Source organism: Dreissena polymorpha, chromosome 4, assembly GCF_020536995.1.
Source record: "Dreissena polymorpha isolate Duluth1 chromosome 4, UMN_Dpol_1.0, whole genome shotgun sequence".
In the NCBI taxonomy this organism is placed as follows: domain Eukaryota; kingdom Metazoa; phylum Mollusca; class Bivalvia; order Myida; family Dreissenidae; genus Dreissena; species Dreissena polymorpha.
In genome coordinates this window covers 68,481,775-68,770,132 of record NC_068358.1, presented here as the reverse complement: position 1 = coordinate 68,770,132, position 288,358 = coordinate 68,481,775, and the positions used below count along the sequence as shown (strand labels likewise).

The following is a 288,358-nucleotide window of genomic DNA, read 5'->3' as shown; positions in this document are numbered from 1 at the left end:
TTTGCTACATCACTGCGTATGTGCTCAATTCAAAGGATGTAGCACGGTTCAGTGTAAGGAATTCCGGACTACTCTCTGTATGCTCAAACGACACAAATTGTGGCCCTATTACAATTACGCGTTAAAATCCATCACGCAGAAATTCACTTTCGCCTCCAAGATGAGAAAACAGTCATAAGCGAAATAGTATAGTGTCACGATAAGAGAAAATCGTTTAAATATCATACCACGTTTGCCGTACTTGGTCAGCACGTCTGGAAATCATTCCTTAATGTGTGGATAGGCTGCCATTATTAACAAGTTTGCTATTTTAAATTCAATTTTGTATCAAAACGCATTGTTCTTAAATGTGGCAATTTCAATTTGCAATGAGATTTGTAATGACCCTCTTCATGCGAAAATGGGTCTTATTTCATATGCACCCATCATATAAATAGCCGACTCAGCTATCTCTGCCTCTGGTAAGGAGAAACATAACATATTGAGTGATTTTATAGCGAACAGCATCGCCTATGGCCTGACTGCGCAAAAGCACATGTTGGGTTTAACAAACGCTTGCCGAAACGCATAGAACCCATGATTTTCGCATGACGGCGCTATTGACGTGTGATTTAGATGTGTCGAAAGAAAACTGCGTTTAAATCAAACATCAACATACGATATATTTCGATAGTGAAGAAAGATACTCATAACAAGGCATTTGAGGACGCAAATGAAGTGCTCTCCCGTAGTATATTTTTTATCTACTCACACTAATGTGTGGTTTGACAATGCTAACACACATTTCATGCAGTGAATATGCAACTAACAAGTGAAAAACACAGCGCAATAGTTTAACTTTTGTTTAAAGGGGCCTTTTCACATATTTTGGCATGTTTTGAAGTTTGTCATTAAATGCATTATATTGATAAATGTAAACATTAAATTTTAAAAGCTCCAGTAAACAATCAAAAATAAAATTTATAAAAGGAAAAGTAGCCCGCAAGAGGGCTCAAACCAGTGTCCCCCGGAATCCTGAAGTAAAAACGCATAAGCCAACTGAGCTATCCTGCCAAGCATACTTAAATGCATATTTTATACGTTATATAAGCAATCTTCGTAGTTTCTCAAATTGAAACGACAACAACAGAACTCTCCAAATTATTCAATTGTTTCGCGATGCAACGCTTTATAATTTTTATGTTTTTTAATCGTCAAAAGATGCATTAGTGGCAATATTAGACCATGGCCAATGTTCAGCCAATGTTTCCTCACAAATATCATAAATAAACCAAAAATTTGCGAATCTGAAACTACTTTTTTCAATATTACCAAACCGTGAAAAGATCCCTTTAATTGTATTTATTTATTTAGAAAAGTTAATTGCAAACTTTATTTCAAAATCAGCGTATACGCCGACTACATTTTAAAAAGATATTTATTGTCATAAATTTATTTAATATAATATATTTAGTTGTTTTCGGTTTTAGCGATTATAAAGCATTTACGAGGTTGCCTATAGTATGCCTGTAGTAATTGATGAACTCATGCAAATGTAAACAAGCTAAACCTTCTACTAACCTTCTACTATTGCGTTGTTAGCACCTGTAAATACAAAAGATTGCTCCTATCTGTTGAGAACCAAAGAACGTTTTCCAGCATGAACGAGGTTACAAAACAGGTCATTCGTATTATTATTATTATAAATTGTTTGTTATATTCGGGTTTAGCAATTATGAAACATTTTTTTTGTTTTTGTCTATCGTTTCGCTGAAGTTATTGTTGAACTTATGTTCAACGTTTTATAAATTGAGAATATAAATAAGCGTTAACTTTTTCCCGAATCTATTAATAGCCTGAATTTACGACCTGTACTACGTCATTGAGGTGTATGTGAGAGCGTAACCTATTGCGTTGTTATCAGCGGTGGACTTTCCTTTGTTTATCGACAGGCGCATCTATTAATAGCATCATATTATGAATGGCAAAAATACTACGTCATCAAGACGCTGCAGAAAGTGGACTATTTTATTCATTCATAAACAATCTCCTCCGCGACACGTACAATACGATCATTGTTTATTGATTCTTTTCTATAAAAGCACCGTTCAAAACTATTGCATTTGACAGGATATTAATATCATGTTTCCATTTGTGAATGAATATAATTGGAGAACTCAAACCTCTTGCATAAATAATACAACTCTTTCTGGCGCGGATACGCATAGTAAGCGGGTATTGGGCTCCTAGTAGGTAAGCCGTATCGACCTGAATTTTAGACTAACCACCTTAGACGGTCGCTAGGCGACCATCTAAAAATCATGAAAATACCCGAAATCAGTGATTTTTTCCCTTCTTTATAAAGTAACCATAAAAGGTACTTTCCCAATTGAAGAAAAACTACAAAATTCCCAGTTGCTGTCAGAAAATTTCCCAAAAGGAAGGCTAATTCCATCAATTTTGTTCCAAAAGTGAATTATCTGCAAGTTAACAAATAAAATGAGCACTTACACTGAAAATTTCAAGCCAAAATGAATGTTAATCAATATTTGAGTTGATTTTTGCTTTTGATACCAAGTAATTAAAAAAAACACTATAATTGCCACTTGGTCACATTTTAAAAAAAGGGCTATTATTTTAGAACTGCTTAAAATTGTTTATTCTGGCTTTAATCTGGAACAGTTATATTTCAGTTAATGTCTCTCAATTAATGGTGTTTAAATTGTGACCAATTCTTTTCTAAAAATATGCAATAATGAAAGAGTTATTGTGAAAAATGTGGCTAAAAATGTCAGGAGTGGAAAAAGTGTGACATTTTAAAATTTAATTGAACTTCACAGCAGCAGTACAAACATATTTGAAAACATACCATATTAAAATGTCCTGCCATATTAAAATTATGTTATTTGACTAATATTTAATTGTCTTCTTCTACATTTTACAGCGTTCTAGATAAGCTGCGTATCAGCGTAATATACTCATTAGAAATATCAAGATACGCTCAATTTATCATTTCCGTGCGTACATTAAAGCAAGCCTGAATCTGGACTTACACAAATGATGTAAATTCTCTACAACATAAACAAAAAATATAAACATCTGATTGTCTTTCGCCAAAATATGAGACTGGTTATCGTAAAAATTAGAGCTAATTTGTGCAATGAATTTTAGAAATAGTTAGCCAGTCGGTATGTATACTCTGTATCATCTAGACGCATGGTAAATTTAGTATTGATTTTTCAACAGACAGTCAAGCGCTCATGTGTTTATTTACATGAAGAGGTCAGCATGGCTTCTTCGAAGCTAAAACAAATTACTTCTCAAAGTAAAATTGATTCTTTTTATATGGCAATAGTTGTATCGGTTAAAAGCATTGTACTGCCAATAATGAATGATTTAATTTCCTCTGTTTTCAAATCAAAAAGGACACACTTAAACGCTAATAAAACAAGGGCTGTTTGTAAAACATGCATGCCCCCCATATGGGCTGTCCGTTGTAGTGGCAGCCATTGTGTGAATACAATTTTTGTCACTGTGACCTTGACCTTTGACCTAGTGACCTGAAAATCAATAGGGGTCATCTGCGAGTCACAATCAATGTACCTATGAAGTGTCATGATCCTAGGCCAAAGCCTTCTTGAGTTATCATCCGAAAATCATTTTACTATTTCGGGTCACCGTGACCTTGACCTTTGACCTTGTGACCTCAAAATCAATAGGGGTCATCTGCAAGTCATGATCAATCTACCTATGAAGTTTCATGATCCTAGGCGTATGCGTTCTTGAGTTATCATCCGAAAACCATTTTACTATTTCGGGTCACCGTGACCTTGACCTTTGACCTAGTGACCTCAAAATCAATAGGGGTAATCTGTGAGTCATGATCAATCTACCCATGAAGTTTCATGATCCTAGGCGTATGCGTTCTTGAGTTATCATCCGGAAACCATTTTACTATTTCGGGTCACCGTGACCTTGACCTTTGACCTAGTGACCTCAAAATTAATAGGGGTCATCTGCAAGTCATGATCAATCTACCCATGAAGTTTCATGATCCTAGGCGTATGCTTTCTTGAGTTATCATCCGGAAACCATTTTACTATTTCGGGTCACCGTGACCTTGACCTTTGACCTAGTGACCTCAAAATCTATAGGGGTCATCTGCGAGTCATGATCAATCTACCCATGAAGTTTCATGATCCTAGGCGTATGCATTCTTGAGTTATCATCCGGAAACCATTTTACTATTTCGGGTCACCGTGACCTTGACCTTTGACCTAGTGACCTCAAAATCAATAGGGGTCATCTGCGAGTCATGATCAATGTACCTATGAAGTTTCATGATCCTAGCCCCAAGCGTTCTTGAGTTTTCATCCGGAAACCACCTGGTGGACGGACCGACATACCGACCGACCGACCGACCGACATGAGCAAAGCAATATACCCCCTCTTCTTCGAAGGGGGGCATAACAATTGTTAAAAGTTAGCAAAAAAGTTTTCCGTGGCTCACTGTGGTGGACGATGAGGACGAAGTTCATAAACCAAGGACTGTTAAGAAACAAAAAACACTTTAAGAAACCTACTACTATGAAGGAATACACATTGTTAATGGTTTATTGTGTTTAACATGATTAACGTAGTGTGTCTGTACCCGGCTATATTCTTGTTTACTGTTAGCAAATTACCCTTCAAGCAAGGCAAAATTTACCCCCATGCTTTGAAAAGTGTGGGTATTTACTCCCATGGGTAAAAAATTATCTTTAACGCTGATTTTATTATGACTTTTACATATCTTGTTGTCACTTGAGGACACTGTACACCCCCCTAGAGAAAAAAGTTACAAAATTCACTAAAATTCATCTTTACATTGATGTAAAATTTCATATACTGCATGTTAAATTATTTTCATGTGTGAGTTATGCAGTAGCAAGTGTATTGAATTAAACCAGTGCAAGCTTCATCATTCAAACTTTTTATAAGAAAGATGACCGCATTTACTAGTATACCCTAAAAATGTCAGGAGTGTAAGATTTGCAGGGCTCGCACTGTCGTTCGCCATTTGAGCAATTTGTGAAAATATTGAGAATTTATTGGCTCAAGAAAATTCTGATTTGCGAAAATGCTAAAATCTTGTAAAATTTCAATGAAAATATCCGCCATTTAAATCCAGACTGGTTTTCAAGATCTTTCTCTTTGTTTTAATAAAAGTGTTAGCAATTTGAACAATAAGCGAAAACCAGTCTGCACCAGAACATGAGACATCGCTTGACCTTATAGTTATTATTGAAGCGCACGTGGTAGTTGGCCAATCAACATTGAGTTCACTCACACATACTATTGGGTCAATAATGCGCAGACACTGTATACTGGGAATACACAGTTGGTATTGTCGTCTGCCAACAATATAGCGGCCGATGGCAAACATCCTATTTAAAGAAAATCAAATGAAAAGAAGTGCAATAATAAATAATTTTTAAGGCAAAAAGCGGATCACTTTACACCTTTCTACCGACTATCAATCTGAATTAAAGAATGATAATTAAACAAGGGCTGTTTGTAAAACATGCATACTCCCCATATGGGCTCTCAGTTGTAGTGGCAGCCATTGTGTGATTACGTTTTTTGTCACTGTGACCTTGACCTTTGACCTAGTGACCTGAAAATAAATAGGGGTCATCTGCCAGTCATGATCAATGTACCTATGAAGTTTCATGATCCTAGGCGTAAGTATTCTTGAGTTATCATCCGGAAACTATTCTACTCTTTCGAGTCACTGTGACCTTGACCTTTGACCGAGTGACCTCAAAATCAATAGGGGTCATCTGCGAGTCATGATCAATCTACCTATCAAGTTTCATGATCTTAGGCATAAGCATTCTTGAGTTATCATCCAGAAACCATTTAATGAACCTATGAAGTTTCATGATCCTAGGCCTAAGCGTTCTTGAGTTATCATCCGGAAACCCCCTGGTGGACGGACCGACAGACCATTCGACTGACCAACATGTGCAGAGCAAATACCCCCTCTTCTTCGAAGGGGGGCATAATCAACACTTTAAACTACTTTGTGGCGCATCAGTGACGATTTCGGCAGCCTTCCAATACAAGGGTTGGTCAAACGTAACAACAATGGTGTGAAGCTTGTGGCAAGGTTGCAAACTAAGGCTTATGTTGACAGAATGCACGCTTTGTCCCCATTGTACATATTAATCATAGGCAAGATTTTGAAAGACAATTGCAGCCCTGAGTACTGTATTTTCTGATTCAAGATACGCATCATTCCCTGCAAATTCAGTGTTGCCTGAAGCTGAAAAATATTGATCCTCTTGTCAAAATCCAAAAATCACGGCAGGTCCAAACTATGGCGTTTCACATAACAAGCATCACGTCAAAAGTATTGGACTTGTGGTCCTTCGTATTGTGTCGTTTGACGCCATGTGAGATTTCAGTGTAACATAATACACTTAAACTCATAATGTCTGACAATCGTAATGTGATCTTTGCCCCTCGAAACTTTGGTATAGACACCAAAATCATCAATTGTGAAAGTTACAAAGGTATGATCATTAATAGATTCAGGTGGCCATATTGGAGTTCCTTGACTCTTGAAACCTATGTATAGCCACCAAAATAATCAAATTTGAGTGGATATTCACATAGTTATGATCATTAATAGGGTTTGGTGGCCATCTTGGCGGCCATTTTAGACGTCATGTTGGATTCGTGTGTACTATTGTAAACTTAAACAATGTCTGATGATCTTTATGTGTTGTTTGCCCCTTGAAACTTGGGTATAGACAACACATTCATCCAATTTGATTGTTTAGTTACATAGTTATCATCATTCATAGGTAATTGGTGGCCGCCATCTTGAATAAATTAACTTTCCGGGGGTCCGATTGTGGTAAACTTGTGATATGTAATAAAAGACCTTCTACCCTACCAGGATCAGTTAAAATACCCTTTGTAGCAATTTTTTGGTGGATGAAGGTATTATTTCATATATTGACCGTACTAGTACTTCTTGTTAAAAACAGAGTATTGGCGGCCTTCTTGAAAAAATACCGCCATTTTGATTGTTCAAGTGGCTAACGTGCTTTTTGAAGAAAAGGGGTACCTAAAGGTAATGTATGCCAAGTTTCATGCTTGCATCACTAAATGAACGATTTTTTCAATAATCAGCGCAGCTATCACGCTTTTTTCCCAATCAAAAAGGCAGGCTGTAAAATATATCGATAAAAACTCACTGGGAGGGATAGTGAAGAATAAAGATGTGCTATGAGTCAATTTAGTTACTTTGTCTTTTTAGTATGTTTGTCTTTGGTTTTATCTCGGACACAGACCAAACCCCCCCCCCCCCCCAGTTCTTATGCTAGAATTATTTTCCTAGACCACCAATCACCTCAGTTTTACAGGTCCTTTTGTTTTCAATTTTAATCCAAAATTGTTTGTTGCATTGTGAATGACAATTGAAAAAGTTTCATTTTGACTTCAAACTAGAGTAATGTCACACGAATTAGCCTATAAGCCTACAGCCCCAGTTGATTCTTGGGCCAGTCGGTCGATCATAAGTGCATATTAAATAGCCCGACCGGTCGATTGAATATTTGAGTGTAAAATTGTAAACAATAGTGAAAAAAATTAAAATGAACACCGTTCAGCTACTTCGGGTTAATGACGTAATCAATGCAAGTAGTCAGCACAAGTCGTTAGCCAATCAACACGTCCGTGTTCCACAAAAATATAAGCTTCTTTTTCTATACGGTTTTAACCGACCTATACGGCTATTCTCATTGTATGATGACTCATTAAAAAATTTCATTGCGTTAAAATCGCGCTCAAAATGGTGTTTAGCCATCTTAAATACCACAGCGGTGCGCTACCAGGTAAAAAACGTAAGCAATCGACCGACACTGAATCTGCTAAGAAAGCTTACAAAGTCAAGCGAGTTCCGACATTTAAAAAATCATGGCAATCAGGTAGAGAATGGCTGCATATACCATCCTGAAACGCAAGTGATACGGTGTCAATTATGCATTTAATTCTATGGACCCAGTAACGATGACAATTCATTTATAAAAGGCTCATCGTACCTCCGCATTGATGGCATAAAGCTACACGAAAATTCTTCTAATCATTGGAAAGCAATTCAAGCCAAACAGGCACAATCAACACCCAAGTCTTTTCGGGCTATTGAAAATCTCTTCGGGCTATTAAAAATTCGCTCTGATTAGCCCAAAGGGCTATTGGTCTAAAATATTTAGTCTGAAGTCTGATGTCATACATTAACAAGAGCAACGCCTTGCGGGTGCAGACCGCTCATCTATTTTTCTTTTTTAAGGTGTAGGGACCTATCTCAATTTCAATCACAAAGGAGGGAGGGGTGGAGTGGAGAGGGGTGTATAGTGTGGGGGTGTGGTCATTTATTACATTATCTTCCAAAAATGCAAAAAAAATGCAAACAAAAATATATTTTTTTGTGGGGGGGGGGGAATAACTTTACGAAAGATAAAGCAAAATTAACCGTTGAGTTAGGAAAAAAACAGAAATTAAATCCTTCTATGAAAGAAGTAAAACTTGGGGAAAATAACTTAATATAAAACTAAAATTTGCAAGAATGTTTTTGATTTTGCGAGTTGCTATTAAAGCTGCTCGCAATGTTTTGCAAGTAGTAAAAAAAGTTAAATTCAAGCCCTGAAAAATGTATCGGATAGTTCATATGCTATCCTATGAAAAAAAGAAGGCAGTCCTTCCAGCAGTTATCAATCGTTGGGGTATTACTGCAATTATTTGTAGACATGTCCGATTTCTACTTTCATTTTCAAGGTATTCAACTCAAAATGACCCGAAAACAGGGTGCATTGCTTTGAACAGCCATAACTTCATCAATTGTGCAGCAATTTGCATGAACTTGGTCTTATTTAACGAAAAAATTAATGAACTTTGATCAGAAATTCAGTAATTGTTTGTTGTTATGTAAAGGTACCTTTTTTAATTCCATTTGTATAAATAATATAGTAACCTAAGTAGATTTTTATTGTATTATATATGTCATTCCCTAAACTACCCAAAAGAGTTTAAAAAAACAGGGGTGAAAAACCCAATAAAGCTCAAAAGTAAGGGTGAACATTTTTGCTAAAACTATTGAATTTACAAAAACCCAATTGTTGTCAAAAACGGGGAGTGAATTACCGGTACCCAATAGCCCCACAAGTTATCTATAGCCCTGCAGGCCCATTCCAAAAATGGTGAAAAAATGACTGCCAGGGGTTTTTTTTAGAAAAAGGGGAAGACGCTGGACGCTGGGTAAAAGGGGAAAATGGAGCGCGAAAGAGACATATTTGGGGAAAAAAAATTGTTCATTTCAATGTCTATAACTCACCTACAGACCTCAGGTTTTTTTTAAGAAAAAGAGGCATGTCTCTGACCTTTTTGTTCTTAAACACTGAACAAGTATGATATTAAAGTCAAAGTCCTAAATAAAGTTGCAGGTGTAGATCTAATAAAGGGAAATGTTTTCAACTGGGGCCGGGGAACGATGTCAATTTCATGATGAATGGGTTGACGATCTAGATCTGCTACAGTATTGGAAGGGAAAGGTGCGGCAGCTGCCGATTGTCTACTTTCACTTTCACAATAATCCGACAGTATTAATCGATGTTGATTACATGTACCTCCGAATCCTGCTGGGTTTCAACGGTTTTTGATGATTCATTCTTAAAAAATGCGTCAACGCAATGAATATTTGCCGAGTTCGAACGTTTTATTTTGTTCGTGTATGAACGCCAATTGTGAGACTTTATTCTGTTTTAACGTTTCTATCTTGGCTTTCACATAGCCCGGATGAAAATTCGACTGGTTTTCGGTAATTAATTGACGAAACACCCTTCTCGTGCAAGACCGGAATCCAGTAAAATAGTTATATGATTAATACGATAAGTTGCCCGGTTTCAATGACGTAATTTAAGAGCTATATATAGAATCACTGGGATTCCCAGATTTGAGAGTTCGTCGGGAGAGAGAGAGAGAGATCGTTTTACATGGTACAAATTGGATAAGTGTCGACTTCCCAAAAGAAAAAAAACATTTCTTTGAGGGTAAAATATTATATTTTGGTGAAAAATTATATTTTTGGAGGGGAAATGGTATTTTTAGGGGAAAAATTCTGGTAGGGGAAGACGCCGAATATCGGCGTCACTTTCTTAGTAAAAAAAACCCCTGACTGCTTACAACTTACAGTAACTGTTGCACATGGTCCTCATGAAGCTGTATCTCGTTAAGGCCAAAAAAAGTTTTATATTGAGAAGTTGGGAAAAGGGTCTGTTATGTTTACAAATGAAGAGTTTGCAGGATTGTGCTAATTTCCATCACCCAATAGGGTCTTCTAACTACCTAAAGTTATACTTGTCAACAGGGACCTTTCACTCACATAGGGCGTCTGTAAGATTTTATGTGAATTAGTTTTCACTACAAGCTTTTTTTAACAAATAGTTTTTTCTGGCATAACTATTTGTCCAATACTTTTTGACAATTTGATCAAAACTTACCTATATTTCTGGACGAGATGAGACCACATAAGGAGTGTAGCATTCGCTTCTCTGGCAGCGGGAACCAGGCTCTACGAGGCGGGAACCAGACTGGATGAGTTTCTTGTGGGCAATGAATTGTACTTGCAGCCCCGGTGTGTCTCGCAGGAATTAAAGAGAGTTGAGCGTTAGTGAGATAAGCAGGACGCCATATTTTCCTGAGTTTTTCCAGCCCTTTCCAGCCCTAATAACAGTTTGTAAGTCCCCTAAACAGTGGTAAAAGGTGGCCAAATTAAGTAACCATTCGACCATAATGTGGACCACAATAATCAATTCTTATTCCAATTAAGAAAGTCATTATATATTCACATAGGCAATTGTTGTTTGTATCATTGTCCATTGACAAATGGTTTTAATATTGTGCTGGACTATTGTGTCCGTCTTGCCATCGCTGCGGTCACCATGGCAATTCTTATTCGGACCTCAGCAGTACTACTGGTACCATCCATGGACACGATTGTGCCCAAGTACTTCAAGCTAGTCACTTCTTCTAGCTTCTCACTCTTCATGGCGATGTCTGCACTGGTGTTGGTCGTGCTGTTCACCATTCTTTGACTTTTCGGTGCTGGCCTCCTATCCTGTAAGCTCTTGCTCTTTCATAGTCTGTTGGTGAGATCTTGAAGTTCACTGCTGGCGCCACCCATGAGGTCAATGCTATCAGCGAATCTCAAGTCGAAAAGTCCTCCACCGAGGAGATTGAGGTGTGGTGGTCATGTAGTTGCAATAATTCAACTATCAGCTTTATAACCCAATGGTTAGCCGATAGTTGCAATGCGCCGGCTCTTGCCCATGGGTGCAAAATTTAATCAACAATGCAATGGTTAAGGAACACTGAAACTGCAAGATCTTATCAACGTTTACCTGTCTAAACCACAAACTCATACGAATGGCACCATTAAAACAATAAATAATTGCTTTTTATTGACTTAGTTTAGCTTTAGTACGCTGTATCCCCCATATTGGAAAATTGACCCAATATTGGTTAGGTCGCAGTACACCAATATTTTGCATGTCGGTTTTTGTGTTGGAGCCTACAAAGTCGATAACGATGTGTTATTCGATACAGAATAGACTGTTGCAAATTTTAACATAAAACATGTCAGCAAGGAAAGTTTGTTGAAACATCGTGTTTTTAAAGGGTGCATGCAAAGGATAACATCCGTCGGTTGCCATTCAGGTAAATTTAACATGTTTATGAAGTTTATTCATTATTTTCCTCAATTTGTCTCGAAAGACATCTGTTTAGTGAAGCGCACAGATTCTCTGCGCTGAACTGCACCCATGTTTATGAAGGGGTGCATATGGACTGCCAGAGCCGCCATAGCAAAAATTATCAAAGGCTCTGGCAGTCCGTTTATATGGACTAGTGGTCATGTAATGATGTAGAGTCTCCTGCAGTCTCTTTTTAGTTTAAGGTAAAGGTTGAGCAGGAAGGTAGAGTAGAGAGCAGACATCCATGACTGACGACCACTGATGTTCTGAAGAAGTCCCCCTGCTCTCCGGGTCGTGTAACGAATCGTATAATATTGGGCGCGCATGCCGTAATTGGACTTTTCCTAGCCCGTCCGTGTTTAGTTTTGCAGACGACATTTTCCAAGTCTTTTTACGTCGGAAGTAAATTTATAAGCGCCGGTGTCTATAAAAACTTTGTACAAATATCACGGCCGCACTACAGGTTACAATATACTAATTCAAATCAAACTCGGTACAGAGGGAAACGGTATAACTAAAACGACCGATAATCGATTGCAATTCGTTTTTCCATGTTTATTATCGTTTTCTAAACGATCTTTTTTTTCAATTCGTTTTCTGTCGAAAATAAATCGTAAAACCGATAAAAGCGATCCTTATCCATTACATTTTCATCAATATGAACTTATTATTTTTATTATCCAACATGTAGAATTGGGGATTACGGATATTAGTTGGAAACAAGTCAAACTGTTTACTTATACCGGGGTTGTTGTTCTTTATTTCTTCAAAACATTTTTTGATATTTTCGTTCGCTGTTGGTTGTTGTTCACTTTTTTTTGTAGACATGTTCATCGTTTAATTGACGAGTAACTTATTCAATATATTTATTTGTATTAATTACTACAATAGTATTTGACTTGTCGGCTTTTTTAATAACAATATTAGGATCATGTGCTAAATTTGTGCCGGTACATAATCATCAGTTAGGTTTATCCTAGTATGGTGGAGTACTGTTATCACGAAGAAGAAGAAGAATTTTTCAAGGCTTTGGAGATATTTGGTCGGAACCGTTTCTTCTTATCATTATGTATAATTTCCCTTGTAATGGCTTCTATGTAAAACTCAAGATATATGTCTCTTTCAGAAATGAAAGAAACACATTCAGCAGGGTAAGGAAACAGTTTTAAATTTATCAGACCGTATATTATCAGACACTGAATACATTATATTAGGAAAAGGTTCAGGCTTCTGCCCTCGTATAAAATCGCATGATTAAGTTAAATTAGCGGAAGAAGTTTTTTTCTTTTTACCAGAAGATTACGTTTAAATATTTATTTTTTACAGAACTAAATAAAACAGATATACACAATACTACTGAAAATGATGAATATAATACACCTGCCGTTTTTTAACAAGATACCATCTACATTTACACTTCCTAGTGGAAGAGCCATGTATCTTGATTTATATATATATATATATATATATATATATCTTGATATATATATATATATATATATATATATATATATATATAATATATATATATATATATATATATATATATATATATATATATCTATATATATATATATATATATAGATATATATATATATATATATATATATATATATATATATATATATATATATATATATATATATATATATATATATATATCGAGTTATAATTTCCAGAAACACCAAAAAATTCGAACAATACTTTGAATTTTGTCATTATGCCAATGAACGCATTTGTTAACAAAATAAGTAACTTACCGGTACATGTATTATAGTCTGAAATATTCTAAAAAATTCAGAACGGTAATATGTGGTCTGGTTCAGATGGGTGAAATTTCAGGTATGAGATTGGCATCTTATCTATTATGTCGTTTCTTCCTGTAGTGTATTCACAGTTTTATATGAATATATTGCAGCATAGTTCAAATCAAGTTCATAAATATTTTCAAAGAACAACACATGTTTGAAGACAAACATACCAAATGGCAAAGAAAACCGCATTGAACTTGTTAATGTTTTGACGATTTGATCACTTTTAATTGCAGGTTTTCAATTATATTATACGCAAAAGTGTGTTTAAAATGATAACATGGTCACAAATGCACGCTCATTGAAACACGAAGGGAACTAACCGTGGATTAGTACCACAATATACCAACTATTGTTACCCTCTCGAGACGTTGGAGTACATGCCGCGCAACTGATTTAATATGTCTTTAAAAAAAATAACATGGCTGTTTGGTTTTATTATTCTATTCGTTGAACATGTATTGATGGTATATACTTTATTTCAAGCAACATTTAGCACTCTTTCGGAGTACAGAGAATTCGCTGATTAGGCCGTAACTATTTTGCCAATATAATGTATCATGTCGTTTTAATTAGCTGATATTTATTTATTTTTAACCTATTTTATAGTTAAGATGATTCATATTAACCAATTCATTTAATTATAAACTGTTTAAACTATTACATCTTTAAATAAGCACATTTTTTCTGTTTTTACTATATGGAGGACAAAATATAACAGCTTTGTGCTTTTATTTTCGCTCGCTTCGTTTTGAAAGACATACACACGATAACTTGTGTAACCGTAAAGCATACTGTTGAGATCATTTATGCATCTAGAACGGTCAAACTTTGTAATGAAGCTTACTTTGGCATTACAATTATTAATTCATTATGACTGCCCGACATAGAACAGGGACCCCTATAAAGTTATAAGAGCCCATATAAACGGTCAAAACAGTGTACATGTATGTAGTTCCAATATACTAGTTTCTAGTTTCAGAGGCAATTATAAAGATAGATACTTACTATAACTTAATAATTTCAATTGGACGTATCTACCTGATCCGAACAATGAACGTCATATGACGGTGTATTGAACAGACACAACAGACAATGGTTAATGCCAAACATGAATATAACGTTATAGAAGAACCGAAATTGCTTTCTAGCGAATTAAAGAGCGAGTATTTATTATCAGTAAAACTTTGCTTTTGTATACGAAATTAAAACACTTTTTAATGATTAATAATGGTTTAAGTGTACAGCACTTATTTTTGAAAATGCAAATAAATACAAAGCATGAAAAGTATATATATCGTGTTGCCTTAAACACTTAAGTTAAAGAAAATCATTGATTTAAACTAAACATTTGTCTGCACAAAGACGTTTTGCAAGTAAATTACTCTTTGTTGGCAGCATGTGTTTAAGGAAAACGTTTTAGAACACTTATCTATCTTTTTTTAAATCGCATGACATGAACAAACTTTATTGACCGAGCATTGCAGTCGATTAAAACATTATGATGTTATGGTTACTTTATTGTTGTAATACATTAACACTATTCAATCTGTCTTTCTCAAACGTTAAGCGTTACTTTTTTCATTTTCGAAACAAAAGAGTATAAAAATAAAAATTCAAAAGAACAAAATGGGTGTAATTGCATGTATTAACGATGTCTTTTTTGTTTTTTGTTATTGTTATTTTGTGTGTTTGATATCCTATGAATGTCAATCATATCAGTTCGGTCAAATTAACATCCACATTTCTTGTGCATTCTTAGGCGAATTGAGTTGAGAAAATATTAAGTAACATACATGTACCTTCAAAAACCGGTGACGAATTTCACGACCAACCTTCAAACCAGCTATGTCTATGGTCGTGTTTGATTCGAACTCACGATTCCCTTTGGTGACGAAAGCAGATTCTCTATATTTGGAAACCAAACAGATAGTTGTCTTTACCAAATGCATTTGTTCAAGTCTTGTTTTTCTTTCCCACAGAATGTATTCCATGATTATTAAAATGTACTGCTAACGACCGGATTTGGGGAATAAACATCAGATGCTAGATTTTTTATGTTACTTTTTGCTGTGGTTACCTCTCCATGCATTCTATACATAGATTGTGACGTCACTACGTTATTCTCAAGGATAATGATAACGCTACGTTATCTGAAAGATCGTTTGTTGACACATTGCCTCTCCGTGAGGTTGAGAGTTCGAAACTAACGCGGTGGTTCATGTTTGGACCAAATCAAAATTTTAAAACAATTGTTTATTGATTTATGAAGATTATTATAATGATACGAATTGATTGAAGCAAATAAATTCAAAACTTATTTGATTCGATTAATTGCATCGGGATTTAGGATATAAATTTTAAATAAGACATGTGTAGTAAAATTGTGTTTGCAAAAAGTTACAAAGACTTGTAGAAATCCAGTTTATTAATGACCTTACGAAGACCAGGACGCTGAAAAAGGGAGCTAAACAAAAGGGCGAAAAAGACGTACTTGTAGCGTTGAAAAACATATAATGGCAAAATATTGATTACCATTCGCAACAAAGTACTGGCGTCCTTTGTATGTTGTTTTCTTAAAGAAGGGATATATACATTTTATAAAGCATGTGTCGAAGTGTGTTTTTACCACTTTAAAGTTTAGTAAATATCATCGCGAAGTCGATATGTTTTTAATTACATAGTTACGTGAAGAAAACTGATACGTATAACCGCGGTGGGCTTTTGCCCGTAATAAAATATTGACATTATTGTGAATTGTTGTTTTGGAAACATGCCTATTATTGAAAGCCAAATAACGTTTCTCCGTAAATCACCGTTAATTAGTTAATTAGAAATGTAAGATGCATCAAGTCATAATGATTAACTTCCGCACTTGTGGCGAAAGCGTAAATGAAATATTTATGAGAGAACTTTATTCCATTTCAATGCTTTTTAAATGCGTTGAGCTTAAAACGGAGCATTACAATGCTAATAAAGCACAACTTCCGACTAAATGTTAAACATATTTAGCATCAATCATTGTACTTTGGATATTTAAGGATATACAAACAACTTTGTTGTGAAGGTAGAAATCGAAACAGATTTTGAAAAAAATAATTATTATCAAAGTGTTTCAAATAATCATCATGCCGTTAAAAAACAGCATTGAGGAAGGGCATTTTCTATAAGCAAGATTGTCCATAAACATGTGCACACTAGTTCCGTTTGTACCGCTTGTTTTAGAGCACAGCATGCATATAACGTAAATAAGAACCAATCTATCATACGTTATTACCGTTCAAATGAACTTGTGCAAAATTATAAAGTATGGGATAACCTTAATTCCATAGACAAACATTGTTAATATCCGTATGCAAGTAGGTTATCTATTTGCATTTCAACGGAGAAATTCGATTACAACAGTATGTATTGAATTATAAAATATACATAATGTGACATTTCGAATGTCACTAAGAGAACAAATGAACGTGGTATAAACGAATATTGAACAGTGTCATCCATCGAAAATAATGCCCTTGCCCAACCCATGTTTCCAACACCTTTGTCCAAAAAGCATTATCCGAATATCCACAACTTTGGAAAATGTGCAAGTACAATTAGCGATTTCGCATTTAATCCACAAATTGTAATTTCAATAAAAGAAGCGATTGCTACGAACGTGTGTGATTTTTAAAGGATCAAGAATCATCTTTGCTTATACCCCCATATTAGTATTTTTGTTTAAAGACTACTCTATTCGAGATTATGTATGTAGGCGTATATAATTCGTTCAATAACTTCGTACTAATTAGTTCCTACCAGCATGATTCGCTTACCATTTGTTTACAAGCATAATAATTTTCATTAACAGCTACCATCTATACATGTTTACGAATACCTGAAAGTAACATTACTACTCAAAATCAACAAAAAATTCATTTAATTTTTCGTAAAATAAACTTAACTTATTGAAAATCAGTGTTCCTTATGACAATTGCCGAATTTTCAACGCCAGATGTGGTCTGGTAAAATAGATGTTTGTAGATACAAAATGCTCGTTTTTATTATTGTTTGGTATATTTTATTCCATTTTAATTTCCAGCAACGATATCTATTCATACGACACATAAATACTAACATGGTGTTCGTGTGTCGTGTGAATAGATATATTCGCGAGAAATTAAAATGGAATTAATTGTGTCACAAATAAATAAAACGATCATTTTGTATCTATAAAAATCTATGTAATCATACAGCATCTAGCGTTGAAATTTTGGCTATTGCTATATAGAATACACTAAATTTAACTTTATTTTACGAAATACTTTACGAAATGTTCGTGTATTTTGAGCGTTATAGAGACTATAATTTCTTGCTGCATCCGTTTTAGTGCTTCCTTTTTACTCATGATATTGAATGAATGCGATGTTCATTTATAGCGTTGAAGTGATTATGCAATAACTACCATCTTTAACAAATGAACGAGAAATTGTTTAAATAAAGCCCATAAAAGTCATCATTCGTTTTCACCGTGGCATAAACACATTTTTAACAAAGGCGCATTATTACGATTAAAAATGGATTATTAAAGGAGTTTTGTTCATACTTGCATATGAGTCAATACTGTTATGACAATAAACATGCACTCGGTAACAAAATGCATCGAATCAAATTAGAATATACTTACTCAATGTAAAACAAGAAATTTCTCGAAAACAAGACTATCGGCGTTTAAATTTTTTATCGAGTTATCATTCTCTGTATAAACAAGGACTAACATGATACTATACGTGCTTTCGCAGATTCCATAATAAACCAAATTACTATATATGTATTGATACAAGTGTATCTATGCTACACAAATGAAGAAATAAACATGAAAACCATTGAGAAGGATTACGAGACTACATATTCTACTACCATAAACAATTATACAACAGTTTTTAAATTGACATTAAGATGTTGAATAGTTTGCTGATATTCTCGGCTCTAGTATGTGTTTGCTAATTGATGACAAAATTACCTCGCGACATCTTTATAATGAATTAATAAGTAAGCAATTCGCGGAGACACAAGCCGGTTAGAATAAGCAATACAACATTTATACATTGAGATTTGACAATAGTATATTTTCTTACTCAATTTCGATTATTTATTCAAAGAAGCTCATACGTGTCTCTCTTTGTAATCTATTATTGTCCAAACAAATGTTAGTTTTTCTGGCAGCGTGAGGCGTGAGCTCATTGTCTTAATCACATTAAGAAATACTTAAGTCCGTCTCTCAACATTTAATTGCTATGTTTTGCGCGTGCATGATCCAAATAAAAGTATTATTTAATTTAATATTCTATTTTAAACAATAAGATGGATTGATCACAGTTTGTAAAAATTGCGGTTTTTAACAAAATTATAATATATTCACAAAATATTTATTCCATATATTCAGAAAAGTAAAATAACCGATTATGAAACATTTAAAAATATATGGTAGTGTATAAATAATCATCAATCGAAAATCACAAGAAAGCTTTTTCTATGCTTTTCATCAATAATTTAGCAAAAAGTGTAATGACGGCGAAAGGTTTTAACTTCTTTTTGGAAAAAAAACTTGTGTAGTGAAGTTTTTGCTTCTAGATGTGCTTGGTTCGAGTCCCATTGTACTACCTTTAAACTATTCAAACAGGTAGGTTTTATTAGTAAATTATTTTTTTCATGCATTTTTTTTTTCAAAAACGTGAAAGGTTTATATAAATTTAATCAATTTTAACTGCGCAATTACATTTAAGACGCTGTCTTAACATTTTTAGAGTTATTATACGATTGAACGATAACACAAAATAATCCCGCCCACTTTCAGTGGTATTTTCTATAAAGTCACTGACCGATCACCCAATTTTATTCCCGTACACATTTGATATTATCCACGGATCTCCAATATTAGTTGTATCTATATATATCTATACGATAATCATGCTCCTTAGCAAGTTTGCTGAGTCACCTTAACTTTTAGACACAATGTTTTTGTAGGATGGTATTTAAAAAAGTAAACAAATCATACAGGCAATAAGTTGAAATAGCGTTGTGCATTATTCTCCAAATATTTTATAAAGAACACATAGAAGTTTATTGTGCTGAATCTCACGAAAAGAAGCACTGCCTTTATTGGGTTATTGTTTATTTGCTTAATGTGTCTTGTTCGTTTGTTTATGTTGTTATCTAGAACTAGTTCGTGTGTGTAATGATCAATCTGGCGTCATAAGGATGTTTAATTGGTCATTTGTGTCATATATCTAGTTAAGGCCATCCTAAGTGCATATATAATACTATCTTATGATTACTGTTGTTTGCATATACAATGTCAACCTACCGATCAATCATTTACAAGAATCTGTCGTAGGAAGCGAGACATGAAATATATTTAAAAATTAATGTCGACAGACTCCACCTAAACACAAACACACATTAAGCCCATCCCAAACACACAGTCAAACAGTCCACCTCAACACACATACACTCCACCAAAAACACATACAATCCACTCAAACACAAATAAAGCCCATCCAAACATACTAACAGTCCACCTCAACACACAGAAAGTCCACCGAAACACACAAACAGACAACCAAAACACACATACAGTCCACACAAAAAATACAACACACACAAGCACACACACACACACACACACACGCACGCACGAACGCACGCACGCACGCACGCACGCACGCACGCACGCACGCACGCACGCACGCACGCACGCACGCACGCACGCACACGCACGCGCGCGCGCGCGCGCGCGCACGCGCGCGCACGCGCACACACGCAAGCAAGCTCATAATCGCACACTTACATGTACATCTATTTGCAAGCTCAAATGCTGCTTTCGTGGGTAAATATTATAATAGTATTATAATATTATTCAAAGCCAAAATCATTAAACTGTGTCATATTTCATTTAAATATAATTGTATGTTCATATCTCAGTTCAGATTGTACACTACATGCATATTATAAGTACTACGACATATACATCACCTTTTGGATCGCCCGGATCGTTCGTTTGTACCTTGTACCCTGCTCGATCAGTCATCAGTAAACCGGTCAGGTTTACGCCCATTGTTTTCAAACGAATAAACCCCATTACACACAAATCGGATAGAACATGTAAGTAGATGTTAATTAGTATTACTTAAATTTTATAAAAAATGTTTATTTAGCGATGCGAAAACTTTTGCGGAAATAGGAATTTTAATTTTAGTACTTATATTTGCCGGCATTAGACTAAGCAGGTAATAGACTAAGACCGTATTAAAGTTATAGTTCAATAATATGCATTCGAACATCTTGACGGTGAGATGGACACTTAGACTTTTTTTAAATCGATATTTTATTCATATATTAATATATAATTTTATTGTAGATAATATAAGTACTAGTGGATTAAATTTTGAACCTTGGAATATATCCATGGGCATAATGTAATTATTTGCGACCATTAACTTGGTCGTTCAAAATCCCTGTAACGTTTACCAATTATGTATTTTTTATCATTTTATCAACTGCTTCGTCATCGAATCAGTCTTTGTAAAATATCTTTGTTTATATTGAATTGTTTAAAAGTCATAAGATATTTTTAACATGTGTTCATTTGCGTCAAAGCTTTTTATAATCGATCGCCTTTTGTCGGTCATGCCTTGTAATCACTCTAGAAGCTACATTTATTTCCAAATCTATATTAAATCGTCTCAGAACTTTTGTGCCACTGATATCTCGGTTGAATTCGAAACAGGGTCAATTGGGTTCGAAATCTTTAATACAATGTCAAATTAAATGAAACACTGTGAACACTCCAGAGGCCAAATTTATTGCCAAATCTTCATGTTAGAACGGTTGTCCTAATACAAATTTCGAACGATGTCGAAACTGCGTCCCATTGTGTCAAAACCTAGTTTTTTTACAGATTTAAGAGAAAGCTTGTGAACACTTAAGATGCCACATTTATTGATAAATCGTCAGGAAATTTCTCAATCTTTTTTAAAATATGCTCAAATAATGTTGTCTAATTATATATCAGCCGAGTTTAAAACTGGGTAACGTTGGTAAATATCCAGGTCACCGGGTCAAATTAAAGAAACACACTCTCGAAAATGCTCCCCAATTATATCTAGACGAATTTGTTACTATCTCACATAATGTAAATAACAAGGTCACTAGCTCGAAAAAAAGTTAAAACTTTTGAACACTTTTGATGCCAAATGTATTACCCAATGTTCATTTACCTACGTCTGAACTTCTTTTCTCACGATTTCTGCGCGGAGTGCGATATGATTCCAGTCGATTATAAAACAACATGGATACGATTAGTTTCCCTTACCTGGCTATTGTACAACCGTTTAATAAATCTAGGAATTACGTTCGAAACCGACTAATCTTAAAGCTTGCTAAGAATATTTCATTTTTTGTAATGATATCTAGCTTGAGTTAAAAATGATTCTGGTTTGTTATAAAAACATGGCTGTAATGTGATGGGGCTATTTTATTGTGAAACCTAGTGAGAAGTTTCTTGTGGTCTCAGGTGAGCGCGTAAGAGCCCTTGGACATCTCGATAATATTTAGGTTCTACTATATATCTACGTTTTTTTAATATGATTCAATTTTGCCATATAATAGTACATTCTCTGTATGTATCAATGAGTTTAAAGTCAATTTGAAACGTTACTTTTTCTGACGCGTCTGAAACGTATATAATAAGCGCAGTATGTTATATAATAACATTTCATAAGATTGTGTTAGAATAAAAGTGATTGCATGTCAAGCGTTTATTATTTCTGCCATAGCCAATAATTTGTCGTCCCGATTATAGCCCAAACCGTTAATGTTTTCCACAATAAACCACGCATATCGGTCAGTTATTTCTAAATAACTGATTTGAAACATAAGATTTACTTTAGAAGCAAAGTTATTGATCACACGCGGATCACTCAAATACTTAATCATTTTGCAGCTGTCTATTTCTTACATATGCTATTTATACATGTCTATGTTCGTTGTGCACCGTCAGAGAATATTAATTCATAGCCCAAAAGCTGGAGAGTGTGGATTAAAGCGATTATATAATTTACGAGCGTGCATATATATATATATGATTCTGGTAACCTTATTTATGCTGATACGGACTACATTTACTAAAGGCTTGAATTCAATATGTCCACTCCATGGATCCCAAATTTGCCATCCTGTATGTAATCCTATTACTGATATATGCATCGTTATGTTTATTGTTTTACATCTTCAAAACACATTTGACCAACAAACATGTTATTTACTTTTTAAAATATCTGTCAAACGCGTTCGCCATTTTGAAATCAACAGCTATTTACATGTGATTCGAAATAGTATTAAAATATCATGAATGGAATATTAAAATAATGATGCAACTATATGGGTAAAATAAAATAAAATTGAACAATGACAAATTGATATCAATGACAACGTATACTCAATCAGTGCAGTATATGCCGAGAATGCTCTAACAGCACAATTTTTGAATAAAATAAATGTTGACATGTATTGCATGAGCTAATACTTTAATGTTGACACTGAAAACAAATAAGAGTCTAATTAACGTAATTGCATTTATTCAAATGGGAATAATCGAAAAATCAATACCTTATTTTACACTTTGCCCAGATTTATTAACACAACATGTAATTGTAAAAGATATTTATAATCACTGATAGCGTATTGCAAATTATCCGTATATGTACACTTAACAATTCGAAGAGAAAGTTAATATTAACTTCTATGTATATATTAACTTCGACCCAATGAACGATACCTGATCCAACCGACAAAGATAATTGATCCGCGGTGCAGCCAAAAAACATATTACGCATCATTGATGCGAACTTCATGAAGAAGCCGTTAAGAAGCTTTTAAAAAACATAACAGTTAACGTCAAAGACTCAGTTTTTATTCATCTAACAACGAGCGTTGTTTAAAATCGGTTTTGATTCAATTCATTTCTCCGAGACAAAAATAATTGCCCAATCAACGTCCATTCGATATGTTTGGGAAGCATTTAGTGTTGATTATATGATATATTGTTGAACGGAGACACATCTTGACCATGTAGTCCTTCACAGTCAAGTATCAGTTTTTATGGATGACTTTTGAAGAGATCTAATATCATTCCTAATACCCGCTTGTTAACAATAAAGGCAAAAATAGAAATACACCCTGTGATGCGTTAAGAACAAAGAATAAATAAGAGAAAACTACATTGTCGGTGAAACCGTATGTGATGCCAAATATCCAAGTCATTCCTGTAATTGTTGATAGTTTGACAAAAATTTAAAGCTCATTTCTGTCGTTTTGCACATTCCTGTCAATTGTAGAATTTTTTATATGGATAATCACAATGGCGAACATGGCGAAATTCGAAACGATAACAAGGCAAACAGGAATAAGAAATGTATAAATTACATTTTCTTGTAAGTTTATGTAACAAACTTTGAGCCCATAGCCAATATTGTTGTGAGAATGCATTGAAGTATGTACTGATATTAATTCCTACGCATATCGCTGAAACCGTAAAGGCATATATATGATACAAACAATTTTCCCTCAAATGTGCTCCGGGTGAAATGATTTGTGTTTTACGGAACACACGGTACATATGTATTGTGCAGATATTCATCCACATGATGACCATCAACCAAGAAAAGTGAGACAATATACCGACTGCTTTGCAAGGCGTTGAATCACCTTCCAATTTACCGAAACTACCAACGATGTAAACCAACTGTGCAGTTAGAAGCGCTATAAAAAGTGCCATGGCATTTTTTCCAGGTGTGTTTAATCTGAGACTAGGAAGAAGAGCGTACGTAATCAGTAATAAAATAACGCATACAAGCGAAAATATATTGCAGACAAGCGATACATATTGCTCAGTAGACCATGATAGTGATATTTAGAGAGAAATTTATTCTAGGGCAAGGTAAAAAATCCATTTAGTCAAAAATGTAGACACGCCGATCACACGGGACAAACATGATATCTGGCCAACTCGAACAACGTAGTTTAGCATTGTATGAAATCTCACTGTTGTCATATTTACCAAACGTATCAACAACTTTCACTTTATATACACGATTATCCCCATCAAGAATGTTCAAATTTTGTAACGCCTAAACAGTGTCAACACTAAAGATTTCCAGGTCTAATATCCCTTTCACTGTATACCTTACATCAACGTATATCAACGAAAACCAACGCGATCCCGATTCCTGACTGAATGCTGATGTAAATGTAGCCTCAACAGCAAACAGACAGAGTTTATCGTCAGAAATATTTCTCATCTTCGAGTTTAGAATGTCAACCAGGTGAATAGCAGTGGTTTCATTCGGTGTGGCGACTTTCTGTAAAGGGATCAGCTTTACCTTAACTGAGACAGAGTATTTGTCGTACCATTTAATATTCGCGACACGCTCGCCATTTAGGTAGATTCGTCCACCAGTACACTAAATTTCATTTTCTTCCTGCAAATAATCAACATCGTTATAAGAAGCAGACGAATGATTTATTTATATCAGCCAGTTTATGATAAACTTAAACTAATGACATCTTTTGTCAGATATTTATTAAATTATATTAATTAAATTGTGTATGAAATACAGTTATTTATCATTATTATTATGAGGGACTGATTTGCGCACACCTGTCACAAATATATTAAATATGATGTTTGCACTTAAGGTAATTAAGCCTTGGTCATCTAACGACTAAAATGTATCTGTTAAATTCGATATTGGCGCATATTGCATTATGCAGATAGCAATTAACTTAACGTTGATATTATCTGTAGGTGCCCGTATGTATGCCGGCCTGAATGTATTAACATATTTGCTTAAGCATTTCCCACTGCAAAGTGAAAATGGCTATATGCAAACAGCATATAACCAGAAAAACCTGCGAGTAACTCGCAGTTTATTCAGGTTTTATGCTGTTTGCTACTCATCAGTATCTTAGGGTTCGAATTACGCGATTGTCAAGGTGACTGGTGGTGGGCTGAAAATCGAATTTAGTACTGGTATGTATGAACTTTTCAAAAGCTGTGCTGATGAGTTTTACCAGTCTGAAACTTTGAAATTTAAATGTCAAAAAACACCAGTGTATGATAATATTGGTAGTTTAGTGGAAACTAAATACAGGCTATCATCCGGAAGAAATGGTGTGTATACAATTAACTTGTATCACACAAAATGTTCGTGTCTGGTTAATGGGAAAATGGTGAATCAGTTTGCGGAAAGTGACTTATTAGAAATCATACAACTCACTTCAAATAAATTAATATCAGAAAACTTGACCGTCGATGAAGTGAACGCAAAATTTCAAGAAATTCTTCAGGAATGCATGCTAGTGTTGACAAATAAACAAACTGAAGAAAAAGATGTATGTTGTTTGAGACCGGAAATAAATGATTTCAATTTCATGGTAAATACCAAGCAGCCTGAACATTTTGAATCGGTGTTAAAAGTTCAACACGTGAAAATTGACGCAAGTACTCAAACGGAGAGAACTGGGATTGAATTTGATTTTGAAACACTTTTTTGTTTGATTCAAACCATTCAAAAGTCTGTAAGTGATATGCGCAAAGATGTATGTGAGCACAGCTTAAACACCAATCGCGGATTCAATGAGTTGAAAGACATTATCCATAGTGCAAAAGTAATTAGTACAACGAATTCCCGAGGTACGGACGACAAATGCGATTGTTTACAGGAAAACGTTCAATACCTAAAGCAAACACTAGACCAATTAAATATATCTGTACAGAAAAAATTTCAATCGCTCGGAGATATACTTAAGGCAAACTCCCTACCAAGTGTTCTTTCCAAAGGTTATAGGAATGGCTCTGTAGAAGCAACAAGTAAACGGATGTCCGATGATTCCGTTGAAAATGACACATTACTAGAAACCGAACAAATGACACTTGAGCCTAGCCCACAAGCGATCTCCGATATACAAGAAAGTACTGTACATTTTGAAGAAGAAACCAATAAAGGCGAGCATAGATCGAACATTACGCCACAAACATCGAAGACGTTACTGATTGGAGATTCAATTTTGAGAGGCATAAATAAGCGAGGATTATGCGAATCTGTGGACATATGCACTTTGCCAGGGAAAACAATGCTGGATATCTGTGAAAAGCTGCGAAAAATGAATATCTCTGACTTATCAAAAATAATAATATTTGCTGGTGGGAATGATGTCTCGAATGGCCAGCCAATTTCAATAATCAAAGATGTAATCTTGCAGACTTCGCAATGCATTCAAGATCAAACAAATTGTGAAATATTTATTTGTAAAATAAGTCCTCGACGTGATGTTGATGTACGCGATTTCAACTCAATGCTAGAAGATGTATCAAGCGAACTGCCGGTAAAGCTGATCGATTGTTATAATTGTTTTGTGTACGGAAACGGACAATTGGCGAATCGACTATTCAGACCTGATGGAATTCACCCAAGTAATTATGGATCAAGTTCACTTGTGGCAGCAATCAATGAAGTAGTGCATATAACTAAGAAAAGAATGCAGCAGCAACAACAACAACATCGTCAACTTGATCAAAATCAGCGGAGGCGAACTTCTAACGGTGACTTCAAAAACGGGCATCGTGAATACCGGAGCGCTAAACCGAACTTCCAATACGGGCTTCATGGCTTTAGGAACGGGCATCGTGACTTCCGGAACGGTTATCATGACTTCCGGAAAGGGCATCATGACTTCCGTAATGGGCACCATAACTTCTTCAGGCAGCATGATCTAAGGAACGCACACCTGGACACCCGGAGTGAATATCAGGATTGTCATAATGAAAATCGTGACTTCCGGTACGTTCGTCGACACGTCAATCATGAAAACAGTCGACACTGCACGAACTGTGGACGTCAAAATCATGTTACACGTGACTGCAGACTACCCAAAAGACAATAGGTTACTGATGACAGACGTACTACATCTTTATATAGCACAAATAAATTTGACATTCTTTCGTCGGTATGTAACCAATGTGACTCGCACAAATGTAAGTGTAGTTTAATTATTGCTAATGATGATACAAATCAACATAAACCACATTGCTTAAGATTGAATAATGTTAAATGTAGCACAATAAATAACTTAGACACTGATATATCATCCCTGGATAGTAACGTTCTTATGGAATCTCACATACAATCTACTTTAAAATGTAACATAAATAATGATTATTATATTCCATTTACATATAAAGGTTTGCATATTATGCATTTGAATATCCAACATTTATTGCCTAAATTGGATGAAATTCGTGTTTACTTACACAAAAATAGTTCTTTAGATATAGTAGGCTTTTGTGAAACATTTTTAAATGATAAAACGGAGATTAATACAATATCCATTTCCGGTTACAGCATTGTAAGACGTGATAGGGCTATTTCTGCTGGAGGCGGTATAATAGTTTATATAAAAGATAGCATCTCTTTTGTACGTAGACATGATTTAGAAAGTGACGATATTGAATCTATTTGGCTACAAATCAACATTGTAAAGTACAAACCATATCTAATTAACTTTGTTTATCGCCCACCAAATAGCCCTCAATCTTGGATTGACTCATTTGAATTACAGATAAATAAGGCAGACATGGAAGATTGTAATATGTATTCAACCGGGGATTTTAATTTTCACTGTTTGAGCCAAAACATATTTAACAATAAGAAATGGGAAAAACTTATCACTGATTTTAATTTAAAACAACACGTGTCTTTTCCAACAAGGGTTACGGAACGTTCATCATCAATATTAGACCATTTGTATTCAAAATATGACAACATTTCTGAGGTAATCATACCAAAAATAGGCATAAGTGACCATTACCCAGTAGTTTTTACATTAAGCGTCAAAGGTAAAATTGTTAAAACAGATGATCATAAAATTATTAAGTACAGATGTTTTAACAAATTTAATGAAATCAATTTTCAAAATGACTTAGCAAATGCTAATTTTGATATGGTTGAAACAATAGCGGATGCTAATGAGGCATTTGAAGTATTTTATAACATATTAAACTCAGTCCTTAATAAGAATGCCCCTATCAAATATAAAAAAGTGAAGAGATTACAACAACCTGGTTGGTACAACGAAAACGTAAAACAAGCAAGGTCTTTAAGGGATAAATATAAACGTGAATCTAATTGGCCACAATATAAGTTGTGGCGTAATAAATGTAACAGTGCAATCAAAATGGCTAAAAAAGAATATATTTCGAATGCGGTACAAAACAAAACAAGTGCGAAATCGCTCTGGAAAACTATTAAATTAGCATCAAATGAACACACAGAATCCTCTATTTTGCCAAATGTAATAAGGAAGGATGATCGGATAATATCTGGTAAAACAAATGTAGCTAATGCACTTAATGATCACTTTGTTGACATCTCGAAACTTATTAAAAAGACTAAATTTGCTGAACACGATTTCCACTCACTAAAAACATATCTAGATGCTAAGCTAGAGTCTAAGCATTTCTCTGTTCAGTTTATTACCACATCAGAAGTTAGTACTTTAATTAATCAACTTCATTCAAACAAATCTGCTGGGGCTGATGGTATAGGACCCAGCATTATTAAACTTTGCAAAGATTTCATTATACAACCAATCACTGCTCTTATAAATAACTGTATATCACATGGAACTTTTCCCGACATGCTTAAAATTGCAAACGTAATACCTTTATATAAGGGTGGATCGGTAGAAGATCCCAATAATTATAGACCAATATCACTTTTACCTACTATATCTAAAATATTTGAAAAGCATATAGCTAAACAATTGCATATATATCTAGAATCTACAAGTCTATTAAACAAAACCCAGTCGGGTTTTCGCAAATATCATTCTTGTCAAACAGCATTGATTAATATAGTTGATTCATGGCTTAAACACATTGATAATGGAAATCTGGTAGGTACAATTTTCTTGGATTTTAAAAAAGCATTTGATCTTGTGGACCATAGGGTTCTTTTACACAAATTAAAACTTTATCATTTTAATGATAGGTCATGCGACCTATTTTCTTCATATCTCCGCAATCGATTTCAGTTTATCAAAGCAGAAAACACTACCTCTACTTGTAAAAGCATCATTGCTGGTGTTCCCCAAGGATCTATTTTAGGACCTCTTCTATTTCTTATTTACGTTAATGATCTTTCGCTAGATCTTACATGTGATTCTGCAATGTATGCTGATGATACAACATTGCACACTGTGGGAACAAATATTCAAACACTTCAAAATAAGCTACAAACAAATCTTTCAATTGTAAATGATTGGTGCCAAACTAATAACATGATTATTAATCCACTAAAAACTACTTGTATGGTATTAGGGTCAAAACGGAAAGCTCAAAACATGACAGATCTAAAACTTAAAATTTCAGATACGGTGATCAAAACAGTAAATTGTCAAAAACTTCTTGGCCTTTATATTGACAATACTCTATCTTGGAAACTACACATTAACAGCGTTTGTTCAAAAATGTCATCACGAATGTTTCTTTTGCAAAAAATAAAACCATATTTAACCCTTGAAATGCGTAAGCTCTTCTATAATGGTTATATCTCACCTATATCCGACTACGCATGCGTTACCTGGGGTTCAGCGGCCAAAACGGAAATTAATAGAATAGTCAAAATACAAAAGCGTTGTGGTGCACATATTTTAAATAAAAAGTACAACACTAATTCAAAAACACTATTTAAAGATCTAAAATGGTTGACTTTCGAACAGCGTAATCACTATTTCATGTCAGTTATTGTATTTAAAGCATTTCACAATCAAACCCCAACATACATACGTGACCTTTTGACACCTTCACAAAATATTCACTATAACTTGCGATCTTGCGAAAAGGGGGATTTAAAGCTAGTGCGAATACCCAAAACAAACTATTTCAAACAATCGTTTGAATTTTCTAGCAAAACAATTTGGAATTCGTTACCCCAATCTATACGTCAAACAAACAATTTAATTACATTTAAGAAAAAATTAAAAGCTTATCTTTCTTCCACACTTTATGAAATAAACTGAACATGCTTCATGTTGTTTTAGTAAATAACATTAGTTTAATGTTTAAATACTGTTCTTGCATAAATGGTTATTGTAGTTTTATGTCTGTCATTTGTTTTTAATTATAATATATATCATTATATGTGTATGCATATATGATTCTTTATGTTTTGTTCTTATTGCTCAAGATGAAATATGATGTATTTGTTGTAAATTGTATCTTGTTAGAAGACCTTGTTGAAAATAAGAAATGTATTATATAAATTGCATATTATGGAATTTCATCTGATGTATTTTTTAACAAGTCTATCTTCTTTAAATAAAGATTTTATTATTATTATTATTATTATTATCATTATTATTAAAGCTTTTCAAACATGAATATATGAAAAAAGGACTTCAATTTAATTTGATTTTCTAAAGGACTTCAAATGCGTCAACGTGCGTTTCTAAGTGGTAAATGGTAACACTATTATTCTGCTGTGTTCGTAAACATTATTTAAAGTGATTAATACTACAATGACGACTATTTTCTCACGCACCTCACGTTGTGAAATCGAGTTTCCATTAGAAACGGTCGATGCCGGAGTATATATCTTCAAGAGACCAGAAAACGAGTAGGGTGCTGCGCCTCCAGTTCCATAAATTTTTTGGAAACTTGATACTTCTAACCCATTGCATAAAAAGCAAAATACATTTTGAAACCGCAAATTTTCTATCGGAAACCAAATGATGGAATGATAATTATGGCAAGCATCCGCCAATTCAGAATCGTATTTTGCCCATCGCCCTGTTAAGTTACATCTGTCTATGGATGTCCAACAAGATGTTTTGTTTAAATCGTACGGAATATCTCGATCTTTTTCGAACACAATACTGCAGTTTCTAGTTTCAAAGACAGCTCGTTTTACATCGATTTCCTCTGAAAACGGTGGATGCTCGCAAATCATAGACGCAGTTAAATATTCCAGATGATTATCCATTTCTCCGTGACAAAGAGCACAGTGTTTGTTTCTGTAATAAGTATTCGTTTTATTACTTACACATGGGATCATATCTGAAAGTGTAGCTTCGTTTGATTTGTATTCTATTTCACACAGTTTCTTAAGATGTAAAGGTCCATTCGGACAGTTTAAATATCCGAAAAGTCCTGGTTTAAAGTAAGTATTTGTATAGTCCAACTCCAGAGGAATGCAATGTTGTTCAGGAACCCTGATGTGTGCACTATCGTCGATTTTGATTAAGTCTGGACAGCACCATTTATCACAGGATGGCTCACAACTACATGGATCACATCATTTTGTCGGGTCGTACGTTTCTAAACACATACCTGAGAGACGACATAGTTCGCTTGACCGAAAATCGGATATGGCATTGTCATCTCCGAAGAGGGAGGAATTTGCACAATATATTTTAGAAAATAAACAAAGCACAGCACTTGCAAGTACCAAAGTATTCCTTCGATTCATGTTGTTTCCAGTCATCGATAGTTTCGTTCGTATTACTTATTGTTATAGCGCGGAAGATTTTATACTGGTGTTATTAATTATATGTTGTGAATAAATTGCATTTCACGACTTTGCGCGGTTAACTCCTCCCATTCTCTGTATAGTAACAATTTCCATTCGTGAATTCACAACCATTACAGCGTGCAGTTTGAAACTCACTAACTTATACCGCGTGCTTATTACTATTAAATATTAGACAAAGTGAGCGAGTGAGATCCATGTTTGATGAATGGAGCATATTGTATATTAATTCTTTATCACTGCTGGAAATCTCTAATATTAAAATGCCATACACATTTTATTCCAAAAATACAATTGAAGACATCCATAATTGATCATTATCATCATCATTATCATCATCATCATCATCATCATCATCATCATCATCATCATCATCATCATCATCATCATCATCATCAACATCATCATCATCATCATTATCATCATCATCATCAGCAGCAGCAACAGCAACAGCAGCAGCAGCAGCAGCATGGTTAAGGTAATCATCATCTTGAAAAGCTTCTACTATCGTTGTTTGCAAGACGACTCGAATCGAGACCTCGACGGGCCGAAGTTCGAGTACCATGTGTCCACTTTAGACTTAAGACAAAATATATAATTCAATGGATTTTTCCGCAGAAAATATAAATCAATTCAGATATCTATTTTGTTTAACGTCGGAAGTGAATCGAATATATTCTCATATATGTATGGCCCGCAAATTTGAGGGGACGGGTGGGGTCATTTGAGGGCATGTGGGTGCGTGGGTGCTGATGCGCAGCTGTGGATGTTTCAAAGATATTAAATGAAGACGAATTTTACATGCCGAGCTCTTTTTGTGAAACTTTCGGGCGTATTTAGTAAATACAACAAAACTAGCTCGGACAATACATAAGGTCTAAAAGTTCATACAACGTAAACTAGCTGGTCGTATATTTAATACAGCTAAAATGTTAAGTTTATATTATAAAAATACATATGATTCTTCAATGTTTACTTATTCTAAACCAATAAACTATTAAAAGCTTTCACTAAAATAGATCGTAATTTCGATCCAAGCAGCCTACACTGTTATCGTGCTGCAGGTGCTTGGTTTATCATTTACCCTCCATTGCTCACCGAGGACGCTTCACAGTCGCGAGTGAGTTAAGCAGTTTAATTTGTGTTCTTTTCATCAGGAATATTCGTAAATTCAACAAATTCAACGGTACACAATGGTAAGTATCGACGATTGTATATAAATGAGATGATGAATGTATTTTGGCAGTTTGATCATTTGATTACGTGTATTACAATTTATTATTTCTTTTGAAAAGGCTCATCGTTAACAAAATGCTCTAAATATATATATATATATATATATATATATATATATATATATATATATATATATATATATATATATATATATATATATATATATATATATATATATATATATATATATATATATATATCATACTTGGTACATTTTGTATGATAGAATAAAACTTGTCCCAATTCTAATTGAATTATAATTTTTTACCAGAAACAATGATTACATGCGATAATGATTATTGTGTTTTATTTTTTAGAGAGAGTGTATTTCAATCCACGTTGGTCAGGCTGGTGTGCAGATCGGCAATGCTTGCTGGGAGTTGTACTGCCTGGAACACGGCATCCAGCCTGATGGTCACATGCCTAGTGACAAGTCCGTCGGCGTCGGTGACGACTCGTTCAATACGTTTTTCAGTGAGACTGGAGCCGGTAAACACGTGCCGCGTGCTGTATTCGTGGATCTTGAGCCCACCGTAGTAGGTAAATACCGCTGGAGGCACGTTCAGAAGCGGATCGTGAACATAAGCATGTGGCTTTAAAGGGACTTGTGCGTGCTTTTTGATATACATTGTATTAACACATTTTTAAGATTAGTATTTAAAAGCAAAATTACAGAAACAGAGCAACAGGTTTTTAAACAAAATACAAACCGTTACAATTGGAAACCGTATCATGGACCTCTCGACTAAAAGGCTAACGTATAATCAGATTCCAATCCAGACTTGTATTAAAAAACATGCATGTATAATTTCGTGTAATTATGTTCGGAATACAACACCAGCAAATCATTTTCAGTGGTTCTTACGCATTGTTATATTTCAGCTCATTAATAAAATTGTATTTTTATTGTACACGTATTATTGTGTGTTTAAAATTTCATTTCGCACCGATGTGTATGCAACCATTTAGTGGCGTGTTCTTCTGTAAACAAGTTCCTTTAAAACTGCGCGCGTATATTAACGCTCAGAACTGCCTTACGTATCCATGGCAATACCCTCTCTCAACAGGCTTGTAATTCATAACAGCATAGCCGTGCAATGAGTAAGAAGCATATTTACCTGAAAACCGCTGGTAAAGAGCAGCTGCTGCGTGAATACAGTCGAACAATATACACAGAATGTACAGAATGTGTATGTACTGTGTATCGACAGCTAGCGCTTGGTCTGGAGAATATTAAAGAGACTTAGCCGAAGGAAAAACGAATAAAGCATCTGTTTCGGCTAATGTTTATGATCCAGATAGTGAGGTATTATAATAAGCGAATGTTATGATGAAGAAATTCGCACCAGAAGACCTCACTAATGGCTCTGTATTACTATAAATAGGTGAGCACGGAATTATTATGCATTTGAAGTCCAATATTCGGTGTGCTGTTGTTGTAATGCTTGTTGCTCATAAACAACTAATGGGATTCCCCGAACACCAGCGAAATGAAAAAAAAACTTACTATCTGACGATTCCCATGCAGTTAATCGTCACATTCCCTTTTTTGTGATTTTCGTCTATTCTCAGCAACAAATGATGACCCTAAGAAACGTCGTTCTGGCTGTCAAAACGCTCGATTCAAAAGACAATGTGCATTACAACGGTTAATTTTCTTCTAAATTAGTATTATTTACAGATAATTTACTATCGCATATGTATTTGAAATATAATCAATAAAACAATTTTGAAAACATTGACAAAAATAATGATTTTTTAAAATATAAATTGCCTAAAATATTTCTGTATACATTTTCCCTGGAAGTTGACTTCTGTTAGCGGTCGCAATTGTATTATAATATGTTATAAAATAATTTAGTTCAATGAAAATGGCAGAGAATCATTTCAGGGTTGCTTGATTTGATTTGCAAATACATTTATAATTTGTGTAACACCTAACACCACATAATTTAGTATTAATCAACTCTTAAATATTACATACCGTCATGATATCGTATAAATGTGCGAACAAACTATACGGGCAAACATTTTGTTCCTTTGGCATATATTTTATATTGACATATATACGAAATTGGTCAACATTTTTAAATGCACGTGTATGATTTAACTCTCAGGCTTGATTAATGCACACCTAACTTAATATTACACACTTTATTAAATTTCCTTTTTATTATTCCAAAAGATTAACGATATTCGCAAAAATTAAGTGATTTGTACAACGTTTATTCATTAAGCGGTCTAAAAAAATTATCAAAATTAGAAACTGTTATCTGTTATGCATCAAGTTTAATAACTCTTTATGTTAAATGTATAACTTGAGCATGTAAATTCCTAAAACAATACATATATATACAATAGTAAAACAATTAAGATTTGAAATAGTTGTTTTTACGGATACACAAAATGTGTTAATCGAACTTAACTGGGGAAAACATCACGGGAGTGTTTTTACTCGCAGATTGTTTAAGTGCTTTTCTTTTCATTACATCTTGAAATAAATATGTAAAAAATATTGCAGATTTTTTATCATTTAGACGATACAATATATTTCAAAAGTTCGACATTGGGTCTTATCAGCTCATAATCTAGTCCACTAGGTCAAATATTACTACAAGTGAACCTTGAACTCAGATGAGCTCTTTAGGGCCAGCATGAACATCCTATGTACGGTGGATTAAATCATTAATGTTGTTCTATCATGTATTTACAGATGAGGTGCGTACAGGCATGTACAGGCAGCTGTTCCACCCCGAGCAGCTGATCACTGGCAAGGAGGACGCGGCCAATAACTACGCCCGTGGTCACTACACGATTGGACGGGAAATAGTCGATTTAGTGCTTGACCGCATTCGCAAGCTAGCGGATCAATGTACCGGACTACAGGGCTTTCTAATATTTCACTCCTTCGGTGGTGGCACTGGCTCGGGGTTCGCATCGCTATTAATGGAGAGACTTAGCGTTGACTATGGAAAGAAGTCCAAACTAGAGTTTGCTGTGTATCCAGCACCGCAGGTAAGGCCTGACTGTGTTACTAATGCTTCGAATTCATATCGAAAAGTATTTAAATGTTAACCTTAATACATAACTGTATGCGCAACACACATCAATCTCCTCTCGTAAATAAAAGGTTATATAATCATAAGGTTATATTTAACACTTTACATCTTTCACTGTGCATCTGTTGTGCAGGTGGCAACGGCAGTGGTTGAACCGTACAACTCAATCTTGACCACCCACACCACACTGGAACACTCTGACTGCGCCTTCATGGTCGACAACGAGGCCATCTATGACATCTGCCGCCGAAACCTCGACATAGAGCGCCCATCCTACACAAATCTGAACCGTCTGATCGGCCAAATCGTTTCCTCCATCACTGCTTCTCTCCGCTTTGACGGCGCCCTGAACGTGGACTTGACAGAATTCCAGACCAACTTGGTGCCCTACCCACGTATCCACTTCCCCCTGGCTACCTACGCTCCCGTCATCTCCGCCGAGAAGGCCTACCACGAGCAGCTCTCCGTAGCCGAGATCACTAACGCTTGCTTTGAGCCGGCAAACCAGATGGTGAAGTGCGATCCGAGGCATGGCAAATACATGGCTTGTTGTAGGTTATTTCAGTCCTCTAAATAGTTTGTTCACCATCTGTACTTAACTGATTTATTATTATTAAATTCCTTAAAATATTTTATCCGTGCTCTGTACATAACTGTGAAGCAATCTGTTTACGTACAATTTAACCTTATGCAAATGCATGCACTGTGTGTAACCCATAAGAGTATTTAAGCAAACATACCAGTTATTAATTTACAAGTGTATGTGATTTCGCAGGTATGCTTTACCGAGGAGACGTGGTTCCAAAAGACGTGAATGCCGCGATTGCTACTATCAAGACAAAGCGATCAATCCAGTTTGTCGATTGGTGTCCGACTGGATTCAAGGTGGGCATCAACTATCAGCCTCCCACAGCCGTCCCAGGTGGCGACCTGGCCAAGGTGCAGCGCGCCGTCTGCATGCTTAGTAACACGACCGCCATCGCCGAGGCCTGGGCGCGCCTTGACCACAAGTTTGATCTGATGTACGCCAAGAGAGCCTTCGTTCACTGGTACGGCTAGTTCGATTTTTCGTTTTAATTCTAATCAAATCACACACACACAAATATGCATTAAATTACCGTTATAAGTTAATTCATAGAAATATAAATATTAAATAAGTGATTGAGATTGGGTTTTTTTTCTCGCGGGATCAAAAATTCGTAAGAAAGGTAGAAATGCAGGGGATAGCTGAAATGGCCCGATTCCATTTAAATGACCTTGAGTTTGATTCCTTTTTGCAAAGTTCGGGTCGTTACGGGAATTCGAACAATATGGTTAATATTAAACTTTTGTATTTATCAACGCTCTTTTTAGTCGCATTATACTTGCGTTATTGAGCAAGTTTAAATTCTATCCCGTGTATCGATATTATATTTTTTACATAATTGCGAACGGTTTTAATATTTGGAAATGAAGAAATAGTTTTAGGTAAGCATTGAAGCATGAACACTAAAACATTAAGCAGGGTAACCAATCCCTAACATAGCGGATGTGTTCTTCGCGTTCATGCTGTATTCTAGTCAGTGGAAATGCACCTTCTTTCTAAACGTTTACATGTGTGCTCTACCTGCAGGTACGTGGGCGAGGGTATGGAGGAAGGCGAGTTCGCGGAGGCGAGGGAGGACCTGGCGGCGCTGGAGAAGGACTATGAGGAGGTGGGCGTGGACTCCGCGGAGGGGGACGCCGAGCAGGACGACAATGAGTACTAGACGACTGGGCGCCGCCTCACTTGAAGGCGCACACAGTGGATAAATAAAAACATGAATATTGGCCTACGTTGTTAATGTAACATCAATAAAGCAATAAACGGTTAATACAACTGTGTCGTGTACATACCAGTGATGCATTTGATAGGGACATGCCAATTAAATTGCCAGAGCAAATATATTTTCGGTCAAGTTTGAGCATTAGTAAATCATATAAGCCTTACATTTTTGAAATATTAAAAAACGTTGTTCATTAAAATGACGTAAGAGCTATCTAGTGATAAATATAAAATATGTTTTAATGCACAATCAACCATTTTTCAGACATTTATAAAATGCAAATATGCTTTTAACAATGGAGTGGACGATGAACCTAGATTGCAATACACATTATTTTTATTTTTCACGTTTGACACTGCAAAGGAAAATAACGATGTAATTTAACTGTTTCAATTAAAATAAATTTTTAATGGAATATTTATTAAAAAATATGTTCTTAATGATATTATTACGTGTCGTAGCCTGTATATATTCAAACGTTTGATGATTTTCTTGTCTAAGTCTGTTCTTTATTCTTACGTCTTAGATTTGGTTGGTAAATATGGGCTCAGAACGATTAATTTCAATTTCATAGAGAATCTCAGAAAGAAATTTCCCTGCGTAGTTATAACACAATTTGCACAGCGGCAAAGAATCATCATCACCACGCGAAAATAACTATAAACTAATAATTTTCACAAGTTTTCACACTCTTGTATATATTTTAAGAATCAGAGATAAATTACTGCTGCGTCATAACCTCATGCATAGATCTGTTGAAATGACTAGACTAAGTTTTGTATCCGTTGTTAACTATTACATATGCACTGCCTAAGCATTCGGGCTTCACAAAGTCAAGCCTATATGGACTTCAAACGTCCGATTGGACTTAACACGCCCAATTGGAATTCACACGCCCGATTGGACTTCACATTCCGAATTGGACTTTACACGCCCGATTGGACATCACCTTCCCAATTGGACATTTTGCGAGGGACAATGGTTAACGTCAAAGTGACTAGCTGAGATAGAACAGTCTTACTTATGTATTACATCTAGGGCAAACGGCATGTACATATTAAATCCATATGGGTTTATCTAGAGCTTACGCAAATTTTAAGCGACAGATAATTGTATTTACCAATCCTCGGACCAAGACAAATTCCAAAACTAATTCAGTACCTGTCCGTCGAAAAAGGGAATTAAATGCAAGATTGTACTTGATTGACACCATCGGCATAGAATGTTTTCGCCCCCCCCCCCCCCTAAATGGTATTTTTGTAGTGGAGAGCTACAATTAGCACTTATACTGCCTTGCTGTATAGCCTAGCTGTCATAGCGACGCTGTAGTGTCTGTCTTGGAACCGAGAGAACACAGGTTCAATCCACATTGTTGTCGGTTGAGGGAATTCAGGCTTAGTTACATGTGCGCCGAACGTAAATCACCGACATATTGTTACTCGACGTTCAACAGATGTCACGGAAGAAATTCAAAAATGGAAGGAATGTAATATACTATATAGTAGGGGGAACTTTTATAGCGACGCTGTAGTGTCTGCATTTGAACTGGCAGAGACAGCGTTAAGTCCAATATTTTGTGGTCGCAGATTTTTCGTTAAAGCTTTACAACCCATGCTTTCACCTTTCTCGACATTTGTTATTGTACAATGAAAATCTTGAGAAAATAACGCGCCAAGTATGCCCGAATGAATAAAAGGAAAATACGTATCTGAACAATACTAAAACTGCGCGAAATACAAATAGTATTTTTTCGGCGTAGCTGTATACGCCAGCTTTTTACCTTACCTGACCTTTGTAACTGTCCAATAAAATTCGAATAAAATTTCCCGCGGCTAGGTCAGAATGAATACACTTCATTTATCCCATATGCTGATTTGAGCATACCACCAGAACATTGGAAACATGTCCGCGTCTTTGTAATACTGTTTTACTTCGTGTTCAGCATGAAACAATTTTATCTCTAATGAAAAGGCTTAATAGATAGAACAGTTTTACACTCAATCTCAACATCAGTACAGTTTGTGCGTGCACCTTTTATTTTCAGTGGATTGCTAGCGCAATAGCGTTTGAACTTAAAGGCTATGTTTCCCGTCAACATGTTAACATGTAAAAGTATAAAGAGCAGTGGAAGCGTGGCCTCACTTTAATGCATTGCATTTCAACCCGCGAGGTATCAGGGTCAGTTCGCGGCCAGTGTGTGTGAATGTCAGAGTTTATTTACAGGTCATCGCTGCGTCTTCCCGACTACCTTATGTGCCGACCTGAGTTCGCGGTCAGTAAAATAATCAATAATCGTTATATAATATAGACGCTATCTCGTGAACTAGGTGAACTGGAATTTTATTCATAAATATGTTAAATGAAGATATTCAGCGATATAATTATGGTATGTCAATAATAGATTCTTAATGTGTTTTCAACAATACCATGATAAATATTTTTTAATTAATTTAGGGGGCAGACTACAGTTCTTCTTGAAAATCCCAAGGACGACAACCACTGGTCTGCAAAACACCCTCAAAACAAGGCCTTCAGTCACAACCTGAACCTAGATTCAGACAATATTCAGTGCAGCTCATTAACAGCTTGAAAATAATGCAAAAAACAATGCAGACAATGCACTTTAAATTGATATCTGGGGTAAAATATACCTTTTCGGGGGTCTCGGAACTTGCCCGTAAAAAATCATTTTCAGATAAACCCGGCAAGGACATTTATCTTTCCGGGCAAAAATACGGACACAGTCGACAACATGCTTTGCAATATCGAAGCAAATGCTTTCAAACTGAGCCAAACAAAATGGGTCATTACCATTGAACTTTTTTGCACTGCTAACTTATTTAAACCCACCGTTGAAATCTGTCAAATGCCGGCTGCTTCAAGCAGGAAGTACATTTGTTTACATCTCACTCAGCATGTTGTTGTTGTTGACTAAAATTCAGGTAACTTAGTTTCAATTTACTGAAAACAAGTGAAATTACTAGAATATTGACAATTTATACTTACATTTAAGCTCCTGGAGTCAAAAAACAATTTTGTGTAGGCCATACACCTTAAGGTCAGGAAATTGACCGGGGCCAATACGCAAATATGGCTAAACTGTAGACTGCCTCCTTTAACAAGAATTATACCACCATATTGACTAATGTATTAAGCATGAGCGCGATGATTCTCGATACTGTTAATAAGCGAATCAAATAGCAATAAATAAATAAATAAATAAAATATGTACGGATACTTCGCGTGTGGCTGGTTGACTCATATGTTTTAATTTCACTTCCATTCTTCTTTTGGTTTTCTGTTTTGTATCTATAGGTATATGACCAGCAATATGTAATAATGTAAAATAAGCCGCTAAAACTCAAGTTTCACACGCAGCTCTCGAACTCAAGATAGTTTGTGTGCGCTCCATTACATTTGGCACATTATTAGCACCGGCGCGTTTTTACTTCAACGTGTTGTTCTCATATTTAGTTATTACTTCCACATTGTATTCTTATATATTTTACCCATACTATTCTTTATTGTTTTCAAAATTGCGCTATTAAAATTTCAAGTATTATGTTGCAAACGAGCCGAGCAGTGGAATCATTACTCCATTAAAAATACATGGCATGCAATCACGAAATATGTCGTGGTCAGTTAAAGGTAAGTCTGTCCGGGAATTTTTCTTCAACGCTACCTCGTTAAATAAGGCGAGCTGGAATAATATTTTGACTACAAATATCTTTTATGAAGATATTCGGCTTGCTTCATTATCATGCACACATGGCATTTCAATAATAGATTCTTAATGAGTTTTAAATAATTAAATAAAAAATATTATTTTTGATTGATCTAAAAGAATCATTCCAACCAAGTAATATATTTAACAAGACCGCGATGATTCCCGATACTTTTTATAATCGAATCAAACACCGCTACTAACGATATTAATCATCGAATCAAAAAGCAGTCTCCAGCAAACCATTTAAACATGTCTGTTCGAAGAAAGAGTATAAATATTTGAAATATGTTTGGATTACTCGCGTTTGACCGGTTTGTTTTCATTTCCACTCTATTTTGTATATCTGAGTTTTATATATGGGTATGTGAGCAAAAGTATCTTCCGGTAATAATGCGAAATTAGCCACCAATTCTGGCGCAAGACCCCGTTATTGATGCGGGTGGAATCCAGCTTAGAACGGCGCAAAAAGATCTGTAATCGTATCGATATGGCTGATTTTTTTACCAATAAAAACCAAAATCAAAGCCTTATATCTGTTTGTGCGTAGCTGTTTAACCCAGATTTTCATCGTAGATGATCTTAACATAACGCTCAGAACCGAATTAATGCATCCCATTCATTCCATTGGCTGATTTGAGCATAATCCCCCGGAAAATTAGCAACATCACCGCGTCTTTGTAGTAAATAATGAAACACTGTTCTGTGTAGGGAAATGCGGACTTCATTCTTTTGTTCATACGAAACATAGATACACATTTTGGCCCAGTTACAATTACGCATTACATGTAAGTTCCATTCCCAATTCACCGAGACTTTCAGCGTCAGTGCTGGGGCAGTAAATCGTCCGCGGAAGATGGAAAGCACTATCAATAAACGCCTTTTGTTGATAACACAGTATTGCTTTCAGCATATCAAATAACACGAATTTAAAGGGGCCGTCCAACAGAGTTTGGCATGTATTGAAGCTTTTTATTAAATGTTTTAAATGCTTTATATTGATACATTTAAACATTTGAACTTAAAATCTCCAGTAAAAAAAAAACAAGAATACAATTAAAAACAAAAAAAGAAAAAAAGTAACCCTCAACATGGCTCGAACCACTGACCCCTGGATTCCTGGATTAAAAAGCCTTCCGACGAGACCACTCGACCATCCACGCTCATGGTTAGAGCTGATGTATTTGTTAACTATACAAGCAATCCTCGTAGTTTCCCAAAATATCGTTTCGCGTCGTTACGACGCTTTATCTGTTGGACGGCCCCTTTAAAGGGAAATTTATGAATGAAAACCTATCGGTAAATGACATTTGTGTTGTATTTTGAGACAATACCACCGAAATAGAATAGTATCCATAATAAAAAGAAAATCGTTTAATTATCTAGCCACACATGTGTGGTGTACCCGGTCAGTCTGACTGAAAATCTGTCCTGCAAGCCATAATAGGCTACCGACATTTGCAAATTTGCTATATATAACACAGTGTGACAATTTGCCATCGGAAATTATCGTGGTTTGATGTTATATTTAAAAGACGCAATAGGATTTTAAAAGACTCACGTCATGTGAAAATGGGTCTGTTTTGTAGAGGAAAGCGTAGCCCATGACCAGCAGAATCCGTATTCACCAAGCGATTCTTAGACTTAAGAATGAAGAATACACTTATAACCAAGGAAAGCATGCTCAGTATTAAACTATATATATATGCTTCCTTTGATGATAATAGCATGGACAAAACATTCTACATGAAAAGTGATGTAGAAAGATCTGGTTAACGCTAAGTTTGATGCAGAATTTAAGCAATTCTTGAATATTCCAATTTCATGACTACTCTTTATTCTTAGACTTAAGTCTAAGAATTGTTTAGTGTATACGAGCCCCGACTGCGCAAGTACGCAGATGTCATAAGACCAATAGTCTACCTTTATTTCAAAGTCAGGATATACGCTGAATATCTTTGTTCAAGATATTTCTTGTTTACTATTCTTCTTTTTATGACTGGGTTACATTATTTCAATGTATATTGTTTTGAACTATGGTCGTTTAATTCCAATAATTCTTCACATTTATTTTAAGGTATGGTTGTTACTGGTTGAGTCGTGGGTTCTGTTTGATTCGTGGGTATAGAAATCGCGTGAAATCTCGCGATAGAACGTTCGCACATGATGCAGTTCGTTACGGAAAAATGTTTTGACACGGTCACCATTTTTTTCGATCAAAAATCCGTCTAAAACAAGTAAATAGTGTAATTTATCATAACTTGATAGGTCCATTTGAAGTATTTCCTCATTTATTTATTGTTCATATAGTGTTTCAAAGTAACACAAAATTGTTTATTTATGAGTATTTATGCTTCATCGTCTGTTGACATTTTTTCACAAGAAATTGACCTGTCCTGCAAGGTCAGTTTAAAGGCTATTTATAGTATGCAAATCTTGAAATTCTGGCAGCCAATCAGAACCCATGAATCAACCGGAAGCTTATTTTCATGATGGTAGTTTGACACTATCAACACAGTCGATTATTTTGATGTTTCAAGACGATAAACATTTGGAAAAAAGCAACACATCTTAAAGAAGAAAGGTTAATAATTATTTTCATTATGATTCATGGTCATATATTTAAAAAATATTTGTGATGTAACAACTTTATGAAAATTACCCACGACTCAACCAGACTATAGCATATGTGGTGTCTATGGACTGGGGCGTTAAGGTTAAAATATGGAGCAAATATCGTGCATCTCCCTTTATAAGTTATATCATGATCATTCCATATGATTGTTAATACGAAAATGTTGAATACGCTTAAGTAATTAACAACTTATTTTAATAGCTTTAATATACTGATTATGTAATTATTTAGTGCATGTAGTTAAGCACTGTTAGGCATGTAGCTTTATACGTAGCAAGCTAAGTACATGTATGTTGTAACAATAGTATATTTGCATATTCTGGCTTTATATATAAAGCGTGTATAATGGGAAAAATAATTGCTTACGGCTTAGAGACAGATAACAAATACATGCTGTTCAGTGTAGGGAAAAGCGGACTTCACTCTTGTGTTCATACGAAACATAGATACAAACTTTGGCTCTGTTACAATTACGAATTACCGGTTAGTTTCATCCCCAATTCACCAAACCTTTCAGCGTCAGTGCTGGGACAATAAATCGTCAGCGATAGACGAAATTTACTATCAATAAACGCCTCATGTTAACGCTTCATCAACAAATTCACCATTACTATAATTTCTCATTGTGGCTTTCTGAGCTTTATTTGACTTGCGAAATGCACATTTATCACATTTAGTGATATACTGATAGACATCCTCTTTCATACCTGACCAATAGAACGATTGTTTAAGCCTATGTAAGGACTTTTCTAAACCCATATGTCCAGCAGACAGAGTGTCTTGTGAATATTATATAATTTCATCTCGTTTCGTGAACGGTACAAGCAGTAAACTTTTTTTCGTGGCCAGTATCAGTTTCTATGAAAATACAAAACAATAGTTGATCAATTACTTTAAGTCTGTCCCACATGCGCCAACGTGTATAAAGAAAAGAAGTACCGTCTGATTTGTGATCCCATGCAGGCCTTTCCAATTGATTTGTCTTAGCATTAAGAATTGGACTAATACTTGGGTCATTTTGTTGGGCTACTAAAAGGTCATTTGGTGTCCAGCCATTCATAACTATTTGTGTGTCTTGTTTTATTTCTCGTAATGTTACGAAGTTATTCCGGTTTATGATTAAATTATTATCACAATCACTGTAAGTATTTGCATTTTATTTAAATTATTTTGTCTTTCACAAACTTAACATGGTCGTTTACTTAGAGCATCAGCATTTGTATGTTTGAGAACCGGCCGATGAACAATATCAAGGTCATATGTTTCTAATTCTTGTAGCCATTTTGCCTTTTGACAAGACGGTGTTTTCAGCTTTTTGATCCAACTTACAGCTGAATTATCAGTTCTTAGTAATGTTTTCTGGCTATATATGTAGGTTTGAAAATGTATTCATGCTATTACGGCGACAAATAGTTATTTTCTAGTTGAACAATAAATGTGCTCACTTTTACTAAGATCTTTGCTCGTGTAAGCAATTACGCGTTCATGACCGTTTTGCACCTATAATAAAACACCACCAACTGCTAGGTCACTAGCATCACAATTTATTTTGTATGGTCATTCCGTTATTGGATAAGCTAAAATGGGTGCTGACATTAGCGCCTATTATAATGTTACGAAAGCACTAATTGTTTATTCATTCTAACAAAATTTAACATTTTTTTCACAAAACGTCTGAAGAGGTCGAGCTATTTCAGCAACACCAAGAAAACTACGCACTTCTTTGACTGACTTTGGTACTGGCCTACTATGGACAGCTTTTATCTTCTCCTTCGTTAGACACTATGTGGCCAACAAAAGGTATTTTCTTTTTAAATAAAGCACATTTGGATGGCTTTAATTTTAGATTTGCATCACCGATTCTTTCGAAAATACGGGACAAATGTTCCAGGCCTTCAGAGACGGTGTTTGCTGGCGATGTTATATCATCTATGTACAGGACTAGATCCTGCCACTGCAAACCGCGTAAAACATCCTTCATGCAACGTTGAAAGGTTAGCGGGGAATTTGCAAGGACAAATGGCATACACGCCTACTGGTACAATCCCAGTGATATGGCAAAGTCCGTCTTATATCGGGCTTCTGGCGCCATTTCAATCTTCCAGAAACCGGAACACAAGTCCCTTTGGCTGAACCATTTCGCACCAGCTAATGAATCTATACAGGAATCTGTTCAAGGAAGAGGGTACGCGTCCTTAATGGTAACATCATTAAGATGCCGGTAGTCGCAGCAAAACCTAACGGGCGAGTCCTATTTTTTGTTACAATCACAACAGGGGAGGCCCAAGGACTTTTGGATTGTTCAATGACATTCTGTTCGAGCAGTTTCTTTACTTCATTTTGCTCAGGTTCCTGTTTTGCCAATGGTAATCGACGCAATGGTTGTTTAATTGGTAGGGCCTGGCCAGTATTAATACGATGTTGTACACGGTCACATTTTCCGAAGTCACTTGAATGTTTTGCAAAATCAGACCTGTTTTTTAAAAATAATAATGCTAACTGATGGCACTCTTCTTTGTTTAAAAATTTAGAGCTTCTATCATTAAGATCGTTTAAATGCTCAGGCAAATCAGTTCTAGTTGTTTGCTCTTCAACTTTATTTTCACTTATTGGTGTCACTGATCGAACTTGGACTTTATTAAACAATTCTTAATTAATTTACGGTTCACAAGTGCCAACTGTTTGGTTTTGGTGTAAAGTTACAGAACTATCGGAACACTTAACATAATAAATTTTAATGTCACTATTGTTTGTAGTTAACACACCAGGCAGCATAAGACAGTGAGGATTTGCAGAGCCGATATGTTTCGCCAGCGAGTATTTTGTCAGTTTACAGATTTTTCTGAGCCCACAAAACACGGGATCTCACTACAAGGGGTAACAAGTTTACCGCTTTTGTAATCAATAATTTAAACATAGTTCATGAGAAAATCCTTGCCTATTATGCCATCTTGTGAAATGTTACAAACTAAGACCTCGATGTTGAAATTAAAACCATTTAGTGTAACTTATTAAACATTTTTGTCATGACAGTTAATTTGATTTGAACCGACATCGAATACAGGGGCTGCAAATGAGGTTAATAAGTGTTTTGAAACTTAAGGTATATTTTGATAAACAGTACTTGATATGATGGAGCATGTTGCACCGGATTCAATTAAAAGTTCTTCTTCTTGAACATCAAGTTTGCCTGACACGTAAAGACAATTATCCCAAACTTTATCAGAAAAACAACCGGTGCGAATTACATTTTTAGCTGGCCGATTTTGATTAGATTCAGTCGACACAAAGCCTGGGTCGACCGCACGCCGTTTCGCTGAGTCAAATATGCAGGAACGGTTTGAGATGTTGCACCAAACGATTGACTTCTACGTTGAGGACAGTCCCGGATGAGATGCGTCTCCGAGCGGCACTTGAAGCACTTACGCGTCTCGCTCTTTGTTTTATGTGACTGTTGCGTTGATTTTGCCAAAAGACAAGCTTTTAAGACGCTCCAGCCGGGAGTTGATACCCTTAATGAGATACGACAACTTCCGGTCTATGTCATTGGTGTTTACGGCTCAAACACGGCTGGATCTTAGTTGACCCTCCCCGGGGATCGACTCATATTTGTCGATAACAGCAGCGGCCTCGTGAATAGTTATTGTCGATACAGCGACATCTCATATCAGGTGGAATTATTTTATACGATTGATTTAAAACAATAATATCTTGTGATTGCGTGTTTAGCTGACTGTACGCTTTCTTTGTGAGTTGTCTGATGTCGTAAAAAAGAGAGATGATACTTTCTTCGGGCCGGCGCTGTCTATTCTCCAACATGCTAAGGAACTTAGATTCATGTTCACTGCTGCCAAATCTTTGTTGCATACGTTTAACCAACGTGCGATAATCGCGGCGCTCGTACTCGTCATGGATCATGTAAAACTGCCGCGCCTTTTCTCGTAGACTGGATGCCTGGAATGATATACGGCTCCTCTGACTCAAAACACCAAGTTCGGCGCAATCCTCAAAATGGGATATATAACTCTCCCAAGGCTTCTCTTTGTTGTATGGCTCTTGCTTGAGATGGGGGACATGCTAGGGTGTCCTCCATTTGTTGCAGCGGTCAACATCTACGTTGTTGAAATTAAGATTTCGTTCTCGGCGGAGTCAGGGCACGGGACTGTAACCTGCGTTGGAATCACTTTCCGACGTACAAATAAAAAGATTTTACTCGCTGATGTCGACAACGGCGACCAGTAGACATGGAAGAAGTAACTGAAGCTTCGCTTCTAGTTTCGAATTTATTATTGTCTAACTTTCTCAAACTCTCCGAATTTTCATTAGCCATATTTTAATGTTCACTTACTTCATAAGGATAGTGAAAAATATTAGATCTCTATTTCACACGATATTCATAAACTGTTCCTTATACACATGCTTTTTAAATACACAACTATGTAAATAAGTGCACAAAGTATACAAATTGTCTTCTTTTTTATTTAACTACTTTTAATTGAGCAAAACGGCACAGCTCTTAATATAAGCACATTGTGTTTTGTGAGCAGGAATAAATTAAATGACAGCGATAAATTTTACCACTTATCCGTTTACTATCAATAACGTGGGCAATTATCTGTGTCGTTAATGTAAACGCTTTTTTTAATTCGCGAATCCCTGTTGCAATATTTTTTAAACTTCGATGGATATGCTCCAAAAAAAGAAGTCGGGAAAACACAAGTTCCATTGTCCCGTCTTAAAAAAATGAACTCGGGGAAACACAAAATAAGTCTGACTTTACGAGTTAATTATTTTTAGACTCGGGGAAAACAGCAGCTCTGTTTTCATGTGTTAATTTTTTGTTGGACTAGGGAAAACAGAAATTCTGTTTTCCCGAGGTTTTTTTTTGGAGACGGGGAAACACGATTTTTTGGTGCTGTGAAACCACAATAGATATTGTATTTTTGCAAAGCTCAAGATGAACTTATTGGATCGTTGAATGTCCGTCGTCTAACGTCGTTTGTCGTCCGTCGATGTTCAACAATTTGCTTGTGAACACTCTAAAGTCTACATCTTTTGTCCAAACTTCTTCTCACTTGGTCAGAATGTTAGTCTTTATAGAATCTTAGACAAGTTCGAAATCGGGTCAGTAAGGTCAAGACGTAGGTCACTAGGTCAAATCTTGAAAAAATCTCTTGATTAAATTTTAGACGAGTGTAAAATAAGTTTAGTGAAAGTCAAAACAGTAGGTCACTAGGTCAAATCTTAGAAATAGTTTTTGAGCACTCTAAACGCTGATTGTTTTTAGTCTAATCCTTCTCAAATTTAGTCTGAATGTTGATCTTGATTAAATCATGTTAGTGTGTGAATATTGGTCAGTTGGGGTAAAAATGTAGGTCACAAGGTCAGATCCGAGCAAAAGCTAGAGTTAGGTTAGGGTTAGGGGTCATACAAGTTATTTTGAACATGCTAGGTTAAGGTTTATTTGAGTCAGCTGGTGACAAAACATAGGATACTTGACTTTGAAAAAAATGTGAGTGCTTTAGAAGCCATATGTAGCCCAATCTTCCCCACATTTGCTCAGAATGTGAGTCATGGTAATATCACAGATGAGTGCGAAATGGGATTAGTTGAGTAAAATCTCAGATGAGTGTGAAATGGAAGAAATGGTTATCAAAAGGTAGGTCACTAGGCAAACTCTAAGAAGAATGCGTGTGATGCAGGGACTCAGGTGAACGATAAAGGGCCATCTTGACCCTCTTGTTTATTTTCCGATTGGCCGATTATCTTGTGCGCACAATATAGCGAGTGTGTTTCCCCGACTTAAAAAAAAATAATTTCTGTTTTCCCGAGTCCAAAAAAATTAACTCGTGAAAACAGACTTATTTTGTGTTTCCCCGAGTGAATTTTTTTCAGAAGGGAAAACAAAACTTGTGTTTTCCCGACTTCATTTTTTATTTTAGCGGTGATGTCACCTTAGTGCCACCGTATCCTTCGGCACCAGGCGATCGCACTTTTGTGGCGTCCGTCAGGATGGGGAACTCGGACTGTGTTGGAATTGTCGACCGTTTATTAATCATGTAGAACAAGACGTGCGGCATGATATTTATGATATGTAACATTATATGTTTATTGAAAGAGAAAATCCGCATGTTGTTGGAAAGTACAGTACGTATATTAAAACTAAGAAAAATTTGGTGGGCACTTTCGTAGAGTCAATATTTTTGTGTTTAATTCTATTTACCAAAGATGGTTTTACTTACTTTCTCTGCGACGTCGAGCAACTGAGATGGAAGTTGTGCTGAAAATTTGGAATTCGACCGCCCTTATATACCTTCTCGAAAGTGCCCACGTGACCTTAAATGACCAATGACCATATGACAGCTTGCCAGCAGCATCACTATCAGCCAATAGGATTCTGACAGCTCGTAAGTCAACCAATCAACATCTGTCAGTCTGATCTGTCAGAATCCGCCATGATGCTGGCAAATTCGGCGTCTAAGCGGCCATGACAGGTCAGATTTATGCATAACATTTACATACTAAAGTATAAAAATATGGCCTGTCTATATACAACATGATCGAATGGAAACAGTTAATGTCATACATGGTGTTCTATTCGATCTCTTTATAATTCGTGGTATAATGGGTAAGTAATTGAAAAGAAATGGATTATAGTGTTAAAATGATGTAAACAATTGACATAGCCAGCCTTACGTGAATAACAAGGTAAGTGCAATTATTATTATTATCATCATCATCATCTTCACCATCATTTCTATTAGTATAAGTACCAGTTTTAAAGCTCTGGTAACTTCATTTCAAGTAAGTATAAACAGTAAACAAACAGGCATATAAAGGCCGGACGGGGTCATTACACTCGCCCTACCTTTCAAAAATTAAAATTCTCCTATATATAATAATGACTGGACTGCGTCATTACACAATATATTGTATTTTACATATATTAGGTCTTAATTTGAACACTTGTTACAATAAATATACTTTCCTCATAACAAAAGTATCCATTTGGCACATGCCTATGATACTTTTATACATAGCAGTGTGTACATATTTGAGACTTTTAAAACACTTCTTGTTACTTATAGTAATATAATATATGTTGTATATAAAGCTTTTTTCAGTTTGCTGTACTGAAACTACATAACGATTAGAGCTTAAGCATATAACAATTTCATAAGCATGAGTCCTTGCTCGCTACCTATAAGACATGAAAACATAGGCAGCCAAAATGCTCTTGTCGCAGTACAATATTTAATAACAATTACATTCTGACACGGTGTCTGTAGATCGACAACACGCAATCATTAATGCAATGCGTAGTACTATGACGACAGTACGACGACGCGATAGTACGATGGCGACAATGCGATGGTACGATGGCGACAATGCGATGGTACGATGGTGACTGTACGATATGACTTTCGCATTGTCGCCATCGTACTCTCGCGTTGTCGCATTGTCGCCATTGTACTTTCGCATTGTCACCATCGTACTTTCGCGTTATCGCATTGTCGCCATCGTACTATCGCGTTGTCGTCATCTTCCTATCGCATTGTTGCCATCGTATTATCGAACTATCACATTGTCGCCCTCTTTTATTTATTTTTTTATTTTTAACCACGATGGCCCTAACAGTATTCCGTACTTAAACCCTACTAATGCATCGTTTATGTTTACCAAGTTGACCACGTCCATAAAGATTTCAAATGCCTGAATTATACATCCAATAATAATCATGAAATTGAGTTATATATAATGGGGTTTATAACAATTTAAAGTATGCTAAAAGCATATTTCATGAGTATAAACAGTACTATAAATGATTTCTTAAAATGACGTGTGTACATATTTTATTCCATTTTACGATTATCCTGACCTTATATCCGTCCCAAGTAGCAATAACATCAAATGTAATGTTTTATGAACAAGGGGGTGTCCAGTTATCGTGCAGAAACGAAGTCCACGGTACAGACCTACCTGTGGACGTACCGGCCGAACGACAGGTAGAAGCAAGCGAATGGTGGCATAATATGATTTTGTTAAGTATCAGCTTTTTGCTGATACAAAAGACTTCAACACAAACCAGCATATTATATGGATCATGGGTGTGTATTTATCAAATAACCCAAATATATGTCGTAAAAAAGTCTATAGTACGCAGCATATTATGTACATAGTACAAGAACAAATATTATTCATGTAAAAAACTATATAATTTAAAGGGATCTTTTCACGCTTTGGTAAATTGACAAAATTGAAAAAAGTTGTTTCAGATTCGTAAGTTTTCGTTTTAGTTATGATAGTTGTGAGGAAACAGTAATACTAAACATTAACCATGCTCTAATATAGCCATTATATGCATCTTTTGACGATTTTAAAACCTAAAAATTATAAAGCGTTGCAACGCGAAACGATTGAATAATTTGGAGAGTTCTGTTTTTGTCGTTAAATTTTGTGAAACTACGAAGATTGCTTATAAAAGGTATAAAATACGTCAAGAATGTGTACTCGGCGGAATAGCTCAGTAGGCTAAAGCGTTTTTACTTCAGGACTCTGGCAGGACTCCAGGGGTCACTGGTTCGAAACCTGCTCCGGGCAATGTTCTTTTCCTTTTTTTAATTTTTTCTTGATTTTTTACTGGAGCTTTTATGATCCAATGTTTACATTTATCAATATAAAGCATTTAATGAATAAGTTAAAAAAAATGCCAAAATCTGTGAAAAGGCCCCTTTAAATATACCAATCGTCTGCGTATTTCCAGTTATTAGAGTCTTGTATAAGTCTTCACAATATATTTTACGCTGCTGAGTAATATTTACGTTGCCATGATTGTCACTTCGACAAATGTTTAATCCAGTGGTGCTACAGTGTCACGGACCTGAGTTTCCAAAAAAGGGTCCTGAGTGTTGCTGTATTACATAAATGGTGTAATGTATCCGAATTCATTAACACGATCTAAATGTTAGTCAAAAGATTTAAAAAAAATAGCTTCTTCCTATTTATTTCTCTCGCGCTGTTATATTTTAAGGGCTATTTTCATTTAAGTTAACCAGGATCTTTCGTCCCAATCGACGCATGATCCAATTGACCAATCACTGATGGCGCGGAATTTCTAAGAATTCCCAAGACTGTATATATATTCATTAAAATAAATAATCCCGAACATATTTCCGATAATTATATTAAAATGTAAGGAACATATAACAATTCCACGAACACTCCTAATGACAAATATTAGTCATGATTTGTTAAAAGACTAATGTCTTCAAGCTTTTGGTTCTAGTATAAATACATCTATTAGGACATGAGAATGATTATTGATCACACTATATACTTAAGTATTTACTACTTGTAACTTAATAAAAACAACAAATCTGTGGATATGTATCATTTAAAATATTATTCAATCACGTTATATGTTTGTGGCAAATTATACGATCGTTTATGTACGCACAACGAAAAATAGGAAAATATGTGTTACTGTTTGTCTTATGCACAAATGTTATTTGTTTATAGCTTTACGTAATAAATGTTTTTTTACAGCTCAGTGTCTGTGGAGAGAGAAAACAGAGAGGCCAGGATTGCAAACGAAACAGAGGTTTGTTGACAAACGGTCTGACGGTACTTATAGTCATCTCTAAAGGAATAAAACATGGTTTCCTGTTTTATCCGATTTCAACGCGAGGCTCAGTTTCAACCAAAGCTCGCCAAAGCAAGGCGTATCCGCGAAGGAGGGGATGGTCAAGTACTGACAGTGTCTAAATTACACCAGGGACATTGTGTCTACAATAAAGAGGTACATTGTTCACATACCGTCTACCAAATGGGTTTATCTTTTTTAATAATGTGTTGTATGATTCAGAAATATGCACTTCATTTATGTTTGCAAGATTTGTTGAATCGTTTTGGAGGTCCGTCGTTCTGTACTTCATCTGTTGCAAATAATGTGTTACTCCATAGGTTGTATTTATCAGATCTTTACCAAACTTTATAACAATATTTATAGGCCCAATATCTCGGCAATTCGACAGTACCTTAGGATTAGTGGAGTTATTACCATAGTTTATTCTTAATTTTCTAAACCTGATTGTTCAGTTTCGATGTAAACTGCAATGACACGTTTTCAAAACAAAAATCATGTTTGATGCTAAAATATTTAAGGCAATTTAATTACCTACCGCATTTACCCCAATGACTGCCAAGTTGATGTGTTCACAATTAGTATTTACAACAGCCATGTCCGACAATCTTCTTTAATTTGACACCTACATTCATCAAAAGATTTGTTTCATTACTTTTTTACACGCAGAGATATTGTTATATGCAATATTTCTTATAATTTATATCGTATTATTACACCTGTATATAATTAAATTGTATTATAAAGGACACTACCAATTTACTAATTTTCGTTGTGTTTGATTGAAGGTCCTGAAACGAATCATCTTCAGAAGAGGGCACAAATAACGTTAATTGATTGGAGTTCCTGTCCTCTAAGCAGACCTTTGTTAAACAGAAGCCAGAATAATCAATCAGTCTGCACAAAGTAAACACTTCGACTGATTCTAAAGTGCTGTTGACGGCAGACTATACAAAACTGTTGGCCACTATAGAGGCGATTTTTGTAATTCCTGTAAAATTGCACAATTGTTAAAAGGATACAATTTGTTTACAAGGGAAGACAGAGTAAAAGGTTGGAAGAAAATAGCCTTCTCCCGTTTGGACAGGTTGCATAATTATTTGACTAGAAGCTGTTGCAGCAACTGAAGAAAGAGGGGGCACATACTTTGCCCAGGAACCATTCATATAAATTACATAGAGAAAGCAGCTTTGACAGCTGTTGCTAATAGTTCATATGTATTAATTGTTGTCGCCTGTGGGCACTTGATCATATATGCAATAATTATGTCCATTCGATGGAGTCAAAGCATAGAGAAACGAACTAAATTTGAATTGCATTCACAACTGTAACTTGTTGTTGGAAAACATATAAAGTAAATGTTACAAACTAATGGTTTTGTTATTCGGAAATGTTCTCTATGACAATTTTGATTATTTTCCTTCATTGTTATACTTAATTTCTCCTTGCAAAGAACTGGATTGTATGCATACCTGTATTTTTTAACCATTTGAGTGTAGATATTGATAAGAGTTGATTTGTTTCATATGCCGTCACAATTCGTTTAAAAATTACGGAATTGTGTCGCGGTGTTACTTTCAAATCAGCGCACAGTTGATTTTGGATCCACGGTTTTTAACTTATTGACCAAATTCAAATAAAAATTGGTAAGACATGTATGTAGTGTTAAGAGGATGATGAACGTCTAATGCGATGAAAATACCATTTTTATAAAGGTTTCTGTCGTGACGTGTACCTCCAATTACATATGCGTAACAGCAATTAAACACACCTCATTTGTTCTTAATCATCTTTGGCTGTGCCATATGCAGACATTCACAATAAGCAATTACTTCAATATGCAGTAAGGGATTCTACATTAACGTTCTACAATTTACAATCTACAAGGTTTCGGTGATAAAGTGAAAGGTCACAAACTAAGCTCAAAAGTTACTTATTTAGATTAAATATGCCCCATTTAGTTAGGATTCATTTTTAAATACCCTTATGTAACTGTTCATCGTTAGCAGGCAGTGGGACACATGTATGACCATATGGCCATATGACTAATGTGAAGGTCACAAAGGATTCGTTGCACAATGCTTTTTAAAGGCCGAGATTTCACCATTTCTTCTTTATAAATAACTTTTCATAAGCCTTTTCTTCAGTAGTTTAGATTAAAACTTTGTGGCGAGTATATGCAAGAAAAACTAAATAAGACACAACATTTGCGGAGTATATATATTCAACGTTTTCGCTTGTTTAAAGAAATGCAAAGAAAAAGAGTTGAATTTAAATTTCGACTTCCCAGGGATTTCCCTAATCCATGGACTTAAAGGATCTTTAAGGAGCAAACTATTTCGCGATACAACTGCATCACGCAGTTTTTCAATTTAATTTTATGAAAAGCGTTAAACATTTCTTTTTATCAATCCCCTGACATTTTGACATAAGGAGACTTTGTGTTACCCTCAGTCAATTATGTAAGTTGGTCAGTCCGTCCTTCCGCAAACGTTGTTCTTGCAATTTCTTAAAAACCGTCTTAAGTTACTGTGAAAAAACAGGTAACACACATATAGGAGAAAACACTAGTTTTTCATAAGAAGTAAAAAATCAGGTCGCTGTCACTAACAATGAAAAAAAACTTTCCATAAAAATAACTCAAAAATTTAATCAGATACTTTCATGATACTAAAATGTCATTGTCCTTCTTTCATGGTCTATCTGTCCATAACCAAGAACTGAAATAACTGGAAAAGTACATGTACGTGATACTTGATCTGCAGTTTCTCAAAATGTGATGATTGTTCGGCAGACAAAATTTGGTATATATATATATATATATATATATATATATATATATATATATATATATATATATATATATATATATATATATATATATATATATATATATATAATTAGTTTTTTTTGGCGAAATAATCAACAACACATATAAAGTGAAGAAATAACTGGTCGATTTACATCCTTAATATAAGCAACTTGCAAATATAATCATACATAAACCAATTACGTGTTTGATCTGATTCATAAAGAAAAATATCAAGAAAACATACTATACATACCAACTATCAAATGCACACATGCTATCATCTTCAAAAGCATTGTCTTCGTCGTCGGTGATTATTACCAACGACACTTTTCCAGGAATATGATCAAGTGTATTCTGCAGCAAAGTTACTTGTTTACCGATCTTAAGCATCGACAGACTCTTACAAGAAGACAAGTCAACCCCTTCACATTTGCATTTAAGTGTAAGATATTTCAGGTTGGGAAGATCACGTAGAGAATTGGGTAACAATGTAATATTTTCACCAAGATGTAAGTTAATTATGTTTCGACACGTTCCTAAGTCCAACCCATCACATTTGCATCTGAATGAAAGATTCTGCAATTGTTGCAAATCACGTAATGCGTTTGGTTGCATTGTTACTTGCTTACCGAGCTTAATATGTGTTAGACTGTGACATGATGACAAATCCAACCGCTCATAACTGCAATCAAGTGAAAGATATTTTAGCTTCGGTAGATCGCACAGTGAATTCGGTAAAACTTTCACCAGGTTACAAATAATAATTGAAGTGAGATTTTGGCTAGACGATAAATCCAGGCCATCACATGTGCAATTTAACGTTATACGTTTCAAGTAATGTTCATCACGTAGTACACACTTTAACATAGTAACTTTTTTACAGAGATTCAGTGTCTTTAGGTTTCGATATTGTGACAAGTCAAACCCATCATATTGACATTCTAAATGTATATGTTTCATTTTGTGTAGCTCACGCAGCGTATTTGGAATTAATGTCACATATTCACCGACATGTAGATTTTCGAGACTTCGACACGATGATAAATCCAATCCGTCACCTGTACACTTCAACATTAAGTACCTCACACTGTGAAGATCACGTAGAGCGAATGGTAATAGGGTAATGTTTTCATCGAGATGGATGGACGTTAAATTTGTACACAATGACAAATCCAACCCATCTTAAATGCATCTTAATTCAAGAGATTTCAAATTTCGAACCTCGGGAAGTGCATTTGGAAATAATTTAGCATGTTTTTCAAGAATAAGCCTCTCTAATTTCTGATAAGATGTCAAATCTAACCCGTCATATTTACATCCTAATGTAAGAGACTCAAGGTTATAGAGCTCAGATAGAGCATTCGGTACCAAGGTCACATGTCCAAAAAGTTCAAGTTTACGCAGATTTTGAAAAAAAAGACAGGTCCAAGCCCTTGCATTTGCAGTTCAGACTAAGCAACGTCATTTCCGTAAATCCACACAGTGGTACCAGTTCCATACAATCCCTTACACTAAGCTCCTGTAAATGTATCAACCTAGACAGGCCCAGTTCAAAATAGTACATATAATCTGTTGTTTCGTAGAAATCATCATTTTCTATGGTCAAACATTTTATACAATGTGCCGACGAAGACAGAATTTCATAGAAATCGATATCAGAATCCGAGCATATACTGAACTCAAGTGATTGCACATTGCACACATTGTCTGAAAGTATGGATTTCAAAGCACATTCGTTCAACTTAAACATATTCAAGTTGATATGATGCAGTTGCAGATGTATGTCCTCATCTTGAAAGTTATTGGATTTGGCTTCCAAATAGCCGGAGATAAAAATCTGTTGCAAAAAATGTACGCTATATTTGTCTAAATACTTGCAATAGTGTGAGTTCATCATGCAAGATAATCGATTTGCAGCAGTTATATTAAGTCCACATAGAAAAATAAACACTTGAGAAATTTCTAAACAAGCATCAAAACATCTACAAAAATATGCAGATAAGACATAGTCAATGTCGTTTACATTAAGTGCGATATACATTGCAGCTAAAAATTCCTGAATGCTTTTGTGGATAAACGACATTGTGGACGGTTTAAAGCACAATGTTGATGATTTTCTCATTGATAGAATTCCTGTTTCAAGTGCAAACCCTTTTTGTTCTTCAGAAATGTGTTGTAATAATACTTTATCGGTAAACACTAAAGAAGAATGTCTTTCAAAAGAAAACAGTAGATTAAATGCTGCCCTTGAAATAGATTGTATATGCTCATAATTTGTTTGCATGAAAATCGTTTTTTCAAAACATTTGAATGGAGGAAACTGAAAATAGCATCTTTTGATGCTGATCTTTTTTATAAGACTATCCAGAAGAAGACTGTAGATTTCACAATTTGATCCTGTTAAAATTGTCCCATCCACCCAAAAACACACAATATGTGATAGCATCATTGGAGTCAATACCAATTCATCAAGCCTATGTTCATATACATAATTCTGAAACAGTTTGTGCTTGCTGTCTAGGTCTTCACTAAGAAGGCATCCTAAAATGTTTTTACTAAGCATTGATGTTTCCATTACGCCTTATAATTCTAAAAGGCAATTGATCTGAGAATTCTTCAACCGTTCGTCAGACATTTTCCATGGCCGTGCAGTAGTAAACACAATACACTGGCACGTCTGAAATAAAAGTGGCAAGACAAGGTTCTGTTCTGGATCACACCATTCGTCCAAACCGTCTTGAACAACAAGGCATATTTCCTTTTCAAGAATATGTTGAAGTAGTATGTATGCTGCATCGACATCTTTTTCTGCATGTATCATTTCGATTATTTGTTTTTTAATCATCTTTGTAACTGTCCGCTGATACCTAGACTCTCGTAATGCAATGTGAAATACAAACTTAAACGCCTGCAGCGTTTCTACATCATCAAAGTGAGGGTTGTTTACATTAGAATTCGATAAAGTTTCGCATTCATTGCACCAGTCTAAAACTAATTTAGCTGCAAATGTGGTTTTCCCCTTGCCTGGTTCTCCTTGCAAAAATACGTGCTTCTTAGTTGCGTGATCTATCTGGAATATGTCACAGTATTTGAAAATTTTACCAGCTTTCCGTTTCTTGCCGTCCTTTTCCGTAACGATTCGGTGTATTTCTGTTGTAACATATATTTCCATTAAAGACTTATCATGGTTTGGAACCAATTTTGACACAGGTACGTGCCGTATGTTGTCTAGGTAATACTGCTTCAAACGTCGTTGAAATTCTGAAAGTGAAATGCATTATAAAACGTAACACTAATTGCTTGTTGTTTATCAAATATGTTACTATGATAAAAGTTAACTTTTTACATCTCAATACGATTCTTTTCGCAGTCATGTCATGCCCAAGTTATCCATTTGACTGCGGCCTTTTCCTTAGAGCACGGGACAGGGTGAACATTTGTTTTAATATATTTTTAAGATAGAGTATCAATAAAATCGATTACATTAAACTATTTAACTACATCACTGTCATTGAGAAGCATCCTACTTATGAAGATGTGCCATATTTAACTTTGATATGTCTAGTAACTGCAGAGACAATATTTATAAAAATTCATTTAACCTTCTGATAATTTTGAGTTTCTCTATCTTTACTTTGTCCCGAGTAGCCGTATTTGCAATTTAATTATGTAAACAAATTGTAGAAACCTTAAGGATGTTCGATCGTATCGTGATTTTTTTTAAATATCCAGAATGCTATAATGTTTTGTAGGGTGATAAATGGATATGTATCTGAAATAAATATCAAATAAAAAAGGGGGGTCACCGTGAATAATTTTGAGATATTGCCGTTTTTTAAATGCCATGTGCGTTTGAGAAAAGGTCATTTTTGCGGGGCATAAAATTGGGGGTACGGTAAAACGTTTGTGTGTTAAACATTTAAAATGGACTAGTATTATTGTGATTGTATTAGATCAGCAACTGTAACCTTTGTATTGTCATACTGAACACATTTAAAACCAAAAATATTGGAAATCGTAAAAAGTAATGAGACATAAGTATGACTAGTTTTTTTGTTTGTTTTGAACTTTTTATTGCACAGTTCAAAAATCGATGACATACAATACAGATAAAAATTTCTGTTGATGTTATTTTCATATTCATTTGAAGTTCTCAATAATTAAATTAAACTAGCTTAGCTTTAAAATGAAGTAAAGAAATTGATAGGTCACCGTGGATTTATTTTGGCTACAGACCTTTTAATATGGACTTAATTTCAAAAATATAATTACTCACATTGTAATAGTAATTAAAACAAATCTATATAATAACTGCTCCATAACAAATAAAATTATCAACTGAAATTTGATACACGTAGAAATATTTATTATATACATACTTATGGAAATATTTCAGATGTAACACATGAAAAAAACATGTTGATGTTCAAATAAACATCTTTAATTAACCCACCCACCTGTTACCCATGTTTAGTACAGTCCCTGGGCACCTCCCGTGTGCAAAAAAGAGTGAAAGCTATATCAATTTTTAGGTAAATGTCTGAAGTGTCAGAAAATTTTGGGTGGACGTGCCGCGTGATGGTACGTTTTTTGTATTATGTAATTGTGTTTGGTTGCCATGGTAACAGTTTCGAAATACTTCTATTTCCAGTTTAAGTGCTAAAAAGGTCCCATAATCGTTTTTGTATTATAGTTTTATGATATTAAATTACTTTATCACAAAAATATTTTAAATAAGATCACACACACGCGATTAATGATGGTAAACTGTACTAGTATTCGGATAAATTGAATGTGGGATAGCATTCAAATTACTGTTGACTATTGCATACGTTTTTGATATAGGAGACACACTTTTATCATAAGTAAGGTTTCAAATATAAGATTGACATAGAATCAATGGGGTTTATTAATTAGTTTTTGCATAATTTATAACAAATGTGTGTTAACCTGTTACATATAAAAGTAAATGGTTGTATAATGATCACCTTGTAATTACAATATAAAACTATGGAAGAATACAATACTCCATTTATCAACGGTGTGATTAACGCAAACCATAGCTTGTGTACATAACTGAGCTGTTATCAAATTCGACTAAGAGCCATGTACACACATTACATTTTACACCATAAGCTAAATACAATACAAATACATTGCTTTCAAGCTATAATCAATGTAAAATTTACATATCAACATTGTGCATGTACTACACATTTGCACTGAATATGTGACAAACATGAGTAAATTTGTAAAAGAGTCAGTCAAATATATGATACATAGCATTATATTTTTTGCATTCTAAATAATCAAAATACAAAAAAAGAAATATAACTTGAGTCACCAACAGTCGGTCGTCATTATTTAAGACTATATATATAACTTAATATTTATAAATAATGTTATGTTTACATAATTAACTATGTATATTAAAATTGCAACAGTGGACAGATATATGTATATCACTGTATAATTATCACAATGTAATAATAATAAGTAATAAGACAAAATATTAATCACATTAAGTAATAAGACAGAAACTTATCATTTTTTAACAAGACTGCAAAACTGTCACAAGATACGCCCGTTCGAAGGTTTTGAACACCATGCTCAATGCTTGAAATGCACTAAGTGACCTCGAGACCTAGTTATCGACCCGGCATGACCCATATTTGAGCTTGACCTAGATATCATTTAGATGTAACATCGGACTAAATTCGGTGAAGACCAGATGAAAACTACTTCAATTGGAGAGCGGACGCCATGCTAAATGCTTGAAATGCACTAAATGACATCCTGACCTCGTTTTTGACCCGGCATGAACCATATTTTAACTTGACCTACATATCATCTAGACAAAACTTCTGACCAAATTAGGTGAAGATCGGATGAAAACAACTTCAATAAGAGAGCGGGCACCATGCTAAATGCTTGAAATGCAATAAGTGACCTCGTTTTTGACCCGGCATGATCCATATTTGAACTTGACCTACATATCATCTAGACACAACTTCTGACAAAATTAGGTGAAGAACGGGTGAAAACTACTTCAATTAGAGAGCGTACACCATGCTAAATGCTTGAAATGCACTAAGTAACCTCGTGACCTCGTTTTTAACCCTGCATGACCCATATTCGAACTTGACCTACATATAATCTAGACACAACTTCTTACCAAATTAGGTGAAGATCGGATGAAAACAACTTCAATTAGAGAGCGAACACCATGCTAAATGCTTGAAATGCACTAAGTGACCTCATGACCTGGTTTATGACCCTGCATGACCCATAGTTGAACTTGACCTACATATCATCTAGACACAACTTCTGACCAAATTAGGTGAAGATCGGATGAAAACTACCTCAATTAGAGAGCGGACACCATGCTAAATGCTTGAAATGCACTAAGTGACCTTGTTTTTGACCCGGCATGACCCATATTTGAACTTGATCTACATATCATCTAGACACAACTTCTGACCAAATTTGGTGAAGATCGGGTGAAAACTACTTCAACTAGAGAGCGGACACCATGCTTAATTTTAAATGCACTATGTGACCCCGTGACCTAGTTTTTGACCCAGCATAACCCATATTCGAACTTGACCTAGATATTGTCTAGACACAAATTCTGACCAAGATTGGTGAAGATTGGATGAAAACTATTTGAATCAGAGAGCGGACACTGCTGTGGACCCCGCCCGCCGCCCGCCGTCCGCCCGCCGCCCGCCCGCCCGCCCGCCGCCCGCCCGCCAAGGATGAAACTATAATACGTCCCGTTTTTAAAAACGGGCGTAAAAAAATTGTATAGCTAGCGAAACAGATCTTTCTTGTAATGACTATACCATTATCAGTTTACCTATTGCAATATTAATATGCACATAAATATTATTCCCAAATTGCAACAGGTGATAATTTTGTAAAATTTGTAACAATTATTTGATTGTTTAATCACAATAAATAATAAAAAGAAAAAAAAAGAAATTTTAATTCATAATCACAATGTATAAATTACGAAAAATAAAGGAGTCAGTTAACGTGATAATTCTTGTAAAAATTACATGTCTAAACAAGCTAAACTATACACATTTTTGTGCGTATGGAAAGGCCTTGTCCATATACACATGCATACCAAATATGAAGGTTACATCTGGAGCGACGTAGAAGTTATTTGCTTTTTTCGAAACCTCAAGGCACATTTCGAAACCTAAAAGCGGACCCTAAGTTCAAGGTCAATGTCAAAGGGGTCCACATTTGTGTGTGTATGGAAAGGCCTTGTCCATATACACATACATGCATACCAAATATGAAGGTTACATCTGAAGTGACATAGAAGTTATGAGCCTTTTTTCGAAACCTAACGCAAAGTACGACGGAAAGACAGACGGGCGGACGGTCCGATCAATATATGACCCCTTCGGAGGCATAAAAATGTGTTGTTGTCCATATATATAAAATACCCATGTACACCACAACTACTAATGTATGCAACAACTATCAAAATTCACATTACAGAAATGCTTATAACATTCTTACAGAAATGTTCACCAGTTATACTAAACACTAAATACTACAAATCAAATTACTTAATCTACAAAAAAACATATAATACAATTAGTGGCGCAATAATGTTTCAACTGTTTAACCATCTGTGGTTTAATGCATAGCCAAAAATATCTTACAACTTAGGTGAAACATGAGAAATACAACTGACATAAGAATCATAAGTATGTTTGTCATTGAGAAGCAAAACAAATTATGTAACAGCTATTCGATTTCATAGCTAATCTATGTACAAGATGAAAATTACAATTGATTAGATATCCGGCAACAAATAACTCGCTTTTGCACATATTATTTTCTCTGATTTTGTTACTCTTATTTGTCCGTTTGTAACCTCTGACAGGAGGCTCCTTAAACCACTCAGTCCGTTTCTTTTTGATACAGTTCTCATATGTTTAAGTTGCAATCCACTTCCTGCAACTTTTCTTACAACACCTTGACCCATAACTTTTTTATCAATCATTGTTTGCAAGGATTTGATGTTGGAAGCAACATTTAGTGAAACATTGTATGATAATACTGCACGTTCATAGCTGAATGAATATTTGTTTACAATATTTTGGTCAAGAGGAACAGAGTTTACTAACTTTTGTAAAGTTTAAACATCCTGTAGAGCACCATGTGCCATGTATGATTCACCAATGACGTCTTTAACTAAATTTTCCTGCTTATATGATTTCATTTTTGGTAATATTTCGTTTAACAATTTATAAGTATCTAAAAAGCCACAAATATTTTGCTGAAACTCAAACATTTTACCACAAGAATGGATAGCATGGAGAAACACTTTACAATCAAAAGACTCTATATTATGCCCAACTAAAATAACTGGTTTTCTGTAAGAATGTTATAAAACTTGTCAATGCAGATTTGATTGGGACAGCTGTTACTGTTTGTCCCTTGACAAGCATAGACTCGCCAACAACAGTCACTCCAGTTATTTCTGATGCTTTCAAGGACATCTTCTTCTCTGGCATCACATATGTTGAAAACTGACCAGTTGTATGCACTGCAGCTATCTGAATTATGTGATAAGTACTCTCTGAAAAAACAAACACAAATTTTACATAGAAATTGCACAAAATCCATTTTAGCTCTGATAATCACAGAGCTCTGGTTCGCTCACCCAAGAACAATGCAGTGTTTACTATAAACATATAAGGGAAAAACATTGCCCCCCCCCCAGGACAGGACTTATTTTGAAGCTTAATTTGAACAATCGTACAAGAGGTTCTTTTACATCCATTCTCTGTGCTTTGTGGTTTAATTTAATCAACGGGGCTTTAATCAACCGAATTTGCTGTAAAGTGGGATAAAATGTCCAAGTCAACCGTAAGACCTTTACATGTTGATGTTGGTCCTTAATGCATCTTAAGATTATCCGTATTTTCATATAAACATCATAAACATGTATCATGATCCAAACGTGAAACGTACTCACATTCAACTCGGTATACTAGAATATAAAACTTTATCGACGCCGTTATGTTCGTTATATCGCACAAATGCACACAATTTAAAACTTAAGTTGCACCAGCTGCAGAGAACACACGTCAAAGCGTGTGGCCCTTCATTTATTTCAAGGAACCAATTGCAAACAGTGAGGCAACAAACAAGTATTATTAAGGATGTTCGATAGTTTCCACTTTACGTGAATTGATTCACTATATCGTAAAAATTAAAAACCTTTATATATTTTCACGGTTTCAAAAGATAAGGTTTGAATAAACGAGTGAAAATTATCTACATCTACATCTACATCGTACGTCGCTGCCGTCAAACTTGACAATTATGCGACGGGTGGTGAGGAGATAAAGTAAGAATGGGAAAATAGTAAAGTGAGAAGAGTTTGATAGTTAAAAGTCAGAAGGACAGTACAGATGCGTCCCCAGCTACGTTTCATCCCTCTTCCTTTGGTGGGAATACAAGCGTCTATTCATAACCAAACGATAATTTGTCAACAATGAGATACTTGGTTTTCATATTTAATTTTGCTTAATTATTTTCATTTAAAATGGCTAATTTGGATTTAAATCGGAATAAAAAATGAAACCTAAAAGGACAATTTTCAAAAAACGTTCCAAAGAACAATTTTAATGTGGATTTAAATGAAAATAAAATTACGAACGACAATCGGGATTTACAAAATGACCACTGTTATTTTGATGATTTTGCTATCAGATCGTCAGTAAACGTGCCCACAATTGACAACAGCGTCAGCGATGCCAGTTGGAAAGTTGGTAGACGTGTCGTTGAACTGGACACATTGGCCGAATCACTTTCAGCATGCAGTTCTTGTCAAGTGCCTATAAATTTACTGAACACCGTAGGAAGCAGGGATTTTGGACTGGCATGTGTTTTGGACATACTGTGCTGCAATTGTGGGGCGATAAATAATGTAGCGACTGGACGGAAACATGGCAGAGTTTATGACATGAACACAAAGCTTGCATTGGGTAAGACTTTTTTTGTCTTTTTGATACATTGATGCATTATATCATGATTGATTGTCTAAAGACTAAATTACTGATAATGTTGAATAATTTATTCATAAGTTGTCTACGTGCATACATTTTATTTATATTTTACTTGCAATTTATTTCCTTCATATTGTGTCTGATTTAATACCAGTACACACACTTACAGTAGAATGTGAATGGTTGTCTTTAGTTTTATTTGAAAGTGACATACGTTTATTTTCTTCTTGCAGCCCTGTTTATTAATAATACATATGAAATTTTACAAACTGTAAATATTCTCAATTTATCTTATATGTATTGTTTTTGAAAATAAAGGGCTTAAACTATTTGTGTGTGTGTAGATCCCAAGGCCTTATACAATTCTGTTTATTTTTGTATATGGAATAGTATAATGAATTAATTGTTTTTTATAAATAATTGTTATTGAAAAAAACATTGTATGTGTTCTCATTGTGTCCCTTATATTCCACTTCACTTCAGTTAAATATTCATCATACAACATAATTACCGCAAGTAAACCTCCATAAATTTCATTGTTTTTATGTTCATTTATATGAAAATCTTTTTAGCCATGGTTCATGCTGGTGTCGGGGTCAGACAAATAAACAGTATTTTGTCTACTTTAAACATACCCGCTGTCAACCACACCATGCTCATCAGAAGGTGTGTCTATTTGATGAATATCTAAATATTATGATCAATGCTTATTATTTCACAAATAATACTGCTTGTTTTCTAAATTAAAATATTTACACATTTTTTTGTTTAAATTCGCATTGTGTGTCAGCTAATGCAAGTTGTGCATGCATTTCTCTTTATTGTTACCAAGCTGTCGAAGAGGTGGCAAAGTCAAGTGCCGATACATTCTTGCAAGAAGAAGTGCATTTAAATGAAATGTATGTATCATGTTCACTTTAAAATTTCATTTAACTTTTACTTGTATCTATTATTTAATGTGTTAGTTAAGTTATGTACTTAAGAAGTGAAACACTCTTTTCTTCGCTTCATTGATCATGTATGAAAGGAAGGTTTTTGCATTTTACTTGCATAAAGCGGAAGGCTTGATGAATAAATTAGATGCCAAAAACTTATGGGATTAATTCGCGTATGAATTTAGTAAGCGCCTCCTTTTTCAATACGCAATATCCATCATGTACATGTCTTACATGGCATAATATATCCAAGTAGTCCCACGCTCGGTTTCCTCGTGCGCCTCGTGGAGGCAACTCGCTTCATCGAAAAACAAACCCCAGTCACGTGATATACTCTAGCCAATCAGAATAATGTAATCTAGTGAAACGGCATTTGTAATTATATTATGCAAATTACTTTTACTACTTTTAATTTAGATGAATGAAGATGAACAGCTGTCAGTAATGTTTGTATGACTCACTGTTTAACACTTTACTGTGTAAATGTTTGGTTTGGAAATTTGTTTTATGATCTTAATATATCTTCACAGGCCTAACAATGAGATTGATGTCAGTGTGGATGCAGGATGGCAGAAAAGAGGCAGTGGAAGGGCGTATGATAGTTTATCAGGTGAAAAATATGTAAACAAACTGCTAGCATGTACATGTACTAACCATTCTTCTTGTTTGTTTAATTATAATGTAAGGCTATATAAAACAATTACATACATGTACAGTTGAACTGCATGAAATCAATTTTATTAATTTATGGTGACATTATTAACTACTGTTGTGTAATTACCAAAATGTTAATATTATCTGCATTAAATAAATATTAAATAATTGAAGACTGACATACTTTCATGATTAGTAAATGTTTGTACCTCTATGAATAGAATGCTTCGAGATGCCCATATTGTTAGCTTATATCATTCAAGGACACTGCTCAATGGTCGGCACGAAGACTGGCAAGGTCTTGGCATATGCAGTCCGTAGCAAAACCTGCAGAGTATGCAGTCAGCATAAGAAAAAAGGTAATGACCCATGCAAGCTACACGATTGTAGAAAAAATTGGAGTATTTCAGCAAAGGCCATGGAACCAGACATGGTCACTGAAATGATCATTGAAACTGCCAAAAAAAGGTGTTAAGGTTACAGGGATAGTGGGTGATGATGACACCACAACAGCAGCAAGACTGAAAACCAATGTTCCCCATATGGTAGAGAAAAGATCTGACAAAAATCATGTGAAAAAAAATCTGGCCAATTGTCTGTATGGCATGCAAAAAAACCTTTCCAACTTTAAGCACAAAAATTATCAACTATTTACTTAAATTATTCAACTACAATATATCACAGAATAAACAAAACCCTGTCGGCATTTCACGTGGTATGGATGCTGTTGTTGGACACGTATTTGGTGATCATTCTTTCTGTGATGACACATGGTGCAGGTTTATTCATAACAGCTCTGCTAAATATTCCTCCTGGCCCTATGGAAGACCACTGACCAACCCTTCACTGAAGGCGGCATTGCTTGATGTTTTGGTGCTTATAAAGAATAGCCCCCAAATTAAGCATGTTGGGCAGTACTCAAGCCAACGAGAGTCTCAACAAGTCCATAGCCAGCAAAGCTCCTAAACAGCTTCATCTTTCTGGGTCAGCTAATTTGAATTTTAGGGTTGCTGCTGGTGTAGAACAGAAAAACCTTGGAAGCTGTTATCTCACAAATCTAATATAATATATATATATATTGGATGTTATATTTTACTTTTCAAGTTCTGCATGCTGTCATGAAATGACATTTGATTTGTTTTTAGCTTGACTACTATATATAAAATATATATAGTGGAGCTAGCCTACTCACCCCGGCGTCGGCAGGAGCGTTGGAATGTTAAAGTTTGCGTACCACCTAAAATATTTTCTTCGTCCCTTGACATATTGCTTTCATATTTTGCAAACTTCTTTACCAACATGACCCCAATCTATAAACAAGAGCAGACAACTGTTCCGAGCAACCCTTTTTATGTTCACAACCACTATAGTGGGGGGACACATTGTGTTTGCCCTGTCTGTTGGTTTATTTGTTTGTGTGTTTGTGTAAAACTTTAACATTTGCCATAACTTTTGCAATATTGAAGATAGCAACTTCATATTTGACATGCATGTGTATCACATGGAGCTGCACATAAGGGAAAAACATTGCCCCCCCCCCCGGACAGGACTTATTTAGAAGCTTAATTTGAACAATCGTACAAGAGGTTCTTTCACATCCATTCTATATGCATTGTGGTTTCAAAGAATTTTTTCAGTTGAAGGGTTATTGATCGGAAACAATTTTCACACTTAGTGTGACCTTGATATTTGACCTAGTGACCCTAATTTCAATAGGGGTTATATATTGTCTAATGCCTATGCACATGGAAAGTAAAAAGCCAATCTGTGAATAAGTTGACAAATTATTGATCGGAAACTGAATGATCTACCTACAGACTTACATCCAGCAAAACAATAGTACCCCTCTTCTTCCAAGGGGGGGCATAATAACTGATATTATGAAAATTGAAACGTTCTTTTCTTCACTTAATGGATATATGAAAGTAAGTTTTTGGCATCTAATTTATTCATAAAGCTGAAGAAGCGAAGAGAAGAGTGTTTCAATTCTTAAATGATGCACGCCAATATACTATAGCCAGTTGCGGGTAATGCAACATCATCTTAGTGGTATTTACTATCATTTTATCAATAAAGATTAAGAATGATTTATTATATGAAAGCAAAATGAGAAACTAGTCTGAACATAACTCTTGTTGCAATTCAATTGGTCCTCTATGTTTGAACTGTACGTTGGTCCCTCTCGTACTTCTTGCTCTATGTCCTTTGAATGCTTGAACAGGAAAAACATAATTCCCATTGGAAAATGTGCTTGCACCTTCATGGGTAATCTCTGATTTTTATTTAAAGAAATAATTACACAGCATATTAATGCTTTTACAATAATCAATTTACAAACATTAGCATATGCTTTTATATGTTACTACTACTTTGCATATATAATTGATGGATCTATTGAAACAATTTAAAACAAGAAATGTGTCCACATGACATGGATGCCCCAAACTCCAACTTTGTCACTAAATAAAAGCACAACCGTGTAAAAAAATCCATACAATTGTAAGAAACACAGGAGCCCGCATGGCCCATGTTCGAACTTCTGACCTATTTCGGTTAAGATAAGATAAAAACTACTTGAATTAGAGAGCAGACACGAAAAGTGTGACAGACTGACCGACCGACCCACGGACAGTGCGAAAACTATATGTCGCCCTTTTGGGGCATAAAAATGAAGAATACTGTGTTTAAAAAATAAAATGCCCTTAATTAAAAATACCGTTCCAGTTTGAGTTTTATGCGTCGCTGTTTTTCTGCACGAGTAACAGCTATAGCCTTTCTTTTTTGTGCTGAAGGTCACGGAGAAGAGCCAGTTTCGATGTGAAAGTACCGGGTGAAACGCCCAGTTTCTGATTAACCTGAAATAGATCGAAGTAAATGACAGAACAGTTGACAATGCACAATGCTAGAATATGCTTATGTGGAATAAAATAATATGAAATAATGTAAATAATATAAAAGTTATACCGGTAAATGGAATAAATAGTTTGTGTACTGTGAAACAATTGACAAAATAAAAGCTGATTTTTTAAATGTTGTATTCTATAACCGGCATTTAAAAGCACAAGTTGCACCTCAATCACGATGTGAATGGGTGTTTTTTCAAAGAACAATGTGATGTTAACATTCATTAATGACATAAGCATCTCATTGATAATAAATAACTCAAAAAGTAACTAATGTTACTACATTAACTTCTTAAACAGCATACAGTAAACCAAACTTTACATTCTTCTGGATCAAATTTCCACGGATAAAAAATATTCATGCATGACTAACAGACAATTACTGCAATGTGTCAATGTATACAAAACAATTTAAAACCCTACATGAAGCAATGATGTCTCTAGTGGTTCACCGCAGTACAAATTAATTAAATATTTAACAAATGTATATAATCTGTTTGTTTTTATTTGGATTTTGGTTGAAGATTAATTACGGGTAATTACTGTTTATTTACCGGTACTGATGTGCCATTACCCAAAACCTCACAAATAATGAGATATTTAAAGTCATAAACAAACTCATCAAGTTTGATTTAAATCCAATTACCAAATATGTTTATTTATCTCATCCATGGAAATAAGTTAGGAAATACATTAGTATTACAATAACGTAATACAAAAAATGCTCATGCTTAGATAAACTAACAAGAGCTGTCAGAAGACAGCGCGCTCGACTATGTAAAATGTTTGACAGTACAACGTAAGCCATCATGGGGAAATTGTTCATATTCAATAAGGTCAAGGTAATATAGCCATATTCTAACTGCAAGAGGACCATAAACAAAACATATTGATCGCTTATGTTTTAAAGAAATTGTATATTTATAGAGGTATATTTTTTCACAATCTATTGAACATTTGTAAAGACATAAAACAAACTTATAAGATAGTTAGTGATGATTTGGGTAAAGTCCTTCAAATCTGATCATAAATAAAGAAGTTATGTCAATTTTAGCAAAATTTAATAATTTTACCTTGAGAGTCAAGGTATTTCAAAGGTCAATGTCAAATTCAACTTGCCAGGTACAGTACCCTCATGACAATAAGAAAGTATTTGAAGTTTGAAAGCAATAGCCTTGATACTTTAGAAGTATAGTCGATCTAAACACACAATTTAACAAAATATTAAAGTTACTAAGTCAAAAAAGGACCATAATCCCATAAATTTGCCAACCAGAATACACAACTGTACAACTGTTCCTGCACTGTCCCCTTATGATAGTTAGGGAGTGTTCCAACTCTTAGAGCAATAGCTATGATACTTTAGGTGTTAAGTGGACCAAAACACCAAATTTTCAATTTTCTAAATATAATAGGGCCATAACTCTGTCAAAATGCCAGTCAGAGTTACATAACTTTGCCTGCACAGTCCCCTTATTATGGTAAGTGTTGCAAGTATGAAAGCAATAGTTTTGATACTTAAGGAATAAAGTGGACCTAAATACAAAACTTAACTTAATTTTTAATTTTCTAAGTATAAAAAGGGAACATAATTCTTATAAAATGCTTGATTCAGTTGTCTGCTCTTGTTTATAGATTGGGGTCATGTTGCTAAAGAAGTATAAAAAAATATGCAAGCAATACGTCAAGGGACATAGAAAATACTTGAGGTGGTACACACATATAAACATAGATTTATCGATAATATGCATATACTAAGTAGAACAAGCGATGTGTATGTGAAACACTATGTCCCATATATTTGACATTTGACCTTGAAGGATGACCTTGACCTTAACCTTTCACCACTCAAAATGTGCAGCTCCATGAGATACACATGCATGCCAAATATCAAGTTGCTATCTTCAATGTTGCAAAAGTGTACATTTAATAAGCGATCTTAACCCATATATTTGACCTTAGACTTTGAAGGATGACCTTGACCTTCCACCACTCAAAATGTGCAGCTCCATGTGATACACATGCATGTCAAATATGAAGTTGCTATCTTCAATATTGCAAAAGTTATGGCAAATGTTAAAGTTTTACACAAACACACAAACAAATAAACCAACAGACAGGGCAAACACAATTTGTCCCCCAACTATAGTGGTTGTGAACATAAAAAGGGTCATAATTCTTACAAAATGCTTGGTACAGTTGTCTGCTCTTGTTTATAGATTGGGGTCATGTTGGTAAAGAAGTTTGCAAAATATGAAAGCAATATGTCAAGGGACAAAGAAAATATTTGAGGTGGTACGCAAACTTTAACATTCCAACGCTCCTGCCGACGCCGGGGTGAGTAGGCTAGCTCCACTATATATATTTCATATATAGTAGTCAAGCTAAAAACAAATTAAATGTCATTTCATGACAGCATGCAGAACTTGTAAAGTATAATATAACATCCAATATATATATATATTATATTACATTTGTGAGATAAAAGCTTCCAAGGTTTTTCTGTGCTACACCAGCAGCAACCCTAAAATTCAAATTAGCTGACCCAGAAAGATGAAGCTGTTTGGGAGCTTTGCTGGCTATGGACTTGTTGAGACTCTCGTTGGCTTGAGTACTGCCCAACATGCTTAATTTGGGGGCTATTTTTTATAAGCACCAAAAACATCAAGCAATGCCGCCTTCAGTGAAGGGTTGGTCAGTGGTCTTCCATAGGGTCAGGAGGAATATTTAGCAGAGCTGTTATGAATAAACCTGCACCATGTGTCATCACAGAAAGAATGATCACCAAACACGTGTCCAACAACAGCATCCATACCACGTGAAATGCCGACAGGGTTTTGTTTATTCTGTGATATATTGTAGTTGAATAATTTAAGTAAATAGTTGATAATTTTTGTGCTTAAAGTTGGAAAGGTTTTTTTGCATGCCATACAGACAATTGGCCAGATTTTTTTTCACATGATTTTTGTCGGATCTTTTCTCTACCATATGGGGAACATTGGTTTTCAGTCTTGCTGCTGTTGTGGTGTTATCATCACCCACTATCCCTGTAACCTTAACACCTTTTTTGGCAGTTTCAATGATCATTTCAGTGACCATGTCTGGTTCCATGGCCTTTGCTGAAATACTCCAATTTTTTCTACAATCGTGTAGCTTGCATGGGTCATTACCTTTTTTCTTATGCTGACTGCATACTCTGCAGGTTTTGCTACGGACTGCATATGCCAAGACCTTGCCAGTCTTCGTGCCGACCATTGAGCAGTGTCCTTGAATGATATAAGCTAACAATATGGGCATCTCGAAGCATTCTATTCATAGTGGTACAAACATTTACTAATCATGAAAGTATGTCAGTCTTCAATTATTTAATATTTATTTAATGCAGATAATATTAACATTTTGGTAATTACACAACAGTAGTTAATAATGTCACCATAAATTAATAAAATTGATTTCATGCAGATCAATTGTACATGTATGTAATTGTTTTATATAGCCTTACATTATAATTAAACAAACAAGAAGAATGGTTAGTACATGTACATGCTAGCAGTTTGTTTACATATTTTTCACCTGATAAACTATCATACGCCCTTCCACTGCCTCTTTTCTGCCATCCTGCATCCACACTGACATCAATCTCATTGTTAGGCCTGTGAAGATATATTAAGATCATAAAACAAATTTCCAAACCAAACATTTACACAGTAAAGTGTTAAACAGTGAGTCATACAAACATTACTGACAGCTGTTCATCTTCATTCATCTAAATTAAAAATAGTAAAAGTAATTTGCATAATATAATTACAATTGCCGTTTCACTAGATTTATTATTATGATTGGCTAGAGTATATCACGTGACTGGGGTTTGTTTTTCGATGAAGCGAGTTGCCTCCACGAGGCGCACGAGGAAACCGAGCGTGGGACTACTTGGATATATTATGCCATGTAAGACATGTACATGATGGATATTGCGTATTGAAAAAGGAGGCGCTTACTAAATTCATACGCGAATTAATCCCATAAGTTTTTGGCATCTAATTTATTCATAAAGCCTTCCGCTTTATGCAAGTAAAATGCAAAAACCTTCCCTTCATACATGATCAATGAAGCGAAGAAAAGAGTGTTTCACTTCTTAAGTACATACCTTAACTAACACATTAAATAATATATACATGTAAAAGTTAAATGAAATTTTAAAGTGAACATGATACATACATTTCATTTAAACGCACTTCTTTTTGCAAGAATGTATCGGCACTTGACTTTGCCACCTCTTCGACAGCTTGGTAACAATAAAGAGAAATGCATGCACAACTTGCATTAGCTGACACACAATGCGAATTTAAACAAAAAAAAATGTGTAAATATTTTAATTTAGAAAACAAGCAGTATTATTTGTGAAATAATAAGCATCATAATATTTAGATATTCATCAAATAGACACACCTTCTGATGAGCATGGTGCGGTTGACAGCGGGTATGTTTAAAGTAGACAAAATACTGTTTATTTGTCTGACCCCGACACCAGCATGAACCATGGCTAAAAAGATTTTCATATAAATGAACATAAAAACAATGAAATTTCTGGAGGTTTACTTGCGGTAATTATGTTGTATGATGAATATTTAACTGAAGTGAAGTGGAATATAATGAGCACAATGAGAACACATAAAATGTTTTTTTCAATAACAATTATTTATTGTTAACATTACCGTGGATTGCAACTTAAACATTTGAGAACTGTATCAAAAAGAAACGGACTGAGTGGTTTAAGGAGCCTCTTGTCAGAGGTTACAAACGGACAAATAAGAGTAACAAAATCAGAGAAAATAATATGTGCAATAGCGAGTTATTTGTTGCCGGATATCTAATCAATTGTAATTTTCATCTTGTACATAGATTAGCTATGAAATCGAATAGCTGTTACATAATTTGTTTTGCATCTCAATGACAAACATTGTTATGATTCTTATGTCAGTTGTATTTCTCATGTTTCACCTAAGTTGTAAGATATTTTTGGCAATGCATTAAACCACAGATGGTTAAACAGTTGAAACATTATTGCGCCACTAATTGTATTATATGTTTTTTTTGTAGATTTACTAATTTGATTTGTAGTATTTAGTGTTTAGTATAACTGGTGAACATTTCTGTAAGAATGTTATAAGCATTTCTGTAATGTGAATTTTGATAGTTGTTGCATACATTAGTAGTTGTTGTGTACATGTGTATTTTATATATATGGACAACAACACATTTTTATGCCTCCGAAGGGGTCATATATTGCTCGGACCGTCCGTCCGTCTGTCTTTCCGTCGCACTTTGCGTTTAGGTTTCGAAAAAAGGCTCATAACTTATATGTTACTTCAGATGTATCCTTCATAATCGGTATGCATGTATGTGTATATGGACAAGGCCTTTCCATACACACACAAATGTGGACCCCTTTGACATTGACCTTGTACTTAGGGTCCGCGTTTAGGTTTCGAAATGTGCCTTTAGGTTTCGAAAAATGCAAATAACTTCTACGTCGCTCCAGATGTAACCTTCATATTTGGTATGCATGTGTATATGGACAAGGCCTTTCCATACGCACAAAAATGTGTATAGTTTAGCTTGTTTAAACATGTTATTTCTACAAGAATTATCACGTTAACTGACTCCTTTATTTTGCGTAAGTTATACATTGTGATTATGAATTAAAATTTCTTTTTTTCTTTTTATTATTTATTGTGATTATGCAATCAAATAATTGTTACAAATTTTACAAAATTATCACCTATTGCAATTTGGGAATAATATTTATGTGCATATTAATATTGCAATAGGTAAACTAATAATGGTATAGTCATTACAAGAAAAATCTGTTTCGCTAGCTATACAATTTTTATACGCCCGTTTTTAAAAACGGGACGTATTATAGCTTCACCCTTGGCGGGCGGGCGGCGGGCGGGCGGCGGGCGGGCGGCGTCCACTGCAGTGTCCGCTCTCTAATTCAAATAGTTTTCATCCAATCTTCACCAAACTTGGTCAGAAGTTGTGTCTAGACAATATGTAGGTCAAGTTCGAATATGGGTCATGCTGGGTCAAAAACTAGGCCACGGGGTCACTTAGTGCATTTCAAGCATTTAGCATGGTGTCCGCTATCTAATTGAAGTAGTTTTCACCCGATCTTCACCAAATTTGGCAGAAGTTGTGTCTAGATGATATGTAGATCAAGTTCAAATATGGGTCATGCCGGGTCAAAAACTAGGTCACTTAGTGCATTTCAAACATTTAGCATAGTGTCCGCTCTCTAATTGAAGTAGTTTTCGTCCGATCTTCACCTAATTTGGTCAAAAGTTGTGTCTAGATAGTATGTAGGTCAAGTTCAAATATGGGTCATGCAGGGTCAAAAACCAGGTCATGAGGTCACTTAGTGCATTTCAAGCATTTAGCATGGTGTTCGCTCTCTAATTGAAGTTGTTTTCATCCGATCTTTACCTCATTTGGTAAAAAAGTTGTGTCTAGATGATATGTAGGTCAAGTTCAAATATGGGTCATGCAGGGTCAAAAACGAGGTCACGAGGTTACTTAGTGCATTTCAAGCATTTAGCATGGTGTAAGCTCTCTAATTGTGACAGTTTGGCAGTCTTGTTAAAAAATGAGAAATTTCTGTCTTATTACTTAATGTGATTAATATTTTGTCTTATTACTTATTATTATTACATTGTGATAATTATACAGTCATATACATATATCTGTCCACTGTTGCAATTTTAATATACATAGTTAATTATGTAAACATAACATTATTTATAAATATTAAGTTATATATATATAGTCTGAAATAATGACGACCGACTTTTGGTGACTCAAGTTATATTTCTTTTTTTGTATTTTGATTATTTAGAATGCAAAAAATATAATGCTATATATCATATATTTGACTGACTTTATTACAAATTTACTCATGTTTGTCACATATTCAGTGCAAATGTGTAGTACATGCACAATGTTGATATGTAAATTTTACATTGATTATAGCTTGAAAGCAATGTATTTGTATTGTATTTAGCGTATGGTGTAAAATGTAATGTGTGTACATGGCTCTTAGTCGAATTTGATAACAGCTCAGTTATGTACACAAGCTATGGTTTGCGTTAATCATACCGTTGATAAATGAAGTATTGTATTCTTCCATAGTTTTATATTGTAATTACAAGGTGATCATTATACAACCATTTACTTTTATCTGTTACAGGTTTACACACATTTGTTATAAATTATGCAATAACTAATTAATAAACCCCATTGGTTCTATGTCAATCTAATATTTGAAACCTTACTTATGATAAAAGTGTGTCTCCTACATCAAAAACGTATGCAATAGTCAACAGTAATTTGAATGCTATCCCAATTTCAATTTATCCGAATACTAGTACAGTTTACCATCATTAATCGCTTGTGTGTGATCTCATTTAAAATATTTTTGTGATAAAGTAATTTAATATCATAAAACTATAATAAAAAAACGATTATGGGACCTTTTTAGCACTTAAACTGGAAATAGAAGTATTTCAAAACTGTTACCATGGCAACCAAACACAATTACATAATACAAAAAACGTACCATCACGCGGCACGTCCACCCAAAATTTTCTGACACTTCAGACATTTACCTAAAAATTGATATATAAATTAGCTTTAACTCTTTTTTTGCACACGGGAGGTGCCCAGGGACTGTACTAAACATGGGTAACAGGTGGGTGGGGTAATTAAAGATGTTTATTTGAACATCAACATGTTTTTTTCATGTGTTACATCTGAAATATTTCCATAAGTATGTATATAATAAATATTTCTACGTGTATCAAGTTTCAGTTGATAATTTTATTTGTTATGGAGCAGTTATTATATAGATTTGTTTTAATTACTATTACAATGTGAGTAATTATATTTTTGAAATTAAGTCCATATTAAAAGGTCTGTAGCCAACAAAAATCCACTGTGACCTATCAATTTCTTTACTTTATTTTAAAGCTAAGCTAGTTTACTTTAATTATTGAGAACTTCAAATGAATATGAAAATTACATCAACAGAAATTTGTATCTGTATTGTATGTCATCGATTTTTGAACTGTGCAATAAAAAGTTCAAAACAAACAAAAAACTAGTCATACTTATGTCTCATTACTTTTTACGATTTCAAATATTTTTGGTTTTAAATGTGTTCAGTATGATAATACAAAGGTTACAGATGCTGATCTAATACAATCTCAATATAACTAGTCCATTTTAAATGTTTTACACACAAACGTTTTACCGTACCCCCAATTTTATTCACGAAACGATCGAACATCCTTAAATACAAGGTTTACTGAATAAAAAGTGGGATAAATAGAATACGAGATTAGTGCTGATTACAGATCAGGTTTATCATGCTCTGCACGAACACGAAAAAGCACTCGCCAAGGCTCGTGCATTTTGTTTTCTAAGACTCGCATGATAAACATGATCTATAATCAACACTAACCTAATATTCTCTATGTCATTGGCTACAAAACTGAATAATTGTAAACATGTACATGACCTATAGTTAACAAAAGTTAGTTTAGTAGGCGTACACACAATTTACTTAGTAAACAAAATGTGATACGGAATAAGATGGTGGAAGCGATTTGTCTTCCGACGAAACGATTGAAGTATTAATTTTAGATGATGCAGGTGAAAGGGATGGCCGGAGGGAGGGCCTAGTTTGAGTTAGATGTGAATTTATATATAGATCGTTGCAGAGTATAAGCAATATTGCATTAACTCTAAAAGGTAAAGGATATTGCATCTATGTTACATACGTATTATTGATGAGGTTAACGCATTGCAAATTAAAAACAACCTTCATGGATTACAAATTACTAAAAAATCATTTATAAAACGATTTGACAACGTTTTTATAACAATTCTTTACCTAATGTGGCTCGATCGCCCCTTATAATCAGCTAGGTTAAAGATAGTTACTCCATCTGCAAAAACATTGATAACAAATAAGAATATATATATTCTGATATTCAACACGTTCTGTACGCGCTTATATGATAAACATAGCTATCAATACATGTTGATTGATGGATTTTTGTATAATACTACTATCTTTAAACAACCGGTGGGCTGCGACTAAACATTGTTCAAAGATCTTTATAAAAACAGGCTGTTTAATCACATATCTTAAATAAACATGGTTATTAATAGGTCATTGAATCTCTCGAAGAAAATATCCATCAATAGACATTGATTTATTATAGATCATGTTGGTTGATATATTTATTAAGTTTCATCCCTCTAGAGGCAATACCTTTTGAGTTACTCGCGACTAAAAAAATGAAGAATGTAAGGACGGAAGGAAGAACAAATGGACGGACAAGGGATACTCAATATGCCATACCCCCTCTCTTAAAGTGGGAGCTCAAACGTATATCAGTAATAAATATGTGTTTGGATAAACCACAAGGTATATACAGTTCACAAAATTTTGTATACCGTGTGTACTCTGTACACATACTTTAGAAAATGTTTGACCCATACCAGTACTTTATAGTCCAAGGTATCTTGTCATGCAGCATGTAACAGCTCTGTCTTCAAATCTTATATATGTGGTGACAGGGGTTACCATATTTATCTGTGATTTCAATCACTTCATGTTATCGGTAAAACTTGCGTCTTAGAATTGGCACAACGAGTGACCGTTGCTCAATTTCTAAATACTATCTTCTTGTATGTTTCTTTTTAATACGTCGACCTAAATTTCCGTATGTGACATAGTTCGTTGAGACACAATACAAGATAAACGTGAACAGAGTCCAATTCTGTTTTCTTTACGTTGTATTTCTTCTTTTTAACTCAACACAACATTTTCATAATGTTTGTCAAGTACAAGATACATGCGAAGCCCGCAACGGGCCCAGCCCGCGAAAGCAAGCAACAATGCCCTGCTAACAAATCGAACCGCGGAATAGTCCTTTCTACATAAAACATCTCGTTTTGTACTGAAATACACACCAACATAAAATAGCACTATTCATTATAACATATTTGATTGGTCAAAGCGTTCTACTGACTACTCGTTGATTTCTAATTGGTTTGGTCAAAGAGTTCCCTTACTACTTGTTATTTTCTGATTAGCTTACCGCTAAAGTACTGTTCCAACATGTCACTCCCCGGTGTGAAGTAACCAAATTATTCATGTGTTTACCCATTTATCGAATAATCCTTTCAGACAACTGATTAGACTATTTGTGGTGATAAAAAGGTATTATTGTCTTCATCGTATAGTTGAATGGATGTGAGAGATAATTTAATAAGATTATGATTCCCGCTGCAGTACTTTGTATGCCTGGTGATAATAAGGTATTATTGTAATCGTCTTCATCGGCATAGTTCAATGGATGTACGAAATAATTTAATAAGATTAGAATTCCCGTGCCAATACTTTTGACCATTTTATCAACTGGGATACCTTGTTAAATACACGTCGCTGAGAAACAGATTCATACATCTAGAGTATCTTATCTTTAACCTTTGAAATTATTGATTTAGCCTACTTTAACAATGAATGTAAAGGTATGTCTGGTTTTTACTTGCAAGAGTATTTATAATTTAACAAATAATAAAAAATTTAAAATCCTATAATCATGGCCAATATGTAACAAAGATTTATTATTAAATTTTCAAAGTTCATTTATGTAATTATTGTTTTAACAGTCAAGTATGTTCTTTATAGAACCCTTAATATTTTATTTAACATTATATGCTGTTACGTTACACCTATAACAATCATAACCGGGACATGGACCATACGTTATCGTACCAAATGTTCACAGTCTTGAATGGTGCTATAAACTAAGATCGCTAAATATAAGTCAATATGATAATTATTAATACATCAATCATGTAAACTAGCTTGTATGCATCTTACATTTTGTTAAAATTGATATACAAATAGTGTCATTACGAATATTAAATTATTCGATATAAGCATATCCTGTTTTAAACAACATTCCAACTGATTTAATCATAATGATAAGATCAGGCTTCAAATGTTCATGACAACATGTGTTGGGTTCTTTCACTGAAGTGTGATATACAAGCGTAGCGGATGACATTGGCCCGATGAATCGAGGCTTAACAATGAAAATTGCTGCTTTAGTAAAATAAGATATTCCCGTTGGTCAGAACCAGTCATTAAAATTATCAATGCCATCTTTGACTTCAACAACAAATACTTTGCGATTATTATGACTAGCAAAAACAGGTTCACATATTGCGTTGATTGTAACAATACATTCTCGGTAGTTATAAGTATATATGAAAATTAAACTCGCCGGGTGGTGAAAAGCGTGCAACCAGTTCTGGACTCGAACTTTTCCTAGTTCTGCAGGATTATCAGTATGGATTGCTCATTCTTACCATATTACTTGACAACTGCCCTTTTAAGTTGTTCGCTACTAAGGTTAGTACTACGCGTTGCAAGTCGGTCTGCTGTTAATTACGCTAAGCTGGATAACCGCCGCATCTGCCGAATCTGCCACATCGGCGCGAGAAAGAGTTATGCAATTTATGCAAGAGGTTAAATGGAATATTTTTTAACGGAGCGTACATGCATATAGAAACAAGACATATCTTCAAAGAAAAGATATACGACATTGATTGTGGTTGGAGTTGGTGAAAGGTAAAGATTTTAATGATTGAGATCAAAGATAGCGAATGTCTTTTTCCATGCAGTTCTTAGCTGCATCACACGGAGAACGGGATATAACGCGGAGTTTTTATGGCTTATTTTACAATATTACATATTGCTTATCACATATCAATATAAATACAAAACAGAAAAACAAAAGAAAAATGGAATTAAAATTAAAACATATAAGTCAACCGGCCACATGCGAAGTACCCGTAAATATTATAAATATTTATACGCGCGTTCTTCGAACAAACCTGTTTTACAAATGGTGGAATAATGCTTGTTTAATTAATCAAAAATAATATTTATCAGGGTATTGTTGAAAACATAATAAGAATCTATGATTTATCTACCATAGATATATTGCCGAATATCTTCATTTAACAAATTTCTGGTCTAAATACAATTCAAGATCACCTAGTTAACGCGATAGCGCCTATATTACATAACGATCCGTTTACAGGCCGCGAACTGACCCTTATACCTTACGGGTTGGAATGCAATTCATTAAAGTGAGGCCACGATTGCACTGCTGGAACGACGGCTTGTTTAAAACTTTATAATTTTACATGTATAATGTTTAATTTCGAAAATAATTAAAATGCTTAGGCCAAAACGAATATCAGGATAGGGAAAAACGATACTTTTATGAACTATACGATACTAGTACACAGGCAGCAATATGGTAGTAATAACTCAATATGAGAACATAGCCTTTAAGTACAAACGCTCTGGCGCTGACAATCCTCTGAATATAAAGGGGCACACAAAACTGTATTGATGTCAAGAGTTGAGTGAAAACTGTTTTATCCATCAAGCCTTTTCGTTAGAGATACAATTTTTTCATGCTGAACACGCAGTAAAACATTGTTACACGCTATAATACAAAGACGCGGTCATGTTTCCAGTGGTCTGGGGGGTTATGCTCAAATCAGACAACGGAGAAAATGAAGTGTATTCATTCGTATCTAGCCGCGGGAAATTTTATTTGAATTTTATTGGACACTTACACAGGTCAGTGAATGAAAATCTGGCTTAGACAGCTGCGCCGAAAAAAATCAATAAACAATGTTTGTATTATGCGTGTCACGGTAAGGTTGTTTATGAATAATTAAAATAGTCCACTATCTGGTGCGTCTTAATGACGTAGTATTTTTGTTCAGCAAAGGTCATTCATAATGTGAGGCTCTTAATAGATGCTGATAAACAAGTGTAGTGCGATGTTGTGTAACCTCGTTTATAGTGCATGCTACTACTGCTGTTTCTGGGAAACATTATTTTGTTCTCAACAGATTACGGCAATCTTTTGTATTCACGGGTGCTAACAACGCAATAGTAGAATGTTGAGTTGGCTTACATTCACAGTTCTCAGTTAATAAAACGTTGAGCATGAGTTCACCAATTACTACAGGTATATTTTATACAGCAACAAAAAAGCTTTATTATCGCTAAAACCGAATATAAAAACAACTAAATATAACAAGAAATATCTTTCTTTGTTTAAGTTAGTCGGCGAAAATGCTGACTTTGAAATAAAGTTTGCAATTTACGTTTATGAAAAATTAAATTGAAAAGAAAAGTTTAACTATTGTGTTTGTTAACTTGTAAGTTGCATATTCACTGCATGAAATGTGTGTTATCATTGTCAAATCACACATTCGTGTAAGTAGATAAAAAATATACTACGGGAGTACCACGTATTAGTGTAAGTAGATAGAAATTATACTACGGGCGTGCACATCATATGTGTCATCACATGCCTTATTATTAGTGTATTTCTTCACCATCGAAATATATCGTATGTTAATATTTGTTTTACAAGCAGTTTTCTTTCGACAAATTTAAATCATAGCTGCGTCATGCGAAAATGGGTCTTACACGTTTCGGCCAGCGTATCTTAAGCCCAACCTGTGCATTTGCGCAGTCTGGTCAGAGGCGATGCTGTTCGCCTTAAAATCACCCAATGTGGTATGGTCTTATTATGTATCTCCTTACCAGACTGAAAGATGCGCAGGCTGAGTGGACTTTACACATGATGGGCGCATATGGAATAAGAACCACATTCACATGACGAGGGTCATTAAAAATCTCATCGCGAATTGTAAATTGCACATTTTAGCACAATGTTTTTCGATACAAAACTGTATTCCAATAGCAAACTTGTAAATAAGGGCAGCCTACCCAGGCGTTTTGGAACGATTTCTAGACGTGCTGACCGAGTACGGGAAACATTTGTGGTTGGATAATTAAACGATTTGCCTCTTATCGTGACACTAAACTTTTTGTTTGCTTTCTCATCTTGAAAGCAAAACTATGTATATCTATAGTTAATTATATATTCTCCGGACGATTTAGTGAAAGAGCACTGACCCTGAAATTCTGCGAGATGGATTTTAACGCTTAATTGTAACTGGGCCACAATTTGTGTCATGTAAAAATGCAGAGATTAGTCCGGAATTCCTTACACTGAACAGTGATACATCCTTTGCGCTGAGCGTAGACACAGTGACGTAGCCAATGTTTAGAGGTTTTATCTCGAATCAGCCCATGAAATATTCGAATATATTCATGTGTGTCTGATGACGTTATGTGAAAGTTATTTATGGTGAAAAGCTGGGTAAAACAGCTACGCCGAAAAAGCACATTAGTGCTCTATACATATGTTTAGGTCAGAGTTGTTGACACCGTGTGAACTGCTAGGGTAACAAGTAGTGCATGAACAACAAAGTACGGGTTAATAGGGCTGTCTTTATGACTATCTAATTCGTGAGTAAAAAGTATTGCTCGCAGATTTATTTTTTATTTATTTTCATCAATATCTTATTTTATATTTTGAATTTGTATATGGTGTCAAAAATAAAACTTTTGTACAGGGAATTTTCATCATAAAATTATATTCTTATATAGTGAGATAGGTATTCGATATTACAACAATATTAATTTAATATGATGGTGATTTCAAATTGTCTTTATATTCAGTTCTCATTTCCATTTTCATCATACGTTCTATGCTTTCAGAACGTTCAAAAAGGGCCATGTTGTTGTTATTTTGTCTAAGTTATCTCTATAAAATAAATAGTATGATTAAAAGTGCACACAAATCTCGACCCGTTCGTTATGACACACTCTTTATAAATTTGAATGGCGTGTGTTCATTTGCGATTAATTTTGAAAAATGAGTTGCGTCTTATGTTATGCAATAGCGAACAACGTCAGTGTCTTCAGCGCTTTGATTTATCCTACAACTCGGCCATCGGAGTTATAGTCCAGCGATCTTACAAATGAGTTAGCCGACCCGTATCTTGATAGCGTCCACAGTGCCGACCAATATCATGATAGCGTTCACTGTGATTTTCTGTGTAATGAATATCTGCTACACGAAGCACTCGACTAAAAGCACTCACCTGACTCAAAGATTTTAGTTTCACTTTAAATTAATGGAGTTTTAAAGAATAAAATGTGCTTTATTTTCAATGAAAATTTAAAATCGATGTGACATTCGCATAAATGTCATATCGAAAGACCCGACTCACATATAAGTTAAAAGGACTCATAATGTTTAATGACTTCCGTAACAAAGTATTCAATTACAGTACCAACAAACAACAACAACAAATAACAAACAACAACGCGGGTTTCAAGTATTGCGGTAGATTTAGAGTACACTATATAATTAAGATAGATGTGATGACACAGAAGTCCCATTAATCGAAGCGTATTTCACTAGTTGGCAAGTTTATGTATTTGATTATTAAAACAGCTATAATTATACATCACATAGAAAGATATCATATTCGTAACAGGTAGTAATTCTTTTTCGCACTTTACCGCTCGGTAGTTTGTTATGTTAGGGATTTTTATGCCACCATACATTTGGTATGTATATTGGTCAAAGTTCAGGAATTAGTACGTAGCATAACCTTTATAGTTTTTTTTAAATAAATGTATATTTCAAAACAAAATTAAAATGCACTACTAAGAATCGCGTGAAAAATAGAAGTATGGGTTCATATGTAATTAATCATTGAGTTGCTAATGTTTTATAAAAATCGCTTGATTGACCGCGGATGTCCTACGGAGGATTCCGGAGATAGTCGATGTATTACGATTGTGACCGCGCATGGTTGCGGAAAGACTCATGAGATTACTCACTTCGCGATATGATTCTATCGATAATGTAAGTACATTGCATTAAAAATGATATTACCCACTTCCACAATCATGTCGCGATTGACTCCAAATTTATCGTTTACTTTATAGAAAAGGTACAAACATAATTGTCACTCATACTTCCTCATTGACAATTTTTTTTGAAATCGAAAGTGCATAAGGAAATTAACAAGAAAAAAAATCAAAATTAATTATAATATATTTTATATACTGAAAATACTGTGCACATAATATGAACTAATTGAAGACATGTCAACTGAAGTGATGCTAGAAATGTGTAACAAGAGCTAACAACAACATGTACTTGGTTTAAAACAGTCACGTGACGTAAATGACATTAGTATGCCGGATGTAAATATCTGCCGCAACTTAATTATCGGGGTTGATTCAGGATGTCGGTCTTTAATCGTAAAGACTCGATAGTACACTTATTGAAATATGTGATATACATTCGCCCATCATCGTCATCAGCGTCATCATTACCCCCACCACCACCACAATCATCACCTATCAGCATCATCATCTTCATATATCACCATCATACCATCATCCTCATCATCATCAGCATCATCATCGTAATCATCATCAACATTGTCAGCATCATCACCACCATCGTCATCATCATCGTCATCATCATCGTAATTATCATCATCGTCATCATCATCATCATTGTCATCATCATAATCATCATCATCGTCATCATCATCATCACCATCATCATCATCATCTTCTTCTTCTTCTTCATGATTATCATCATCATCATCATCGTCATCATCATCATTATCATCATCATCATCATCATTATAATCATCAACAACAACAACAACAGCAAACTGTGCAACTGCAGCTAAAAATAATGATAATAAAATACCCATTGTTTTCTGTATACATTCCGATTTCAACATAACATGCATTGTTTATAGGACCTTCTGAGAACTCGTAGGGTTAGTCTATATTATGCCAGGAATTTAATAAAGCGCATGCTCGCTTGCCTGTGCCGTAGAAACGTCTAATTTGCGAGACCACTAAAATACGCATGCGCAATATGATCACAACATCCGGCTTTAAAAGTGTGAGTTGCCGATGTAAATATTTTAATAAATGTACAAATTGCAATAATATTGAATTTTCGTATCATTATATGATGTCGGTCTCTTACGCTACTCTATTAATGAACATGTCGTAGATGACACAATTATTAAACGTTTGATTGACATTCTTACGATGATCTTAGGACACCTGACACTATTCGTAAAAATAACACCATGCTAATACCTAGATAATATGAACATAGTTATTTCGTACTTAATGAAAAAAACGCATTAAATTTTTGCCCGTAATTTAGTGTGAATTCAGTGTAAATTGAGTATTGATTAATGCAATTTTCATATAAAGGTATCTCTCCATTTTTATTTATCAACACTTATCATACATATAAAGACTTTGTCGAAAAACTATGAAAAATGTACACATACATTCTTTGGATAAAAGAGCTATCGCCTTACTGTTACATTTCCCAAATACTTATGTCCCAAAGACATTATCATAACTCTGTTCTGGGACAGTTTTTGCTTATTTACCATCTTTCTTTTTCAGTGTTTTAGCTAAACAAAATACTAATAATGAGAATGTACAATTATCCTACAGAGCATTTTTTGCAATTAATGTATTGCCGTTTATTGTTGTAACCTCGGTTCAAAACGGAACGCTTATCATTGTGGATAATCTATTAGGAATATTCTTTCTTTTAATATATTGGTATGATTTAAATGTTTCATATATGTTCATAGCATAATTCAAACCGGTAATTTGTCATACAGAGAAGCATGATGTTCCCATAGTAAATTGGTGTACATTTATCGCGATGGTAAACACATTATCTCGCACTCGATCTTTAAAGATATTGCAATTGTTTTGTGTGACAATGATAAGCTCAGGAGTGGTTGTCAATATCCAATTGCGCAAACAATTTGAAATATGGATTTGTAACAACCATATATGATGACATTTTATGGAGCTCAGGTGTTCAATTTCACAGTATACGCCATGTATATAGTTCAAGTTAAATGACGACCTTTAAATTAACATTTTAAATATCCAAATACTAAACCACGACTTTCAGCTTTAATTAAAGTCGCATGTCGCAAATCAGGGTATTAATCACCTAAAGGGATAGCTCTAGTTTGTTGGTAAAAAAATGACGGTGGGAAAAGATCGATACAATATTTTCTTAATCACCTTGTTTAATGGAAAAGAACCATATCCCCAAATCTTGGAGGTGAATCCGGAGATGTCGATACTTATTACAAATTTAAATACAGTTGGCTAGCAAAGGCAAAGAATGAAACATGCATCTAGAAGTTTAACAGTGTGGGAAGAAAATTATTATTAATAGAGACTGCATTCCTAATCGTTTAAATATATTAGAAAATAACTTGGTCATGGAGGAATTTCAACATCATTTAGTAAACATGTTGGCAACATAAGTATTATCGAAACCACTAACCAATCAAAAACCAGGGTAAAGAGTTACAGTTACACTCGGTGAATTATCATCCTAATTGACATTTCGCTTGTCTTTGTGTTTTCCGGTAACGGTATGCCAACTTCATTTGCACTCTACTTTAGGGAACATTTAAGTACTTATGCATTTCAACATACATACTAATAATTTATTGCAATTTTCATGCCAATAAAAATAAGGACATGACATAATTTTAATGAATGACATCCCAAAACTATTTGTGTGTGTTGATCTATAGAATTGCATTTATACGTCCCTAGTATGTGCATAGAGCTATGCATTACGTATGCCGTATAAAGGTCTCATGGAGGTTAAGTTTCAACAATAAAATTCATTACGTTACTTTTTGGTTATAGAAGCAATAAATTTTATAAATTAATTATTCCGTGATTATTTTATAAACTCGAACAACTGATACATTACAAGTGTTTAACTTCCCTTTTTTATAAGTGACTTTACTGACAAAAAATAAACGATTAAAGACGAGTTGAATGCATAGATAAATACACAGTGTTTGGTGAACGACTTTGAATACGTGAACATCCTACGTTATAGATTTATAGAAATACAACTCATCGATTTGTATAATGTTTTCCGCAAATGATATACGAATATCTTTACAGTGCAGGTGTCTACTTAAAGTGTGAGCAGTCATGTGAAGTACGTACATATCCTATTACATCATTTAGAGGCTACACGGCTAAATAACTTAATGTTGTCATTGTCTGTTAGATGTAAACATTCATAGCTCTATAGTGATGCATTAGTAACGAACCACACTATTTGTAGATTGAAAAAAAAATTGTTTTCATAAAAAACATATTTTAAGTTTGTATATCAATTTTTTATTTTTGGTTTCCAATGCTATTTTATTGTCATTTTATATGTATACATGGATTATAACTTGTACTGACGGTTTAACATAAAAGATATTAAAATTAAGATTGAGGCTATTTGTTGGTTTAAGCATTATTGTTCAGTTTAAGCTCCCATAACACATAATTGCTCATGAGGAGCTTTTAGTATCCGTTTTGTATGCTTACATACAGGGAAAAATATATTATAGTTATGTCAATTTGTTTTGTCTACAAGCGATAGACTACTACTACTACTAATTCTACGACTACAACAACTTCTACTACTTACGACTACTACTACTACTACGAACGACTACGACTACACTACACTAACTACACTACTACTACGAACGACTACGACTACGACTTCTACTACTACTACTACGACTACTACGACGACTACGACGACGACACGACTACGAGACGAGGCATACTACGACGAGAAGACTACACCACTACCACGACCACTACTACTACGACGACTACGACACTAGACGACTGACGACGACTCGACGGCGACGACACACGCACGCGACGACGAACGACGACACGACGACGACGACGACGACGACTAGACTACACTACGACGACGACGACGACGACGACGACACGACGGAGAGACGACGACGACCACTACCACGGGCACGACGACTACGACGACGACTACGACAACGACGACGACGACGACGACTACGGCTACTACGACTACTACTACGACTACTACTACTACGACGACGACTACTACTACTACTACGACTACTACTTTACTACTACCACCACTACCACTACAACCACTACCACTACTACTACTACTACTACTACTACTACTACTAGTAAGACTATTACGACTACTACGACTACTACTACTACTACTACTACTACTACTAACTACTACTACTACTACTACTACTACTTCTACTACTACTACTACTACTACGACTACTACTACTACTACTACTACTACTACTACTACTACTACTACTACTACTGCTGCTGCTACTACTTTTACTATTACTACTACTACGACTACAACAACAACTACGACGACGACGACGACGACTACGACCAGGACCACGACCACGAAAACTACGACGACGACGACGACTACGACGGCGACGACGGCGACGACGAGATTACGACGACGACACGACGAGACGACACAGACGACGCCCGCCGACGACGACTGACGACAGACGACGAGACGACGACGGACGAAGAATACGACGACGACACGATCCTACGACATACGAACGTGCGGGACAGCACGACGACCACCAAAACCGAACCACACACCACCAAACCACCACAACAACCACCACCACCACCACCAGCACCACCATCACCACATCATCACACCACGACTACCTCGACTATGACGATACTACATACTAACTACTACTACTAATACGACGACTACTACTACTACTACTACGATAGATCACCACAACCACCACCACCACACCACCACCATCACCACTATTTCTACTACTACTACTTCTTCTTCTTCTACTTCTACTACTACTACTACTACTCCTACTAATACTATCTCTACTACTACTACTACTACTTCTACTACTACTACTACTACTTATTCTTCTGCTTATGCTACTAAAACTACTACTACTACTGCGTTGGTTCATTTTCTTGTTTCACTTTTAAGATGTCATCTACACAGTTAGCTTCGCTGTTTCACTGCCTTTACTATCTATAAGCAGGGGGGGATAACTGTCTACAAGTAGACCTCGCAAACTTTGGGTAATAATCTACTTAACTTTCATTCATTATAAATATTGGTGTTTAATTTATTTAGGTTTATGTATATACATTACAATGCTGATCAGAAAAATCCGATTACTTAAAAATCATCTCACACGCCTTATCACACGTTCGAGTATACCGGTTATGTTACGTTTTGTACTATTTTCAAAAGGACTATAAAAATGAACATTATCAGTTCATTAAATCGATATATTGACATGAATACAACCGTATTGAAATACATTTAGGCAATAATAAAATACGAGGCCACCAAATAACGCCACTTAGAGCCGAGTAAATACAGTCTGCAATGTTATTTTAAATGACTTTAACAATTGGCTGTGTGCCCTGGATAATGTGAAGGTAAGTTTATAGTGTTTATATTTATTATAATATGATTATATTAATTTTCGATGCGTATATTGAAAATAAAAATGTTGTCATGATGTTAATATAAATGCCTGTATACGTTTATGGTTGTTGTTATGTGTAATTGCTGATATGTATCAGCATGTTTTAAAAACGGTGAAATCAATAACAGCGATAGAATAACCCAAAATGAACGTTCCCATTTATTTTGTTCTATTTCTTTAACGTTCGCTAATGCAGTTCATTTTCTTGTCCACTTCAAATCATATCTGAGAAATACCGATCACTTTCTTATCGGTATATAACATAATTGCCACCTATATCTGAGCTTGATAACATCGAGTGTAGAATACATTCTACGTCATAAAGGAACTCGGCCCATATAATTATCGTTCAATATGAATAGTGAAAACTATCGTTTTTATTGGATTATGTCGACGATATTTTCCACCATTTTCCACTTTTTTTTAATAAATCGTTTCTGGAAATTGTCTAAAAGAATTCTTTCAGCGAGTGTTGTGTTTTCTTTATCTCTGTAAGCTAGCAAAATAAAATATAAGGCTTACACTTATAGGTGATTAATCTCCATGCATGGCTGTTTGGTGTAAATATATAGCTAAAACAATATTATCCGTCGTTTCAAAGACTCCAATGCTAGAGTTAGTTAGAACAATAACTATTTTGATAAAGTGTCATTTCGTTTACATTTGGTCTATAGTATGACATTTCCCTTGTCATACGGTTGCTGCTAGCGACATATATTCCCAAACTGGTGTACATCCGTGCCAAGTTATTTCGAAATCCACTCAGTATATTTACGTAGAAAGATTAAGCGAAAAATGAACCGACCGATAAACCAACGGACAAATAAAAAGTAAATTAAAACAACATTAGGCATGGTATATAACACGTGTTGATTTTATTTATGAGCATACACAAAGTAAATATCATCTGTCAAGCAAAGTTTGTACTTGTAATATGGCGAGAACACGTTTGGAAACAGTCCTAAATGACTCAATGTTACAAATATGTTTGTAATATGGTGTCCAGCTGCTGGTAAACTTGAAAGGTGTACGTGACTTATATTCAGCTAAAATAAACTTTTACTTTAGAACAGGGCCATACAATTACGACCCTCATAGTACGGCATACATAACACCAATAGACCAAATAAGCTGCCAATTAAGCTGCCATCAGTCCATTATAAACAACATTCTAGACAAGGATGCTCTTAAGCATGCGAAAACGACAAGTTCATCTCAATGACATGTTTTAGAGATTTGCATACTCTTATCCTTGTATGCTAAGATTTTGTGTAAAGGCTGTCTAATAATTTGCTTGTTAGCAATCAGCTGGGGGAACAAATAATGGTCGCACATGATTCGGCTAATTTATCATTATGAAAGTGATCGGATTTCAAATGACTCAGACAAATGGTCATGTTGAATATTAAATTTAGAACAAACTTACATACATGACGAAAACAACGAGTATGTGAATAGCGTTTTGTGTTTAATAATGCATGCAAGATTTTTGCCTACATTATTTTACATTTTTACAGTTTGTGTGCTTAAACGTTCATATAAAGTACGCAGCAACACAATTCCTACAAAAGCATGTTTATAAAAATATAACTGTCTTACATTGTGCTGTTTTTTGCTGTTTTGCACTGTTGGGCAATCGGTCACTTGCCTTAAAAAGGCTTAAATAAAGGACCAACTAATTGTATATAATAAGAATTCAATACTGCTCCAGCAGCTGGAGTTTCACTTCTTGATATTGTATAGATATATTAGTTTTTAAAGAACGTCTGTTAAAAGTCATGACACAAAGGTGTTCTATTTGGAATGTTGCATAATGAAGACGACTTCAATAAAGTGTGTCCACATCATTTCCCGGTATTCATAATTGCACTGTTCGTGTTGGGACGGGTTGGAAATGCTCTATATTGTAGTGAGCTGGGTTTTAAGTACAAAAATTGTTTACCTTTTAAATACTTGTGTGTACAGTGACATTCGGTTGGTCTGGTGTTTTTACAAACATAATAAGTAGAATATGCATATGAATCTGATAATACACAGACCCACTAACATATAAATCAAACCATGTTTGTAATTTACCATTTTTGACCAAGAATCCTGCCACTGTTCTTTCTTGTAAAGTTGACTTGAAAACGGTCCGCTCGTAAACACACTTTTACTTAAATTATCTATGTTTAACACTGAATGTTTATAGCTTAAAATAACTCTCCGTGAAAGTTGAGTACACATATTTTGCTAATCCATGCATGTTATACGAATATCTTCATTATTTGTATTGTTATTTGTAATGTTCAGTAGAAGTCGGCATGTGATTTTTCCACTGTCCGCCATCTTGGAATGTCGACTTGTGGGTAATTTTTGCATAGCAACACACAGCGGTGTAAACATAAATCTCACCGGCGCTATTAGGTAAGAAAGCTGCACTATTTTTAGCAGACGTAAGGTCATTGTTTAGTTCATATAGTCTGTTTTAGATTGTTTTGTCATTTAAAGTCTATTTTATTATTTATAAGTGTTAAGCGTGCGAGCGTTCTATAATTGGTCACGGCAGATATTGTGACCCGTTTTTGGTCACACTGTGACCAATATTTGGTCACAGTGACCAATTTCTTGTAACAGTGACCAATGTCTGGTCACAAGTGGAACGCCGCGGCCATATAAAGTGATCATATTTTGGTCACAAGATTCATTCTAGTCAAAACCTTAAGGCAGGCAACATCCACGCCAATTTTTTTCTTAAAAAGTACTTTTTCTTTTCGTGAGTACTTTAAGTAACTTTTAGTAACAGTAATACCTTTGTAAGCAGATAATAAAGCGAACATTTAACATATTTCATTAAATTTGAGCATTATTTAAAGTATTCAATCTATTTTGGTTATGATCGTTGGCAAGTGTCATTGTTCCTTAAATTCGACGAAGTCCCGTTTACGAGTGTAATTTTCATTGTCAAAAATATCACAGTGTGACGCGCAGTTTACCGTCGAAAGATTGAAAGTACTGTAAAACCTTAATTAAGGTTGCATGTCATTTTGTTGTTGGAAATATAACATTTTGTTGAGTTATTCGTGGAAACTGAATAAAAGTTGTTTGAAGTTGAATCGGACTTTGAGTTAAACATTAACCACCATTGATAAGGAGCGCACTAACGGAGCGTAACAATATTGACGGACATAGAAATAAAATATAACAAACTCTCCGCGGTCAACGTTTTGGACTGTCAGTTTTGTTTTGTCTGTATGTCTGTGAGGAACTTTTTCCGTTTTCAACAAAAGTTAACTCAAAATTTAAGGCGGATAAGTATTTCGAAAATATAATGATGCTGGTACAGTTCATTTAAAGTGTTACGCTTCAATCGATTGTTCTCGAGTTCAGTATGAAAAATGAATCATTCTTTTAACTACATCATATTGTATTCATGTACATAACAAGTCAGATTTAGGCTAAGATGGTCGAGCTATATATGCTTTTTATAGAGCATGTTGTGCAGGAATTCTTAACACAATATTGATTTCATTATGTGAATGGATAAAACACAATATCTTAATGTATAATAAATATGTTTTTACAATAACATTCAATAATAGCGTCGATATACATTTTTTACGTTAATCATGTAAATGTGTGTCTCCGAACGTATGCTACAATTATTCATATGCATAAATAGTCCTCTTGGTTTTAACTCTTCAAATCCAGAAATATTGAGTACTTTTTTAGCAATTCAATTTTTCCTTAAAACTCTCCAAAGTTAGATATATTCAGCGATTGTATTGCCCTTTAATTTTCTGACTACAGTATAACATCAATAAATGTATGTAAAATACGCCGCAAAAGAAGAAGAAACAGACAACAACTCTATGTCGTAGAGCACGACTGTCCGAAAACACATTATGATTCGAGTTTAATGCAGTATCATTTACTCATGTGTTATCATTATTTTAGAGTAACTTTTATTCCGTCTGATGTCCAACGAAGAATGAAAATGCCTTCTGAACATTGAATGCCAAGTTTGATATATCACAATGGCGAGCTTCAGGGATGTTTTCACAGACGCGGAAATGACCAATTGGTTGAAAGCATGGCTCGGACTCAATATCACCAAGGCTGGCTTACTGAATTTTGTTGAAACAGAAATGAAACAACTCAAAACAGATCTATAAAAAGTGTACTTTTAAATACAAACCTTTCGTTGACTACAGCTTGTACTTCTTGTTCCACTGCAAATCTGTTGAAGTGTCCAATTAAAGGCCTGTGTAAAAGAACAGGCAATACATGTAGCATACATACCGATGCTACAAAACAATTCAGACAATGTCCAAACAGAATATGCGACGGAATTCGTGATGCAATTATAAAGGCCCATCGATTTAAATGTCCATCTTGGAAGAACACTTTAGCAGAACAATGGACGTGTAACCACTGGGAAATGGCAAAATGTTTTATGCCTCCAGATGGATATACTGGAGTGAATTCGATTCAAAATACCGATTTCAACGGAATAATTAATGTTTTGCTGAACTGTCAAAACTTCGACACAAAGGTTTCGTTCAAAATAGGGTCTGGGCGACCGCCTCAACCTTGTTTTTTAACTCAGGTAAACATCCAAAATTGTTGACATTTAAAATATTGACAGACACGTATAAGTGCATACCAAGTTTATTCAGTTACCATTTTAACATTTATGTGTAGAGTCTTTGTTGCATTAAATGTGCGTTAAAAGTATAGTTCACATGATATTAATTTATTCATAGTAAAATTCGTACACGAGTTGAGTTTGACAAATATGGTTTTTGTATAATAATACATCAAAAATGCAAATGTTTAATACCATAATACGTTTTGTTAGTCTTGCTTTGTGTATATAATAAAACACAACAACAAAATCAGCAACAACAATACAAAACGAACTTGTTGGCATAAATCCGTGTTCAAAACGAAAATATCGTAAAAACGAGTACTTCTTACATTTAAGAATATGTTATAAATTAAACACTTATTTGAACAGGCTCGTGACATGGGTAAAGCTATCCGGCATTCTTCTACGTGCAAAGTGACAAGTGCTGACCTCCAGAAACTCTTCATTATATTCATTGGTATATTAACTGATTCGCAGCTTCTCGCTCAAGATCCCGATGCACAAGAAGCAGTTACTAAATTAAAACAGGTGAATTTCTTTACATTTATGTGCATTTATTGTTATGTATCATTATACATGTCTCAATAGAACTAATGTCAATATACAATTAATGTATTTGCAAATGTGTTTTATAACAACAGCTACAGACTGACAGTCTGAACATTGCATCAGTGGAAATGGTACAGTTGCTAAGGGAAGCACAAGAGGTATTAATAGAGGCTAAACAGGTGGCACAGGATTCAAAGCTTGAGATACGGACTTATATAGAGAAAGTAGAAGGACATATACAGTTGTTAAATAGTCGTGTAAACAAATGTGATAGTCGTCTAGACAAATTAGAACAGAAAGTTCAACATTTGCAAACAAGTAAGGATTCGGGGGAAAAGACGAATTCGAAAGACTACAATCAAGATGTTCTTGGTATGGTTAACGTTTATTTTTTGTTTGTTTTCTGTTAACTCGATAATACGACGTTCAATTACATTCAGCATATTATATCACATGATTTATATAGACTTGAAGTTGCATAGTTAATAACTTTAAAACTAAAGTCTCTGAAACCGCACATGTTACGGGTATAATATTTAGTGTGTCACATTATCGATATTGCAAGTTTTGAAAATGTTTGTTTTAATTTGCTAAACTTCAGTCGGTTGAACGATCTGGTTCATAAGTGGTTCACCAAAGCTTTTGTTGTCTGTTTCTTTGAACGAGAATGATAATATCCTCTGAACAAGCATCTAAAAGTAGTCCGCCCTTGAGTGGCCGCTGTACTCAGATAAGGCTGTATACTGTATACAATCCCAATACAAGTATTTGAAGTATTTTGTGAACAAACACAAACATCTTCTTAAAACACAGAATTTAGTATACAGGTTGCAGGATCACGTGACTTTGTGGGGCTCATTATTGAATTAAATGGATTCTAACAAACCAGCATGTGGTGCTTTTCTTTAAATAACTTGTTAAAACATTTTTTCTCAAGAATTTCAACTATTGCATTAAATACAGTTTTTAAACTGCTTATGGCAATGTGAAATACGTCAGAATTACTTTATTTAATAAGCCTGTGTTATTGACCAAAAACTCTACATGTAACGCATTCATGTACACGGTTATGCTGCACGAAACGTGAAATGTTGGCAATGATTTCAGATCAATAAAATGATTCTTATTAAATCTTAAATTAATTTAATTTAATCCAATGTTATCTTCATTCTTAAATCTTAAGATATCGTCACAAACTGCAAGAAAAACTGTCCATTATTCAGTACATTTTTGCAAGTGTATTTCAATAACTGGATATATTTGCAAAAATAAAGTTCTTAACAGTGTGTTTACATTCTGTCAAGCCCGTGTGTAAACCCATGTGAACCACCCTGTTGATCCTCCACCCTGTATAACTTTTGAAGGCGCTGGATTTCTTTATTTTAGAAGGGGTCTTTATGGGTAAATATGATTTCGCAAATCTATTTAAACCCTTACTGCGTTGTACTAAACGTTCCGTAGAATCTAGTTTTAGTAATTGAGTTGTATGTAATGTTTGTGGTGAATGTATATTAAATCTGAAATATGTTCCCCTTTTTGGTACCGACAACGCTACCAGTAAAAATAATACGAACGGTATATATTTATTTATTTATTTTAAATTTATACAATTTATTTATTTAATTATTCATATGCTTATTTAAAAATGTGAATACACATTTCACGTTACAAATGTTTTTCTAATTAACGTACATTATCATTCCTCGTTTTATGTCCCATAATTACGACCTTAGCATATATATTCTCTAGATTACGATACTTGTCAACGAGTACTGAGTAGAGCTCATAACGAGCTGGTATGTGATCTGGATGTTGAAAGAGCTCTGGAGGCTGTTCGATCTGAACTGCTTGAACAGGACATCAAAGACATAACAGTAAATTAGTACAATACAGCACAATTTATATTTATAAACACGTTAAAACACTTGGATATTTTTACTTATGTTGTTTTTGATCATTTACTTAATGGTTGGTTCCGATAAGCTACATAGTAATTTGCGTTCAGTACGTTCCCACGATATAGTTTGTGATAGTAAAATACTTCGTATTAGCATATCTATCGGTTGCTTTTGAAAGGCTTCTCAATAAATCCATGTGATTGTGCAATACTGTTCTAATTTTTACCACTGCAATATTTAGTCTTAATTGGTCATCTCAATTTATGATTACCAAGTATAACATTTTTAAAGTACGAATTAACTTCTAGATTTGCATATTGGTTCAAGCAAAATGTTCATTTATTTGTTAATCAGGTCAAAATGTCACGCTCCAACGAACAACTATGCTGTTGTCATATATTTACCGTCACTGTGTTATACCCTGTTCCTTGATAGTGATATTTTACAAAAGCGCAACAATAAAGAAATGCAGAGTTTTTTTCGATGTGTATATTACACGATCTAATACGTAGCTGGCCTCTCCTCATGCAGTGTCCGTTTTGCAATGTGACGATTTTGTTGTTAGTGTTGTACCATGTTTTTTTTCGATAAGTGTGGCTTCTTTGTGTAAACACGAAGTAGTTTTTTTTAATGGACTAAAAAATCAGATGTGATATGTTAAACTTTATTCATGGGAACGTACGAACAGTTGGAAAACATTACAGTCACGTATTATCATGTGCAATGTAACTAAACGAGAAGCTTGACATTATGACTCAATATAACTCACTGTCTCGTTATGTATTACGATTGGCAATTTATTGACAGAATATGTTCACACCAGAAGCGAAGGTCCGTGTCCTGATACGGCGAATAAGTAAGGGAGGTTTAAAAGCTTATTCTAAATTTAAAGAATTCCTGAAAAATAACCACGAACGGTTATTTCAAACTATTGAAATGCACGAAAAGCAATTGTGGATGGAAAAGAAAGGTAAAAATTAATAATATTCAGAAGAACGCAAACATATTTAATTACATAGTTATTGTGTCTGCTTGATCTATAACGTATTTTAAAACCAATTGCAGATGTTGTTCGATGCAATTACACGTTGTGTCTTACCATTACAATTTCAATTTATGAAATTATTTTAATTTAATTTTAAACACACAAATATAAAATGAAAGGACAAAACCTATTAACAAAATCATATTTAAGATGTAGGTTGTGACTATCAGTTTCTATCAAAAATAAGATTTCGGCATGTTCTACCACACGACTGCCAAGAAAAACAGATATGAATTGTTAAACCATTTTCTTTAAGGCACTCAATAGATATTTTGTGTGACTTTCCAGATCATAAATAGTTTACTTGTTGGTAAGCTACGCCTTTGGCGATTTGATTGCCACGTGATTCGTTCGGAACTAAATTTTTTCATGAAAACATGTCCATCAACAAATACCGAGTTTTGAAACACTTGCTTTGCATTAATCATTAGTCTGATTTTAACTGTTAAGCTATTAAACATAAAATAACACTTTCTGATTATTTTCTGCCTTGTCGTCTATGTAAATCCAAAAATATATTTCAGATCATTTGTATATAGCCGGAGACGAAGATAGCAAATGGACAAATACGCTTCTCAACAACGTTTCACTGGGTATGGATAAATACATTTTTCTTAAGTCAGCCTTATTTACAGGTTTTTAGCACAATATAGTATATATCTACATGTATATCTTAAAAATAAAATGTACATGTTTAAATAACGTAAACAAAACTATTTTCTTAAAAACCCTGCTTCAAGAAGTATGTAAACCATAACGTAGAATTAAGTGTAATAGATTGAACTTCACAATCACGCCTAGCAATGTTTATAGACGCAAACAATCCTTTTAATTTCACATGTACATCAATTGTATGATGGCCGTGAGCTTTCGCAGAAAGATACTAGAAATACTAAAATACTAAGAAGCAAACAGAAAACTTCTTTTTATCTTGATTTTTTATGCTTTTAGATTCAACTAAAACTAATATTCTGTCAGGAAATAAACGTGGAAGTGACACAACCGATGATCAAGAAGGCGATGAACCCGAACATATTGCAGACTATGTTCATGATGGAAGACTTTTGGAGTTGAGTGGAAAGCAAATAACGCACTTGAAGAAATATAAATTCGAACAAAAGCCAATAAGTCAAGGCGCATTTGGAATAATATTTATTTGTAAGTTGTTCTTTTTTAACACTTTACAAATGAAATAACAAACGCTTAATTTAGAGGAAAAAATACACTGCACAGCCTCGCTAACGATTCGACCTTCCTGCAATGGGAAGTAAAGTAAAAGCGATACTTACATTAATTCACACATAAAATAATCATTTGTGGAGGAAACATTCCATTGTAACTACTTGCACAGTTTAATATTAAATGTATTGTAATTAAAATTTAGTTCTTAATAATAATCCGCTCAAGTTTAATGTAAACAACGCAGGTATCACGAGTGTGCACCATACACTATTGTTTTGTGTAACATATCTAGTTTTCTGCTTGAATATTTCTTTCTACAAGAAATCATTTGTGGCAAACATATACTTGCGCCATAGCGGAAAAATGCATTATTTACACCCAACGGCGTGTGCGTTTCCGCAAGAGCTTACGGGTGGCGTACCATAAATTGATACTACGTGTTTGTCCATTTAGATGACTTGAAGTATTCACTATAGTGTGTTTTCTTTTCACAACAAACAAATGCTTTTGAGAATTAATTTTGTGGCGTTTTCGTTTACTTTATCTGAAGTATTTTAAGTATTCAAATAAATCTGTTTGTGCATGTTTCATTGGTAAAATTGGTGTCCGAATAGTACCCCATTACCAAATAAATGACACCTTCATTTAGATTAACGCTTATGTATGTGTCGGATTATAAGTGGTGTTCAAAATAAAATAAACATGTGCAGCTTTTAGCGGTAAAATAACAGCATGTTGCTCGCTTCACGACATATCGAGATACAAACTTACCCGTACAAACGTAGTTTAAGACATGATAATTGATGTTTGTGATAAATTCTGATCAGCTTTCTGTGCGAGGCTTTTTGGTTCATGTTTTCCTGAATGTATATGTTTCGACATTAACACGGTATTATGTTTATCTCAACATTTTTGTATTTTGTCAATATTTTGAAAAACACAATAAAAAGAAAAATTATCACATGCCGTAAAACAAAAATCACAAAATGGCACATATAATTTTCTGTTTTATAAAAAATGAAGCAGTAGTTTATACTACAGAGCTTTATCGCGTTATTGCAAACGAGTTGGTGGAATGAAACAAACTCCTTCGTATTGATGATAGTACAATTGACATGTTGTATTCGTAGTTAACAGTTATTGTGTCACTGGCTATATTATTTAAGAATTTTAAACTTTAAATCGTGTTTGAAATTGACGCGGTTGTTTACATATAATTATTCACACGAGCCATAGAGCTTATAGATGGTATGTACTAACTATGTACCATAACTAATATCGAAAAAAATGTAAAACAGATATTCTCTTTTGGTGTATTTTAAACATAAAATTATATATGAAAATTATATCATGTTTACGATGGAAATAAAAAATTGAAAAACCAAACTATATGCTTTAAGCCCGTGCTGACGTTATTCCATTTCAACAACGTGTTGTTCTTAAGGAGATCAACGTAGGCGATGCCGGAGAAGAAAGAACCCAATTTCGAAAATCTGTCACAAACGTAATTACCTTTTTATAATGCACTTACTCTGATATTAGTTATTTTAAAAATATTTTCGCATAAATACATGTTGACATCTTTTCATTTTTATGAGGCAGCACATAGTATTTGTTTGATTCGATGTGAATGTTTGATAAGATTTGTTTCTCTGATATTTAATTAAAATTCACATGTTTCATAAATTTCAGGAAAAGCTAGCTTCTCGTGTCATGCATTTTGGCATTTTACCACTTTTGGCTTATCACGACGACCATAAAAACGGGTCAGTTTTGTATTCGAGTTCCATAAAATTCAATTCGATGACTATATATTCTGTAACACGTTTAGTGATATCATATTCTGATAGCATTTGTTCATTTTAAGAGGGCGTGTCGACTTGTGATGCATCAGTATTTATATATTGAATTACGAATTAAATTGGCCCAGTATCTGACATTTTTAAGCACTTTCTGCAGTGAAATACGTTACTTGACTCACTTTACTATTTATATTGTGCTATTAACCCACAAATGCCAACACATTTTTGTTTTGTAATTGCTTCGACGTGTAAGTTATATGGAATATCATGCAAAATAATGTCTTCACTTTTTGTCTATGGTACGTAAGGGTTTTGAAAACAAAATAAGTGTTCCATCGCCGTGTTTAGTGTCAAAACGAATATGTCATCTATTTTAAGCTCAATGTTGTTTGCGCTAGTTTGCATTATGACTAGAGCTTTCACGTATGTTTGCCGGCCCATGACGATATGATAAATGGCAATCCCAATACGCTACCGGATTGCACTGTTCACTCAGAAAATGATACAGTTTCAAAATAGTACGTGTTTGGGTTGCTTTTCTCAAATGTAAATTGATAACATCTCTTGAATATGCTCATTCAAGTGTGAACTATCAAATATGAATGATGAAGTTTGCCATTGATCATATATTTCATAGGTATAGAATAATGTGTCAATCACATGTATTTAATCCAAATTATCAATGTTATTTAACAAGAATATCAATCTGCAAAATACAAATTAACGAAATGAGAAAAATGAACATCGTTAGAATAAAATCATTCCGATTAGAAATTTAAAATTATGTGCGCAATTGTTTGTTTCTTGTTGTTTGTGTTGTTGTTGTTGTTGTTGTTTCTCTGTGTGTAATATATTCACACTTTTGCAGGAAGTACTATTTTATTTCGCCGTACCTCGAAAAAGGCGACCTTTACGATACAATCAAGTCTGACAGAGAAAAAATAAAAAAGAACCAAACGCATCTTCTCGAATGGAAGATCCGTATGAAGGTTATGTACCAAGTTGCCTCCGCAATTGACTACATGCATACTGGAAATCCGTACAGGTAAGCCAGCGTTTGAAATGTTTTGTTTTCGAACGGAGCATTTATCAAACGATTTATCCATGTTTTGATTGTGGTAGTTGTAAATTCAACCAGCCGAAAACCAGCGTGTTTATTAATGCATATCGTTTGTCTGTCGTGCGCAATGCTCAAAGTGAGATATTGTCCTCAGTAATGGCAGGCGTTCTTCGTGTTGTGTGTGTTTTCCGATTTTGGCTTTGATAATACTCTAGAATCCACAGTTTTACTTAATCATATATTGTTGACACTTGCTGAGAATGTTTTTCTAAACTTGATCAAGGTCTAAGTCAAATTTGGTTAAAGTAATGTAAACACAAGGTCACTATATTGGATCTTAGATAACCTATATCAAAAGCGTATTGCCATATTTGGGCACTTATATTTGCCATGTTTGAAATTTGTCATGTGGAGTTAAACACTGACTATTGTTACGACGAAATATCTATATGCATATTTCTATTGCGTTTAAATGTGTTTGAAATGCACTGGTTAAGTAAACAAGAGGGCCAAGATGGCCCTAGTTCGCTCACCTGAGAGGAGTCGGTTCATTCAATATTTACCAAATGTCAAACTTGACCTAGATATTGTCCAGACAAACATCCTGGTCAAGTTTTAACATTATTGAACCAAAACTCTGGCGCATGGAGTCTTTTTGTTTTTGTAAGATTTGACCTGGTTGCCTATATTTAAAGTTGACCCCCCTTACCAAACATCAAACTGAGCTTACAAAAATGAATATGACCAAGATTCATAAAATCTGAAACAAAATTGTGACCTCTAGAGTGTTTACAAGGATTTTGTATAATATAATAAAAATTTGGACAATCTTAGGGCAATAATTATGGCTTTAATTATGTGATTTTGCACATTATCAAACTTGACTGAGATCTTTCAGCAACGTTGATAAAGAATGCTTGAGAAATGTGAATGCTGGAGTGTTTTCAAACCAAATGTGGACGGACGGACGGCGGACAAAGACAAATCCTAAAACCTCACCACAGCAATCAAGTGAGCTAAAAAATGCGTTCCACCGATCTGAGCAATTTTCCAACTTGTCCGAGAAATCAATAAAACCAATGCATTGACCAACTTTCATGATGATTGGGCAAAAATTGTGACTTGTGTTAACAAGGTTTCTCTAAAGCCAAATAAGGAAAACTGCCCCGCCCACTGGCGGCCATGTTTTTCAACGGATCGGAACCACTTTTGAACTCAACCAACATATCATTTAGGCAATCATTTTGACAAAGTTACATGAAGATTGGGCATGAAATGTGACTTCTACATTGTTTACAAGGTTTTACCATTTTTTTGACCTAGTGACCTAGATTTTGACCCAGCACGACCCAGTTTTGAACTCAATCGAGATATCATTTGGACAAATCTGCTGACCAAGTTTCATGAAGATCGGACAATAAATGTGGCCTCTAGAGTGTTAACGAACAAATGTGGACGGACGGACAAAGACCGGTCACAAAAGCTCACCTGAGCAATCAGGTGAGCTAAAAATCAAATGTTGTTTTAGCCAAAGTAACTTGACCTATGGCACATGTTTACAGCAATGTAAGTTCGAAGAAAACGAACACAGAATTTTCGTTTACTTACAGAGGAACAATCTTGCATATGGACATAAAATCAAAAAATATTCTACTCGACTCGCAATTTAACGCGAGGCTGATTGATTTTGGACTAGCCCGAGAGTTGAAGGAAGGATGTAGTTCAGCCACGATGACCGCTGTTTTTTGTGGAACCGATGGATATTTTCCAACAGTTAAACACGATCAACTGACACGAGAACATGACTATCACAATTTTGGAGTCGGTATGTCTAAATACTACTAAGAGTTAATTCTTAGACAATATCGTATTTCCAATAAAATGCTTCAAAAATGAGACCATATTTAATTTCGAAAGTAATTTAACACGATAATACGAACAAACTATATAAATTGCCAAATAATCAAGCATTCTTATTCAGACTATATTGCAGGTATGTACAATGACAAACAAGTATAGCTTGTAGGCAGCCAAGTTTTACATTCCAAAGTTCAGCGATTATTATGACGCAATAACTTATTGATGAGTCCGAAACTAGGGTTATTCATTTATTTATTTATATCGGTAATTTTACGTTTTACGCTTTATAACCTGTTACTATCTTTACCTCACGATACACAAACTAAAGGTATTTGTATAACATCATTAGAAGTGTATATATGTTATGTTATTTCGCTAATCAGTAAAACCATAACAATTAAATGTATTAAACACGGAAACTCCAGAAACTCCATCATGAGAAAAAGTATATGTGCTGTCTATAAGTTTCATAAGAGAACACCAACCAAAAATAAATAATGATTACAACTGTGATTACAGCCTACGAACGGTCAATGCTGAGAATTTGGGGGTCTAAACCGGTTAGAGGACGAGCCGAACCACACACTTACCCAAACATTACTCGCAGATCTTAATAAAATGTACATATGCAGACAGAATATGAAAAAAATGCCAAAATATGACGCGTGAATGGAACACTTCATACTTAATTTTAATGTTCTAGTGTCGTTAGTATAAATATCGGATGCTATCGGAGGATATCAGGAATTAAAATAATGCTCTTATCCTCCACTTTTTTATAAATGGACACACACTGTAGACATAAAATTATAAGAACTGGGATCACCGCCTTAAAATGAAAAGCATTTGCGGTTTTAATCTGCTTAAGTGCTAGCCATGCCTTACATTCACGTCAGAATTAATCACCTACAAAACGCGCGTCTACAACGATATTACATAAGTGGACCTATGTAGACAGAAAATTAAAACATGAATGAACAAAAAGTGACGCCGGATTTGAACAGACAAATTTACTTCGTTTTGATTTTTTTTAGCATATTTGAATATTGTCAAGACCAAATTAAAATCTTCTAAATATCATTAAGTTATGTAATTAAAGCACAACAAAATACTCATTAGCACATCTGCATTGATTACTAATCATCGCTTTTGTTTTCATCTTACAATATAAAATTACAACAAAAAGCACATTGTGTATCAAATTATATTTTTGAAAACGAATTTAATACTGGTTGGTGAATATCGTTTTACTTTTATTCCAAGTTTTCAGGCATTGGCTAGCCTATGAAAATCTGTATGTAATATACTTAGTGATACGAAAAGATAATACGCAGGTTTTTATATTAACTGATAAAACACTTTAACAATAGTGTTCTTTTTTTTAACATACAGTTTATCAATTACATAAAGCGTATGCTTATTGCAAAACCTTATCCAACCCATGGATACCCGAGGTCCAGTCTAGGACGTATCGCATTAAAAACTGCATATTTAATAATGAACAGCCCTTATGTTCATTAATATTGTACACGTCAATCAAATATGCCACGATACACTTACTACTGCATTAACAAAATAATTATTTAAATGAAATTGTTTAACAAACACATTACCTCCAGCACAGTTATGAGTGACTATTTTGCGAACGTTGTATTAATATTGAATTATGAACTGAGAATTGGGAACATATACAATTACACACACATTACTTCGAACATTACATTCGCTGAAACATATAGTGCCTAATAAACTGGCAATTACATCTTTACAATTTTACAATCAAGGAACAAACTCCTAAAGTATTCGATATCGGGAATGTGAAAATAGCTTATTTCATGTATGGTTTACTTAAACTGTTGCAACGATATGTGAAATGTATTTGTATCATTTTTCTTAGTTATGCGAGAATTATTAACTGGTCTCGATCCGCTTACACTCGATGCACATCAGGATGTTATGCGCCATTGGACAAACAGGGCGGTTAAAAAAATTACGGAGATATAGTATAGAGTTTGATAATAGCAGTTACTGAAAATTATTCTGATTATGGTTAGCCCACCGAAACTTTAACATTGGCTAAAGCTTAACCCTGAAGCTTTGTACTGTATTTGCCGTTTCTTTGTTTTCCCCTATTAACGATAAGAAATAATGAAAACATATCTTTGAACATTTGTTCAAATAGTTTTGGTTAAAAAATTGTGTTTATAGAATTAGATATTAGATACATTGGCTAAGGGTTAATGATTTGTTAATCAACATGTCTCGTGAATATGTCTATATGTCTGTCTGTAAGTCTGTTTGTCACAAACTATTATTTCCACGTGTACTCAAGAATTTACACTGATATCATCTTAGATCGGACGGTGTGTCATGTACAACAAGAGATGTGTTTGTCAGAAACACAATGCCCCCTAATGCGCCGCTTTTTTACCTTTGACCTTGAAGGATGACCTAGACCTTGACCTTCCACCACTCAAAATGGGCAACTTTACGAGATACACATGCATGCCAAATATGAAGATGATGTGTTCAATATTAAAAAAGTTATGAACATTTATGTTTTTTATATTTTGACCTTTGACCTTGAAGGTTGACATTGATCTTGACCTTTCACCACTCAAAATATGCAGCTCCACGAGAAGTAAGTAAGATATTGATTGGAGAAATAAACTTCTTTTTTTTTAATTTTGACCTTTGACCTTGAAGGATGACCTTGATCTTGATATTTTGCCACTCAAATGTGCAGCTCTACGAGATACACATGCATGCCAAATGTGACGTTGCTGTGTTCAATATTAAAAAGTTATGATAAAACTTTAACGAAGGTTAATGTTTTAGGAAAGAAAAACACAATGGCATTTGACCTTGAAGAATGACATTGACCTTGACTTTTCACCACTCAAAGTGAGCAGCTCCATGAGATAAACATGCTTGGTATGTTCAATATTGCAAAAGTTATCAAACTTTAACCAAGGTTAAAGTTTTGGACAGAATGACAGACAGACAGACAGACAGGACAAAAACAATATACCCCCGATCTATCGATCCTGGGGCATACAAATTTCCACGGTCACAAACACTCTTCTACATTCCTCATGCCTTAAATAATTTCGAGCTAATCTTGCACACACTTTACCATACATGTGGTTTATGGCGCGCAATATACGCATGAGTGAAACGCTCTTAATTTGCTTTCAATATCACATTACAGCAATTCATTGCAATAATAAATTGTGATGTCATATCAACAGGTATTCACTTACACAAAGGATGCGTAACACATATAAACATAGTTCAGATTGTGTGTCGCGGGGCAGATATACACGTGCTGGGCCGGGTAGCACAGTTGGCTGGAAGGAAAATACTTAAATCGCTGATTTGTTTCCAAGTCCGTTCACAAAGCTTGTTTTTGCCATTGTCCAATCATCCTTGATTCAATTCACTGAGTACTGATAAAACGGCTTCATCTGCAAACGTGTTTGCAAATTACTGACCGCCGTTATTATGACTTTAATTAATATCAAATTGTATTTAGACTGACACAAGACATATTTATATGACTATGTATACAATGTTTATTGTCTGATAGCATATATAATATAATACAACAATGACCATGTTACTTCATGCACATTAATTGCAATATCGACATCTGCATTTATTTTCGCCATACCCAAACTCACGCGTTGTGAAATTAACAGCTGTTAACTGTCGTCTCCCTTGAATACAATCCAGTCTCTCTTGAAAACAATCCAGTCTATCTTGAAAACAATCCAGTCTCTCTTGAATACAATCCAGTCTCTCTTGAATACAATCCAGTCTCTCTTGAAAACAATCCAGTCTCTCTTGAATACAATCCAGTCTCTCTTGAATACAATCCAGTCTCTCTTGAATACAATCCAGTCTCTTTTGAATACAATCCAGTCTCTCTTGAAAACAATCCAGTCTCTCTTGAATACAATCCAGTCTCTCTTGAATACAATCCAGTCTCTCTTGAATACAATCCGAAACGCACCCTATCTGTTACGGTATTTATCTATGTCTGTTATAAAATCAACAAGAATACCACCGGTAAATCAATTTTACGTAATAATAGATATTTCAATCGCTAGAATTTTAATACTCTTGATTTCAAGGAAGATACTGGCAATTGAACTGATAATGTTTCATGTGTTCACCTTCTTGTTGTTGTTTGCCTTATTTTAATTTTTTTGTTTCATAAAAATATTTACAATGCGGCACAATTTCTGTACAGTTGATCAGATAAAGGGTGAAACAAAAAGCACGTTGGTAGTACATATAACATCCTCATTTCGACTGCAACATTATCGCCGTTTTGATACTTGTATACTAGTAGTATGATTATCATCATTATCATCATTAGTATCATTTTCACAATCATCACAATCGTCAGTCGATATTGTCACCATCTCGTCATCAGTTTTTTTCCGTTTTACAATCAACCTTTAACACGCATTCGATGTGATTTATGGAAGAATAACACACACTACTGATTTGTTACCGTTATATTTCTTTGACACATGGGCTTTAACTCTCTTTTAACTCTCATAAGATGCATACTAGATGTAACATATTATGATAATGTTTATTACGTGATACTACTAATGATAACTGCTGTGGTGATAAAGACGACATTAAATCTTAAACTAATATCAAGTTTATTCCATTTCGCAATGATAGCACTTCGCTGATTTGGAGTTTACGATGTTTCTAACTTGTCATTTTTGTTTCGTTGTGTTTGTTGTTACGATCCATTCAAAGAAGCATAAGCATAGTCACTGACCTATACGCTTTGAATGTGCATTTCAACGCATTTAAAATGTGAACGCCTATACACGAAATCTTGCGTGCATTATTTAATACAAGAGAGATAACAAATACTAATCAAACAATCAAACTGGGTAAACATCATCCCACTTTAAATGTATTTTAGCAAAGATAGATTCCATTTTCAGAAAAAAATCTGGAAAGAAAAGTATATTGCTGGTAAGGTTGCCGTAATTGCTGATCAATGCATTGACAGCATTAAGTTCCAGAGCAAAGGCGCTACTTCAAAGACACTGTCCAACAGATCGGAGGTATGAATTACAAACTTCAATTCGGGAATCAAACATGTTAACTGTTCATCCAGTTTATGCTGTTTGCCGACCGAATTTTCTATTTTTAGAGGAAAAATGTACCATTCATTCGTGATTTTTTTTCTTCCCATTAGAAAAGGATACGCCATTTATAAATTCGACCATGTGCCTTGTCTAAAAAAATAATTTTTAGGATATGACTTTAAAAACAACCGAGGAACTTACCTCTCACATGTGGATTTTGTTGTTCTCTGTTATCGAAGTGCCATCTGTAATCAAAGTATCCGCATTACCAGCGTGTTGCATACGACTTAAATATTACCTCGAACTATTATTTCAAATGACCCGACAATGAGTCGCGTATACACCTATTACCCTCGGTGAAAAAAACTGGTCAGACGTTAATGTCAAAAGTCATTAATTGTAATTTCCGCTCTGTAACATTTACATGCCTGGCATGATAATTACATTACTCCGGATTAAGTATCCATATGAGCAGACGCCTGTCGCATATAACTTTATTCTCTTCGATATAATTTAAAGCTCACAATCCTAATCACAGATATTTAATTTTCATTAGGGTCCCAATGTAACGTTCAAGGTTATGAATTTTCGTTTCCGCTCTGAAACTGGTTGATGTCTGGGATTATTGAATAATAACATATAATTTATGTTCTTGTGCGTTGACCATACGAGCCGACTTGCTTATCAGTATGGCAAACTGGTCTCCAAGAAACTGGCTTTTCACATCAGGCCAACAGGCCTACAACAGACCACACAAGCCTCCTTTCTTTCCAAATAAGGTCAACTTGCTTTCAATAATAATAGTAGTAGTAGTAGTAGTAGTAGTAGTAGTAGTAGTAGTAGTAGTAGTAGTAGTGTAAGTAGAGTAGTAGAAGTAGTAGTAGTAGTAGTAGTAGTAGTAGTAGTAGTAGTAGTAGTAGTAGTAGTAGTAGTAGTAGATAGTAGTAGTAGTAGTAGTAGTAGTTCAGTAGTAGTAGTAGTAGTAGTAGTAGTTAGTAGTAAGTAGTAGTAGTAGTAGTAGTAGTAGTAGTAGTAGGTGTAGTAGTAGTAGTAGGTAGTAGTAGTAGTAGTAGTTGTAGTAGTAGTAGTAGTAGTAGTAGTCGTAGTAGTAGTCGTAGTAGTCGTCGTAGTAGTAGTCGTAGTAGTAGTCGTAGCGGTAGTAGTCGTAGTAGTCGTCGTCGTAGTAGTAGTCGTAGTAGTAGTAGTAGTAGTAGTCGTAGTAGTAGTGTAGTAGTAGTAGTAGTAGTAGTAGTAGTCGTAGCCGTAGTAGTAGTAGTAGTAGTAGTCGTAGTAGTCGTAGTAGTAGTAGTCGTAGTAGTAGTAGTAGTAGTAGTAGTAGTAGTAGTAGTAGTAGTAGTCGTAGTAGTCGTAGTCGTAGTCGTAGTGTAGTAGTAGTAGTCGTCGTAGTAGTAGTAGTAGTAGTAGTAGTAGTAGTAGTAGTAGTAGTAGTAGTATAGTAGTAGTCGTAGTAGTAGTAGTAGTAGTAGTAGTAGTCGTAGTAGTAGTAGTAGTAGTAGTAGTAGTAGTAGTAGTAGTAGTAGTAGTAGTAGTATAGTAGTAGTAGTAGTAGTAGTAGAAGTAGAAGTAGTAGTAGTAGTAGTAGTAGTAGTAGAAGTAGTAGTAGTAGTAGTAGTAGTAGTAGTAGTAGTAGTAGTAGTAGTAGTAGTAGTAGTAGTAGTAGTAGTAGTAGTAGTAGTAGTAGTAGTAGTAGTAGTAGTAGTAGTAGTGTAGTAGTAGTAGTAGTAGTAGTAGTAGTAGTAGTAGTAGTAGTAGTAGTAGTAGTAGTAGTAGTAGTAGTAGTAGTAGTAGTAGTAGTAGTAGTAGTAGTAGTAGTAGTAGTAGTAGTAGTAGTAGTAGTAGTAATTGTTGTAGTAGTAGTAGTAATAGTAGTGTAGTAGTAGTAGTAGTAGTAGTATTAGTAGTAGTAGTTGTGTTAGTAGTAGAAGTAGTCGTAGTAGTAGTAGTAGTAGTAGTAGTAGTAGTAGTAGTAGTAGTAGTAGTAGTAGTAGTAGTAGTAGTAGTAGTAGTAGTAGTAGTAGTTGTAGTAGTAGTAGTAGTAGTAGTAGTAGTAGTAGTAGAAGTAGTAGTAGTAGTAGTAGTATTAGTAGCAGTAGTAGTAGTAGTAGTAGTAGTAGTAGTAGCTACTAACTTCTGAGAACACGTCATGTTCGTGAACCGAGACTGTGTTACACAGTCACTTACCTGTATCCATCTGTCCGATTTGAAAATACCTGCAGTTATTAATTACAAAATATGTTATAACAAAAACAAACAAAAAACATTAATACAGAACATAAATATTAATGTAGCATATTAATCGTCACCATAAAACATAATAACCATACCTTTACAGTATTTTTGCCCTGCACATAAATATATTTGGGGTTTTCAAAAATTAAAATATTTTGAATAGCTCACATTAATTTATTGTCTTTCCCAAAAATCATAAGAAACAATATGGGCTAGAGGGCGTGTATGGCGCAATCAATATACCACGTCCTCTGCATACACAATATTGTGGTCTAAGATAAATCGGGAAAACTTAGCAATGATAATGGTCGTTAAACCATTTTACCAAAAATGTATCCTTTGTCGGAATCCATAAAAATAATTCCCAGGTAATACGTGATTATAAGAATAAGCGAAGCTACGTCAAACGGCCTGTACCATGAATCAATTTAAAAGACAAACTATTTAACAAGAGATGTGTTTGCGAAACAAAATGCCCCTACTGAACTTTGAAACAACATTAAAACCACATAAAGAAAAACTATATCTAAAGTCATATCATGAAGCATTTGCTGTGTACTACCCTTTTAAAAACGTTAACAAAAATCTTGCTATCTATGTTCTGTCAAACACACATGCCCTCTGTTTTGGCGGTAAAAACTAGGCAAACTCAAATGTATAGCTTAAAACTGTCTCTGTAAGTACTGAAAAAAAAATATCTTTTCCCTTGCTAATCTTGCTACCACATTCTGTTTGAAACAGAACCATCATGTTGAAAACCGAACACATCCGGAATATAATATGTGAATACTGGTTGTTCAAAGGATCAGACAACACATCGTGCCAAAATTCTAAATCACCTTGACACTCGGATTCACCTATACATGAATCACTACCGAGTTTGATTTCTATAAATATGTAAACTACTGACGTTTTGTATGTTGGCTTATTCATTTTACCAATACTGTTCATTTTGTAATGTTAACGCCGTTAATGGTCAAATGCATACAAGTTGTTATAAAATACATATGTGTCTTGTAAACTTGTCATCATAGACGAGGAAAATAAAAATTATTTCATTGACAAACAAATTAGCGACACATATTGTTTTTCTTTTACAAATATAAAACACTGCTTAACATTATTAATACTTTGTTATACATCATTTGTAAACGAAAGCAAGAGGGCCCGAAATAGGTCATGTTGCTCACTTAGGCTATTGTATATTTGATTGCAATATTTCGTTTTTTAACGTAGTATAATAAATTTACTTAATACATAAAAAGAAATTAAAGTGTGAAATAAGTATAATTGGAGGAGACAGAAAAACGTAGATTATAAAAGTGTTGCTGCCAAGAGGTTTGAATTTGTAACTTCTCGTACGAAAATCTTAACCTTTATACGATGAAGTCTTTTGCATTACTATGTCGCGTTTGGGCCCGGTTCTGTTTTTGTTTTATTTTGGCATAGTTTTCGTACTTTTATGCACATACAAGATAATCATCCGGAGATAGGACAAAAAGGAAATGAGGCGATTTTACACGAAGTTCTTTACAGTCCCGATACTTCAATAAGGGAATGATGTCTTCAACTGTGTTGACTATTTATTCGATTGTTGGCAGATCCGCGAAGAATCACTCTCAACTTATCTCGCAAATGTATCCATGATTGTACTTATTTATAGCAAATAACTTTTGTATTTACGCGATTCAGTCCCGATCGAAGATCTTATTGGCGATCACACGCTGGCATCCGTCCAATTTTTCGAAACACACGCTTTTTGACAAGTTTGATATCGTTGGATTAAAAAATCGAACTGAGAAACGGTTTGCCGCTTTACGAACAAAACAATACATAAAGTGAAAATGCAGTTAGGCACTGAAATATCAATTATTAGAATGGATTACATCAAGATACATAGCACTATTTAATATAACGTAACACTATTGAAAATCTTGAATTTTTTCTCCATTTGCCTTAACAAGAATTATGTTGCGGAATTCGAGAAAACTATTTTCGGTTTTATCTCTTTTTAAATTTTTTTTTTTAAATTCACAATTGAAAAGTGTGTCCCTCATTAAAGTCACGTCATTGAGAATATAACAGCATCATTTTTTCGACGAGTTAATCTGTTTTCATGATTATAGTTCAAAGACCCAAAAAGAAAACTCAACAAAGTTATTTGCATCAATCTTTAATGGTTGTTTTACGATTTTGTACATCGTTCCTCGTCTTACATAAATGATAACGGACTATAGGAAGGGTTTTCCTAAGTTTGTAGAGCAGAAGTCTCAGTTTGTTAAGATTTGAATTGACTGTAATTTCTTTACACGAAAAAGTTATAATTTTGGTATTCTGTAAATTATCATCAGCGAAATGCAGTCCGCAGTAACATTGTATGCTCTTGTATAAAATATAGCGTGAACATGTGTTTATTTTTAAACCGGGTTTAATCTCTTGTCAATTTAATACATTTACCAAATATATTCCAATTCAGGGAAACATCTTAAAAGAAAAAGATATTGCAGAGGATATTACCAGAAATGCTGATCAAGGCAATGAAAGTACAAAGGCACGGATTAAAGCATTTACATCCAAGGAATTGTACGACAGTTTGGAGGTATGTTTTTATTTTACATGCATTGATACTGTAGTGGAGGACTTATCTCGCCAAACATAAATCCAAAGTTCCGAAATGCATGCAACTTTCTTGTTGATATCATCGAAATTGTAAAAAACGATTAAATTGAAGTGTTGTGGTTGATTTCTTGTAGCCTGTATCTTTCAGAATGTGTTTAGCATATTTTATCTAAAGCAGCAGTAAGCCCTGAAATGAAATTCAATGTAAATACTTATTCATATAATAATTACACTAGAAACAAAAGAAGCGCTGACATATTAAGATCTAGATACAAATAATCTTTTCATATGCTTTATCTTGCATATGTCATAATCAATCTGAACATCTTACAACAAATATTTGTTACAGATGTTAATGATAAACATATAAAGCACAAATGTAGTTTATATTAAGGTTAGTTCAACATTTCTTTATTACTGCGTTTAAGATTGAATCTAATTTTGCTGAACAGTCATACTATTGGAAATGTTAGGAAGATGTACAATATTCGGGGTTATGTTATCTTCAAATGTCTATCATCTATGCGACGACAATTGTTACATTGATATGTTAAATATTTGCAGCATAAGTCTAGCTTTGTTTAAACGATTTAAAACTGCATTCAGGTAAACAATAGACCGTATCAGTATTTTATAAAAGTATTTTATTTTTATAATAGTAAGTCTTTAGAGGCAATATTTATAGTATAAAGTCGAATATTTTGGAATAGCCAATCATCATAGAAGAAACCACTTTTACATAGTGAAACGCGATTTAGGACACATTTTGATATCTTCGCAATGATCAAACAATGGGAGGCACATGTTCGTAAAGAACTGTCATTTTCTTACAAATTATCTCAACATTAAATGCCATTTTACATTATTGCTTAACCGTTGATGTCCTCAAGCTGGAATATACATATGTTATATCAACTGATTTTATGCGGTTAGGTAATCCTTGTGCATTTTAAGCGTTCCTAATCGTCGCCCATGAGAAAACCCAAACGCATGCTTCATTGACAAAACAGCGGAAATGTTTGGAAAGTCTCGTCCGTCTATTATTGACTATTGCTTTTTCACTGAAATCATGTTTATCTAGTATGATGTTCTTTTCATCCGCTATGATGTTAAATGGCGTTATTTTCATTTGGAACACTCGCCTCTTGGCAAGATCTACTGGTGATGTCATACAGAGAACACACACTTCACGTGATCTTTGACAAGAACCGAGTGTTCCGAATGAGAATAATGCAACCTAACATCATCGAATGAAAAAGGACATCGTGTAGATATTCCCACAGGATAGTACAGCAAATACACAGCATAGCATGACAAACGCACAGCGTACTGTGCAATTACACAGCAGACTATGACAAGCACACACCACATCATCACAAATACACATCGTATCATCACAAACACACAGCATGTCATCACACACAGCATACCAAAACAAACACACAGCATACTATGGCAAGCACACAGCATATTGTCATAAGCACATATCATATTATTTAAACCCACGTCATTTCAATGAAACAGTTGTATCAATACACAAAAAACAGACGAGGCATTCCATAAGTAACCATGAAATCAAATATTTCAAAATAGTCATCAATTGTGTCTTCAGAAATTGCTGAGAATTGAAGCGCGTGCCCCGAAGTGGACACCTATTGACAATAAAAAATGCGATCTTTGTATCACTAACACATCTGTGGAAGGCGTAAAAACTGGTATGATTTGCTGACTAATCTGCGTATTTACTCTGTTTATTATGTAAAAAATAGAAGAGATACTTTTAACTCAGATGCGCGTTCTTTTAAGGATATTTTCTGTTACTAATCTCTTTATATAAAAAGCTTAAAATGTCATGTACTCGTAAAACACTACGACGATCTGAATTAAGAAATATATTTAAATGAAATATAGCGGATTGTTCACATGGAATGAAGACGTGTTGTGCCTGTATGCGGAATTCCCACATCAATCCTATCAAATGTTACGAGTGTGGCCAAGTGATAAAACCCTTGATAGGTTTGTACTTTCTTATTACAATTGCTTAAACACAGTATTTCATAAGCCCACGTCAACAACAAAATTACTTGTATTAATATTTTGCATGTTTGTAATATGGCCTGTTAAACCATCCAAATGGTTTCTACCTGAGATGCAAAACGTCTGGAATTTGTGCTGAGTTATGCAATCTTCATAACGAGAAGAGATTTATCGGGTTATGGTGTTAATTTAATATCTGCGTGTATAAGAAAGTATCAATTATGTTGCTCTGATGCTCTAGTGAATATTTAATTACGATCCTATTTTAAAAATTAAATAGAAACAAATAAAAGGTTGATGAATAATATAACAAAGAGCAGTTTATAAAAGTTTTCCTTGAAAATATATCAGGAGATCTTCAATGTCTCTTGGCACCCATGTCTTGACCAAGTCTAATCAATATTGACGAATTTTATAGGAAGTCGCCAAAAATCATTCACATTAAAAGTATTTTTAATTCAACAATCAGCTTCTTACATATAAGATTTCTATGTTTTTTCTTTTTAAGCGTTTGGACGCCAGTGTAATCATTCTAAGACATTTCGGTTAAAACCTCCGATCTCTAAAGTTGACACTTTTCAGGCGACGACCCAAATTTTAGTATCGATAAAATACTGCTTGAGATTATCAACTTTAAGACTTTCTCTCCTGATAATGTTTCTAATGTTTCAGTTTTCTGTCATTTATAAATGGCCAATCGAAACCGCTGGTGCTAAGTTCAAATCCACAAGATGTTCTTAGAGCAGTTGTCATTTGCAAATGCTTACAATGATTGACAGTTTTCTGAAAATGGTTGATCGCTCAACCCTGAGTGATTTTTTATGCAATTTTTTTATTCCACCTTTTTAAGTGATGGATGGGGGGCAATTTTAGTTGCCGGATATGACGTAACAGGGCGCGAAATGTTCAGCAAAGACGTGCAGCAGTTTGGAGACGTTATCACAAGCACCGTTTTACCAACTATGTGCATAAGGTATGTCAAACTTCAGACGTCATTATGGCTGACGTCCAGATAAAGGGAGGATCTGTAATCTTAAAAAAAATTTATATAAATGATCTGGTATTATTTATCATAAACACATACTTTAATTACATTAATCAACAATCTATATATTGTTTATCCACCTCATTTAATATCAACAAATAAATCTCTATGTTGGTTTAATATGTTCAATATTCTTCTAATTAATGTCAAAATGTTAGTGCATTATATCGCGATTAAATACACATCAATTGTTGTGTGTTTTTTTTTTTTTCGTATCTCCGAAAAACAATTATGCGTGTTTTACGCGTTTTAATATAGATAATCGCGACCGTTTGAACCTTCCGCGATTTAGGAAGTTACTTTTTTGATGACATAAGATTGGCGTAAAATACGCTACTCAAAATTTGCTAAGGATCACTTTTTACTTTCACATTATCTTCAATTTTGTATTATATTAATTTATATTTTTATTTTGCAGGTTTTGATATATGAATGTGTGTTTTTTATATTATTTTTATGTATTGATTTATCATTGATGCGTGACTCTGGCTGAATCTAGCTAGAGGTGAACTTCAAATTACACATACTATAAAAAGTGATCCTTAGAAAATTTTGAATAGTATAATTAGCACAAAAATAATATTTCCCATTTGTTGATGTTTTATACAAACAGTTTATTTTCCAAAATCCTAGGCGGATTAAAAATAAGTACCAGATTCGCATTTAATTTTGTTTCATGTTTTCTTTCTTAGCAAAATAAAGAATATATCAAAATACATAATTCCTTCTAAATGTAACTTTTTTTATAGAACATGTTATATAACTTTTAACTAATTTTCTTTCAGCAAAAGTCTGTGTGAATACATTGATTTTAATTCGCCCACAACCATACCTGTTGCATTTAGGATTGAAAGTGCGTTTGAAAAGTTAAATGCGAAGGGCATCCACACTTTGGTGTTTATTTACTCAGGACACCACGACACTGAAACGGGATTTTTAATTGGCAAGAATGAATATTTTCCAACAAACAAAATTAATGAATGTATACAAAACATGCGAGGAGTAAAAACTGTTATAGCGTTTTTGGATTGCTGTCAGGCCAAGACTATTGACGTGAAAGATATCTGTCTTATTCAATTTAATGCAACAGGACCAAACGCCGTTGCTATAGGCCTCCGAGATGAAGGTAGCTACTTTACCAAATACTTGCTGCAAGCATTTACATTGAAGGCGTCAGGTGCCCAGTGTAGTCAGTGCGGTTCTAAATGTAAATTGGATGGGGACTTCATAACATTGGGAAATTTGTGGACTTACATAGGAAATCATAGGAGTGGTCTCAAGTCAATGGAGCCACATCTAAATACAAAAAATATTGAATGGCGTACAACATACCTTGCTTATAATTATGCCTCTAAAGTGGAATTTCCATTCGAGGTCAGCATTGATGAATCATTTTCGAAATCGATAAATATATTGGCATCTGGCTTGAAGGACTTCGAAGCATTAAAATCTCAACAGCTTTTTCCCGTACTTGTTGGTATGTATATTTGAATTATATTTTTAGATCAACTGAGCTTTTGTGATCACCCCATGTCCGGCATCCGTCGATGTGCGTTCTGCGTCGTCTACATTTGGCTCCTATGCACTCTTGAGGCCACAATATTTGCTAAATCTCAATGAAATTGTGTCAGAACGTTCATGTTGGCAACATTTCAGCCGAGTTTGAATCTGAGTCACGAGTTTTAAAAGGTTATCTTGGTAATCACATCAAATCTTATTAACCACTCTTGAGACCACATTTATGACTTTAAATTGAATAGACTTTCTCAGAATATTTATATTCCCAATATCTACGTCAAGTTTGATTCTGGGTTATGTGTGAGCAAAAGATGGCCACGTGTCCATAGCTTAGTAAACCCAAAGTACCGCTCTAGAAGGGACGTTTAATCTTTATAAAATTATCGTTTTAATAAAATGAAGGAACATTTTGAATCTGGGACAAACGCTATGTAACTGGGTCAAGTCTGCAACAATTGGTGTACATTGTATTGATGTGAGCGCTTCATGACCACCATGACCCTCTTGTTATATCGAATGAAATCTGTATTGCCTGTATGTTCTTTAGTTGCCTACCACAATTTGCACGGACAAAGCATAAAATAATGCCGCTTACACGGTACGTCTCAAACTATCATGTTTATCAATCTTTATTTAATTTGATTATTTTCAGACCTGCTAACGGAGAAATTTCAATGCAAACCAAAAGAGCCCATAACGCTTTTATCAAAATACGCGAACATTTTATCCATCGAGGTAGATTTTGCCTCGCGCAACACGGACGACATTGACACCATGGAAAAACTTGTTATGGCGTGGAACTCAAAACGTTTGCTACGATGTAAACCTAGGCTGTGCACGCGAATTGACAACGGCAAGCCTGTAGGACTTTTTCTGAAGCAAGGCAAACTTGTTGCTAAAATGGTGTCTGAAATCGGTTACACAACGGTAATGTATTAGGCGTTATTTAAATGTTACTTATATATTAAATGTGTATAAATAGATACAAATTGTTATCCGTCTTCAGTGTAAGCTTGTTGTGAAACAAAGGAGATGAGCTATGAAATGCTACCGTTGTGAGTAATAATATTTATTTTAAAAAACAATTTCAGAACGCATATACATTTCCCGAACTTGTACGATTAGTACAATTTCTGGAGGAAGAGGAAGACGCATTACAAAATCAAGAATTGCTAGACTCATCGTTGGGCGAATTCATCGATGCAATATCCAACATTACCAAAAAAGCAAGTGAAAAGGTAACACAAGTTATGCATTAACAAGCACTATCTTAACAGTGTGAGCTACAAAATCGAGCATTAAAGATAGCGGCATACCTTTTAGGGGACCGGGATTATTCTATTATCAAACTTAACGGAAGCTATTTTTGCCGACTAGGGCTTCAACAGGCTTCTTAAAAGGCCTTTTCACGTTTTGGTAAATTGACAAAATTAAAAAAAAGTTGTTTCAGAGTCGCAAATTTTCGTTTTAGTTATTTTTAGTTATAATATTTGTGAGGAAACACTAAAACTGAACATGATATAAACCTCAATACATGACAAAATATGTGAAAAGGCCCCTTTAAAGACAAACTAGTTTATAGGACAATACATGTTTGAAAGTCGTTGAACTTCATCAGAAACCATTTGCTGTTTATTATTTTATAGTGTTTTGCTTTAATGACATTAGATCTGAATTTAAATGAAAGCCTGCTGACACATTATTAATAAAATAAGCAAGTATGTATTGTGGTTGTGTTTCCTTCAAAAACAAGTGTAGGGATTGAAGTAATCAAATGATAACAAGTGTCGGCTTTATGTTATTGATTTCTTAGTGTCGGACTATAAATAATAAAAAAAATCCCTGTTTTACATTTTTATTAATTAAATATAATGTGTTCTTTTCAGCTAACGGAAAAAAGAATACATATAAACTTTATTGATTTTTTTGTCGACAAATCCGTTTGCTTAGTTCACCTGGAGCTACAAGACTAAACATCCAAAGGCAAAAACAGACGATGATTATTGAGTGTATCTACCTATTCATTGTCAAGAGCTTAGGCTAAACTGTAAAAGGGTTGCGGTGTCATAAAGGTTTGCTTATTCGGATAACTAACGTGCAAATTTGCATCATACTCGTTACAAATGCTACTTAGTTGTGCATCCATCTGTTACCGAAATACGCTTATGGTTGTAATGCCTCTCTGTGCGTGTGTGTGTGCGTGCGCGTGTGCGAACGTGCGTGTGTGTGCAACTTATGAACGATAGAAAATGAAATAATAGAAGGTACTAAACTAATTTTTATCCACGTCTACTTGATCCACGTCTTTAATAATGTAATTGTATTACAAATTTATTATTGATTGTTCGTATTTTTAATTTAACAAAAACAGCGTTCTCGTTCAAACTGGTTGAATACGTGTAATTTCCCTGATAATATTTTTCCTGTTGCGAAGTTTTTTTCATGTCGTTATATTTTATATAATCAATTTACAAAGACATGTACATGCATATACTTATTTTTTTTAACATATGTATTATGTTTTAACTATGTAATGACTATCAAAATTATTTCACAAACTTAATTTCTATATAATTCCTTATTGCTTTTTAGCACATTTAACTTTACTTAAATAATATTTTATATTTATTTATGTATAACACAAGTGATTCTTAACAAAAAAGGTTTCCAGATTAAGAACTTCACTTTAACCAGTATTACAATGTTCAAAGTACATAAAACCATACTATGTTAGATTTTCTATTTGCATTTGTAATGGACATTATAAACAAAAATCAGAAATGTGACTTTAAACAAAGAGTTCATTATTACAACACAATCAATTATAGTTTTAATTTCCAATGTGCAAATAACGAAAATAAACTTAAACAAGTAAACACCACAATGTGCAAGTTGCATAAGTTGGCTATGAGGTTAAAATCATTTTTTTAATGCAATTATCAATTACATTTAAATCAGAGTTGCAAGGTTGACAACATTTATTTTTGAATGAATGAAATTATGAATTTGAATTAAATATTCTTATAACTGTCCAAAACTACTCCTTTATTTGATTCACTCGTTGTGTTTGCATAAACATTTAAAGCAAGTCTTAGATCAGCTTTAAATTATTGAAAATTTTGCATTCAAAAATGTACTTTTTCACTTCCATTCAAAGAATAAAGTATTTGTCATTTTATGGTTCATTAGTATTGCCAAGAAGTAAGATTTTGTAGTTTATTACTATTTGTACATTTGCATTTTTTAACATATCAGATAAATCTTTAATGAGGTTTTGTACTTCATAACACTCCCAGAATAAATGGGTAATTGATTATTCTGACTTTTTGCAAATAGTACATGTATTACTATCCGAAAAGCCCATTTTAAAAAGAAGGGAGTTTGTGCCCAATATTCTGTGGATAATCCTAGTTTGTAGCCATTGCATATATGTATTATTCGTGGTTTTGAATACTTGTCCATTAACTTTTTTCCATTGTATGGAATAATTTTCAAAATATTCATTCCATTTGGTTTGGCATGTTGGTGTTTCAGAGTTTCATTTTAACATATTGTAAAATAACTTTTTGCATGAGTTTAGAATTATTGGTTTTATATAGGTCGACAAAATGGGATATGAATGTACTTTATACTGTTCTAAATTGACGTTTTTTTACTGAGGCAAAGTATGCACATAGAACCCTTTTTATGCTTTCATAATGCATAAAATTTACTGGTTTATTCATTTTGATTTGAAGCTTTTGTAGTGACAATAACTGTCCCTAGTCTTTAATAATATCTTTAACATACTGAATGCCATTATCATACCAATATTTCCAAAAATGTATTTATTGTTGATTAATAAACAGTTGTTGAAAAACCGAGGTATATCTAAAAGTTGACCAATATAATCTATGCAAATACTTTTAACATAGTCAGAATATATTGTTAGATACATCGATCCAAAATGTATTGGTTATTTTTTTTATTGCCGAGATTGCATATAAACTGCTGTTTTACATAGTGTGTTAAAATCTATAAATCTATCTAGCTAAGAATGAAAATGTGTTCTGGCCCTGAATGACTTTTCTCATCCATGATAATAATAAAGTTTTCATAAATGCATTGATGTCCACCATTTCAAGTCCCCCTTCATCATTTGATTTTTTTGAAGGTCACCGCCACACAAATTTGACTAATTTATCGTTTAGATCCTTACAAATAGCATCTCCGGGTTGTGGCAAAGGGGCGAAAAGGTGAATAAATAATGAAAGTATCAAGGTCTTAACAACAGTTATTCTACCTAAGGGAGATAGATCTCTTATGTTCCAATGTGAAATGATATTTTCTAATTTAACTAGTTTGTCATTATAATTTAGCTCAATCATTTTAGGTAGATCAACATCAAAAGATAAACCTAGTAATTTAAATTTGGTACATCCACACACTAGTTTCCACCTTGTTTTATGGATCTTGTGCTATATTTTAAGGACCCTATCCACACAACATGTAGTTGTTATTTTTCCAAATTTACCTTTAGGCCTGAAAATTCGGAAAATGAATATAACAATTGTAGTGCCATATTTAAGGATTCTTCTGACCCATACATTACCAGATAAGTATCATCTGCAAATTGTGATATCTTGTATTCTTCATTGTCAATTGTTATCCCTTTTATTATAATGCATTTGCTTATTTTAAGTGCTCGTATTTCTGCACAAAGTAAAAATATATGCTGAAATAGGGTCTCCCTGATGACAACCACGTGTTAGTATGAAGAAGTATGGCAAAAAAAACATTCAACTGCATTGCAGTTTCCATATTATTAAATAAAGTGTTATCCAGTTTTTAAACATAGGTCCAAAGTTAAAAAAATCAAACACCTGCTTTATAAAACTGAATGATAAGTATCTAATGCTTTTTCAAAATCAATTAGCATCAGTAGTCCAGGGATTTGATTGCATTCAGTATAGTTCATACTATCATATAATAACCGCGTATTATCTCTCAATTACCTGCCTTTAATGAAACCAGTTTGGTCACTATTTACTAATTGTTTCAAGACTTACTTAAGTCTATTAGCTATCGTGCCTGATGCGAGTTTAAACAATGCATATTGGTCTCCTTTTTTATTTAAATTGTTTATGCTTTCCTTCTTTTGGAATACATGTTATAAGTCCCTGTTTCTGTGTTATTCAAATTGACCCTATATTGGATAATTAATGCTTCTAACCACAAAGGCACCAATATTTTCCAAAAAACGTTAACGAAATTTGCAGTGATTCCATCAGATCCTGGACTTTTGTCATTTTTCATATGTTTAAGGGTATCTGAAATCTCTTGTAAAGAAAGAAAACCCTCCAACAATTTTGCTTCTAAATTGCTTACTTAATTTAGGTTTTTCATATTTTTTTATTTCGTGTTTGAGATCATAATCGGTAGTGGGTTGTTCTGAATATAACATTTTGTAAAAGCAGTTTGCTTCTTTCATAATATTTTTAGGTTCATATATTAATGTTCAATCTTCTTTCTGAATGCAAGATATATATATTTTTAAAGAAAATTATTTTTTTCCAAATTACAAAACATTTTAGTAGCGTTTTTACCTCTATTAACTATTCAGTCTGAACGGTAAAGGTATTAAGCAATCCTTCATAGTTTCCTGTCTAATATTTTCTATATCATTTTTCATTGTTGTTAATAGTTCCTTATTTTCTTCAATCAGTGTTTGTTCTAATATTTAAATTTTTGATATTAATATATACTTGCGTTCGTTCTTCTTAATTTTGCTTTGTGGCTTGAATAAGAAATAGTTTTGTAATTTTGCCTTTTATCTCCATTAAAAGCGTTTCTAAGAAAAGTTTATCATTAATAACCTACTGTATTTGGCTGTCATCAAATTACATTTAACGTTTCTTAATTATATATATGAATACAATATTGCCGTTTAAAATCGTCTATCAAGGTATTAATTATTTGCAAAAAATTCAATATCGGATAGTAACGAGTTATTGAATTTTCATAAACCCTTACCGTGTAATATATGATCGAAATTAATAACTATGTCAATTATAGAATGATCTGATCGGTAGCTTTTTTGTTTTTGAGCATTTAATAAATATTCAATCATATAGTTTGTAATAAGGAAAAGGTTCAGACGGCCTTGTTGCAATGGGTTAGTACGTCTCCATGTGAATCCTTTTTTCTCACCGTTTACATATCTATATCTAAAAGTGTCATTTTATTCTCTTTTAACTATTTCCCCCAATAAAAAATCTCTTGCTTTCCAATTACAATGTAAATGTTTATAGTTAATATCATATATCATTGGGTCTAGGCCTTAATAAAAGTCCCACATATAATATACATAGTACTACCAAATTTATCATTTGAATCAAACACTTGTTTATAAAAGGACAGGCCATATAAGTTTTGTAATGTGAATTGTTAGAACAGAAAGTAAGATTAAAGCCTATCATATTTCCATTATCATCTTTTTCAACTGAATTTACTGTAATGTGTAATCTAATTTTGAATAATATGGCAACACCCCTCGAATTAGTTGACCCAAAACAAAAGAAGCATTTCCCTGATAATGTGTATAGTATTGTAAATTCGAATAATAATTAATTAAAGTAACTGATTGATGTGTGCTTATGAAGATAACTATAATTTTGCTTACTTTTCCTATTCTTTTTCATTGACCTGTATACACAATGAACACATTGCAATAAGAGCAAGATCTTTACATAGTTACAAAAGCCGTTCTGATTAAGAAAAAAATGTGTTAATGATATTTTAAAATGTGTTTTATTTAATTATATGCATAGGACACTGCAATCTTCCTCATTAGTGACTACATTTGCTATGTTATCTTATTTTTTAATTTTATTGTTTTTAATAAACTCTTCAAAGACAATAAAGGAATAAATCCGAATAACTGTTTTATTAACACAAGCATACCTTTCTGCTTTATGTTCTTTTTCTCGCATCTTAGATCACTATGTTTTTTTGTTATACCAATGACAAACACGGAACACTATTTTGATAGCGGCTAAACCCTGTTACAAGTAACGTTCTTTGAACGCATGTGGTTTTACCCTGATTTATCACTAACATGTGTCAAAAACTAAAATAAGTTCAATCATGTTCACCTTATAAAATTATTAAGTTTGCGATGTTCAAAAAGATAACAATATGAAAATGTGTAGATGTATTACAAAATAGATTGATCAACGTCAAACATAAAACACAAATCGTCATACTAGCAGGGACCGAACATTCTGCCCTTACGTATTACATTTAGTATAAAAAAATGTCAATAGTTATTCCATTTTTAATTCCATCTATTGTCTAATTAACAACTCCTCGGATCGTGAATAAATTACCAAAATAGCACAGTTCTTGTCGTTCGAACAAAATACAATCAAAATGGCATCAGCTTTCATGAAAACACTTAATGGCTTTAAATGTTGATGTAGGTGATTTTCCTGTGTCAAGAGATACCTACCTTATACATATATATTTATGTATTGTTCATGATATGCAAGTCATATAGATCCGATTGAAACTAGTATGGCATGAAGTAAACAACCAACACCGTATTGAGATTGAAAAAGGGCATTTATTGCAAATGCCATAAAAGTGAGGGCATTCAAAAACTTGATGCCCTAAAAACAATGAATGTAATACATATAAAGAACAGTGTATAAAATATGTACATTCATACAAAACAAAACATAATAGTACATATAAACATACAAGTTATGTACAGAATGCCATAATGGGCGATAGAAAAACGCCGGGCGATAGAAAAACGCTTGTAAGCATACATGGCACTAATGAAATGAGAACACTGGGTGATAAAAACCTAAAATTAAATATGGCGGAGGTAGGGGAGGTGGTGGTTTTGAAGCGTAAGCTTTTGCGATGCAACTCGCACCAAAGCATTAACAGATCACATGACTTTTATCTATACAATGATTGGCTAATGCCTAAGCGTGCCTTTAAGGTTACAATGCACTAATGTAGTATGTAAACAAAGGTATTGAGGATAACTTCTACAAAAACAGGAAAAATTATCACAATGACATAAAAAACTTTATGTGTGCATAAACTTGGTTTTATGTATTGTTCATGATATGCAAGTCATATAGATCCGATTGAAACTAGTATGGCATGAAGTAAACAACCAACACCGTATTGAGATTGAAAAAGGGCATTTATTGCAAATGCCATAAAAGTGAGGGCATTCAAAAACTTGATGCCCTAAAAACAATGAATGTAATACATATAAAGAACAGTGTATAAAATATGTACATTCATACAAAACAAAACATAATAGTACATATAAACATACAAGTTATGTACAGAATGCCATAATGGGCGATAGAAAAACGCCACCAGGGTAAACAATGGTTACCCACTGAAATGGTAACAATGGTTACCCACCGCCCATTATATATATATATATATATATATATATATATATATATATATATATATATATATATATATATATATATATATATATATATATAATATATATCAGGAAAAAAATGCTTTGTCAAAATGATGAAAAATGTTTTTATGAGATATTGATAGTGTTAAAATGACTTGGCCACGCGCCCAACCCTGTGCACCAGAATAATCATTGTTTACATTTACAATGGTTCCCGGCCCTTAAGCGAGGCATTGGTTCCTGGCTAAGACGAAGAATAATTTTGACGCTTCCACCGCGTATACGAATGGAAAGACCGCGAATATTATTCACCGCGTATAGATTGTTGTTAAACCAACTTTACAAATGTGCAGATGTAAACTTGTAGCATGGCAATGTGTAAAGATACGCGTTGACCAATCTAGACATGTTTACATGCTAACAGTGGATATTGGCAGTTCGTTAAAGTTACGGTTGCACATTTGTAAGTTTTATGGTTGTGTATGCGATTTAAAAATAACAGTAAAATGTATATTTTACATTTTGAACATTTAAGTTTTATTGATTGAATAGTTTTAATTGGACAATGAACAAGATGAACATTTGAGATGTCTCCGCCTTAAAAATTAACATGGAATTTCAATAATAGATTCTTAATGTGTTTTCAACAATTACATAATAAATACTATTTTTGATTGAATTCATACGGGTAATTCAAACCAACCAATATAATGAGCAAGATCGCGATGATTCCCGATGCTTTGTATAATCGAATAGAATACAGATACAACCGGTATTTATCATCGTATCAAAAAGCATTGTCCGGAAAACCATTAAAACATGTCTGTTCGAAGAACGCGAATATAAATATTTGAAAAATGTATTGATGACTCGCATTTGACCGGTTAACTTACTATATCCATTTCCACTCTATTTTGTATTTCTGCGTTTTATATATGGGTATGTGATCAAAAGTATCTTCCGGTAATAAAGCGAAATTAGCCACTAAGTCTGACGCAACACCCCGTTATTTATGTGTATGGAATCCAGCTTAGAACGGCGCAAGAAAAGGATACTCGCTAACTGTATTCTTATTGATATAGATGATTTTTTTTCACCAATACAAACCATAATCAACGCCTAATATTTTTGCGAAGCTGTTAAACCAAGCTTTTCACCTTAGATGACCTTAACTTCAGCAGACCAGAGAAATGCACTCCATTCCTTCTATTGGCTGATTTGACCATAATCCCCCGGAACATTAGTTGCATCACCGCGTCTTTGCAGAAAAGGATGTAACGCTGTTCAGTGTAGGGAAATACGAAATTCACTCTTTTGTTGATACGAAACATAGATACACATTTTGGCCAAGTTTCAATTACAATTTACCGGTAAGTTCCATCCCCTATTAACCAAGACTTTCAGCGTCAGTGCTGGAACAATAAATCGTCAACGAAAGACGAAATGCACTATCAATAAACGCCTTATGTTGATAACACAGTATTGCTTTCAACATATCAAATAACACGAATTAAACGGGAAAGAAATGTATAAAAACATATCGGTAAATGTCACTTGTCTTGTTTTTTGAGACAATACCACCGAAATAGTATAGTACCCATGATAAAAGGGAAATCGTTTGATTATCTAGCCACACATGTGTGGTGTACGCGGTCAGTCTGACTGAAAATCTGTCCTGCAAGTCATAATAGGCTACCGACATTTGCCGGTTTACTATAAATAACACAGTGTTTTCAATTTTCGATAGGAAAGTATCGGGGTTTGATGTTCCATTTAAAATACGCAATAGGATTTTTAAAGACCCACGCCATGCGATCATGGGTTGTTTTGTAAAGGAAAGCGTAGCCCATGACCAGGGCTCGTATCAACCAACCGATTCTTAGACTTAAGAATAAAAAATACAATACAATTTTAACCAAGAAAAATATGCTCAGTATTTAAATATATACATGCTACCTTTGATGATAATACCATGAACAAAACATTCTACATGTAGAGTGATGTAAGAGGAAGTGGTTAATGCCAAGTTTGATGCAGAATTTATGTAATTCTTGAATATTCCAATTTCAAGACTACTCTTCATTCTTAGACTTAAAGCCACACACCTTGAAATGAAATACATGTTAATCAATACATATAGATGCAATTTGAAAGTGTACCAAATTGTCATTATTTCCATAGCCTAGTTAGCAAGTAATTTATTATTTTTCAAACGGTACCGCTTTTATAACCGAAAGTAGGATTTCTATACGTATACGTCCATTTCGACAAACGCGATTATTTTTAAGTTTTAACGGCAAAAAAGACGGATTTCTACCTTGTAACCACCAGATATATTATAATCGGCATAGATAAAATAGTTTTCTTATTTATACTTAAATTAGCTATGCCAAATAAGTTGTGTGGCTGCCTAATAATTGTTTGGCGAATACGAGCCCCGACTGCGCAAGTACGCATATGTCATAAGATCAATATTCTACCTTTATTTCAAAGTCAGGATATACGTCGAATATCTTTGTTAAAGATATTTCTTGTTTACGACACTTCTTTGTCTGGCTGGGTTACATTATTTCAATGTATATTGTTTTGAACTTTGATCGTTTAATTCTAATAATTCTTCACATTTTATTATTTGAAGGTATTTGGTGTCTATGGACTGGGGCTTTAAGGTTCAAATATGGAGCAAATATCGTGCACCTCCCTTTCATTTCTATCATTATCATTCCATATGATTGTTAATACGGAAATGCTAAATACGCTAAAGTAAACAACAACTTATTTTGATTGCTTATATATACTTATGATGTTCAAATTATTTAGTGCATGTAGTTAAGCACTTTCAGGCGTGTAGCTTTATACGTAGCAAGCTAAGTGTGTTATAACAATAGTATATTAGCATATTCTGGCTTCATATATAAAGCGTGTATAATGTGAAAAATAATTGCTTACGGCTTAGAGACAGATAACAAAGACATGCTGTAAAATAGTTTTATTGCAACTAGCAAAAAGACTCGTTTGTGGCGTATCAGTGAACTAAAAACTCATTGACATTTTAACATGAATAGCATAGTTATGTAATATTATTAATGTTTAAACAAGTTATATCTTTATAAAGAGAAGCAATTCAATATATCATTCATAGCTTCTATGATCATCCAACTGATAAGAAGTTAAGCAATTCTTTCAACCTCTTCATTTTTTCAACTTCCCTTCCACGTTCACTTTATTATCTGCTTTCCTCTTCGATTTCTTCTTCGCTTTCGTCTTCGCTTTCATCTTCGCTTTCATCATCGCTTTCTTCTTTAATCGCTTCCTCGATTTCATCTTCGCTTTCTTCTACGCTCTCTTCCTCGCTTCCATCTTCATTTTCTTCCTCGCTTTCTTCTTCGCTTTCATCTTTGCTTTCTTCTTCGCTTTCTTCTTCGCTCTCTTCCTCGCTTTCATCTTCACTTTCTTCCTCGCTTTTTTCTTCACTTTCTTCTTCGCTTTCTTCCTCGTCTTCTTCTTCACTTTCTTCCTCGCTTTCTTTTTCACTTTCTTCTTCACTTTCTTCTTCACTTTCTTCTTTGCTTTCTTCCTCGTTGTCTTCTTCACTTTCGGCATCGCTATCTTCTTCACTTTCTGCTTCGCTTTCTTCTTCGCTTTCGTCTTCGCTTTCATGTCTTGCATGTAGGCGGAGATCTAAATGCAATTAATACATGTGTGATATCATTAGAAACTGTTTATGAGGTCGTATAATTAAATAATTATAATTAATTAATATGATACATGTCTGGGGTTTATAGAAAAAAATAAGTGATTAAAAATCGATAATTCATAGGTGTTACTACCAATTCAAAAATAACAGTGAAAACTAACGAAATTTGTCTCTCTTTTACTTTGAAATGACGTCGTTTTTTAACATCATATTGTTATTATTTCAGAGAAATTCGCCTGCTACACTCTTAAACAACGTAATAAGAAGCATTTTATTAAAAGATAGTTTGCTGATTCGTCTATATATAAATATCGAAAACCACGTTACTATAATAATAAACTGTTTTGTATTTTTTTATCATTTTTATCATTTATTTCTCACATTTCTTTACAATATAGTATACATCGATAATAACCATAAAACGGAATACATACGACAGTGTTTGAAAAAATATACCTTTTTGTACTTTAACATGTCAAATATTTAGCGATTCGTGAATACATTTTAAACAATGTTAACAAAGAACTTTGTGATTTATCGCAAAACATAAAATTAATAATTTATTTTTACGAAACAAAGAAGGTTTTTATCTAGAAAAATAAAAGGAAATGAAAATATTTTACTGGTAAATCATTTTTATAAAGGTTTTTATAGTATCTTACTTCGGCTTCCAAGATTTCATCTTTCGTTTTAAGTGTTTTACCATTTTCGAAAAGTGTATTAATTGCCTTTCTTTCGGCGTTTTTCTTCTCTCGGTTTGCAAAATAATCTGTGTTATGTTCATTGTTTTCTATTTTGATAGCTTTAGCTCTTAGAATTGAACCATTTATTTTGTTTCATAAATTTGTTATAGTTTCTGTTGTTTTTTTTTATATTAATTTTGAAAGCTCATCGTTATTGTTATTATTATAATAATTATTATTATCATTATTTTTTTTATTATTATTATTATTATTATTATTATTATTATTATTATTATTATTATTATTATTATTATTGGTGTATTGGTTTTGTTTATTTTTGTAAGATGTGTATTTAATGGTTTCATTTCGAACGGTACCTTTAATAATTTCCCAAACTGTATTTGACTTTGAGTCTGGGTTAGCATTTACCACATCGTTTATGTTTTTCTTAATCTTTTCTTGATATTCAATAGATCTATCTAATAAAATAGAGTTGTTTAATTTAAAATAACCTGGGCCTTTTTCTAAAAGAGATTCGTTAATTGATAAATATACTAGAGAACTGTTTTGTATATTTATATTGATAATAAGTGCCTGAAACACGGTATTATGTTAATTTTGATGAGACATCAAACTTGGAACGGACATCGTTTTTACGGTTTTCTTAAACAAAACTTTTCTTTTCATGTTCTGAATGTTTGTTGTTGTTGTTTTTTTGTAATAATATGTCTGTATTTGAAGTATAATAGGCATTTTTCCATGATGTGTTTGTTTTTTATCATCTCGACAGTATTTTATATTACTTCACCATTCACGCATGCACACGGTTTCTTTGTTTTTTTGACAATTAAAGCTAATCCAAACATGCATCCACTTATGTATTGATGTCATTCATATGACGACATTATTTATGCACGCGTATATTTTACTAATAATTGTCAAAATAAATAAATTTAACGTTCATGCTAAAAAATGCCCGCAGATAAATCAAATAAATATGTTTACTACGCGCAACTAAGTTCCGATTCTACAAGACGTTTATTAAGACATTCTTGATCGCTTGATTTCTTGTTTCATATACTAAGTAGTAATGAAATCATAATTATAATCAATCTCAACTCCAAGTTTAAGCCACGCGTGGTCTCTTATATGTGATGATGTATGTGTAAATGGACTGCCTTATTTTAATGTTTTAGTAAATAAACAAATCATCCGACTGTTCAATCCCTGCATACAAAAAGCAGGTAAAAATATTGTTTAATCGGTTAACTATTGCTGCTCAAAATATTCATATATCGCATATAGTTGTTACAAAACGGGTGTGTTTAAATTAAAAATATATTAATTTAAAAGTTAATTTATCATTACAAATAAATCATAAATAAATCATCAGTAAATCTGTTATATTTTAAATGAAAAACACAAACTGCAGCAACGTACCAGCAACTTTCTCCAGAATTCGTTTCTTCAGAAGATTACCAGCGGGCTCCTCTACGGGCTTGCATTCCGCCAGAAAGGGGAACAGAACGAGTCCCAAAAATACCAGGATAGCCTTCATAGTTGTGTTTTTAAGTCTCGACTAATAGTGATGACAAAGGTTTGGATACGCCCGTTATATAGCCCACCCGCCAGAGCGGGGGTGTACTAATGACCCGTATTACTTGCGATTTACTTTTTCGTCATTTGTTTCGTTTTCTTTCAATCATGTCTTAATTGGGCTGTCAAATAGTAGGACATGACAGAGGCCCGACTTCAGTTTTAAATGAATCTTACGAAATGTTTGCAAGAATGCCGTTTATGTATTTCATCTGTTTTATGGCATTTTTAAACAAATGCCCTTTTTCAATCAATCATTGTCTCAGTTATTTCCTTCGTGTCATACGGGTCCGTTTGGTCCATGACCTTTTCTTTACCACTAAGGACAATACATAAATAATATTTTATGCACACATAAAAAAGTATGTGATTGTTCGCCTTTAAGTCTAATTATAGATATTAAATCACGTGACCTATCCAACCAATAATAATCTATCCCAGCCTAGCTATGTTATTAACCAATCGGCTCAATTCATAAGATCACGTGAGCCCTTTGGCCAATCAATATTGATCTCGGCCATTATGCGCTCGAATTTCTACTTGCAGCTGCTAGTACATTTAATAGTGTTTATTTTCAATACCAATCTCCACCCCTTCTCCGCCTAGAACGGAATTGTTGGTTTTTATGTGTATTTTTTATGTATTATTTTCATTTGGTCTCATGATACCTTACATGTGTTTTTATGATACTTACATGTGTTTTTATGAGATGTTCTTTTGCTACATGTCTTCTTATTACTGTTCGTGTATACCTTTTTGGGTGTGTTTTACCGCCCATTATGCCATTCAGTAAAATATGTTTTCTGTTTTTCATCTTTGTTATGGCATTTAAAAATAAATGCCCTTCTTCAATCAGTTATTTCCTTCATGTCATACGAGTCCGTCCGGTCCATGACCTTTTCTTTACCACTAAGGACAAAACATAAAAATGCATATCGGATATAGCACAGTTTGCGTCTCCTGTTAATTGCTTGAAGGATAAAGCATGCTCTGCTTTGCCTTCTCTCGTCATCTGCGTATGCAAGCATAAACCACGCGACTACCCGGTAAATAAAGTATCCTATTATAGGCGCAAAATTGTAAATCCCTAGCAAAAGTTTGTACACTGATAAACCAAATTAACCTGGAAATGTTAAAAGAAAGCCGTTAGAGGCTGAAAACTGATGACAAAAGTGAAATATCACTTATTTCTTATTTATTTAGAAAAGTTGCAAGTTACATACATACGTGTGCACACTTAGAACTGGTTAACCATCTTCCCATAAAATATGTGAGTAGGTTATCTAAATGACGTTTTATGACTGAAATATTGTTCAATCAGCCAGCCACGTACGTCCTGATTACTCGATCAAATGCACAACAACCTGGCACACTATGCACTACGATAAATATACATGTATTATGTGAACTACATATCTAGCAAAACAAGCAATATTTACAAACACAATGTGCTCTATGGAATAACTATGAACACCATGAAGTGTTTACCCGCCGCGAAATCGCCCCTGTCCATTTTAATAAAGGAAAATACGCTAGGAAATATTTTTTAAATTCTTAGTCTTATCCGGACGAAAAAAAATATTCATAAAGCTTAATGTACTTAATCAACTTATACAACACTCACTATGAATTCACTTATTTTGCACTATGTACATACATATGACTCACCAGGAAAACTACCGGTATAACATATTGCAATACGTTATAACGCAGTACATGTATGTTTATAAATGTGTGCTTTTTGTCCTAGTATGTACGATAAATGAATAAGAGCCCAATGTGCTGTTGAAAATACCATAATCTACCAACCTCCACGCAGAGTTGTCGTTCCTTGCTCTCACATACAATCTCTGTCAACACAAGAAAATCCTACCAGATTTGGTAGGATTTTACTTATTTGTTGTTTAAGTATTATATTATGAAAAGTAATATCATTTTCTTTTATATTTTGAAAATATTGTATAAGTTTAGGTTCATAATATAAAAAAATTACCTAAATTATTAAAAGTAAATATAACAACAGTTAAATTATTGTACCATGTTGCTAGGTTATCATCACGTGGTTGGTTATAAAGTAAAGATTTGATCTGGTTACATTCAAATTTATGCGCGGAGGTTAATAATCTACATGCATGCTTTGCAACGTAATATTTAAATTCTTATATAACAATTTTTTGTGAATCGTAGGTCAGTGTCGTATTGCGACAAGTGTGTAGCGATATTTTACATATAATTTTCATTATTTGACGTTATTACGGTGTCGGTACATACTGGGTATGATATGAAGACGAAACGCACTGATGTATTTTGTTGGTCATGCAAATGTGGATTTTTTACAATAATTCTTTAATGGGCCTCATTTGTCAAAAAGTAAATTTAAATTCGTTCATTCTCCACTTTTCCCAATCTGAATAGATTAACCCACATTAAGCCATCTCGTATTTAACCCATCAACAAGTTAACCCATCCAGTATTTACCTGCTTAAGCCTGATGTATCGATACCCTCAGTAGGCTGAACATACGATTTGGAAAAATCGTATAATATATATAATCTATTATAGCCTATGCCTGTCCAGCAAACAGTTCCTTCGTTTCCTGGAGATTTAATTCATGAATCCTGTCTGATCGCTGTCAAGTAGGTCACACGAATTGTTTATCGGGTTATTTCTTAAAATTTGACCAAGCATGTGTAGAAATATAACAAGATATATACATTATATAGATAAATACAGAAAGGAAATTCATTTCTGCGTTAAATAAGACCGGGTTCATGAAAATCGCTGCAAAATTGATGAAGTAATGGCTGTTCCCCCCTGTTTTCGGGTGATTTCGAGTTGAATACCTTGTTATATATATATATATATATATATATATATATATATATATATATATATATAAATATATATATATATATATATATATATATATATATATATATATATATATATATATATATATATATATTCACACATATCGCCAGTTAAGGGGTCTCTGATTTAGAAATCTGTCATGGGGTTCCCACTTTAAATACATGTATATCCATACCCTTTTTATCCGATATTAACACAAATTAAGGTATATAGGGGTACCTAATATAGTATTATATATAAATACGTCATTTATTTAACGTCTCATACATGGAAATATATAGCAACATTAATTACGAGGTATACAAAATTTCAATTTAAGACGTGTTTGTGGTTTTCGATATAAGACCTTATTGTGACATTTTATTGCATTACCTCCCCTACACCCCCCCTCATTGTAATTAAAGGTGCCTAGAACGCGGGGTTGCATACAGACCTCCGTTTTTAATATTGACCCCTTAAGTATAGTCTGAAAACTACCGAGACCTATATATAGTGAAAAATTTGTTTTTGCAGAATATTGGTTGTTCGTTATAATACGATTATTTATCATTCAAAATGATGTTTTCACTAATTAATATCATAGCCACACGCTAACCACCTGTGATTGAAACTGGGACATTATTACATTATTAGAAACCAAAGAAGGTGAAATTTATTTTATCTTATCGACTTATAAGACGAATATCATTTTATACTTGAATGTCCGTTTCATTTCGAAGAAATACATACCAACATATTTCTCAAAAAGACAATGTATGCATGTATGTATGTATTAATCTTTTAGTAACAATAAAGAAACGTTTAGGAAGTTAGACATTCACCGTAAAATATGTTATTATAAGAAGCTTGTTATATTAAATTTCATGAAACTCAACGTTTGTAAATGCAGTTTATGTAAAGTTTATTATGAAATGAATGTATGTGTTACAACTGATTTCACTTAAAGTGTTTTATATGCCAATTCAGTATACTAGTATTATATATTTTTATACCACACTAATTCATATACTATCCTCTACTAGAATATACACGCAAGCGTGCGCATGTACGCACGCACGCACACACACAAGCATGCACACTTTCCCACTCAAGCAGATTATCACATTCATTGTTAATCGTTTTTATATATATATATAATTTGCTTTTATTTATCGGCACTGTGAATACAAGCTTCAAACCAGCGACGACTAGCAAGAACGGCTTTTGTTCGAGCCCAATTAGCAAGATTTGTAGACATCAAGTGCATATGGCGCTAACCACACAAAGCAACAATGTATACCATTATGTGCACAAGACCTTAAACATCATGAGGACAATTCATTTTGAGAGATAGTGATCGACCAAGCTTGACCGTAAACAATTATCTACCGAAAATCTTTAAGGGGCCTTTCCACGTTTTGGTAAATTGACAAAAAAAAATTAAAAAGTTGTTTCAGATTCGCAAATTTTCGTTTAAGTTATGATATTTGTGAGAAAAAAGAAATACTGAACATTTACCATGCTCTAAAATAGCCTTTACATGCATCTTTTGACTATTTAAAAACCTGAAAATTATAAGGCGTTGCAACGCGAAACAATTGAATAATTTGGAGAGTTCTGTCGTTGTCGTTATATTTTGTGAAACTACGAGGATCGCTTATATAAAGTATAAAATACATCCATAATTGTATGAGCACGGATGGCCGAGTGGTCTAAGTGGTAGACTTTTACTCCAGGATTCCATGGGTAAGTGGTTCGAGCTCTGTTGAGAGTTACTTTTTTTACTGGAGGCCTTTAGATCCAATGTTTACATTTATCAATATAAAGCATTTAATGACAAACTTCAATAGATGCCGCAATATGTGAAATGGCCCCTTTAAAGCTGCTTAAAATTTGTTCGTGCAAGGTATAAGTATACAAATAAAAGGCTTATCTGCAAAAAAACTCAAACCATTAAAGCGACAATTTAACGGTTAATAAAAGTGCATGGTTTTATTCTAGTGCAAACCATAAAAAGAAATTTAATGCAATTTGAAATTGCGGAATTTCGAATAAAGCTTTTCAGCATTTATTGATTTCAAATGTATAAACCCTAAATTTAATTATTTACAAAAGATGCTATAAGAACAAAAAAATAATATAATTAGTTTGTATGTAAAAGTATTTCATCGAAAGTCTGAATATTGAATCAAGTTTAATTTATAAAAAAAAATAAAAAATTATGTGTTGCGATGTCAAGCTCCACATCCATCGAAAAACGTGGGAATCAGCTATCGCAATATGTAGAAAACTTCAAACGTAATTTATCCTAAGGATTTGGCCCTCGTTTTGGACGTAGACTTATGTTTGAAGAGATAACAAAATCGCAATTAATAAAGAAGTCCACTGCAACACGTTGTTATATACTGTATTACTGTATAAAACTAAATCATGTTCTGCTATCAATAACTCTATTTGTATAGTTAAAAAGATTTTGTGGTATCAATTATTCTAGACGTAAAACTTGTTGAGTTCCGTATTACAAAAATTTCTGGCGGTTTGACATGTATATGCCCTTCCCCCTCCTATGACATTGAAGGAATATTAAATTGGTCAGTACTTATATTATTTCTTAATATAAAGAATTCGAATAAATGTATACATAAAATCGCATTTGTGATATTAAGAAAATACATTAATCTACAACAAAGTACTCATTGATATCAATAAATGCATTTGTTTTTTCCCCAATAAATTCGATAAAAAGTGGTCTGACGAAACACGAAAACTTCGAGAAACATAATGGATAAAGCGTCTGAACACCCTTCAGCCACTCGGAATAATAAAAAACGACGCATATACAAAAAGCAAAACTGAATGTACAAAAAACTTGCAGGTTTTATCATTTCTTCGTTATACGCACATAATATGCATCCCGGGCACCAATCTATAATGCACAGTTTCAATCAACAAAACGCCGCTTCCCGGCCGCAATCTATAACAATACAATTTTCCAACTATGCATTCGCACTGACGGATTGTGAACATATCTATAGTTGGCGGCCCGTGAAGAAGAAGTAGAGTCGAACGCGCTAGTAAAGAAGAAATTTACTTGTAACATTGTTTAAAAAAGTTCATTCATATGCATACTTATTCCTCATTGTTCTTGCCTCGTCGTAAGATCCAGTGTTTTAGACAGTATATTCGTTGGCGTTGCATTATATTTTTCAATCACATATACAGATGTATACAAATTAAGACAATACAAAAACTGTAAATACGATAATTGCAAGCTTTATTCTACGGAATACCGTTAGGGCCATCATGGTTACACATTTAAATCCAGATGGCGACAATGCGATAGTACGATGGCGACAATGCGATAGTACGATGGCGACAATGCGATAGTACGATGGCGACAATGCGACAACGCGATAGTACGATGGCGACAATGCGATAGTACGATGGCGACAATGCGACAACGCGATAGTACGATGGCGACAATTCGATAGTCATATCGTACTGTCGCCGTCATATCATCGCATTGTCGCCATCGAACTATCGCGTTATCGTACTGTCGTCATCGTTTTATCGCATTGTCCCCATCGTACTATTGCACTGTCGCCATCGTATTGTCGCACTGTCGCATTGTCGTCCTCGTACTGTCGCATTGTCGTCTATCGCCTTCCGGTACACATTCGGACATCGTATTTTTTCCTAGATGGAACCACTTTTAAAAAATACTTTACAGTTCGGCATATAGTTTGTCACAGATCGGGTTTTAGTCTTATTTCATTATAACTGTAACCTCTTTCAAAGTACATCTTTATAAAGGCATCCATTTTGTTTCTGCAATATCGAATTGTCGCCCTCTGGATTTTAGTTTGTAACCCACGATGGCCCTAACGGTTTTCCGTATTATACGGCAATATTTGATACACGTTTTATCCGTTTTATGTGTTAAGCGTTTCAGAGTACTCGAAAGACGCTTCCGCCATCGCTATTTCCCGCATCCGTGAACTCCGTATGCGTTGTCTGGTGTGCTTAGTGGCCACTTATAATACCCCATAGTTTGTAAGCAACCTTAAATTGTTACCGAGGAATAATCATAATTTATTTATGCATTTGTTAATTATCAATTTATTCAGCAGCAAAAACTCATATTTTAAGAAATGGTCTATTTCAAATAAAGACTTCAAGTGACCGATTATTATTGAAACGTGTTATTGTAAAGCATTCGGTCCAAGAATGTTTTCAATTTATCGAAGCTGTATCGTGCTGTCCTGATCATAGACACACTCACACCCACAAGGACATTATACATAAAAATGGTGTTTATATTCACACCCATACAACCTTTTTCTTAAATTTGAGAAAACGCCAATTGATAAAGACTAAAATATACACAAACATCAAGTAAAGCATTTTATACATGATGATTATCTTTTAAATGCAGATTGATATATTGAGAGATTATAATTCTGACCTCAAACATGATCGTGTTCAATTTAAATCACTATCAGGGGCGTAGCTAGCATTTTTTGAGCTGTAAGCCCGGATATGATAAATAAAAAGGTTGGGTCCGGGAATCCTCCCCCGGAAATTTTTTAAATCCTATAACGCCTGTGGTGAGATTTAAAGCATATCTAGACAAATAATAAGATAAGAAAATATAAGACTTTGGCCTGTTTTTCTTTGATATTTTACTGTTTTATCTCAATGTCAGGGAACTAAATTTTGTTTATGTTCGGCATCAAGTGACCGAACCGACCCGGATACAGTCAATGGATCGGGATACGGGGGCAAGTGCTCCATTTTAAATTAAACATCATTCGGAATGTTTCTTAAAAATCCAACGATAATCGATTACAACTTACTGTAATGTTGAAAGGGAGACAAGAAGATCTACATGTAGATCTATGTAAACTTGAAACAGCAAGTCACGTGAAAAGTAGCGAGCTAGAATCTATGCACATAGAAAGAAGTAGAGTTGATAATTGGAAGAAATGTCATTTGAACACAGAATCCATTGTATGAAGATTATGTCTATATAAAATGCAGATTTCTAACACCTCATCCCCTCAGGGTCAACATTTTAATGCGTTTTTTCGAAGTTGAAGCATGTTTTATTTTTTTCATTAAACAAAAAGTGTAGGCCCGTGCCAGCTGTGCCTAATAGCAGCTACGCCCCTGACCATAACTTCTTATACGTATGTATTTGTAAAGCAAATGCAACATTTTGCTTGGTCTTAATAAGCTTGACAGACACGCGCTGGATTTGGAGACGACGTAATACATATTGCGTCATGAGAATAGGTAGATTTTAAAATCACAGATTCTGAATTCGTTGAGCGGAGTTGATATTATGATTATGCTATTTTGACAAACAAATCGCCGTCTTATAATCTTCATTAAATTAAGTCAAAATGTATGTTGCCAATATTTCGAATAGTTTAAAGAACACATTCGAAAACGTGCGTATTTTGTCTCCTAAGCGAGAATTGTTGCATGTTACAACTTGCAAACTGTATGAATATTATTTCACAACCCTGCTGTAAATATTCACATACGCTACCTCAACGGTGAAGTCATCTATGCATACAACGCATATCTACTATCATGCAGAATATCTAATACGAGAGTTGTGGCAAAATATACAGCGAAAGCCAGGGACTGTGTCGCTTTCCTCAAAACACACCATATGACACTATACCATTTATATAAATCAGCTGACGCCTGTCAAGGGGTCAGTTTTGACCCCAGAGGCACGATTGAAACAAAGTTTATAGATGAGTTTTATACGATGTTAAATATAAACGAACAGTCTATAAAACCTCTAACAAATGTGATTTCAGAGATTTTTGAAATTGTCATTTATAAAACCCATCTGTGTCTCTGAGGCCAACGTAATCAACGAACCAACACAAGTTGAGCAAACAGAGGACAACATAAATACACGCACGTTTATTTTATTTTTTAAACATGCCATCGGTACCACTTAACCACCAGCGTTGGCCACACTACCCAAACCATGGGTCTATGCCACCTGAGCCTTAGCAAAATCTAGGGGCATGATGGAATGATTGTCAACGACCCTTCAGGGAGTGCTACACTGATGTTGATAAATAAGTGGGTAGTTTTTTTTTATTAAGGTAGTAACCATTTTAGATCTTACAGATAGTAATGTGTGGTATTTAAAAAATGGAACTGCAGATAATGTAGACCCCATATTAATAAAAGAGAACATGGAAACAAATCTAACCCTTATTTTTATTCCGCATAATGAGCACTAAATAACTGCTCCCGTAACTACATGTACAGCAAATAATGTAACTAACATGTCGCTTTTTAAGGACAATACATAAAATGAAAATGGACCATAATTTTGATATAGAAATGGGCACACATACTAAGACATTCATTCAATATTGTTTATGTCCTTATCATGAGTAGAAACTGGTTAAAATGTCAACATTACATGAATTCATGTGAACATTTCTTTACACACAGAAAATATAACTACAATAAGAATGGGACAAACAAGAAGCCCAACATGGCACTAGTTAACACACACAAGGTTATTTTTTTTTATAGATTTTAAAGCCATTTTGCTATAATTTAAAGCTCTTTGCCCCCTTGGTGTGACCAATTTTAGCCAAGGGGCATGATTTGAAAAAAAGTCAAATAATACATAAGAGAATATTAAGAAAAGTACACCTTTTTTTAAATCTGGTTACATACATATGAAAAAGACCAAAACAGTTTGTGAGAAATTTGATAAAACTCTGACTAGTGTCTAAGATGTTCTTTGAACCAAATTGTTAACCACACACACAGCATGAGGGACACAGTTTGACTCGCAATAAAAGATTCCAAACGGCTTTACACAAAATATTAGCTCAGGTGATCAATGAACGAAGAAATCTTAAACCAATATTTTAAAAACTTGACATTTATATACATGAATTTCAAAAACAAACATACTTATCAAGATTTCAGGGAATTACTCAAAAACTGTATGTATTTTATTCAAACAAGAAGGAACAATACTACTTACTAATTAAATGTAAAATATATGTGCTAATTGATAAATAATCATCAGTTGAAATCCATAAAATGATAAAGCATTTGTAAGGCTTTTCATCCATAATTGAGCAAAATCATGTATTCCAAACATAACATTTCAACTACATGTATCTTTCAAAATCAAAAGCCTATAGTCGTAGTGGTATTGTGTTCAATTTTGTGTCTAGAGATCCCGCATTCAAACCCCAGAGCAAGCACTTTTTTATTTACATTTTTTAATCTGTGAACAATTCTTTTTAAAGACCTCATTCACACACAGCAAGTTTATTTTTGATATTTTTTGTATGTGTCAATCACATCTTGCACATCATCGCGAGATCCCAGGTAACAAGGACAGCGTTGGTGGATGTCGGTAGGCACGATGTCGAGGCAGCGCTGGGTGCCAGTGGTTGCCATGCCCCCCGCCTGCTCCACCAGGAACGCCATCGGGGCCACCTCGTACAGCAGACGCAACTGCAACCACATAACAACCAAATGGGCCTCTTTCTGGGAAAACAGGTCATATTGCAGGTGTGTTAAGTGTCATCCCAGATTATCCACTTTTATGGTATTTTAGTTTACAGGAAGTCTGTTTTAAGCAAAAAAAATGTACACTGAAAGTGCTGTCCCTGATAAGGCTGTGCCCATTGCACTACCTAGTTTAATCTGGGACAACACTTTACACACATGCATAAAGCCCAGTTTTCCCAAACCAGATCCAAATAAAAATATTGGTAGACTGACAGGTCAGTTTCAACAGCTTTGTATTACAGGCTTAAACCAATGCAAATATTTTCTTAGCAAGCTGAAAATCAAATTGAAATCAATCATTAATAGAGGAATGCAATATAAGGGGATAAACGCTTAACTTTCACCTATTTGATGAAATTCTGCTTCTTAATGAAGACTGATTATGATGACAACAGACAACAACTGGGCCAGTTTTCACCAAACAAGTCTTATACTTAAGTATACAAAAATAAATTCTATAAACAGTTATGTTCTTATACTGGTTAGCGACCCATTTTCGCCCGGAAATGGAGCTTTTTACAGCCTTACAAGTGTTTTATGAGATTGATTTTACTGAAACTTGGCAGAAATAATGTTTAACAACTAACATCAATTCTAGTATTACTTTTTTATGAAAATTTTACAAATGTAACAGAGAACTGTCACTTTAAAAACACCCCTATATTTACCTAGAACATGCTTGGAACTGTACCAATTATTCGCCCACCTAATAAAAACAAGGTTTTCTTAAAATCCAGTTGCTCTTTTATTGCATAATGACATTTGATGCATACACAGTCTGTGTTTGTGAAATTTCCATTGAACCTAGTGCAAACAAACTGAAAAGAAGTTTCGATAAGTACTTGGTACTGGTCAGCAAGTATTTCTTAGTTGAAATTTAGGTGTTTTTTTTCAACAACTTTCTAAATAATACAAAGTATTATTTTTTATTTACTGATACATCCTGGGTTTGTCATCTTCAAGCAAAATATTTTTGATAGGCGCATGCGTATGTACGAGGGCCGTATATGGGGTCATTAAAGGGAGGTAATTTTCCACTGTACAGAAGTATTTACCCGACATTTATATAAATTAGGTATTTGGAAATAAATAAGTTTTAATAAAACTTTTCTTAACATTATTTAACGTTAAAATGACGTAAATACATTAATTTGATGGTGCAATATGTCATCTTCTGCTTATTTTAAATAGACTTATAACTTGTTTTCAAATATCAGTGCAAGAAATAACCATGTTTATTTATAGATCTTTGATCAAACAAAACTTTTCTTTTTCAAGGGAGAAAATCCAATTTATGGATTTATAGTGTTGAATGGGATTTCTGTTTTCTATTTCTTTAAAATGTTTACAAGGTACATTTTGCAAGCAATTCAGATATATAAAAACATCAAATTGTGTAGTTTTAATGTTAAAAACTATAATTTAAATCATGTGTGCATATTAAACACATTAGATTCTGGTAAAATAAGTGATTGTTAGAAATAATTTAGACCTGCAGTAGACGAACGAAAATACCAAGCACACAGGTCGGGTTTCAGTAAGGGATTTCTTCTGAGCATGAGTGTGCTATTAATATCCCCTGCGAAGTCACATTACATTGCGACGAAATTTGTAAACATCGCAATTGTCTCTTTATAACACCAGAATTTTAAAGAATTGCTGATGTCAACTTCAATGAAACAAGCGTCTGTAAATCTGTGACAAAGATAATCGTGATAAAGCGTTACAATGACTGGTTTTAAAGGGGTGGGCGAATAATAGGTATCGGCGAATAATAGGTCGCTAACCAGTAGTATAATACAGTTCAATATGACATGGATTTTAAAACTACACAATTTTTATTTTGGAACAAATTATTTGAACATAATATATTTAAATTCTTTATTCTTAAGTCTAAGAAAATGTTAGTGAATACATGCCATGGTCCTGCTAAGGTGAGTTAAAAACTAAGGAATAGTTTTTTTAATGGTTTGAGACATTTCCCAGCAATTGTGGACATGTCTATTAGCATATTTATCAATACCAGCATGTTTCTTTTAGCATACCTTGCCCTTGGGGCTGTCAGAAGTGGCTGGGTACATGAATATGCCTCCATACATGATAGTACGATGTACATCAGCAACCATAGAACCAATGTAGCGTGCACCATATGCCTTGCCGTTCTGTAATATAGTATTAAAACAGTAAACTAACATGTAATGAGTACTACATTTGCATTGTGATAAAGTCAGTTTTCATAAACGATTGTGCAAACAAAGTTTCATGTAAAAAATAACATTTAAGATAATAAAAATAATAATAAACAGGTTCGTTTTTTATTTCAATATTTGTACTGGTATTTCCCAACTTGTATTTTGATGCTTACTGTGTTTATCTTGCTTCATAGTCATACAAAACCTTGACAAAATGTTTATGTTTTAGCACGATGCGGACGGCGGACACGATGACGGACACGACAAGCTGGCTATGACAATACCTCGAGTTTTCTCCGAAAACAGCCGAGCTAATAACATTCTATCAAGAATGAGTAATAAATGTTGCCTGTTCAATGATAACAAGGTATTACTAAGCATTGAACTATTGACAAAACTTGTTGACACATTCAGATTAATATGGCCTCTAGAATGGTAACAAGCTTAAAGTTGCGAAAGTTAGACGCACAACACACACCAACTGACAAATGCTAAACTAACAAGGGCTGTTTGTAAAACATGCATGCCCCCCATATGGGCTGTCAGTTGTAGTGGCAGCCATTGTGTGAATACGTTTTTTGTCACTGTGACCTTGACCTTTGACCTAGTGACCTGAAAATCAATAGGGGTCATCTGCCAGTCATGATCAATGTACCTATAAAGTTTCATGATCCTAGGCGTAAGCATTCTTGAGTAATCATCCGGAAACCATTTTACAATTTCAAGTCACTGTGACCTTGACCGTTGACCTAGTGACCTGAAAATCAATAGGGTTCATCTGCCAGTCTTTATCAATGTACCTATGAAGTTTCATGATCCTAGGCGTAAGCATTCTTGAGTTATCATCCTGTAACCATTACTGATTCGAGTCACTGTGACCTTGACCTTTGACCTAGTGATCTGAAAATCAATAGGGATCATCTGCCAGTCATGATCAATTTACCTATGAAGTTTCATGATCCTAGGCCTAAGCGTTCTTGAGTTGTCATCCGGAAACCATCTGGTGGACGGACCGACAGACGGACTGACCGACATGTGCAAAACAATACACCCCCTCTTGTTCGAAGGGGGGCATAAAAATAAAAATATACAAAAAACATATAAGCACACATACCTGGTATGCTCTATTTGCTTGTTTTGCTGTCCATAACTCATATTTAGTGTAGAATTGTAAACTTTTTAAGAATTAACTATTGCAACCGTACCAAACCGGACCCAACCCAACTATTACAGTACCTGACTCTAAAAAACATTTTTACATGTTGCATACCCTTTTTTCTAGAAACTTAAAAGTATTTTCTTAAAAAAAAATTGATTATTAAATTTGCTTTAGTGCTTAGTTTATAAAGGGTAGGTAACAAACTGTTGGGTATTTCTTGCTCTTGATGTACTCCTTAGTTGGTTTGTCCCAGAGAGCTTCATATCCCTCATTCAGCGAGTAGATCTTGCCTCGATGAGGGATTCTCAAGTTCCTCGCAGTCAGCAAGAACTCGCCAATGGCCTAAGTAACATCAGACATTCTTCATTGGTAAAACATACATGGACGCGTTACATATTATTACCAATACAAATGTTTCTTTACAGAAAATAAGGAAATTATATTTTTTTAAACTAACTACTACCGGTAATTTTCAAACAAGGGCTGTTTGTAAAACATGCATGCCCCCCATATGGGCTGTCCGTTGTAGTGGCAGCCATTGTGTGAATACGATTTTTGTCACTGTGACCTTGACCTTTGACCTAGTGACCTGAAAATCAATAGGGGTCATCTGCTTGCACGATCAATGTACCTATGAAGTGTCATGATCCTAGGCAAAAGCGTTCTTGAGTCATCATCCGAAAATCATTTTACTATTTTGGTCACCGTGACCTTGACCTTGTGACCTCAAAACCAATAGGGGTAATCTGCAAGTCATGATCAATCTACCTATGAAGTTTCATGATCCTAGGCGTATGCGTTCTTGAGTTAACATCCGAAAACCATTTTACTATTTCGGGTCACCGTGACCTTGACCTTTGACCTAGTGACCTCAAAATCAATAGGGGTCATCTGCGAGTCATGATCAATCTACCCATGAAGTTTCATGATCCTAGGCGTATGCGTTCTTGAGTTATCATCCGAAAACCATTTTACTATTTCGGGTCACCGTGACCTTGACCTTTGACCTAGTGACCTCAAAATCAATAGGGGTCATCTGCAAGTCATGATCAATCTACCCATGAAGTTTCATGATCCTAGGCGTATGCGTTCTTGAGTTATCATTCAAAACCATTTTACTATTTCTGGTCACCGTGACCTTGACCTTTGACCTAGTGACCTCAAAATCAATAGGGGTCATCTGCGAGTCATGATAAATGTACCTATGAAGTTTCATGATCCTAGGCCCAAGCGTTCTTGAGTTATCGTCTGACAACCACCTGGTGGACGGACCGACCGACAGACCGACCAACATGAGCAAAGCAATATACCCCCTCTTCTTCGAAGGGGGGCATAAAAATAGAACACAGATTCCTATCATACTAAACACATAAATCAGTGATGACAGAAACTGAATGAAAAAACAGAAAGAAATTGCAATCATAGCTACATAAGTTTTTGAGAAAACGGACAACCAAATAAAACTTACAAAGAGAAATTACTTTGCACGCAATGAAGCAAGGATTGTAAATCATGTGCCCTCTTTCTGAGTATAACATTATTATTATTATGTATTTTTGAAGTATTTATCTTTAAGGGTTCTCAACCGTATGCTTTGGGTAAAAACAAAACACACACAGATAGGCAGCCCAAAATAATATATGATTCCAGAACACTCCCAACTAAAGTTGCATAGTGATACATTGTACTAAATAACTGCATACTCAAGGAATCACATACTGGGTCTAGCATAAAGCCATTGACTCCATGTCCAGTTGAGAGAACAATCATACAGGCGCTGCCATAGAGGGCGTAACCAGCGGCAACCAACTTGTTGCCTGGCAGCAGCACATCTTTCTCTGACACCTCTACACCGTCTTCCTATAACACACCATACGATATAGGTCTCGGTGTTAAAATCAGAGCTATCTTTTTTAAACGTATATGACTATTTTCAAATTTGGCAGAGAAATCATTATAAAAAATGCTCTGACCAAATTTTATGAAGACTAACGGATGAAGGATTAAAAACTTGACTCCTAGCATGTTAACAAAATTACTCTTTAATTTGACTTTGTGACTACATGTAAGTTTTTACCTAACGACTACGTCACCCAGATACCCACTTGGATATCAATGGGATTTATTATGAAGATTATACATTAAATGTAGAGTATAGAGTATAAACAAAATAGATGACGGATGATGGACAAAAGGTGATAACAAAAGAACATTTCCTCAACATTTAGTAATAAAAGTGGCTCTATAGTAAAAACAAGCTTTTTTCTATGCTTTGACCATGTGACCTAGCTTTTAGGAGTACATGACCCAGATTCAAACTCAGCCTATATTTTGACAAGATAAAAAAATTGTAAAAAAAGTTTTTATCAAGTCATAATTGTGGCCTTATTAGTATCAACAATATCTTTTATAAAATTTGACCAGGTGATCTGGTTCTTGGACCAAAGTGACCCACATTGGAATTAGTTCAAGATATTGTCAAGTAAAAATTCTGACCAAGTTTCATCAAGATTGAGTCGTTAATAAAGCTTTTAGAGTAGATCTAGTAACAGTAAGAGTTGGACATAATTTTATGTGACACAAATTTAACTTAGCCTAGGTATAGTTGAGATAAACATAATTACCAAGTTTCTGCAAGATTGGATAAAAATATGGCTTTAAGAGCTGATTACAAGGTTTTCTTAGATCTGATAGTTTTAAGACGTTTGGTTGGTAAATACTTCTGGGGAAAGTGCATTGTTTGTCTAGCCCACAAAAAGATATAAACCCCAATTGTTTGCATTTACCATTCAATGGCATTAATCCAAGTTGTGATCATTTAATTTTTTGTGTTGGTGTTCTGTAATAAAAGTAGTAGATAAGAACAAAAATTTCTCTTCTAATAAGAGTGTTTGGTCTTTCAACATCAGCTATATTAACCTGCTAAACCATTTTTGTACATAAATGATTGCTATTTAACTTGGCCTTAATATAATATCATCAAGTTCTATCAAGATTGAAAAAATAATGTGTCCTCTATAGTGGCAACAAGCTAAAAGTGTATGAGACACGCGCCAAAAAGCCAAACGCCGGTCATAGACTGACCACCTGGTGCTCAAGTGAGCTGAAAAGGTAGAAATGAATAATGACCGACGTGTTTTTATATTGATAAGACTGTCAACACTTAATTGTCCATAAATAAAACAGTACTGATATGTGTTAGATAACAACACCTGTAAAATACTGTTAGAATAGGATTGAAATAACCTGCTTTGACACTCCATAACAGTAACAATTCAGTCATTTTGTATACAACCAACAGGAGAAGAGCACATACATGTCGATATACGCCAAAGATTGTTCCAATGGACACTAGACAGTCAATGTTTGAAGAGCCATCCAGAGGGTCAAACACCACCATGTACTTGCCCTGTAAGCAACATTCAACACTGCAATCACAATGTTTTTGCTAAATAAACAACAATAAACAAAACATTGTTCATAAGTTTTTTTATGAAATGATATAGGTTATCATGTAAAAAGTTATGAAAGTAGAGTTGTGTACCATCAGCATTAAATTTACCAATTGCAACAACAAAAAATCAAAGAAAACTCCTCAAATCAGTGTGAATTTTAAATGAATAGTATGTCACTATGTGGTATCTTTAAATATTGCTTAATATTTTACAAGTGGCACATGACAGAAATAAAATAATTTTTTAAGGATTTTGTACTAAGATATTTCTTGAAGTCTACATGTGTACTAACCATGTGAGCGGCCAGTTTTTATCAAGGGTAAGTATTTGAACAAACATAGCTGACCACTGTATAAGGTTACAAAAATATATAACTTTCTCCTGAGCATTTATTTTTCAGAGAAGACAATGTTGAATTTTGTTTACCTAAATAAGTTCATATAAATAATGCAGGGTCAATGTTTTGAGCAATTCAAAATATTTAAACAATTGTTAATTGATTAATGAGGATAATAATAATGGCAAGATATTGAACTTATCAAAGCAAATATATTTAAAACTAATCTTGTTCCATAATTGCATCGGAATGTATTCAATTGATATAAGACAGGTTATGTTAATAAGAATTACACAGCTTGTAGTGAACAAGGTTATTAAATGAGGTCATGCGGCATTGCCTTGTGCTCGACTTAAGACCAGGAAACAGAAACAAGAAGCATAACAAAATGGCTGCAAAAACATATGTTAGCAGAGAAAGACGTACAATAAAAAAAATATTGAGAACAGTATGGCACAAAATAATAACGTCTGTTGTACACCTTTTCTTGAGGTACATGTATATATATACATTAATGTGATATACCAAAGCATTTGGTCAAAGTATTTATGTTGCTTTAAATTCAAGTAAATCACAGCAAAAAATATGACAAGTGGAAAAGAATTTGAGTTGCATAAGTATAAAAGACTTAAAGTATGTCAAAATAATACTAATAAGTATAAGCGGTCGGTACTTCAATGATTTTACATTAGACATTAATTCATGGCAGCATTATTGTGAAGTACCTGTTGATCTGGTTCAACTATGATTGCCTTCTCATTTTCTTCTGAGACCATGATACAGGTGAGGAAGGAAGACTTAAACATGTTGATAAACAGATCATTGGCCAGCACATCCAGTTTCTTCTGCTCATCTCCTGTCGTGTTGGTTGTGCCAGAAATGCCATACCTGAGCAGTGAACACAACTCATGACATACGCAGCAAAGTATTTGACTAAACTATGAGGCCTTTTTCCCTTTTTTTCATCCAAACAAATGATAACCAGGTTACTTCATGTCTCAGTTTCAGAAGGGCACTTTTTTCTAGATGTACACTAGAGTACATTTCATGAATAAGCGACCCTTTGAGCTGTCTTCTAAAACGAATTTGTGTCCAACACTGTTATTCCAATGATCAATATGATTCTGATTATTCAATTGCGCTTTTGGTTATTTAAATGAAAGCATAAATGTTGTGATAACAGTTATAAGATAGCTTACAGTTTATGGATTCCTGCTTTCCTTACTGCTGAAGAAACTGCTTTAACCGCCGTCTGCAGAGCATTGATCAGCGCCGTGAAATCTCCAGTTGCATTTGGTAATTTTCTCTGTTCTTCCAGAAGAAATCGTGTCAGTGTAATTGGACAGGTATCAATAGGCGAGTTTTGAGCGTCTGAAGCCATGTTTTAACGTGGGCCTAATTGTATACCGCAAAAACCTTGAATCAAAGCTTGATTCCTGAAAGTCAACTTGTTTACTTCTGTCGTCCCGAATTAAGGACGCGTGGTCTATAAAAGACGTTTACGTCTATATGTTGCAAATGTGACTTGTTTTGATTGACACACACCTCAAACGACCTTCACCCTTTTGCGATTTTTGTGAATGCGTTTTTCTAATCACAGTCATTCTACCGGGTTCTACCAGGGGGCGCACTTTAGTGTCTTCCTGTTGTTGTTGTTGTTTCGGGAAGTTCTTTTTCCAATTGATCGGATGGCCATAGACGAGGCCTTAGACCACGATAGTTAAAAAGGCCTAATATGAAATAAGGCAAAGCCTTAAAGCGAGCTCGAATAATGTTTAATAGAAGAAACTTTAATAATGAAGATAATATTTGAATTAAGTTATTAAAGGCACTTCCTAGCAGAAGAACGTGGAGTTCGTAAAGACTGGTATAAAACAAAATAAGGAAAAGTAATGAACTTTTAATTATTTTGTTTATCAGCAATTAAGAAACAAACGGGCCTTATAAAAGGGTTTCATGTGACCTGATGAACTGAACTGTTAGCCCAAAACCCCGCCCAAAACAGATTGTCACCCTATCAGTTGCCAGCCTTGCAACCACATGTTTACCTACGAAGGTCAGATCGGTATTCAAACCCGAAACCACCCATGAGCCATCTAATGATACCGGCCTGGGTTGCTCTACCAAATAAGCTATCTGACCTTTTTGAAAAATATATAGGTAAACTGCAATGCTGTATAATAGCATGATTACCTTGCTTAGGAAAATTAAAAGTTTCGCGGGGTGGAATGAGTGGGGAGATCAAATCAAATTGAAAGCAGATTCTTTCTGTGCTTTAGTAAATGGTAACCATAATGCTCGCATAATTTATTTTTTTCGTGGCCACTCGATAAGCTCCCTTAAATAGTAGAACTTCATTTCCCGTGACTATGATATTAAAAAGGTGAAAAGAGCAAACAACTGCAGTTTGTCGGACATCCCCACCTATAGCTGAAATAAAATAGAATAACATAAAGCCCTCTTCTGTATTTACAAACTTCTTTGTATTTAATTTTAATCGGAACATAATTATACGATTGCATAAGATAGCGTTCAATTCATTTTGAAGAGCCTTCAGCGCTTTGATGTTATATTATGAAATGTATTACGTAGTAAATCGTGTGACGTCATTTCTGTGACGAAAAACAAAAGTTTTATTTAAACTATCTGGAATTTAAGGACATGTTGGGCGAGGTGTTTCTTAACATTAAAGTATTTGTTTAAAGCATCGAACGAATGCAAAAAACGTATTTCGGATTGCGTGTTTATCATGCATAAATGTAAACTTCGATGAGAATACCATACAATAGTGTGCCTGTGATTTAAACTAAGTTTCGATAAAGACATGGAAGGATAGAAGTGGAAGTGCATATCGTTGATTTAAGTTGTCAACTTTATTGTTATAAACAATGGATTAACGATGTTATTAAGGTAAGCGTGACGTTTATCCTAAATTAAGCGTTTTTTTTATAAACTCTTGTAAGTCACTTATTGATTGTTGCTAATGGCAATCCTCGCCGCTAATCGTTTCTTTAACGCGTCGGACAAATTTCCGTGCACAATGATAATTATACATAGTATTATGTCATATCTCTTTGAAAAACCACACGCTGCACAAAATGCAGTGATTTGTATTGATTGTATTTAAACAGAATAATTTCGTCTTGGTAGTTTATTGTCACAACCTGACATGCATACAGTAACATAGCCGCTAAAGACTCCGCCCACCAGTTCATTTACTTTTTTCTTGAGATAATTAAATAAATTGGCATACTTTTTATTTTTTATCGAAAAGAAAAACAACGTGAAATGATGATTTCAAAAACGAATTTTTTATATATTTTTTTTTTAAACAAGGGAATTCAAATGCTAAATTTGGCGATGACGTCATCGAACGGGGAACTCCCGGAATGAAGACAACTAACGTTTTACACGAAGAATTCTGATGCGTTATTTGAAATATAGTCACAATAAATACAGAAAAGAATTTTAGAATATTTAAAAGCCGTAAATTTGATCATTTTTATATATTTTATCATTATGATCAATCAGGAGACGCCGGTTATTTACTTCGAAGATTTCCAGTTCCGGTTTCCAGTTCGGATATCCGGTTTGGATATTGCGCGCGCAGATACCAAACTTTTCAAAACAACAACATGTATAGATATACAGTCAAATACCTGTACAGTCAAATACTCATGTTACCGCAAAGCTCTCTCTTCGAGCTCGCTTTAATTTAAGTGAAATTTTATACTGAAGAATTGCTTAGAACTAAATATTATATTTACGATAATTAACGCATTAGAAATATGTATACATTAGAATAATAAAAATAACCACTATTTCAAATGTTCGGTCGCACGTGACCACATTCCATGTGTTTTGCACGTGGCACAGAAAATTGCAGAAGTGATTGGAAAAATTAATCTTACAATGTATCTCAATTAAGGCCGGTCGCTCACGACAACTTAAATTTAAACTTTTAACATATTTTGTGTCTGCTTGAAATACGAAGATTATTGCGTCCTTCTGCTACTTCTGCTGCATCATGTAATAAAAAACATTGCTTGTAGCGGCCAGTAACACGTGATCTTAGTTGTTCTGCATTTTGAACATGGATGGGTACCTTACCATGATATTATATTTGAATATTTAATTCCTTAGTCGAACAAAAATCAAATATTAAATTTATAATATAATGTTATTAATTAGTTGAATTCATAGCAGTCTTCACGATAGTTCATTTGATCCACTTAGCCATTCGGGCTACTGGAATGGTGAAGACAAGTATCCCAGCAGCAAAATTACTAGCCCAAAGAAAAGTTGTTAAAATATACACCCTGCTAAAGGGTTTCATCTTTCAATAGCGGATATTAATCTATTAAAAAGTGAAATTGTATCCAGGGTATGTTAACTGTAAAGCCTATTGCAAAAACAATTGCAACGCAATATAACAAGTCAAGATAATTAGATGTCCTTTATTAATCATAACTCTTTAACATGTGATAAACAACTTCTTCGTTCATCTCATCATCACTTCAGTGGGTTTTTTTCGGCGTAAGCTGTAATAAGCCAGATTTTCACCCTGACTTGACCTTTGTAAGTGTCCAATAATACTCAAATAAAAGTTCCCGCGGCTAGGTACGAATGAATACACTTCATTTATTCCATTGGCTGATTTGAGTATAACACCAGATCATTGGAAACATATCCGCGTCTTTGTAACACTGTTTTACTGCATGAAACAATTTTATCTCTAATGAAAAGGCTCAATAAATAGAACAGTTTTACAATCAATTTTCGACATAAATACAGTTTGTGCGTTCACCTTTTATTTTCAGAGAATTACCAGCGCAAAAGCGTTTATACTAAAGGCTATGTTGTCATATTTAGTACTTACTTGCATTGCATTTCAACCCGCGAGGTTTCGGGTCAATTCGCGGCCATTTGTGAAAGTCAGAGTTTATATACAGTTCATCACCGGAGTTCGCAGAAGGGGTTGCGATCATTGTGTTACACTGGTCTTACTGACAATAACGTATTGACTGTAATGCATTGCATTCCAATCCGCAAGGTATCAAGGTCAGTTTGCGGTCAGTTGCAGAAATCTTTATATAAACGCCGTCTCGTAAACTTTGTGCACTTGAAGTCTGTTTTGATAAGAAAGATACTAAATAAAGATATTCGGCGATATTATTGTGGTATGTCAATCATCGATTTTTAATATGGTTTCAACATTTGCATGATAAGGACCAATTTTGATAAAATTAATTAGAAATATTTATCCACTTAGACCAGTTTATTAAGCATGAGCACAATAATTCACTATACTATAATTATGCAATTAAATAAGATTCGAGTATTGCCGGCTGACCTATATGCACTTGTTTATTTTCATGTTTCTTGTGTTTTTCTATTCTGTAAATATAGATATCTGAGTAATAATATCACATAAAGCAAAATAAGCCACGAAATCTGGCGCAACACCCCGTAATTGATTTGCTTGTGATGTAGCTAAGAACTGCGCAGAAAAAAGGCATCCGCTACTTTTTATCTCATAGAGATAACTTTTGATCGTTCATAAACATCGACCACAATCAACGCCGTATATCTTTTTTAAAGATATTTCTTGTTTCAGTTTTGGGGGAAAGGGGTCGGGTCTTCTGAGGGGAGGGGGGAATTCGCACGTGAAAGGGGAAACGGGGAAAATTTCAATGCTTAGCAAGTAACAGTACAAAATCAAGTTTTAACACTATAATTCACCCAGGGGTGTCAATTTTCCGGATTATTCCGGAAATCCGGATTTGAGCCGTCCAGGGTTGATTTTGAGGTGAATATAAATCCTATGAGTTTATTTAAGGCGGGTGGGGGTAGAGACAAAAGTCTTTTAGTGCGGGATCATTTCAGAACGAATATTGTTATAGCATCGTCGGCATTCCGGGCATTTGCGCTTGGCACCGATTTTATTTATTGATTTCTGATTGGTAAGCGGCTTGCACTGACATGAGCAGTAACTGGCAAAGTAAAGCACTGCAATATCATATTTTAAAACAATATGTTAATCAAATTATATATCGACTGCGTATTTGCTTGGTTACTGGTTACTGGTTTTCATTTTCTGCAGTCAAACGATATGCATATTTTATTTCATTTGGAAATGATGTATCGCGACATGTTTTCGGACAGTCGTTTTCGGATACGCTGGTTTGACGATTTTAATTTAATTTCGAAGTTCTTAATATCATTTGTTTAGAATGACAAATACACCTGCGGTGTTACGGATGGTTTGGTTTATAATATTTCGCATTGTACTCACCAGAAATTGCACCTAGAAAGACTATAAAAAAAGAACAATAAGCTAGGGCTCGGGGGGTTGGGCCCTCTCTTCCCTTTATCCTTCGGCTCAATTTTACGGATTTCAAATTTGGGACAAGTGACACCCCTGTCACCATACATAGAGAGAAAAACATTATTCCAAAATATATACGGCAAAACAACATGTTTTTAGTATCCAATATACATATTGTAACGTTGCAATCTCATATGCTATTGTGTGTAAATGCTCTTGCAACAATTGGCCATTGCTAATACTATAGCATATAATACACCGATCAAGTTTGTATGCCTTTTCAACAATGTTGAATTTCGTACAGGCAATATAATTCTACCAAAATCATCCTTATTCTGTCCCTTGTGTTTAAACCATTTCTGAGAACATCTTAAATGCGTGATTTAAAAGAGTTCTGTGTTTCACCTGCCATTAAAGTTAAAACAGATTTTTTGTCAATTTTTTTCGATAGCTTTTGCTGTTGTGCGACTTGGTGGAATACGTACGGTTTGCGGTAGATGTCGTAAAGCAAAAGTTGTGATAGTGAACTACGTTCTGTTTGTGGTAAAGGAGTAAAGGCTAAAAGAAAGTAAACACGCGGATGCGGCAGTTAAGGAAAATTATAGTAAATAAATTCGTAACGAAAGACGTATTTAAATGAGGTATTATTATTAATTATCGATTAAAATTGAATAACACTTCCGAGAGGGGAATTTTTCAAATATTTGGGGGAAAAATATATACTCTAGAGATGGGGGAATGGGGCCGAATAACGCCGAATATTACATATAAAAAAAACACTGCAATTCCATCCTGGAGATCTTCTTCGTCAGAAACTGAGAAACCATATCCTGTAAAACAAGCAGCCTGATAGTTATTTTCCAGAAGTTTACTTGACAAGTAAAGGCATAGATGGCATACTTTTATCATACATGTTGACTCTTTTGTTATGCTGTGTTTTTAAGCATAACTTATTAAACTCTGTCTTACAGAAGTAGCTTCTCCTTAATCACTGATTTTTAACTATTTTTCTTGAAATTCACGTTTTTTCTTAGTCATTTGTTGATCTACAATCAGTTGCGGGCAGTTTCTTGCCAGGCTTTGCTCCAGCTACATATTTAAGAATTATGCAGCCTTATGCGCGTAGGGACTTACAACTTTGGAAATAAACACACACACAAGGTTACAAAGTAAAACGATGTATATTCCGGAAATGCAAGCCGCGGACGTCGATTGGTTTACATCAGCAGTAAACACATCAGCATGACGTGTACCAATACTAAACAACCAGTCTAAATTGTTCACCACGTGGCCTGGGTTACGACTTGAAAATGACCGTTGAAAGTATGGACCAATCGGAACACGTTTAAATCTCGTATTTTAGGCGAAGTTGAACGAAGTTCTGTCGGAAATCTTCGCGAAGTACTCACAAAATACTGACGTTTATCACACTTAAAAATGTAAACAATATTGATACACGGAATTTCTACTGGCCCGACGGGCGTACGATATGGCAATTTTAATAGGCCCGAGCTATAATTAACACGCCCAGGCCGCCGGGCGTGCGCTTATTTTGCAGACTGCATAGTGACTCTGTTATTGAGCTCAAGACAGCCGTATTGGCCTAAGGCCGCAGGACTATACGGCTGTCTGAAGCTCAGTTACAAATAATATAAATTCAACTAATTAATGGCAATTTTATTAATTAACTTTATACTATTATTCAGCAAGAAAAGCTTGAATTTCACTTTTGAATTACAGGTTTTACAGGCTGATGTGTGTCGTATTATGGATTCAGCCGCGTTGCCGGAAAGACAATTAATTGGAAATTTTCAAATGCCGTAGCGGATAAGAGAGAGGACTATTCGTAATCGTGCTGAATTTATTCGGCGTGCGAAACTGTCAACTACATGGATGCCTGAGCGTTATTATACAGACTTTTTTTAAAGTTAACTATATGTTTTATGAGCGCGGCATTTTATCAATTGAAGGCAAAGCAAAACCGAAGACAGACAATAATAATAATTGAAAACTATGAAAATTGCTGTTGCCAATAAAACAACTTATTGTTGACGGGAGCCTTTCGGTAAACTGCAATATTATATTTCTAAAGATTTAAACTTTTGCACCAAAACTAAGCATACAACTTCAAAATGGCGTCCAAAATTGTCGAAATTTTAAATTCTCATATAAGGCTGAGTTTTTTCTGATTTCTGATTGGCTGAATCTCGTATTTGCCGACCTTTTCCCGTATTGGCCATGTTTTTCCATATTGGCCGCCTTTTTCTCGTATAAGGCGAGTTTTGAGCTTTATTAGCGAGGCTCATCTTGTATGGGGCGAACAAATTGAACACATTCTCGTCTAATATTATAAAGTTAATAAATAATGCCCTATATTCAAATGTCCGAACTCTGATGGTTCGAAAATAATTAATGTTCCGTGTCGTAACACAAATCACAGTCGTATCTTCTATTTACCTTTGAAGAAGTGGCATAGTGCAATCTATATTATTAAAGAATAATTTCGCTTTCATCGGTATATAAACTTTTTTTTCTGGATTAAATAGTTTCTAAATAGTACATACATATCATATTTTGTCGCATACCAAGACGGGACATTGAAATTTGTTCGGAATACTTTCTTGTTGTGTCGTTCCTATGCTAGACTAGCAAATTAAGATATTGTTAAGAAATGAATTGCACTTGTTCTTCGTTTAAATCGTGTGTTTTTATGTGAAAAGAGCGCGGTCACGTCATTCGCGCATTTATCATGGAAAGCGTGTGCGTATTAAAAAATACGCAAAATACTATGAGCTCTTAGGTATTGTTTTAAAGTTTCGTGGCGATTTACAGCAATAGTGTGTATCAAATCGCAAAACATGTCCAGTTTATATTAAAGTTTTATTAAAGAAACCGTTACACAAAAAATATAACTCAATCGTTCAGATTTGTCTATATTAAATTGCGACTGACTGTATCAATGTATATATAAACTTCCGATGGACAGCGTGCTTTTTAAGGGACCTCTTCAAATTAAAAAGCCTATGTTTGTTAATACTTAGGAATCAATTAGCAACTGCGTTTGTGTGATCAATGACCTGTGTTGACGGTATTGCCATATGAATTAAGTGATTAAATATTTGATGTTTATTGTTTTCTAATTGTTACTTCAATCAATTGTTGTGATCGAGTTGGAAAATCTGCATCTCGGTGGAACGCAAATAGACACAACACTTGCCAAAGACGCCGATGACAATCATCTCGTTATTTTATCATAGCTATGTTCAAATCATTGGCTGATGATGATGATGATGATGATGATGATGATGATGATGATGATGATGATGATGATGATGATGACGATGACGATGACGACGACGACGACGATGATGATGATGATGATGATGATGATGATGATGATGATGATGATGATGATGATGATGATGATGATTATGATGATGATGATGATAGCCGATTGTGACGAAGATATTTCGTACATATTTTCCTACAATAACAGAAGCATTCGTCGTTTTACTAGGATCAGAGTAAGTGTTCGTGTGTCGTATGAATAGATATCGTTGCAGGAAATTATCAAAGCGCTGAAGGCACTGAAGTTGTTCGCCATTGCATAATTTAAGACGCAACTCATTTTTCAAAATTAATCGCAAGTTTGAAATGAACAGACGCCATTCAAATTTATTTAGAGTGTGTCATAACGCACGGGTCGAGATTTGTGTGCACTTTTTATCATACTGTTTATTTTATAGAGATAACTTAGACAACATAACAACAACATGACCCTTTTTGGATGTTCTGAAAGCATAGAAAGCATGATGAAAATGGTAATGAAAACTGAATATAAAGACAATTTGCAATCACTATCATATAAGATGAATATTGTTGGAATATCGAATACCTAATTTACTAAGAATATAATTTCATGATGAATATTCCCTGTACAAAACTTTTGATTTTTGACACCATATACAAATTCAAAATATACAGTTATTGTAATACACCCCAGGCAGTCATTGTAAGGGTGTTATCTGTGTATTAATGTCAATGTTTCTGGCGATTTATACGGCCTGAAAGCAGGAATTTAGAGATTAAAAGGGCATTTGACAGAAAAATAGAGGGGCGCTTTTTAAGAGGGCAAATTTTAGAGGGGCGCAGCGCCCCTCTATTTATTGCTAGCTGGAGCACTGCAATAAGATAGTTGATAAATAATAATTATGCGAGCAATACTTTTTACTCACGAATTAGGTAGTCATAAAAACAGCCCTGTTGACCCGTACTTTGTTGTTTATGCATTACTTGTTACCCTAGCAGTTCAAACGGTGTCAACAACTCTGACCTAAACATAGGTACTAATGCACTTTTTCGGCATAGCTGTTTTACCCAGCTTTTCACCTTAAATGACTTTTACATAACGCCAGCAGACCCGCGTGAATATTTTCGAATATTTCATAAGCTTATTCGAGAATAAACCTCTGAACTTTGGCTACATCACTGTGTCTGTGCTCAGCGCAAAGGATGTAGCACCGTTTAGTGTAAGGAATTCCGGACTACTCTCTTTATGTTCAAACGACACAAATTGTGGCCCAGTTATAATTACGCGTTAAAACCCATCTCACTTAATCGTCCGGGGAATATATAATTGACTATCGATCAACACAGTTTTGCTTCCAAGATGAGAAAACAAACATTACCGTAATAGTATAGTGTCACGATAAGAGGAAAATCGTTTTATTATCCAACCACAATGTTTGTCGTACTCGGTCAGCACGTCTGAAAATCGTTTCTGAACGCCTTGATAGGCTGCCCTTATTTACAAGTTTGCAATTTGAATTCAATTTTGTATCGAAAAACATTGTTCTAAAATGTGTCATTTACAATTCGCAATGAGATTTTTAATCACCCTCGTCATGCGAAAACGGGTCTTATTCCATATGCGCCAATCATATATATAGCCCATTCAGCGTGCGCATCTCTCAGTCTGGTCAGAAGATACATAATGAGACCATAACACATTGAGTGATTTTATAGCGAACAGCATCGCCTCTGACCAGACTGCGCAAATGCACATGTTGGGTTTAAGATACGCTGGTCGAAACGTATAATACCCATTTACGCATGACGCGGCGATGAAAGTGTGATTTAAATGTGTCGAAAAAAGAATGCGTTTAAATCAATATTAAAATGCGATATGATTTGATAGTGAAGAAATATACTCATAAGAGGGCATGTGAGGACACATATGATGTGCACTCCCGTAGTATAATTTTTATCTAATTACACAAATCAATGGTTTGACAATGATAACACATATTTCATGCGGTGAATATGCGACTTACAAGTGAAAAAAACCCACAAAAGTTAAACTTTTGTTTTCATTTTATTATGCTCCCCCAAAAAAATGTTTGGGGCGAGCATATAGTCGCCGCTTCGTCTGTCCGTGTGTCCATCCGTCCGTCCGTGCACAATTTTTGTCCGGGCTATTTCTCAGCAACTAATGACCGGAATTCAATCAAACTTTATGGGAAGCTTCACTACCAAGAGGAGATGTGCATATTATCAGCCGGTTCTGGTCGGATGATTTTTCACAGAGTTATGGCCCTTTGAAATTTCCATTAACTGTGCATATAGTGCAATTCTTGTCCGGGCTATTTCTCAGCAACTAATGACCGGAATTCAATTAAACTTTATGGGAAGCTTCACTACCAAGAGGAGATGTGCATTATCAGGGGGTTCTGGTCGGATGATTTTTCACAGAGTTATGGTCTTTGAAATTTTCCATTAACTGTACATATAGTGCAATTCTTGTCCGGGCTATTTCTCAGCAACTAATGACCGGAATTCAATGAAACTTTATGGGAAGCTTCACTACCAAGGAAGATGTGCATATTATCAGCCGGTTCTGGTCGGATGATTTTTCCCAGAGTTATGGCCCTTTGAAATTTTCTATTGTACACATAGTGCAATTCTTGTCCGGGCTATTTCTCAGCAACTTATTACGGCAATTCAATGAAACTTTATGGGAAGCTTCACTACCAACAGGAGATGTGCATATTATCAGCCGGTTATGGTCGGATGATTTTTCACAGAGTTATGGCCCCTTGAAATTTTCCATTGTACATATAGTACAATTCTTGTCCGAGCTATTTCTCAGCAATTTATCACGGGAATTCAATGAATTTTATGGGAAGCTTCACTACCAACAGGAGATGTGCATATTATCAGCCGGTTATGGTCGGGTGATTTTTCACAGAGTTATGGCCCTTTGAAATTTTCTATATACTGTACATATAGTGCAATTCTTGTCCGGGCTATTTCTCCCCAACTACTGACTGGACTTCAATGAAGCTTTATGGGAAGCTTAACTACCTTGAGGAGATGCGCATGTTATTAGTGGGTTCTTGTTAGATGAGTTATGGCCCTTTGAAATTTTTAAGTTGCTAAACCATCCATTGTATCATTTTGTCCAAAGTTATGCCCCTCAAGACGTTTCCTTTTATCTGAATATATAGTGCAATATTGTGACAAAAAAAACAACTTATGGGAGCATCACCCGTCTCCGACGATTTCTTGTTTATTTAGAAACGTAAATTGCTAACTTTATTTCAAAGTTAGCATTTACGCCGACTACCTTTTTAAAAGATATTTCTTGTTATATTTAGTTATTTTTGTAATATTCGGTTTAGCGATTATAAAGCATTTTTGAGGTTGTCTATAGTATACCTGTAGCAATTGGTGAACTCATGTTCAACATTTTATAAATTGAGAACTGTGAATATAAACAAGCTTAACCTTCTACTATTGAGTTGTTAGCACCCGTAAATACAAAAGATCGCCGCTATCTGTTGAGAACAAAAGAACGTTTCCCAGAAATATCAAATTTAACCCCGCTGTACAAGCATGAACGAGATTACTAAACAGATAATTCTTCTTATATGTGTTTATGTTGTTTTGTATTGTGCTGTTTTGTACTGTTTGGGCAATCGGTCACTTGCCTTAAATAAAGAGCAACTAATTGTTTATAATAAGAATTCAATACTGCTCCAGCAGCTGGAGTTTCACTTCTTTATATTGTTATATTTAATTGTTTTTTATATTCGGTTTAAGCGATTATGAAGCATTTTTGTTGCTGTCTATCGTATCCCAGAAGTTATTGTTGAACTCTTGTTCAACGTTTTATAATTTGAGAATATAAACAAGCGTAACCTTATACTATTGTGTTGTTTTCCAGAATCTATTAATAGCCTTGGATAATGAATGACCTGTACTACGTCATTAAGACGCAGCAGATAGTGGACTATTTTAATTATTCATAAATAATTTTTTTCGCGACACGTATAATACAAACATTGTTGATTGATTTTTGTCAATATAAGCCCCGTTTAAAAATATTCCATTTAACACGATATTCACATAATGTTTCCATTTGTGAATGAATATAGTTGGAGAACTCAAACCTCTTGCATAAATTATACAACTCTTTCTCGCGCGGATGCGGCAGGTGTGGCGGGTGGTAGGCTCTCCGTAGATAAGCCGAACTGACTTGAAATTTTCAGCAACAACATTAGCTGTTCGCTACACGAACAACTTAAAATGATCCGTAAAACTAAATTTAGATTCACATCGTACATGCATGATATACATGTTGACGAATTTGACAGTACAGGCATTTTCGATTTCAGAATTAAATATCTGGATTATTTCGCATTTTCGACACATGTTCTTCTAAATTTTTAGTTTTATTTATATTGAACTATATTTATAATAATTAATTTTTTTAAACATTTTATATAAATTCATAAATATTTAATAAAAATTTTCTTGAAAAAACGATCGAGCAAATATGTTAACCGGAGAGATTTTATTTGTAAATTTATAAATACCGAGCACATTGGGTTCAATACTTAGTAATTGTCATTTATAAACGCAAAAACAACGCAAAACGTTTCAATTGCATTTCATTTCATATAAATATCATATTCAGAAATCAATTAGAGCTAAATTTGTACTATATTATATTTAATTAATATGACTTACACTATGATCTTGCCAATGTGTGTATGTGAGTATTTCGGAGATTACGAAAGAGTCGCAGCATTCTTACCTAATAAAATTACTAGGCTTTCGAAAGTTTGGACGAGTTCTGAATGATATCTGATTTCCAGGCATTAAGTTGTTACTGAATGATTTTCAATATCGTTTAGGTCTTGTATTGTTCATGGGGAAGCCGGGGTACCCGTAGGAAACCTCATCAGTCCTGTATGATGGCCACCAATCAAACTCACATTTTGTAAATACTTTCTTAACGCTCTTGTATGATACTATTATCGTTTGCCAACAAGTCGGCAAAGTCTAAAAACTTTGCCAGTAAGAGTGGCAGTCACTAGTCAACGTGTCTATACAACGTATAACACACCTCGCACTTGCGGCCATCATCAATTAAGATTTAAAGTTTTAAAAAATGAAGTTTCCAGTATTAGAACAATACAATTTGTTCATTGACGCGCTGTGTGTATATTGGAAAAAAAAACGTTAAAGCATATTATTATTATTATTATTATTATTATTATTATCATTATTATTATTATTATTATTATTATTATTATTATTATTATTATTATTGTTGTTATAATAATTATTATTATTATTATTATTATTATTATTTTATTATAATAATAATAATAATTATTATTATTATTATCATTATTTACGTTTCTCCATAATATAAAATTTAATGACTTATGTCCTACGTTCGTTTTAGGTCACAATATACCAAAAAGATTTCCTCCACAAATTCAATGTAAAAGCAATAACTTTAACAAAAATAAAGTCAAACTTTTGCGCGTAGACACCCCCATAACCATACCTTTTCTTAAAGAGCATTCCAAGCCGCAATGATTTAAACAATAAAAAAGAAAGGTCATCCAGTATTTAAGAAAGAACTCATTGCGAATCAGCAGTCACTGTTTTATGGCCATCTTTTTACCGGCATCACTCCAGTTGATGATGGTTTCCCGCCTACTGTCAAAGTCTCATGTAGTCTCCAACCTTAAAGCAAAACAGTGAATTTGTAGTATACAACAATGTTTTTCCTACCACATGAACACAGAAATATTCAAAAATAAAGTCATGGCAAGTGCTCGTACAGAGAATTGTGTCTTCAAATAAATGAAGATTTTGTTTTTAGAGGGTATAGCATTGAACACCAAAAGTATTTAGTATATTGTAACCTTTTAAACAATCCATAGACATATTTATGGTACGGCTTTGGAAACGGTCAATATCTCGTCCATGGAAAAGAGTCGCGTCCGTTTGATTTTTCACGAGTTTTTGACAGCGGTCTCATATCAAATAATTTGTAATTGACCCCGATCAAACATAATTTATGAAATTATTAGCTCATCTATTTTTTGAAAAAAAATTATGAGCTATTGTCATCACCTTGGCGTCGGCGTTGGCGTTGGCGTTGGCGTTGGCGTTGGCGTTGGCGTCGGCGTCCGGTTAAGTTTTGCGTTTAGGTCCACTTTTCTCAGAAAGTATCAATGCTATTGCATTCAAACTTGGTACACTTACTTACTATCATGAGGGGACTAGGCAGGCAAAGTTAGATAACTCTGGCGTGCATTTTGACAGAATTATGTGCCCTTTTTGTACTTAAAAAATTGCAAATTTTGGTTAAGTTTTGCGTTTAGTTCCACTTTTCTCAGTAAGTATCAATGCTATTGCATTCAAACTTGGTACACTTACTTACTATCATGAGGGGACTGGGCAGGCAAAGTTAGATAACTCTGGCATGCATTTTGACAGAATTATGTGCCCTTTTTATACTTAGAAAATTGACAATTTTGGTTAAGTTTTGTGTTTAGGTCCATTTTATTCCTTAAGCATCAAAGCTATTGCTTTCATACTTGCAACACTTACTAACTATCATAAGGGGACTGTGCAGGCAAAGTAATGTAACTCTGACTGGCATTTTGACAGAATTATGTGCCCTTTTTATACTTAGAAAATTGAAAATTTGATTAAGTTTTGTGTTTAGGTCCACTTTATTCCTACAGTATCAAAGCTATTGCTTTCATACTTGCAAGATTTATGAACTATCATAAGGGGACGGTGCAGGCAAAGTTATGTAACTCTGACTGGCATTTGGACGGAATTATGGGCCCTTTATACTTAGAAAATTGAAAATTTGGTTAAGATTTATGTTTTGGTCACTTTACCCCTAAAGTATCATAGATATTGCTTTCATACTTGGAACACTCACAAACTATCATAAGGGTACAGTAAAAGGACAAGTTGCATAACTCTGGTTGTCATTGTTACGGAATTATGGCCCTTTTTTGACTTAGTAACTTTTAATATATGGTTAAATTTTGTGTTTCGATCCACTCGAAGTATCAAGGCTATTGCTTTCAAACTTCAAATACTTACATGCTATCATGAGGTTACTGTACCTGGCAACTTGAATTTTACTTTGACCTTTGAATGACCTTGACTCTCAAGGTCAAATTATTAAATTTTGCTAAAATTGCCATAACTTCTTTATTTATGATTAGATTTGATTGATACTTTGATGAAACTACTCTTACCTGACATACCACAATAGACTTCACCCAAACCATCCCCCGTGCCCTCCCCCCCCCTCCCCCCCTCCCCCCCCCCCCCCCTAATTTTTTTTTTTTTTTTTTTTTTTATAAGATCATCTCACAAATGACCACCACACCCTCACACTATACCCCCACCCCACCCCCCCACCCCCCCCCCCAAATTTTTTTTTTGATTTTTTTTTTTTTTTTTTTTTTTTTTTTTTTTAAGATCATCTCACAAATTATCACCACACCCTCACACTATACCCCCCCCCCCCCGATTTTTTTTTTTTTTTTTTTTTTTTTTCGCTTTTTTGGAAGATAATGTAATAAATGTCCACAACCCCACACTATACACCCCTCTTCACTCCACTCCTCCCTCCTTTGTGATTGAAAATGAGAGTCCCTTCACCTTTAAAAAGAAAATAGATGAGCGGTCTGCACCCGCAAGGCGGTGCTCTTGTTTTATATTTACGTTTCGAATTTTTGATGGAGGATAAAATAGATGCCCTTAGTATAACTGACGATGAGGAAGAATCGGAAGACGATAATGTTCGTCCGTTCGAAAAGAAGGGTGTTTTAAGTAAATGGACCAACTATCTTCATGGGTGGCAAAGCAGATACATAGTTCTCAAGGATGGGACTCTCAGTTATTATAAGTCAGAGAATGACACTTCATTTGGGTGTAGAGGAGCAGTTAGTTTAACTAGAGCTTCAGTGACAGTAAGTAAATGAAGAACTTTGGTTGAAAATTTATTCCTAATTAGTCCATATTGGCATATAAACGTACTCCTAGAGCCCTTGATAATTTTTGCAATGGCAGGTCTGGGAGTCCATATGCGCCCCTTCATAAACACAATCGCAGTTTTGCGCACAGTTTTGCATCACTAAACAGATGTCGTTTGTTACCTATGAAGGAAAGCAATGAATAAACTTCAAAAATACACGATTGCAGAGCTCCAGATAAGGGTCTTATTTTTGTAATTACGAATTATTTTCAAGTCCGTTACGTATTTATTTTGAAATCTTGTCGTACCATTACGAATTACAAAATCAAGTTACGAATATTATTTTTACATCGGTTCGTATCGATTTTTATTGAGTTGTTTTCGCGTATTAAAGATCTTTTCTGTGCTTATATAGAATGGTTATCGGGTATGTTTAACAAAGCGCTTTTTTTTCCAATAAAAACCGCGTGTACAGTCTATCTGTCAAAAAACAATGGCGGCGTCCAGAGAGCGTCTTAAAAAATGCAAAGCGTGCTAAAACACGCTTTTAACATATTGTACGCAAAGTGAGCCAAAGTTGAATGTTAAGATAGACATTATAGAACAGATTTTATCAAATGTTGTATGTTCAGTTGCCGACACAGTCGGAAAAGCTAAAAAATCGCGACACGACGGGTCCAAACTTAAACAAAAAAAACATTGAACGAGTGGAAGGGACAATTCCCGTTGCTAATCGTTGAAAAGAGTGAAGGGGAGACCCGTTTTAATTGTGAAATATGTAAAAATTCATCGAAGGTATGCGATGTGAGCACAGTTTGGGCATATGAAGGTATTTGAAAAATCAAATTGTATACAGTCCAACCCCTACTTCCGGTCACCCCTCATCGCCGGTCACCCCTTGTAGGCGGCCGGGTGGTGCCGCAACAGTCGATAAACACTATATAATGCACCCCTCTTAAGCGGTAACCCCGTTTCTCCGGCCAGCGGCCAGCAATTTTGCATCCTAAATGTTAAATTCCCCCCATATGAGTGGTCACGCGCAAGTAAGTCAGTCATGTACATTGGCAAAATTACACAGACGCAATGGCGAAAAAATCGATACGTACTTCCAGTCTGCGGTTTAGGCTCTGTAGTACTGAAGCGTGATGTGTGATAAACATTTTGACAGCCATTTGCAAATTGCAATTAATTAGCGGCGGATTATCTGGTTATCGGATTAAAAGCAAAATGCGACCGTTTGATCTTTTTGTTTCCGCACGTGCGAATATCACCTATTATTACTGGAAAGGAGATTCTTAATTTAAAATGTATTATTTGTAGCTCATGCTATTTCAAGCACACATTTATGACAATTATCGGCTAATTAAAGGTTAAAAAGAACAACAAAACGTTTAACCGAAATCAACTGATCTACATGTTCTCTGTGCTACAAAGTTTTTATCCAAAAATCAATACACGCATGCTTTCGAACCATGGGTATGGCGTGACATTGTACATTGGTGCATAATTTTCGCGCGCTTTTGTCGGGACAAAGGAAATACACGATGCTAGAATTTGTAAACGTCTCGTTAACATTAAACAATCGGGAGTGTGTTTCGGATTACACATTATTATTCTCATTTGGGAATAAAACAAAACATTTATATTTGTTTTATATTTACAATGATTTCAATATTAATTTTGATAACACCCTTAACGCGGCGAAAAAAATGTTTTTATAATAATATGCATGAAAAGCACAATTACCAGGAGGATTACACCCGGTTGCTATTATCAGTCTCTTAAGTACAGTACAGCCAAAGCGGCACAAACATAATCCGCGGCTACGCCACGGCCAGATTATTAGTCCGCGGCGGCCGAATCGTGTGTTCACGCGACGTATCGCCGTGGCGCTCGGCATCGATCCGCGCAACGACGCCGAGTCTGTATTAACCACGCGTACTTTCGCGAGTAAATCCGCCGCATACGTACGCGGCGGATCGAGTGAAAAGATATCCACCTACATGTACATACATGTATGTGTAGCGTAGAATTAATTACGCGCAACTGTTTATGTTTCGTTCAATTATCATTATTAAATTTGTAATCCGAAACACACTTCCGAATTTTAATGCTAACGCGTCCTTTGGCAAATTCTAGCGTCAAATAAACAGTGCTAAAATATCCTTTGTTTCATAAAAAGCGCGCGAAAATTATGCAGACATGTAGAACGTCGTTTGGAAAGTTTGGGTGTATTTTGTGTTGTATAAATACATGAACATCACGTCAGGCGTAAATCGCGTGTTCAGTGGAGAAAAAAAACGCCCCGATTAGACGTAATTTCATCATCTCTATAAATAGTAACAAATGCCAAAATGTATTTGATACTTAAGGAAATATCGAGAATGTTTGTGTATCGTAAAATATTAACCAGCATTTGCTTTAAAACTGGAATATACGGGATTATCGGGTAATTAGAAGCGATATTAACTGTATAATATGAACAAAATAAAACGTGTTTATATATGCATATTCAAACAATAGTTATAATAAGCTGATAATTAACAAAACTACAAATACGTCGTCACTGTCTTGATTATTGATGTGGCTTCAAACTGCTAATTTTCTCAGCTTAAATATAATAGCGGAATCAACATGCAATTAATTTATAAATCCACCATATGCTGGAGCCTTGACCACTTGTATGTGCGAAAACATAATTACGTGACCTTGTTTATGTGTGAAATACATACGCTACGGGCGAGAAACAAACTTAATAATTGGCCAGACACATTAACCATGCTTACATGTATATGCTAATACAATCCGCGCACAATAAATTTATTATGATTTTAATTATTATTATAATCGTTCTTTCAAAATTTATTAACTACATGTAACTAATAATTTAAAAAAAATAATATTTCATGATCGCATCGACTCGGCATCATGTCGCGGACCGCGGCATGCCTCGGCGGACAGATGCGAAGTTTCGCGGCGAAATGCGACTTGCCGCCGCATACTGACGCGGCTTCAACGACTGACGCGGCATCGACTCGTTTCGCCTTGCCGCCGCGGAAAGCGAAATACGTTTGTTCCGCTTTAGCTGTAATGTAACTGGCCACGATTTTATCGTGAAGGAGATCACTGTCGGGACCAATTCGTGCGGTAGGTATTCAAAGACATAAAACTGCAATAAACCGATTAAATTTTCGATTTATAGTGACACGGGAGTTATTCACGCATAACTGATTCACAACTGTTCCCATATTAAGTGCATTGGGGCCATACAACGCGCATTGTGTAAACAATGAATCATGAGAATGATTCTTTTTCATTGACTTGATTCTGATGATGATGATATTGATGATGATTAGAAAGATGAATAGATTATTTTTTTGAATGAAAATGCTGTCTTGTAGCTGATTTTAGAAAGGAAGAAATAAAATTATTTTAAGTCTATACATTGTTTAGTACATGTACACATATTTACCATTTTGTTTATACAAAAATTGAACAGTTGGCCATGCACTCATCAACTCCAGACTCCATATGACCCAACCCCCTTCTTAAGAGGCCACCCCGCTTAAGCAGCCAATTTGGCTGTTTCCCTTGACTGGCTGCTTAAGAGGGGTTGGACTGTAATACTGAATAGACACTGCTGAACACGTATAAATAAAGTTGCTAGTATGTTTATTTAGATTTTTTGCATTAAAATAACCATTATTATTTATTTTTAGGTCATTAAGAAAAGTTAAGAATTATTTTCCAAAACTTAGTAGTAACGTTACAGCGATTTTCCTCCTTCTTTATAAAGTACCGGTAAACGGTACTTTCCCAATCGATCGAAAATTCCCAAATTCCCAATCGGCATCTGAAAAAATTCCAATCGGCGTCCGAATTTTTTCTCAAAAAGAAAGTTTCGTAACAAAACCCAACTTTCGGCAAGCGAACTTAGAAAATCGTATAGTTGTGTGTAACCACGCGCTCGATTAATATCGGGTTTATTATTCAGCGCGTTCAATCAATAGAGTCGTTACTGTTTGCGGTTCTTTTGTCAGGCAGCCAGCGTACTGTTTGACGTCGGTTTGAAACCTTATCGTAGTTTGAAATGCCCTCCAGCACTGCCTCTGTGGAAAGGTTGTTCAGTCTAATGAACAATCTTTGCACGACCAATCGGAACCGTCTATCACAGGACACATTGACAGCTCTAATGATGCTGTGCAGAGAGGGATGCCAGCAACTGAGTGATGATCAAACGACAAAGAGAGAGACATTGCTTTATAAGAGATTAAAACAACTAGTAATTGATTTTTATGTCTTCTATATAATATTTTGTTATTTATATCAACTTGATTACTTTAAGTAATGGTCATTAAGGCATGCCTGCAAATGATTATTTTAATGGGTATGTTCAATTAAGTTTGAACTGTATGATGTATTCAATAAGACCCAAACTTCACGACGCGATTTTCCCAATTTAAGGATTTCACGACTCGATTTTTCCCAATTTTGAGGTGTTCACGACTCAATTTTTCCCAATTGGACCGGTACGGGTACTTTTCCCAAATGGACAAGGAAAATCGCTGCGTTAAGAATAAAATTTCAGAGTTAAGATTTCTTTTTGAAAATCTGGTAGTAACGTTAAGAATTTCACAAAACCTTATCTGGAGCTCTGCGACTGGCAGCCTACGGATGTTATCCTTTGCATGCAACCTAAAAATCACGACGATATTTCAACACACTATTCTTGCTGACATTGAATTTCGAACATTGTACTCGGTGTTCTAGATAAGCTGCGTATCAGCGTAATATACGCATTAGAAATATCAATATACGCTCAATTTATCATTTCCATGCGTACATTTAAAGGGGCCTTTTCACAGATTTTGGCATTTTTTTAACTTATTCATTAAATGCTTTATATTGATTAATGTAAATATTGGATCGTAAAAGCTCCAGTAAAAAATCAAGAAAAAAATTAAAAAAAGAAAAAGAACATTGCCCGGAGCAGGTTTCAAACCAGTGACCCCTGGAGTCCTGCCAGAGTCCTGAAGTAAAAACGCATTAGCCTACTGAGCTATTCCGCCGTGTACACATTCTTGACGTATTTTATACCTTATATAAGCAATCTTCGTAGTTTCACAAAATTTAACGACAAAAACAGAACTCTCCAAATTATTCAATCGTTTTGCGTTGCAACGCTTTATAATTTTTAGGTTTTAAAATCGTCAAAAGATGCATATAATGGCTATATTAGAGCATGGTTAATGTTCAGTATTACTGTTTCCTCACAAATATCATAACTAAAACGAAAACTTACGAATCTGAAACAACTGTTTTCAATTTTGTCAATTTACCAAAGCGTGAAAAGATCCCTTTAAGCAAGCCAATCTGGACTTACACAAATGATGTAAATTCTCTGCGTATAGCGTAAACAAAAAATATAAACAGCTGATTGTCTTTCGCCCAAATATGAGACTGGTTATCGTAATAATTAGAGCTAATTTGTGCGCTGGATTGAAGAAATAGTTAGCCAATCCGTATGTATACTCTGTTTCATCTAGACGCATGGTAAATTTAGTATTGATTTTTTTAACAGACAGTCAAGCGCTTATGAGTTCATTAAATTATATGAAGAGGTCAGCATGGCTTCTTCAAAGTCAAAACAAATTACTTCCCAAAGTAAAATTTATTCTTTTTATACGGCAAAAGTTGTATCTAGTAAAAACATTGTACTGCCAATACTGAATGATTTAATTTCCTCTGTTTTCAAATCAAAAAGGACACACTTTAACGCTAATAAAACCACTATTGAAAGTTGGCAAAAAAGTTTTCCGTGGCTCACAGTGGTGGTAGCCTATAAACTTTAAGAAACCTACTACTTTGAAGGAATACACATACCCGGTAGTTAATGGTTTATTGTGTTTAAGGTGATTAAAGTAGTGTGTCTGTACCACGGCTATATTCTTGTTTTACTTTGAGCAAATTACCCTTCAAGCAAAGCAAAATTTGACCATTAACAGGGCTTAACACTAACTGTTTTTTCAACTAGCCCATTCGGGCTAGTAAATGCAGAACCTACTAGCCCTGACCAATCTGTCATGTGCCCTGACCCAAGTATTATCAAAACCTTTATATTATCATTAAACTTGTATTTTCTTGTGCATGGAGATGCGCAATTATAATTCAATCATTCTTATTAGCTTGCCTTACTAATGCTAATGAATTCAATATTCATCTACTTAAGACATCTATTTGTAATCTTCACGCCGTTTCGGGAGAAATGTCCTTGTTGTTTTTTTCCTCATACTTTCTCTTACTTTCCTCCTTTCCTTTTCTTTTCTTATCCGAGGAACCCCCATACCCGTAAAGTCAAACTTAAACAACGACATGAAACGTTAAAACATTTTTTTACATAGATTGCCGCGGTTGCCGTCTGACAACAAATGGTAAGTGAATCTTAGGTGTCGCAAAATAACGTGTGACGGTAGTCGTTACTTCTCTACTATAAGCCAAGATCGACCATTAATATTAGTTTTGCTAATTGAATTGCCTAACAAAGATTGTCAAAACACTTCTAATCAATCAAACAAATTAAAACTAATAATTTTATAGTAACTTTGTGTTAATGTCGAGTTTTATACCTTCATCGATCCTGGACGATCCTGGGCGATCCCTGCTTTTAGTTTAAAACATATTTTTATCGAGAAAACATGTCACTTCGAGGAAACCAATCAAAAAACGTATCTAGCGGAATTCCGTTTAAAAATAGGTACTGACGTGTTTTACCAGAAAAACCGCCAGGGATTTTCTGAATTGTCAGCCTCTTTATGATTGCAATTAGGGGGTTCCAAATCTATTTTGAGTTACGATCCGTTTGTTGTATCCGACTTCACTCTGGGATTTAATTGTCATCTGATTATAGTGTATTAAGATTTTTGCATCTTTGAAAAGCTTATTTAAAACGCAGTTTATTGATATAGAACACATAATCCTGCCCAAAATACACACGACCGGTCAGGCATGTTCCTGGGACATTGGCTAGCCTGGACCTAGGTACAGGCAGTGGTTGTCGTTCGGACGTGCCTTAGTGTTAAGCCCTGATTTACCCCCATGCTTTGAAAAGTGGGGGTATTTACTCCCATGGGTCAAAAATTATCTATAACGCTGTGTACTGTGTAAATATTTGACGACTGTTTGGCATCGTTATCAGGGATGGAAATTAGTGGTTGCCCATGAGGCCGGGGCAAATAGATTTTTTCCTGGGCAACTAAATTTCAAAAGTTGGTAGTCCAGCCGGGCAACCTACTTTTTTTGAGCTTGAAACAATTCAGTGCAATAAAAATTGGTGACTGTGGATCAATAATGAGTTTAAAAATATTCAATATGAAGGCGTTGGAAATGATTCAAGTCAAGCTCATAATAATACATAATGCATTGAAAGTGTGTCATGTCAGCAATGTTATTTAAGTATCTATTATTGTATATAAAGAATAATATTAGATACACATGGCACGACATGTACACATTTCTGGGCTTGTAACTCTTTAGCTGGGCAACCAAAATACTAAAGATGGTTGCCTGTGTGGGCAACCAATAGTAAAAAGTTTGTTTCCATTCCTGGTTATCAACTTAATGCTAAAAATAAAATATCACGATGTGCAAAAGATTGGTGTACTGTGACCTAACTGAAAGCTACACTTTTTGTCGACATTTCAACAGTTTCCAATGTGGAGGATAGAGCCTACAAAACAATAACAAAGTAAATAATAAGCAATTTTTTCTTGCTTTAATGGTAAAATTTGCATGAGTTTGTGCTTAAGACAGGTAAATGTTGATAAGTTTTTGCAGTTTCAGTGTTCCATAGCTTTTGCAGCTGTGATACAATTTTGCACCTTTGGACAATAGACGGCGCATTGCAACTCTCAGCAACCCTTTGGGTTATAAAGCTGAGAGTTTAATAATTGCAATTAATTCCTCATTATGGGATGGCTTTTTACTTTAGTTTCTTGAGTGTCAGCTGTTCTCTTCTCTAGTCTGTTAGTGTAAAGCGCACTGTTATTTTGATACTGTAATAAGGAGTTCACAGACTTAGGTTTTTATTTTACCATTATGGGAATGAGGCTGGGTCCCTTTTTGCTTGGGAAAAATCACAGCTTTTTGACTAAAATTGGGATATTTTTGTGTTATTGTTTTGGTCCCATTTGGGAAAAATACTTTGTTTCATTGGGAAGTGTGCTTTCCACAGGCTATTTAACAGTCCCTCGCCAGGGCGCTTGAATTTCCAAATCAGAGTCCGCGGGGCTTTTGAAATTTACTGATAAGGTGTATTTTTAGCTGGGCTGTTTTCTGAGAAAACCCAAGGTATTGTCATAGCCAGCTCGTCCACGTCGTGCTTAAACTTTAACATTGGCTCTAAATAAAAAATCAAAGTTCTTCCACCAACAACTTTGAAACTTCATATGTAGCAGCACCTTGATGAGTTCTACACGCCACACCCATTTTTGGGTCACTAGGTCAAAGGTCAAGGTCACTGACCTGTAATATAAAAAAAAATCTTCTGACAAGCTTTCATTTATTTAAAACTGCACCAGCAGCTGAGCATTGGCACCTGCTATGCGGTGCTCTTGTTTCAGGATCTGCAACTAGTCATTCTTATGATCAAAGCGATATTGACATCGCGGAATATTTTGAGACTTATTTACAATCCTCTGTCAATTACATTATCTCTTTACTCAACTTAAGGCATAAAGCCCCCCTAAAGGCAGAACTCGAGTACTACTGAAATGTAGCCTAGGTGCTCTTAAGTATACTTAAATGTATCCAGGGTAAGGAAAATATACCAACACGCACCCAGCCAATTTAGACTGTGCCCGAGTTGTATTCCCGCCCAAAATCCAAATTTTGTGAAACGCACTACAAAATACAAAACAGAATTCACTTCGAAAAAAAACCCTGTCTTAACATCCTTTTTGTAGTATGAGTTTTGATAATAAAGAGTTGATTGTACACAATTTTGACATAAATATGACCATAATTATTCAAGGAAAAAGCCGACAACGACCAATTTAGCGTAAGAATTCCCTGGTACGTTTTTGTATAATTACCGTACCCGGGGTACATTCGAGTATACTTCAGAGTCCCCGGGGTACTTTTAAGTAGTACCCGAGCCGACAATGACCAATGGAGCGTAAGTACGCTGTAATTGATAGAGTCTGGTTGATCAAATGCATTGTGGAATCGATCGTCATCAAGTCGGGATTGTGAGCATCTATGCATGATTGAAATGGTTGAAAACAATCAAACAAATGTCTATATCCATAACTGAAGATTTTTTCTTGAAGTGTCATAACGCACCAAATAAGGCAATAAACAAAAGTAAAAAAAATAGCAAAATAACGTACAGAGGGGGCTACTTTCCCCCCACCAACGACCCCAGGGTGTCTAATAAAAATCCTGTGGAAAGCACTGATTGGGAATATACTGTATACCGGCCCAGGCCTTTCCAATATGAAAAAAATACAACATTATTTTTTCCCAAATCAATTGAATTTTCTGGCTAAAAAATTCCCAATTCTGAAATTTGATTTCTTCACAAAATGGCTTGGAAAAGACCTGCAGCCCTGAATTTCAACTAAAAAACACACACTTTTTAGCTCGACTATTAATTACTATTATGTATGAAATATATATAGTGGAGCTATCCTACTCACCCCAGGGTTCCCGTAAGCGTAAGCTTGCAAATGTTGAAGTTTGCATACTACCCCAAATATTTCCTATGTCCTTTGACATATTGCTTTTATTTTTGCATACTTCTTAACCAAGATGACCCCAATCTATAAACAAGAGCAGACAACTGTATCAAGCATTTTGACAGAATTATGGCCCCTTTTATACTTAGAGTATGCATATTATTGATAAATCTATGTTAAAGTTTGCGTACCACCTCAAATATTTTCTATGTCCTTTGACATGTTGCTTTCATATTTTGCATACTTCTTTACCAACATGATCCCAATCTATAAACAAAAGCAAACAACTGTATCAAGCATTTTTACAGAATTATGGCCCCTTTTATACTTAGAATATATATATTGTTGATAAATCTATGTTAAAGTTTGCGTACCACCTCAAATATTTTCTATGTCCTTTGACATATTGCTTTCATATTTTGCATACTTCTTTACCAACATGATCCCAATCTATAAACAAGAGCAGACAACTGTATCAAGCATTTTGACAGAATTATGGCCCCTTTTATACTTAGATACATGTAATGAACATTTTGCTTAAATTGCCATAACTTCTTTATTTATGATCACATTTGATTGATACTTTGACAAAACAACACTTACCTGACATACCACAATGCACTCCACCCAAACCATCCCCCCAGAATTCCCCCCCCCCCCCCGAAAATAAAAAAAAAAAAAAAATGACCACACACCCACATGATACCCCTCCCCCCCCCCCCTCTCCATGATGGCTTACGTTATACTTTCAAGCACTCGAATAGTCGAGCGCGCTGTCCTCTGACAGCTCTTGTTGTTGTCTCAGAATGTCATTTATGAATTATAACTGAGGTCAAATGTATAGTTCTTGAATGTTTTGAGCTTTATGAGTAACTACGTTTATTATGGTCCTCTCAAGTCTTTTGTTATTTTCATAAAGATGTTACATCACAAATGTTTTATAAATATATTGCCATGCAGTGCTCCAGCTAGTACAGTCAATCTTGTATTAAGAGACCACTCAAGGGAGTAATCAAAAGTGGTCCCTGTATAAAATGGTCTTTAAATAAAAAAGGCCATTCTGGAAGAATGCTTACCCTCAATTTTAATCTATTTGAAGGACAGGGATTTCAATAGATTTTAAAAACCAGGAGTCAATGACCCCTGGACTGAAATTTTGAGGAGTCAAAGTGAAAAATGCTGGGGTCAATTTTGAAGCGCGTTAATTGTGTTTTTGTCTGTATTATTCAATTTTTTAGATAAAAATATGCTCTAAGAGTAACACAATATCTTAAAAAGTTATACTGCTTTATTAAATAACAATACCATGATACATAGCACAACATATTTTAATGAATTGGTACATTAAAATCTACTTCCTTATAACACTTTTAAGTCTTTTAACACATTTAAGATCTATGCCGGTAGCACCTTTTCATCACATATTTATCGTCATTATATTATCATCATTTTTATGATAGCTTTTCTAACAAAACACAATCTAAATGCATGGAACATCTAGTATACCTATTACTGTTTATCCGAATACTATGCATGTCCGAAATATGGACACTTAAGAATGCCTTACCTGTAGTAGTTTTACTTTAATAATCCTAATTTTTCTTTTTGTTATCTGGTTTAACAAACCTTATCAAATGTTTTTAAATCCAGTTAATGCTTTCTCCATTATTGAACCACCATTACTTGCAATTTGAATCGCCAGCTTTGAATTGAACGCGGGTTGAATGTTACGTCGGCCATTTACAGTGTCGAAGGTCGACGTAGCAATTAAATTCTACTCGGATAATTTATATATTATCGAGGAAATGTGTTTTCTCAATGTTTATGTGTAGTATTATGACTTTTTAGTATAAAAAATTAACTGTGATTCAAGTTTATAGAAGATGGGTGTTACTCGTAATTATCGGTGGATTAACAAACTGACAAAACTCGCTGGATTTATCATACTAGTTTATCTACGTAATTAATAGACCTTTGATCAATTTTTTTTTTCTTTGATTACTTTTGCCGACTTTCTTTAATTGTGCCGTCTGCAAAGTCTGCAAAAGACCCTGCAATTATCGGATGGTCAATCAGCTATCACGTAATCGCTGCTGCTAATTACCCAGTTAGTGCGCATGCACTATTTAGACGGTGACGTGTATTGGAAGAGATCAGATAAGTAAAACAACTCCCGTGGTATTCCCTTGATAAAAGACCGAGTTTCAAATACTGAAACATTAATTTCAATTAGGAGCACAGCGGGATTTATTACCATGGAACTCGAGATGTTAACTGACTGACGCACAGGTCAAATTTTCAATGCGTCAAAATGACGCACGGCAGAAAAGAGGGTTGAGTCAAAAACGAGTCATTTTTAATTTGCTTGCGTCAAAACGCAGGATTCTGCGTCTATTGAAATCCCTGGAAGGATAATCTCTTTTGTCAACAATGATTTTAACTTTCATAATAAAATGAATATAAACACAATACATAAACAATATTTTACTTATAATGTGTTATATTTTTTCACTTATTATAAATTATCATATATTATAAATGAATTGTGTGTACATATTTATTTGCAAAAACAACATAGACAAGGAAATATTTTTCGCGTTTTTTTTCACCTGACACATAATTTTCCACATCTTCAAGCACCTTGGCTTTACGCTTAAGAATGTTCTGAATTTGAGTTTTACCGACTCCAAACTCATCTGCATTTTAACGTGCACTTTTACTCTTTGACAATTCCAAAACCCGAATTTTCTCGTTCAACGTTAACATTTTTCGTTTTGACATTTTAATTTCTGCATGTACACTTAAGGAAATCTGACTCGATTATGATGCATAATGAGCTGAAAAAATTAAAACACATCAATTGAAAACAAACAAACAGACCTGATTGGAAAATTTATTAAGTAAATAACAATGTGATTGGCTAACAAATATCTACTAATTAGCATAATTACAAATTGGTAATGTACGGATTTCGACAGATGTTGCCGATTAATAGTTTATTTTCTTCACTTATCAGGAAATGTTTGTCGCGTACAGTGCATTGTTTCTGCACCTGTTATCTATACTCGAGAAAAATCGGCGTTGTCTATTAACGTTCCACATAGTAAACTTTTTAAGCTGAAGACTGTTTGTAAAACGTTCCTCTATTATTGAACTCAATAAATTGATATGCAGTCTACAACAATACTGGTCAGAACCGGTCAACGAGACAAAGCATAATCATAATGGTTGGTGTGAAAACAAAGCAGCGGTGTAACAGTACATCTTATCGGCTTAGATAAACAATTAACACGGATTTGTCCCTGAAAGATCAATACATTTTACCACTTTTACCTCCTAGTGGTCGCTTAATTCAAGATTTGGACATCAAAATACATAGAAATCAGCGGTCGCTGGTCGCGTAAGACAAAAGTCGCTGAATACAATATCATTATATAGCGAAAAAGCTCTGTGGGATTTCAAAATGGTCGCATAAGACAAAGGTCGCTTAATACAAGTGGTCGCATCCACAAGATTGACTGTACTTGGTATTGAAAAGGGCAGGGTGGGGGGTGTAAAAAGGGCACTTTTGAGCATACAGCTGTATGGGCCTGGATGTTTCCTGTTGCATTTTATAAAATAATATTTGTAATAAAGCATTGTTTCCTTTATTATGCCCCGACCTTCGAAGAAGAGGGGTGTATTGTTTTGCTTGATGTTGGTCGGTCTGTCGGTATACTAGTTCGTTTCCGATCAATAACTCGTCAATGATTTGATATGGCTTTATACTTCACATGTGCATTTGCCTTAACTCTTTCAGTGCATGAACCGAATTTTGAAGGCCTTTACAAACAGCTTGGATCCAGATGTCATGAGACGCCACAGAACGTGGTGTCTCATCAGGATCCAAAGTGTTTGCTATTCTGATAGTATTCTTTGGAAAATCGAAGAAAATGCTAATTTTCGAAATTTTGCAGGCAACATTTTAGCAGACGACAAATTTCCCAAAGTGTTAAATAGTAGATTACCACTATTGAAATTGGGGTCACTAGGTAAAAGGTCAAGGTCACTGTCACCAAAAAAAAAGAGTATTAAAACCGTTTCCGATCCATAACTGGTGAATGAATTGACTGATTGGCTTGATAGTTCACATGCACATTGGCCTTGGACAGTAGATGAACCCTATTGAAATTGGGGACAATTACTCAAAGGTCACTGTCACAATAAGTGGGAACATTGTTTTCGATCAATGACTGGTCAACAAATTGCCCAATTGGCTTGATACTTCACATGTGCATTGTCCTTGGACAGTAGATGACATGTATTGAAATTGGGGTCACTAGGTGAAAGGTCAAAGTCACTGTCACAATAAGTGCGTAAATCGTTTCCGGTCAATAACTCGTCAACCAATCGACCCATTGGCTTGATACTTCCCATGTGCATTGGCCTTGGACAGTAGATGACCAATATCAAAATCGGGGTCACTTGGTCAAAGGTGAAGGTCACTGTCACAATTAGTGTGAAAATCCTTTCCAATTAATAACTTGTAAACGAATTGACCGATTGGCTTGATACATCACATGTACAATAAGTAATAAATTTAAAAAAAATGTAACAAGAAATTAACAAATTTTAATTATATATCATTCACAATGATCTTAAAATAAATTACACTCGAATGTATGTAGAAAATAATTGCATTAATAAAAAAAAAAATAAGTTTAAAAAATTCTGGTACATAACTCACAGAATATGTTTTTGAAATATTGAAATTTAATTAGCCAATATTGAAAAGTTGTTATTAAGCTGTATTTTTTACACTGGTTCTGCGTTTATTGGTCATCTTAAGCTATTGGTCCTCAACCAAAATGGTCCGACCATTGTCATAAACCCAAGTAAGCTGTATTTATAGGACCAACAGGTCTGTTTACAAAAAAAAGTTCCTTTAGAAAAGTTTATCCTTAGCCCTTAATTGTGTGACAAAAGACCTATGATGCCTTTATATATATTTTTAGCCTCACCAGTTTGATGAGTGCCGGTTTGATGTGGCTGTTAATGATTCTGTGTGGTACCTTCGTGCTGAGACCGAGGAGGAACGCCAGATCTGGATTGATTCCATTGACAATCATCGGCAAACTGAGTCTGGCTATGGCAGCGAGAACAATCTTCGGCGACATGGCTCCCTTCTTTCACTCACCTCTGGAACCAGCATGTCCACAGCATCTGCGTCCTCCTTCAAGGTTAGTGAATGTTTCTGGATGCATTCTCTTGGCTTGGTATTGTAAGAATTTCTGCAAAGATTTGTTGATGTTTTTAAAAAATATAGAAATTAATCATCAGGGGTGTGATTTTTCCGCGGATCCGCGGATTTCCGCGGATCGGGCTGTCTCGGAGGTCATTTCTGAGATTCGCGTAAATCCGTAAAAAAAGGGGGGGGGGGAGGGGGGGTACATCCGATTCCGCGGACGTGTTTTATGTGCGGCCCGAAATATCCGCGGCTCGCGAAATCACTCCGCATAGTACACTGGTAGATTCTGCCCAAGCAATTTGAAACGAGCAATGTCATTGGCTGTTGTTTTCCAATCTACCAATTAAAATTGTTCTTTTTAAATGCGTTCGGTATTTCTTTTATGATTTGTCTGCAAATGGCACAGTTGCAAAGCGAAAATTAAGTTTATCCAAATGACAAATATCAATCGAGTTAGCGACTGTCATCATATAGTTAGATAGGATAAATAAATGTGTCTGTCATCGATGAAGACTGCGTTTTAGATACAAGCAACACATATTTTTTTTACAAATGTGCGCAGTGAAATTGTGTCTCGGAAACCAGTGTTTGCAAATTGGAGTTCACTCTACTTGCGAAGTAAAACAATTTAGAAGAGTATCGTTTGAAAATGGAAATAGACAAACATGATTTGATTTATATGTTAGTGGATCTGTGTGTAATCAGATTCATATGCATATTCTGCTTTATTATGTTTGTCACACTGTTCAGTTAACTGGAATAGCATTTTACTGTAGATGTGAGATGCAAGATTTTAAAAGGTAAACATATTAAAATATATTAATTTTACTCAGTTTAATACATCATTAACTCAACAAGAACACTCAAGTGTGTTTGCTTATATTTATTAATGTTTTCCCCGTTTGATATTTAATTAAATGCGTCCATTTACTGTGAATATATTGAACAACTGCTGTTTATGATCACAGTAAATATTGTTTACTTTGCATCCTCAGTAATTGAAATGTGAAGTTAAACAGGTTTTCATAAAGAAATAGTGTTATGAAGTTCAAGAAATTGTTTATTTTAATGTATGTTTTATTTTAATGTCTGTTTTAAGGTTTGTCATTGCATTATTCGCGTAGTCAAAATCAGTTGACAGAATTTTCCTCCCCTCTGACTTCGCCTCAATCACACCCCTGATCATACAGTTCCATTAAAGTAACAAGAATTGGATAATAAGAAGCATCCAGGGTGGATTTATAAGAAAAATGCTCACCAAGTTGAGGACATATTATGAAAAGATTTGGCAGAATATGGCTAATCAAATTGTTTGTTATATAAATTTAAATTGTACCGTTTTAGCTCACCTGAGCACAACGTGCTCATGGTGAGCTTTTGTGATCGCTTCTTGTCCGTTGTGCGTTGTGCAGTGTCAACATTTGCCTTGTTAACTCTCTAGAGGCCACATTTATTGTCTAATCTTCATGAAATTTGGTCAGAACCTTAGTTTCAATGATATCTTGGATGAGTTCGAAAATGTTTACGTTTGCTTGGCTGCCATGGGGCGGGGCATTTTTCCTTATATGGCTATGTTTGGCTATAGTAAAATCTTGTTAACACTCTAGAGGCCACATTTATTGTCTGATCTTTATAAAACTTGGTCAGAAGATTCATCCCAATAATATCTTGGACGAGTTCGAAAATGATGCCGGTTGGTTGAAAAACATGGCCGCCAGGGGGCTGGGCATTTTTCCTGATATGGCTATAGTAAAACCTTGTTAACACTCTAGAGGCCACATTTATTTTCTGATCTTCATGAAACTTGCTCAGAAGATTTGTCCCACTGATATCTTGGATGAGTTCAAAAATGGTAACCTTTGCTTGAAAAACATGGCTGCCAAGGGGCGAGGCATTTTTCCTTATATGGCTATAGTAAAATCTTGTTAACACTCTAGAGGCCACATTTATTGTCCAATCTTGATGAAATATGGTCAGAAGATTTGTCTTAATGATATCTTGGATGAGTTTGAAAATGGTTATAGTGTTTTTCCCAGAAAGCCACGCCGCCCTCCCTGATCGCCACACTGCCCTTTTCAAAGGCAAATTTCGCAACCCGCCCTTATCTATAACATCTTTATTGCCTTACGATCTAACTTGGTCCGCAAAATCAGCGTCCTTGATTGTCTGTGACGCTCCGACTGTGCTTGATTTACTCGAGAGAAGTCAACGTCTAATCGACTATATTATTTGAGCAGATTTAATCTATAACAGTGCTCGATTTATAGGTAAACTGCTCCAAAGCTGTGAAATAGTCATGCGTAAATAACCCCGTGTCAGTATCAATCGATAATGCCAGAGGCTATGTCATACCAAGCGCATTACTTCGGGGACTTTTGGTGAAAAACTCGATGTTATGCTCGTGGCAATTGTGCATTGCATGCATTATTCAGTTATATCAAAACATATATTTTTACGCATAATTACATTTAAAAACACAAACAAATTTATTCTTTATCGCTTTCGTCTTTAAGATAATTAGATCTAATTATTGAAATAATTACTGAGACGTATAGACTACTAATTTAACAAAATGTGAATCGCGTATACGATTTAACATTGCCATGCACACCTGTCGCTTATATCATTTGACATTTTAACAACATGGCGGACTATACAGAATTAAATTGCGACTCGGCAACAATGGCAAATATCGTCGTAAACGATCGAATTAACGATGGAGATTATACATTAAGAAGGAATTAATGAAATGTCTGTGATAATCAATGATGCATAAAAATGTTTTAGATAGCAACAACATTATTTATTTATTTGTAATCTACTTGGTGGATGTATGTCACGGAAACGAGTGTTTGCATATTGTTAGCGATCAATTTACTCGCAATGTTATTTTAAACATCTGGCAAGATTATTGTTAGAAAATGGGATAAGACAAACATGGTTTCATTTATATGTTAGTGAATCTGTGTATAATCAGATTCATATGCATATATTGCTTTATTATGTTTGTCGTGCTGTACAGTTTATTGAAACAGCATGGAACTTAAATGTACATTGCAAGGTAAATATATTAATATAAATCATAGTATTTTAAATACATCAATTACCATTTTATGTGCTTGTTTATATGTTATTTTTTCCACAACTGCTTCAGATGCGATTACATGTTGCCCCGTAATTCAGGTATTCAGGGAACGTTTTTGCCCTTTTTTGTCTAAACCGCGCGCTAAAATGCACTTTTTGAAAGTAATGCGCCATGTCCCTTTGCCCTCCTGGGAAAAAGCACTAGGTTACGTTTGCTTAAAAAACATGGCTGCCAAGGGGCGGGGCATTTTTCCTTATATGCAGGGATCATATTTTTTTCGGTTTTGTCGGTCCTAGACCGATTGGGGTCATGAAAGACCGATTGAAAATCCCAAACAGTCGGTCCAATTCTGTTTGCTATTAAAATTCCCATGTCATGAAATAGATTACACAGTGTACATGCTAACACACCCTAATGCCATTCTTATCTCGATTAGGTGTGATAAACTATTCGCTGCAGTCTCTAAACCGGTCAGGACCGGTTTATTGCACGTCAGACCAAGAATCAAAAACTTGTGAACAGCGGATTAAAGACGCATCCGAAAAGACGCGTCTGAATGCACGCGCTGTAACTAAACAAAACATGCCGATACATTTTCCACCAGCGTAATAATCTGGTAATATAATTATGAATGAAAGTCGCGGATCTGATAGACAGAACAGCCGAAAGTTATTTTTATGGGCGGAACTTTCACATAAAATAGTACACAAGAAAAATAATATACATTGAATAAATCTTTAGTAAAACCGTGTTAGAATCGAAATAATTCGTGTACTTTATACTTTGCTGTTGAATAACTCACGACCGGAAAATTAGATGCGTGGTTTCAAATGCTTCGCTCTCGTGATTAAATCCCTAAGCATCTAAACTATCGGCCGTGGGTTATTTGACAACAAATTATTTATTAAATATTTAGTTGTTGTTGTCAGTAGCCAACCTACGCACAGACATTTGTTTGGTTCAGTGCATGTTTGTAAGCTATTATCGAGTCGACAACAATTTAAAACATCGGTATAGACTTACACAGATTAATAATATTGACAACTATGAAAAAAGTCTGATAAAACAGCACACGAAACAACAATGAAATACCAAATGATAAAACCAGTTGAGAAAACTCGTTCCATTTAAAAAAATGCCTAAGGGAATTTTACTTGTACATGTATTATACCACCTTCATGAATGGCAAAATCAATGGTATATATTTTAACGTAATTTGTCATGATTTCGGATATACATGTTCGGATACTTTTCCCCATTTATATCCGGACCGATTGATGTTGCGGGAAAATATGATCCCTGCTTATATGGCTTTATAAGGCTATAGTAAAATCTTGTTAACACTCTAGAGACCACATTTATAGTCCAATCTTCATGAAACTTGGTCAGAAGATTCATCCCAATAATATCTTGGACGAGTTCAAAAATGATGCCGTATGGTTAAAAAACATTGCCACCACGGGAGCGGGGCAATTTTCCTTATAATTATGCTATAGTAAAACCTTGTTAACACTCTAGAGGTCACATTTATTTTCTGATCATCATGAAACTTGGTCAGAAGATTTGACCTAATGATATCTTGGATGAGGTCGAAAATGGTTTTGGTTGCTTTAAAAACATGACCACCACGGGCGAGGCATTTTTCCTTATATGGCTATAGTAAAACCTTGTTAACACTCTAGAGGCCACATTTATAGTCCAATCTTCATGAAATTAGGTCAGAAGATTGGTCTCAATGATATCTTGGATGAGTTAGAAAATAATTATGTTTGCTTGAAAAAAATGGCTTCCAAGGGGCGGGGCATTTTTCCTTATATGGCTATAGTAAAATCTTGTTAACACTCTTAGAGGCCACATTTACTGTCCGATCTTCATGAAACTTTATCAGAAGATTCATCCCGATAATATCTTGGATGAGTTAAAAAATGATGCCGGTTGGTTGAAAAACATGGCTGCCAGGGGGTGGGGCATTTTTCCTTATATGGCTATAGTAAAACCTTGTTAACACTCTATAGAGGCCACTTTATTTTCCGATCTTCGTGAAACTTGGTCAGAAGATTTGTCCCAATAATATCTTGTTATCTCAGGTGAGCGACTTTGGGCCTTTCAGGCCTCTTGTTTACTCATCATCATGGCCTACAGAAATGATTTCGGTATAGTGAGTTGGTGACCACCAAAGTGACATGCATCCAGTGTTAAATCATACCACGTCAGCTACATGTATATATAATTATATGCATACAGAATATTTGCACATGTTATTCAAAATTTGATTTGCTGACTTAGTCGTTCCCTGCAGCTTAAATTATCTGCCCCCTTCTTTAGTGAAATGAAAAAGCATTTGTATCCTTTTTTGATAATTAGGGAAAAAAACACTAAATGCCAACTTCTGCCAAGTTTGTAAAATGTCACACCACAGGACCTGAGCCATGTACTACATGTAAACACAAGATTCTGAATTGGATCAAAGCTATAAATCTAAACGCTTCAAGAAGAGACATTGCAAATCATTTAAAAGTGGTTCAAGACATTTTATGAATGTCAAATGTTGTTGAAAAATGGAAAATTAATAAATGTCCTTTGTTTATTTTTTTGTAAATGTAGTCATGGTTTTGACATTTATATGTAGACAATAAGTGAACATGACCCATTACTCTTTCTCTCTTATTTTTACAGTTGCTATATTGCCATTTGGTAAAGCTTTGCTTCAAATGAAATCAGCAATGCTCAACAAAGTGTCATGCAGGAGTACTTTAGGCATATTGTTGACAGTATTACACAAATGTAGTTATACCAGGTGACAGACAGAAAATGTACATTATACACTCATATAGAAAGTAAAATCTGGCAAAATGTGATTTTCTTGAGACAGTGCTTGTTTTGTTAAGACATGGTAAATGCATGAAGTTCATAATGATCAATACTATTTCTAGTATTAGCTTTCTTACATGTAGATACTCAAGTCTTTGGAGACAAAGGTTTAATTCGAGTCACCCTCTGGGAAAACGGGACTTAATGCATGTGCGTACAGTATAGTCCTAAGTACATGACTGTATTGTCGGGAACAACTCTTCCATTCAAACAGAATTTTCTGTTTGAAGACAGTATCATCTCAAGGAAAATCCAGTCTAGGCGGAGTCTTCTCTGATTAGTCTGTGCAAACTGCACAGGCTAATCTTGAACAACACTTCATGCACATGCATTCAGCCCCTTTTCCCAGAGCATGGCTCATTTATAATAGAAGCTGTTGTTGTGTATTGGTATGGAATGTTGTGTAAGCCTTGTGTGTTTTCTGTACAGCGGGGGCGTGGCCTGCATGAGAAGCTGATGGAGATGGAAACATTTAGAGACATCCTGTGTCGACAGATTGAGACCCTGCAGAGCTACTTTGACAGCTGTGCTTCTGCTGTCTCCCATGGCAGTCTCAATGACTGTGAGTCATGTTACTCATCCATTACATATATGAGATTTATTGAAATGTTTAAAATTACTGTTATATTGATAAATCTTTTTCCTTATTATCCCCCGCCATAGGCGAAGTTATGGCCCTTTGTATCTTGTAAAAATGCTTTTTGTGTGTATCCGAGCCATATCTTGGAAGTGCTTTGATGGATTTCATTGAAACTTGGTATGAGTATATAAATGGATAAGAGGATATTTGTGTCCAGAAGTATTTTGGCATGGGATATCAATTCAACAAATTTGCTTGTTTAAATGTGATATTCAGATTTTTATTTTGGCATTCTTAGAGTTAAAGCGAACTGTTCATGTTTTGGTAAATTTACATATTTGAATAAAAAAAATGTTTTAGATTTGCAAATTTTTGTTGAAGTTATGATATTTATAACAGTAATACTGATCATTTACTTTGTTCTAAAATATCCATTATATGCATCCTTTTACGATTTAAAAACCTGAAAATTATAAAGTGTTACAAACAGGAATTGATTGAACAATTTGGAGAGTTGTGTTGTTATTGTTATATTTTGTGTCAATACAAGGATTTCTGATACAGATTATAAAATACACCTCTCATTATATGAGCACGAATAGTCAAGTGGTATAAGTGCTAACCTTGTACTCCAAGGGTCAGTGGTTTGAGTCCAGTTGAGGATTACCTTATATTTATGTCCCCCAGTCTATACTGGGGGCATATTGTTTTTGCCCTGTCTGTTTGTAGGTTTGTTTGCGTCAAACTTTAACATTGGCCATAACTTTTGCAATATTGAAGATAGCAACTTGATATTTGGCATGCATGTGTATCTCATGGAGCTTCACATTTTGAGTGGTGAAAGGTCAAGGTCATCTTTCAAGGTCAAAAGTCAAATATATGGGGGGACATAGTGTTTCACAAACACATGATGTTTTCTTTAATGTTATTCTTTTCTTCAATGGAGATTTTTAGTTCCAATGTTTACATTTATCAATTTTAACCAATTTTAAATGACAAACTTCAATTTATGCCAAAATCTGTTAAAGGGTCCCTTAAATTTCTTTATGCAATAAGTATATACTTAATTAGATTTTTCTCTAAATATGGTGGACTAAGTCCCATAAATAGTCGATATTTTTAGCTCACCTGATTGCTCAGGTAAGCTTTTGTGACCGGTCTTTGTCCGTCGTCCGTCCGTCCGTCGGTCATCCGTCCACATTTGTTCGTAAACACTCTAGAGGCCACATTTATTGTCTGATCTTCATGAAACTTGGTCAGAAGCTTTGTCCCAATGAAATCTCGGTCGAGTTCGAAACTGGGTCGTGCCGGGTAAAAAACTAGGTCACTAGGTCAAAAAAAAGAAAAAACTTGTAAACACTGTAGAAGTCACATTTCAAGCCCAATCTTCATGTTACTTTGTCAAAATGTTTGTCTTAATGATATCTTGGTTGAGTTCAAAAGTGGTTCCGGTCCGTTGAAAAACATGGCCGCCAGTGGGCGGGGCAGTTTTCCTTATTTGGCTATAGAGAAACCTTGTAAACACTCTAGAAGTCACAATTTTTGCCAAATCGTCATAAAATTTGGTCAAAACATTGGTTTTATTGATATCTCGGACGAGTTCGAAAATGGTCCAGATCGGTGAAAAAAATTGGCCGCCAGTGGGCGGGGCATTTTTCTCTATATGTATATAGTGAAAACATGTGAACACTCTAGAAGTCACATTTTTGGCCCAATTTTCATTAAATTTGGTCAGAACATTTGTTTCCTTGATATGAGAGTTGAGTTCGAAAATGGTTCCGGTCAGTTGAATAACATGGCTGCCGGGGCAGTTTTCCTTAGTTGGCTATTGAGAAACCTTGTAAACTCTCTAGAAGTCACAATTTTTGCCCAATCGTCATGAAATTTGGTCAAAACATTGGTTTTATTGATATCTCGGACGAGTTCGAAAATGGTCCAGATTGGTGAAAACATTGCCGCCAGTGGGCGGGGCATTTTTCTCTATATGTATATAGTAAAAATATGTGAACACTAGAAGTCACATTTTTGGCCCAATTTTCATGAAATTTGGTCAAAACATTTGTTTCCTTGATATGAGAGTTGAGTTCGAAAATGGTTCCGGTCAGTTGAATAACATGGCTGCCAGGGGGGGCAGTTTTCTCATATTTACAAATGTATATAGTAAAAAAAGCTTGTAAACACTCTAGAAGTCACATGTTTTGCCCAATCATCATGAAGCTTGGTGAAAAGATTGGTTTTATATATATCACATAATTAATGCCATTATTATTGCCTTTAGATTGTCCAAATTTTCATTATATTATACAAAATCCTTGTAAACACTCTAGAGATCACAAGTTTGTTTCAGATTTTATGAATCTTGGTCATAATATTTATTTTTGTAAGCAAAGTTTGATGTTTGGTAAGGGGGTCAACTCAAAATATAGGTCACCAGGTAAAATCTTACAAAAACAAAGTCACTCCATATGCCAGAGTTTGGGTTCAATAATGATGAAACTTAACCAGGATGTTTGTCTGGACAATACGTAGGTCAAGTTTGAAGTTTGGTAAAGATTGAATGAACGGACTCCTCTCAGGTGAGCAAACTAGGGCCATCTTGGCCCTCTTGTATGAATGTAGTGCTCTCTCTTGACTGATTGAATCTGAAACAAAATACAATATTTCATTTCTAATTTCCTATGGTAAAGATGTGAATATCAGTGTAAAATGTGGAGAAAAAAGTTAAGTCAAAATGACCTTAAGCAGTGTCCGACAAATTTCTTATTTTTCAGGTAGCCCACTGGGCTACCAATAAAAATATTTGGTAGCCCATAAAATTTTCCTACAAAATGATAAGAGGCAGGTTTTCATCTTTATTTTATTTCTTCATTTACATATACATAATATGTATGCATACATACATATACATAAAACAGCAAGTAGTCTGATGAACACAGTCAATATCGTAAATTAATGTTACAGTACAGGCACCTTGTACTTAAATGTAAATGTACCAAAGAAAATCATATACTACATGTAGATATTACATGTATGTGCACATGTATGTGTACTTAAATTCGGACAGCATGTTAAGTCGCAAACGTAAATAAAGCGTTTAGATGATCAATACGATTGACTCGTATGGTGTTAATCAATGCAATTGCCCTTTTTAACAACAAATACCGAGTTTCAAGAAATCAAGAGTATTAAATCATTTATTTACTTGTGTCCGACTTTAAGTACTGTCCGAATTTACGTATTGCATCGGTACGACACTTGTGTGCAGTCAGTATACAATACAATAATTGTTTCAATAATAAAGGAACTGATACAGCTTTACGGTAACGATACAGCGTGTTTACATGATATTTTATTAAGAGAAAATGTCAATGCCAAATAATTCGCGAGATACCCCGGTACTTAAGTTGAAATTCACAACGAAACTTTTAATGGAAATTAAATGATCTCAATGCTGTACACGCTACGAAATTTTTATTTACGCTTTTTATCAGGACAAAGAAATTCATTTCTTAAATGTAGAATTTTGTAACCTAAAATAGCTGTACACAACGCGTGCAAACCGTGGCAGGTTATTTACGCATTTTGCAATACAACGGTCCTGATTGGGAGCTTATTTCATCATATCTTTAAATAGAACCATATGCCGAAATTCATTTGACATTTTAGAAAATTTCAAACGTTTGTGTTTATGACTCTTATCGTCTATATTACCCACCCATAATTTGGTTTTAAAAATATAAATTGGGCATATATGGGATTATTGATTAACAGTCGATTAATCCAATTATTAATTGACATGCAAACTAATTAGCAGGTGTTAACCGCGTTCTCAAAGTTGTCATTAATATTCACTTTCGGTTTCGTTATCGTTTTGAAGAATCCGCTATTGTTTTGATTTATTTAATGTTTGGCGTCCTTGGATATTTAATGACATCAAAAACGTTGTCGCTATTACTCATTGTTGCGGTTAACAAAGAATTCCAAACTGCGAAATGATGTTGCATCACATGCGCCAACTATCAAACCGGCTCTCATTATATTATTAGCAGACGACAAATGTTGATTCTGATTGGATGATTAAAATACACTGTTACTGTTTAAGACATTACCGCAAGTGATCGGTGACTGATTAGATAATTGATTGCACTTTGTTATCGGATTATAAGCAATACACAGTGTACAAACACATGGTCAGCGTGTTTATTCTACGTATGTTTGTCAATAAACCGGGCTACCGCTCTTATAGATTTATAGTAGCCCGGCGGGCGTCAGCTGGAAAATTTCAGTAGCCCGATGAAAAATTTCGGTAGCCCCCAGGCTCCGGGCAATGGATTTGTCGGACACTGCCTTAAGTTAATAAAAGAATGTGCTTTGAATTTTTAAAATGAAGAAGACATGATAAGAATAATATCAGATTTAAAACAAAACAAAACTGTCATTTTTTCAGTCTTTTTTAACAGAAAGACCAAATTGTTCTGATTGAACACAAAATGCTTAACATGTTGTAGCAGATTTCACAAGCCCCTGTGTTATATTAAAGACTCTAGCAAGCAAAGGGTAGTCAAAAACCTTGCTCTGCTCTTATTTTGAATTGAGTGTACTAACTGTTCCTTGGTTGGTCATTGTTAAAATAAAGTTAAACGATAATTTATATTACCAAATGAAACTAAAAGACGACAACCATTTGATTTATTTGACATTGCTTTTTATGCTCCCGGTAGGGTGGCATATAGCAGTTGAACTGTCAGTCAGTCTGTCTGTCTGTCTGTCTGTCTGTCTGTCTGTCTGTCTGTCTGTCTGTCTGTCTGTCTGTCTGTCTGTCTGTCTGTCTGTCTGTCTGTCTGTCTGTCTGTCTGTCTGTCTGTCTGTCTGTCTGTCTGTCTGTCTGTCTGTCTGTCTGTCTGTCTGTCTGTCTGTCTGTCTGTCTGTCTGTCTGTCTGTCTGTCTGTTCTGTCTGTCTGTCTGTCTGTCTGTCTGTCTGTCTGTCTGTCTGTCTGTCTGTCTGTCTGTCTGTCTGTCTGTCTGTCTGTCTGTCTGTCTGTCTGTCTGTCTGTCTGTCCGAAAACTTTAACATTGGCCATAACTGTTGCAATATTGAAGATAGCAACTTGATATTTGGCATGCATGTGTATCTCATGAAGCTGCACATTTTGAGTGGTGTAAGGTCAAGGTCATCCTTCAAGGTCAAAAGTAAAAAAATACAATCCAAGGGAAGTAATTAGCTTTAAAAGGGAGATAATTTCTAAACTTGCCAAATGATATATTGCAATTTTATTTCAAAGCGGCGCAATAGGGGGCATTGTGTTTTTGACAAACACATCTCTTGTTTCAATCATATTTTGTTGTAAGCACATTAAGCTTCATACAAATATGACCTATACATTCTCACCTCTGTAGGTTCTATAAAACCCAGAAGAGCAAGCCCCTGTCATCTTGGCCTTCATGTTTGTCAAATTCTGTTCTAACATTATAAATATTTTATCCACTTGTTGAAATATTAATTTATCATGAATTTAAATAAAATTTTTACTGAAACCAGCAGAACCATCTGTGACTGTCATGTTCGATTTGTTTGTTGAAATTCAATAATAAAAAATGTTAATTACATTGGATTGAAGTAGTTTTTAGCTTGGCTGTTTTCGGAGAAAACCCGAGGTATTGTCATAGCCAGCTGGTCTTGTCGTGTCCGCCGTCCGCGTTGTGCTAAAACCAGAAACATTTTGTTAAGGTTTTGAACATTGGCTCTTTAATTAAAGTGCTTCCACCTACAACTTTGAAACTTCATATGTAGTTCCATCTTGATGAGTTCTACACACCACACCCATATTTAAGTCACTAGGTCAAAGGTCACTGTGACCTCTAAAAAAAAACTAAAAAAAAACATTCTGACAAGCTTCATTACTTCAAAATGCACCCGCAGCTGAGCGTGACACCCGTTATGCGGTGCTCTTGTTTAATAATGCATTTATTACCATTAAGCATATTTGTAGTAACCAAATTAATATATCTGTTGACTTTGCCTATAATACTATAGTAACATTTCAGACAGTACTTCACTGTCCTGTATACTCTTTATAGTATTCACTGTCCTGTATACTCTTTATAGTATTCACTGTCCTGTATACTCTTTATAGTATTCACTGTCTTGTATACTCTTAATAGTATTCACTGTCCTGTATACTCTTTATAGTATTCACTGTCTTGTATTTCTTTGTAATAAGTTGTCATGTAATGCACTGTTCAATGTTCTGTATTTCAGTGACCGAGGATGATATTGGTGACCCAGACGACCTGGAGGGTGTTGACAATCAGGGTCACATGGGCATGCACTTTCCAAAACACTCCGCTAAGGACCTCGGTAGGCAACCAAACTACTCATCATTGATAGTTTGCTTTGCGACACAATATGGCTGTGTGTGCATCACATCCTTCGTTACTTCAACATCGTTTTAGCTGTGAGCTTGAAAATGTTGTGGAGGATAGGTGTGCTCGAGGAAAAACATGTCAGTCTTCATTCTGAACCTAGTTATTGACGTTTCAGTAAAGAAACTTTTTCATGTATTATGTTTGTCATCGGTTGTCAACAATTTACTTAAAACAGCATCTCTTTTTTAACCATTCGGCAGATTTTAATGAAATTTCAGATAAAAGATTCTTGGGTGACCATCTAAAGGAAGTTGTTCAAATGATTCTGGTCCAATGCATATGTAAATAACGCAAATGCTTACAATCTTTTTTTTAATTGTCTGAAACACCATTGCTGAGAGGTTAGGTACAACCCATCAGAAAGTGACATCATGAAATATATATTGTGGGATGATTAGGGAGGGGGTAATACTGTATCATGGACATGTTGCATTTTTGTAAAATAGAAAAAATTACAGAATTGCAACAATAACTCATGTTATTGGGCCTCTTGCTATACTTACTAAGAAAAATGTCCATTGGACTAAGGAACCAGTGCTTTACTAGTTACATGGCTTCTTACTAGCCTTTTTTAGATTCAGTTTCAGTAAATAAAATATTGAACAAGAACTTATTGCTAAACAAACTAATGTTACCACATTCTATTTTTTCCCCAGCTTTACCATTATAACTGGACTGAGCCAAGGAGCCCAAGCTGTATTATTTTCATGACATTTTCTAGTTTTTGATCATGACATCATTCAAGATCACTAAAAAGAATGAGTTTATTAACTAAATAGGAACCAATACGTTCCTACAATTGAAAAATGCACAGTCTTAATGAGACTGGATTAGTAGCTGAAAAATGAATATTTCTGTACTTGGAAAGATGAAGTGTTTTGCATGCATGGTCTGGCAGCATGTTGATGTAGGTTTGTTTCTCGACAGCGTCCATCTTGCAGCAGCATGGCTCTCATGCGGTGGACTTCAAGGGTGAGTCGTTCACATTCAAGGCCACCACTGCAGGCATCATTGCCACCATGTCCCATTGTATGGAGCTCATGACACAGAGGGAGGAGGCCTGGAAAAAGAAGCTTGACAAGGTAAGTCAAAGAGATGCATGGTTTGCATATATATGGGACTTGCTGTGGGAAGACTGGTCTTAAACCATGTGCGTAATGTCATCCCAGACTAGTCTGTGTAGGTTGCTTTAATGGTATTTTTTCTTTGAAGGAAGTCTCTCTGGTTAGCAAAAATGGAGTTAAGGTGGATAATGTCTTCCCTGTTTAGCAGGTCAGGACTGCACAGGCTAATCTGGGAAGACACTTTACGCACTTTTCCCCCATCTCAACATATGTAAGCTTTGTAGTAAGTGCTATTGATGCTAGACGAAATGGTCAATTTAGGTTTTACCATGCATTTTTACCTTCTGATTTAGTCCAAAATAAGTTTAATGTCAAGCTCAAAGTGAGTTCAGGTCATGTAGGTGTTTTTCAGAGTGTTCAAAGCTATCATCCACGCAAGTATCCAAGCTTTGTAGCAAGCAGAAATGATGTTAGACGAAATACAACAGCATGGGTTTACCAAGAATTACAACCTTCTGAATAAGTCCAAAAGTAGGACATGTCTCATAAAAATCAAAATCATAAAAATATTGAATGTATATTAATTCAATATTTAAAGATTATATTCAGAGCTCCAGAGAGTTTCTAGGGCAATTCTGATTTTGCTCCATGATTTAAATTACGCTGTTTAATTTTCGAAAGATCGGGGGTATATTGTTTTTGGCCTGTCTGTCCGTCATTCATTCATTGTGTGTGTCCCAAAACTTTAACCAAAACTTTAACCTTCATTAAAGTTGGGTCATAACTTTTTAAATATTGTAGATAGCAACTTGATATTTTGGCATGCATGTGTATTTCATGAAGCTGCACATTTGGAGTGGTGAAAGGTCAAGGTCATTCTTCAAGGTCAAAAGTAATTAAAAAAAATCAAGGGAAGTAATTAGCTTTAAAAGGGAGATAATTTCTAAACCTGCCAAATGATATATTGAAATTTTATTTCAAAGCGGCGCAATAGGAGGCATTGTGTTGTTTTTTTAACAAACACATCTCTTGTTTACAAGCAATACTTTCATGCATGTTATTATATGAACACTCGCATCACACCCACCTGACTTGACGTTATTTTGACCTTGACTGTTACCTAATTTACGAAGACTTTTTCATATGCTCCATGGAATCAATACTGGCAACACTTCTACTGGTTGCATCCGCATTTTTTTAATGCAAAAAATTGTCTAAATTGTTTCAGATGTTTAAGATGCATTGATTAGCTATTATATTACCGGTAATCAGCAAAAAGATTGTTAAAAAATGATATCAATACAAACATGTTGATTGGTACAATTATCTGGGGGGGGGGGAAAGTTCACTGTCATATTAATGCCATTATTTAGTCTAGAACATGGTATCCATGATGCTCTCAAATGGGGTAAGTCAGTTAGAACATCCATAACTTTAAATTGTGTGCACAATTGTTGTAAATGGATTTAATTCAGCACAGAACAAGCTTTTTCTTTTGGAAAATGAACAACAGTCAAGGTCATACTTAGTATTCAAAATGCAGCTCCTTATTGTTAAAATATCTCTGCACTATTACTTCAAAAATCACTTGGCACAAAATGTTAACATTTTTGGTCAAAGGCTATCATCTGTTTTGAAAGCAGTAAATGGTGGTTATTATTAACTTCAACAAAAGCCCATATTCAATGATTACTGACTTGACATTTTTACATTTGAGCAAATATGTGTGATTGTCATGCCATGTATGTGTATGAACAGGAGTGTGAGCGGCGTAAGAAGTATGAGGAGGCCTATAGGAGCCTGCTGGAGCAGCACAACAAGCAGCAGCAGAACGCCTCACGACTCCAGGGACCAGACTTTGAGGTAAACAATAAGCCTATTGTTGCAGATGACAGCAGGTTGGGAAATGAAAGCATCTATAATGTTACATCATCACTTTTATGCTTGTTTAAACACAAACAAAATCAATCAAAATCTCACTTCACAATACTGATAGTTCTGCTTAATATTTCTAAAACTAATTGAAAATACTTGGATACTTTATATGCAGATCACATTAAGAGAGGGTAGTAAATTGTTAAGCAATGGCTAAAGTGAAATTTGTGAACTTTCTAAAAGTCTCTTATTTGTATCCTAATCTAAATGAAACTTATCAGTAACATTTGTTCTAATGATAGCTCAATTGATTTCAAAGTAGTTTAAGTCTGTTGAAAACAGGGCCCCTCAGGTCATAGTTACTTTGTATGGTTATAATTCAAAGTGGCCATCTAGTTTGCTCACTTTCATTTTTAAAAAATCAGAACATTTGTTCTAATAACATAGTGTCAAAAACAAGTCTGCCGCCTGGATACATTTTAGTTCTCAAACATTTTGAAACCTGCTCATAGGAGTGCCCGTACTGTTTGGTTGCATACATGGTTTACACATGTTTTACAGGAGGGCCCACACTCAGTGGTCACTGTATGTTCTGTACACATGGTTTACACATGTTTTCCAGGAGGGCCCACACTGTGTAGTAGCTTTATGTTCTGTATTATTATGTTTTTGTTCTGTGTACATGGTTTACAGGGCCCACACTATGTAGTAGCTTTATTTTCTTATCACATGGTTTACACATGTTTTCCAGGAGGTGCCACACTATGTAGTAGCTTTATTTTCTTATCACAAAAGTCATGGTTTACACATGTTTTCCAGGAGGGCCCACACTATGTGGTCGCTGTATGTTCTTATCACATTGTTTACACATGTTTTCCAGGAGGGCCCACACTATGTAGTAGCTTTATGTTCTGTATTATTGTCCCGTACTGGTGAAACCGGAGGGGACTTAAGGTTCGGCTCTGTCTGTCAGTCTGTCTCTCACACTTTTCTGGATCCTGTGCTAACTTTTTAAGTTCTTCATATTTTTTCATGAAATTTGAAACATGGATAGATGGCAATATGAAGATTATGCATGTCATTTCATTGTGTTCCTACGCCAAGAATTCTGGTTGCTATGGCTACAAATATATTTAAAAAAAATACTAAAAAAATACTGACAATTGTGGAGTTTCAATCGTAGGGGACCATATTGCTTGGCAATCTCTTGTTATACAAGGTTTACACATGTTTTACAGGAGGGCCCACACTATAAAGTAGATTTATGTTCTGTATACAAGGTTTACACATGTTTTACAGGAGGGCCCACACTATGAAGTAGCTTTATGTTCTGTATACATTGTTTACACATGTTTTACAGGAGGGCCCACACTATGAAGTAGCTTTATGTTCTGTATACATGGCTTACACATGTTATACAGGAGGGCCCACACTATGAAGTAGCTTTATGTTCTGTATACATGGCTTACACATGTTTTACAGGAGGACCCACACTATGAAGTAGATTTATGTTCTGTATACAAGGTTTACACATGTTTTACAGGAGGGCCCACACTATGAAGTAGCTTTATGTTATGTATACATGGCTTACACATGTTTTACAGGAGAGCCCACACTATGTAGTAGCTTTATGTTGAGTATACATTGTTTACACATGTTTTACAGGAGGGCCCACACTTTGTAGTAGCTTTATGTTCTGTATACATGGTTTACACATGTTTTACAGGAGGGCCCACACTATGAAGTAGCTTTATGTTCTGTATACATGGCTTACACATGTTTTACAGGAGGGCCCACACTATGAAGTAGCTTTATGTTTTGTATACATTGTTAACCAGGTTTTCCGAAGGAAAAAACTGGTTATTAGATTGGCGAATGCGGGCTGGCTGGCTGGCGGGCGGCGGAACTAGCTTGTCCGGGCCATAACTTTGTCGTTCATTGTGAGATTTTAAAATCATTTGGCACATTTGTTAACCATCATTAGACGGTGTGTCGCGCGAAAAAATTATGTCAATATCTCCAAGGTCAAGGTCACACTTTGAGTTCAAAGGTAAAAAAAGCCATAAATGAGCTTGTCTGGGCTATAACTATGTCATTCATTATGAGATTTTAAAATCATTTGGCACATTTGTTCACCATCATGGGACGTTGTGTCGCACGAAAGAATCATGTCAATATCTCCAATGTCAAGGTCGCCACGACTAAAAATAGATTTATTTTAAAACAAACTTACAAAGGGGGTTAATTTTGTTTGTTCATTTCAAAAGTTCAGTTTGAGTTGTCTCCCTTTATCAGATTTTTTTTCACAATGAAAACCTGGTTTTGTGACAATTTTGTCCCTTGTTTACACATGTTTTACAGGAGGGCCCACACTATGAAGTAGCTTTATGTTCTGTATACATGGCTTACACATGTTTTACAGGAGGGCCCACACTATGAAGTAGCTTTATGTTCTGTATACATGGCTTACACATGTTATACAGGAGGGCCCACACTATGAAGTAGCTTTATGTTCTGTATACATGGCTTACACATGTTTTACAGGAGGGCCCACACTATGAAGTAGCTTTATGTTCTGTATACATTGTTTACACATGTTTTACAGGAGGGCCCACACTATGTAGTAGCTTTATGTTCTGTATACATGGCTTACACATGTTTTACAGGAGGGCCCACACTATGAAGTAGCTTTATGTTCTGTATACATTGCTTACACATGTTTTACAGGAGGGCCCACACTCTGTGATCAAGGAGGATGAATTCTTTGATGCCATTGATGCATCCCTTGACAAACTGGAAAAGGAGGAGGAAGATGTAATGTATCTTCAATGTTATTGCAGGGAACAATCATCACTTACTATTGTTATTGGATTTTGTATTGCAGTAGTGTTTTGCCTTTACTTAATAAAATTTACATTCTCTTCAGTGTTATAAACAAAACATTTGACTATTTTCATAAATATTTTTATTGTTTCCAATATGTTATTTTTGGTATTGGTAACATTACCACAAGTTTTGTGAGATAATTTTCGATAAAAAAGGCCAGGAATAAAGAATACATTTCTGATAATGTTCATCTATAATTAAATGTCTTTATTTATTAGGAAAACTGTGCATGTGTGTTTGTTTCAGAAGCGTCAGGGAAAAGTGACGTCCAGACCTCCTCCTAAAATCTCACTCTCTCCTGACAATAGGTTCTACGAGGAGGTATGTTAAGGTCTGGTGTACAGTAGCATTGTACATTTAAAATACGTTTGTGCAGGTATGCTGAGATCGCCCTGTTGGTTGATTGATCAGTCGTTTGGTCTGTCACACTGCAGGCGTGAGAATTGTCCACGGGTTTGTGAAATTCCTCAGATCTTTGTGTGTTCAAGATAGATATTAATTCAAATAGAATTTGTGTTTGCCTGAGCTTCAATCATTTTTTTTTGTTCTATGTATCAAACATTATTTAATTGGTCACTTTCCTTAAGAAGAAGACTAGTGTGGTTTATATGAATTTCTTACCTGATAATGTTACTGGAATTTAGTTATTCATATATGTTTACAAATATGTTGTTTATTATACCCCCACAAAGAAGTTTAGGGGGGTATATAGGAGTGAGCTTGTCTGTCGGTTGGTCTGTCTGTCGGTCCGTATTAAGTGTCCGCTCTCTAATTCAAGAAGTTTTAATCCGATCTTCACCAAACTTGGTCAGAAGTTGTATCTAGATAATATCTAGGCCAAGTTCAAACATGGGCCTTGCCGGGTCAAAAACTAGGTCACGTGGGTCACTTAGTGCGTTTTAAACATTCAGCATGTTGTCCGCTCTCTCTAATTCAAGTAGTTTTCATCAGAGCTTCACCAAACTTGGTAAGAAGTTGTATCTAGATGATGTCTAGGCCAAGTTCGAACATGGGTCATGGCAGGTCAAAAACTAGGTCAGGGGGTCACTTAGTGCGTTTTAAACATGAGCATGGTGTCCGCTCTCTCATTCAAGTAGTTTTCATCCGATCTTCACCAAATTTGGTCAGAAGTTGTATCTAGATGATGTCTAGGTCAAGTTCGAATATGGGTCATGCCGGGTAAAAACTAGGTCACTGGGCTACGTTTTACACATTCAGCATGGTGTCTGCTCTTTCATTCAAGTAGTTTTCATCCGAGCTTCGCCACACTTGGTCAGAAGTTGTATCTTGATGATGTGTAGGTCAAGTTCGAACATGGGCCATGCAGGGTAAAAAACCAGGTCACGGGGTCACTTAGTGCGTTTTAAACATTTAGCATGGTGTCCGCTGTTGTTTTTTTTTAAGACAACATGCAAAATATTCTGTGTCAATGTGGCATGTGGGGGTATTCATCACGTCTGTGACAAGGCTCTAGTTATATTTAAAAGTACAAGACGTAAATTGTATGTATGTTCTAATTGTTTAATTATGCAAATTTTGGATACTTCAATTATTGTACATATGTACTTAGTGTCATGATCTAGTAGGTCAGTTTTCTGCTAAATGGTAGATCTACAGCCGGTTACAAAGGAAATGAATTCAAAATTTAAGTATATATAAAATTTAATAGAAACATTACTGTTTTTTGTTAGTTTTTTTTCTTGACAAAATGACAATGAATGTTGTAGTTTGTATACAATTTGATCGGTGTATTTTATATTCAGATCAACCGTGTAGTGAACACACACATACAGCAGATGTATGAGACAACTACAGATGGCAAGGATGTGTGGGAGTGCATAGCAGAGGAGGGGGAGCTGAAGGTGTTCAAGCGAAATCTCGAAGTGGACGGCATTGTCCTGGACCCCCTCAAGGCTGTACACACAGTCACTGTAAGAGCTACTCTCATATGCACACCCTCTCGTCCTAGCCTTTCTCTAAAAGCTAGTCAAGACCCATCATTCTCACAAGCATGCCAGCAAAAGTTTAAACCGAGATTTTTCTATTTTATTACACCCCTTCAGTGGATAAAATTCCACTTGTCGGTTCGTATTGATGAGTCAAATCTTGAAAGGACGATTGAATTTCCCAAAAGCTCTTGACCTACAGGATGATTGAAAATTGTCTGTTGTTAAAACATTTATTTTCTGACTAGTAAGACTCTTTTTCATTGAATTTAACACACATATTTGTTCCAAAAGTAGAACTCAAATCAACCCAAAGTTGTCTTTGCAAATTTCATGCAGAAGGTGTGAGACTGTGTCCTGAGTAGATATTTGTTTTTAGCTCACCTGATTGCTCACGTGAGCTTTTCTGACCGGTCTTTGTCCGTCGTTTGTCCGTCTGTTCGTAAACATTTGCTCGTAAACACTCTAGAGACCACATTCCTTGTCCCATCTTCATGAAACTTGGTCAAAAGCTTTGCCCCAATAAAATCTCGGCCCAGTTCGAAACTGGGTTGTGCCGGGTCAAAAACTAGGTCACTAGGTCAAAAAAAAGAAAAACCTTGTAAACACTGTAGGAGTCACATTTTATGTTCAATCTTCATGTAACTTTGTCAAAATGTTTGTCTTAATGATATCTTGATTGAGTTCAAAAGTGGTTCCTGCATGTTGAAAAACATGGCCACCAGTGGGCGGGGCAGTTTTCCTTATTTGGCTATAGAGAAGCCTTGTTAACACTCTAGAAGTTACAATTTTTGCCCAATCATCATGAAAGTTGGTCAAAACATTGGTTCAATTGATGTCTCGGACGAATTCGAAAATGGTCGAGATCGGTGAAAAAACATGGCGGCCAGTTGGCGGCGCATTTTTCTCTATATGTATATAGTGGCAGTTTTCCCTATTTGGCTATAGGAAACCTTGTAAACATTCTAGAAGTCACAATTTTTGCCCAATCATCATGAAAGTTGGTCAAAACATTGGTTTTATTGATATTTTGGACAAGTTTGAAAATGGTCGGGATTGGTGAAAAAACATGGCTGCCAGTGGGCGGGGCATTTTTTTCTACATGTATATAGTGAAAACATGTGAACACAGTAGAAGTCACATGTTTGGCCCAATTTTCATGAAATTTGCTCAGAACATTTGTTTCCTTGATACGAGAGTTGAGTTCAAAAATGGTTCTGGTCAGTTGAATAACATGGCTGCTGGGAGGGGGGCAGTTTTCTCATTATGACCCCCCCCCCCCCCCCCCCCCTTCGAAGAAGAGGGGGTATATTGTTTTGCTCATGTCGGTTCGTCCACCAGATGGTTTCCGGATGATAACTCAAGAGCGCTTAGATGATTCCTATTGATTTTCAGGTCACTAGGTCAAAGGTCAAGCTCACGATGACCCGAAATAGTAAAATGGTTTCCGGATGATAACTCAACAACACTTATGCCTAGGATCATGAAACTTCATAGATACATTGATCATGACTCGCAGATGACCCCTATTGATTTTCAGGTCACTAGGTCAAAGGTCAAGGTCACGGTGATCCAAAGCAGTAAAATGGTTTCCGGATGATAACTCAATAACGCTTATGCCTAGGATCATGAAACTTCATAGCTACATTGATCATGACTCGCAGATGATCCCTATTGATTTTCAGGTCACTAGGTCAAAGGTCAAGGTCAAGATGACCTGAAATAGTAAAATGGTTTCCGGATGATAACTCAAGAACGCTTACACCTAGGATCATGAAACTTCATAGGTACATTGATCATAACTCGTAGATGACCCCTATTGATTTTCAGGTCACTAGGTCAAAGGTCAAGGTCGGGGTGACCTGAAATAGTAAAATGGTTTCTGGGTGATAACTCAAGAACGCTTATGCCTAGGATCATGAAGCTTCATAGGTACAATGATCATGACTCGCAGATGACCCCTATTGATTTTCAGGTCACTAGGTCAAAGGTCAAGGTCATGGTGACCTGAAATAGTAAAATGGTTTCTGGATGATAACTCAAGAACGCTTATGCCTAGGTTCATGAAACTTCATAGGTATATTGATAATGACTCGCAGATGACCCTATTGATTATCAGGTCACTAGGTCAACGGTCAAGGTCACAGTGCCAAAGAACGTATTCACACAATGGCTGTCAAGGTCACGGTGACTCAACTTAGATAATTGGTTTCTGGATGATAACTCAAGAATGCTTACGCCTAGGATCATGAAACTTCATAGGTATATTGATCATGACTCACAGATGAAATAATGATGAAACTTGACCAGGATGTTTGTCTGGACAATATCTAGGTCAAGTTTGAAAATTTGGTAAAGATTGAATGAACCGACTCCTCTCAGGTGAGCGAACTAGGGCCATCTTGGCCCTCTTGTTTTATGTAAACTTTGCACATGGATTATGACTGTTTACAGTCAGACTGCATCCAATGTAACTACATTGTAACTTAATCATAATGTGGAATATGGGGTACAAGCCAAAAGACTGCGTTATAAACATATCCTTGTTGTAAGTTCTGAGCTCATCTATTGCCATGTTGTGTAGTCATTTGCCAATACATGCACATAAACCCTACCATACGATAGCTGTATACATACCTCTTTTTAATGTGCATATCTATATCTGATAATCCAAAATTATTGCATCATCAATTAAAAAAAAAATTCTAGCTATTGATGATAATGTTCTCAAGAATTTCATAAACACAAACATACGCCATTTTTTAGAAGTGCAGAGTATACAGTGCATTATGGGACATTGTTCATTTGGCATTGTTCAGACTTAATTAAAACAACCAATGGAAGAATGAATTTAAATTTGGATTGAATGCAAGATAATACAAGATTATGTTTTATTGCTTTTTACGCATTCATGCAAGAAAATGCTCTTGGGGACTTTGTAAAAAACAGGCAAATATGAAAATGAATTTCTGTTAAAAAATTTATCATGTGTTTGAATGTATCTGAATTGCCCAGATTTCTTATTTAATTTCTCTTTGCTTGATACATTTTCAATTGCATTTTAGGAGACAATAATTAAATACATTTTTTAAATAAATAACAATTAAATGAAACATGCCATGTTAAAGACCCACTGGTGTTTTATTGGATTCCGCATTATAAAGAAGCGGGTTATACTGGATTTATAATGTATTGGTTGTTTAGAGCATTATCTAACCGTGGGGTGATTTTTTTGTAAACAACATAAATTCTCTCTGCTTAATGTCAGACAGTCAGAATTTCATCAGCAAAATGTCAGAGATAAAAAAGTTGAAAAGGCCACAACATGCTGTTCGCAAAATATTTGTAAAGATATATGAATTCTTTTTGTCGTGTAGTAACATGCTTCACTGCTTAAACTGGAGATTACATTGGCATAAACCAACAACTTAATCCACTTTTCTGTTTTGAAAGACATGACATATTTGTGACCAGATGTCCTGGATAATAAGTCATATCAGACCCTTAAAATATTTATTGTTTACACATAATTAAAAGGCACTCTTCCTGCAAGACTAGTGCAGTTTTGACATATTTGTGTCCCCTGGCCTTTTCCTTTGATTCTGGAATCACCATGGACATCTGCTTGTTTGTCTGTTTACAAAATCTGTCCATATATACACATTTGTCCAATTAAAAGCTCATAAACTTTTTAACATATGAACGCAATATCCTTGATTGCCTTAAGTTGGCAATCCAAACTTTTTCTTGCATCAGACAATGCATCGTGGAAAACAAAGCAAGTACTCTTCAATAAAGATAAATATCACAAATGCATTATTTCATCGATTGGCTAAGAAAGTAGTGCCATATTTGATTAAACCAATCAGAAAGCAGATTAAAATTAAAGTTTGATTCGTACTCTTTAAATTTCAAGAAATTTGATATTTGTCCCCATTTTTGTTTTTGCATTTTTGACAATTCATTCTACAATTTTGTGTATGCAACATCGATTGCAACAAAACTTATTTTTGATGCAAGATTTGTGGAAATAAAGCGATAAAATTACAAGGCTTCCAAATGATACAGCTTGCATCTGTTGTTTTCTACATAATATTTTGTTGTGATAGTTGCCCTCTGTAGTGGCTTACGCTAAATTTGTGATGTTCATTTATGTGAGTCAAATTTTAGTCTGTACTTGCCAAGTGTCCTCTGCAATATAAATGCCTTGTAGTGCATCTATTCGAAAACTAACTGATTCTGACTAATGTGACAAGAAAAAGTATATTGAACTGTCGCAGCTTAATTTTATTATTGATTGAAAGTTGTTTTAGTATTTTTAATTTAAATAGTATAGATATAACCAAGGCTCAGATAAAAGAATAAGCCACTGTTATTAAAACATATAAGTTGGGGTCTGAAAGGTTTCACTTACGGGTTTGATGCAGACTTTCTTATCTATATTTTGTGTACATTATCATTGCTTGCTGGCTGGGCCTGCCAAGGTATGTCTGATGTCAGGCTCTTTCGGTTTGTTGCAGGGTATAACTGGCCACGAAGTGTGCTCACATTTCTGGAATATCAAATACAGAATGGATTGGGAAGGTAAGCATCTCTTTACTGTATTACTGTACATTGACTAGAACTAATGTATTCATAATGTGTGTCTGTTGTGTGCAGTATGTTAAATAGTAATTCTCAGTAACCTTATTCAACTATGCCCTTAGAGATGGCTTGGTAAATTGGTATTTTGATATTTGTCAATCTGCCCACAATTTGTTTTCACTCTTTAAGAAGAGAGAAGAAGTTTTTGTCTGATCCATTTCATCAAATTGTTTGGGCATACTATGTATTATCATACCTTGCATTGATATCTGCCTGATATAACGTTGCCTGATATATTTTTTTATATCATGGTCAACAGGAAGTTCTTATATCAGTCAATGTTTGGAGTTACGTGGGATTTGCAATAAAGCCAACAATTTCTATCAACATGAATCAGGTTCAACAAAACAAACAATTTGATACCAAGAACATAATATTTTATTCTAGTTAAAAGTCATAAATCACAAAAACGTTTATTTTTTTAAAATCCCTCACTACAGAAGTTAAATGACGTCATCAATGGGACAATAAATCTTAAATATCGATATAAGTCATTGCACTCGCAAGTTTTGCACAGAAAGTCAAGACAAATGATTACTGTATACTAATCCTCAACTATTTAAACAAACGATTTAACACGCTTATGTCAATATTGACAGTTGACACCATCATCAAAATGTCAATTTCAATACACATCTCAAAAATGGCGTCCCCAAACTATTAGGTGAAGTGTGTTCTTTGATTAAATATGTTGCTGCAGTCCATTCCTATCTCCAATTCAAGACATTTACAATTAAAGCAGGTGTACTCTTCCCATTCGTAGTGCAAACAACTTTTTTTGCTCTATATGATGTTTAAAATAAGCGATTATTCGTGTCGTCTTTTCCAACACTGTTGCTACATATATGTCAACGTGTAAAAGCCGGATCAGCAAAATCAGCTGGGATACGTACATTTTAAATATAAAAAATGGATTGTTTTGCAGATTTTTAGGAAAATGTGGTACGATAAACAGAAAAACAGGTTACTGTCCCATCATTTTGTAATATTTCAGGCTCGGCACGAATAAAATAATGGCTCAGCAAGCCTCGCCGTTATATTATTCTAAGCCTCGCCTGATATATTACAAAACGCTGGGACAGTAACCTGTTATTCTCTATATATCATGTTCCTATCTCAACTGAGTGTGACTTGCTGTTAGAATAGATGGCTGTCGGTTATTGTGGATCCTGTCATTTACAATTTACTTCAAAGTAAATATGTTTGGTGGATTTTTACAAAACTTAACTGTAAGGTTCTTGAGATGACTGTCTGTCAAAGTTAGTCAAATGTTTATATTCCACTGCATATGTGACAAAACAGATATAAAATTGAAACTTTTTTCTCTTCTTGTTAATGATATATGTAACATCGTGTAGTGGTTCCCTACACACATTATTCAAATCACTCTCCTGGAGTTACTCTTCAGAGTTCACATGAGTCATAGAGCGGGTGTACCTATTTCCGAACATGTAAGCAAAAAAATCTACAGTTCGGAAACGCAACCACACTTCCGCAAATCAATGCTATTTTTAGAAACAACAACGCATACAGGACCTTTAAAAAAACATCGATTGCGTGTATGGGTCATCGTACACTATTATTTTGGGGTTATAGGAAAGGCAGTGATGTGTGCTAAATCCGAACACTGGTTTCGATTCCGAACATTGGTGGATTAAATTCCGAACACTCAAAGTGCATTCCAAAAATGTAAAATATTCAAAGAAAAGAAACAGTCAAGACTAATTTATTCCACGAACAATCAAAACAAGAACATATTTTCAACAATTTGAACAGTTGTGCACTTTCAAATTTCAACAATATTTGCATTCAAAAGGAAGTTCATCGCAAATCAACTGATTTTCTATGTCAACACATGCAAAATGAAATCTCCGGCCACAGTTAGTGCATTCAATAAAGTTGTCTTACGTCTTCGCACACGTAAAACATTTGCCGGCCTCAACTTGGACGTCGCTGTCTGATAACGAATCATTGATTTCCCGAAGAATTGCCTCCTCGTTCTCTTGTTTTCTTCTTTTCATGGTAAGTCTGCGTTGTTTTTCAGCCTTTCTTGCCTCCCTCTTTTTTCCTGTTCAGCATTTTTTCGTTTTTTTCTCTTCCTCTTTCCTTTTATTATTTTCTTCTCTTATTTTTTTTCGTTCACTTTTCTGTTGCAGTTCTTTCTCTTTCTTCTGTATCTTTTCCTGCAACAGAGAAAGATAGTTAGATCCTGTGATGGCTTTAGGCATGAGAACCCATTGGACGTTTGGCTTTTGCTTTTCGGTGGGTGACGATAATGTCGGTAATTTCAAATGCTTTGAAAAGGGAGAGTAGCCAGGTGAGTTTGTCTTATTTACTGGCGATACATCATTAGTGACCGATGGCCTGTCTAACATGCTATTTGGATTGTCTGTCTGGTTGGGCTGACTGTCCAACGGGGCGACTGACTGTAGGGGTAGTATGACAGTCGGAGTGACGGACTGGCTCGGCTGAATATCCGACGGGGCGCCTGACTGGTTGGGTAGCATTACAGTCGGAGTCACGGACTTGTTGGGCTGACTCTCCGACGGTGCGATGGCAGTCGCAGTGACGGACTGGTTGGGCTGTCTCTCCAAAGGGGCGACCGAATTATTTGTTACTAATACCGGTATGTCCACAGATTGGTCGAGTGTGGTGACAGACAGGGCGACTGGTTGGATAGGCAACGTTTCTACACGGGCGGGTGAGGCGCCAGGCTGATTATGATGGCTCACCGAAACATCATTGGCTGGTGACGACGTGAGAAGCTGCTCTCCTGAAAATATTGCACTTGGCTGGAGTTTCATTGAGTGCATCACTTTGGTCGGGTCAAGAGGGAATAGGTCGGATTCGTGGAAACCTTTCAACGCAGCGTCAACCGTTGTACTTGCAGTCCAAGCTTGCTTGAACACTCTCGCGAAATTCTGTTTCGTAACGAACTGACCAACGTTATGGGTTTGCCAATCGCGCACCGACTGCCGCCATGCTGCCTTAAGTGTGCCAAAAAATCTGAGGTCTAGAAGCTGAATCAAGTGTGATGAGTGTTCAAGTAGACAAGCTCGGTTCCATTTTCAAGGCACGTGTCTGATGCTTTCATTGTGATGTGCGTAGTATGCCCGTCTATCAATAACAACACAGGTTTCTTTACTTGGCGGGCGTTTATATCGGGTATGAAAACGTTTTTAGCCAACAAACGAAAACCTCGCAGTCCATCCAACCGTTTTCAGAATGACCAAACGCAGCTTCCTCGAAGCCATCTAAGGGGTCGAATGCGAAGCGTTGGCCAGGGTAGATTATCATTGGCGTTACGAAGTGACCAGAAGCACTTGCTGCTGCCATCATCGTCATCTGAGTCTTGTCCGAGTTGCCAAAATGATATACGACGGGGTCTCCTTTTTTTGCAACAACTTTACTATTCTTGTGTGCACACAAAGAGAACCCCGTCTCGTCTGCGTTGTAGATTCTACTAGGATCAAGCAGCAGCGTTCATCTTTGAGCTCATCCTTAACGTAGCGTTCAAATTCGGCAAACCAACGCTGAATTTTCTCTGTAGTGATGACGGCCCGCTCCATTCCTGATTGGATAGTTGTGCGGACGGACAAATACGGATGACGCTTAAAAAACCCACGCAACCATTGCCGTCCCGGTTTGTTTTCGAGAAAAGGGTTTTTTCTGCCAGCGTCATTGATAATCTTCTGGACAACCGTACACAGCTCATGTCTCGACCGTAGCCAACCCTACTCATATGGCCCACCCAGTTGGCAATTCGTTGCTCTTCGTCAGCACTGAGGACGGTCTTCGCACCGATATGGTCAGTTGCGTACTTCCCACGGACACGATCATGGAGTGTTGTTTTGGGTATTTTATACGTTTTGGAAACCTGGCCAAGCGTCATTGTACCCAATTTTATTATTTCGACTGCGCGACCAACCACTTCTGGGTCGTACTTTTTACGTTTTGCTTGTAATTGACGACTCATAATATCTAAAATAAAACGAATTCATTTGTAAAGACATTAGCCTTTTATTTTAAGTTTAGATAATTTATAAAACAATATTCTTGTAAGTTTTTGCTTTATTGCAGTAAACTTCAATGATAAACACTTAAAAAAAATTCGTTCGGAATAATGAACATCGTTTAATATATCGGTTGTAATTCCGAACACTTGATTTTTGCCTTTTTTGTTTGTGGAAGCTATAAATAGAACATACACACTAGTTGAGAAATGCCCAACTAACAATAGAATAGCAAAACCTGATCGGGGAAATACTTAAATGACGTCATGTAACCTTAGGAATTAGTGAAGGTGAAATTGAGATTTGCATAATTCAACTCACTTGACTGATTGATGAAACGACTTTCCGAGATTCTTCAAAATTTAAACATCGTTGCCGCTCAAACATGGACGAAACGGAAAGAGTTAAGTTATGATGTCATAAATATGTCATATGTCAGAGTTCATGCTTGAATTATATTGTTTTTAAATGTTTAAATTTTCGTTCGGAATTAGACGCTGTTCGCAAATAGGTACACCCGCTCTATAGACTTAAAGAAGCAATTTAATTTTAAAATAACTGAAACCTCATGTTCTAGAGCTGAGATATTTGGTAAGTGAAATGAAATAATGGTATTGTACAAAGTTTGCTGAGATCATGCAACTCTGGTCAAAATTGGCAACTGGAGACATTTATTTATACTTTTTTTCGCCAATTACAGAAGACATTTGTTTGTTTTCTGTTTATTACTAAAGTGGAAAAATAAAAATACAATGGCTCTGGGAAATATATTATAAATTTACCACTTTACTGAAAAAAATAATTCATGGTATTACCTTGAAAGCAAACAAAATTCTGTATTAGCTCACTTGAACACTAAGTACTCAAGGTTTCAAGGTGAGCTACCGTAACCACCATATGTACAGGGGCGTACAGTGTCAGGTGTGGCATGTGTTGTCAACTTTTAGCTTGTTACCACTCTAGAGGCCACATTTTTCATCCAATCTTGATATAAGTTTGCCACAATTTTCTTTTAGACAATATCCATGCCAACTTCAAATTTGAGTCAAGTGTCTACAAAATAGGTTACATGTCAAATCTAAGTAAAACCTTGTTACCCCTATAGAGGCCACATCTTTAACTCAATCTGGAGGACTGGTCAGAATGTGTAAGAAGACAATGACTAAGCCAGGTTCCTATCTGGCTCATGTGCCTTCAAAAACTAGTTCATTAGGTCAAATCTTAGAAAAACCTTGTAATCACTCTAGAGGCCACATTTGTGAACCAATTTTGATGCAACTTTGTTAGAATATTTATCTTAATATTTTCGGGGCCGAGTTCCAATCTCAGGTCAAAGGTCATATTGGCTATAAACAGTTTGTCCAGGCTGTAGTTTTCATTCATCACTCAAGTTTAACTTACCACATATTACTTCCTAGAAGAAACTGAGTGTCAGGTGTGTAACCTGTCCTTTTCTCAAATTTGACCATAAACAGCTTGTGTTTGATATAAACGGCGTTTTAAAAGACAAAAGTGGAGTGTGGGGCTATCCATACTCTATGGAAACAATATTTTCTGCATTCTGAAAAAAGTCTTATTTGATTTATACTTAGCAGATAATCAAAAGTTATTGTGTATTTAATATGTTCAATCAAACTTTTTAATAATCCAGGGTGAGTGCGTAATTTTATTATAATCAAACAATGAATGAAAACTTCACTCAGATAAGATCTATTAATTTACGAAACAATTATGCGTTAATTGTGGGACAGTTGTGAATAAGTTAACGAAACCACACCTTCATCCAATAAAAAAATATACCATGTGAAGTTGAACAATAACGATTGGTTAAAGGCGTATCCAAGTTATAATTTTTGATTGGTCAGAAGTAGTTTGTAGCATAAACGTTGTGCATATCATTATCGGATAATTATTTTAGGCGTGACACAATAAAGACAAATGATCAAAAGGATGCCAACACGACACTTAACACTTTAATCTTAGTCAAAAGGCCGAGAAGCGATAATTGGTGGCATTAAGACACCTGCACCTGTTGACAGTTTGTATTTACACGGATTAACTTTAAATGGGTACAAGGGTCAGCGGCTCGATTTTCTATTGTTCTTAGTAAACTACGTACGATGTATCAACACAACTAATTGCTATGTATAATATTCGCAACTTTACCATATGTCACAAATGTTTAATATTTACGAAGTTGTTTTTACGTGTTTTTATTTGGACTTATTACGAAGATTAATGAAATAAAAAACAATGTAAACATGAGTATTTTGTTATCGGCGGACATTTAAGTAAAAGACGAGTCCGCCTTACCGTAAACAGTCATATCATTCCACCGCTCCGGAGATTTTTTACTTAAAAAACAGCCCAGAAATATGGATTTATTATATTTTTATTTAGTACCTCATCCATAAGTCAAGTTGACTTTTAAGGTCAATTTTGGGAGCGTTTTTAGGTCGACTTATGGCCGCGAATGTATGGTAGGTAAAAAGTTACTACCGGTAGTCATACAACTTTCAAATACTTTAAAATTTATGCCATTGAAATCATGCAAATTTGTACCATGCTCATTGAAGTGCTTCTGCAGTAACTTATTTAATAGATTGGCAACTGTGATCTGACACTACAGTGAAGATGTGTGTGGTATGTATCCTCAGTAATTTGGCATGTGGCACAACTGTAGTTTATATGTACTGCATTCTGGGAAAATTAGGCTCAAGGCATGTGTGTTAAGTGCTGGCTCTGGACAAAAGTTCCACCTTGACAGGATTTTCATTTGGAAAAGGCCTTCCTTTAAACAAAAAATACCATAAAAGCGAAAAGTGTTGTCTCTGATTAGCCTGTGTGAGCTGCGCTAGCTAATCTGAGAAAACACTAAATGTCCATTCATGAAGCAAAGTTTTCTCAGAATTCAGTCTTAATGTTTGGTCCTTTGTTAGTTACTCTGGACAGCAGCTCAGTGGTGGAGTGGCTCTCAGAGGACACGTTTTTGTGCCACAACATCATCAAGCGAGTGTGGCCGGCCTCACAACGGGACGCCCTGTTCTGGACCCACATTCGCCACGTGCAGGGCGACACGGATGAGGAGCCAGACCTCTGGATTGTTGTCAACTACTCTTCTTCACATGAAAAAATTCCTGTAAGTTATGCAACATGAGCTTCATTATTCCCCCATAAATGAAGAAAGTCTGCATGGAGATATCTATGTGCTCAATTTGAATAGGTGAATGAAACAATATTGGGACTTATTTTACTAATACTCAAGTTGTGCACCTACTAGCCGTGGTGGGGGTATTTTCATCTTTGATGACTGTTCTAGTTTTCGCTATTTTGGTTTGCTTTGATATTTTATTTAAAGAAGCTGAATCTGTATCGCTCTGAAATGTGTATGAATGTCTCGTTTAAAAAAATAAAATAAAAAATTGGGCACTTTTTCACAATCTACAGAACATGACAAAAAAGCTTTCACTCTTTTTGGCTTTGTTGAATTACATTTTAAAGCCTCATTTACACTCAAAATCAACGAATATTTAGTAAAATAAAGTTTATCCATAAAAAATCAGTGTTCCTTAAATCAATAACCAAAATTTCATACTAGATGTGGTATGGTAACATAGGTTTATCGAGATACAAAATGGTCATTTTTAGCTCGGCGTTTTCAGAGAAAACCCGAGGTTTTGTCATAGCCAGCTCGTCGTCTGACGTCCGCCGTCCGCGTCGTGCTAAAAACTTAACATTGGCTCTAAAATCAAAGTGCTTCCACCTACAACTTTGAAACTTCATATGTAGATGCACCTTGATGAGTTCTACACGCCACACCCATTTTGGGGTCACTAGGTCAAGGTCACTGTGACCTCTAAAAAAAAAAAAGCTGACAAGCTTTCATTTATTCAAAACTGCACCCATAGCCGAGCGTGGCACCCGTTATGCGGTGCTCTTGTCAGTGTTTGTGTGACAACGTATTCCATTTTAATTTCGGGCAAAAATATCCAAACATTTACGATAGGACGCCAGATTGGCTTCGGGCAGTGTGGAAACCTGGTGCTTTTCATGAGAACTACATCGTGCTCCAGACACTGCCCTAAGCCAATCTAGCGGTCACTCGTAAATGTTTGGATATTGTAGCAGGAAGTTCACATGAAATATATTGTCACACAAAAAAATAAAAGAGCATTTTGTATCTAGTTAAATCTATGTATAGGTATCTTACCAGACCCCATCTAGCATTGAAATTGTGGCTAATGCTTTAAGAAACATTGATTTGATATGTGTTAATTTTATTTTACGAAATATTTGTTAATTTTTAGTGTTACATGGTTTGGATTTAAATGCCTGCTTTGATGATAATCACTAAAGATGTTTTAGTAAACTTATATAGTATTTTTTTACAACTAGAATTGTTTGTAATGTATCTTTTGATAAGTATGTATTACAACAAGGCTATTGTACAGATTCAGCATCTTAAAGTACTGGAAAGGCATTCAATGTGAATTAAAATTGTGGCATCCTACTGAACATACCGAATTTTACTGTGTATAGCGCGCAAACATGTGTAACGCGCAGGCTGTTTTATTAATGCAAAAATGCAGAAAAAAATCTTTAAAAGAAAATTAAAACCACCAAATCGGACCAAAAATGGCTGCCATTCTACTATCGCGCAAGCCAAAAATCCGGGGCATTGTAAAGCTTAATTAAGCATTCAACATAGGAAGCGTCATTATGATTTGGAGCATGGGTTGCATAGCACTATACTTTTCTGACAATTTTGTAATTTTCTAGCAACAGATTAACAGACCACCATCATTTAGTGAAAAAAGTGAGAAAATAAAAATTCATGTACACTGTTTCATTTTTCCTTGGGGAAAGCATGGGCTTTAAATTTGAATGCTGAATAAAATTTTCGTGGCGCATAGGAGACAGGGCTACAGTACTTGAGATACATGTATGTCAGTATTGACGTAAAAATGGCAGTCTATTATGTTGGACAAGTTGGGTTATTGTTTTTCGCACTACAAAGGCATGAATGTGATGAACAATGAAGGCGCCAAAAACCTGGACCAAACTGGAAAACACTTAGGAAGTCCCTGTTCACACCTACGGTTACCTGCAAAAAAGACTAAATACTTTTACCAGTCTGACATAAGCTGCCTAATCGGACCGAAAATGGCAATTGAAGTGCACAAACACAGACAAATAAATGTTCCCATACTTTATTTAACATTATATTTTTTGTAAATAACTAATGCAACCCAGTTCATATCTGCCGTTGCCGACTTTTTGTTGTTTCTACAACGGCCCCTTCAATCTGTAAGATCATAGGTTGTAGTTTTCTGGAATAAAAAAATGGCGGCTGTTATGAATATTTACGATTATGACATTATTTTTTTGCAATTAAGCAGCCAGGATAGCGTTGTATCAATGTTAACGCGCACAAACTTTTTTATTTGAAATTTGGAGGTAAAAAACAGCGCGCTATACGAGGGAAAATACGGTATATGTGGCTGGGGATGAGATTTTAAGCTGTCTGGTCAAAAAATGGCTTTCTGTTTTGGGCATATTACATGTATTAATAATATATAAGACAAATCGAAATTTGTTTCACACACAATGCTGAAGATTTGCTTAGTTTTGGCATGTATATGGTTGGCCTTGAGACCTTTTTGGGACAGTTTGTTTTAAGGGCAATTTTATTAAATAATTTGATGTGAATTAATCATTTTGTGACTGTAGTAATACTCAACACAATGATTTATTAAATGGTTTAGGCAATTAAATACAAAAGTGAGCAGACCATATAAAAACAACATCAGAATAATATGTTGCCACAAACAACTTTGTTTTCATAATTATTTATTTTTACTTCAAAGCACACCTATACAAAAATAGTTATTGTCAGCTAACATATTGAAAAGCTTTTTTACACAAGTCATTTTATTTTATCAAGTCCAAACTATCGTGAAATTCACCAAGGCCAAATGTTGAAAATCAAGGTCACAATTGTAGGTCAAGGATAAAATAAAAGTAATCAAATCAGACTTTTGTTTTATCTTGACCCTAAAAACAAAACAACTTTAACAGATATATCTTTGTGGTAATGTCAATTTTGTTTGCCTAATTTGAATGTCTGAATTTTATCACATCTGTGTATGTTTCAGTCCAACAAGTATGTTCGTATTGGAATGAATGTTGCAATGGTGTGTCAGACCATTATTGAACCCCCCGTGGATGGTAAAATAACACGCGACAACATCAAGTGTAAAATATCATATACTGCTGAAGGTATTATATTATTTCTTGAATATAGTTCTGTATTTGTTGAGTTTGTGAATCTTTATGTATGCCTTTTCAAAGAAAATATTATAATAAATAAGGGGTTTTGACCAGAATTTCAACCAAATATAATTTAGTTTCAGTTCAGGTAAATGTCTTCCAATCATGAAAATAGCAATGGGTTGAAATGTGTATTGCGCAACTATCATCACCTGCAAAGTCATACAGATGATGAAATAGATGTTATGCACTGTTGTAAAGCTTGATCCACTAAAAAGATTAGAAACCCCTAGTATCAAGATTTTTTCATGAAAAGAAATCCTTTCATTTCCTTTTATTTGATAAAATCAACCTATTAGTTGCCATCATTTTTTGCCCACCTGAGCACAACGTGCTCATGGTGAGCTTATGTGATTGCTTTTTGTTCGTTGTCCGTTGTGTGACATCAACATTTGCCTTGTTCACTCTCTAGAGGCCACATTTATTGTCCAATCTTCATGAAATTTGGTCAGAAGATTGGTTTCAATGATACCTTGGATGAGTTTGAGAATGGTTACGTTTGCTTGAAAAACATGGCTGCCAAGAGGCGGGGAATTTTTCCTGATATGGCTATAAATGGCTATAGTAAAACCTTGTTAACACTCTAGAGGCCACATTTATTTTCCAATCTTCATGAAACTTGCTCAGATGATTTGTCCCAATGATATCTTGGATGAGTTCAAAAATGGTAACCTTGGCTTGAAAAACATGGCTGCCAAGGGGCGGGGCATTTATCCTTATATGGCTATAGTAAAATCTTGTACACTTTCTAGTTTGCTCAATCTTCATGAAATTTGGTCAGAACATTGGTTTCCTGTGTAGTAAAGTTTGGTTTTATTATGTCAATATTATGTGACATTAACTGTGTTAATGTAATTTTTCATAACACAGAATTTTCATAGTTAACATAACTGTTTTAGTTATTAACACTTATGATAAGCCTTTCAACTAAGAGATAACTGAAAGAAAGACAACAGGTACATGATTTTGCAGTATTTATGCAGTATTTATTTCCCTTGATTAACCTGGTTCAGTAATCTATTCTTAGTTCTGCTCTGGAATTTGGGAAGATATTGATCATTGATAAATGCACTGTTCTGAGGGAAAATTGACTACTCTGCCATTGATCTCTTCTGAACTGTATAAAATAAGCTGTTTTGGCTGATTAAGACACCTCTTGATGCTTTCTTGAAAAGTTAACAGCTCTTGAAAAAGGTTGGAATTTTGAAATAATTAAACTCTAAATTATTTTCAACACCAGCATCAAGACATTTTGGCATTATTTTCTAAATTCTTCTTATTATTTAGATTATTTTTATTTGGCATTTTCTAAATTAGAAAGACTATTCTATTTCAATAACTGTAGTAAATTTTTCTTATTAGCTCATCTATTTTTTGAAAAAAAATTATGAGCTATTGTCATCACCTTGGCGTCGGCGTCTGCGTCGGCGTCCGGTTAAGTTTTGCGTTTAGGTCCACTTTTCTCAGAAAGTATCAATGCTATTGCATTCAAACTTGGTACACTTACTTACTATCATGAGGGGACTGGGCAGGCAAAGTTAGATAACTCTGGCGTGCATTTTGACTGAATTATGTGCCCTTTTTATACTTAGAAAATTGAAAATTTGGTTAAGTTTTGCGTTTAGGTCCACTTTTTTCAGAAAGTATCAATGCTATTGCATTCAAACTTGGTACACTTACTTACTATCATGAGGGGACTGGGCAGGCAAAGTTAGATAACTCTGGCGTGCATTTTGACAGAATTATGTGCCCTTTTTATACTTAGAAAATTGAACATTTTGGTTAAGTTTTGTGTTTAGGTCCATTTTATTCCTTAAGTATCAAAGCTATTGCTTTCATACTTGAAACACTTACTAATTATCATAAGGGGACTGTGCAGGCAAAGTAATGTAACTCTGACTGGCATTTTGACAGAATTATGTGCCCTTTTTATACTTAGAAAATTGAAAATTTGGTTATGTTTTGTGTTTAGGTCCATTTTATTCCTACAGTATCAAAGCTATTGCTTTCATACTTGCAACACTTATTAACTATCGTAAGGGGACTGTGCAGGCAAAGTTATGTAACTCTGACTGGCATTTGGACGGAATTATGGGCCCTTTATACTTAGAAAATTGAAAGTTTGGTTAAGTTTTGTGTTTTGGTCCACTTTACTTCTAAAGTATCATAAATATTGCTTTCATACTTGGAACACTCGCAAACTGTCATAAGGGTACAGTAAAAGGACAAGTTGCATAACTCTGGATGTCATTTTTAGCCGGATTTTTTTCGAAAAAATCTCGGCTTATAGATTGATGTTGTCGGGCGGGCGGGGGGGCGGGCGGGCGGGCGGGGTGGCGGCGTGCTCGAAAATGTTAAAGTTCTTATTTCATGGTATAACTTTGGTATGCTTGGACCTAGAGTCTTCAAACTTGACATGAAGGTTGGCCAGGATTAACAGATGACCACTGGTCATTTCAAGGTCATTCATTTGAAGGTCAAGGTCACTGTGACCTTCAATATAAAAAATGTTAAAGTTGTTATAACTTTGGTATGCTTGGACCTAGAGTCTTGAAACTTGACATGAAGGTTGGCCAGAACTAGTTAGTAACCACTGGTCATTTCAAGGTCATTCATTTGAAGGTCAAGGTCACTGTGACCTTGAATGTAAAAATGTTAAAGTTCTTATTTCATGGTATAACTTTGGTATGCTTGGACCTAGAGTCTTCAAACTTGACATGAAGGTTGGCCAGGATTAACAGATGACCACTGGTCATTCATTTGAAGGTGAAGGTCACTGTGACCTTCAATATAAAAATGTTAAAGTTGTTATAACTTTGGTATGCTTGGACCTAGAGTCTTGAAACTTGACATGAAGGTTGGCCAGAACTAGTAAGTAACCACTGGACATTTCAAGGTCATTCATTTGAAGGTCAAGGTCACTGTGACCTTGAATGTAAAAATGTTAAAGTTGTTATAACTTTGGTATGCTTGGACCTAGAGTCTTGAAACTTGACATGAAGGTTGGCCAGAACTAGTAAGTAACCACTGGACATTTCAAGGTCATTCATTTGAAGGTCAAGGTCACTGTGACCTTGAATGTAAAAATGTTAAAGTTCTTATTTCATGTTATAACTTTGGTATGCTTGTACCTAGAGTCTTCAAACTTGAAATAAAGATTGGCCAGTACTAGAAGATGACCACTGGTCATTTCAATGTCATTCATTTGAAGGTCAAGGTCACTGTGACCTTAAATGTTAAAATGTTAAAATTGTTATAACTTTGGTATGCTTGGACATAGAGTCTTCAAACTTGACATGAAGGTTTGCAAGCACACTTAGATGACCACTGGTCATTTCAAGGTCATTCATTCTAAGGTCAAGGTCACTGTGACCTTGAATGTAAAAATGTTAAAGTTCTTATAACTTTGGTAGGTAAAAATGTTAAAGTTCTTATTCCATGTTATAACTTTGGTATGCTTGTACCTAGAGTCTTCAAACTTGACATAAAGGTTGGCCAGTACTAGAAGATCACCACTGCTCATTTCAATGTCATTCATTTGAAGGTCAAGGTCACTGTGACCTTCAATGTTAAAATGTTAAAATTGTTATAACTTTGGTATGCTTGGACCTAGAATCTCAAACTTGACGTAAAGGTTTGCAAGCACACTTAGCAAAAGCAAAACAATAAATAGTATTATTTCATCTAAGTTTATTTTCTTACATTTGATAATGAAATTGATGGAAACTTCAAACAATATGTTACTAATTTGCTAATAAAAAAATTGAGATCAAACTTTCCTAATTGTCAATTCAAGTTCATATTTGTGACCTTAAATGTTATTGTTGTTCATGTATATGCATGCATTCAAAACAGAACACAAGGTTTGCTCATGCCTTGAAAAGTACTTACATTTCATTTTGACCTTTGAACAATATTTCAGTAATTTAAGTATTGCATTGACAAAAACACGAAAGGTACTTTCCTGTCATTTAAATCAAAAATCCGGCTTCAATGCGGTCATCTCCGACCGCGGAACTCTTGTTACGGAATTATGGCCCTTTTTTGACTTAGTAACTTTGAATATATGGTTAAATTTTGTGTTTCGATCCACTTTACTTCTTAAGTATCAATATAAAGAAGTGAAACTCCAGCTGCTGGAGCAGTATTGAATTTTCATTAAAAACAATTAGTTGGTCCTTTATTTAAGGCAAGTGACCGATTGCCCAAACAGTACAAAACAGCACAATACAGCACAATACAAACCAACATAAACACAAAATATGAATAAAGCTGGGGTCACCGCCTTGGAACGGTCAATGCAAAGTATTGGGGGTTTAAACCTGGTTATAGAGCGCTCAACCTCACACTTGGCCCAGCAATATTCATAATACATTTATGTGTAAATAAAATTTAACGTCATAGCATTGTAACTCAAATTAAACAATAATAAAAGGGAATTAAAACGCATTCAATTTAATTACTATTTAATTACTCAATTGCATTGAAGATACAAGAGTAACAGAATTACAACTTTTTGACGAACGATCAAATAAAACTATTAACAATTGTCAACTACATTCCTTCTTTATAGAAAAGATTTGAGAATATAGAATCATATAGTTAATATCTCAGATAATCATCGCGCAAATACAGGAAGAAGCAGCAATAATGGGTGTAAAAATTCCATATTACATAGCTTGGTTGTTTATGTGACTGCTAAACAAATTAAAAATAATTAAATCAAACAAGAAACGCCTATCAGAGAGAAAATATAAATAAAATGGAACGTTATAAACCCAATGACCTATGCATGTAGATTACAACTGGGAAAGTCGGTCGTATGACGTCACAAAAAATCCATAATGACATAATGACGTGAACAAATTCCAAGGGCAGTACTAAATAAAAATATTAATGGGGCTGTGCTACTAATAAAACAAGTTTAGGTGATTTAATATTAAGAAGCAAATGAATAAAAATGGTATTTCCATTAAAGCGACATTATTGGAATCAAACAGTATATAGGTGTTTTGACAACTGAAGACAGAAATGATTTGATGTACGATTTGAGTCCAAATGTAGTTTACATGCAGATTTGTTCATACGACACAATGACACAATTTTATTCAACAGTGAAAAATGCCTATAATGTAGTATTCATGCAGATTTGTTCCTACGACACAATGACACAATTTTATTCAACAGTGAAAAATGCCTATAATATCACTAATGATTCCTAATTTTAAGGGAAGAAAGATATAGTGAATCGAAAACCATCAAGTACATAAGTACATAAGCATCGTATCCTTTTGATAAAAACAAGCTAATTAAATTGAAAAGTTTAATATGAACATTTGGTTTAACATATTTTAATTTACGGACACGCTTCAAAACATCTCCGTAAAATGAGGGATGGGAGATTCCATTATTTAAATGCCATTTTAAAGAAACATTATATTTTGAAATTAAATCACCATACTTAGAGTAAAATCTAGCAAATTTAATTCTTAGGTTATTATACAAAAAGCCTTGTTTTAGCAATTTTTTAGTTAATATTAGATTACAATCATTAAAATCTTTAATACACGAACATGCTCTGGCATAACGTACCAACTGCGAAATGTAAATACCATAGGAAGGTCCTTTAGGGATGTTGCCGTCTAGAAACGGAAAATTTACAGTTTCAAAGTTAAAATTGTCCCGTTTGTCGTATAAACTAGTTTTGATCAAATTATTATTAATAGTTAAATGTAAGTCTAAATACGCAGCGTCTGTATTGGATATACACGATCTATTTAAGACTAGTTCTTTTGGGTAGATTTTGTGAATATATTGTTCAAATAATGGATTATCTAAATTAAGTATGTCATCAATGTACCTACTAGTAAGGTTAAAACAATCAAATCTACTTGCTTAGTTTTAGATAATTCTAACATAAATTCGCTTTCATAACAATATAAAAAAAGGTCAGCAATAAGTGGCGCACAATTAGTACCCATAGGAACGCCAATAATTTGTTTAAATATTTTACCATTAAATTCAACAAACAAGTTATCCAAAAGAAAAGTAAGTGCTGCACAAAAGTCAAGACCAGTCCAAATGATGTAATTATCTAATATCTGATTAGTAAAAAAAGCTGTTTTAGTGTTTAAAGCTAGATAAAAACATTTCTCTCTAGCAAAAGTTTTTTCAATCAAAGAAACAAGTTTGGATTTTATTAAAGCGTGAGGAAGCGTTGTATATAGTGTCGAAAAATCATAAGTACTTACCTGTGACACCTTATATTTTTTATTTTCAATTTTATCAATAACTTCTAAGGTGTTTTTTATTGACCAAAATAGGTTAATACATGTATTACTATTTTCATAAACTTTATTACAAAATTTAGCTATATGATATCTAATAGCACTCAATGCAGATGTAAGATACACTGATAATTGTTTGGTGGTACAAGACACTGAATTAGCGATAAAACGACTTTTATATGGCGTCTTATGTAATTCAGGTATCCAGTAAAGTGATGGCAATTTCTTGTCAGTAATATTGACTATTACATTTAACTTTATGCATTGGGCAATATGGTCGGTAATAATTTCATTAGGTTGCAAGGCTATTGCTTTCAAACTTCAAATACTTTCATGCTATCATGAGGTTACTGTACCTGGCAAGTTGAATTTTACCTTGACCTTTGAATGACCTTGACTCTCAAGGTCAAATTATTAAATTTTGCTAAAATTGCCATAACTTCTTTATTTATGATTAGATTTGATTGATACTTTGACAAAACTACTCTTACCTGACATACCACAATAGACTCCACCCAAACCATCCCCCGCCCCCCCCCCTTCCCCCCACCCTCGAATCCCCCCCCCCTATTTTTTTTTTTTTTTTTTTTTTTTTTTTTTTTAAGATCATCTCACAAATGACCACCACACCCTCACACTATACCCCCCCCCCCCCCCTACCCCACCCCCTCCCCCAATTTTTTTTTTAAACGGTTAAAAAACAAAACTATTTATTTTGATTATTTTATGTTTGAAATACCGTCCAACCATCGCACCCAAGAATCCCCCCCCCCACCCCCCTCCCAAAATCCCCCACCCAAATCCCCCCCCCCCCATAATTTTTTTTTTTTTTTTTTTTTTTTTTAAGATCATCTCACAAATTACCACCAAACCCTCACACTATACCCCCCCCCCCACCTGGACCCCCCCCCCAATTTTTTTTTTTGAAACGGTTAAAAAACACAAATATTTATTTTTATTATTTTATGTTTGAAATACCCTCCAACCATCGCACCCAAGAATCCCCCCCCACCCCCCCACCACCCCCCACCACCCCCCCCCCCACCCCCCCCCCCCACCCCCCAAATTTTTTTTTTCCTTTTTTTTGCATTTTTGGAACATAATGTAATAAATTTCTACACCCCCACACAATGCACCCCTCTTCACTCCACCCCTCCCTCCTTTGTGATTGAAAATGAGAGTCCCTTCACCTTTAAAAAGAAAATAGATGAGCGGTCTGCACCCGCAAGGCGGTGCTCTTGTTTTTACATCTGATTCACTGAAGTTTCCTAATCTCCATAAATATTGTTCTTTAGATTAAATTAGACCTATTTTGTAAACTAGATTTTTGAAGCACTTTCTAGACTAACAGTAACTTATATTTATATCAGTTTTTTGACAGATTTTGAACTTCTTTTTACATTCATTAAGGTATTTGCTGTATGTTGTTCATTTTTGTAAAGATACTAAGATTCTTTAGACTTGGCTTGTACCTGTTCTAAATTTTCTGTCATCGTTCTTCATTTTCCGAGTTCTTGGAATACAAATTAGTTATTTTTGTTAAAGCTGCCTTGGTTTTCATTTATAAATAAATTCTTTGAGTGTATTTAGGCGTCCCTGACTTAACGCCTTTAGTTAATTGAATTACAACCAGTCAGTATATTCATCCTGACCGGAAATAAGAGTTTGTCAAATAAATATTTCCGCATAACATAAGTGCTTACAAAGTTACATAACTTGAAATCGTCCTGTGACCGGTTCATATGCGTAAGCGAAGGAGACCGCACTACCACACCTGGATAGGACAGTTGAGTTCGATAATGGTTTGGATCGGTAAAAAAACATGGCTGGCAGGGGGGGGTCTTTTTCCTTATATTTATATAGTAAAAAAGCTTGTGAACACTCTAGAAGTCACATGTATTGCCTAATCATCATGAAATTTTGTCAAAACATTAGTTATGTGGATGTCTCGGTTGAGTTTGAAAATGGTCGTGATCAGTGAAATAAACATGGCCGCCAGGGAGTGGGGCAGTTTTCTTTATATGTATATAGTGACAACATGTGAACAGTCTAGAAGACACATTATTTACCCAATCTTCATGAAATTTTGACATATCTTGGAAGAATTAAAAAATGGTTCAGGTCTGTTAAAAAAACATGGCCTCCAAGGGGCCATTTGTTGTTCATTCTTCATGATACTTGGTTAGAACATTTGTTCCATTGAAATCTTGGGCTGCAAAGAACAGGTCATTTCTTTTTATCTCAGGTGAGCGACTTTGGGCCTTTCAGGCCCTCTTGTTTCTTTGAGTACTTGAAATTCAAATATTGAATTTCTATTTTAAAAAATACAATGTACATGGTATTTTTAACTCAGGACTTGGCAAGTTGTCTGTAGGCATATTTAGTGAGAACTATTGTGATCAATGTGTACATGAACAGTCTGCACAGGCTAATCAGGGACAACATTTTTCTGCTATTATGGCATTTTTCATTTAAAGGAAGTATCTGCTTTACAAAAATCCAGTTTAGGCAGAAATTGTCTTCCTTGATAAGCCTCTGCAAACTACACAGGCTAATCTGGGTTGACAACTTACGCACATGTATTATGCATCTGTATTCCCATAGCAAGGGTCATGCATTGTTTTTAACCGTGAATTTCAGTGAATCCTGGCGGCTGGGCACCTGCCTCTGTTCTTAGAGCAGTCTACAAAAGAGAGTATCCAAAGTTTTTGAAGCGCTTCACATCATATGTGCGTGATGCCACTTGTGACAAGGAAATTCAATTCTGATACATTGCTTGAAATAGTTGCATTCCAATGCCACGTTTTACCCAATCCGTAGCTAACATGCCGTGAAAGCAAGGGCCAGTGTGACACAGGGTGGTGGCATCCGGAGTGGGCATTTCAGTGAAGAGGAGTCCCATATCTACTAGCCTGCCACTACAATCCTGGCAAAAAGGCTATTAATCTATGCTTTATTCTACACTTGCAAAGAAGTGGTAGTATGGATTATTATTATTATTCGTTCTATCTTATGTGTGAACTTGTAACTTATTTGTTGTTATTATGGGTTAACCTCTGAAGAAAAGTATTTATAAACAATATTGTTATAATTTCCTTCACAAACTGAATAATTACTGTACTTGACATAGTGTACCTGCCTGTGATAGCAACTAGTGCATTGTTGTTGGGTTGTGCTGCCGTCAGCTGGTGTGCAACCGCTTGAGTCCACAGGCATGTATGGGGCTGCTCACAGCAGGGGCAGTGTCTAGTCACACTGGTGCATGTGGTCTCAGGCTCATGTGCAATCATTCTACTGGATACACTGTCTGAGTGCAGCGCTCTAGGCCAGACTGGCAACAGCTTAACTACTGTGAAACCATTTATTTTCTATTTCATGAAATTTCGAGAGTTTTTATTGCATGTTAATTTTTTTATTAATGAATATTTGTTCAAGACTACTTCATATAAATAAGTAAATTTCAATCATAGTTAAATGTTAAATATTAAAGTAACACCTTAGAACTGCGCTTTCAAACCACTTAAAGCTCAGTGTGCAACGTCACAAAAAATGCCCATTTGCTCCGGGCAATATACTAAATTATTGGTCTTCAAAAATAATATTTAAAAATCAATGAAATGTCTTGTATAACTTGACTTGTATATCTGCCAAAAAGAAGAATTGTTATGTAAGGTGTAATCTTTGTGGCATTATGTTGTTAAAAACTATTAAACAATTGTCTTACTTATCTTTATATAAATACCATATTCTTCATTTAATTTTGTGTTCTATCATCAAAAAATGTTTGTGTGGAATCATATTTTTATATTGCTATTCTTCTTCAATAAAACTTAAATGTGTTTCATCAATCACTTAATTTGTCCTGTCTAAATTAAACTTTATGGTAGCAAACTTACTGAGTTTGCTCATGATTGTATTCTTATAGGATTTCGTTCTTGATTTGCACAGACTAATCTGGGATGACACTTTCCACCTTAACAAGATTTGAGCAAACAGGAGACAGGAAATATACCATAAAGTCAGAAAGTGTCATTCCTGATTTTCCTGTTTGGATACACTCGACCATTGTGATGACAATATGGAGTTCTCTGCAAGTGGACTCACCAAAATGAGACCTATACATGTATTCACAGTAGGATAACAAATTGGTATGGAGTGGTTCTGTTCTGTTGAAAAACATGGCTGCCTGAAGGCAGTGCAGTTTTCCTTTTATGGCTTTTGTCACGGTGCCTATACCACGTGATTTTTAAGGACCTCAAATATTTCACCATTTTTTTATGGGATAAAGTGGAGAGCCCGCTCATTCCTAAGAGTTTTCTATAGGTATCATGATCTTTTTAAACAAACAAGTATTTTTTCAGTAAAGTGCAGTCGCGCATTTGAACGGTTAGAAAAGTGTCTGATCAGTGTGGGGACTTCATATTACAAACGTGTGGTTGCACTTTACTGAAAAAATACTTATTGATTTTAAAAACACAACTTCCATGAACATAATTATTTCAAGAAAAGTCAATATATGATACTGCATGTTAAACTCAAACTTGAGAAGGTGTTGGAATTGAAGTGAAAGTCACATGCTTGAGTACATTTCAACCCATGCGCATTGCACGCTTTTTTCGCATAAAAAAACAGTGGAGCAATACAGGGCCATTATTCTTGTAATAAAATCTCAGTCGATTTTGAAAATAAGAATGTGCCTAGAAATTAAATATTTATGTTTTGTTTAGTACTTTATTAATCTTGACTCCACTATCTCAGAGTAGTTATTTCTTACGGGTCTCGGTAAGCTCCTTAGGGACCATGGCCCTTTTGTAATATTAGGAAAATGATTTATCAATTCTGCAGTAGATTTATTTGAAAGTGTGTGGTGACTGAGGCTTTAAAGACATCATTCTTGGCATGCACAAAAAGGGATTTGTTCACAGATTTCGTAATTTTTAAAAACAAAATGAATTTATTAAATTATCATATTTGAAATGGTGTTTAAACTTGTACAAAAAAAGGAAAAAAAAAAGATATAAAAATAAATGTGCCTTCCCTTAAGTTTCAACCTCGGACCACTAGAACCAATAGAGAACAAGCTTTAATTAAAGCACACAGGTTTTTTTATTTGAATGGTAGTTTAAACGCTCTTTCAGTAAGACATGCGTTTGCCAAACTATAAGTAAATGGTTGCATATGCTTTATTCCAATTTTGATTTATGATTATTCATTTAAAAAATAAAATTTTGACAAATGTGTGTTACTGCTAGTCAAAATTATGTATTATTATTGTTTGAATATCATCCATAATATTTTTTTCCAATCTATGACAGTTTTCTTATAAAATTGTCATTTTGTTAAACTGTTAAAAAGTCTGGATATATAAAATATGCGATATCGCATGTCTCCAATGCGGAGGTAAAAGCATACATACATATAGAACATTATGCTAGAACTGAAATTAGTCAAGTGTGTGTATTTCAAGCTCATGAGGGTTTTCCGTGCCTGACTCAGCATTATGTGAGAACGCAGAGTGTGCCCCAGAACTCTTCTGGACTTATAGTATCTGTCCGTACGAATCTCATTGTGTCTGTCTGTATGTCAGCCCGTCCGTCTGTCTGTTTCGGTCCCTCCGTTTCCCTTTAGCTATTTGTGTCTGCATGTCCTTATCTCGGTCGGTCGAATATATTCCCGATAATGATGGCTTTAAGATTGTATTTATATACGTTTTATTTGTTTTGTTTCGACAGATTTTATGATATGTTTTGAATATAATTCTTTATTTAAAGACTTTGTATTAGAATATGGTATTGTGCTGTGGGGGTGATCCAGAGTAACCAGAGGAAACCTCAGCCGTTCAGTATTATCACCACCAGCCATACGTGAAGTAGGGAGTAGGAATTGAAGCCGGTTTTTTTGTGAATTAAAGAAATTTCGATAACCAAACAGCTAATAGTTTAAAATGCGTTATATCTAGATAAGTCAGGTAGAATCGCACATTTTCTCAACAAACATTTGTAATAATGTTTTTGATTGGCCAGTTTATAAATTATCATATAAGACATAATTGCATCGCAACAAAGCGCCACAAAAAGTATGAAATCTTGCCCTCACAATGTTGTCATCGCATTCCCGAGAAATTTCACGTTCTGTTAAGACGTGTAAAGATCTCAAGAACAATGCTTGACTACATGATCCGCAACACGGCTGAAACCATGTCCAGTATTAGTGATCGAATCGTGGTGTTTTATCCCAACTTTTCTGATATTGAGTTCAATCGTGATAATCGTGTTTCATCCGGAATTCGATGTCTAGTGCTAATGTGCTGATTGTATAATGCGTATGTGTTTGATAACTTTATACACTAGTCCTCTCTTGGGTCAAACGTTATGTCGAGGTGCCGTGAAGTAGGTGCTTCATACCGGATAATTAAAGACCCATGGCGGAACTCAAAATTAAAATCATTTGGCGAATACCCGGGAAGCCGGGGTAAATTTGAACTACTTTGGCTCTAAATTAATCTTTTTCCCCTGAGAGGTCACAGGGGCAGGTCGGGCTACCATAACCTCGTGAAGAGGCCAGTAGGACCCTTAAATAAACTCTGAAACACACACACTCAAAATCTACACACGCGAGCGTATGCACGCACAACACACATCCATACTGAACATTATATAGACAAGCTTCCGTAAAATTAAGATTTAATATTTGGTTTGTAACATCGTTATGTGTTCCTCTACAAATTCTGCCCAGATTATGACACTGGTGAAAAATCCTGGGTAAGATCAAATGTTTAATGTAAACTTTATTTGCAAAGCCCTTTCAAACGTAAATGTTGTCTCTTAATCTACTATTAAAGTATTAATCAAATGAGCAATCTTACTATTTTCCCTCGTTTCAGCAAAATTCATATACAAAATACTAGATAACTGTTTATTTCTGGTGGTGTTTATAAATGTTTATAATATCTGTTTTTCTGAAAGTTTAAAAACAACAACATTGTAATATAGCAAAATACATAATTTTGATTTGATATAAAACGATGAAAAATCGATTTCATAATTGATAATCATCTAAAATAGATCTTTGATGCAAATCCTGCATCTGCTATATTGTATGTTGACTTCGGTATATTTACAATCAAATTCACTATGTTTAATAATAAAGATTTTTTCTGGTATTGAATTATAATAAATCTAGAATTATTAAAGCTATGTTTCATTAAAATCAGTGTAAAGTGCACACGTGCATTGTCAATGGCAATTACTTTACATATAAAATGCGTATGTACATAAATGCCGCAACATTGCGTTATATTTATTAAAACTTAGCATGTATTGTTGACATGATTCATGTTTCACTTACTTTAAACAATAAACACAATTAATCTTTGTCAATTTACCGGCAATCGTGCAAAACAGGAACATATCATAGAAAAATGAATGCAATTAATAATGTTTGAATCTAAATAGTATGCTCATTATCGTTATTCGTTATGCATCGGCCATAAGACTGCTCCCTCTTGTTCTATTCAACAATTTGGACGAACGCCCTCGTTATAAAATGTCTACGTGCCATGATGCCAAATCGTAATTTAATGACTTATAAGCACGCTAAGTAGAGAGTATTTCGCAGGTGTGAAAATGTTACATTAACTATAGTTTGTGCATTGTCAAAATGATATTTCCAGGATATGTTACACTTCAACAGGCGCGCCATAAACATGTTCTCAATTACCGGTAATACAATGATGTCTTCCGTTATTATACGAAGTCTCACGCTTCGATTGTATACTTACCTAGCATTAATGTATTAATTTTTATTCATGTTTATATGACAAAATAGACATCTTTAATCTTTGAAAAATTATAAAATATATAACTGTTATTATGTACACATTATTTTATGCTTTCCGGTAGTTTATAGAGAAATATCAGTGAAATAAATCTGGTATTTCACTGTTTTAAAGGGGCCTTTTCACAGATTTTGGCATTTTTTAACTTATTCATTAAATGCTTTATATTGATAAATGTAAACATTGGATCGTAAAAGCTCCAGTAAAAAATCAAGAATAAAATTAAAAAAAGGAAAAGAACATTGCCCGGAGCAGGTTTCGAACCAGTAACCCCTGGAGTCCTGCCAGAGTCCTGAAGTAAAAACGCTTTAGCCTACTGAGCTATTCCGCCGAGTACACATACTTGACGTATTTTATACCTTATATAAGCAATCTTCGTAGTTTCACAAAATTTAACGACAAAAACAGAACTCTCCAAATTATTCAATCGTTTCGCGTTGCAACGCTTTATAATTTTTAGGTTTTAAAATCGTCAAAAGATGCATATAATGGCTTTATTAGACCATGGTAAATGTTCAGTATTACTCTTTCCTCACAAATATCTACACTAAAACGAAAATGTGCGAATCTGAAACAACTTTTTTCAATTTTGTCAATTTACCAAACCGTGAAAAGATCCCTTTAAACAGTGAAAAATAACAGTGAAAAATATCGATATCGTGATCATAAAAATACATATTTTCACTCGTGGCTGCGCCACTCGTGGAGATATTGTAAATGTATATATTTTTGTCTACTCGTAAGCTCACATCACAACATCACAATATATAAATCAAGTCAAGTAAATTTTATTTACAAAGTCGGATACACAAACAGGTAACATAAGCTCTAATGAGCTTTTTAAACCGACTTACAAGTACATATAAATTCATACACAAAAAGCATGTTAAGATCACTGTTAAGATAATGTTAAGACAAACAAACTAAATAATGCATGTATTATCACATACACTATTATATATATGTATGTTAATATAATGCTATTGTAGTACATCAAAGAGGTAAGGTACTAGGTAGGATATAGATACATTAAACATATAAAACCTGACCTACAAACATTATACGAGTATTTCAGAGTTAAAACTTGTGATGTAGCTGCTGATCTTGACTAAATTTCTAAAAACCGCCATAAAAGAGAGTAAAAACACTGAAAGACGAATATGGACACAACAGTGCGACAAGAAAAAAAAATAGTAAGAGATCGACTGTCCCCTCAAATTAGATTGTGAGGACCTAAGCAGCAGGTACCTCACATGACAGAGTATACATATACTTAAATTTATGCACTTTAAGCAAGGATAGTACATTGTTAAAACCGGACATTCATAATAGACAGACTAGTGCAAGTATGACTAAGCGCATATGATTAAGACTAGTATTTAGCACGTATAATCAAGCACATGAAAAGCATTTAAAGCATTGCAGACTAATAAAGCTAATATGAGCATGCAACTAATCGTTCTAGACTTTGCTAATCTATCTATGAACTATAAACTAGAGCAACAGAGAACAAAATAAAATAGGAAAACTGGCAACATAACATGGCAAAATAACGAAATGACAGAAATGCAGGTATATCGATACCAAGGCTATTGAAAAGACAATTATGTGACATCGAACGAGGAACAAGAGCAGTTTTCTCCATGCCAAGTATTTACAAGAGATCGGAAATGGTTAAAAGAGGATGCTTTTCTGAAGTTTTCCGGAAGGTCATTCCATAGTTTGGCAGAAGCATACCTAAAAGATTTCTTACCATATCTTTCTGTTCTTGGTAGGGGTATCTCAACAGTATTAGATCTCGAGTGCCTAAAATTATAATTAATTTTTTTTTAGATGCAGTAAATCATGTAGATACTCTGGGGACATTTTATTAAGAATTGTGTATGTTTCTAAGGCAATAGATCTTAACCTTCTAACTTTCAGTGAGATAGAACCAGATTTTTCAAGTAATTCATCATAGCTGCTACAGAAATCATCATATATGAATCTCAGAGCTCTTTCCTGTATTTTCTCTATCTTTTTAGTATTAGATTCATTGGTAAAGTGCCAAGTCAGAGTACAATAGTTAAAGTTTGACATAACAAAAGAGTAATGTAAAGTGAGTCTGCTTAATCTATTCAGATGTCTACCAATCCGTTTCAATACATTCAGCTGTCTAGAAGCTTTCTTTCAAATACTTGATACATTAGAATTGAAATTTAACATAAAATCTAGATTTACACCAAGTAATTTCACTGCATCTTCACATGTTATTTCTATATTATTATAAATGCATTTGCTATCTTTTTAATTAGTTTATATAAAAGAATCCGCATACCCAAACATCAACTTTGCTGTTAAAGCACATTATATTCAATATTAAAGGCCTCAAATGTTATGAACGCTATATAATTGTACAAATGTTTAACAACATTTTCGCTTTGAATAACACAATGGAATTACGAAGCGTGTCAACGTTCGTAATTACTTTGTTTATATGCGCATTATGCACACTCCAGTATGCAAATAGTGTATCAACGTTATTATTCAATACCACGGAGCGTATATTGACAGGAGTTGAAACGAGTATTTGACTCTTACTGTAGTCAAAGACCTATAGGTCTTTGCTGTAGTCAATTCAAATTTATGCAAAAACTAATCATCCGATTGTATTGGTGTATACGTTATCTTGTTGCTTATTAATTCCTCTTTCAAAAAATATAATTTTTAGTATATTTCCGTTGTTATTTATGGATGTATAGCGAGTTTAACACGAGAAATACACATTTTATGTTTTACCCACGCGCGTTTAACCTTGTCTCGATACTTTGTTACGTAACCAGTTACGTAATCTATTAGCGTACGTCGAAGCGCCGATGTTACATGTATACATTTTGATGTACCCACTATATAACGTCTTTTTTCTAAGTTTACTTTTATATCTCGGCCGATTTTGACAAATTATATATCATAAGAAAGCCTACATTTCGTAGTTTTCAGATATATAAATATATATGAAGTTTTACTTCTAATTTGGGCAGCCCGGCGAGTTATAACTTTAACTTTTGCAAATATAATACCGTTTTAGAATCTATATTTACGCTAAACATGGTCGTACTTTATACAGATTTGTAACGTTTATACTAGGAGTTCAGTTTTTAAAACTACATCTTGCTTAGGAGAATAGAATTCTGTATGCGATAGAAAAAATGGGTTTGAAAATGAAAGTAAATAAGGAATGACTTTGTACGAAAGTAGCTCGCGGTCATAACGCTCCGAACTGATGCTGCGGTCTTGGCGATTATGCTTTTGTTTAGATACCGACCATTAAATTTCCGTTGCCAGGATTATTATATTTTTATCGAATATATTGTTCACGAAACATACCAATAAATCTTACTATTAATGAAGCTTAATAAATTAACGATTTCAGCTCTTGTTTAAAACACTGAAAGGGTGATAATTTTATATGAGACCTCGTATATAGCGGACCCTCTTGATATTTTCGGCTTTGTACACTTCAAACAAAATGGGTTTGAAAAACATTCGTTTGTTGTTTATTATCAAAGAGGTTATTACGTATAATGATATGAACGGTGATGTACCTTAAATTATCAATTAATTAAACTTATTTAGAGATTCTTGAAAATCACGGTCGGTGTTACGCAGATCATTTCGTATTTTGACATCAGTGCATCATGTCCATCTATTCAAAATCGGATTTTTTTCACTGGGATGATGACGACTTAGATTTAGACGAATTGTTAGGTGATTACACATGTAACAGTGATGATTCTGAGAATGTTAAACCGTGTAAGACAGTAAACGTGACAAAAGCAATCGAATCAGTGGGTGCCTACCAGTGTACAGAGTGCCCAAAAACTTACATGACAATGTCTCGTTTTCGGGGTCGTTTGATTTCCAAGCACGGATACGAAAGAGTGCATGGTAATTATTTCATTTGTTTCATCATGCTTATTTCATCGATTGCATCTGAATCGGAGGGCATTATTGCTAGTGGTAAAGAGTAACAGATCATGTTCAGTTTGACAAAGGTAGATTGTTTTTACTCCATTAAATGTTTGTTATAAGTTAGATGGGACTGTGCACCGTGTTTTCGGACAATTTCCACAGGACGTCATCGAAAAACGGCGTAAATTAGTGCCTAAGATGAAGGAGGCAAGGCGACAGGGTAAGCTTGCGTACCTGGTATTCGATACTCTTTACATCGACGGAAACGCGGTGCGAGCGTAGGGGCACGAAGGCAGTGAGATATCCATACTATCATGGAATGTACATGGACTGAGTGAATGTAAAAAATCTAGTGCTGAGTTTGCAAATATTATATGTTCTTTTGATATATGTTTCTTATTTGAATCATGGACCAAAGCTTCTAGTACCATTACAATCAATGGCTATCAATCTTTTAACTTTTTTAGAAAATTTCAACACAGGAATGCACGGCGATGCAGCGGTGGAATTGTTATCTATTTTAAAGACCATCTGAAAGATGGCATCGAAATTGTTCGTAACCATCACGACACTATTATTTGGTTAAAACTTAAACATGATTTTTTAATACTGCTAATGATATGTATATATCTGGAAGCTATGTATGGGGAGAAGATTCTCCAGTTTATAATACCATTAACGTGGATCTTTTTGATCTTTTAGAAAATGATGTTTCATATTATTCTGAACTTGGTAGTGTCTTTGTTACAGGAGATCTGAATAGTAGAACCAGTAATAAATGTGATTTTATTGTATAAGACTCAATTAATATTGTACTTGACGATTTTGACTATATACCAGATCACTCCTCAGTTAGGGCCTCTATTGATACAATACACAATAATCATGGGATTAAATTGCTCGATTTATGTAAATCAACCACTTTACGTATTGTCAATGGAAGAATAGGTGATAGTTGTAAACAAACATTCTTTTCAAGTAACAGTTCATCTGTCATTGACTACTTATTGACCAATGAATGCAACTTTCCATTGTTAGCACAATTTACTGTTGGCGAATTTAACGAGCGGAGTGATCATGCTCCGTTGCACTTTTCATTGTTTGGCAAAGAAGCTCTTTGTAATTAGAAATACGATTTTAAATAATACTGTTCAATGCATTTTATTACCGCCTTGATAGTTTATAAGTATTTGTACTCGTAAATGTGTATTTTATGTTATTTAATATTGTGTTGTTATACCTAGTTACGTGACAGAAAAAATGTATATACTTTAGTATGAAGACGATGTACTTGTGTGTAAGTCGGAATAAACTGTCTGTCTGTCTGTCTGGTAATAATTGTCTACCTAGTTACGAGACATTCACCGATGTCAAATATAAATGGGACAGTTCGCGTAGAGTTGAATTTCGCTCAAGAATTATTTCGAAACTTCCTATTTGTAATGATATTGTTAGAAGTATTGATAATTCGAGCCAATTGTCAATTAACTCCATCTTAGATAAATTTACAGCCACAATTCGCAGTGAAGCGGATGAGCTATTCTCAAAATCGTACAAGTGCAGTAATAAACCTTCATTCAATACTGACAGTAGTTTAAAGCATGCAGATTGGTTTGACAACGAATGTATTACTGCACGAAATCACTGTCATGACGCTTTAAAATATTTTAACCTTAACATGACCGATTTAAATAGAAAAGTGCTGTGCGAAAAGAAAAGTGTTTATAAGAAATTAATTATGAAAAAGAAAAATATTGTATATTAGCGTAAAATGGCAGAAATTCAAAGTTTGAAAAGTAAAAAGCCGAAAGATTTTTGGAAAATTTTCAAATAAAAAAATAAAAGTAATTGCAATAAAATTCCATAAGATGTATTTAAAAAGTATTTTGAAAATTTAAGCAATACTTATTCGGACAACCATAATGCACAGGCAGAATTTTTTTGTTCGAACAATGACTTTGACATTGAAAATTGTACTTTCCAGAATTAGACCAATCAATAACGGTAAATGAGGTATTAAATGCATGTAAACACTTGAAGCGTAATAAAGCGTCTGGTGGTGACTGTATTTTAAACGAATACTTTAATGAGTTCATTGATATCTTATCCAGTCATGTGTGCCTCCGTAGCTCAATGGATAAGGTGCTTGCGTTGCAATCCAGAGGTCCCGGGTTCGATCCCGGGTCGGGGCACATACATGCCAGTCATGTTTCAGCGGAATACTGACTGACAAATAAAGGCTTAGCCAGGCATTGAGACGATTTGTGTGATGTTTTTAATAGTATTTTAACCTCGGGTTATTTTCCTGAAAAGTGGACAGTAAAGTATATACATTTTTTCTGTCACGTAACTAGGTATAACAAATTAAACCATTGCATAAAGAAGGCCCTGAGGACGATGTGAATAATTATAGAGGAATAACCCTTGTTAGCAGTTTTTCTAAGCTATTTACAACTATTTTAAACAAGCGCATCGAATTATTTTGCGAAAATAATGCTAAAATTTCGGATGCACAATTCGGATTTAGAAAAGGTTGTTCAACCGTTGATGCCATATATATTCTTATATCAGTTGTACAACATTTTTTAAATGAAAATAAGCGTCTATATGTTGTTTACGTTGATATGCTTAAATTTTTGATAGCATAAATCGCAATGCATTATGGCTAAAAATGTACAAATCCGGTATACAAGGCAAAATATTACGAATAATAAAAAATATATATGAAAATGTAAAATCATGTGTAAAAGCATGCTCGACATACTCTGAATACTTTAGCTACGCTGTTGGTTTACGGCAAGGGGAGGTAATTTCTCCTATTCTATTTTCATTGTTTGTCGAGGACTTAGAACTTTTTTTACAAGATAGTGTCCATTCTGGTTTAAATATAAAAGATATAATTTTAATTTTACTGTTGTTTGCAGACGATATGGCGATTTTGGGTAAATCACCCGAAGAAATACAATCTCATTTAGACAACCTTTACCTTTATTGTAACTCATGGGGACTTAATGTTAATACTAGCAAAACAAAAATAATGGTTTTTCGGAAAAGGGGTAGAATTCGCCGAGATGAGATATGGACATATAATGGGGAAACTATAGAAGTCGTCGATAATTTTAACTATTTGGGTACTGTTATTAATTATACTGGTAGTTTTATATTAAACCAGGAGCAGTTTGTAGATAAAGCTCTTAATGCTATGAATACTTTGCTTTATAATATTGTGTCAATTGTTTGATGCCTTTGTTGGCTCTATTTTAAATTATGCATCGGAGATATGGGGTTTTAATAAATTCAAAGATATTGAACGCATCCACTTAAAATTTTCTAAAAGGTTGTTAAATGTTAAAAGCAATACATGTAATGCAACGGTGTATGGGGAATTAGGTAGACACCCACAGTATGTAAAAAGACATGTTCGTATTGTAAAATATTGGCTTAAAGTTGTTAATAGTGAAAATGTTATCATAAAAACTGTGTATAACCAGGAGATAAATGATTGTGATAAAGGGTATAAAAATTGGGTTTCGAATGTGAAAAAGTTATTAAATGATTATGGATTTTCATATATATTCGAAAATGCAAATATGATTAATGCAAAGTCGTTTTTCTGTGAATTAAAATGTAGAATTGTAGATGCTTTTAAACAAGAATGGTTTGGCAATATGAACGATAGTTCTGTTTTAGATATGTATAGAATATTCAAAACAACTCTTGAATACGAAACTTACTTAGATTTACTGCCAAAAAGTTTGCGTGCATACTTTGTTAAACTAAGGGCTTCTGTCCACCCTTTGAGAATTCAAACTGGACGATACGCACGTTATAATATTCCCCGTAATGAAAGATATTGTCAATGTTGTGATCAAAGGGACATAGAGGATGAATTCCACTTATATGTAAATGTCCATGTTTCCAGCAATTAAGAAAAAACTATTTAAAAATTGTTAACTATGTGAATCCATCAGTTTTTAAGTTCCATACTTTATTGAACTCAACTTGTAAAATTGAAATTATAAATTTGTGTAACTATATGAAGGAAGCTCTAGCCGTAAGATATTCTATCACAAATAATATTGCCAGCGAAAACTAAAGTAGTTCCTTACTGCTAGTAAAACGATATATATTTAGCTACGGTAATGTGAAGTCGTTCTTTTTTGTTAAATATACTTTGTCTCAAATTGTTATATTACATTTTGTATATTGTTATAACTCATACGTTGTAATATATAGACACGTGACAATATTTTGTATTATATTTTGTGTATTTAGACGATGTACATTTGTATAAGTCTTAATAAACTGTCTGTTCTGTTCTGTTCTATAATCATTCTTGATTTTAGTTGTCTTTAACTCGCCGGGCTGCCCAAATCAGAAGAAAAACATAATATATATTTATATATCTGAAAACTACGTAACGTAAGCTTTCTAATGATATATAATTTGTCAAAATCGACCGAGAAATGAAAGTATAATTAAAATTAAGACGTGAGTGGGTACATCAAAATGTATAACCTCGGCGCTTCGATATACGCTAATCGATAGCTACTGGTTACGTAACAAAGTATCGACAAGCTATTTGCCGATACGGTCCCGTTTCATATCCGTCTCATCTAGAGTCCGTGTTCAATACCTACTGTACAAGCAGTTGTCCGCGGCCGTTTGCATTTTTAAAACAGTACATATCCAATAGTGTTGTGTAATATCCTACCGTAACGAGGGCGTCAATGTCTTGTGATGATTTTGTAGGGTAATCTATATTTTATAGAATTTCATTATTTGTGGCCAATTTGATGATAATTATCATTACATTTACAAAATATAACGTGTAATGGAAGATTTTGGCTACATTCCGGTAGGATCCGGTAGTGTTTGGCTAGTTTCCGGTATATCCGGTAGATTTTGGTAGATTCCGGTATTTCCGGTAACCGAAGATTAAGTGCAATAAATCGTCTGCTGATCTAGAGTGTAAAAATGGTTGCATCAAACAGGAAAAGAAATATTGAATTGTTATATCCTTGTTAACTATTGTTTGAACGTTACACACCGTACCAGCTGTTATTATTTGAGTGAGTATGCCATTGATGCATTCAGTGGATAAGTTGCAATATATGGACGATCAATGGATCAGCTTTAAAAACAACAGATTAACGTTTTTTATGTAAGCTTACCGACATTACTCATAGTCATAAGGCTACTCATACTCCTACATGCCTAGTTTATACTAGTAGCTAGCAAGTATTTTCTGGATTGTAGTATTTTCCAGACGTCATGAAATATTCATTTTAGGCAACATCTTTGCGAACTTTGTTATTCGCTTCAACTAAAGCATTAAGTAAATTCGGGAGTTTGCTCATTCTGCACTAAGCTCTTTTGGCCCCAGTTTTTTCAGGCTCTTTCGGCCCCAATTTAAGGCTCATTCGGCCCCAATTTAAGGCTCATTCGGCCCCAATTTCAGGCTCATTCAGCTCAGGGACTCTAGATGAGACGGATATGAAACGGGACCGTATTGGCAAATAGCTTGTCGATACTTTGTAACGCTACCAGTGGCTATCGATTAGCGTACACAGTGGGTTTTTTCATTCAAAATCGGGTCTGGTAACCGGACCCATTCCCAATGGTAAAAAGTATTTATATTTCCCAAATGGGAGCTGCAAATTCTCAATGGATTTTTTTTTTTTTTTTTTTTAAGACCAATATTTTGTTCATCTCTCTTCCACATAAGATTAACCTTAGTAAATATAATACTGGACACACTTGTAACCTCAATTTTGAAGCATTTGTTAGCAAACAATAGCAACACTAATTTCCCAATTTTAGTCAAAACACTGCGAATTTTCCCAATCCAAAAGGACCCTGCCCCAGTCCCAAAATGGTGAATTAAAACACTGGTACATCGAAGCGCCTAGGTTATAAATTTTGATGTACACACTCACGTCATTTTTTAAAATTATACTTTCATTTCTCGGCCAATTTTGACAAATTATATATCATTAAGAAAGTCTACGTTACATAGTTTTCAGATATATAAATTAGTGTTTTTCCCAGAAGGGCAAAGGGGCATGTTGCAGAAATTCAAAAAGGGCATTTTAACACGCGGTTTATGAAAAAAAGGGCAGACATAGGCGTGGTGCCTTTTAAGCCACTTTCACATTTTCCTTCTCCATTTGCGCCAATCTCCGTTTACACGACGGCATTTTCAGTCTTTAACAAATATTAGCAACACGCCTTTACAATTAAATAATAAATTGTCCAAATTAAACACGAGTCTTTTATATATTTATGTATTCCAAAATGCACTGATCAACACTTCTTTACAGACGTAGAGATGTGATTAAAGTTCGATTAAAAAGAAATCTTTCGGTGCAGGGCGATCTGAAATGACATAATGGGGTATTTTATAAAAGGGTTCGTATATTGAAGCCCTATAGACTTGGGCAGGTAAGTTACATTTGACACGCATTTTAATACACCACCCCCTCTTCACACCTTTCATGTCGCCAGCTGAAGAACCAGTATTTTTTTTTTTAGAAAAAAGTCAGTTTTTTGAAGCCCATCATGTGTTGGCAGGAAAGACATATACATGAATTGACACACATTATAATACACAGCCGCAATTTTCACACCTTTCAATTCTCTAGCTAGATAGTCCGTATATTTGGTTTATCTACTATGGTAAAGGTGTGTAAGTTAATTGCCATAGGTTAATACATAATTAATATTAAATTGTGCATTTACACTGAACATAAGATTAAACACGAACATGTTTTTGTCGACTGTACGTGAATACTTATGATAATTTTAACATGAATCCCTATCGAACGCAGAAATTTGTGTTTGCATCGATCTAAGAACATGTTTCTTATGGGATGCGTATAAAGATTACTTCATTCTTATTGAGCCTGTTTTATACTCCCTCGCATATGCTTTGGAGCAGTCAGTATGACTACCTATAAATCGAGCGCTGTTATAGATTAAATCTACTTGATTAATATAGTCGATTAGACGTTGACGTCTCTCGAGTAAATCAAGCACAGTCGGAGCGTCACAGACAATAAAGGAAGCTGATTTTGCGGACCAAGTTAGGTCGTAAGGCAATAAAGATGTTATCAATAAGGGCGCGTGGCGAAATTTGCCTTTGAAAAGGGCAGAGTGGCGATCTGGTAGGGCGGTGTGGCTTTTCGCCACGCTAAAATGGCCTGGGAAAAACACTATAAATATATATTAAGTTTTTCTTCTGATTTGGGCAGCCCGGCGAGTTATAACTTTAACTGTTGCAAATATCACACTGTTTTAGAATCTAGATTTACGGTTGACATGTTCTCACTTTATACAGATTTATAGCGTTTATATTTGGAGTTCAGTTTTAAAAATTACATCTTGCTTAGGGGAATAGAATTCTGTATAAGATAGAAAAAATGATTTTAAAAATAAAATTAAATAAGGAATGAATTTGTACGAAAGTATCGCGCGGTCCTAACGCAGAGAACTGATGCTACGGTCTTGGCTAAGTTATGGACCTTGTTTTCTCTGAAATAGCTGCTGTGGGACTTCAAAACCCAGTAGGGGGCATGGTGTTTCACAAGCGCAGCTTTTGTTTTAATAACTTAGTTTTTTGTATGATTAAATTGTATTACTTGAAATACAGGAACATTTAAACGCATTTATTAAAACTTTGTATGTAATTAAGATGATGATCATGTATATATTCATGTATATGTACAAGTCTAAATAAACTTTTTGTTAAGTTCTATGTTCAGCTATGTCATTATTGCACTCTTCTAACCATTTTTAGCATCCCTTTTGATACAAAAATGAGGTTTAACAGCAAAGAACTTGCCCATCTGGCACAGCAAAATGGTAGTCACTTTGATAGAGAAGGCATTCTACAGATGAAACAAAAGAATGAAAAACTCTTCAGAAAAGGCGAAGGTATGTGAAATAATTGTGCCTCACTCTGAGAAAAAGAGGCTGAACATATTTGCGTAAAGTGACGTCCCAGATAAGCCTGTGCAGGCAGGCTAACCAGGAACGACACTTTCTGCCTAAACTGGATTTTCGCTTAGAAGAGACTTCATTAACCAAAAATACCATTAAAGCCACACACTTTGAAATGAAATACATGTTAATCAATACATATAGATGCAATTTGAAAGTGTGCAAAATTGTCGTTAAATCTATAGCCTAGTTAGCAAGTAATTTATGTATTATTTTTAAGAACGGTACCGCTTTTAGAACCAAAAGTAGGATTTCTATATGTTTACGTCATTTTCGACAAACATGATTATTTTTAAGTTTTAAAGCGCAAAAAAGACGGATTTCTACCGTGTAACCATCAGATATATTCTAATTGGCATAGATAAAATTAAATCTATAGCCTAGTTAGCAAGTAATTAATTATTTTTCAAACGATACGGCTTTTAAAAACGAAAGTAGGATTTCTAAACGTATATGTCCATTTCGACAAACACAATTATTTTAAGTTTTAAAGCGCAACAAAGACGGATTTCTACCTTGTAATCCAGATATATTCTAATTGGCATAGATAAAATATTTTTCATATTTATACTTAAATTTACTATCATTTCAAGGTGTGTGGCTTTAAAACAGAAAGTGTCATCCCAGAGTAGCCTATAGATTATTATATGGTAGTGCATAAGATGACTTGCTTTAAAAAATATAAAGTTATTGCCCTTCTCTATGTTTGCAATTATTTCCAGGGTATTTTGTTCACACAGTTTATTTCACGATTGCAGATAATATACACATACAATATGAATTTTGCATTCAGACACAAGAAAACATCAAGAGAAAACGTGCCATGCATCCAACACATGTCTTAAGTTATATACTGTAAAACCATTAAATTTCGTGTGGTACGAATTTTCGTGGATTTCGTTGTTCCGCTGAACCACGAATTCAAGTACCAACGATTATTTTTAACCAGGTTTTCCGAAGGAAAAAACTGGTTATTAGATTGGCGAATGCGGGCAGGCTGGCTGGCGGGCTGGCTGGCTGGCTGGCTGGCTGCAACTTTCGGGCGGGCGGAACAAGCTTGTCCGGGCCATAACTATGTCGTTCATTGTCAGATTTTAAAATCATTTGGCACATTTGTTCACCATCATTGGACGGTGTGTCGCGCGAAATAATTACGTCGATATCTCCAAGGTCAAGGTCACACTTTGAGTTCAAAGGTCAAAAATGGCCATAAATGAGCTTGTCCGAGCCATAACTATGTCGTTCATTGTCAGATTTTAAAATCATTTGGCACATTTGTTCACCATCATTGGACGGTGTGTCGCGCGAAATAATTACGTCGATATCTCCAAGGTCAAGGTCACACTTTGAGTTCAAAGGTAAAAAATGGCCATAAATGAGCTTGTCCTGGCCATAACTATGTCATTCATTGTGAGATTTTAAAATCATTTGGCACATTTGTTCACCATCATGGGACGGTGTGTCGCACGAAAGAATCACGTCAATATCTCCAATGTCAAGGTCGCCACGACTAAAAATAGATTTTTTTTAAAAACAAACTTACAAAGGGGGTTAATTTTGTTTGTTCATTTCAAAAGTTCAGTTTGAGTTTTCTCCCTTTATCAGATTTTTTTTTCACAATGAAAACCTGGTTTTGTGACAATTTTGTCCCTTGTTACATTTTTAATCCGAAATCGGTCCTTTCGGAATGTCATTTCCGACATTCTCTATTGTTTTCGGTTATCTGAGATATTTGATTGAGATATGCTAGGTAATACAATATGTTGTTTTCTTGACAAGTGTTTGGTTAATAATACTTTATAAAGTCTCTATAACGCTCAAAATCTACGAAAATTTCGTTAAGTATTTCTTAAAATAAAGTTAACACAACTTAACAATCAGTGTTCCTTGTAGCAATAGCCAAAATAGATGTGGTATGATTACATAGATTATTGTATATACAAAATGCTCGTTTTACGCTCATCTAATTTTGGAAAAAAAATTATGAGCTATTGTCATCACCTCGGCGTCGGCGTCCGGTTAAGTTTTGCGTTTAGGTCCACTTTTCTCAGAAAGTATCAATGCTATTGCATTCAAACTTGGTACACTTACTAACTATCATGAGGGGACTGGGCAGGCAAAGTTAGATAACTCTGGCGTGCATTTTGACTGAATTATGTGCCCTTTTTATACTTAGAAAATTGAAAATTTTGGTTAAGTTTTGCGTTTAGGTCCACTTTTTTCAGAAAGTATCAATGCTATTGCATTGAAACTTGGTACACTTACTTACTATCATGAGGGGACTGGGCAGGCAAAGTTAGATAACTCTGGCGTGCATTTTGACAGAATAATGTGCCCTTTTTATACTTAGAAAATTGAAAAATTTTGGTTAAGTTTTGTGTTTACGTCCATTTTATTCCTTAAGTAACTAACTATCATAAGGGGACTGTGCAGGCAAAGTAATGTAACTCTGACTGGCATTTTGACAGAATTATGTGCCCTTTTTATACTTAGAAAATTGAAAATTTGGTTATGTTTTGTGTTTAGGTCCACTTTATTCCTACAGTATCAAAGCTATTGCTTTCATACTTGCAACACTTATTAACTATCGTAAGGGGACTGTGCAGGCAAAGTTATGTAACTCTGACTGGCATTTGGACGGAATTATGGGCCCTTTATACTTAGAAAATTGAAAGTTTGGTTAAGTTTTGTGTTTTGGTCCACTTTACCCCTAAAGTATCATAGATATTGCGTTCATACTTGGAACACTCGCAAACTATCATAAGGGTACAGTAAAAGGACAAGTTGCATAACTCTGGATGTCATTTTTACGGAATTATGGCCCTTTTTTGACTTAGTAACTTTGAATATATGGTTAAATTTTGTGTTTCGATCCACTTTACTTCTTAAGTATCAAGGCTTTTGCTTTCAAACTTCAAATACTTTCATGCTATCATGAGGTTACTGTACCTGGCAAGTTGAATTTTACCTTGACCTTTGAATGACCTTGACTCTCAAGGTCAAATTATTAAATTTTGCTAAAATTGCCATAACTTCTTTATTTATGATTAGATTTGATTGATACTTTGACAAAACTACTCTTACCTGACATACCACGATAGACTCCACCCAAACCACCCCCCCCTCCCCCCCACCCCCCATCCGAAACCCCCCCCCCCCCCCCCTAAATTTTTTTTTTTTTTTTTTAAGATCATCTCACAAATTACCACCACACCCTCACACTATACCCCCCCACCTCACCCCCCCCCCAATTTTTTTTGTTAAACGGTTAAAAACACAAATATTTATTTTTATTATTTTATGTTTGAAATACCGTCCAACCATCGCACCCAAGAATCCCCACCCCCACCCCCCCCCACCCCCCCCACCCCCCACCCCCCGCCACCCCCGATTTTTTTTTCTTTTTTTTCGCATTTTTGGAAGATAATGTAATAAATGTCCACACCCCCACACAATGCACCCCTCTTCACTCCACCCCTCCCTCCTTTGTGATTGAAAATGAGAGTCCCTTCACCTTTAAAAAGAAAATAGATGAGCGGTCTGCACCCGCAAGGCGGTGCTCTTGTTATTTATTTGTGGCCACAATTAATTCCCGCAAATATATCTTTTCATACGACACACAAACACCATGGTAGTGGTCATGTGTCGTATAAATAGATGATGCAAAACAATAATAAAAACGAGCATTTTGTATCTACAAACATCTATTTTACCAGACCACATCTGGCGTTGAAATTTTGGCGATTGCCATAAGGAACACTGATTTTTAATTGTTTAAGTTTATTTTACGCACAATTGTACGCAATTTTCTTTGATTTTGAGTAGTAATTACTATGTTACTTTAAATAAAGCACGGATTTTAAACTGTACATCAACGATTGTTCTCTTTTACGTGACGTCGTCAAATTAACAGTTTGCAGATTTATCACATATGTCAATTAGTGCCAATTAAAGTTAAAAGAGACATAACTGTTTTCACACGTGTATTTTGGGGACCTTATTACTCAATTGTTACTACTAGGGGACCGATTGAGCAGAGAATTGCAAATATTGTCAAAACAACATTGATAGCAATTAGCGAGCTGGGACCCACAAGATCGTCGCTTATTCGCTCTTGTCAACAATTATCGGCAACACTTTCATGCTTCAGTGCACATAAACCTCAAGCCTTGCTGTCAACAAAGATTAGCAGATTATTCTTCGTTATTACTCTGGTTGTTTTAAGAAAAGTTTAATTATTATGACTGTCAATCTTCCCCGAAAATTTGAAATCCACGAAATTACGTGTCAACGAATTAGTTGTTTTTAATTAAACCACGAAATTTCATACCGACGAATTTCTGTACGTTTACAGTATATAATAGTAGTCAACTTCAGACAAAGCATATACGTTAGTGAAGTATCTTGTAAATTTTACAATTAAATGTACTTGTGTGTTGAAAAAAACATAAAAAAATATTTATAAAAAAAGGAATATATCATCTTCTAGTGTGAATAGATAACAAAGCATGTGTATATTGTAATAACAGATGAAAGAGTATATCTTGACAATGTATAATATTAGGTATCAAGATCAAACTTCATTGGAAGAAAGCTTGCAGTGTTAGAAAGTTCTTAAGATTAAACTTCCAATGCCCTCTGACAAATTTGCATGCAAGGGTTATTTCAGGCACAAGATGACAGATCTAGTTTGAAATGTAGAACCTGGCTGAAATGTTAATCATTTGAAAACACAATGATTGTATTAAAATTTTCAGCTTTTGTCGAACGATTCTTCAGGCTGCGAGGTAATCTTCTCTTCTACTTCAAATCAAAGGAAAGCATCAATGTAAGTATGTGTTCACCTATGCACAATGCGCTCATAGTGAGCTTTTGTGATCTCCTTTTGTCCGTCGTTTGTCATGTGCCGTAAACATTTACCTTGTGACTTTACTGCAGGCTACATTGATTTCCCAGCATGGATGAAACTTGGTCAGAAAATACCATTCCAAAAAAGAAATATCAGGCAAATGTTGTGTAAAACTAGGTAACCAGATCAAATTAAAGACAAAGCTTTTGAACACACTAGAGGCTAAATTTATTGTCCACTCATTATGTATTTTGTTAAGAACATTTGTCCCAATAACATTCAGACCTTGTACAAAACTCTGCCACATGGGGTCCAAACCTTAATCACTTGGTAAATGAAAAAAGCTTATGAACACTAGAGGTCACATTTATTGCCCAATTTTCAGAATGTTAGGTCAGAGTATTTATTCTGATGAACAGCCCAGTTTCAAATTGGATAATGAAGCATCAAAACTTGGTCTATAAGTCAAGTGAAAGAAAAATAACCTTTATCCAAAAATGTTATCATGAAGATTAAACCAGTGTCATGTTGGGGATTACTATGCCACTGGGTAAAATTAAAAAAGTTTGTGAACACTTTTGTTATGCCCCCCTTCGAAGAAGAGGGGGTATATTGTTTTGCACATGTCGGTCCGTCCGTCTGTCCACCAGATGGTTTCCGGATGATAACTCAAGAATGCTTAGGCCTAGGATCATGAAACTTCATAGGAACATTGATCACGACTGGCAGATGACCCCTATTGATTTTCAGGTCACTAGGTCAAAGGTTAAGGTCACAGTGACTCAAAATAGTAACATGGTTTCCGGATGATAACTCAAGAATGCTTACGCCTAGGATCATGAAACTTCATAGGTACATTGATCATGACTGGCAAATGACCCCTAGTGATCTTCAGGTCAATAGGTCAAAGGTCAAGGTCACAGCGACTTGAAACAGTAAAATGGTTTCCGGATGATAACTCAAGAATGCTTACACCTAGGATCATGAAACTTCATAGGAACATTGATCATGACTGGCAGATGACCCCTATAGATTTTCAGGTCACTAGGTCAAAGGTCAAGGTCACAATGGTTTCCGGATGATAACTCAAGAATGCTTACACCTAGGATCATGAAACTTCTTAGGTACATTGATCATGACTGGCAGATGACCCCTATTAATTTTTAGGTCACTAGGTCAAAGTCACAGTGACCAGGGTTCGCACAGGGCTTGAAAAGTGCTTGAAAACGAGTCCTAGGCTTAAAAAGCCCTTGAACAAAGGTTGGCCTTGGAAAAGTGCTTGAAAAGTGCTTATTTCATGTAAAAAAAGCCTTGAAAATGTGTATTTTTGCTCAAAATTACTTTTATCATCGCTTTAACTATAAACTTAAATCGTTCTTAAAGGAAATATTACGAAAATTGATCATAAATTTCTTAGCGCAAAAAGTTGAGTACGAAATAAATGTTTTGTACACTATTAAGTACGAAACGATATGTGTATACGTCACATATTATGTGTACTACGTCAAAGGTTCTCCACTGTGATCAATTTTCGCGAGTGAAAACGCAGCGATGGGGAAGCGTCGTTACAAACCAGGGTGGTTAACTGAATATTCCTGGATACAGAAAACAAATGACATTCGAAAAGCACATTGTCGGGTCTGTATGAAGACCATTGATGTCGGGGGATGGAGGAAAGCTCTTTGAAAAGCGACGAGAAAGGGGAAACCCACAAAGAAAACATTAAATTGAGAAGCAAACAGGATTTCTGCAATGTGTTTTTTTTTAAACAGGAAGGGACTATTGTTTAATCTGTTAAATCTAAAACAGACATAGACAGCAACAGCCCATCTGTGTCGAACCAGGAAGGCACAGCTACAGAGAGTGTGCATATATAAGATATTCTAATTCCAGGACCTCGCAACCATCAGCAGCAGTATCAAACTCGCAGACATCCATAGACAAATTCGTTACAAAAATGATATGTTGAAAGCGGAAGTATTGTGGGTAGTGCATACCGGTTGCACACATCAATCCTTTAATTCCAATAAATACATTACAAAGTTATTTCAGGTTATTTTCCATGACAGTACCATAGCGAAACAATTTTCTTGCGGAGACCGCAAAACAGCATATGTGGCCGTTTTTGGGCTAGCTGAACATTTCAAAACTTTCAATCATATAACTTTAAATAATATGTAAGAGTTATTGTGGAATAAGTTTAATGTGTTTGAGCAAATAAATGATATTTACTGTGTTAACCTGGCTTTAAAATGCATTTGTTAAAGGAAACTAACATACGGTTCTCGGCCTTGAAAATGAAAATTTGGCCTTGAAAAGACCTTAAAAAGTGCTTGAATTTAGGTTTGAGATTTCTGTTTGAACCATGAGTGACTCAAAACAGTAAAATGATTTCTTGATGATAACTCAAGAATAATTAGGCCTAGGATCATGAAACTTCATAGGTACATTGATCATGACTGGCAGATGACCCCTATTGATTTTCAGGTCACTAGGTCAAAGGTCAAGGTCACAGTGACAAAAAATGTATTCACACAATGGCTGCCACTACAACTGACAGTCCATATGGGGGGGGGCATGCATGATTTACAAACAGCCCTTGTTTCCAAATGTATTTCCCGATTTTCATTTAACTTGGTCAGAATATTTGTCTCAATTAAATCTCTGCTGAGTTTGAAACTTGTTCTTGATCACTAAGGTAAACAAGCATATTCGTTGAATTGATATATCCGACCAAATAAAGTTTGTTTATGGATGGGTGCATATCCCTTGACATATGGTATAATATCTTCTTTTTTTTTAATGATCACTTGTGAATTAAAATGGATATTCCACCAAATCCAACAAGTATCCTCTTTATATTTTGTTAATGAATAAAAAAAAAAAATCTCTGAGGTTTTTATAAGGGCAGACAAAGACAACACTAATTTAAGGTATGACATATTTCGTTAGTGTATGATTTTTAATTTTTCCGCAGAAACAAGAGCCACAAGGTGTCCTAGTTTTAGAGAGATGCACTGTGGAATTAGATAGCCAAAGTTCAACAGACTCTTCTTTTATCATAGGCAAGTTTTGCATTTTATTTATTTATTGAATCAAATACGGATATAGAAAAGTGTGCATATTTTGATGCTGCCGCTTAGTGGCATTGTCTTTTAACACTTTGGAAGGCACATGTTTTGCCTAATCTTCCTTAAACTTGCTCAGCTCAATAGGTAGAGCACTGGAAAAAACATCAGAGGGTAGTGAGTTGGTAAACTAACTGCTGTGATAGCACTGAAATACTTACTGAAAAATGGTGAAAAATCCAAGTAAACCAACAAACCTTCTTGAACATGTGCAAAACATTTTTTTAACTAGATATCAAATGATCTTGACTGTTCTCATTCATCGGGGGTGGGTCAGATATCCTTTTATGGCTATTGTGAAACATTTAAAAGACTCAGCAAGTCTTTTTGCCAAATCTTCATGAAACCTCGCTCATGTCATTATTTTGTTCTCATTAAAATCTTGAACGAGTATGACAATGTTTCTGGTCTTGCCACCAGGGAAAAGGCTAGTTTTCTTTATACATGTAATGCTCAAGTGAATACTTGTCAATACAACCTGCTCTGAACTGATAAGTTTTGTCAAGTCTCAGTGCCTGTTGACTGTCATGTTACACAGCCAGGTTTGCAGAATATGATAGCAACACAAATTTAATGGAGCCTCGCTCTGAGAAAATGGGGCTTAATGCAAGTAAATGGGGACTTAATGCAAGTAAATGGGTGCTTAATGCAAGTAAAAGGGGGCTTAATGCAAGTAAATGGGGGCTTAATGCAAGTAAATGGGGGCTTAATGCAAGTAAAAGGGGGCTTAACGCAAGTAAATGGGGGCTTAATGCAAGTAAATGGGGGCTTAATGCAAGTAAATGGGGGCTTAATGCAAGTAAATGGGGGCTTAATGCAAGTAAATGGGGGCTTAATGCAAGTGCGTAAAGTATTGTTCCAGATTAACATGTGCAGTCCACACAGGCTTATCAGGGATGCCACTTTCTGCCTTGAATGGATTTTAAGAGACTTACTATAAATGAAAAATTGCTTAAACGCGGAAAGTATCGTCCATAATTAGCCTGTGCAGATTGCAAAGGTTTATTTGCTATGATATCTTGCCGACATACATTAAGCACCGTTTTCCCTTAACATGGCTCATTAAGTTTCCATATTTTAACAGTTTTTGAGGGAGATGATGAAACCTACACATTTTTGGCGGCATCAGAAAAAGAGAGAGATGGCTGGATTGAGGCTCTACACACTGCCAGCTATGAATGCCTGAAAATGCAGCTGCTGAGCCTGCGCGAGCAAGTCCAGCTGCGCACTGGGCAGGACCCGTTCAGTCAGATGATGCGCGCTGACACCGGAATGGAGTTTGAGACTTTAGGCAACATTGATTCCAATGACCCAGCCATGGAAATGAGTCTAAGTATGACAATTGTTGTATAGATGGACATGCTGTTTTATTTCTGATAAGATTAATGTGTACTTGGTTGAGTAAATTAGCAATATATTATCGGAGAATATGGCAGCAAATTTGCAGCACCCTTAGTATGTACCCTCCATGGTTACAAAATGGGGAAACATAAGATACTTGTAATTTCAGTTGGCTTTTTTCAATGGGCATTGATTAAATTAGATTTTGCCTATTCAAATTGTTCCTACAAATGAAAAAATGAACAATTTATTTATGCTTCATTAAGAAAAACGTTGATGAAGTAAATGTTTCATCCAATAACGATAGTAAGGTTAGTATGTACCGCATGTGGGTCTTTCAGCCATTGAAGGATTGCCAAATGAAAGTAATGGCCAACCACCCAACCCATTTGCAGTTGTATACATCATCATTCCACCTCAGCAACAGAACTGGCTCCAACACAACCATACAGAAATGGTGGAAGTAAGTTTGCTGTCTCCATCAAAGCAGGGTTTGTGGGTGGATTATAGCAAGTACCTGAAATAGTTATTTCCATTTTTATGGGACAGTATACGAGTTATTTATTTCAATTTCAGTCCTTGGAACTGTATACTTTATAAATACATATACTTCATACTTTATATAGATCGTAACATTCCTATGAGCCTTACTCAGCCTTACTTTGGACAATCAGGACTTTATGCATGTGTGTAGTGTCGTCATAGATTAGTGGGAACTGGCTCATCAGGGACAACATTTTCCTTCTAAACTGGATTTTTGCCCTGAAGAGAATACCTTTTAATGAGAAATTCTTTAAGAGCACAAAGTGATGTCCCTGATTAGCCTGTGCTATTGCCCAATCTTTATGAAGTAATTTCAAATTTCAGAACATTTGTCTAAATGATATATTTGGTGAGTTTGAATGTATACCATTTGGAGTCTAAAAGTTTTTCACTATGCAAAATTAAGTCAGGTGCTTGTGAACACTTTAGGGGTCATTTTTATTGCACAATATTCATGAAACTTGGTTAGAATATTTGTCCTAATGATAGCTCAACCAAGTTGGAAACTGGGGCATGTGGGTCAAAGATTATATTACTTAGGTAAAAACTAGGTGACTTGAATTAAAATGTTAGCCAGGCTTTGAACACTACAGATGCCACATGTATTGACTCATCTGCATGAAACTTGGTCAGAACAAGTTGTTTTAATTATATCTTGGCTGAGTGTGAAACTGGGTCATTATGGGTCCATTTTAATGGGTCACCTGATCAAATAAAAGAGAAAGCATTTTAACAATCTCGAGGCCATATTTTATTCCAATCTTCATCAAACTCAGTCAGAACTTTTTTTGGTTGTGGCCTTTAGCAGATGCCATTAAAATGTGTTAATGCGCAAGTACCATGCACTTGGGCATTAAAATATTTTACAGATGTTGCCAAACATGTGATCTCTATTATAATTCCAAGAGTAACATTTGTTACTAAAATGGAGTTAAATTGTTATGCATTTAAATGGACCTTTTCACAGATTTTGGCCTCTATTGAAGTTTGTCATTAACTGCTTTAAATCGATAAATGTAAACATTGGAACTAAGTAGCTTCATTAAAAAAAAAAACAAGAATGAATTTTTAAAAAGAAAAAAGTAAACATAAATTTGGCTTGAACCACTGACCCTTGCAGTAAAAGATCAGCACTTAACCCGCTTGGCCATCCGTACTCATGTAGTAAATGGTGTATTTTATACGTTATATAAGCAATCGTTGATATGTCACAAAATATAATGATAGCAACAGAACTCTCCAAATTATTGAACTGTTTTGTGCTTGTAACTCTTTATAATTTTCAGGTTTTTACATTGTCAAATGAGTATATAATGGATATTTAAAGCATTGTAAATGTTCAGTAGCATTTTTACTCGCAAATATCATAACTACAACAGAATCTGAAACAATTTTTTCCAAGTTGTCAATTTACCAAACGTGAAAAGGTCCCTTTAATATAATGTATTGTTTTAAATCATGTGTTAATAACAAAATATGCTACATGTGCTGTATTTATCTTCAGAATAACAACAATCCCCACTTCTTGAAGACCATTGGCTTTGGGGATTCAGGTGGGCTCGAACCAACAATGAGAGTTAAGATCACAGTGTTCCATGTGAAAGAGAGAATGACAGGAATGGTGGGTATACACACTAGCTGACATATTAAACCTTTATGGTTGTTAGCTAGTATTTTAAGCACAAGTGAGCATGATTATTGGTACTATGAAAGGTATTTACTAGAAACTTCCTTGATTCTCTGTGAGGGGCATGAGTTCAGAAACAAACATCTGTTTATGAGGCGACTATAGCCCAAAGAGTTAAGAGCTAAATAAAATGTTTTGTTGATGCACATTTGTAAAGACAGAAATTATTTTAAAAGAGTTGATATGAAGTGTATATTATATGTATCATACATTGCAAATGTTTTATTTCCATATATGTATCTACTTCAGATGACTCAGATTGGGCAGGTCATTTTCACCTTGAATGACGTTCTACAAACTGAAGACTTGTCTTTGAAATTAGCCCTTGTGTAAGACTTTTTATCCCCTGCCATAGGCGGAGGGATATTGTTTTGGCATTGTCCGTCCATCCGTCCGTCTTTCCGTCCGTCCGGCACTTTTGTGTCCAGAGCCATATCTTGGATGTGCTTTGGCGGATTTCATTGAAACTTGGTATGAGTATATATATGGTAGAGGATGATGCACGCCAAATGGCATTGTACACCATCTGTTAATAATGGAGTTATGGCCCTTTGTATCTTGAAAAAATGCTTTTTTGAGTGTCAAATATAACACCTTTGTGTCCAGAGGCATATTGGCGGGGGATATCAATTCAATGAATTTGCTTGTTTCTTAGGAATTTGTGTTAAATAATGACTCACTTTATGTGGAAATTTGTATTATGTCATACGCAGCCAGCGTAGCTCCAAAAAGGCCTGCGCATTCGCACATTCTGGTCAGGAGCTACCTTGTCTGCTAATGAAACCTCTAAACCTTACATTGACTTTATAGCAGACAGGGCAACTGTATTTGATAACAGAGCCTTTATGGCCCTATTGTTTATTTTATTTTAAACATTAAAGAAGCCTGTTTTTAATTTACTTTTACCTACAAAGCAGTTTTTATATAGACTTTAAATTGGGCAATGCAGTATTATGCATACTTTATATAGTCAAAGCATTAAATTTTGTTGGCTTATTTAAAAGCATCTATGTTTGAACTGCGCTCTATGAGAACTGGGTTTACTGCATGTGTGTCAAGTATTGTCCCAGATCAGCCTGAGCAGTCCATAAAGGCTAACCTGAGGTGACACTTTTCACCCTTTACACACATGCAGTAAACTGGGTTTTCCCAGAAGGTGGCTCACTTATGTAAAACAACATTTACAATGCATGAGTTTGAGGACACGAATTCTAATTGTTTCAGTGGCAATGATGGAACCAGAGTGGGCATGCTGAGCATAGTTAGCTGGTTGAACGACACCCATGGGAACACAACCAACCTATCTCATGATGATGTAAATGATGTTACCTTGGGTCTTATTATACCAGACAGGGTAGCTCCTAACCAGACCGCGCAAATTATATTCGTTATACATTTTTTATTAGCTCACCTGAGCACAATTGTGCTCATGGTGAGCTTTTGTTATCGCCTTTTGTCCGTCGTGCGTTGTCCGTTGTGTGACTTCAACATTTGCCTTGTTCACTATCTAGAGGCCACATTTATTGTCCAATCTTCATGAAATTTGGTCAGAAGATTGGTTTCAATGATATCTTGAATGAGTTCGAAAATGGTTATGTTTGCTTGAAAAACATAGCTGCCAAGGGGCTTGGCATTTTTCCTTATATGGCTATAGTAAAATCTTGTTAACACTCTAGAGGCCACATTTATTGTCTGATCTTCATGAAACTTGGTCAGAAGATTCATCCCAATAATATCTTGGACAAGTTCGAAAATGATGCCGGTTGGTTGAAAAACATGGCCGCCAGGGAGCGGGGCATTTTTCCTTATATGGCTATAGTAAAACCTTGTTAACACTCTAATTTATTTTCCGATCTTCATGAAACTTGCTCAGAAGATTTGTCCCACTTATATCTTTGATGAGTTCAAAAATGGAAATCTTTGCTTGAAAAACATGGCTGCCAAGGGGCGGGGCATTTTTCTTAATATGGCTATATATGGCTATAGTAAAATGTTGTTAACACTCTAGAGGCCACATTTATAGTCCAATCTTGATGAAATTTGGTCAGAAGATTTGTCTTAATGATATCTTGGATGAGTTCGAAAATGGTTACGTTTGCTTGAATAACATGGCTGCCAAGGGGTGGGGCATTTTTCCTTGTATGGCTATATACATGTAAGGCTATAGTAAAATCTTGTTAACACTCTAGAGGCCACATTTATAGTCCGATCTAAATGAAACTCGGTCAGAAGATTCATCCCAATAATATCTTGGACGAGTTCAAAAATGATGCCGGTTGGTTGAAAAACATGGCCACCACAGGGGCGGGGCTAATTTCCTTATATGGCTATAGTTAAACCTTGTTAACACTCTAGAGGTCACATTTTTTTCCCGATCATCATGAAACTTGGTCAGAAGATTTGTCCCAATGATATCTTGGATGAGTTTGAAAATGGTTTTGGTTTCTTTAAAAACATGGCCACAAGGGGCGGGCATTTTTCCTTATATGGCTACATCTGGCTATAGTAAAACCTTGTTAACACTCTAGAGGCCACATTTATTGTCCAATCTTCATGAAATTTGGTCAGGAGATTGGTCTCAATGATATCTTGGATGAGTTCGAAAATAATTATGTTTGCTTGAAAAAAATGGCTTCCAAGGGGCGGGGCATTTTTCCTTATATGGCTATAGTAAAATCTTGTTAACACTCTAGAGGCCACATTTACTGTCCGATCTTCATGAAACTTGGTCAGAAGATTCATCCTGATAATATCTTGGTTGAGTTCAAAAATGATGCCGGTGGGTTGAAAAACATAGCTGCCAGTGTGCGGGGCATTTTTCCTTATATGGCTATAGTGAAACCTTGTTCACACTCTAGAGGCCACATTTATTTTCCAATCTTTGTGAAACTTGGTCAGAAGATTTGTCCCAATTATATCTTGTTATCTCAGGTGAGCGACTTTTGGCCTTTCAGGCCCTCTTGTTGTTTTATTTCTTCTAATAATATTTGTATGACCCTGAAGGAAGTTTGGGGGCGCAAACTGCTCATATCATTCATTTGTAAATCACGTTTCTTGGGCAGATTATAACACAAAAGTAAAAGTACTTCAAATGACCTGTGGTCTGGAATAACTGGGCTTTACTAAACTGCATTAAAGTAAGTTTGAAGTCTACACAGTAAAATCAGGGACAACCCATTCTGCCTATGCTAGATTTTTGTTCAAAAGAGACTTCTTTGAAACAAAAAGTTCCATACAGGTTGAACGTGTTGTCCCCAACTGTCATCCTGAACTGCACAAGCTATTCAGGTGAAATACTCCATGGAGATCCTGAACTGCACAAGCTATCCAGGTGACACACTCCATGGAGATCCTGAACTGCACAAGCTATTCAGGTGAAACTCTCCATGGAGATCCTGAACTGCACAAGCTATTCAGGTGAAACTCTCCGTGCAGATCCTGAACTGCACAAGCTATTCAGGTGAAACTCTCCATGGAGATCCTGAACTGCACAAGCTATTCAGGTGAAACTCCATGGAGATTCTGAACTGCACAAGCTATTCAGGTGAAACTCTCCATGAAGATCCTGAACTGCACAAGCTATTCAGGTGAAACTCTCCATGAAGATCCTGAACTGCACAAGCTATTCAGGTGAAACTCTCCATGGAGATCCTGAACTGCACAAGCTATTCAGGTGAAACTCCATGGAGATTCTGAACTGCACAAGCTATTCAGGTGAAACTCTCCATGAAGATCCTGAACTGCACAAGCTATTCAGGTGAAACTCTCCATGAAGATCCTGAACTGCACAAGCTATTCAGGTGAAACTCTCCATGAAGATCCTGAACTGCACAAGCTACTCAGATGAAACACTCCATGGAGATTCTTTAAACCCAATTAACCCAGAGTGTGGCTCATTGTATTACATTTTTCAAAATCAGTGATGTATAATATATAATAACATACTTTAATTATATTATGAAATTGTTCCTTATTATACAGTTTCTAGTGAGTAATGTTTTTTATCAAAAGACATCTTTAAAGGGCATTTGTCACTTTTAGTGATAAAGTTAGTTTAATAATTATCTTTTTTTTCTAGGATGAAGATGTTTTTACAAACATAGTACCTGCCATTAGAGGCCGCACAATGTCTGTGAAGAGACGTTCCAAACGCCTCGAGACTCTGAAGCCTTTGTGTGCAAACATCACAACCAGAACATTCCGCTTTGAAACAAATGACTCAGTGAAACTTCTTGTCCATGAATACATGGCAGAGAGCAAGTTTGCCTTTGACCTTCCAATAAAAACACTGTAAGTTAACCCAAAGTGGTACAGTTTTCATCGTATTTTCTCCTAACTTATTAGAAATGTGCATTTATTTGTAGGCCAAATTAGATAACAATCAATTAGGCACCAGGCAATTCAGAGTTATTGCCCTTTATTTATACAAAAATTGTGAAAAAATTTGCGTTTCAACATGCAAAGTCATGCAATAATTGTCATAGAATCTTCACCAAACTTTTGGGAAATGAAATTTACTTTCTTATTATCTTTTATGTGTATCTCAATTAAGAATTTAGGAAAACTTGATTTGTTTGCTAATTAAATTATGACTTTTGCCATCTTGCAGACAGCTGTTGATCGAAGAAGAGAAAACTAGAATAAAACATTTGCAGGATTTAGGCCAGGTAATTAGAGTTTGAATGAGGTTTAAGAACACATGTTTTATGGCCTTGAAAAAATAAGCATCCAATATACAAGGTATTGTACAAGACCAGCTTTTTGCTTCTAAATACATGTATACAATGTTGCAATTGCCTCATTGGATCATATTTTTGCATGCCCCTATCATTAAGGATGGGGGCTGTATGTAGTGTTTCCACTTTCTGTGGGTATGCATACCATCAATGATGGGGGCTGCATATAGAGCTACATTGTCTTTGGGTATGCATACAATTAATAATGGGTGCAAAATGTAGAGATCACCCTTTCTGCGGGTATACGAACAATTAATGATAGACAGCTGCATATAGATTTTACCGTGGCCATGCATATATGTAACAGTAATAATGGGGGCTACATAAAGACTTTACCTGTATTCTTATTGTGGGTATACATGCCATCAATAATGGGGGCCACAATTAGAATTTGCCCTATCTGTGGGTACATGACCATTATTGATGTAGCTTCATTTAGCGTTTACCCTGTACATGGGTACACGTATGTATGCTCAATTCTTATTCAGGCAATAAGTTTCGAAAGTATTGAAGGATTTTCAAATAATAAAGAAAAAAAATGTCAAACCTGCTGAGCAGGTGTGTCACATGAACGAACCATATCCCTAGGGTCAAGGTCATGATGGTCAATTGTCAAATTTAAGATTGAAACCCAATAATCCCGTCCATAACCAGGTGTTGTCTGGCATGGTGGAATAACTAGATCCCAAGGTCCAAGGTGAAGGTCAGACTGAGGTCAAAGGATAAATATAAAAGTTAAAGCCGTACCAAACAGTATTTTTGTTAAGTTGAGCATAGTCAAACAGTTTTTTTTTTGTCTGTAAGAACCAGATTCATATCTAATGTCAATAGCACATGTGAATGTCTTATGTGAAATATAAGATCTGAAGCCACCCAGTGCATAATTTTATCCAGTATTTTCAAATAATTTTGCAGAAATGTTAAGCATAGTGAGACAGTGTGTTTGAAGCAAAATCTAATGACATCAAATTCCATGTATCTGTGTGTTGTATGAAATACTGTTGCCTTATAGATAGGGCTGCTAAGTCGAGGTCATCCATGTTAAATGGACACATGCTAGTTTTTATGCCACATGAGTACGAAGTTCTTATGGGTGAGCTTTTATGGCCTGTTACTGTCCGTTTTCTGTCAATTTCTTTATCAACAATTTACTTAAACAACCTCTTGGTGGATGAAAACCAGGTTTAGTTGATATGTTTGTGGGATGGTCCTTAAACAAAGGATTTTAAAACATATAAACATTTTTTAAACTTTGATTGCTTTGGCAAACAAGAACTTAAAAAAGAAAATCTATAAATAAAAAATATTATTGTCTGAAACCTCTGCCTTGATTTTATAATTATCGTATTGTATAAATTTACACAAATGTACCTTGATCTAAATTATTTAACGTGTTTGATGTTATCATGGGAGTAGAAAGGTTTCCTTGTATGGCTATTTTGAGCACTTAGAATTTCTATCTGAAATCACTGACTGAATTTCACAATACTTTGACTCAATCATTGTTTGGTGACCCTCTCCAAGAGTTATTTAAGAACATTTCACTTGTTTAAAAAAAATTGCCACCACAAGGTGCGTAAATTTTCCTTATCCTTTTACTGGGATTTCAAATTCTATTGATTGTTTTCAAATAAGTCTGTGATTAAAATTTAATACGCCTTTTGGATGGGAAAGTTTTCTTAATATTACTTAATTGAAAACTCAAAAGTCATTGTCTTAACTGCAGGCTTTTTGCATACATTTTCACAAAATTTTAATGTTGAAAATATAAGATGTTTCGCCAATTTTCAGTTACCCAGACTGCTGGAGTCCTATGTCGCCTCGGACATTGCTCATCGTGCTGCCACCATATCTGCCTATACTGATTCAAGCAATGTTCTGACTTGTTACATAGATGCAGTCCTTCAGAAGGGTGCTAACTACAAATGTACATAACTAACACTTAATCTTTGTTGGTAAACCGCCTCACTAACAAACATATGCACAGTTTCAGTGTTATTTTTCATTTAAGTAAGGGATCTTCATTTTACTAGCGAGGCTGTTTTCGGAGAAAACCCGAGCTATTATCATACATAGGCGTCGTGCTAAAACCTTAACATTGGCTCTAAAATCAAAGTGCTTCCACCTACAACTTTGAAACTTCATATGAAGATGCACCTTGATGAGTTGTACACGCCACACCCATTTTTGGGTCACTGGGTCAAAGGTCAAGGTCACTGTGACCTCTAATATCAAACTTTAACATAGGCTCTAAAATCAAAGTGCTTCAACCTACAACTTTTAAACTTCATATGTAGTTTCACCTTGATGAGTTCTACATGCCTTACCAATTTTTTGGGTCACTAGGTCAAAGGTCAACTTCACTGTGACCTCTAATATAAAACTTTAACAAAAACCTTAACATTGCCTCTAAAATCAAAGTGCTTCCACCGACATCTTTGAAACTTCATATGTAGATGCACCTTGATGAGTTATACACGCCACACCCATTTTGGGTCACTAGGTCAAAGGTCAAGGTCACTGTGACCTCTAAAAAAAAAAATTATGACAAGCTTTCGCAGCTGAGCGTGGCACCCGTTATGCGGTGCTCTTGTTATGTTTTGGCACTGCTGTGTCGCTTTTTGACCAAATTCGTTGAATTAAAGCATTTATAATTCACCGTGGGGTCCACTTTGATACTGAGAACTCTGGTATGTGTAATTAGTGAAGCAGTTTCTTAGACTGCAGTTAGCCATATATGACATCCTGTTATGCCTGCAGCATGATTGGACTACAGTTAGCCTTATCTCTTACCGTTTCATGCCTGCAGCATGATTTGACTACAGTTAGCCTTATCTCTTACCCTTTCATGTCTGCAGCTTGATTGGACTACAGTAAGCCATGTTTCCCACCCTGCTATGTCTGCAGCTACCGGTAGATGGGATTTCTAGTAAAAATGTTACCTTGACATTGTAGAATTTTTGCTTACACTCCACATTAATAAAGAGAGCTGAGAGAGCTTCTGACAACAAATTGATATGTATGATGTTCATCTGGGTTCTTTGTTATGTATAGTTTGGCACTTGGTGTGCACTGTGGTTTTGCGGTTGTTAAATATTAGCATGCCATGTGTGGATGACTCACAGACATGCTTTAAATACATGCTTAGCCTCTGGATTAACTTCAAATAATCACAAACCCGTGGATGAGGGGGGAGGGGTATTTCAATTTATTACAGTGTTTTACGGGTATTAAATTTATGCCCTGCTTAGAAGAAGAGGGGGTATATTGTTTTGCACATGTCGGTCTGTCCGTCGGTCCGTCCACCAAATGGTTTCCGGATGATAACTCAAGAAGGCTTAGGCTTATGATCATGAAACTTTATAGGTACATTGAGCATGACTGGCAGATGACCCCTATTGATTTTCAGGTCACTAGCTCAAAAGTCAAGGTCACAGTGACTCGAAACAGTAAATGTTTTCTGGATGATAACTAAAGAACGCTTAGGCCTAGGATCATGAAACTTCATAGGTACATTGATCATGACTGGCAGATGACCACTATTGATTTTGTGGTCACTAGGTCAAAGGTCAAGGTCACAGTGACCTGAAGCAGTAAAATGGTTTCTAACCTATTCACACAATTGCTGCCGCTACAACGGACAGCCCATTTTGGAGGGCATGCGTGTTTTACAAACAGCCCTTGTTTTTTTAAGAATAGTTCAAAAGTATATGTATAAATTTGTCATCTGAATTCATTTATATACAATATTGTCAAATGTTGTGAAAGAACTTTCAATACAACCTGCATATTTGATATATTTCTGATTGTAACAGTTGCATAATTTAATTATGTCTTTATGGTAACTAGAGGGTCCTACCACTATATAATTTGGTATTTTGCATTTTATTTTATCATCAAGGAAATGTTTTTCCAGGGAATGTCTTCCTAAGTGCATGAAACTTCTGACCTAATTAGTATTTCATTTCTAGGCATTGTGAATTGTAGTTAACTGGGCAATGGAAAGCTGCATGTGCTGTTTACCAAGATATATGCATGTCAACTGTCACTACATATACTCAACAAATGAAGTACCTCCATTCTTATCAAGGTAATGTGCTTGTGATAAGCTGTTTCTTGCTGGAAGTTTGTTGAATAGTTAAACATTTTATCTTTTGTGAATTAATTGGCAGCATTTATTACATTTTTTAGCTCATGCTGTTAACATTTTTATTACGGGCTACACAAATCTTGTTCACTACATTTAGCGCTTTCTCTTTATTATGCTCCCCCAAAATTTATTTAGTCTGTCCGTCTGTGCCCAATTTTTGTCCGGGCTATTTCTCAGCAACTAATGACCAGAATTCAATGAAACTTTATGGGAAGCTTCACTACCAAGAGGAGATGTGCATATTATTAGCGGGTTCTGGTCGGATGATTTTTCACAGAGTTATGGCCCTTTGAAATTTTCCATTAACTACATATAGTGCAATTCTTGTCCGGGCTATTTCTCAGCAACTAATGACCGGAATTCAATGAAACTTTATGGGAAGCTTCACTACCAAGAGGAGATGTGCATATCATCAGCGGGTTCTGGTCGGATTATTTTTAGCTCATCTATTTTTTGAAGAAAAAAAATGAGCTATTGTCATCACCTTGGCGTTGGTGTCTGGTTAAGTTTTGCGTTTAGGTACAATTTTCTCATAAAGTATCAATGCTATTGCATTCAAACTTGGTACACTTACTAACTATCATAAGGGGACTGGGCAGGCAAAGTAAGATAATTCTGGCTTGCATTTTGACAGAATTATGTGCCCTTTTTATACTTAGAAAATTGAAAATTTTGGTTAAGTTTTGTGTTTAGGTCCATTTTATTCCTTAAGTATCAAAGCTATTGCTTTCATACTTGCAACACTTACTAACTATCATAAGGGGACTGTGCAGGCAAAGTTATGTAACTCTGACTGGCATTTTGACAAAATTATGTGCCCTTTTTATACTTAGAAAATTGAAAATTCTGTTAAGTTTTGTGTTTAGGTCCACTTTTCTCTTAAAGTATCAAAACCATTGCTTTCATACTTGCAACACTTACTAACTAGCGTAAGGGGACTGTGCAGGCAAAGTTATTTTACTCTGACTGGCATTTTGACGGAATAATGTGCCCTTTTTATACTTAGAAAATTGAAAATTTGGTTAAGTTTTGTGTTTAGGTCCACTTTTTTCCTAAAGTATCAAAGCCATTGCTTTCATACTTGCAACACTTACTAACTATCGTAAGGGGACTGTGCAGGCAAAGTTATGTAACTCTGACTGGCATTTTGATGGAATTATGGGCCCTTTATACTTGAAAATTTGGTTAAGTTTTGTGTTATGGTCCACTTTACCCCTAAAGTATCATAGATATTGCTTTCATACTTGGAACACTCACAAACTATCATAAGGGGACAGTAAGGACAAGTTGCATAACTCTGGTTGTCATTTTTACCGAATTATGGCCCTTTTTTGACTTAGTAACTTTGAATATATGGTTACATTTTGTGTTTAGATTCACTTTACTTCTAAAGTATCAAGGCTATTGCTTTTAAACTTTAAATACTTTCATACTATCATGAGGGTACTGTACCTGGCACGTTGAATTTTACCTTGACCTTGAATGACCTTGACTCTCAAGGTCAAATTATTAAATTTTGCTAACATTGCCATAACTTCTTTGTTTATGATTAGATTTGATTGATACTTTGACAAAACAACTCTTACCTGACATACCACAATTGACTCCGTCCAAACCAACCATTGCCCCCCCCCCCCCCACTCCCCCCACCCCGTCAGTCAGTCTGCCTGTCAGCCCACCCCGTCAGTCAGTCTGCCTGTCACTCGAAAAAAAACTTTAACATTGGCCATAACTTTTTCACTTTTTAAGATAGCAACTTGATATTTGGCATGCATGTGTATCTCATGGAGCTGCACATTTTGAGTGTTGAAAGGTCAAGGTCATTCTTCAAGGTCAAATGTCAAATTTATGATGTCGGTCCGTCCGAAAACTTGAACATTGGCCATCACTTTTTCAATATTGAAGATAGCAACTTGATATTTAGCATGCATGTGTATCTCATGGAGCTGAACATTTTGAGTGGTGAAAGGTGAAGGTCATCCTTCAAGGTCAAATGTCAAATATATGGCGTCTGTCCGTCCGAAAACTTTAACATTGGCCATAACTTTTTTAATATTGAAGGTAGTAACTTGATATTTGGCATGCATGTGTATCTCATGAAGCTTCACATTTTGTGGTGGAAGTTCAAGGTCAAGGTCATCCTTCAAGGTAAAAGAAAAAAATCAAAGCGGCATTCTCATGAAGCTGCACATTTTGAGTGGTGGAAGTTCAAGGTCAAGGTCATCCTTCAAGGTCAAAGGTAAAAAAAATAAAATAATAATTTCAAAGCGGCGCAATATGGGGCATTGTGTTTCTGACAAACACATCTCTTGTTTTTTTCAAACATGGTTAAAAAACACAAATAATTATTTTTATTATTTTATTTTTTAAATAACGTCCAACCATCTAAGAATCCCCCCCCCCCCCCCCCAAAAAAAAAAGATTTTTTTTCTTTTTGCGTTTTTTGGAAGATAATGTAATAAATGACCACACCCCCACACTATACACCCATCTCCACTTCACCCATCCATCCTTTGTGATTGAAATTGAGATAGGTCCCTACACCTTTAAAAAGAAAAATAGATGAGCGGTCTGCACCCGCAAGGCGGTGCTCTACCAAGAGGAGATGGGCATATTATCAGCGGGTTCTAGTGGGATGATTTTTCACAGACTTATGGCCCTTGGAAATTTGAAATTTTCTATAAAAAAATTATTGTCCCCCGCAACTACTGTGCCCTCAAGACGTTTCCTTTTATCTGAATATATTGTGCAATATTGTGACCAAAAAAACCTTTAGGGAATATCACCCGTCTCCGACGGTTTCTTGTTAAGTATTTGTTGTGGTAGTTAATTAATACAGGGGTAATAATTTACAAGATTCCGCCAAAAGGCTCTCCTTGCATTTGTAAGCTAATAAACATCAAGGAAATATTATGTATGCTAATTATTTTATTTTACAAGCAGTTTATATTTATTCTAAATACTTATTCAATACCCTTTTCAATTAAAAAATAATGCAATCACATTTTTTGCAAATGTCAAAAGTGTCTTGAATAAAAATAATACTGTGATCATTTTCAGGCTGCAGTTTTAAGCCAAGCAGTAAAAAGGCAGATAAGGAACTGGAATTTGTTCCTTTAAATCTTCATCTTCAAAGAATGACAGTCTTAAATGAGGCTACAGAATCATGTATGTATATTGGATTCCTTCACCAATAATTTTTACTAGGAGTTTTTGCCATAATATACTAGTGCACAAAGAGAAATTCCCCTAACTTAATTTGATTTTAGAAATAGTATCGACATCGCTAGACTCGAAATAAATCTTGGAAAATTGTTATCTGGTTCATGTTTCCAATTCACATCACAGAAAGTATTATATAAAAAAAATATAGAAATGATAGAACTGTTGCCTTCCAGGGGGAGCATATGACGTCATAACAGCTGGTGCTTTTGTCGCCCATTCACGCCGAGCACGAAATCATGGAGGCCTGAAGTCAATGCTCCATAAGCTGCAAGAGAGTTACACCCCTGAGGGGACATTGAGCAAAGTCTCAAAGGTCAAGCGTGCCTGTGACCTGGTGAACTGTGTGCACCTTCTGCAAGGGGAGATAAACACACTGTGTGATAGGGTCTGTCACGAAGCGCTACGGGGAGACAGCTCATCTCTACAGGCAGCCACACTTGAACTGGAGCAAAAGGTGGCTGTTTGTTGCTGTGTCACAGAAACTATGCTCTTTATTTCAATGCCTATGTTGTTGGCTTCACTATTTACTGGATAGTCTAAAACCCTCACCTATTTATTAGATTGATTTCATGTCTGTGTTGAATGCAGATGCAAAATTCTCACCTATTTGTTAAAATGATTTCATATCTCAGTGACATATGCATATCCAAAATACGGACCTATTTAAAGATTTATTTCATATCTCTGTGTTGCACACAGATCCAACATACTCCCCTATCTTTTAGATTTATTTCATACCTCTCTGTTAAATACATATCTAAAATAATCACCTTTTTGTTAGATTTATTTCTTATCTGTTTCGAATACAGATCCAAAGTACTCAATAATTTGTTAATTGATTTCATTTCTCTGTGTTGAATAGAGATCCAAAATATTCACCTTTTTTAAAAATTGATTTATTACATTTCTGTGTTGAATACAGATGTCTAATACAGATGTGATGCTATGCAGATGTCCTCTTTGTCATAATATGAAGTAATTGACCAAGGTGCCATAACTTGCACAAAGAGGAATTAATATTGAAGCATGCTTTCTGTTGTTTTATCTTCTCAAATTAGTAGAAACGAGGATTTAAAAAAAATTATTGTAGACTTTGTTTCTTGTCAAATTTACTAATTGTTTTATATTTCACTGTTGATTTTAGCTCACCTGTGTATGGTGAGCTTTTGTGGTCCAACTGTATGTGTTGTGCATCATGTGTTGTCCACTTAAGCTCTGTACCATTTTAGAAACCACATTTGTATCTGATCTGGATATAATTTTGTCAGAATATTTAGCTGGACAATATCTAGCCAGAGTTGAATCTAGGTCATGTGTGTCACCAGGTCAAATCTTTAAAAAAAAATTATAGAGGCCACATTTATCACTCAGTCTTCATGAAACTTCATCAAAAAGTTAATCCTTTTTTATGTCTGGGCCAAATTTTATTTTGGGTCATGTGTTAACAAAAACAAGGTCAGCACTTCAAATTGTTCAAAAACCTTCTTACTCCTCTAAAAGCCTCATTTGTGAATCAACCTCACTGACACTTGGTCAAGATGTTAACAATATCTAGACTGAGATTGAATTATCGGCTCATGAGTCAAAACACAAAATCAATAGGTCAAATCTTAGAAAAAAACTTGTTACAACTCTTAAGGCCTAAGTTATGACTCAATCTTGATGACACTTGATAAGAATGGTAATCATGACAATATTTTGGCCAAGTTTGAGTCTTGATCACATGCATTTATAAACTAGGTAAAATCCTACAAAAACAAATATTTAACAACAATAGAAGCCACATTTATGACAAAAAATTAATAAAACAATGTCAAAATTTGTGTGTTGTCAATCTCAAGGTCATGTTTATATATGGGTAAAAAAACTAGGTCATCAAGTCCTTTAAACATTGGTGTACCTTGAACCTGGTAGGGGTGCTTTAAAGCCTTATGGCTATCTTCTTTCAAATTTGTATTTGTGATTGTTTCAATCAGTTGATTATCATTCTTCGGATCATCACCATCATTTTCTTCCGCATTGTCATCCCTTTCATCAATTACCTCATCCTGATCTCAAATGATTATTTTAGCAGGAATAAGCATATACATTTAAATGGGACAAATACAATTGTAGGTAAAAGATCTTGTCCTTGATTGTCAAAGTCCCATACTGCAAGAGGTTGCGGCACAGCTCACTGAACTTCATGAAGACAGTGAGGCCCTAGCTGAGGAGCAGACCAAACAAAGCCAGGGCCAGGAGTCCCAAGTCAGCCCTGAATCGGGCACCGGATCAGCCCCCCAGGCAATGAACTGGAGGTGGACTGGAAGCTGCTTTATCAAGAGCCCCACCTCAGAGCCTTGGGTAAGGTGTTGTATAAATAACAAAAATGTTTTCATTTTGCTAAGATTGCACCTAATTAGAACAGTTTTTTAGTGTGTAAATATGAAAAATATAAAAACAAAAAAGTTGATCAAGTGAAAAGTGTTGATTTATCCTATGTGCATCAAGTGACTGAGGTATTGGTATATGTGTAACTGAGGTTTTGCTCTGTGCGTATGTTTCCTGACAGGACATGACTCGGGTGAACACAGAGGCCTCACTCGTCTGTCTGACGTCCATGGTAGAGGATCTCGTGCTCAACAAGTCTGGGCCTCTCGACCAACCAAAATGGCTCGGCGAGATTAGCCCTGCAGTCATCAAGCTGAAAAGCTTTGTGGAGATCATCTGTTGCAAAGTGACCTACTTCATGTCCTTCTTGGATCTCATTGTAAGTGTGTGACAGGAGGACATGCTTGTAAGTCCCCTGCCAGTTGCTCTGGAAGAGACTATAGGTTTACCTTCCATTCATCATGTTTATTTTTCCATTTTTCTGTCTCTAAGTCTGTCCATCAGCAGAATTGGATCTAGTAATTTTATAAAAATGACTGAGAGTCCTTGGATAAATGGTGAAGGGATGTTTATCAGGGGAATTGCAGTTATGACTTGCCAATATCCTTTGTTTCTTCTCGTTATGGTTTCCAAAATTTCACAAGTTAAAATGAAAGAGCACTAACTAATTTAATATTAACGTCATAACCAAAATGTACATGTTATTCAAGCATACAGCATCTGTAAACTATAGCTGCATTGTGTGTAATTAGTTATTCTTTAATACATATAAATATAATTATATCCTGTTTTACTGGCTTAAATAACATTTCAGTGTACAATGTGGAGAAAAACAGTCAGATTGCTATTAAAAGAATAGTCTCCCTACACTGTGATTATCTGTACACTAGCATTTTCCGCATAATTGGGCCATACGCACAGGCTAGTCAGGGATGACTCTTTCCATGTAAACTACATGTATTTGCTAAGAATAAACTTGGATTTTGCTAAGAATAGACTTCATTAAACGAAAAATTCATTAAAATCAGAAAGCATTGTCTCTGATTAGTCTGTGCAAAGGTGCATGCATTAAGCCCCATTGTCCAAGAGCTCTGATCATTTATGAAGCATGTATTTTTTGTTGGCTAAACTTAACGTTCAATTTATCATGTTACTGAATGATCATTACACAAAATCGTCTCTTTATTTTTTCAGGAGCACAAAGATATTCTCAAGTTGTTTCACAGCATCAAAGTCAGGCGAGACATTGTTTTTTCACAAGCAGTAAGTTCAAATTTTCATTTTTGTAATGCTCAAATTTGATTTAAATTAAATATAACTAAAAAAACTTGTATTTTTCTTCAGATTCCCTTTTTGCTTTCATATAAACAACACTGTCATCCGATGCCTATTTGCTTTTGCATAAAATACAAACAAAACGTTTTTAACTAGTATTTGGGAACTAGTCAAAAAACTAAAAGCTTACAAAGGCATGACAATATGACAATAGGTATTGACATTAAGATGGTAGGTTGGTGTTGGGTATATGAGTATAGTTGAGTATTTTCTTTTAATACTGTTGTGTTACTTCTAAAAAAAATTAGTATGCTGTCCAACATGTAAAATGAAGTCATATGACATTTTCAAGATTCTCAGGAATCCTCTGCTATAGCATAAATGGACGGTTGAGGTCGTAAAACAAAAAAATAGCTGAATTATGGTGAATCCATCAAACTTAAAAGTAACTTAAATGTCTGCCTTCTTATTCATGTGTTTCCTAAATAAAATAAAACAACATAAATTAATTTAATATTTATGGTTCAAAATTCATTAACAACCTTTTGTGTTTAGTAATTTTGAAAATGTGTTTTCTGTATCCAATATGGGTAAAAACTCACAAAAAAGTACTAAATATAATGTCCCCTTCATTTATCAATGGTAAAATTATCTTTCATCTACAGTACTAAATTAACTTGAAATAATTATAACATTTTAGTTGCTTTATCAATATAAGATTGCTAGATTGTTTTGTCGTTTTGGTTTTCTCTGTATTTAACAGTATTTCGGTCACATAACGGCAGTTAGTTAACCTAATTACATATTTATCTAGGTAGGTTGGTTTACCTGTAATATGAATACTCGTGTCAGATACAGATTATTGCCTTATTTGAGTCAATGTTAGGGAGACTGGTCTTAAAAGAATTCTCTTCTTGACCAAACCCCACACTTTTTGCGGGACTTGGAATCAATCCTTACATCCTTGGATTTGTGGGTCATTGGGGATGGGGTGGAGATATATTTATAACACACATCACTTAATACAAAAATTAAATAACACACACAGTGTCATTTAAGATAAAGTCTGTGTTAACTGTGCAGACAAATGTGGGAAAATGCTTAACACGTATGCATTAATCCGTGGTTTTATTATATTATTTATTAAGTGTGATTAATAAAGAGATAAATATTTTCAACTTCTAGTAAACTACCGTACACACCTATTTATCAATTTTATTACAAAATATCATGATGAGGTGACGTTTTGGCGTTCGGGTACAGTGACAAGATGCTTAGCCGTGCAGTGGATAAGGTTTGCAACAAGGCTATATGGTTGCAACAGTCTTTAATTTTGTTAAAATATGTAGGGTTGGCCTTTTTTAACCTGTACATTAGTAGGATACATATGTAGGTCATGGCTTTGGGCAATTATCATCTAGATTTTCATTGATCTTAAACTAGATTAAAACCCGTTGATATCATTTAGTGCATTTATAGTTTATAAACTTCAATGCATAATAATTCTAAATATAGTCCTACATCCTAATGCATAAATATATCCTCAGTTAACCAGTCTCGTAACTGGGTTGGTCCTACACCTGAATGCCCTGATAGACAACAAGCAAGTGCTGGAGCAGCTGGCAACTCTGGGGGTTGTCATGGAGATAGAAGGCCTTCTCAGTTGCCATGGAGATGAGATACCCATGCTAGAGGACATGCTTGTGGCTGTGGATGACCTGTCCACCGTCAGCTTTCAACTGGTTCTGGAATCAACACAGAGAAAATCTGTGCAACTGTCTACAAATAAGTTAGTCATCACTTTTTAGAGTAATAAAGTTACTGAGATTTATTGTAACAAGTACATTTCATACTTAAGATTAAAAAGGAGAATATGAGTCGCGTTTTGAGAAAACTGGGCATAATGCATGGGCTTAAAGTGTCGTCCCACATTAGCTTGTGCAGTCCGCACAGGCTAATCAGGGATGACACTTTCCTGTTTTATGACATTTTTCGTGTAAATGAAGTCTCTTCTTAGCAAAAATCCAATTTAGGTGGAAAGTGTAGTTCCTGATTAGCCTGTATGGACTGCACAGGCTAATCTGAGACGACACTTAACACACATGCATTATGTCCAGTTTTGTCAGAACGCGACTCATATTATGGTATAGTTTGAAATCATTGTCATTCACCAAACATTAATGTTGGGAAATTTTGTCAGTAGACCGTTTGACGAATTTAAGTTAGTAACAAATGATCATTTTTAATCTTTACAAAAAAACTTTTACTGAATTACTGCAGGCATGAAAGACATTAATTTTCAAAGTAATCCACCCATAGGCCCTGCATATATTTTGCAATCTAGATACATTTGGATATTACTCAAACGAGAGTACATGTTCTGTTGTTAACCAGGTTTTCCAAAGGAAAAAACTGGTTATTAGATTTGTGATGTCGGCGGGAGGGCTGGTGGGCGGGCTGACGGGCGGAACAAGCTTGTCCGGGCCATAACTTTGTCGTTCATTGTCAGATTTTAAAATCATTTTGCACATTTGTTCACCATCATTAGACGGTTTGTCGCACGAAAGAATTACGTCAATATCTCCAATGTCAAGGTCACAATTTGAGTTTGAAGGTCAAAAATGGCCATAAATGAGCTTGTCCGGGCCATAACTTTGTCGTTCATTGTCAGATTTTAAAATCATTTGGCGCATTTGTTTACCATCATTAGAAGGTGTGTCACGTGAAAGAATTACGTCGATATCTCCAAGGTCAAGGTCACAATTTGAGTTTGAAGGTCAAAAATGGCCATAAATGAGCTTGTCGGGGCCATTACTATGTAATTCATTGTGACATTTTAAAACCATTTGGCACATTTGTTCACCATTATTGGACGGTGTGGTGCGCGAAAGAATTACGTCAATATCTCCAAGGTCAAGGTTGCCACAACTAAAAATAGATTGATTTTGAAACAACTATGTAACTATGAACAATCAGTAACAATGCACATTTTGATTTTGAGCTGTCTCTCTTTATCAGACTTTTTTTTCTAATTGAAATCAAGTTCAATTTTACACAAGGGGGTTAACAATACACATTTTGAATTGTCTCCCTTTATCAGACTTTTTCAACTGAAAACCTGGTTTTGTGACAATTTTGTCCCTTGTTGGTTATATTCTGATTTAAGAATTCATTTTGAATTCTTCAGCTTTACAAGAGCAAGCCTGTATCCAGACCTTAACAGGTAGGGCTCATTGTGTGTTTAGTTCTATTTGTTTAACTTTATTCCCTTTATGCTTTAGATAAACCTCACCATGTATAAAATGAACATATAATGATACACAATCTTAACTCTTTATATTATTATACTTCGTTTATTCGTACTTATAAGAGTCCTTTTATTTGTTTAAATGTTTTCATGAAGTTAGTTTTGACTGCCAATGCCATGTAAACCAGGTTTTCAACATGGCATAGGGGCTGGTTGGCATGGTCTTTAACCAGGTGTTTCCAGTTAATAACTTGTTTTTATTACCCATTTTGATGAAACTTTCACTACAGCAAGCCTGCTCGGAGACCCATGTAGGGATTTCATTTGAGGCCAATCAGGTTAAAGTGCAGTCACAATAACTATGGATAGTATAAATTGTGCCCCCTACACTTAATTTTTATAAGGTTTTAGCATTTAAATTGTGTTTGTTGGTAGCTTGCATGCTGTCATAACTTGGGTTTTTATTTTTAGCAAGTTTGTTCAATGTCACTGTTACTTAAAAAAAAATCACTCAATGCCTTAAGTTTGGGTGCAGGTATTTTCTGAACTTCTGTGTGTAGGTAGCTTACATACTGGCATGTCTTGTGATTGCATTTGAGGTCAGAGTCAATGTCACATTTATGAAAAATGCTAAGACAGTTTCTGCTCAATAACTTGCAATGGTATATATATTGTACAGAATGTATGCGTGTAATGTGCATGCAGATATAGTTTAGGATTGCACAGTTTATTATTAACTCACCTTAGAAAAAGTGCCCATGGTGAGTTTTTATATTACATTTCGTCCATTGTCAAGGTTTACCTTGTGAATACTCTAGGGGCTACATTTATTGGCCAATCTTCATGTAACTCTAGCAGAACATTTGTCACAATTATATCTTGGCCAAGTTTTATACTGGGTCACATGGGGTCAAAAACTTGGTCTTTAGGTCAAATTTAAGAAAAAGTTTGTAAACATGCTAAAAATAATATTTTTGGCAGTCAACCTGAAACTTTCTCAGAACATTTGTTGTAGTATCTCAGCTGAGGTTAAGATTGTTCCAGTCTGTTGAAAAACATGGACTCCATGTTAATTGTTTTAATTTATGTCTAATTGTCCTCTCTGATGTTTTCATAAGATATTACATTTTTATTTCACACAGATGTGTCTAATTTGTTCCTCTTGCAGACATCATGTATGCGTGACAATACCATTGCCGCAAGCTAGCTTTGAGAAGCTGCCCGACAAGTTACAAAAGGGTGATCGGGTCAGTGTGGTTCCTATCTTCTTCAATATTGGCATCAATGAGCTGGCAACCCTAGCTGAGAAGTAAGTCACATTGTATGATATTTAGATGCTGTGTTTAGATCCAAGGTTTAAGTAGTATGGTATTTAGATGTCGTTTGTAGATCCAAAGGTTTAAGTAGTATGATATATAGATGCTGTGTTTAGATCCAAGGTTTAAGTAGTGTGATATATAGATGATGTGTTTATATCCAAGGTTTAAGTAGTGTGATATATAGATGCTGTGTGTAGATCCAAGGCTAAAATAGTATGATATATAGATGGTATGTTTAGGTCCAAGGTTAAAGTAGTATGATATATAGATGCAGTGTGTAGATCCAAGGTTTAAGTAGTGTGATATATAGATGCAATGTGTAGATCCAAGGTTTAAGTAGTGTGATATATAGATGCAGTGTGTAGATCCAAGGTTTAAGTATCATGATATATAGATGCATTGTGAAGATCCAAGGTTTAAGTAGTGTGATATAGAGATGCAGTGTGTAGATCGAAGGTTAAAGTAGTATGATATATAGATGCATTGTGTAGATCCAAGGTTTAAGTAGTATGATATATAGGTCAGTGTGTAGATCCAATGTTTAAGTAGTATGATATATAGATGCAGTGTGTAGATCCAAGGTTTAAGATGTGTGATATATATATGCATTGTGTAGATCCAAGGTTAACATAGTGTGATATATAGATGCTGTGTGTAGATCCAAGGTTTAAGTATTATGTTATAAAGATGCATTGTGTAGGTCCAAGGTTAAAGTAGTATGATATATAGATGCAGTGTGTAGATCCAAGGTTTAAGATGTGTGATATATAGGTCAGTGTGTAGATCCAATGTTTAAGTAGTATGATATATAGATGCAGTGTGTAGATCCAAGGTTTAAGTAGTGTGATATATAGATGCATTGTGTAAATCCAAGGTTAAAGTAGTATGATATATTGATGCATTGTGTAGATCCAAGGTTTAAGTATTATGTTATATAGATGCATTGTGTAGGTCCAAGGTTAAAGTAGTATGATATATAGATGCAGTGTGTAGATCCAATGTTTAAGTAGTGTGATATAGAGATGGAGTGTGTAGGTCCAAGGTTAAAGTAGTATGATATATAGATGCATTGTGTAGATCCAAGGTTTAAGTAGTATGATATATAAGTCAATGTGTAGATACAAGGTTTAAGTGCATAATATGGTACACATGCATGCCAAGCATTAGATTTCTTTTGAAGAAGTTTGGGTCCTGTTTACTGTAGCTATAAGCGGAATTGCATTTCTGGGCCAGTCAGATGATGGTCACTGTAACTTCAGATGCAAACACTGTTTTCTCTTCAAAAACTTGAGTTTAGATGGAGTAATTGTGATAAAATTATGTATGTGGGAAGCTTAACTGAGAACTCACTATATTTGCATTATTATTTTAATTAAACCTGGTTAATTTTTTTCAAATTGATGGAAGACCTGGTTAAATGGTATGGCAATGTTTGTTGTTGTAACCTTTCAAGTCTATGCCATCATTTTTGAAAATAATAACACTCTACAGATCAATGTAGTAACCCTGACCTTAAAACAGGCTTATTTTGTTACAAGTTGGCCACTTGTGCATTCATCATGCTTCAAATAAGTCGTGTTCTAGGAACACTGGGCTAAATGCATGTGTGGTACCAGTAAGTGTTATCTCAGATTAGCCTGTTCAGTCCGCTGAGGCTAGATTTTTTTAATACTAAAAATTCCATAAATGTGGAAGGTGTTGTCCCTGATTAGCCTGTGGGGACGGCTAATCAGGCAAGACACTTTAAGCACATGCATTAACAACAGTTTTCCTACAGCAAAACTCATATTAACACATTCAGCAGCAGAGGGAATTCTTCATCACTATTAGGACAAATTCTAGTTAATGACTAATTTTTATGATTGATTGACTATCAGGTTTGGCAGTACCAGCCTCCAGGACAAGCTCAATGAGGAGAGTCTGGGACGCATGTTTAGATATGTCAAGGAATATGAGAACCTGTACATGCATCCTCAAGCTGGAGGTATGGAGGCAAAAACATTTATTTAAAAACAACAACATGCCACTTAAACAGCTAAAAGAATTAAATTCTATTTTGCATGAATTTTTTCTTGGATGGTTTTCTACCACAATACTGTCTAGCCATTACAAGAAGTGTGACACTATTGTTTCGTGGATTTTTAGGTCAGAATTGACAACAAATGTCCAACAAATAATTAGTTTGATGGCAGTAAGACATAATTATTAAGGTACAATTAACCACGTTGCAATTTACCCTAATCTTTAGAGTAAATCAAATATTTGATCTGAATTTTAACTGTGAATGACATTCACACTCAACAGTTACTAGTAAATGTTTTTGGATTAAATGTTTGTTCTCATAAATCAAAACAATGTACATGAGATGCATGTGATTTGTTAATTGAACTTTATTACAAACAGGTCTGTAAATCAGCTACATCCTAGGGTCACTTTTTAGATTTATTCAAATGAAAGGAGAAATGAAATAGAATGATAAATTATTATATCTATCAGTTTTTGAAATGCCTTAGCCCATGGACTGCTGGGAATTTGTTTAAGGTTTAGTACATTTCTAAGCATCACTGCTCATACCCAATCATTTAGTGTGTACATTAGTCATGTTTTTGCTAAACTAAGGATATATTCCATGATTCATAAAAAACTGTCAGGCTTGCCAACGTGTCAGTTTGTGAAGATTTATTGATCAATGAATACATGTATTGTACAGAAAAACAAGCTCTCAAAGTAAAACAAATGGACAAAGGCATAAGAAATTCGTTTAAACTCTTGTAAAGTGTCTGTATCAAAATGGAAGGTACATAATTAAGTTTTGATGAGCGATAAGTTTGTCCATTTTGCCACTGATAGGTGACTGCAACGTTTGTTCTAAGGTTATGAACAATTAATAGAGTGGATACTTATGCTTTTGGATATCACAATGCTACATGTACATCATTGACCAGTTTACCATCTGTAATAATATACAATTATTGTTAAATTTGGTATTTATTTTATAAAGTTGGCTGTCAATGAAAAAAATTCATGTACAAGTTAGTGATTAGTTTTAGGTAACAAAGTTTGAAAGGTTAGCTATTGCCAGCAGATGTTGTGCAGCATGTTGTGTTGGTCTTCAAATTTTAGCTTGTTATCATTTTAGAGGCCACACTTTTCATCCAATATTGATAAAACTTGGTTAAAATGTTGATCTGGACAATATCTAGTTCAAATGTGGGTCACATGCAACCAATAATTAGGGCACTAGGTCAAATCTTACAAACACCTTGTGAATACTCAATAGACCACATTTATGACTTAATCTTGATGAAACTTTGCCAGAATGTTGATCTGTACAATATCTAGGCCCGTATTCACCAACCGATTCTTAGACTTAAGAATAAAGAATAGACTTAGAACCAAGAAAAATGTGTTCAGTGTTTGAATATATACAGGCCTCCACTGGTGATTATGTCATTAACAAAATGTTCTATATGAAGAATAATATAGATAGAGATGTTTACTGCAGAGTTTGACTAAAAATTAGAGAAATTCTTGAATATTCTAATTTAAAGAATTTATTTTATTCTTAGACTTAAGTCTAAGAATTGTTTGGTGAATACGGGCCCTAGGCCGAGTTTCAATCTTGGTCACATGGGTCCAAAAACTAGGTCCCTACATCAAATCTTGAAAACCTTGTTGCCACTCAACACGCCATTTTTATGACTGGATGTTGATGAAATCTACAAAACGATATCTAGGCCAAGTTTAAATCTGAGTGATATGCGTTCGAGAAGTAGGTCATCCGGTAAAATCTAATGAGGTTTTTAATTGTTGCCCCACTAGAAGCGGTGATGACTCAATCATAGTTCAAATGTTTATCTTGACAATATGAAGGCTTGATCACCAGGTCTAGACTTCAGCAATTGGTCTCCCTGAAATGATTAAGTGCTAAGGGGCTGTCATGATCTTTTTTGTTTTTTTTTGTCAAAATAATAATGAAGTCTGGGTCATACTTAATAATGGTTTTAGCTTGACTATTCAACCAATAGTTAACTTTTAACCCAGCTTCAGCTTAATGTTTCACAGTTTTCATGCAACAACTCCATACCTTTGTGGCTGCTACAGCTATGTAGTTGAAACATTACGAGTCATTAATATGCTGTTAGTCTCTATACTATAGACATCTAAACATGGTGTTTTATACCATTAAACTTATTTGTCTCTTCGCTCTGTAGACAGATTCCTAAACTCTTGCAGGGGGAGTTGGCTCTATTCCATCTCTGATGCAGCAACTGCACAACAATGTGTACACAAAGAAGAGTAAAAATGTAGAGATACTTCATCTTGGAGCTGAGGTAATTGTTATGCCCCAAAAGGGAGGCATAGTTATAATTGTCGCATCAATTGTCCTTGTGTTTGTCAGTCTGTCTGGCTTTTTGCGCAGAGCATAACGCAGGAAGCACTGAAGGGATGCAAAGGAAATTTAACAGCTTTAAGAGGAAGTGCAGATTACAAGAAGCATAAATATCTTGTCACAATTTACAGAGTTATTGCCCTGAAATCAATTATTTTATTTATGGTGAACATAACTCTCTTGGTATTGAAGGTATTTAAATAAACTTTGTTGCATTCAAAACTCCATCAATATTGGAGATAATCAAACTTCTATAATATGATAGACGGATTTAAGAAAAAAAAATGTCATAGTTAAATTAATGATAGTAACAATCTGCAGTATGTACAGAGAAATTGCCCTCTTCGACAAAGTTTTATGTGCAGAGTATTAAAAGGAAAAAAAGGAAACTCCATATATTGATAGAGGAAATTGACATGAAAAGCAGGGTATCCAACCATAACTTTTGCTGAGGTATTTGTGGCTGTTGTTGTATGTTTATTGTTTGTGCATACAACATAATCGCCTATTGTTATACCCCCATTACCATTGGTAATGGGGGCTATATAGGAGTCACTTGGTCGGTCTGTCTGTCTGTCCCAAAATTTCATCCGATCTTCACCAAACTTGGTCAGAAGTTGTATCAAGATGATGTCTAGGTCAAGTTTGAATATGTGTCATGCCAGGTAAAGAACTAGGTCATGGGGTCACTTAGTGTGTTTTAAACTGAAAGTTTGTCCGGACCATAACTATGTAATTTATCGTTAGATTTTAAAATAACTTGGTACATTTGTTCACCATTATGGGACAGTGTGTCATGTGAAAAAAGTACGTTGATATCTCAAAGGTCAAGGTCACACTTGGAGTTCAAAGGTCAAATGCTTGTCCGGGCCATAACTTTGTCATTTATTGAGAGATATTAAAATCATTTTGCAAATTTGTTCACCATCATTGGACAGTGTGTCGCGCGAAAGAATTACATCGATATCTCCAAGTTCAAGGTCACACTTTGAGTTCAACGATCATAAATGAGCTTGTCTGGACCATAACTATGCCATTCATTGTAAGATTTTTGAATCATTTGGCACATTTGTTCACCATCATTGGATGGTTTGTTGCGCGAAAGAATTACGTCGATAGCCCCAAGGTCAAGGTCACACTTAAAGTTCAAAGGTAAAAAATGGCCATAAATGAGCTTATCCGGGCCATAACTATGTTGTTCATTGTGAGAATTTAAAATCATTTGGCACCATTGTTCACCATCATTGGACTGTGTTGTGCGAAAGAATTACGTCGATATCTCAAAAGTCAAGGTCACACTTTGAGTTCAAAGGTCAAAAATGGCCATAAATGAGCTTGTCCAGGCCATAACTATGTCGTTCATTGTGAGATTTAAAAATCATTTGGCACATATGTTCACCATCATTGGACGGTGTGTTGCACGAAAGAATTACGTCGATATCTCCAAGGTCAAGGTCACACTTTGAGTTCAAAGTTAAAAAATGGCCATAATGAGCTTGTCTGGGCCATAACTATGTAGTTTAATGTGAGATTTTAAAATCATTTGGCTCTTTTGTTTACCATCATTGGACGGCGTGTCGCGCAAAAAAATTACGTTGATATCTCCAAAGTCAAGGTCACACTTTTAGTTCAAAGGTCAAAAATGGCAATAAATGATCTTGTCTGGGCCATAACTATGTCATTCATTGTGAGATTTAAAATGACTCTGTACATTAATTTTGTTCACAGTCATTGGACGGCGTGTCATGTGAAAGAATTCAAGAGTTCAAAGGTCAAAATGGCTATAAATGATAATGGCATAATAATTCTTAAAAAATCGCCATAAATTAGATTCTCTTGTTTGTGAGGACAGCATGAAAAATAGTCTGTGTCAATGCGTCATGTGGGGGTATACGTCACGTCTGTGACAAGGCTCTAGTTTTTTCTTGGGCACAGCATAACTTGAAAATATTAGATTGATGAATATGGAACTTAATATATTGATAAATGGTTTGGAGCGGATATGCAGATGAAAAAACTATAACTTTTCAGATGAAAATACTATAACTTTTTCCTTAGTATAAAACATAGTTATTGCCTTTTGTTAATTTTTTTGTGCACTCAATAATCATATTACACTAAAATATATTGAGATTGTTGGTAAGTGCACAGTGCAAGAACTATAACTCCCTTTAGTGGTTTGAAAGTTGTTTCCCTTGGTATTTTTCTTGTTTCTTTACTTATTGTTAATGTAGTTTCTATCAGATGAAGCATTATGTCCAGAGTCATTTTGCAGAGGCATCTGTTTTCTATGGACGCATTTATACTCTTCATATGATCTCGACAAAAAATGTTTGAACAATTTTATTCGTCATAATAAATCATGTTCTGGTTCTACATGATGCTTCCTACAGTTATGCAGAAAACTGCACGGCTTCCGCGTGACCAGCTGTAAGAGTGCCAAGGACCGCACAGCAATGGCTGTGACCTTGGAGCAGGCGCAAATCCTGCAGCGGGAACACAACCTGGCCTCACATGTCTTCATGCAGTGCCTGGACTGCTTCAGAAGGTATGCCTGATCATGTGGCTTACAGTATTTCCAAGAAATCTTAAGATATTTTTGGGAATGCCAACAGTATACATAAATATTTTTAGTGAATTATCGCAACTTTCGTACAACATTTAAATAATCACTGATACTTGTATATTCTTCAACTCACATAAAAAATTAATTGACGCTGTTTGTACTTCTGTGTGTATACTTTATTCCCTAGTCATTTCTTTAAATATTGGTGCATGGCGAATAAACTGGTACTTATTATCATAGTAATTATAATAATTTGATATTTTTAATATCATAACAATTTGTTTGTTACTATTGTTGATATGACAATTTGGATAAATAATTCAGAGTAATTGTTTAATGTGACATAACAAGGAATTAACGTTTGCTTTACAGCGAGGGTGTAAGAAGGGAAAATGCTTTCAAGAACATTGGTCAGCGCAAGTATGCATTCAACAGTTACAGCTGCTATCATTCCCAAAGCAGTACAGACCTCCCAATGGCACATATGGCAATGTGCAGAAACTATAGGGCAGTGTGGGTGTCCAAGTTAGTGAGGTCCTTCTGATCCTGAGGCTGCATTATATGAGGGCCCAGAGTGTCCCCAGCACTCCTACCTAATCAATATTCTATACTCACGAAAGTTGGGATGAATTTGGAATCATCCCTGCAATTTCAAGCTGTCTATGTTTTTACTGCAAAATATTCAGTAAACCAGAGAACATGGCGAGGAAGCCAACTGTCCGGTATGGCGACCATAAAGCAAGCTCACATGTGCTAGGATTTGGGATTAAACTCAGGTCACATAGGTGAGAAGTGTGTACCAACCAGTGTCCTAACCAGTACCAACCAGTGCCCTAACCAGTACCAACCAGTGTCCTAACCAGACATTCTTCTGAAGGAAGAGTCAGCATTCCAGTTTCTGAAATAGAAATTGTTGATGCAAAATATTTGCATTGGTCATATTGTGTAAGTTTAACTGAAATATTTAGTTTGGAATAAGCCTGTATTTGAAATAGCAGGAAGTTTGAAAACGGTTTGAATATAAACAAATTATACATACATGTATGACATATTATTCAGAATACAGAAGTTGTACTGGTTATGGAAAGAATATCTCCTATTGTCCTCAATGTTTGTGTCCACATAGTGCGTTCGTGATTCAAGATAATCAAATGGCTAACACTTGATAATAAACACGAGAATAACATCTTATAAGCAAATTGTGATGAATCAGATCAGAAGTACGCGAATCAAATATGAAAAATAAGTCTCGTTGCCGTCTGCGTAGTTAAGTAAAATGTTTTTAATGAGAGCTGCTAAATATTTCGTCACTCCACCGCCACGTTTACATATTACAACAAGCACAAATATGGTGGCTTCTTGCTATCAGATAGCAAGGTACTTTGTGTAAATTATGTATTTGATTCCGCAATAAATGTTTAAAATCCGT

The 288,358-nt window shown here is 35.0% G+C and overlaps 6 protein-coding genes across 11 annotated transcripts; 4 read left to right on the top strand and 2 right to left on the bottom strand.

Annotated features, from left to right (window-relative positions):
- The first annotated feature begins 33,283 nt into the window (after positions 1 to 33,283).
- Positions 33,284 to 38,371, top strand: LOC127879521 (tubulin alpha-3 chain-like). The gene is made up of 6 exons (XM_052426416.1): positions 33,284 to 33,414; positions 33,772 to 33,994; positions 36,168 to 36,469; positions 36,647 to 37,064; positions 37,289 to 37,562; positions 38,126 to 38,371. Exons 1-6 carry the CDS (start codon positions 33,412 to 33,414, stop codon positions 38,259 to 38,261), a joined length of 1,356 nt encoding a protein of 451 aa, XP_052282376.1. The 5' UTR covers positions 33,284 to 33,411; the 3' UTR covers positions 38,262 to 38,371.
- Positions 38,372 to 87,468: 49,097 nt separating this feature from the next.
- On the top strand, positions 87,469 to 127,255 carry LOC127879519 (uncharacterized). Of its 5 annotated transcripts, XR_008049135.1 has the most exons (21): positions 87,469 to 87,560; positions 97,042 to 97,693; positions 98,105 to 98,263; positions 98,377 to 98,656; positions 100,034 to 100,158; positions 100,990 to 101,152; positions 101,752 to 101,820; positions 102,179 to 102,385; positions 103,810 to 103,913; positions 104,102 to 104,175; positions 105,080 to 105,256; positions 106,882 to 107,096; positions 112,108 to 112,230; positions 116,981 to 117,103; positions 118,736 to 118,838; positions 119,035 to 119,139; positions 120,011 to 120,133; positions 120,991 to 121,682; positions 122,376 to 122,650; positions 122,815 to 122,961; positions 123,610 to 127,255. XR_008049135.1 is itself a non-coding variant. In XM_052426412.1 (13 exons), exons 2-13 carry the CDS (start codon positions 97,526 to 97,528, stop codon positions 109,133 to 109,135), a joined length of 1,821 nt encoding a protein of 606 aa, XP_052282372.1. In that variant the 5' UTR covers positions 87,469 to 87,560; positions 97,042 to 97,525; the 3' UTR covers positions 109,136 to 109,150. The 5 variants fall into 5 exon arrangements, 4 of the variants coding, with proteins under 4 accessions (XP_052282372.1, XP_052282370.1, XP_052282371.1 ...); XM_052426412.1 differs by lacking the exons at positions 112,108 to 112,230; positions 116,981 to 117,103; positions 118,736 to 118,838; ... (4 more) ...; positions 122,815 to 122,961; positions 123,610 to 127,255 and adding an exon at positions 109,029 to 109,150 and having other exon boundaries at positions 102,206 to 102,385; XM_052426410.1 differs by lacking the exons at positions 112,108 to 112,230; positions 116,981 to 117,103; positions 118,736 to 118,838; ... (4 more) ...; positions 122,815 to 122,961; positions 123,610 to 127,255 and adding an exon at positions 109,029 to 109,150.
- Positions 127,256 to 133,140: 5,885 nt separating this feature from the next.
- LOC127878491 (glutamic acid-rich protein-like) lies at positions 133,141 to 136,101 on the bottom strand. Its single transcript, XM_052425019.1, has 2 exons — positions 135,984 to 136,101; positions 133,141 to 133,844 (listed from the first exon to the last, which is right to left on the bottom strand). Exons 1-2 carry the CDS (start codon positions 136,099 to 136,101, stop codon positions 133,390 to 133,392), a joined length of 573 nt encoding a protein of 190 aa, XP_052280979.1. The 3' UTR covers positions 133,141 to 133,389.
- Positions 136,102 to 145,226: 9,125 nt separating this feature from the next.
- Positions 145,227 to 155,328, bottom strand: LOC127879523 (fructose-1,6-bisphosphatase 1-like). The gene is made up of 7 exons (XM_052426419.1): positions 154,907 to 155,328; positions 154,433 to 154,595; positions 153,232 to 153,324; positions 151,635 to 151,775; positions 150,120 to 150,257; positions 148,610 to 148,726; positions 145,227 to 146,507 (listed from the first exon to the last, which is right to left on the bottom strand). The coding sequence occupies exons 1-7, from the start codon at positions 155,086 to 155,088 to the stop codon at positions 146,319 to 146,321; spliced, it is 1,023 nt and encodes a 340-aa protein (XP_052282379.1). The 5' UTR covers positions 155,089 to 155,328; the 3' UTR covers positions 145,227 to 146,318.
- Positions 155,329 to 171,081: 15,753 nt separating this feature from the next.
- On the top strand, positions 171,082 to 232,150 carry LOC127878176 (ceramide transfer protein-like). 2 transcript variants are annotated; one of them, XM_052424649.1, is made up of 13 exons: positions 171,082 to 171,338; positions 186,072 to 186,296; positions 192,690 to 192,822; positions 199,100 to 199,198; positions 200,194 to 200,348; positions 202,089 to 202,193; positions 204,933 to 205,019; positions 205,341 to 205,412; positions 206,855 to 207,022; positions 211,558 to 211,621; positions 218,634 to 218,833; positions 221,850 to 221,973; positions 230,952 to 232,150. In XM_052424649.1, the coding sequence occupies exons 1-13, from the start codon at positions 171,105 to 171,107 to the stop codon at positions 231,077 to 231,079; spliced, it is 1,794 nt and encodes a 597-aa protein (XP_052280609.1). In that variant the 5' UTR covers positions 171,082 to 171,104; the 3' UTR covers positions 231,080 to 232,150. The 2 variants fall into 2 exon arrangements, with proteins under 2 accessions (XP_052280609.1, XP_052280608.1); XM_052424648.1 differs by having other exon boundaries at positions 205,338 to 205,412.
- Positions 232,151 to 245,163: 13,013 nt separating this feature from the next.
- On the top strand, positions 245,164 to 287,451 carry LOC127878185 (inositol polyphosphate-4-phosphatase type I A-like). Its single transcript, XM_052424675.1, is given in 25 exon segments — positions 245,164 to 245,263; positions 247,898 to 248,034; positions 252,858 to 252,928; positions 255,927 to 256,014; positions 257,162 to 257,410; positions 257,760 to 257,881; positions 259,466 to 259,582; positions 259,898 to 259,977; positions 260,873 to 260,963; positions 263,727 to 263,938; positions 264,258 to 264,315; positions 266,176 to 266,311; positions 271,595 to 271,702; positions 271,933 to 272,213; positions 273,875 to 274,102; positions 274,311 to 274,508; positions 275,324 to 275,392; positions 276,952 to 277,193; positions 278,592 to 278,627; positions 279,820 to 279,960; positions 281,848 to 281,954; positions 284,207 to 284,304; positions 286,757 to 286,911; positions 287,302 to 287,360; positions 287,363 to 287,451. Coding segments are annotated over 25 exon segments (3,243 nt in total). The 5' UTR covers positions 245,164 to 245,177; the 3' UTR covers positions 287,437 to 287,451.
- Positions 287,452 to 288,358: the final 907 nt, after the last annotated feature.

Bases quoted from the DNA above. Each gene is read 5' to 3' on its own strand.
- LOC127879521 (XM_052426416.1), top strand. The intron at 36,470-36,646 runs GTAAGGCCTGAC...TCTGTTGTGCAG, and splicing joins CTGTGTATCCAGCACCGCAG to GTGGCAACGGCAGTGGTTGA. The intron at 37,563-38,125 runs GTACGGCTAGTT...CTCTACCTGCAG, and splicing joins AAGAGAGCCTTCGTTCACTG to GTACGTGGGCGAGGGTATGG.
- LOC127879519 (XM_052426410.1), top strand. From the start codon at position 97,526: ATGGCAAAATGTTTTATGCCTCCAGATGGATATACTGGAGTGAATTCG. The intron at 100,159-100,989 runs GTAAATTAGTAC...ATTTATTGACAG, and splicing joins AGGACATCAAAGACATAACA to AATATGTTCACACCAGAAGC. The intron at 101,153-101,751 runs GTAAAAATTAAT...AATATATTTCAG, and splicing joins ATTGTGGATGGAAAAGAAAG to ATCATTTGTATATAGCCGGA.
- LOC127878491 (XM_052425019.1), bottom strand. From the start codon at position 136,101: ATGAAGGCTATCCTGGTATTTTTGGGACTCGTTCTGTTCCCCTTTCTG. The intron at 133,845-135,983 runs GTACGTTGCTGC...AATTGCATTTAG, and splicing joins AATTCTGGAGAAAGTTGCTG to ATCTCCGCCTACATGCAAGA.
- LOC127879523 (XM_052426419.1), bottom strand. From the start codon at position 155,088: ATGGCTTCAGACGCTCAAAACTCGCCTATTGATACCTGTCCAATTACA. The intron at 153,325-154,432 runs GTACTTCACAAT...TGTTGCTTACAG, and splicing joins TAGTTGAACCAGATCAACAG to GGCAAGTACATGGTGGTGTT. The intron at 146,508-148,609 runs GTATGCTAAAAG...ATGTGGTTGCAG, and splicing joins CTGACAGCCCCAAGGGCAAG to TTGCGTCTGCTGTACGAGGT.
- LOC127878176 (XM_052424648.1), top strand. From the start codon at position 171,105: ATGGAGGATAAAATAGATGCCCTTAGTATAACTGACGATGAGGAAGAA. The intron at 199,199-200,193 runs GTAGGCAACCAA...GTTTCTCGACAG, and splicing joins ACACTCCGCTAAGGACCTCG to CGTCCATCTTGCAGCAGCAT. The intron at 207,023-211,557 runs GTAAGAGCTACT...GGTTTGTTGCAG, and splicing joins AGGCTGTACACACAGTCACT to GGTATAACTGGCCACGAAGT.